Here is a 242,690-nt window from a genome sequence, read left to right as displayed (position 1 = left end):
TTTTTGCTGGTAATGATTTACCAATTATACAGCCACTTTAAAAAAATGAAATAGGTAAGTACTGGCATGGAATGATAACCAAGAGGTTCTGTGAAATTTTTAAGTTGAAGAAAATAAGAGTTTAATGTCATTTTATATGGCAATATGTTAGTCTACCCATAGAAAACAATCTGAAAGATTATGACAAACCATTATCAGTGGTTAACTTTGTACTTTGTACATGCCTATAAATGTTTGGTTATTTTTTACAGTGAGCATGTACTAACTATGTAATAAGAAAAAAAGCTCCCTGCTAAAGTCCAAATTTTTGCCTATTTTATCCCTAATTTATTTCCCTAACTTTACCTTCCACCAATCTCTATGCTCTGCATTCACCCGTATATATTTTTACACCTCTGTGCCTTTGCTCTTTATACTCCCTTTATCTGGAATGCTCTGCTTCACTTTGTGCCTTAGATATTATCCTTTCAGACCTAGCTGATGATCACCTCCTCAGTGAAACCTTGCATGATCCCTTGGGAAATGGAGCATTCCTTCTTTGGGATTTCAATAGCATTTGGCGTGTTGTGTTGTAATTATCTATTCACATTTCCTCTTCTACTGCATTCCCACCTTTTTGATTGCAGGGACTATGATTTGTCTTTATATCTGTCCCAGCTGCTGAGATAGTGCTTGTCACATCATAGGTATTCAACTCTTTGCTGAATGAATGAAGACATTAACAAGTGAAAAGTCAAATAGCATAGCAGGATTTGAAGAATGCTTTCTAGATAGTGTAAGAAACATCACAAGGCAGTACATGATTAATTGCTGAATGAATCATACACCAGTAATTGCAGTAGAAATCAGAGGAGGCATCTTATACATCTTTGTATATCCTCCCGAGCACCTAGCAGGGTGACTTGCTCATAGTGAAAGCTCAGTCAATTCTGTGAATGAATAATCACTGCTCTTGAATGAAGTGATGATGTGCAATTGAAGAACAAGCCGTGTAAGTGCTACATTAAGATGGATGTGTAGTTTCTTAAGTATCCATCACCACCCTCCACAGATTTGAGGTAGTATGCATGTGGCGGGTGTTTTGGGGAGGACTGGGTTGGCAAATGCTTGGAGGTAGGGAGGACACAAGAAAAAGTATATTCATTTAGGGAGGATAGATTAAAACCAGGAAACTACACACACAACAAAGAACAGGCATGACAGTGTACTTTTAAAAAGGAACACAAAAGGTGGCCAACTGTGCAAATGGTCGACAGGCAGTAAAAGCAATGGGCAATGAGAGAAGTGGAAAGAAACCCTATTTCAGAGGAGTATTTGGGAAAGTTTAATGGATGGAAGAGCATGTAGAGCCATTAATTCAACGATTATTTGTCAAGCATCTACTATGTACCAGGAACTCTGGTAGGTACTAGGGGAATTATGCTGATAAATGGCATTAGGTGATACAAGTCTGACAACAGTAGGTGTGGAAAGAAGGAAAGGGAGATAAAGTAACTGATTAGAGTGAAAGAAATGTGGCTTCAAAGATCCTAGGTGCCTGATGACCTCAACAGGACAAAACAGTTCTCAGGTCACCATCAAAATTAGGGTCGTTTCACTAAACTGGGGAGTGAAAAACATTAACATACCTTATTTCACCACTTATTTCATCTGGGTGAATGATCTCATTCCCTGACACCAAAAAGGATGGCAGCGGTGGGGAGGAAATGCCAGTGAAAGGAGATCCCCACCTCCCCCAGTGGCTATACAGCCTCTTTCTATGGTAGCTCTAATAAGACTCCATTTTGGTTAAAGAGCTTATGACCAGCAAGCAAGCAATCCAGAAAACCAAAATGTCAGTCTTTTATTTTCATTCTGGGTAAACATGATCATCAAAACTATTAGGTATGGGGGCTAGGCACAGTGGCTCACCCCTGTAATCCCAGTACTTTGGGAGGCCAAGGCGGGCAGACTGCTTGAGCTCAGGAGTTCAAGACCAACCTGGGCAACAGAGTGACACCTCCGTCTCTTCAAAAAATACAAATATATATATATATATATATATATATATATATTTGGGCATGGTGGCACATGCCTGTGGTCCCAGCTCCTCAGGAGGTTGAGGTAGGAAGATGGCTTGAAACCGGGAGGTGGAGGTTGCAGTGAGCTGATTGTGCCACTGCACTCCAGCCTGGGTGACAGAGCCAGACCCTGTCTCAAAAAAAAAAAAAAAAAAACAGTATTAGGGTATGGATTGACCATATATCTTCTGATTTCTATCATCAGCTACTTTTTCTTTGAAATTCTATTTCTTCCTTCTACTTTGTTATGTTTGTCTTGCCAGTTATGGACTTCAGCAGGGTGGGCGACAGTTCATCTATTGCTATTTGCCATTTTCCACCTCCACCGTTTCTGTTCTGGCTGTAATGTTCTAGACACAGATCTTCATGATTGCTCTGAGTTCTTTCTTTAGGAAGCCATTACTGAGAACATTTAGTTCTTGGACTGAAGAGCAACTAAGGCCATTAGTTTCTTTGTGTGGTTCCTCTTTCACTGTCTCTCAATTTTTTAACTGATATAACAGTGAGACAGAGCAAGGAACAGCAGGTGCCACACAATAAAAAGAGCCTTGCCAATTAAGTTGTGATGCCACTAAGGCTGTCTCCCTGCTTCTTCCGACAAAGCAATTCCACACCCTCTTTCTGAGACTTAGACTTAACAGAGTTGAAGAGACCTAGACTGTTAGCAAAGACACAACTCTTCACTTCATAGGTGATGAAACATAGAACAAGGTAGTCAAGTTATGTGAAGTCGTCAAGTAAGTAGCACGCCAAAATAAAAGACCAGGTTTCCTGGCTTCCAAAACAATCTCTTCCCTATACCATGCTAACTCTTACTGCAGAGATAGCAAAGACATTTTATCCTAAATGGACTTTGGCGACTAGCCTAAATATTAAATTTGAACTCAATTGAACATGGACACAAACAATGGTCACCAAGTCCCAGAACGGATTGTGTGAGCCCTTTGAGGCGTTCATCCAGCGTTGTTTCAGAGAAGTCTCTATTTCAATCTATTCCTATACGTTAGTTATTGAAAAACAATAGACAACCGCAAAAACAAGTTGACCTTTTTTGTGTTCCTTGAGCCTGGTCACAAAGGGCCCTCGTGACTGGACCTCATGCCAAACAACTCGTTACAAAAAGAGCTAGGGTTCCAGACTGCGCCAAAGCTTCATGAGACCTCTCCTTGTCTGCATGGACGAGTGGCCGACTCTGGAGCCCAGGCTGTTGCTTCCTAGTCTGGTGGTGAATTCTCCATACTCTGGTGAGTGTAAATACATATATATATATCTTTTCCCTTCTCCCTTCCCGTTGCAATTTGCTTATTTTATCATTTGCTTATTGTATCATTTGCTTATATCTGCATTGCCATTTGGGATAAAGCTTGTTTACCCTTAAAGGTATTGTGTGTCTTCTCCCCGCGTGCATTTCCCACACAGAACACCTAAGAACCTATTTTTTATGATTTTCATGAGAAATGAATTCCAAGTTGTGCCTCAGAATTCAGAACACATCTTTCAACCTCCTACTCATCCCCTCACCACCCTGGTGAACACAGTATCTGGCCAGCAGGAATGAATGAAGAAGACTATTTTATGTTCTTAATAACTTGCTTGGAAATGAACAGAGCACAATTTATCAAACCAAAGCAAATATTTATACAGGCAGATCCCTTAAAATTGAGGATTAATGTTTAGGAAGAATTTTTTAGAATTTTCCAAATTAACCACTTGTCTTTCTCAGAAATAAATCTGTTACTAATGCTTCCTCCACCAACCAGCTGCAAAACCACACACTATTCTTTGAAGGAGGAACACAGAACACCAACTTACTTCCTGGGGCATTTGGGAGAGGGATCTAAAACTCCTAGTGATATGGGAATGATTAGAACCTTTTTTTTTGTAACAACAAAGCTAAAAGAGGGTGTGTAACTTAGCTTCACTTGTAAACATATTCGTAGAAGTCATCTATATTTTACCACTTTGTGTAACTAAGGCAGAGCATTAGAGATTATTCACATCATTAAATATGTCCAGTTAAATTATTAGATTACAACACCAACCTCTTGTTCATAGTCTCTCAGTCTTCAGCTGGGCACGGTGGCTCACGCCTGTAATGCCAGCACTTTGGGATGCTGAGACGGGTGGATCACTTGAGGTCAGGAGTTTGAGACCAACCTGGCCAACATGCTGAAACCCCGTCTCTACTGAAAATACAAAAATTAGCTAGGCGTGATGGCAGGTGCCTATAATCCCAGCTACTCGGGAGGCTGAGGCGGGAGAATCACTGGAACCCGAGAGGTAGAAATTGCAGTAAGCCAAGATGGCACCACTGCACTCCAGCCTGGGTGACAAGAGCAAAACTCTGTCTCAATAAAAAAAAAAAAAAAAAAAGTCTCTCAGTCTTCATACTTTGTTGCTTAGTTGGATTATCTGCTCCTAAGTTTTAATATAAGATGAAATAAAAGTGGTGGCCTAGGAATTGGAGGCCAATTTACCTTAGGGGCAAAGGCAATGGTGGTGAATATACCCAATAGCTTCACTTTCTATGGAGCCAGCTTGTAAAATCTTGGGCAAGGATGGTGGCAGCAGAGCTGTCTGCCTAAGCATCATGTAGAAAACTTTTTAATGGTTTCTTTGGACCCTAGCTTGCAGTGTCATTTCTGATCCTCATTGTATTGGAAATCCATGGTTTTGTTACATAATGTATTCCTAAAAATGTGTACACATGTGTTGAGTATGTGGAAGTTGAATATATTTATCTTATAAATGAGCAGTTCTGTTTCTGGAAAATGAAAATTTTCACCTCATCACTACAGACATTCTTTGATAACACAGTCCCAGTGTTTAATACAAATTCTTTCATTTTCTTCTTTTACATATAACCAACCATTTTGGATATTAAAGGAACACCCAGTGAGGGCTTAAGATCTGCCGCTTTTGACTTGGCACTCCTGATCAGTTCCATCCGGGTCTCAAGTGTATAACATTCATGAGACACAGGCTTCTCATCAGCAATTTCAATTTTATGTTTTCTACTTATTTTTATATAAGAATACAATGCAACAAAATATTCATATATTGCACTAACAGTGATGTGCATACAAAGATGCTAACAGCATTGGCTGGTAATAGGCTTTACCATGTTACGATCTAAATGCTTGTTCATCAGAGAATGTACAAAATTCTAAATTTGGCATCCAAAAGGGGGCTTACAGTTATTGAATATTTTTCCCAGCCCTATTTTTAATCAAATTCAAGTTTGCCTATGATGAAGACTGTCTATAAGTAACAGGGCAAGCATACCAACTCAAAATTCTTCTTCTTCTTATCTCACGTGCCCCTATTTCTCCCAAATAAGTGACAAGGAGAGTAAAAGGATCACTGAGGGAACATTTGAAGAATGCTACTAAGTGCCAGGCCCTGTACAAGGTAATTAATTACTACAAACACTCTCGTGATGGACATGGCCAATAGTGTATTTTATGTCAAAAAACAAAAACAAAACCCAAGATTCCAGAAGCTGTTAAGAGTCCTTGTTTCAGTACTCTTCAGTATGAGTCCTTATTTGCAGGACTGAGGAATGAAGTTGAGAAAGAACCTTTAATCATTAGAAAAAGACCCAATAAAACTGTACTTAAAGGGATCATTAATGTGGATTTTTTTACATTCATGTGGGATAGAGAATAATCCCATGGGAAACAAACACATTTCAAATATTTTTGAAAGAAATAGTTCTGATTCTAATTTTACTGTATGTTTAGGCATCATTAAGGACCTCTGATTTGAAGGTAGATTTATGTGCCAGGGACTCCAAATTCATGACATATTTTAAGCCTCCATATTCCATACAAAAATGGACTTACTGAGCATGGTGGTAATAATAAGAATGTAAAAAATAGATAACTGCAGTCGTACTTTGGTATCCATGGGGGATTGGTTCCAGGATCCCCCAATATCAAAATCCACAAATGCTCAAGTCCCATATATAAAATGGCATAGTATTTGCATATAATCTATGCACATCCTCCTGTATGCTTTAAATCATTTCTAGATTTCTTATAATATCTAATATAATGCCTACACATCACTTCATTTACATGAATTCAACATAGTTCTTGGCATGCAGCAAATTCAAGTTTTGCTTTTTGAAACTTTGTAGATTTTTTTTCAAATATTTTTGATCCAAGGTTGGTTGAATCCACGGACACAGAACCCATGGATTTGAAAGGTTGACTGTATTTCTATTTTAGGTTTGTTTTTCCTCCTCAGAACCCTCAACGAAGAAAAAGTCAAAGGTCCTCCTCTCTCTCTTTATGACCAGAAATAAAACCTATAAAGGAAATAGAGCACTAAGTGGGGTCCCTCGAATCCCCAGCTTCTGGTTTCCAACCACTTCTAGATGTTCTCTGGAAACATAACTGCGTTGAAACCATACTGAAGTATAAATTCCCAAATTGAAAAGAAAACAAACTTGGTAGTCTCATGCCTGGGAGATATGGAAGATGGAAAATTCTGGAAGACCAATAGGCACTGATGAATTTCTACATCTGGGCATTTCTTCAGGGAGAGAGGGCCTGGCTATTTGGAGATGGAAAATGTGGTGACCTAGAATGAGCAGGCCCAGTCTAGACTAACCTCTTTATTTAACCAACTGAATAGTCTTGGTTCCAGACTTCTGTGGAATCTCAGATTTGCCTTCTGTATAAGAGGAGTTTGTACTAATCCCTCTCTAGTCTTTTTCAGTTTGTTGTGTGTGACCAGCCCTAGCACTTAAATACCCTGCTGAATATACAGAAAAGTAGAAGAATTATTTTAAAATTAGGTCACTTATCTTCTTACTTGAATACTACAAGTCTTACACTATAACCTCTTATAGAAATGAGGCTGAACTAGCAAATACATAAAGACTAATATAAGTGCATTTCAGTAAAATCACTGGCGAAGTACATTTATGATCATTCTTTTTAGGCTTCTGATATGGAAAATTAGAGGTAAGTATTTCGATTAAGTCTTTATCCTTTTGGCAAACAAGTATATGGTTCGATATACTTGGTGATGGTGAATAAAGCCCTTAGTTTTTCACTTCTTCATGCCTTAATAAAATCTTCGAGGCAAGCCCAAACCAGCAGGGCTGCAGCATTATCAGCAATGAGAATGGATCTTAAGGTCAACAGTCATGCTGTAAAATTCAACATGAAGACATCATTAACAGGCTGAAGACTGTGAGTCTTAAAGTCCTGAAGTAGGCAGGTTTTAGGAGGTGGAATCAGCGTCCTCTGGGTGGAACAGGTGGAGGAGGATGGAAGATCTCCCTGGTCGGAGGCCTAAAATGAAAGATAAGGCAACTCTATTTAAAAACTAGTTTGATTAAATAGTTCTTTGGAACGCACAATTTGTTGCAAACTTGGTATACTATGCAAAGGACACAATCCTCAATGAGACAGGACACACATATGAATGTATGAGTGACGCGCATGCTAGCTGTGGCTTGCAATCCTGGCGGCACATTAGAAACACCAGTGGAGCTTTTAAAGTACCAATTCCAAGGATCCATCCCAGACCCATTGCATTCTAAGCTCTAGAGGATAGGACTCAAGCCGCAAAGCTTTTGAATAGTTTCCCTCCCCAAACTGCTGTCCTCACCAACCCTTTCATCATCTGATGTTTTGCCATCTTGGGGCCTTGCTGACCCTGGAGAGACTGCCCCTCCCAGGATAAGCTAATTCCTAGAAACAGCAAACAAGCTACCTGCCTTCCAGTGCTAAATACACCTTTCGTATGCAAACCAACCAGTCCAGATGCATGCCCCAACCACCTCCTCTATGGGGCTTTCACACTCCACTTTATGGGGCCACCATCCACTTGCCCTTATCACCCTAGGGCCAGGTACCAGACAACTAGAGTCAGCCCTTATGCCTCAGAGCCAATGAAATTATTCAAACTAGCCAATTCTAAATCTTACCCAGGCTCACCTGTTTTGTCCCATGGAAACAACAATAAAAGCTCTTGTCCACATTTTCCCCTGCTCCTCTGCCTCCTCACTGGCCCTGATGCTTCCCCATGTAGCCCCCTATGGGTTGATGTACCCCTGTTTTGGGATCTGTGAATATAACAAACTATCTTTTCAATGGCAGTTGTCTCCTAAGCTGTTGACTTTGCCATACCTAAATAATAATAAAACCTAGGTTTTAAAACACCAGCAATTCTAATAGCCACTTGGGAGACACACTGTAGTAGGGAGATCTGTTGAGAGAGGAATTGGAATTTCCAAAGCCTGCTTCTCATGACTGCTTCCTCATGGGATAACTGTTATCCCAACTGTTATCCCAACTCTGCATCTGCCTTCCTACAAACTTCCCTCCATGTTATTCTGTATGGTTTTTGAACAGTCTTAAATGACATGAGTCTATTTACAGACAGGTTCAAGGATTACAGATGGCATTTCCACGTGTGTACTGTAAAACCAATATTTAATTCCCTTGGAAGCAAGTCAGTAAGTCAAGAAAAAGAGCTTTGTTAGGTGCTATAATTGAACGGTGCCACCCTGGAGTTGCATACTTGAGGACTGATTGAATCAATGAGTAAATATGTACTAAACGTCTCTTGAATGCAAGGTTTGTGTAGGTCAAGGAAATGACAACTGAGTTGGGAAAAGAGGGGCTGCCTCAGGAGCAAGAGAGGGAGGCAGGAGCAGAAAATAAGAATCACAGACAACCTTGGGAGGTCCCGCCCTAGTCCCAGGATTAGATGGCTTTGTATGGTTCTCACTGAGTGACTGAGCTTTATACCATGAAAACAAAAGGATGGCCTCCTTCTATCTCTTCAGCCTGCCCTGTGAGTTTGGGGTTATAGGAGAAAGCCAAAGGGCATGATACCACTTTTACCTGAGCAAATTTAGCCTGCCCACCTCTCTGCCACCTTTCTTTCACTCTTTCTTTCTTTCAACAAACACTCATTTACTTTATATCCACTCCTGGGTATGGGATTTAACAGCAAGTAAAGTGGTCATGGATTAGGCCCTCAAGATGATGCAAGTGTGTGGATGAGACGGACAATAGGCAAAAATCAGTAAACTCTACGGAGCATTTTGATAGGGGAGGTTCAGAACCTATAGGAACATATAGCATAGACATTTATGCATATATCTCTGTGTGTGCAAGTTCAACGCCTCTGCAATTGTTTTCTCATCTGCCAAACAGAGGTACTGATCCCTACGTTGGAGTACCATGTGAGGCTTGGAGATAACAGTGGGAAAGTAGGTAGCAGTTTCTGGCTTGGAGTAGACACACAACAAGTAAAGCTAATGATATGATAATGATGCTTAAAGATCTATTCTGAAATCTGTTCCACAGGTATGCCCCATGAGCCTTACATTTTATCTTCTACCACAAAGACAACCATGATTTCCTCCCAGCCCCTCTCCCTCTTTCTGCTGCCACACTCTGCAGTTGGGGTGGTCCTATGGGCCTACCCTCTCTAGGTTTCATTCTGAGGAATAACTCCAGCTAAAGATTGGAAGCTACATCTCAAGGAAACTTATTTATAATTTTAGACCTATAATTATAGTGGAGTTTTTTTGTTTTGTTTTTTGTTTTTTTTTGAGACATGGTCTCACTCTGTCATCTAGGCTGGAGTGCAATGGCACAATCACAGCTTACTACAGCCTCAACCTCCCAGGCTCAAGCAATCCACCCACCTCAGCCTCTCGAGTACCTGAGACTATAGGCACACACCATCGCACCTGGCTAATTTTTGTATTTTTTTTTTTTTTGTAGAGATGGGGTTTTGCCAAGTCTGGTCTCAAACTCCTGAGCTCAAGGAATCCCTCCCTCCCTGCCTAGGCTGGAGTGCAATGGCGCAATCACAGCTTACTACAGCCTCAACCTGCCAGGCTCAAGCAATCTGCCCACCTCAGCCTCTCGAGTACCTGAGACTACAGGTACACACCACCATACCTGGCTAATTTTTGTATTTTATTTATTTATTTATTTTTTTTGTAGAGATGGGGTTTTGCCAGGCTGGTCTCAAACTCGTGAGCTCAAGGAATCCCTCCCTCCCTGCCTTGGCCTCCCAAAGTGCTGGGATTACAGGCATGAGCCACTGTGCCTGGCCAGGAGTGTGAAGTTTCTTTCACTCATCTATAACCCCCCTGCATGTGGTGGTAGATGACTTGATGGCTACTTTTTTAAGAGCTCCAGAAGTCCAACCCAAACAGTACCAATCTATCCTTCCATCCATTCACTTAACACAGTGAATATATTTTAAGTTCCTAGTATGTGCCAGTTACTCGGCCAGGCACTAGGGATAGGAGAAAAAAATTAAAAATCAAAAATAGTGTCTCACAGGTTCGCCATTCATTGAGGAGACACATCTACACAAGGGTTGCAACACGGAGTGTATTATTAGAGTATAGAATATAATAGAAGTGCTTGGGAAACCAAAAGAAGATTCACTCTGCATGGGAACATTAGGGAGGGCTTCACAGAGGAGGTGATGTTTGAACTGAGTCCTAAAGGATGTATAGGAATTTTCTAAGCAGAGAGTAGAAGGGAGTAGGAAGACAGCATTCCAGGCAAAAGGAACAGATTGGGCAAAGAAACAGTACAGAGTGGCAGAGCTCACTGGGAATGCTGAAGTGGCAGATCATCGGTGAATACAGGAGAGGGGAAGGACTTGAGCTAGGCAGAGCCAAAGAATGCTGAAATACACAGAATTAAACGTGAAGGCTTTTATGCCAGGCAATGGCATCATCAGCTATTCCTGTTCTAGAAAGGGCACTCTGGCTGCAATGTGGAGGAGGGAGTGACTGCAGGAAGGGAGGTAAATGTGGGCCTTCAAGAATGAACTTAGGCACTAGCAGATGGAAAGGAGGGCGGATCTGACAGCTGAAAGAGCAGCAGAATGGACAGAGCCTGAAGACACACTGGATATGAGAGCTGTGAGGGGGGCAGGGATCGAGGATGACTCCCAGATTTGGGGATTGAGGAAGGGAGAGAATGGTCCCACTATCTCAGGCTGGGAACTCATGAGAAGAAGGCAGTTTGGGGTAGAGAATGGTAGGTGGGCTGATGAGTTCAGTTTTGCACAGGCTATGTTTGAGATATTGGTGGGGTCCCTGAGTGAAGATCCCCAGTCAACTGCAGGAAAGAGAAGGCTGAGATGGAGACTTGGGGTCTTTGTGTGCTGGTGGCAATTCAAGCTCTGGGATAGCACGTAGAGTGAGCAGAGGCAAGGACCAGAACCGGGATGGAGTGGGATGGCGGCTGTACCACCACTGCTGTTTGGTTTGGGCCAGGGGTTAGCAGGGAGGTTAGAACACGGGCAGAGAAGAGATGCTGATTCCCAGATCTGACAGTGGAGTCTAGGACACCAAGGTCAGCCTTCAATCCTGTCTGTAAGCAGGTCAAACATTGAAGTCATTCTGGAGAGAGTCCCATTTTATTATCTGCTCAAATATCCCCGTATTTTATTGTGAAAATTGCATACTCACACATCTTTTTTCACACCAAAAATGCACCTAAACCCCAAGTTCTATCAATTACAAACTGCTTTGTAAACATTGTTTCTTTAGCAAAAAATGTTTTCCTCCTTTTCTCTCCCCATCTCTATCACAACATGCTTCCAGACTCCCCAAACAACTCAACCACCATTTCTTTTTACACATTTACATTCTTCCTAATTTCTATCCTTTAATTTTTGGAACCTGTTTCCCTGGTTGTTTTCTCTTTCTCTTCTGTTAACAAAGTCCCACCGAAACCTTGTAGCTAAAGTTTTAAACTTGACAACTCTTTTATCTTGGTACAGTTAGACAACTGCCTCCAAAGTCCTCACCTTCAGGAATAAAAGGCCTTGGATCTTGAACCTCCTCCCCTAATACTTAGACTTTCTTGGAGAGGTATAAAACAATGCCTATGAGATGAAGTCTGGCAGGTTTGCCACACAGAGCAAGTCTCAGCCCAATCTCAAGCCCCAGTTTCTACATCTACAAAATGGGATAACACTAAATACCTACTTCTTAGGATTGTGGAGAGAATTACACAGGATAATGCATTTAGTATGTTTAACAGAATACCTGCCACATAGTAAGTCTCAATAAATAACAGCATTTGTCACCATCACTGCTCTTGGTAAGGCCTCCAATCACCAACTATGTAATAATTTTCAAGCAACAGAGCACAGTGCAAATTCAGGGGATGGGACTAGATTACTGCTAGGCTTCCTTCCAGGACTAATATTCTAATCCATGCCTTCCAGTCTACACCAGGGAAGCATGCCCGGTGGGTGTGGCGCAGCTTGGGCCCGGGCGATGTTTGAGTAGCAAGTGCCAACACACAAATGTTGCTGGGAGCACATGAGAAAGTGATAAATAGCAAAGAGAGAAGTGGAAAGATCCTTAGCACAGAGCCAGCTTCTCTTTCCAGAAAACCAGAAGAAAGGCCTCCTTGTTGCACTTTCTCAACAAATTCCACTGATGAGCTTCATCTAAAAGTTTCAAAACGCAAAAAACAAAACAAAACAAAACGCTGGTTGAAGAAAAGCTTCCTCCTTCCTTATGCCCCATCAACACATGAACATTTTATTTTAAACATCAAAGAATTAACTCCTAAGACAAGCCTTGGCTTTTATTCCCAGGGGCTCCTTTCTGCATCTGTGGACACACAGCTAGCTGTGACCACTTTTTCTGTTACTCCACAAGACCGAACCATAAAAGGCTTCCTACCAGAGGCCCAAGTATCATATAAACAAAAGCATACATCAAAATCTAGTAAATTAGTCAAATTCTTTAGTCTAATGCTCATCTCCAAATCTCTAGATATTTAAACTCCTCTCCCGTATAAAAAAAAAATCACTTATATTGCTGAGTTCTTGCTATAGGCCAAGAACTCAATGCTTATGATTCTGCAGAAAGTTCTGTTATTATCCCCATTTTATAGACAAGGAAATTGAAGCTGGGCATGGTGGCTCATGTCTGTAATCCCAGCACTTTGGGAGGCTGAGGCAAGCAGATTACCTGAGGTCAGGAGTTTGAGGCCAGCAGCCTGGTCAACATGGCGAAACCCTGTCTCTACTAAAAATACAAAAATTAGCCAGGCGTGGTGGCAGGTACCTGTAATCCCAGCTACTCGGGAGGCTGAGGCAGGAGAACCACTTGAACCCAGGAGGCGGAGGTTGCAGTGAGCCGAGATCACACCACTGCACTCCAGCCTGGGTAACAGAGCAAGAATCTATCTCAAAAAAAAGAAAAAAAAAGGAAATTGAAATACATGAAAGTTAAATAGTTCTTGCAAATTTGCAAACAGCTGCTGGAGACTTGACCCTAGGTAGGGGGGCTCTAGAGTCAGGCTTCCCACCACCATACGATGTGGCCTGTCACCTGCATTTTCATTTCCAATTCCTTCATATTTTCTGTTCCCCAAAAGGCACTGTCCCTACAGTCCAGCCAAGGGAATTAGTTATTGCAGAGTTGAATTCTAGCCAAACTGATAAAAACTATTTTAAAAGTTGACATTTTTCAATATATTTCATTTATGAAACATTGTATTTGCTATTTAAAGTATTTGCAACTAAATAATGCATCACTTAAATTAATGAAGGGTTCACATTGAAATGTGTCCAATGGAGCAGGCATTTCAGTTAGCTCTGTGCTTATTCTTTTTTTTTTTTTTGAGACAGAGTCTCACTGTGTCACCCAGGCTAGAGTGCACTGGCATGATCTTGGCTCACTGCAACCTCTGCCTCCCGGGTTCAAGCAATTCTCCTGCCTAAGCCTCCAGAGTAGCTGGGACTATAGGCGTGTGCCATCATGCCCGGCTAATTTTTTGTATTTTTAGTAGAGATGGAGTTTCACCATGTTAGCCATGATGGTCTCCATCTCCGGACCTTGTGATCCACCTGCCTTGGCCTCCCAAAATGCTGGGATTACAGTAATGAGCCACTACGCCCAGCTCTGTGCTTATTCTTTTTTTTTTTTTTTTTTTTAGATTGAGTCTCACTCTGTCGCCCAGGCTGGAGTGCAGTGGTGCAATCTCGGCTCACTGCAAGCTCCGCCTCCCGGGTTCACGCCATTCTCCTGCCTCAGCCTCCTGAGTAGCTGGGACTACAGGCGCCCGCCACTGCACCTGGCTAATTTTTTTTTTTTTGTATTTTTAGTAGAGACGGGGTTTCACTGTGGTCTCAATCTCCTGACCTCGTGATCCGCCCGCCTCGGCCTCCCAAAGTGCTGGGATTACAGGCGTGAGCCACCGCTCCCAGCCTCTGTGCTTATCCTTTAGTCATCTTAGGTGTTTCCAAGTCCTATTCTCCCCTAGGATTCACAGGTAAGGGAAAAATTTCATATCAGTTTTGATGTTACCTCTGTGAGGCAGCTCTCGGAGGCACCCTGGGGGGTCTCTCGAGGGACATGGTGGGTGTCCCATCCACTTGTGGGGGGCCTGGACTGCGGCTTCTGGTAACTTCAGGGACTTCATTATCCTACAGCAAACAAGGTGAGAAAGAAAGGCAAAAACTACATTCAGCAACCAGCATAGCTGGACAACCATAACCCAAAAGCCCCTTGGTCCTCCTTAGGCTGGGGCTGAAGGTTGTTCGCAAATTGATAATCAACCCAGCCATACCTGGCAGCTTTCCATTTCCTCCTGAAGTCACTGAGGAAGATAATCTGGCCCCGATGACCATTAATTGCCTGAATTCTAATTCCTTGCTATTCAAAGTGTACTCTGTGGCTGGTCAGCATCAGCATCAGGTGGAAGCTTATTAGAAATGCCCACCCAAGGACTCTTCTCAGAAGGCTTCAGAGTTGGCAGTGACCCATGTGGCCCCTCCTGCTTGTCCCAGCCACTGGTCCCTGGATCAAGCTAGACACATGTCCCAAATTGGGCCAACCTGGAATGGGGCCTCAACCTAAAGCAGCAACTTACTCCCTGCTCGGAGGCCTACCGGACTCAGGGGACTGTGGAGAAGCAGAAGGCAGTGGTGTGAGGGGAAAGAAAGCAGATGTGCACAGAGAAGCAGAGACCAAAGAGCTTTTGGGCCTGGGACACACAGAACAGTGACCCCGGCTCCCTCTGGCAGGTCCTGCAGCTCCTAATCCAGACCCGGAGCATGGCCCCTAACCCTGGATCCCCTGAGACTCACCCGCTCCTTCCCACAGATGCCCCTTTTGGTTTCACTAGTAAGAGTGGATTTCCACCTGTCTATTTCCTTCTTTCCTTTCTTTCCTTCTTTTCTATTTATTGAGGTGAAGTTAACATAAACTTAACCATTTTAAAGTGGACAATTCAGTGGCACTGAGTGTATTTACAATGTTGTGCAACCTCTATCTAGTCTTAAAACATTTTCATCACCGCAAAAAGAAACCCTGTGTGATGGTGAATACTGACTGTCAACTTGATTGGATTGAAGGATGCAAACTATTGATCCTGGATGTGTCTGCGAGGGTGCTGCAAAAGGAGATTAACATTTGAGTCAGTGGGCTGGGGAAGGCAGACCCACCCTTAATCTTCATGGGCACCATCTAGTCAGCTGCCAGCCAATATAAAGCAGGAAGAAAAATGTGAAAAGGAGAGACTGGCTTAGCCTCCCAGCCTACATCTTTCTCCCATGCTGCATGCTTCCTGCCCTCAAACATTGGACTCCAAGTTCTCCAGTTTTGGGGACTCGGACTGGCTTCCTTGCTCCTCAGCTTGCAGGTGGCCTCTTGTGGGACTCTGATTGTGTGAGTTAATACTACTTAATACACACACACACACACACACACACACATATATACACTCTGGCATTTCATATAAATGGAATCCTATAATATATGACCTTTTGTGCCTGGCTCCTTTCACCTGGGTTTCTATCTCTTGCGATGAAATGACTCCTAGGACAAGATAGGTGGGGTGGAGTCCCAGCTCTCACCTCGTTGTCCCCTTCCATCCCGCTGCTCACACTGAGGAGGCTCCGGGTGCTGGAGCGGTTACTCGTGCTACCTAAAGGGTAGAAAGAAAATCAGCTGGATTGAGGATTCTTTCAGGCTAAAATAAAATAGAGAACTCTAGAACTTATTTAGTTTTATTGATATAAATAATACATAAGCTGTAAGTATGGGGTTCTTCCAACTTTGGCCATCTTATACTTTTTGTTTTTTTAGAGACAAGGTCTTGCTGGAGTGCAGTGGCATGATCACAGCTCACGGTAGCCTCAAACTCCTGGACACAAATGATCCTCCTGCCTTAGCCCCCTAAGTAGCTGGTACTACAGGCATGTGCCACCACACCTAGCCAATTTTTTTTTTTTTTTTTTTTGTAGCAACAGGATCTCACTCTGTTGCGCAGGCTGGTCTTCAACTCTTGGGCTCAAGCGCTCCTCCTGCCTCAGCCTCTCAAAGTGCTAGAATTACAAGTGTGAGCCACTATGTCCAGCCTAATACCATTTCATTAGAGTTCAGTTTTTCTTTCAGCATGAAACAAAATTATTCACTTTTTGATGACTAACTTTGGCATTACTGCTACCATTGAGTGAGGGCTTTGAAAATGTGATTGCCATTTAACCCCTATGAAAATCCTGTTTGATATTAGTGCTCCAATTTGAAGGACAAGACAGCAAAGGTTTTCTGATTCTCAGCTCTTCAGTGGTATTTCTAAAATCTGCAAACTAACTTTGTTGCTGTAGTTTTTTACTTAGGAATTCAATTAGCAAACAGGTATGTATCACCCATGCAGACAGGCCTTGTAATAAGGGGCCAGACCCTTTGACACAAAACAAAATGCAAAGTACACAACTCAAAAGTATAATTTTTTTTCCCCCGAGACTGAGTTTTGCTCTGTTACCCAGGCTGGAGTGCAGTGGCACGATCTCAGCTCACTGCAACCTCCGCCTCCCAGGTTCAAGGGATTCTCCTGCCTCAGCCTCCCAAGTAGTGGAGATTACAGGCACGTGCCACCACGCCTGGCTAGTTTTTGTATTTTTAGTAGAGACAGCGTTTCATCATGTTGGCCAGGCTGGTCTCAAACTCCTGACTTCATGATCCGCCCACCTTGGCCTCCCAAAGAGCTGGGATTACAGGTGTGAGCCACCATGCCCGGCCCTCAAAAGTATAATTTATGTTCATGGTCAGAATTGTGACTGTGAGTTTAGGCACTTGAGGCTTTTCAGTTGGGAATTTATCACCTGTATCATTAGAATGGCACCATCCAATAGAACTTTCAGGACATCTTTTACTGTGTGTATCCAATATGATAGCAAGTGGGAAACATGGCTAGTTCAACCAAGGAAATGAATTTCAAATTTTATTTAGTTGTAATTAACTTAAAAATGTAAATAACCGCATGTGGCCAGTGGCTACCATACCGGACAGCACAGCATTAGAATAAGCCCCAGCACATGGTGATCTAGCAGAGAAGAAGAAAAAATAAGAGTTAATCAACAAAAACAAGGAGATCTTAACTTTAATTTTCCAATATTCTCACTAACAACATAGTCAAGATCTTAGGTTTGCTGAATTTCCACTTCAAATAGCTCCTGGTCATGTAAGTTTATAGGTAGTCAAAAAGTAGTTCTGACTGCATTCTGGTATCAACTTTGACCGAATTAATTTAGATGTTAGCTTGAATAGAAAAGGTTAAGATTATAATTTTGAATTCTTTTTTGGGGACAGATTTTTAAATAAAATAATATGTCAAAATGTTTCTATAATCTAGGGGATGCAGAAATTGTTTATTAAGGAACATGATCCGGGTGCGGTGGCTCACACCTGTAATCCCTACACTTTGGGAGGCTGAGGCGGGTGGACACGAGGTCAGCAGTTCAAGACCAGCCTGGCCAAGATGGTGAAACCCTGTATCTACTAAAAATACAAAAATTAGCTGGGCGTGGTCACGGGTGCCTGTAATTCCAGCTACTTAGGAGACTGAGGCAGAGAACTGCTTGAACCCGGGAGGCAGAGATTGCAGTGAGCCGAGATCATGCCACTGCACTTCATCCTGGGCGACAGAGTGAGACTCCATCTTAAAAACAAAAAGGAACATGTGATCCTGTCCCTTGCTACTCGTTACCCATACACAACACTGTTCAAGGACCAGGCTGTCTTTTTCTCCCTACTCTTCCCAGCCCACTCCTGTCCACAAGTCTAAAACCTCCTCAGTCTCCAAGGCTCAGGACAAATGCCATCAAAACCTCCCCACATTCCCCCAACTAAAAGTAGCCCCTTGGGCCCACGGGCTCCCATCCCTCTGTGGCTAAGCCTCCCCATGCCATTCCTCATTGTTCATCACATTCCCTTACGATGAGCCATAATCCTTTTGAAGGTTATCTACTAGCAAGAAGTCATAAAGCTGCCACAGTCACCGGCTCCGTGACTCCGGAAACTCATAACCATCAGTTCCCACTGTCCCTTCTGCTGGCATTCTTAAATTTTCAACCCCAATGTTTGGCTCTGAACCTTGGCCCTGGCCCTCCTCCTCTCCAGGCTGATGACTTGCTTGCCCAAATCCCCTCTAGGCTACACAGTTGTTAGGAGACTCTGGCCCTAGCTCCCATCATCTTCACACTTGCCAGGGGGAAGGGGGGCAGTGCCCACCCCTTGGTAGGCTTCTACCATCAGGGGAGAAGTATCGGACAAGCATATAACACCATGCTACTCTTGTACTTTCTCTCCTTGTACAAGCCGCCTGAAGACAGGCTCTGGTTCTTTTTCATCTTTGGTTCTCTAGCGTACAGTCTAGCTCAGTATACACAGAGCTGTCCTCAGTATTTGGTGGATCAATGAGTGAGAGAAAAAAATGACCATATAAAAGTATAATATGATTCTTAAGAAACTTGGTTACACTTGAAACTAGCGTCTGTTTTAAAAAAGAAAGAAAGAAAAAAGAAACTTGGGCAGACAACCTAGGAGGTCAACAGCCTTTCTGTTATGAAATTTTTGTTCTCTTAAACATAACACTAATGTCTGGTGCTTGAATTTTTAGTTATAACCAGATTTAACCTGCAACTGTTTTTCTGTGGTTCCCAAGAGATGACAGCTGCATCATCATAAAAACAGTGCTTCTTTCAGGATGTGATCCGGGGGTTAAGGGGCAGTTGGTGGATAAGCTGGGCCATCCTCACTCTCCCTCCCTGCCATGGGAACTATTTCTATTTGAAAGGCAGTACACCCCCACAGTTAAAAGCACAGGAAGATATGGATGTGAATCCCAGACCCCCTGCTTGCTTGCCAAGAGACTTGGGGCAAGTCGCCTACCCTTTCTGCTCCATTTTCTTATCTAGAAACTCACAGCACTGCTGTATAAAATGAACCCGAAAATATGGTGACATGCTTGGCACAGGGCATGCAAAGAGATAGCATTTGATTAATGGAAGCAGCTATCTATACCATTATCCATTTCAAGATGGTAGACTAACCACCGGTGACCCCCAGTCAACCCCCCGCCCAGGATCCAAACCTTTGTATGCTCCTGCCCCCTGCCGCACTCTAGCTTAGCCATGTGACCTGCTTTGGCCAATATGGCATTAGCAAGTGTGATGCAAGCCAAAGCTTCATAGGCAGTAGCACACTGGAGCTTTTCCTTTAGGCCTATTCCCTCTCCAGATCTTGTTGCCACATAAAAGGCTATGAATTAAAGGCCATGTGTAGAGAGGCCCCGGAGGATGAGAGGTTTCCTTGGATGTTCCAGCCCAAGCAGGGCTTACTGCCGAATGCTGGCTCATGAGTGACCCCAGCCGATGCCACAGAGGAAAGATGAACCACCGTCCCCACTGAGTCCTGTTTAAGTTGTAGGATAAGGCATAAATAAAGGGTTATTTTAAGCCACTACGTTTTGGCATGGTTTATTGCATGGCAAGAGATAACGGAAACTGTGTAAGAGGGGCCGGGTGCAGACTACAGCCACAAAGTAGAGTAAAATCCATTGGTCTGTCATTTAGTAACATTTTCTAACCAGATGAGCCAGCCAACCCTGGGCACTAAACCACTGCACAAGGGGAAAAGTACAGTTTATTCTTCCCATCTTCTCCTCACCCCAGGCTATCCCCCAAAAAACATATACACAAAATCTGTTCAATTACTCTGAACCTGAAATTAGTGCATTTCTCTTGTTAAATTTCCAGCTGTCACTCTCCTCCTCCGCCCTGGGATGCACTGTTCTCACCCTGAGAGGGTTCTACCACTTCTCCTCTCCTCCTCCACAGGTCTGAGAGACAGAGATAGCCACCTGTCCCTTGCTCCTTCTGCCATCTGTGATCCCTGAGGACATCTCTCCCATTTCTGAACTTGTCAGAATTCTCAAATTGCCCCTGGTGGGCTTTGCATACAAATGATCACCCCCATTATGTAAGAGGAAGTTTTCTCCTCTGTCCAGACTAGACTTCCCAGGCAGTCATGTGATAGGCTGTGGGTCTGTTTTGACAGGTAACGATGGCAGAGACATTCACCTGAAAGAGAAAGGAGCTAGGATCTACTCGCACCTTTGCCATTCACTGGATATGTAACCTTGGGCAAAATTCTCTCTCTTTCTGGGTCACAAATACCCCATCTATAAAGGATGAAGGAAAACTAGCTCAGAGGTTCTTGACCTAAGTCCATGGGTGGGCAAAATTGTGTGTGTGTGCACACAGACACATGCATACACCTGTGCATGTGTCTGGGGGACACAGCCAAAGTATGTATCAGATCCTCAAGGGGCTTTGTGATGCAGAAAAGATTAAGAACCCTAGGGTTAGATAACCTTCCTGCTCCAACATGCGTTATGGGGTTCTCTGCCCGACATTTAAGGAGATATGAGTCCTGAAATTCAGCTGCTCTCTGGCTCTTTTATTGCTTTCCTACCTGTTTTGTTAGCACTGAAATGTATGAAAGAAGGAACTCACTCAATCTATGTGGCTGTGAAGCCAATGTGTCTGGAGTCAGCTAACACTGCCCTGGATACGGGAACAAAGCCCTCAGCTCCTGCCTGGTGCATCAGGCTGTATTGTCTGTGCAATCAGATGACTATTGAAGCTTTCCAGCCAAAAGGAAGGCATTTCCTAATTAGATCCTCAACCTGCCTGTAAAGTTGGAATGTTCAAATTTGAGTTCATTATTTTCTTTTTTTCTTCTTTCTTTTTATTTTACCTGAGTCCATTGTTTTCTGATATTTCTGACTCTGTGCCCTTTCCTTTGCTTTATCATAGTTGAGGAATCAGCAAAGAATGGTGGCTAAGAGACACCATTAGCTATTTAACCTAGGCCAGAGCACTAAGCCTCTTGCTTCCTCCTCAGTAAACAAAGATGACAGTCCCTATTTCGTAGAGCTTCAGTGAGAAGTAAATTAGATAATCTATAAAGAGGCTTAGAATATAGTAAATGCTCAATAAATGTTAACTATTAGTATTAGGTTTTGATATTTAGAAAAGGGCTGGAGTAATAATTATCACGTAACTGGGCTTCATGGGATACAAAGCAAACCTCATAGTCAAACAGTAACTCGGCCCCACCTTTTACACCTCTCAAACCCAAACCAGTCCCCACTGGAGATCTCCTGGGCTCTTAAGAGGACGTTTCCTAAGGTCCAAGGGTGCCAGCTGGAGCCCAGTCGAGAAGACCCCACCCCCGCACCCCCAGCTGCTCACTTGCTGTGCTGGAGGTGCTGTCTGTTTTCCAGTCTCCTCGTCTCAGCTCCGTCCTGGGGGGAATGACACTTTTCCTGGGGCCACTCTCATAGACTCCAAACTCCACTTTCGCAGGCAGCTGCTGTGAGTGCCGAATTGGGACCGTGATCTCCAAGTCTGGAATTGGAGGAAAGAGGGATAAGCTGTCAAGATACCAGACTGTCACCTGCCAAGCTGCTCAGCGGCTTCCCTCCACCTGCCTCTCTCAGGAGCCTGCAGGGGAAGGGGAAGGGGAAGGGAAAGGGGAAGGGAAAAGACAATGGGAGAGGGAGGGGCCCTGGGTTGGTGGCCCCCTCCCCTTCAGCACTGAAACTACTGAATCCTGTGTGGCTGTCACTGAGAGACTGAAGAGAGAAATAGAATAATGTGAGAAAGGGACAGAGAAGCACTTCTGCATCAGGGAGTGGAAAGAACAAACCATGAGAGAAAGGTTTGGGCTCTCAGCCCTGCCACTTAGCAGCTGTGGAACTCCAGCAAGACAGTTCTCCTCTCTGAATCACTCCCCTTATCTGAGGAGGGGTATGTGCATCCTTGACTGTAATAACAGGCTGCCCTATGCACCAAGCAGAGTTCTGAGAGCTATGGTATTTTTCATTCATTTAACCCCCACAACACCCAAGAAATAAATATTATTATCATCAATGCCAGCAGAAACTAAGGTACAGAGAAGTGATGTAGCATGTCCTGTCAAATAGCTGGTAAGTGGCAGAGCTGGGATTTGAACCCAGGCTCCAGAGTCCGGGCTCTTAACCTCTGCTTGTACAGCCTCTTGGTCTCTGCATAAGGAATGGATAGTGGGTGGGTGGGTGTGGGCTGGGTGGCCCACAAGCACAGTAATGACCCAGAAAGCTAATGAAAGGAGGTCCTTCAGGCCTATGAAAGATTTTGTGACTTGCAAGGCCCATGAGGTAAAGACAGCTGATGCCTTTGTTGAACAAAGCACTGACCTGACCTCCTTACTGGCTTAGCCCTGCCCAAGAGTTGTCTCTATTCCTCCCTACATTTCCAATGCTGGGTTCTAGGAGCAGAAAACAGCAACTCTGATGAGTAGAAAAAAAGTCTGGGGGCAGCAGCACCAACTTCCTCCTGAAGGCAAGATGTGCTCCTGCCTCAAGACTCCCCCGGCCTGGGACCTTCTCAAGCCCAGGGGCAGGGTTTATACAGCAGTGGCTGTACAAACTTGGGTAGAAGAGGTGTTAGCTTTGGGGACGTGTGCTTTTATCTTCTGGTACCACTTCCTCCTCCACCTCTACCCTTCTAGGGGACAGGCGTGGCAGGAAGTTCAGAGAGTCCAGGGGCAGAGGTGGCTCCACCTACCAAAGCCAGAAATCTGGTGGGGTGAATGGATAAACTGGGACAGGATGAAGGAGCAGCGAGAGGACAGGGCACACCAAGTCCCCCAGAACATTCTGCACAGAGAATGATCAGAGTGGATTGTTGGCTTGCATAGGCACGAGCCTTCCTCATCTGGAGACTCCAGCTCCAGGTGTAGTGTATGGTCCAAGTGTCCAACCAGCTTCCTAGGGTTTTGTGTAATCCAGGTCCTTTTCACATGCTGGGGCTCTCTTGGCTACAGCCATGCCGTGGAAGCACCCACCCCAGCTTGGAGCTACTTGGGCAAAAGATAGCCAGGGGCACTCTCACATGGGTGGCACCCACAGTATCTTAGAGACCAAACGAGTGTCAGTCTTTTTTTTTTCCTTCCTGCTCTGACTTAGATTTTTAAAAATCATTGTTTGTTTGAAGGCCGGGCGCGGTGGCTCACGTGACGGAAGCTCGCTGTGTCGCCAGGCTGGAGTGCAGTGGTGCCATCTTGGCTCACTTCAACCTCTGCCTCCTGGGTTCAAGCAATTCTCCTGCCTCAGCCTCCCGAGTAGCTGGGACTACAGGCACACACCGCCACGCCCAACTCATTTTTGCATTTTTAGTAGAGACGGGTTTCACCATGTTGGCCAGGATGGTCTCAATCTCTTGACCTCATGATCCACCCACCTCAGCCTCCCAAACTGCTGGGATTACAGGCATGAGCCACCGCACCCAGCAAAAAATCACTTTTTTTTTTTTTTTTTTTTTTTTGAGATGGAGTCTTGCTCTGTCACCCAGGCTGGAGTGCAGTGGCGCAATCTCGGCCCACTGTAAGCTCCGCCTCCCGGGTTCACGCCATTCTCCTGCCTCAGCCTCTCCGAGTAGCTGGGACTACAGGCGCCCGCCACCACGCCCGGCTAATTTTTTGTATTTTTAGTAGAGACGGGGTTTCACCATGGTCTCGATCTCCTGACCTCGTGATCCGCCCGCCTCGGCCTCCCAAAGTGCTGGGATTAGAAGCGTGAGCCACCGCGCCCGGCCCAAAAATCACTTTTTTAAAAGGGAGATTCCGGTCTGCTTAATTAACTTCAAGGAGGCAATTTTTTAACCTCAGCTAGTTCTATAAAGAAGGAAAGTAAAATACACAGGAAAAAATAAGAGAGTCAAAAGTTCAAAAAATCAGGTAGAACCAGTCTGAATGTTTATAAAATCCTGATATTCTTGGAATAAAGGTACAATGCTAGGAATAGTTATCATGATTATATTGCATAGTGTTTTCCCAAAGTGCATTTATATGCATTATTATACCTCCTTTAAACTTCATGACTTCTCCATTAAGTAGGTAAGTCAGGTTATAGCCCCCAGTGAGGAAACTGAGGCACAGAGTGGTTAAACGAATTGGATCATAAAGTGATTCAGTGACAAAGCAGGAATCAGAACCCAAGTTTCCTGGGACCCGGTTAGCTCCTCTATGTCCTGCTCCACAGGACACACCCAGAACACAAATATTGATTATCTTCTCTGTGAGGCCATGGCTCTCACCAGCCCTTCTCTAATTTCCTACGCCATCAATGCTCTGTACCAGCCCAGTAAGAGCAAACAAACCCCTGGGGTTGGAGTAAAACAGGCAAGTTATTAAGAACAGTCTTAATTTTTAATTCTCTTTGGCATTCTAACCCAAATTAAAGATTAATATTTTTTCCCTAAGGCAAACAAAGTTCTCAAATGAAGAGTCAGTCATTGTGTTTAGAATGGGTTATATTCTTAGAAAAGATCCTTTAAGCACAAACATTATTCATCAACTCTAATTTTCCTATAGATTAATGTTATCGTGTGTCAATAATATGTCATATTTACTCAACCATAAATGATGCCCTCTCTTTGGCAAATGCTGCCCTTTAACCTCAGCATGCAGTACAGGGTCCAACTTCTAATTGCCTGAGGCTGTTTCTCATAGCAGAATAATAAGTGCCTCTCCCCAAGCAGGCCTCCACCAACGGCTGATGGGGGCTGGTGTATAAATGTCCCAGCTGTATCCTTGCTCAGGTGGGTGTTCTCCACTGACTCCTCCCTGTCTCACTTCTCCATCCCCTACCACATTCCCTGGGATCACCTCCCACACCAGCTATTTGCTTTCAAATCCTTATCAGGGGAGAAAAGTTCTAGAAATGGAAGTGGTAGTGCTGGCACAACACTGTTAATGTCTTCTTTATGCCACTGAATTCTATTCTTTTTTTTTGTTTTTTTGAGACAAAGTCTCTCATTGTTGCCCAGGCTGGAGTGCAGTGGTGCGATCTTGGCTCACTGCAATCTCCGCCTCCCAGGTTTGAGCGATTCTCCTGCCTCAGCCTCCTGAATAGCTGGGACTAGAGGCACTTGCCACTACACCCAGTTAATTTTTGTATTTTTGGTAGAGACAAGGTTTTGCCATGTTGGCCAGGCTGCTCTCGAACCCCTGGCCTCAAGTGATCCTCCCACTTCGGCCTCCCAAAGTGCCGGGATTACGCTTTGGGTAATCCTGGGTGCCACTGCACCCAGCCTGAATTATGCACTTAAAAATGGTTCAAATGGTAAATTTTATGTTATGTATATTTTATTACACTAAACACCACAAACAAGGAGGCCCTTGGGGCTGACAGGCAGAACGTTCTCCCATATAGATTGCTTGCCGTCCCCAGTCATTCTTGTTTGGTATCAAATTATATACAGTTTAATCTCTCAATAGTTATGACATTGATTAAAGCCCCTGATACAAGAAGTACAAACACTTAACACTCCTCTCCCCAAAATATCCTTGTCAGAGGGTCTACTTCTTGGGGAGTGGCGGATAGGGGCTGGAGATGGGCAAACTAAGCCATGCTCTTTTGGAAAAATGTAGACATTGACCATTCTAATTTAAACCATAGCTACTGGTGGGTATAAATCACTTGTTCAGAGCCTGAACAGCCTTGGGTGAACCTTGCATAATGTTTCAGAACTTGTGGTTCATTTTGGATGGCCCTGCCTGAGAGGACCTCAGCTGGTGTGTGGGCCTCTGTGTAATCATGAGTGTGGACACTTTTAGGAGTACTCCCATGTGCCAGGCACTGTGCTAGGCACTGGTTATACCCTAACTCATTCAATGCTCCCTAATGGGGTGGGCCCTTTCACTTTTACCATTTTGCAAAGGAGGACTCAGGCTCAGGAAGGTGACATATCTCGCCCACAGCTCCCAGCTAGTGAGGGGTAAGCAGTGAGCAGTAATTTGACCCCAACCTCGCTGGCCCCAGAGTCTATTCCTGTACCCCTCTACTCCTCTGCATGTGCATCTGTCCTGCTTCAGTACCTCCAGTGGCACCAGGTGGAGCCCAGATGAGTGGTCAGGATGTGATGAGACCCAGAAGGCTCAGGTCTTGAGCCCAGACGGCTGAGCACACGTGACTCCAACACTAGGACTCCTGGGCCTTCAAACACTGGTTGCACCGCCAAATCACAGGTTTCTTGATGCTGTCTGTATTTAAAAACCTGAAATGTCTCATTCCATCAAGGTTTCTATCTTTGGGCTCATGGACTCTAGTTTTAAAAAGCATCTCAGCTCTTTTATCACTGAGACCCCTATTATCTGACCCTAGGATGACTGTGCAGATCTCGAAACAGCTTTTCTGCCTTCTCTCCTTTCTCTTCCCCTCAACCAGGAGGACAGACAAGTGTGAACTCAGGTACCGGCAGCATAAATTTAAAATCCAGACATCCAAGCAGAAGACATAGGATGACCTGTCTGACCTTCTGCGATGGTTAAAACCTCTTAACCCCTCTTCTCCCAAAATCATTAACATTCACTAGGTTAGTACTACCTTCAAAACACTGTGTTAGGCATGGTGGAACAGACCCTAGTAGGGAAAGCCAGACCTGTGTGAATACAAAGATAACTGACTCATTAGCTACCAGATGGTGAAGCTAGTGTCTCATAGGTCTCTGTATTTGGCAGGGTGCCTGGTGCTTGTTAAGTGTGGAATGAATGAGTGGTGTCACCAAACAGTTTCCTGAAACCGACCATTCCAACAAAGCCTTCTAGAACTCCATCACTGTACTGTTCTGCACACTGGGGACTCCAGGGAGCACACAGTAGACAAGTTTTTGCTCATGTGGAGCTTCTAGTGGAAGGGAGATGGGGTGTTGGACCATAACCTTGAGAACAGAAACCAAAGATGATTCCAGTCTGCGATATGTGAAAAGAGAGGACGCCAGGGAACAGAAAGTGAGTCGTGGAGGCCTACTCTGGAGAGAATGGCAGAGAAGGCCTCTGATGAGGAGATGCCACACTGAACTCTGAAGGATGAAAAGGGCCTGAAGGTGAAGATATGGGGAAAGGCTGGGGAATGGCAAGTGCACAGGCCCTGAGGGAGAAATGCTCTTGGCTTGTTAGAGCAATAAAAAGGAGCCCAGGGACTGCGGCACAGCGTTTAGGGGAGAATGGAGGATGAGCTCAGGGGTCAGATCACATAGGGCCTTGTAGGCTGTGGGCAGGAATGTGATTTTACCCTGAGTGGGACAGGAGCCCCTGGAAGGCTTTGATCAAGGGCATGGCATTATCTGATTTTTAAATTTTTTAAACATCATTGGCTACAATGGGTTAACTATAAAGGGGCAAGAGTGAACATGGGGAGATGACTGAGTGGCTACTCCCTTAGTTTAGGCAAGAGTCGATGTGGCTTGGCTGCAGCAGTGCCATAGGAGATGGTTAGAAATGACCAGATTTAGGATGCGCTTTGGAGGCAGAACATCTGTGGACTGCTGATGGCTTGGATGAAGGAATGAGGTGATAGCAACCAGAGACAGAAAAAGAGAAGTGCCAGATGAATGGAAGGGGTGGGAGGTCCCACATATGCTTGAATGAGGAAGGAATACCATGGCCTAGAGTGGTCCAGGAAGGTGTTACTGAGAAGGGGCTGCCAGGGCTGGGTCTTGCAGCCCAGTAGATTTCATACAGGTGAGAAGGAAGAGGCATGGCATGAGCAAGGGGCCCATGGCAGGAGAGAATGTCCCGTTTGGAGACCAGGGTGTTACCAGCCCAGCTAGGTTCATGGGAAGTCAGGCAGTTGATGGCAGCTGGAGAGAGACTGTGGAAGCTGTGCACAAACAGGGCTAGATTTTAACTTGGTTCTTCATGTAATAGGGCTCCATTCAAGATCTGAGTGCCTCTGAAAGCCTTCTCCTGCATGCTCGTCTTGCTATAAGGCTGGCCTCGGTTAATCACAGAGGACCACTATGCCAGAGGCTCTCTGTGGGAAGATGCATTATGGGTAAACGCCAACTTCTTGCTCAAGGGTGGTGATGCCACATGGCTGGCACGGGGGTAGGCTTAAGGGGAGCGGGGGCCCAGTCCGTAGTGCACACCACTGGAATTTGTGGCCCTGCTGTTGCACCGTGGAAGCCCTGCTACACCTGGGGCATGGGCTTCTGAAGCACTGTATGGTGTGGATGCAGATGACGCCATTGCTCACCAGAATCAGAAACAGACACTGTGTAAATGAGATTTTCTCCTTTCTCTGCTTAAAAAACATACGTCCTCCTAATTGCCAAGGGGAGAGTCAGGTGTCTGCAGAGGAAGTATCACCATCCTATTTGAGTGAAAAGGTGGAAGGATGCAGAGTTGAATCCACTTATTCACTTCTGAGCATGTCTTATGTACGAGGTACCAGATTGTTTACAGAATAAATAAGATATAACCATTGTCCAAAAGGCCTTTACAGTCTAATGGGGGACCCAGATCTGTAAACAGTGTGATGAGTGCTGGGCAAGTGGTCTGCCCACTCAGGCCATAGCCAAAAGGAGAGTCAAGGACAACAGATGACAGCAATGTCCCACACAATGCAGCACCCTAGGAAGCCACATACCTGTCTGCTTTCCTGATTTTTGCTTCTCTCTCTGTCTTCGGGTGATGCTGTCTCTTAGCCATTTAAGATTTTCCTGGAAAAAAATTTGGTTTATTTTTTAAGTGTACAAGAGGATAATACCCTCCGGACATGAGAGTTTCTTTCAGATTGTATGCTGTTTGCAGGGTATATCACATTGCAGTCACATTTACAACATGAAAATGAGGCTCAGCGCATTCACAGTCAGCCCCCAGAGAAATCCAAATACTCACAGAATCTGTGCCTGAAAAGCAGACATCTCTTCCACAAGAAAGTGTCTTTCCTCCCCTCTGGTTCCCAGCTCTGTTCTATATGGCCCCGCTCATGTATGCCTCTTAGCCCAGCTCACAAATACCCCACAGGTATTCCTGTCTCTGAGACTGTGTTCTCACATCACTCCCCTGACCTTCAGGGATGTTGGTTCCTCTCCATGAGTCTGGATCAAGGCCCACTTTCTCCCTGAAGCCTCCCCAGATATACCAACCATCCAGCACTTGGGCTATGCTGCCCCATCGTGTGTGCACACTCTTGTGCCTTGCCTCTTCGAGATACTGTGAGCTCTTCAAGGTCGAGAGACCAGGTCTTGTACCTTTCCATAATCCTGCCATCTGGTCCATTGTAGTCATTCAATAAATGTTGAATAGATATGTAAGGGTCAAGATTGTTGCTATTTTAGTCAATTAACAATAACCCCGAAGTTAAGTGCCTGAGCATTCTAGGGAAAATGTCCAGACAATCTGGCTGGAGCAGAAGGTTCATGTGGGGGAGTCACAGGAGGCCAAACTGGAAAGGGGGGTTGGTCTGCAGCTGCAGGTTGAAGAGACTGAGCTGTGTCCAGGAGGTAGCAGGGAAACACTGAACATTGTGAGCTTGTCATGGCTTTAAGGTTCTAGTGAACTAGAGAAGAAGGAACAGAGGCCAGCAGACCTTCCTGGAGACTATGGAGTATGCCAGACACAGGCAACAGAAGCTGACATGCGGACGTGGCTAGGGGAATGGAGAGACAGGAGCAGATGCAAGAGGACAAATGCCGCAGAGCAGGAGCAAGCAGAACACACCGCTGGCTGGGTGTGCGGAAGCACGGGAGAAGGTCAAAGAGACTCTGAGGTCTGATCTCCCTCTCCAGGAGAAGACAATGTGATGAGCACAGAGAGGCTGTTGGGAAAGGAAAGCGGCCTTGAGGGATGGTTTGTTGTTAGACATGCTGCGAGCCTGGGGCACCTCAGGGGGACAAAGCCAACTGGTGGCTGGAAACATGGAACTGGAGACACAGACTGCACAGAGAAGGAGTTGAAGGAAAGCTTCAATGTCCACTTGTGAGAGAGTGACATGAAGGAGACAGAGGAGTGGACAGAGAGGCAGAGGAAAAGGAAGATGAGGCCTCCACCCAGGAACGTCTCCACACCACCAGCCCCCTGGAGGGGAGATGCTCAGGAAGTGCCTGGAGGCTTCAGGGAACCAAACAATGTGAGCCCCCATGAACTGGGATTCTGCCGTATTGAATATAAACCCATTGTCTGCTATGCCCAAGAGTTCTGGGCCAGCTCATGGGAAGGGAAGAGGTCTCTTAGATATAAACACAGAAAAACATAGCACATGTATACCTATGTAAAAAACCTGCATGTTGTGCACATGTACCCTAGAACTTGAAGTATAACAACAACAACAATAACAAAAAAACCATACTTGGAAAGGATTTACCTTTCTGCAACAATGGACTGGTACATAAGGATGATGGTAATGATAAGGCACGTAAATTATATTCCCACTGGAAACCTGCCCTGTCCACCCCTTCTCATTTCCCTTAACCTTATCCTCAAACTACTTTAGCTGAGAAGCTTTCCAGCAGACTGAGTTAGTGGTGGCTTATACCTATTTATATTTGTATTAATTGCTTACAGATTATACCTCATATTAGCAATTACCTTACACTACAAGAAAATGTAAAAAAAAAAAAGAAAAAGAAAAAGAAAGAGAGCTAACATTTATTATGTATTTACTACGTACCAGTCATGCTGCTTACAGTGGCTTATATCACCTAGTCCTCCCCTTTCACATGAGGCATAGCAAGGTCAAGGTCATCCAGCCACAAATAGCAGAATAAAGATGTAAATTCAGGCTGCCAGCTCCAGAGCCCTGGCTGTTCTTAACTACTGGGCCACGTGGCTGCACAACTTGGCAAGGAGCAAAAAAACATTGTTTAGCCAGGGCCAGCCTTTTCTCAGCAGGACTGCAGCCTCCTGGGGGCTCCTGAGTGAAGAGCGCCAGTGATTCCTGCATTCAGCTCTCCAGAGTGCCCTCCCACCCTTCAGGCCCCAAAAGGGAGGGAGGCAGCTGGCAGAGCAGGTGCCCCTGTCTGAAGGAGCACTAAAAAGGCAGAAGGTATAGTGAAGGGAGCACAGGCTCTGAGGTGAGAAAGGGGAGGTTTGAACCTTGACTGCCTCCTCACCTCTCTGAGCCTCAGTTTTCTGTAGAACAGGAGGAATAATACTTATTTCGTATGCGTGTATGAGGAGTGAAAGAGATCAGATCTATTTAACGCTGAGCACGATGCCTAACATAGCACTGTCAGAGATCAGCAAATACTGCCTGATGACACGCTTCCCCACTCTTCAGGATTAGAGTTCTAATCCCCTAATCCTGTCCCAGAAGACAGGCTCCTATCTCAGCCCTGGAGGGGTGCTGCTTACTCCCTGCCTCGATAGCTGGTATGTCAGATAGCGTAAGAAGAGAGATTAGAATACACACCACCAGGCTCTACAGCCATACCACCCTGAACGTGCCCAATCCCATCTAGATCTGAGGGTAAGCAGGGTCGGGCCTGGCAAGTACTTTGAAGGAAGCAGCCTGGGGAGGTGGAGAGAGAAAGCAATAGTTCCAGTTCTGACTCGGCCCCTCACTAGGAAAGTTGTCTTGGACATGTCCCTTGACCTCCTGAGCCCCATTTCCTCCTTTTTAATACAAAGGCCATTGGTGGACTAAGAATGAGCTTCCTAAGGTTGAGTTTGAGTTCTTTTTTTGTTTTTAATTATACATCATGTACACTTATGATACAGGTATGGAGTTACATATTCTCATAAAAGCTGCAAACTATACAGGTAGAGCAAGAGTCTCCTCTGACACCCCAGTCCTCCAATCCCAGTCTTCTTCCGAGAGGTGGCCCCTGGAATGGGCCTGAGGTGGCCGTTTCCAGATCTTTGTCCTTGCATTTATATACATGTCCATAGAAATACAGAGTTTGTGTGTGGACATGTCTGAGTTGTTTTAATTTGGGTGGTTTTGTATCTGCAATTTGTTTTGTTCATTTAATCATATTTCTTGGGAGTTTTCCAAGTTCTCTTTGAGTGCTAAAGTGTGATAGTTATGAGGGTATTTGGCAGTAGGAACAGAGAGAGAGACTGAAAAGAAAAAAGCTGGAAAGCAGAAGCAGGGAGCCAAATGCAAAGAGACACGGCAGCAGAGTTAGTGTTTGTAGTTGAGTCTTTGTTCCTGATCTCAAGCCTCATGGCACCTGGAAAAGCTATCCAGCTCTCAGCCAGGGAGCCATGTGGTTACAGACCGAGGTGACACTCACACACTTGCTGGTTCACAATGAAACTCAAACATTCGCAGGCACAGCCACAGGTGTCCAGGTACAGCAATACACAAGACAGCCATGGCCCAGCCCTCCTCTACTGTCAAGTGGGGAAATAGACATGAAACAAATTCCATATGAAGCTAGTTACCTGCTGAAAACGAAAGGACTCCGATCGTTTCTTCTGGTTGAGCTGCCACTCTTTGAAGTGGAGCACAGCCTCATCCACGTTGACAATGCCCAGCTTCACCTGCTCCTGGAGGGTGATAAGCTGCCGCTGGCCTGGCGTTTTCATCCCCGCAAAAGGGTCATATATACTCGACTGGGGCCTGTCCCTCCATGGTCTGACGGGCGGCCCTGGAAAGGATGGCAAAACTCAGCTTGACAGCTCCCCCACTGGGGACCGCTCACCAGAAGCGTAGGGTTAATGAGGCTGGTCAAAGGCTCAAGAGGACTCATCTCAAAAGAACAATTACATGTGGCCAAGAAGGGGGAGATACAACATAAAATCAGGGGAGAAGAACGCAGCTAATAATTCCAAGGCCTATCACACTAAAGTAGACAAGGCTGCAATATTTAAGGGAGGTGTGAAATCTGCTGACTCTCCCAAGTCTTAATGATTATTATTATTTTTAACAAGCTTCATTCATTTCATTTTTCTGGTATGAAAAGCCTATGTTGTAGCCACAGCTGGAACCTGAGTCTTCTGCTTAGAGACTCTGGTGTGGGTCTTGAGAGATGGTCAGCGAACTCCTGGTAGGGAAACTTGGTGAATACAGTCTCTTTCCAGAGGTCAGGGATCAAGTTGCTATCAGTCTTAGAGATGGCATCAAAGGTGGCCCAGGGTGGCAGTGTGGTCCCTGGCCAAGATGTAGCAGCCATCAGCAGCAGCTTCTTGGGCACAGAGGCCCCCTGGGGGCAGGGATGAGGCACACCAGCACAGAGCCAGTGGCCTGTCACGTTGCAAAAAGCTGGTGTGGGGCTTGCTGATCTTGTTCCCCCTGTAGCCTCTCTGTGCGTGTCCAATGGAGAGCTTGGCTGGGATGATGGCCCCTTGGATGGCAGTGGCTACCCCCTTGGAGTACTTAACACCCAGACAACATGGCCATTGTAGTCCTCAAAGGCAACAAACACCTTGAACCTGGTGAAATGGCCAGCATGGGTCATCTTCTGTGCCAGCATAATCTTCAGAACCCCATTCTTGAGAGATGACCCCAGGAAAAGGTCAATGATCTCAGACACCTTGATGGGCAGAGAGAAGAGAGCTCTCCCAGGACGTGATCTTCATGTCTCTGGACAGGTGGTCTAACTTAGTGATAGGTGTCGACTCCTTGTTCTCAGCCTTACCTCCATGAGCTCCAGAGCCTTGGCTGCAGCCACAGCCACAACCTCAGCCTGAATGTCACTGCCAAAGTCTCCAGGGAGGCCATCGCAGCCTGCCATTCCAGGACCCCCAGGCCCTCCCACTGCATCAGCATCATCCACCATTTGGTGTTTTCTTGAAGAAGCAGCCAAGCCTTAATTATTGAGACGCCTTTAGACAAGCATTTCTCAACCTTGGCACTATTGACAGTTTGGGCCAGGTAATTCCTTACTGTGTGTGTGTGTCCTGTGTATTGTAGGATGTTCAGCAGCATCCCTGGCCTCTACCCATTAAATGCTAGCAGCACCCCCTTCTTTAGTTGTGACAACCAAAAATTTCCCTTATATTGCCAAATGATCTTTAGGGAGGGGGTACAAAATCACTTCCAATTGAGAACTACTGCTTTAGATTTAAATCCACACCCAGAAGAGAACATACTGGAAGAGTTTAGCCAGGATGCTTCTCTTAGCCCCACTCTCTTCCCTCACTGTCTCTAAGTGGCATGGGGCACAGTGATTGTGGACCCATGGGCATGAAATGCCCCAGGAGACTGGAACATCGGTGGAATCCTGACACAGGCCCAACAGCATCAGGTATAAAGTAGGTGCTGGCTTCCAGCTGGCTACCCTTGGGTTGTTCCCGTGCCAACCTCTCTTCCACATTACAAATTCACAGTTCTCTGCTTTGGAGCTTCTGGAGAAATATAAAGCCAACCTTCATCTCTCTACGGGCGTGACTCCAGTTCTGTGGGGAATGAGCTACTCGCAGCGACCATAAGGCCACTGAGGCAACTTGACGTTTCATTCGATTCACATAAGACTACTTGAATCTAAATTTCTCCAGCAGGACTCCATTTGGGGATTGTGATTCAGGGACATAACATGAAGAAAAAAGAGAAATGGCTTCACCAGCGAGTACTGAAAAAGCCTCAGAGACGTTTATCTAACATTTGCCCAACCATTCACTTATCTGTCCACACACACCCACACACCCTTCTCCCAGGTCTGCCCTTGTCAAGGCTCTCTTTAATGGTGTTGGGAGACACGGTGGAGGAAAAAACAAAATGCACAAGCCAACCAGTTCCAGTATCCCACTACCAGAGCCCTTGGGGGATGCCTTCAAATGCTTAGATGGTGTCATGGCTACTTTTCAAAAGAATCCTCAGTGGAATAATACTGAGTGTTTCTGTTTAGCGTGCAAGGAAATTAATCAAGAAAAAAAGAGCACTTAGCTCCTCAAACTTCCTTTAAAACTGTTTAGAAAAATAAGACTTTCAAGTTGTTCCCCAATGGCAAGCAAAATACCTTTTAAAGAAAAGTTGAATCAAAGTATAGTTTAGCTAGTATAGATAAGGTAAGTAAATAGACCAGAAAGGCTGTATCATTAGGTAAAGACTGAGTGCTAGGCAGCCTACTTTCATCCTGTTGGTATCAACCTCCATTTTTAGATTGTACTTTTATGTGCTTTATGGACACTTTCCACTAATTAAGGTCCTTTGTATGACCAATTTGTACAGCATTGTAGGGGACCCTGATCTCTTTCCCTCCCCCTTTACCATCAGTACAAGACTCTCAGACAATGCCATGCTAAAGTATCCTTGGCTCTCTCTAATTAATTAAATAATTTATTTAATTATTATCTAATTAATCAATTTATTTAATTTTAGAGACAGGGTCTCACTATGTTGCCCAGGTTGGTCTCAAACTCCTGGCCTCGAGTGATTCACCCCCTTCAGCCTCCCAAAGTGCTGGGACTACAGGTGTGAACCATGATGCCTGGCCTAGATCCCTCTATTTTTCAATGTCAAGGAGCTATTGTTACACTGGAAAATCACTGACCTATGAACACTTCAGCCACACAAAAGTTCAGTTCATATAACACATGGCTTACCTTTCCTGATGCTCTCTGAGGAAACGTAGAAATTCCCAGGCCGCTCTTGACTTTTTTCTGCAAAAACTATAAGGTAAAGAATATTCTGATTACTGAAAAATTATCAAAATCCAGTACAAAATAATAATAATAATGAATCCATACCTAGGACCACCATATGTGGTTCTGTAAATCAAAATTGTAGAAAGAGGCAATTAATGAGAAGGACTAGGAATTGTCAAGTAATGGCAGACTAAACAGACACAATCTCAAACTAGAAAAACAAAGCTAGCCAGAAGACATGATCAGCATTTACAAGCTCATTGAAGAAAACGGTAATGGGAACAAGGACATGTGCCTGGACCCCTGAGCACCTGAAGCTAGCCATGGAATATGTGAGCCTTAAAATTTGAGAATAAAAGGAAGTACCACTTAAAATGCCAGCTAGTGCCATAAGACAGAACTCTAAGCAGTAGAATAGTAAAATGTGTGCCCAGCTCCAAAGAGATTAAGATGAAGTCACTTATGAGGGACAGATTCATGAAGGTTAGGAGAGAAAACTGGGACATGACAAAATCTCACTTAGTGGTAAGAGGACATGGTGATTATGGCTCCCTGGGCTCTGAAAGAGGCTCTCTGAATCCAAATACTAGCTCTGTGGCTTGTGAACCATATGATCTTGGACAAGTGGCTTGACCTCTTCCTGTCCCTATTTCTTATCTGTAGAATGAGGATGATAATAGTTCTTTCACTGGATTGTGATGAAGATTAAATGAGTTAATACATGGAAAGTGCTTAGAACAGTGCCTGGCCCATGTAAACACTCAGTGTTAGCTTTTATTGTCATTATTCATATCTAAACTTTGAGACTGTTGCCAATAGTCAGCAATACCTTGGCATGCTAGTTAACCCAAGTGATGCCTCTACAATGCCTTACAGTTTATTATAAAGTACTTCCTTCTGTATTATTTCATCTGACCTTCACAATAAGGCTATGGCAGAGTATTAGTATGTATTATTAGGACATGTATTAATCTGTACGTGTATTATTACAATACCCATTTTATAGATGAGGAAACTAAAGCTAAAAAGGGTGAAATGGCCCAGACATGGTGGCTCATGCCCATAATCCCAGCATTTTGAGAGGCCGAGGCAGGAGGATTGCTTGAGCACAGGAGTTCAAGACCAGCCTGGGCAACACAGCAAGACCTTGTCTCAAAAAAAAAAGAAAGGTGAAATGACTTACTCAATATCCTATGCTGAACAGCTGGAAAATGCAAGAGCTGAGAGATGAACCCAGGTGTTCTGGCCTCCAAGCCATTGCCTCTTTTGTCATCTCCCGCCTCTCTCCTTTCCTTTGCTTCTCCACAGTTTCCTAGCAAGTCCATCAGGGCTCTTGAGGAATCACCTGTGCCCCTGTCAAAACACTTCCCTACAATGAGCCATGCCATCAATACTGTTCCCTACTCCTTCTGCTATTTAGGAATTACCAGCATATATTTGCATGCTTCTTAGATTGAGTTCCCTCAGAAGCAGAACCCAAGACAACGATTCAAGTGCAAGTTGTCTATTTGAGAGGTGATGGAGGTGAGATGGGGAAGTGGATGGTGCAATAAATGGTGGGTTATCAAGCAAGTTACACTGCGGGCCACCTAGGAATCACTAGAACACGATGTAGAATGCGCAACTAAGAATTCTCCAACCGGAGGGGCAAGTAAGCTGGGGCACTCATCCATATCTCCTTTGAGTTGAGGGCAGCAACTCTGTGTGTTAATTCCCCAGTGCTTTCAACCTGTCCTATAAGAGGGCAGAGAAGGTGCCAGGTGCCAGAGGAAGCCCTCAGGCTGAAAGACACAGGTGCTGACAGTTAGGGTCCAGCCAATGAGCACAGAAATGCAAAGGGCTAGAGGGACATGGGCAAGGAACCAACAGTGTCTGCTGCTCATGCCAAGGTGATAATACCCAAGGAGACTGCAGGCCACAAGCACTGACAGCACCTGGCAGTACATAATATCTCACAATTGTATTCCTACTCAGTTCAGGGTTGCTGGATTTCACAAAACAAAAATGTGTGTACTACTTGGGACATACACTAAAAACTCATTTGCCATTTATTTGAAATTCAAAGTCAACTGGGCATCCTGTATTTTATCTGGCAACCCCAACCCAACTACCTAGGGCTCTGGGTGAATGCTACCTTCCCCAATTTATAATTCCCTTTTGCCACACCTCCAACAACATGATGATACCATTGAAAAATAGAATATAGTTCAGGAGCACAGATCTGGCAATTCTTATTTTTTCTTTTTCAGACAGGGTCTTACTCTGTCGCCAGGCTGGAGTGCAGTGGCTCAATCTCGGCTCACTGTAACCTACATCTCCCAGGCTCGGGCAATCCTTCCACCTCAGCCCCCTGAGTAGCTGGGACTCAGTGCGTGCCACCACACCTGGATAATTTTTTGTAATTTTTGTAGAGACGGAGTTTTGCCATGCTGCTCAGGCCAGTCTCAAACTCCTGGGATAAAGCAATCTGCCTGCCTCAGCCTCCCAAAGTGCTGGGATTACAGGCATGAGCCACCCCTCCTCCTACTTCTAATACTCTTATAGTACTTGTAACCACATTATTGCAACCAAGTCCAAAAAATAGTGAAACTAACAACGCTATCAGTATCTAACTAATGTCCCAGGGATGGTTAAGAAGAAGTCAAAACCTTAATTTTTAATAACATGGGTAGATGGACAGCCTAGCATAGTGGCTAAAAGCCAGGGCTGTGAAATCAGACTCCCTGAGTTCAAATTTTGACTTTGCTATGCAATGGTTGAGTGACCTCTGTGAAACCTCTATTTCCTCATCTGTAAAATGAGATAATAATTGTCCTTACCTAATAGGTTATTGTAAAGATTAAATGGCGTGTTCCAGATAGAGCATTCTTGATAGATTTCAATAAATGTTAGCGATTCAAATTTCATAATAATATCAAGAAGGGTTTCAGGAGATAAAAATGTATCCGGGTTCTTGTTTACCTGCCTTTGCAACTGTGCATAAATACTTCCAGGAAGGCCAGCACTGACTCTGGTCATTACTCCTATTCTAGCTCCAGAATCTGTCCCAAGATATGACCCTGTCTCGTAGGGCTGGTTGAAGACCATTTAGAAGGGGATAGTCTCTGAGCAATGGTTCAAAAAGCCAGGTCATCCAGGAAATCCCTGTTGAGAAGCTCCAAAGACCCAACTAGACATCATTTCCTGCCACACTTGCCTTTAAAAATGTATGGTTCGTTGTCAGGCAGCTGGTGAGCACCAGGAGCAGTGGTCTCTGGTCTGGGCACTGGGACAGGGGGCCTGGTGGCCAGGTCCACAGAAAAGGCCTCATCATCATCCACCGTGTGATAAACGTCTTCTTCCTGACCAAGATGGCACTGATCTCTCTCCAGATTGGTCATTCCCATGCTGTTGCCTAGAAACGCAGAGAAAGGTGACTGAAAGCAGTGGCCAAACAAACTGGGTGATCACCAGTCATAAAGCAGAGTGAGGGACCCTACCTTGTTTCCTCAGTGCTGCCCCCTGGCAAAGGACTTTCCCCAATATCACTCCCTGTATCGTCTGCTCAGAACACCACACAAAGCAACTGAGAAAACACTCATGTCACCTCCATTGACACCCAGCGATGCAGTGAAAGGACATGAGCACACAGCTTTATCATCTCTGTTTTACTGCTGGGATTCAGTTATTCATCCCATTAGAACTAGGGAAATTCCTAGATAGGACTAACTGTCAAAGCCCTAGTTAAGAAAGGTGGGGCGTTCACTGCCAACTGTCCAATAAAAGTGGTACTTCTTAACTAGGGCTTGAAACAGACTGCCCAAGACTCCTCTCTCAGGAAAACTTTTTGTTCTAGAGTTGGGGTCAGCACACATTTTTTTAAAGATCCAAATAGTAAATATTTCAAGTTTTGCAGGCCATAAAGTCTGTTGCAGGTACTCAACTGCTCTTGTGACATGAAAGCAGCCATATATAATACTAAATAAATGGTTGTGTTGTGTTCCAATAAAACTTTATTTACAAGACAGGCAGATGGCCAGGCTGTGGTTTGTCTACCACTGCTTTAGAGTTTTTTCCTTCCTCTTCACTGTGAAAACGACTTTTGTCCTCTTCTGAGTCCCATCCTCTTAGCACTCTGCTTTCTATATCTACTTGATCAACAGACCCCACCATACATTGTAAATGATTGGACAGGGTTAAAGAATTACCCACGCAATTTAACATCCTCCACCTTTGAAACCTTCAGTAATAATAACAACAATAATACATCTTCCTTAACTGCTTATGTGCATGGTGGTGCTCTGAGACCTAATGCATAATAACTCATTTAATTATCACAACATTTATCTCACTTTACAGTGGAGGAAACTGAGTCCCAGAGGATTTGAGTAACTTGCCTAAGGTTTTCCAGCTAACTGGATGGGAAAATTGAGAATAGATCAGAGTTCATGTTCCTAACCACTATACAACACAGCCTCAACTTAGTATCTTTGTTTATATTCGCCTCCTTCACCAGCAAGTAAAGTCTCCTGAGGACATTGATCATATCTTATTTTCCTTTGTATCTCCAGCCCCAACATCCAGAACAGTGCTTTGCACATAGTAAGTACTCAATAAATTTTGGCCAAATAAAAACAACATATGCATTTTTAAAAAGGTCTTACTAGAGGCAATGTGTTTACCCAAACAAGTGGCTCCACTGGTTGGAACTCCTGGCCCACCTCTAAAGGGCTGATGGGGGAGCTCAGGGTAGAGGGGTCGGGGGAGGCAGAGTGCCTTGATTCACATCACATGCCATGTATGCAGCAGCCCATTCCTTGAGGGGAGCAACCCTCATAGAGAACCAGACAATGTCTCGCATTTGTTTCTCTTTCACTCTTTTGGCTTCCCTGCTCATGGCTATGACTTACCTTCTAAAAACTTGCGGATCATAGAGTCCTTAGTGGCCTGAGAGAAACCATCTCCACGGATTGGGTTAGATGTACTGGCCTGAAGCATTTCAACATCTAGAAGGAAAAGGAGACCAAGAGTTATATATTGTTCTCCTCCACAGGCAAGGAGATTTTTACAGATGGAACTATGAGGTTTGGCAACTCTCTTAAGAGATTCAAGCATTCATCAATCTATCATCCCTCCATTCATCCACCTACTCAAGAAGAACACTCAGTAAGGGTGGGGCATAAAAGAGAGCAACGTGCCCAACCCTCAGGCTCTTCCTTGCACCACAGGTCTCAAAGGGTAAAGATATGCTTATTAGCATTTGAAAGAATAGGTTCAATTTTGACATACTACATCATCGCATTGTTTATTTCAGAAAAAAATTGAGGCAGGAATACATTGTGTTTTTTATATACACACACACACACACACACACACACACACACACACACATATAGCAAGGTCCCAGGCTGGAGTGCAGTGGCTATTCACAGGCACAACTACAGCACACTGTAGCCTCGAACTCCTGGCCTCAAGCCATCCTCCCACCTCAGCCTCCCAAGTAGCTAGAATTACAGACATGCACCACCATGCCTGGTTTACAAATTGTGGTCTATTCAAACAATGGAACATTATGTAACAATAAAAAAAATGTACTGAAGCTATTTCTATCAACATAGTTACTTTTCAAAAACATAATGTTGAGTGAAAAAGTTACAGATAGGTGTTATGGTATGATATTGTTTATATAAGGTTCTAAGGCCTACAGAAATATAGTACAAATTGTTTATGAATTCATAAATATGCAGTAAACACATAAATATGCTGGGAATGATAAATAATGAATTTCTGGAAGTGGTTTACCTATGGAGAGGGAGAGAGGGTAACTGGATTCCGGAGGGGGTTAATAGAGGACGATAACTGGAACCTTATTATTTAATTTTAAAAAAATCTGAGATAAAAAATGAATAAAAAGGAAATACATATTCTTGAAGATTCTGATGAATCTGAAGATTCAGAATCTTCAAAAAACACAATATTTTAGATAATTAATATGCTACCCAAAGGGGGCAAAATTAGATTCTATTTTCGTATTTGCTTATATACGTAAAAAAGAAACTCTGGGTCAGGCATGGTGGCTCACACCTTTAATCCCAACACTTTGGGAGGCCAAGGCAGAAGGATCACTTGAGCCTAGGAGTTTGAGTCCAGCCTACGCAACACAGTGAGACCCCATGTCTACAAAAAAAAAAAAAGAGAGAGAGAAAAAATTAGCAAGGTATAGTGGCACCTGCCTGTGGTCCCAGCCACTTGGGATGCAGAACTGGCAGGATTGCTTGGGCCAAGGAGGTCAAGGCGGCAATGAACTGTGATCATGCCACTGCACTCCAGCCTGGGCGACAGAGCAAGACCCTGTCTCAATAACAACAACAACCACAACAAAAAAAAGAAGAAGAAGAAAGAAAAAAAGAAAAGAAAAGAAACCCTGGAAGGAGATATAAGAAATTAATATCAGTGGTTTTCTGGGAACTGAGAAGATGGGGATAAGTAATACAGAAAGATATTCCACTGTTCATCTTTTTATATTTTAGCTTTTCAGCCTATTCGAAAAAATAAAGAAATGCAGTATTCTGACACGTTTGTGTTACATTATCCAAAAAACACACAAACAAAAAACAACCTCCTTATTTCTACTTCTTCAGTTTATGTCTCCTGGCATAGTGGATGCATTACATAAATATAATGTACCTTGATGTCCTCCAGTTCAGGGCACTACAATTCCAGATGAGGAACCAGTGAATGAATCCCTTCCACCTGCTCTTGTCACCATGGAATTCCACAACAGACTAGAAAGTTTAGGGTAATTGTACTAATCCTGAAACACACCTAGAGATGCATTCATTATTTTAAACATGTTCTGATAAGAACTCACGCCTAATTCATTCTTTAAAAATTCAAGACCAGAAAAATTCTACTTATATGAGACTTTCAGTTTAATTTGCTTAATTGTGTTTCATGGAACCTTTTCCTCATGGAGTTAGAAAACTGGAGGCCGGGCACAGGGTGTCACACCTGTAATCCCAGCACTTTGGAAGGCTGAGGCAGGAAGATCACTTGAGCCCAGGAGTTCAAGACCAGCCTGGACAGCACAGTGAGACCCTGTCTCTACAAAAAAAAGAAAAAAAAATTGGCTGGACGTGGTGATGCAGGCCTATAGTCCCATCCATTCAGGTGGCTGAGGTGGGAGAACTGCTTGAGCCCAAGAGATCTGGCTGCAGTGAGTTAGGACCCAGGAGGTGGAGGTTGCAGCGAGCCGGGATTAACACTACTACACTCAGCCTGGGTGACAGAGCAAGACTCTGTCTCAAAAAACAAAACGAAACAAAAATAAAATAAAATAAAACAGAAAAGAATGAGCACCAGTAATGAGACTTAAGAACATCATGACTCCTTCCACCAAGAAAGACATCATTTCTATGGCATTCTTGCCAAAAATTCATAACCTCAGCCCAATTATAGAAAACATCAGACAAACTCAAACTGAAGGGCATTCTACAAAACAACTGATCGGTGCTCTTCAAAGTATCGAGACAAGGAAAGACTGAGGAACTGTTGCAAACTGAAGGAGATTGAGAAGAAATAACTAAATGCATTATAAGATCCTAGAAAGGAGCCCAGAACAGAAAAAGAGTATCAGTGGCACAACTAGAGAAATTTGAACATGGTCTATAATTTAGTTAGAAGTACTGTGCCAATGTAATTTCCTGGCTTTGGTAATTGTACTATGGTTATGTAAGATGTTAATACTAAGGGAGCCTGAGTGAAAGGTATGCAAGAACTCTGATGTTTTTGCAACTTTTCTCTCTAAAAGTATTTCAAAATAATTTTTTTTTTTTTTTTTTTTTTTTTTTTTTTTACAAAAAGGAGAGGAGGAACCACCATAGCAAAACTAAATAATCATAGCTCCTGGGGATGACCCCATGATCCTCCTTTCTGTCTGCCTACACTATCAAGCTAAGTACCTTCCAATGACACTGTGGAGCACACGTGTGTGGATGCAATGATCGAGATGGTGCTAAATGAACCACTTGTGAAAAACAAATATTTTTACTTTAAAGTCACACCTTAACTGGTGGTTAAGAGCAAGATTTTGGAAGCAACAATATAGGTGGCTAAATATCAGCTCTGTGACTTGGTAGAGTTCTTTGGCCTCCTTGAGCCTCCCTGAGAGTGTCTCGCAGGATGATTAGAAGCATGGGCATTAGGATCGAAATGCATAGGTCCCAGTTGTGTTTTTCCCACTTCTGGCTGCATTAACTACACATCCACCAGTCCAACACCAACCAGTATTTGTAGGTTCAATCAAACATTCAGACTCACAAGATGACCCTGGGACATGCTTGGCATCAGTCCACTCAGAAAGATATAGGACACAAGCTAGCAGGGCAGTGAAGAGAGCTGGTCTTCCTTTGAGCCAGTCCTTGCACCTGACCAGCAGCTCAGATGCAAAGAGACAAGATCCATAGCAGTCCGCGCTGGTGAAAAACCTCATGTCCTACAAGAGCAATTTCTCTCATAGCAACTCCAGAGGCGGAGCTTCCAGGGTCCCCATGAGAGGTATGCCAGAGTCAGTGCCCTCAGGAAAGCCCAAAGAATGGTGTCCCTTTCAAGTATTTCTAGTTCCTGTACAGCTCCTCCCAGTTCCAGATGCAATTTACCAATCAGGAGCCATTTTTATTGTAGGCAATGTTGCCTGGAAACATAGTTGACATTTGGCTCTTATCAGGTTACCGGGGTAACAGAGCTAGGAAGTCAACTGAAGGTCAAAATCTTATGCAGAAAGGAAAATGATAGCTATTATATTTTCTCTTTGCCCATAATTATCTTGGGCCAAGTTTCTAAAATCCTCTCAGTTTCTCTCTCTTCTTGTCTGTAAAATGGTGATAGTAATAGTACGTATCTCACAGGTTTGTCATGAGTATTAAATTAGGAGCTTGCCAACTGCTTAGCACAGTATCTATAGCACATAGGAAGTGCTAAAGGAATGCTAGCTACTATTCTTACTATTACTATTATTTTTATTGTTAAATTCTATACCCAGGCTAATGTCCTAAACAGAGAACAATTCAAAAAAGAGGATTCAATTTACACTTCTTTAAACAGGAACTTTATTTGTTTGAACCCCAGTTTTCTGCCTTCAAAGTAATGAATGCTTATGAGTTCATTGTAGTATTTGAATTTCCACACATATTCTCAAATACTTCATTATTATATTTAGCCTAGTAAAAACTATGCCTACTCAGTATATTTATATTTGAATATACTTAAAGCACGGGAGGAATCTTCAGACAACAAACATCAATTCTTTACAATAGAGTTATTTATGGAAATCTGACTCACAGACAAGGCTAGCCAGGTGCATTTTCTTTATCATGGCTTCTGGACACTAAGTACTGGCTTGACAGAGCCAGCAGGCTTCTTCCCTTCCTTGGTGAAGGGTCTGCCACTGTGGTCCAGACCAGACTTGGAGCTCCCATGCCCATTTGCCTTACACTTCCCTGACACCTATCACACTCTTTATTAGTGGCCCAGCAGTGAACACCAAGGGGGAATTCCAACAGCTCTTTCACCTCTGTTGGCACCACTCCATGCCACCAGGACCATAGGGAGAGGCCAACCTTCAGGACACAGCCTAAAGCCAGAGGATCCGAGGCATGGCTGGAAGAACATGATGGGGGCAAAGGTGCAGGGAGGAGACAGAGGGTGGTCTGCAGACACAGGGGAAGATCCGAAGTCAGGAGTAAAGGCACTGACAAGGGCTAGAGCCAATTGAACAGACTGCATGCAGGGAACAAACTTAAGTCAGAGAAAGGCAGCAGCTGAAACCAGGCAATTAATAGAGAGCCAGGTGATGGCAACTGAGCAACCAGTGCAGGTCAGCATCGTGATCAGAAGCATGGACTTTGATATCTTGGAGACCTGGGTTCAAGCCCTGGCTCTGACTCTTACTAGCTCTGTGTCCCTGGGCAAGTTACTTGACACCACTAAGTTTCTATATCTCCATCTGTAAAGTGAGGATAAGTAACAGTACCTACCACATATGATGATCATTCTGGCCAAAGGAGACAATGCTTATAAAATGCTTACTATGCTAGGCACTACATTTTCATGGGTACCATTATTATTATATTGAGGCAACTTAGTTGGTATATTAGTTTTCTATGGCTGCTATGACAAATTACCATTTAAAACAACATAAGTTTGTTATCTTATAGTTCTGTGGCTCAGAAGTCTGAAATAGGTCTCACTGGGTCGAAGTCAAGGTTTTGTCAGGGCCGCATTCCTTTCTGGAAGCTATAGAGGAGGATCTGTCTCCTTGTCCTTTCCAGACTCTAGAGGCCACCTGCATTCCTTAGCACTAGGCCATCTTCTGCCATCTTCAAGCCCAGCAATGTTGGGCAGAAAGCTTAGCTGAACTGAGTCCTCCCCTTGATGCCCTCTCTCTGGTCTGTTTTCTGATGCCCTCTTCCACTTTTAAGGACCTTTTTGATTATGTTGGGCTCACCAAGGTGATCCAGGATATTCTCCATATCTTGAAGTCAGCTGATTAGCAACCTTGATTCCATCTGCAATCTTAATTCTCCTTTGCCATGTAACCTAGCATACATACAGATTCAGGGGCATTATTCTGCCTCCCAAGATAGACCCAAGTATCAGGCACAGTCAGCCTGCCATGAATTTCCTTCCCATACTAGGCCAGTGAAGGGAAGAGAGGACAGAAATTAGGGCACACTCAAGTGAGTCCATCATGTTTACACACAAACTGGGTAGCCTTGTTCTGATATAGACATTATTGAGTCTCTAGATGTGCACTGCCTTAAATGAAGTTACCCAAAAATGATTTTTCCATTTATATTATAAAGAAAATCATTTTTTAAAATCTTTAGTTGAACATAAATATCTTTGTAGACTAGGAACAGTAGATGCCATACATGGGCCTCCATGCCCCTATTCCATTTTCATGGCAAACATCACTAACCAATCATAGCATTCTTTCTGTCCTTTTCAACACAGCACCCAGGCACTCAATACTGGCCAACTGGGGCCAGTATTTATTACAGGTGTGCTGGCTCATGCCTGTAATCCCGGCACTTTGGGAGACCAAGACAGGAGGATCACCTGACATCAGGAGTTCAAGACTAGCCTGGCCAACATGGCAAAACCCTGTTTCTACTAAAAATACAAAAATTAGCTGGGTGTGATGGTGGGCACCTGTGGTCCCAGCCACTTGGGAGGCTGAGGCAGGAGAATTGCTTGAACCCAGGAGACAGAGGTTGCAGTGAGCTGAGATTGCACAACCGCACTCCAGCCTGGGCAACAGAGAGAGACTCCATCTCAAAAAAAGAAAAAGAAAAAGAAAACTAGACCGGGCACAGTGGCTCACGCCTATAATCCCAGCACTTTGGGAGGCCGAGGGGGGTGGATCATGAGATCAGGAGTTTGAGACCAGCCTGGCCAACATGGTAAAACCCCATCTCTACTAAAAATAAAAAAATAAAAATAAAAGAAAATTAGCCAGGCATGGTGGCGTGCACCTGTAATCTCAGCTAAAGAGAGGATAGGCAGGAAAACTGCTTGAACCCAGGAGGCGGAGGTTGCAGTGAGCCAAGATTGTGCCACTGCACTCCAGTCTGGGTGACAGAGCAAGACTCCGTCTCAGAAAAAATAAATAAATACATAAAATAATACAAAAATAAAAAAAATTATAAAAGAAAAAAATACTGACCAACTGGCCTTGGCATGTGAAATTCTTTTTAAAATGCTCTTTTCCATACCTAATTAGGCACTAAGTCCTGGTAGTAGCAGATACTACCTTTGTAATAACACTTTTTCTAAAAGGTACCTGGTTACCTGGAGTTAATGAGTGATAAAACCCTCTCAGGCTCTAAATATGACAACCCCACATGTACACATAACCCGGGCATACAGTGAACTACACAGAAAACTCTGTAAGTGAAGGGAGTCTGTTTCTAGACAAAGAGCATTTTGGGAGGGAAACTCAGAACAAATCCCTGCATTCCTGGATGCTCAGGGCTTGTACTTCAGATCCTAAGTGCTTAAACTTCATGACTTGCAAATTAAAAATAAACCAAAATGCACTGAAACCTGCCAGTCTGAGGAGAAAGTGCAAAGTTCTTTCATTTCAGCAAAGAAAAACAACAACAAGGAGACTCGGGCCACAGCCTCCTTCTGGAAAAGCCAGCTATAGAGTCACACTGCACTGTATTTAAGGAGTCAGTCAGAAAGAACCCACTCCTGGAATGCAAGAAGCTTGAACAGATGAGAGAACGCCCAGGCAGGCACTTAATTAAAGAATGAATCAAGAGCAATAGCAAATTCTCAAAGACACCCATATGATACTCCTCATGGGACACAGAACACTTAGCTGCAGTGGAAACTCCATCCAGATTATACGCTGTTAATTTAATAGAAAACCAAGTGAGTATATAATACAGCGAAATGTCAGCTACTGAAAGACTATTCTTCTAGAAAGGCTTTCAAACCCTGAAAGTAGGCCAAAAGAATTTTTTTCCCCAGCAAGAATCTTTTGTGGCCAAAAAGAGAGCCTTAGAGCAAGGAGCATCGTAGCCAAACATTTGAAGAGAACTTGAAACATAATGGATCAGTTTGCCCCCAGGTAGAATGGTTTGATTGACCATGTCAGTAAGAAAGTCCAGCTTTTCTGTACCCTAAAGAAGTAATGGGATGGAAGAAAGAGGGACAGGAAGATGTGGGAGAGATATACAATCACTCACACACACACACACATACACTCTGTGATAGTTAATTTATTTTATTTTTTGAGACAGGGTCCCACTCTGTCACCCAGGCTGGAGTGCAGTGGTGCAATCACGGCCCACTGCAGCCTCGATTTCCCAAGCGATCCTCCCACCTGAGCCTCCTAACTACAGGCACGCACCACCATGCCTGGCTAATTAAAAAAAAAATTTTTTTGGAAGTGGGTTTTCAACATATTGCCCAGGCTGATCTTGAACTACTATACTCAAGCGATTGCCCACTTTGACCTCCCTGAGATTACAGGCATGAGCCACCATGCCTGGCCTGTGATGGTCAATTTTAGGGGCCAAATTGACTGTATTAGGAAATACCTAGAGTGAGGGTGTTTCCAGAAAAGGAGCATGAGAGTAGAAAAGATCCACCCTCAAGGAAGGCAGGCATCATCTAATCAGTTGAGGGCCCTAATAGAGCAAAAACAGACAAAAGGTGAACTGGTCTCTCCCCAGGGGCTGGCATACACTCCCATGCACTGTTCTACTCCTGGTTGGACATCAAACTCCAGGTTCTCCACCCTTTGGACTACACGACATACACTAGCTGCTCTCCCCTTGGGTTCTCAGGCTTTCGAGCTCAGACTGAGAGTTACACAACCACCTCCCTGGTTCTGAGGTCTTTGGGCTACGTACTTTGGAATTCTGAGTTGATGCTAGAACGAGTTAAGACTTTTGGGGCAACTGGAATGGAATGAATGTATTTTGCATGTGAGAAGGACACGAATTTTGGAGGCTAGGAGCAGAGTGCCATGATTTGAATGTGTGCCCCAAAATTTCATGTGTTGGAAACTTAATCTCTCCATCCTCATGAATGAATTAATGTTGCTATCGTGAGAGTGGGTTTGTTATCACAGGAGTAGCTTTGTTGTAAAAACAAGACCTCTCTGGCTCTCCTGCTCTTGCCCTTTTGCCATGTGAATACTTTCCACAATGTTATGATGCACAAGATACCAGCACCATGCTCTTGGACTTCCCAGCCTCCAGAATTGTGAGCTACATAAACTTACTTTCTTTACAAATTACCCAGTCCATGGTGTTCTGTTATAGCAACAGAAAACGGACTAAGACACACACACACACACACACACACACACATACACACGAGAATAGCAGTGTAAAATTAGAGGGCTAATGAGGGATGGCTGGCATTGGCAATGAAGAAGGGGCTGAGGATAAATAGGAGAAGCTGCAAACAAGTTCAGTGGTTTTCTTATGCAGACAAATGCCTCAATACAGTACCCCTGGCAAGCACAAAGACCCTCTGCCATGCAGGAGTGAGTCTATGGGATGCATTTGTGGTGCTGTGCAGTGAGTCACATGCGATAGCCCACCTGAATACAGTCCCACCTGCATTCTCAAAGCAGTGTCTTTTTCCTCCATAGCGCTGTCACAGTTTGTGGTTATATATTCAGTTATGTGGTGTTTTTGTTTAATATCCAGCTCTCTCACTAGAATGTAAGCTTTGAAAGGCAAGTTTCATGCCAGCTTGTTTACTGACTCATCATCACCTGACACAGCGTGATTTAAACACATGAGAGGTTTGATAAATATTTGTTGAATGAATGAATGAACGAACTAATAAAGGAAAAACAAATGAACACATGAATATGAAGGCATTTGGGCTTTGTGAAGGAATCTGGGCATTTCCCAAGCTGAGAAAAAAGAAAGGCAATTTAGGCAGAAGGAAGAGTCAAATGCATGGGAACATGAAAGAAAAGGCAGCTCGTAGTGACCAATGGAGTTACTGCCACCCTGAGATGTCCCACACTCGGGGACACCTAACAGATGTCTCAGTACCACCTATCCGGTGGGTGAGGTCTTTGCACTGGAATACCGACACACTATTCCACCCACAAAGTCAAGAATTACATCTTATTTTCTGGTAGCTCAAATTCAAGAAATCGTTGAACACCTATTGTGTACAGCACTGGGATAGGCACTGTGGATGACACAAAGCTGTAAGACATGCTTCCTATCGAGGCCAGGAGAGGGTAACCAGAGAAGCATGTATATAACTAGAGCCCAAGGGGATGTGTGCGCAGTGTCCCAAGGAAAGCGTGACCTGCAAGATGTGCAGGTTCAGAGAGGAGCAAGGTTGCTGCTGGTGATGGGGATTTCATCTTTTAAATGTTAAAACATTCAATCCAGTGTGCTTTCACTAAGTCCCTATGTCCCCAACATAGTTCTTGTATTTATGGAGGAGCAAAAAGCAACAGGAAGTCAAGAGGTACATTGAGCTCGCCTCCCTGATCCCCAGTGGGTTCTGTCCTTGCAGGTAAGAACTCATGCTGTGCACCCAGGCCCACGGGCTTTGAAGCATCTCTTGGCTCTACTTGCCAGAATCTTCCCAAAAGGGATGGCAGGGGGATGACAGAGCCTCAGCCGTCACAGGGAGGGAGGCTCCTGAGAGAAAAGGATGCAGATAGGAAAGACAGTATGTTTCATAAGCAAACCAGTAATGTAGTCATTTTGCATACAAATCGTCCTTCAGTTGGTTTCAGACCTACAGGGCTGGGCTGTGAGGTGCTTTACAGTCCACAAGTGTGCCCCCAGCTCAGACGGAACCCAGCTTGCAGAGAGGGGCTGTAATCAGAGAGCTCAGGTAAAGAAAACACTGCTGGAAATGATCTGTTACAAAGATGCCAGTTACCAAGGAGGTTGCTAAGGGAAGCTGGCAAGTTAGCTAGAGCTAAGTCAGCTCTCCACTACATAAACACTTGAGCTACAGAACCATGAGGTAGGGATCAGGGGTTCAGAAGAAAAGTTCAATGCAGGGGTAACATGAAGCAGAACAGTCCTCTGGGATTGATTAGTGAGTCTGCAGTTTCTAATGGCAAGATGATAATGCCATTCTCCTTTCGCTCCTTTGGCTTTATGGAAGAAAAATGAGGCTCTCAAGTACTGAAGCAAAGCTACAATCCACAAAGCAGTTTACCCTGGAAACAGACTGGACAAGGGCCTCCTAGAACTGCCTCCCAAGGCCATTCTACCCAGAGCCTCAGAGAGGTGACCAGTCACTGGGCAAGCTTTCAACACAAAATTAATTACCTAGGTCCAGGGACCACCAGGACTACCATATCATTCTCCAAGGTAAGGGCAGGAGACAAAGAACTGAGAAAAAGATGAGGAGATAGTGAAAACACCCACAGATGTTTGCCTTGAGTTTTATTTAATGTTTGCATAAGCTTGTCCTTAATAAAGACATTTTATCTCTTACATAATAAGGTGTGAAGGTTGATGCTTTAAATATGTGGGGTCTTTTTTTTTTAATTTTTGAGACAGGGTCCCATTTTGTTACCAGGCTGGAATGCAGTGGCGCAGTCATGGCTCACTGCAGCCTTGAACGCCCAGGCTCAAGCGATTCTCTCACTAGAGCCTCCTGAGTAGCTGGGACCACAGGCATGTGCCACCACGCCCAGCTAATTTAAAAAAAATTTTTGTAGAAACGAGGTCTTGCCATGCTGCCCAGGTTGGTCTCGAACTCCTGGGTTCAAGCAATCCTCCCGCCTCAGCCTCCCTAAATGCTGGGATTACAGGCATGAGCCACCATGCCTGGCTGATCTGTGGGGTGTTGATCAAAAAATTCTTAAGAGAATTGGGAGCAAAGTTGAAGGTTTGATAACAAGACACATAGTTACCACCTGGTGGCAGCATGTCTAAACTAAAGACTTGTGAGTGTGACGTGTGTTTGTGTGTGTGCGTGTGTGTGTGTGTGCATGTATACACCCATGCAAGCAAGTTCAGCGGAAGGAGAGATTGGAGCAGAATTGTACAATCTCAGGGTCAGAACCCAACACCTCTCTCCAGCCCCATTTCAATTAACACTGGGAGCTTCCCCTATAACCTTCCAACTCAGGTGGTTGCCTTGGATTCTCCTTGGAGAAGCAACCTCATTACCACCCCTTTCCCAAACTCAAGACAGAAAGATTTGTCCCAACAACAGTTAGGTGATCTCCAAAGCAGTGATCTGAAAGTGGCCTAAAGCCTGCCACCCTAAAGCCTGTTTGTCCCGTGAGCGAATCAATGAGAGAGCAAGTGAGTGAATGAACACAGCCTAATTTCCTTAATATGGTTATTTTCAGCCTCTAGGGCTACCACAGTCAATGGTGGGGCACTGATAAACGTGGCAATCTAGACATTTAGAAATAGCTCCTGTATAAGCGTCCATCTCTGGGATGACAAATGCAGACCCTGGAAGGGCAGGCCAGGAGAGCCCTATATTCCAGTGGGACAGCAGACAGATTTGCCTCCGGGGAATTCGAAGACACAGATTCCTGATCCAGTCCTCCCTTGATGGGACTTAAGTAAGTTACTAAATCTTGGAGCCTTAGTTTTCTTTCCTGTGAAATGGAGATCATCCTGTTCACTAAACCCTGGGATGGTCAGATGAGATCACGGAGATACAGGCAGTCCATGGACTTTTAAAGGGCTGCCAGATGTTCCAAGTTATTATTCTGCTAAGCGGTGCCGCAAATACGCATTTTAGATTTAGCAGTTTGTCCTTCATCCTACTTCTTTATGAATTAAAGCTGCCTTGTCACCTACAGAGCCACTGTTAGTAAAATAAATTATTCCTCCCCAGGTCCAAGTTGCTGCTGCTTCTGAGCCAGGAGGTAAGCGATCATTCTCAAGGTTAAACTTGACAGCCACAGAGACAGAAACACAAACCAAACCATGTCTAGAGTTAGAAAATTCAGAGTTCATATAATTGGGGAAATGAGAAATGTGGGCCAGGCACAGTGCCTCACGCCTGTAATCCCAGCACTTTGGGAGGCCAAAGCAGACGGATTGCTTGAGCTCACAAGTTCAAGACCAGCCTGGGTAACATCACAAAATCCCATCTATATGAAAAATACAAAAAATTAACTGGGCATGGTGGTTCACACCTGTAGTCCCAGTAACTCGGGAGGCTTAGGTAGGAGGATGGCTTGAGCCGGGGAGGCAGCAGTTACAGGGAGCTGAGACTGTGCGACTGCACTGCAGCCTGAGCAATGGAGCCAGACCTTGTCTCAAAAAAAAACAGAAAGAAAGACGAAAGAAGGAAGGAAGGAAGGAAGGAAGGAAGGAAGGAAGGAAGGAAGGAAGGAAAGAAAGGGGAAAGGAAAGGAAAAGAAAAAAGAAAAGAGAAGAAAAAGAAAAATGTGGTGGGTTTCCTTTTCCCACGCAAAAAGCAGCCAAATTTGACAGACTGCCTCCCCGCTGGTAGCCTCCTTCCAGCTCCACGGCATCCAGAAGCCCCTTGGCCAGGGTGACTTCACAGGTTGCCAGTTGGCTACAAACCAGGCTAGTTCCAGGGCACACTGCTGCCTTGGGAAGCCCTGGTAAACCTCACCGATCCTGCTGTGAGGGGCCCAGCAGACCAGGAATAATGGGAGAGACACCTGTGGCATTCCCTGCAGGTTTCCAGTGCTGTGGTGGGAGCATGGCATGTGTTAGAACATCCAGGGGGACAGCAAGTGTAAGGCTCTGTCAACACTAAACTGCCAATAAAGTAGGGCATTCTTTAATTGTCCAGTAGTTTCATAGCAAAGACACAGGGCAGAAAGGATGATGCAGTCTCCAGATTCAAGTGGGTACTGGTGGTTCTCCAAGTGTTCTTTTGTGAGTGAGTCCCTATTCCACAATGGAAAGGACTGGGTCCTACCCACTTCCCCACCTGTATCTCCAACACCCAGAAGAGATCAGTAACTGAAATGATCTCCAGAAATGCTTATTAGGTATATGGATAGGATGATGGGCAAGGCTAGGGGGCGCCAGAGGCTGCTTTGTTATCCAATATCTGGAGCTGCAGATAGGGGAAGAAAGGCTATAGAGGCTAGATGGTTTTTCCAAAAGGAACCACGACGAAAATGCGTGGTGTTGGATAACAATTTCTGCAGAATATGGTCCTAATGACAGAGAAATCTGGATTCAAATCTGGGCTCTATCACTGATTGGCTGTGGCACTTTGGGAATGTTCAGTCCCTCTGTGCCTCTGTTTCCCCATTTGTAAAGTGCAGGTAAGAAAAGCATCCTAGTGGGGTAGCTTTTGGACTTCAGGTCCAAAATCAAGGGTGTGGATGGTAGCGATGGTGCTTTCTCTCCCCACATCCATGCCAAGGCACAGCTCATTCTGGAAGAGCTTCCACCAGCACTTCCAAGCCTCCCAGTTAGGTGCTGGAGAGGAGCTTTTACTGCTCTTTCCCCTAAAGGAGCACCCAATCTGAATGGCAAATGCCTAACAACCGCTGGACCACATCTTGCAGGTTCTGGGGTCAGTGTCAAAGTCCTGCTAGCATCAGAGACTGTCTCTGGCCCTCTGACCAACCTATGCCTTCTCTCCAAGGCATCCCGTTGGTGCCTGCTCTTCCATGAGTTCATGGATGGGAAAGTCAGGCCCGCCTCCCTGTGGGCCCAGGGCCCTACTGTCTTCTTTTCAGGCTGAAGGCTTGTAATACTCAATCTAGCCCATTCCAGAAATTCCCCCATCCATAATGCTGATACCTTGGTGGATACTTCTCTTTCTTGAATCTATTAATGAAACCCAGAGGGAAGGAGGGCTAAGTCTCCGGTGGTGCCTCTGCATGCTTAGCATTTGATAGCGAATGATGGTAACACATGAATAAGCCTCTTAGAGGGCCTGCTGTGTGGGTCTCCTGCTTCAACTCCAGTATGTGCATGGAGATCAGATCCACTGTTACCTAGATCAGCAGTTCTCAAGGGTGGTGGCACTGCCCCCTGGGGGCGTTTGGAAAATCTATGAGGGTATTTTGGGTGGTCACCAAGGAGATGGCATTTAGGAAAAGGCAGAAGGACCCTAGACATCCTGCTATGTGTGGGACAGCCCTGCCCAGTGAAGAGATGTCTCATGTCCCTCGTGACTTTCAAATATTCCCCTAGACATACATATAAGTTTTAAAAAGTACGTATGATACATATTTATACCTATGTGTATATTTCTACATATCTGTGTATATGTACATGTATGTCTGTATTTTTAAATTTAATGTCAGCAGATACAAGCAAAAATACAGACAAATATACCTATCATTTTATTACTAATTATTACCAATGCCATATTGGCTGGGAGTCACAAGTCGCATAACTTCTCTCAACTCAGTTATACATTCCTATTTTGTTTTGAGTTTAGGTGTTGGAGGGGAACTTTCACTGCTCATTCACTTTTGTCAAAATGCATTACTTTTGCATTGGAAAAAACAAGATAATAAAAAGTGGGCAAAGTTTGTTAGACAGTTTATAAGAAAAATCATGATCCTGAAGAATGATATTTTGAAAATAAGTTTACTATATATTAATGCAATAAAATCAAATTACCCCTTGCCCCCCAAAAAATCTGCTTATTATTTTCTGAGCCTAGAACCTAAACTGTTTCACATATAAGCACATCTTATTTTTGCAAACACTTAATTTTTTAGAAATTCAATTTCTATGAAAATGGAAAGGAAATCATAAAGAGTTGTTCACCATCTAGGAAAATCCAGGTGCCAATGCCAACATTGTTCCCATCATTTGAGCCACCAAGACTGCAAATGTGTCAGTCAATGTTTGAAGCCGTTGACAGTGATTCTGAGTGTGTCTGCATCTGACTATTTTGTCATGACTTCTGGTGCAGGCATGTTTGAGTACATCCTCTTCTTTAATTTCTCTTTCCTATTTCAATTAGGGCAGTATATTTGATTTCTGAGAATTTTATATGTAGGTAGGTTATATAATATATAAACCTCATGTCAGAGTAGGAAAATGTTTGTTATAAAAAGGACCCATGGAGACTGAGAGCTGAGAGCCACTGATTTGGCCTCTCGGATCACGAGGCAATGACTTCATCAATTCTGACTTCCAGATATTTGCTTAAACTCTCCCAGCAGTCATAACAGAGGAAGTTTGGAGAAGAATTCTGCTTGGCACAGCACATGATTCCAGCCCTAGCTTTGTGTAAAACAGGACCTTCATCTCTCTGGGGTGAAGTGAGGGTACGTAGGGACTGCCCCGCGCCGTCTTCAACCGGAATGAAAAAAGCTGTTTCTCAGCAGAAAGGTGGAAGCAGAACTGGGTCGTGCTACTTACAGAGGTCTTCAGTGGCAGCTGGGACAAAGGCAGCCATGGACTCATAGAGATCCTCGTCACAGCCGGGGTTGAGCGAGCATTTCATGAGCAGGTCTGTGGAAAGGTGGGCCATGGACTCGTACACAGAGTCAGCCTCCTCTCCTTGCATCAGTTCCTCTTTAATGTGACTCTTGAGCATGTCCACCGTTTCCTGAAAGAGAGGATGAGGCCCACGGCGCCCTGAGGCAGCCTGACTTTCCGGGTGGAACTGGGCCCCCGAAGGCACTTGTGGCCAGCAAAGTAAAGGCTCCCATGAGTCAGGATTACAATTGGTTGTGTGTATTTGTATTTTCCCACCTGACTGAATGCTCCTTGAGGCCAGGCTTCCCACCTTTTTCAGTTTCTTTCATGTTTTTGTTTTAATCTTCGTATCTTCCTACAACACTAAGTACAGAGTTAGGCACTCAGGAAATACCCGTTAAATGTCCACTGACCAGAGGATACAAATTAAAAATTACTTTCCCATGGCCCGGTGTGGTGGCTCACACCTGTAATCCCAGGACTTCAGGAGGCCAAGGCGAGTGGATCACCTGAGGTCAGGAGTTCGAGAGCAGCCTGGCCAAAATGGCAAAATCTCATCTCTACTAAAAATACAAAAATTAGCCGGGCATGGTGGAGCACGCTTGGAATCCCAGCTACTCGGGAGGCCGAGGCATGAGAATTGCTTGAATCCAGGAGGTGGAGGTTGCAGTGAGCCAAGATCGCACCAGTGCACTCCAGCCTGGGCAACAGAGTAAGACTCTGTCTAAAAAAAAAAAAAAAAAATACTTTCCCGTGAGCACCTTTTAAATGTCAGGTACAATGCTAGGTATTTGCCTACACCCTATCTCCTGTAATCCATTCCACTACTGCTTGAGAGAGGTATAATATTCTCTAGTTTACAGACGAGAAAAACAAAGCTCACAAAAATCTAGTATCTTACTCAAGGGCTTGCAATCCTGATTTCTGATCTTTCTTATACACCCTAGTGGTTCCTCCAAAGGGAAAAAAATGACACAAGAAGGTGTGATCTTTACTGACTAGCCATGCAGAAATTCAAATGAGCTGAACAGGAATGCAACTAAGGTGTTCTTGCCCTGCATGCAGTCAGAGGTCACTCTACAGCTTGGCACACTAGCCCCTGTTCCTTCCGCAGGCTCCTCCAAACTGTCAGGAATCCTGACAGTTTCCAGGGGTTCCGGCCTCGATCTTATGTCCTATGTGCCCAAAAGGAGAGATGATCTTGGATAAAGTGTCCTGACATCGGAAAGGTTCTCCCCTGCTTCCCACTGCCATCCTGCCTCCATGTGATTGTGAAGCCAGAGAGGTGACTTCCCTGAAACCTCTGCACAACTTTTCCTGGTAAGAAACTTTGGTGTTTCACAATCCTTATTTCAGCATCAACCCACAAAAATCCTCATTTTCACCACCACTACCGTAAGATAGCTAATCTTTTATTGACACTTCGTTAGTTTCCTCACGAGACCCAATAAACCAGATGACAACTGTGTAATGTTGGAGATTCAAGATCTCACCTTTGGTTTTGATGTGGTGAAAAAAGGAAATGGGACAGTTCTAAGAGGCCATAAGCAACACAAAGGGACAGTCTTTTGGTCACAATGCTGAAGCTGCATCGGTTGAAGGTGACCATAGGGAGAAAGCAAAGATGCTATGACCTAGATTAACTTCAGCACAAAATGAAAGTGCATCTTTAAACATCCCAGTTAAATACAACAGGATAACAAGCACTGGCTTCAGTATCAAACTATCAAACTAGGTGCAAATCCTGTCTCTGCCCTGAATAGTTTGTGGCCCTAAGCACGATGACTTTGCCTTTCTAAGCCGTTTTCCTCTTCTGCAAAGTAAGGCTTGCAATACTGTCAACTTCAAAGGATTGTGGTGGGGATTAAATGAGATAATACATTTTCAAATCAAATACATTCAATAAATACTAGTTACTACTGTGAACACAGTAGGTTATTAATAAAAACTATTGGCATGGAAATGAAATGCTACATTTGGTACATTTGTGACTTTAAGAAAAAAACTGAGTAAATACACCCAGACTGAGAGTATCGTTTAGCCTTATTTGTGTCAGTGATGCCCAAAAAAAGGACTCACACCATTTTATTCAAAACACTTATACACCTGTAAACACTGGGAAGTCCCCCCTGTGCCTCCGTGAATCACTGTCTCGTAGATTTTCCAACACAGAGCAGAGAGTTAAGTTTCTGGGGAGATATCAGGCTCCGTCCTGTCTGGAGGTAGAGAGCAAGACTGGGCTGTGTTTTTTGCTCCCTGTGAGGTCACAGCCCCATACGAGAGGCTGAGCTATTCTCAGGTATCCTCTGGGAGTCTGTGAAGAAGGAGGAAAACCACGAGGGACTGGGATCAGGAAGAGCAGCTGCTTCCTAGGCATCAGAGGCAATATCGGGGCATGGAATAAGATGTAGACATGGGGTGCAATCAGCCTCAAAGGACCCAGAAGTCTATGTTTTAGGAGGAGCTGAGGGCCCCAAAGCAGATGATCAGATAAACTGGGCATAGCTGCCTGTCTTAACATGGGACCCAGGCAGGGGGTTAGAAAGAGAGAGTGAGGCTGTCAGCAGGAGGTGCGCCTTAGAGTTGCTGCCCTGATGCCTTTCCAGGTGCACAGCTTTATTGTGGTTTCTGCTGAAGAAGAAACCAAGCCTAATACAGTTCACCAGGGCCTGAAAGTGGGTGAGGCAGCTGGGAGCATCCCACCATGGTGCCCTGGAGGCAGGTGAGGAGGTGGGGGGAGATGATCAGCATCTACCTTCAGCAGATTCACTCTATAAAGGTTTCTGTAAATTCTTTGAGGGTGAACCTCAGTGCTTAATAGAAATAATTCCCTTTCACCTTCAAAAGAACTCTATGACTCGAACTATGATTATCTTCCTTCTGCATATCAGGAAACTGAGAGAGGATACGTGACTTACCCAGCATCACAAGGCTAACAAGTGTTGGGACAGGAATTTGGACCCAGGTCCATGTGACTCCAGACCTCATTTCTTAAGCCCACACATACTGCCCACGGCCACAAGAGGCACATGAGGACATGCTAGAGATAAAATCTGTTCGTATTTTGGGTGAAAGGGCAGCCATACTACCACAGAGTGCATTTCCAATCCTGTGCCCCTCCTGCCTTGACCTTACCACATACTCGTCGATGAACTGCCGCAGGTCCCTGAAGCCGTGTTTCTCAGCGATGGTGTTGGGGTAGTGGCCATGCTTGTTGGCCACACTGTACGCCTGCAGGGCTCCTGGGCAGGTGAGCAACAAGGCAGTGAGGTTCTTCAGTCCATACTTCGCAGCAAAATGCAACAGGGTGGGCAGCTCTTCATCCCTCTGATCTGAAAATTATCAAGGAAAACTTAATAGACAGATAAAAATAAAGGCACAGGGTGCCCTTGTTCATGGACATGAAGCTGCCAAGACTAGCATGGCAACAGAAGGCACTCAGCCATTACTTATTGATTGACTGACCTAACATCTAACAGCTTCCTTCAGGACACCACTGAAGATCATGTCCTCAGATGCAGAGGAAATAATCTTTTTTTTTTTTTTGAGATGGAGTCTCACTCCGTCACCCAGGCTGGAGTGCAGTGGCGTGATCTTGGCTCACTGCAACCTCTGCCTCCCAGGTTCAAGTGATTCTCTCGCCTCAGCCTCTCAAATAGCTGGGATTACAGGCGTACATCACACCCAGCTAATTTTTGTATTTTGAGTAGAGATGGGGTTTCACCATGTTGTCCAGGCTGGTCTCATACTCCTGACCTAAAGTGATCCACCCACCTCGGCCTCCCAAAGTGCTGGGATTACAGGCATGAGCCACCACACCCAGACATAACATTTTAATTAATTAGCAAATCTAATAATGAATACCCTACCATCTTCTCTAACAGGACTGGAGAATCCTGAGAAAAAGTACCAATTAAAAATGTGCCAGGTTTGTTTAAAGGCTTAACTAGCAGCCACAAAGTACAATAGGAATCATGTTTTGAACTTCTCTGCAAAGTTCAGAGCATGTATTTCTTTTTTTTTTTTTTTTTTTTTTGAGACGGAGTCTCGCTCTGTCGCCCAGGCTGGAGTGCAGTGGCGCAATCTCGGCTCACTGCAAGCTCCGCCTCCCGGGTTCACGCCATTCTCCTAACTCAGCCTCTGCGAGTAGCTGGGACTACAGGCGCCCGCCACCACGCCCAGCTAATTTTTTTGTATTTTTAGTAGAGACGGGGTTTCACCGTGGTCTCGATCTCCTGACCTCGTGATCCACCCGCCTCGGCCTCCCAAAGTGCTGGGATTACAAGCGTGAGCCACCGCGCCCGGCCTTAGAGCATGTATTTCTTAAAGCTATTGTTTCGTGCTGATTAAAAGAAAGCAGTTCATCCTCTTAGCCCTTATTCCTAATTTCATGATAAGTACACCAAGTAATCCTGGGTGTTCCTTAGACTTTCCACAGCCTTTATTTCTCAACCAGAAAACAATTCCAGACTATCTCAAAAGGACCTGGGAGGATAAGTAAGATAGTATTCAGCAGGGTTCTTATTTAGGAGAGATTTTGAACGTTGGTCTTAATGCACACAAGCCCCGCCAGGACGTCAGTTCACTCTCTAATTGGTGGAAAGCAAAGTACTCCAGAGAGGTGCTGGGTCCCCATGGACCCCTCCACCTACTGACATCTGAATACAGCAAGTTAAACTCAACCAAGGAAATGGACATTTTGTGTTTGCGGAGCTGGGGACAAATCTCTTTTTTCATAAATGTTTATTTTTAAGCCCAACAACTTTATAGACATATATTTATATACAAATGTACATTTTTTAACATGACAAACCCAGCCTTCTATTCCAAATATGATCTTGGAATGAAGGGTCTGAAAATATTCCCAGGATCTCAAATTGTCAGGCTATGAAATACTTTCTCCTAAGCCCCAAGCTTAATAGAGAATAGTCACATCTACAAAAGTGCTGCAAGAACATTCCATAGTAGGAAAATGGGGACAGGCAATACGAAAGAGAATCCCCCAGGAGAAGGCCTTGAAAGTCATGTAAACTCATCCTTATGGTTCTCTGAGACTGTAAAAGGATGGAACGTAGGCAGAAGATAACCAGAGACTTGGGTCCCATTTGTGTAGTACAACCATGGCATGAAGGAACAGTGGTGTCCATAGAAGCACTACAATAGGCATCCTGTCCAGAACACCAAGCATCATCCCTGTGCAAGGGGTGTGACTGTCCCAGCTCTCAGCATGTCACATGTGCACAAGAGGCTGCTCCTCCCTCATTAAACAACTACTTGTTTAAAGCCTACAAAGAGCCAGCCACCCAGGAGCAGTTCCAGCCCTCACTGAGCGGACAGCCTAGCAAAGAAGACAGACACAGCTGAGGAGTGCTAGGTCAATGGCACCCAATGTGCTGCTGGTTGAGGGGTGCCAAAGCAGGTGAATGGAACCTACTGGAGGTTTGGAGAAGGTCTTCTGGGGAAGTGCTACCTAAGCTGCTACAGGGAAGTGAGAGAAGTTAGCCAGGTAAACAGCAACCAAGGCAGGAAGGAAGGACTGTCTTTCCATGAGTCTAAGTGGCAAGAGACAGGTGAAAAAAGCTCATACCTCCTGCAAATCAAAGCATGAAAAAGACAAGAGGGAGTATGGAGAGAGATGAGGGCTTGTTTATAGGTTAAGCAGTTCGGATTTTATCTAGAAGGCAAGTGGGAACCTCCCCTGACAGTACTTAGCTTACCTGTTCCTCATGCTATCCCTATGAGGAATAATCATAACAAGCTCCATTGGCTTACGCCAGACCAACTTAAAATCACTCATTTCCTACTCCTCCGTAAGCCACCACATGTGTTTTGAGAAGGGGGTAAAGTATTCAGATTTGCAATTTAGAAGAATGAGGCTACCCAGTCAAGAATGAGTCCTTATCACAGGACAGGTTATAGAGAAGGGACCCAGAAGAGTTACAGCAGAAGGTAAACGCGTATGTTGATGGGATGCTGAAACCAGCAGGCTGGAATCAGCCCACGTTGGTTTCCTGAGGTTTGACTGTTAACTTACTTGTCATCATATCTTCTTCTTCGAGCTGGTTGATTCCAAAGAGGTGCAGTCCGCTTGCAGGGATATTGTTCTTCAGGGATTCGGTTAGCAGTTTATCAAGGGTCTCTGTGTTGTAGGGCACAATTTTAAAGGCCTGAAACAAAAGTGAAGATGGTCAGATCTGAAATCCAGCTCTCTTCCATCCCGCAGATTCGAGACTGATAAGCCATGAGCAGAAATTACATGCCCAGAAAGCTCAGGTTTCCTTGTAACATCCTTACCTGACACATGAATTCCACAGGATTCGCGGCATTGGACAATAAATTCCCAATTTCTTCCATGTCAGTATAATAGCTGATAACGGTTTCACACACCACTAAGTCCCCAGAATATATCTTCAGAGAAACGTTCCCAGATGAAAGGTCTGAACAGAAGAAAAGACACTATCAAAATTCCCAGGAAAAACAAGCATCCAGGGAAAAGTGGCTGTGGATATACACACTCCATCTGAGTGGTGAGGACATTAATTGGGGGCTGGAAGAAAGATCTTGGAGGTGAGCTGGGGTGGCAGTGAGGGAAAGGGTGGAGGTAGCAGGTGAGCAAACCAGCACATGGCAGGGCTCTGGGCCACAGCAATTTATCCTCATTGGGTTTGCAACTTAATTTTCAAAAAATTTTCATCTTTTTACTCACTACTGTAGGCCCAGTGCCTCAATGAACAGGAAGAAAATTCGGGTTTAAGGTACTTTACACAAAGGCCAGTGGTCACAGGAGGGAAAAATCATAGGAGGTGAAACTGTTTCTGCCACATTGGGGCAGCTGAACTGGCTCACTGCAAGTCATGAGCTGCTGTCATGACTACGCGCTCTCCCTGGGGCGGGATGCTGCACCACAGGAAGGGGTTTTGAGGGGGCAAGAGAAAATTAAAAATAACACCAACCACAGAGATTCACAAAAGAGGAAATGCGACAATAGAGACCATGGAAAAATATTCACCCACACTAGCAATCAAAGAAATGCATATGAAAACAATGGACTACTCTTTAAAAAATATCAAAGTAGCCGGGCGCCGTGGCTCACGCCTGTAATCCAGCACTTTGGGAGGCCGAGGCGGGTGGATCATGAGGTCAGGAGATTGAGACCATCCTGGCTAACATGGTGAAACCCTGTCTCTACTAAAAATACAAAAAATTAGTCAGGTGTGGTGGCGGGCACCTGTAGTCCCAGCTACTTGGGAGGCTGAGGCAGGAGAATGGCATGAACCTGGGAGGTGGGGCTTGCAGTAAGCTGAGATCATGCCACTGCACTCCAGCCTGGGTAACAGAGCAAGACTCTGTCTCAAAAAAAAAAATAATAATCAAAGTAGGAAACATATTTAAGATGATAATACCTGGCATTGGTGGCATTGGTGACAGCATAGCAAATAAGCAATGAAGCCCTATGTCATCACATTCACAGGGGACTACTTACTGGGAGCCTTCACGGAAACGGTGTACTCATTCTCCAGCTTGGCTTCCATCCTTACAGAGGGAGAATCCTCAGGAGAAAACTCTGCTTCCGTCGCCACCCTGTCATCCAACTTACATCTCACAATAACATAGACAGTGGTTTCTGCCTGAAACGGGAGGCCAGTCATTGTCCCCTCTCCCTCTCAGATTCCCATAGGGTGTTGGGCCTGAGGATCTCCCCAGCTCTCTTGCCCTAGCTCTACCTAGTGAGAGTCCTTGGGGCAGGGTGGACTCAGTGGTCCAGTGCTGGGCAGTGAACTGTTTGCTACCAGTCCCAACGAGACAAGTCACAAAAACCAAGAGTAAATATTTATAGCAATTGGATGGAGTCATTTTATGTCTGTTGAAGCTGATAATAATAATAACAATAATAATAATAACGGTAATAAAACTTAGCCGGGTGCGGTGGCTCATGCCTGTAATCTCAACACTTTGGGAGGCCGAGGCGGGCAGATCACAAGGTAAGTAGTTTGAGACCAGCCTGGCCAACATGGTGAAACCCCGCCTCTACTAAAAATACAAAAATTAGCCAGGAGTGGTGGTGGGTGCCTGTAGTTCCAGTTACTCAAGAGGCTGAGGCAGGAGAGTCACTTGAACCCAGGAGGCAGAGGTTGCAGTGAGCCAAGATCGCGCCACTGCACTCCAGCCTGGGCAACAGAGGCAAGGCTGTCTCAAAAAAAAAAAAAAAAAAAAAAAAAAAAAAAAAAAAAAAAAAATACACACACACAAAACAAAACAAACAAACAAAAAAACCTTTAGGCTGATACTTTATACACTTTTTTTTTTTTTTTTTTTTTTGAGACACAGCTTCACTCTGTCACCCAGGCTGCAGTGCAGTGGTACGACCTCAGCTCACTGCAACCTCCACCTTCCCAGGTTCAAGCAATTCTCATGCCTCAGCCTCCCTAGTAGCTGAGACTACAGACACCTGCCACCACACCCGGCAAATTTTTCTATGTTTAGTAGAAACACGGTTTCACCATATTGGCCAGGCTGGTCTCGAACTCTTGACCTCAGGTGATCTGTCTGCCTTGGCCTCCCAAAGTTCTGGGATTACAGGCGTGAACCACCGTGCCTGGCCATTTATATGTCTTTTTATTTCATTTTGCATAGCATTTCTGTTGCATTGTTTTTAATGAAATCATTGGTCCATTTCAGAATTGGACATCTTTTTAGAAGTCCTTCGCCACCGATAGCTTGAGAAGCCCTGCTCTAGACCAGTCTTGCTACTCAAGGTGGAGCCAAGGGAGCAGCAGCGTCAGCATCCCCCGGAAGCTTGTTAGAAATGCAGAATCTCAGGCCCCTCCTGGCCCCACTGAGCCAGAGTCTGCATCATAACAAGATGCCCAGGTGACACCCGTGCACCTTGCAGCCTAAGAGAAGCCCTCCTGGGCTCTGCTCTTCATGCAGTCCTGGATTTTACCACTGGGCAAAAAGAACTTTTCGGGGGATTAATTTTCCCAAACCATCGAGCACCTCGAATAGCTCTTTTAGCTTGCTTTAAGATCTCACACTAAGCCTGCCAAATGGAGTGACTCTGCTGTGCTGGTTACGTGGGGGAATGAGCCTCTCAGTCTGAACTGGTGAGGTCAGGCTCTCCAAAAAACACGGGGAAAGGAGAGATTCCTGACCATAGCGAATCCCTAGATATTCCTCCTAAGACTCTGCTATAAAGTCCTCAGATTAGCCCTTCATGACAAGGGCCATGAGAGGGTATGGCAAGCTTGGACTTTATGACAGGTGATGTAGGGGGTGATCCTGGCTCCCGGGGCTGCTGAGGCTGCACACACATGTGCTGTGGTGGTCATCCCTCCTGCTGCAGGCCCAGCCTTGTCCCACCTATGCCTTCTGCCAGGGAGCATGAGGAGCCAATGAGAATGTGTGTCTCCCCTACTGACAGTCAGGACCCAACCCCGGCCTGCCCCTTCCCCTCCCCCCAGGATCCAGAAGCCTGAAATCGGCAACAAGAATCCTGGGATAACAGGCAGTCAAGACAGGAGAAGGCAAGAGAGCCTGGAAAAATCACAAAGGAGAGTGAAGGAGATCATGCTTTGGTTCCAACCCCCTTTACCCATGGGCACCCAACAGCCTGACCAGAGGGGCATGGGGAAAGCAGGAAGTGGCATGGGAAGATTTAAAATGGAAATGTCCACAAAGGCATGGCCAGTAAGGCAAAGGAGTGAGATAGGCTGAGTATAAAGAACAGGGACTGTGGGGACCCGCCAACTGGGGGATGCATGGCCCATGTACAGGGTTGCTCAGCCCCCGCCAGTCATCTCAGGCCTAATATGACCAGATTCTGATTCAAATGAAGCTGGAAACACAGATTTTTATGCCTAACTTTTTAAAATAAAATATAAAAATAAAGATGGGAGTCTCACCATGTTGCCCAGGCTGGTCTCGAACTCCTGAGTTCAAGGGATCCACCCGCCTCGGCCTCCCAAAGTCTTGGGATTACAAATATGAGCCATTGTGCCCAGCCAATGCCTAACTTTTAAAATACTATGCAGTCTAGACCAGGCGTGGTGACACATGTCTGTAATCCCAGCATTTTGCAGGGCTCAGGTGAACGGATCACTTGAGGCCAGGAGTTTGAGGCCAACCTGGCCAACATGGTGAAACCTCGTCTCTACTAAAAATACAAAAAAATTTAGCTGGGCATGGTGGTGTGTGCCTGTAATCCCAGCTACTTGGGAGGCTGAGGCACAAGAATTGCTTGAATCTGGGAGGCAGAGGTTGCAGTGAGCTGAGATCTCACCACTACACTCCAGCCTGGATGACAGAGAGAGACTCTGTCTCAAAAAATAAATAAATAAACACTATGCAGTCTAAACCAAACATGTCTGATATAGTTTAGCTGTGTCCCCACCCAAATCTCATCTTGAATTGTAACTCCCACAATTTCCAGTGAGAGGAATCTGGTGGGAGGTGATTGAATTATGGGGGGCGGGTCTTTCCTGTGCTGTTCTCATGATAGTGAATGAGTTTCATGAGCTCTGATGGTTTTAAAAAGAGGAGTTCCCCTGCACAAGTTATCTCTCTCTTTGCCTGCTGCCATCCATGTAAGACAAGCCTTTGCTCCTCCTTGCCTTCTGCTATGATTGTGAGGCCTCCTTAGCCATGTAGAACAGTAAGTCCAATTAAATCTTTTTCTTTTGTAAATTTCCCAGTCTCAGGTATGTCTTTATCAGCAGCGTGAAAACAGACTAATACAATGTCTATCAGTTAAATCTGGCCCAAAGAAACAGTTGGCAACCCCACGTAGGAAGTGCTTGCCCAATGCCTCACGGCCTCAGCCTACACAAAACCACCCACAAGGGTGAGGAAGCCAGTGCTGCCCACTGCCAAGGCTCCCACGCCCTCTTGCCTCAAGGAGCCCACAAAGCCATCTTAGCAAAGAGCTTGTATCCATAAAGGAAGCATTCTGCTGCTCTGAACTATCATAAATGCCACATGTTTTTAATTAGGAAAGGAAAAATAATGAAAAACCATCAGTACTAAGGTAGGATTCAAATGGCAGTGGCTCATCAGTTGGGCCCTCACACTCAAGTCATCTGTAATGTATGCCCCACCCCTGAAAATGCTAGTCATATGATGTATGGCATTGATCTGATCCCTTTAAAAAGCAATATTGGCCAGTTGGTTAGAGCCATCAAGCTTCAAGGCACTTCCTTGGGCCACGGCAGTGGCCAGCGATGGAGAAGCAAGCTGTCAGATGCCCAAGATGCATTTCCTTCCTCCCAGCACTAGGCTACCAGGAAGAGACACAGGCCTCTAACTCTAGGGTTAGCGTTAGTGTCTGGTGGTCTCCTAGGTGCTCTATGTTATTACTGATCCATAGAACAGAAGTCTTAGACTGATGACACACATCTCCCTGGGCTAGTCTCTCTCTTACTCAGGGGAGCTGGGTGTCTCCAGGCCGGGGTAACAGGGTACTCAAAAGAAATCCCAAAGGAAGGCTGCAATTATACTGAGGTGCAATACGAGAACCCACTCTCTTTACTGCAACAATTGCATGCATTTGAAAAGCTCAAGTGCTGACATCCAGCTACCAGGCCCCCAGCAGTGCCTACCCCACAGCGAATGCGGTCCGGCTGCACCACCATCAGGTTCCCAGGCGAAGTCACCGTCGTCAGGCTCTGCTGCTTCGAGTAGGAAACAACCTTCTCGTCCTCAGGCTCAGTGTCAGTGACTGAGTCACAGCCAGAATCTACGGAATAGAGGACACCACTGAATGGGAACGGCAGGAAGGAGAACTGGTGGACATGTTCCACTCCATGAGAGCCCCAAATATTGCAAAATAGGAAACGGCTCTGAATGTCAAACCAATAGAAGCAGAAGGGACTGACTCAGGAAATCATGAAAGGGGACCTAATGAAGAAAAGCCAACCAGCATGTAGTCCACAGGGCAGGATGACAGCAAGAAAGATGACAATGGTGGAGGGGAAGGCCAGAAAGTCTGAGGCTGCAGGTTTAGTCTTAACCAATGGGTTTCCGGAAGCTTTACCTGCAGACTTCCTGCAGGGATGAAGACGAGTGAGGAAAGGAAGGAGGCCCTTTCCCCTTAGGTGGATTAAGTAGGGACTGTCCACTTAAAGGTCATTCTTGGAACATCAAGTAAAACCTGCACTGTCCAGAAAGCCACTAGGTCTCAGGGTTATGGCTAGCCAATGTATCCCCCCTGGAAGCAAAAGTGAAAAGCAATCATTTTCAACAAACTTTAGATAAATCTAACCAGGCTCCACAGATAACACCTGTACCATGGAAAGATTGGAGCATGCACAGAGTCAGGGCTGGTGAGCAAGGGTGTGCAAATGTGTGTGGTATTGGCACAGAATGAGACGCTGCTGAGAACCTACCAGAGCTCTAAGGCAGGGGCTCTTAACCAGAATCTGTTAATTGATAGACCTACCTCTGAGATTGTGTGCAAGATTGTGTGTGTGTGTGTGTGTGTGTGTGTGTGCATTTGCCTGCACTTTTCTGGAGATAGTTCAAAGCATTCATCAGATCCCCAAAGAAGGACAGAATCCCAAAATGGTTAAGAATGGTTGAGAGGGCTGGGCGTGGTGGTTTATGCCTATAATCCCAGCACTTTGGGAGGCCAAGGAAGGCGGATCACCTGAGGTCAGGAGTTCGAGACTAGCCTGACCAACATGGGGAAACCCCGTCTCTACTAAAAATACAAAATTAGCCAGGTGTGGTGCACATGCCTGTAATCCCAGCTACTTGGGAGGCTGAGGCAGGAGAATCACTTGAACCTGGGAGGCAGAGGTTGCAGTGAGCCAAGATTGTACCACTGCGCTCCAGCCTGGGTAACAAGAGCGAAACTCCGGCTCAAAAAAAAGAATGGTTGAGAGGAGAGAAAAGTTTCATCAGTCTATTTTTTGGGTTTGCTCTTATTCATTCCTTAACTACTTATACAACCAGCCAAATGTTAGGTACTTGGGGAACCTGAGGATGAATCAGACACTAACGCCGCAGCCTTCAGAGAGTCCATCATCTAAAAGGACAGGAGAGGTGAGAAGCAAGGGTTAGTTTGGTTGATTCCTGCAGCCTGGTTTCCTGGAAGAAAATTGGCCTCTGCAGAGTTTGTGGCAACTGTCCTGGTAGAATGCTAGGGTAATGAAACAGCTGCTGATAGGCACCCTAGAAAGCTGTAACCACAGGCTTTCACCCTAGACCCCAGGACATGCTAGGAAGAGGCTGTGCTTCCACAACCATAAAGGCTGAGGTGGGGGCAGGGCTACAGGGCCTCAGTACCACCGTATCCTATTGCTGTAACTATAAGACACTGACCCCTGGCCTGCTCAGGCCAGCAGAGGGGCCGGGGCTTCTTCCCCAGCCATGCAGCTTAAAATCTCAGTAGCCTAGAGTGGAGGTCCTGTCCCAGAGCCTGGCATCTGACTGCTGAATGTCTATGGGCTGCCCTAGAGAGCAACGGGCAATGAGGCATGTACTCTTGCCACTATTCCCCCTCCATGATTTTTCCCAAGACATGCTACTCCAGAATGCCTATTTGAATGCTACCAGGTCTTTGTCCTCGTCTGTACGTCAGGCAGAATCTAGTGTTAAGAGGTAGAGCAAAGGACCCGGAGTGTTCTAAGCAAGGCGATATGGTTTTTAGCTGGGCATCAGAACCATCAGTCTCCTCCAACTCTCCTTTCTAATCCTCCTGGCTCTCCCCTCACTCCCTGCAAAAGCTAACACAGTAGGCTGCCATTTTCTCTGCTGGATATGCCCTTCCCCACACCTTTCTCTCCTTGACTGATCACTTCTAAAACAGCCAGGGCCCATCACCCTGGACAGAGCTATACATGCCACCCAAGCAACCCTCACTCAGCACAGGAGCTTGTAATGGAAAAAGCCAAAAGATCAGGGACAATTCATAGTCTTCTTCTTAAGGATTTTATGAAGTTTCAGTTAATTATTATTAGATTCCTGGACATACCATTTTAAAAAATATTTCTGAGGTTCTTCTGGGATGAGAAAGTAATCCCATGGACTTGAAACATTCAGTCAGTTACTTAAAATAGAAAGAAGCTCCTTGGAACTATTTCTTGCTCCAGAATTTTTTAGATACTATCCTGAGTGGCCACAGTGGCTGGAGTAGCTCAAACTCTTGCCAATTACCTATTCTAATATACCACACAGGTATAACCTCTTTGGGATGGACCCACAGTGCAGTCTACCATTGTTTCAACAAAGACAAATCCTTTATTTCTCCCAAATTACTGGCCCACTAGTCTTCTGGCCAGAGTCAAAGCCCTAGTAAATGTAACTTAAAAAAGAATGGAGAAAATATAAATTAGTCAAATGAGAAAGGAATGGTAACTACACATATTTTAAGAAACACATTGAAGTGAAAAGTCTATGGTAAGAATTCATATTAAAGTGAGAACTCTGTGCTAAGAAAATCTCAACGCAGCCAGGTGTGCTAGCTCACGCCTGTAATCCCAGCATTTTGGGAGGCTGAGGTGGGAGGATCACTTAAGGCCAGGAGTTCGAGACCAGCCTGGGCAACATAGTAAAACTCTGTCTCTACAAAAAAAAAAAACATAATGCAATTTTAATAGAAAAATATAAAGTATTGAAATTGTCTTTAAAGAAGTAAAAAACCTGACTAAATCAATAACCATCAAAAAAAGTAATAACCATGAAAAAACACTCCTCAGTTTTAAAATAATATTTAGAGTAAAAGCCACACAACATTCTTTGAATTGAATTTAACATTTTATTTGGGACAATGTTCTTCTTTATAATACTAATTATTTCCTACCCTGGAAAACTCCATTTATATAGGTATTACGTCTTCTAGTAAAGTTTTAAAAAATAATAAAGGATAGTCCTATTTTATATTAAAGTTATTAAAAAACAGAATGGACACAGCAATTGAATACAAGAGATAGTCCAGAATTAAGGCTTCATTCCCATAAAAATTTAATATGGGATTTTAAAAAGCATTAAAAACCAGTACAGATCTGTTCTGCGAAAGACATTGTCAAGAGAATGCAGAGATAGGCCGTCGTCTGGGAGAAAATATTGCAAAAGACATATCTAATAAAATACTTGTACCCAAAATATACAAAGAACTCTTAAAACTCAACAAGCAGAAAATATAAAGCCTGATTTTAAAAAAGACCTGAACAGACACTTCACCAAATAAGACACATCTGTGTATCTTGAAAAGATGGTGCACATCATATGTCATCAGGGAAATGCAAATTAAAACAGCAATGAAATAGCACTACAAATCTATGAGAATGGCCAGAGTCGAGAACACTGACAACATCAAATGCTGGTAAGGAAGTGGAGCAACAAGAACTTGCATCCTTTGCCGAGGTTCTTCTCCTTTGCTGGTACGAATGCATCCTTTGCTGGTAGGAATGCAAAATGGCACAGCCACTTTGGAAGACAGACTTACAAAACTAAACACAAGCTTACTAAACAATCCAGCAATCACGCTCCTCAGTATTTACCAAAAAGAATTGAAAACTTACAGTCACACAAAAACCTGCACACAAATGTTTATAGCAGCTTTGTTCAAAACAGCCAAAACTTGGAAGTGACCAAGATATCCTTCAGTAGGTGAATGGATAAAGTGTGGTACACCCAGACAATACAATACTATTCAGCACCAAAAAGAAATGAGCTGGCAAGCCGTGAAATGCCATGGAGAAAACCTGAATGCATATTACTAAGTGAAAGAAGTCAATCCGAGCCAGGCATGGTGGCTCACCCCCGTAATCCCAGCACTTTGGGAGGCCAAGGTAGTTGGATCACCTGAGGTCAGGAGTTCGAGACCAGCCAGGCCAACATGGTGAAACCCTGTTTCTACTGAAAATACAAAAATTAGCCAGCCGTGAGGCTGAGAGGCTAATACAAAAATTAGCCTCTCATGAGGCTGAGGCAGGAGAATCACTTGAACCTGGGAGGTGAAGGTTGCATTGAGCCGAGATTGCGCCACTGCACTTCAGCCTGGGAAACAAGAGCAAAACTCCATCTTAAAAAAAAAAAAAAAAAAAAGAAGCAGCAGCAGCCAATCTGAAAACACACTGTATGATTCCAACTATATGACATTCTGGAAAAGGCAAAACTATGGATCAGTGGTTGCCAGTAGTTAGGAGGAAAGAAAGAATGAATAGGCAGAGCACAGAGGCTTTCTAGGGCAATGAAACTACTCTGTATGATACTATACTGGTGGGTGCATGTTATTAGACATGTGTCCAAACCAATAGAGTATACAACAGTAGGTGAATCCTAATATAAACTCTGGCCCTTGGGTGAGTGATAATGATGCATCAATGTAGATTCATCAGTGGTAACAAATGTGCCACTCTGGTGCTGGATGTTGATGGGGGTGGGAGGAGGTTGTGTGTATGTAGGGGCAGAGCAGACATGGAACTTTGCATGCGTTCCACTTAATTTTGCTATGAACCTAAAACTGCTCTAAAATATAAAGTCTATTCAAAAATATTAGCCAGGCATGGTGGCATGTGACTGCAGTCCCAACAACTCGGGAGGCTGAGGTGGGAGGGTCGCTTGAGTCCAGGAGGTGGACTCAATTACGCCACTGCACTCCAGCCCGGGTGACAGAGCGAGACACTGAGAAAAAGATAGGAAGGACGGAAGGAAGGAAGGGAGGGAGGGAGGGAGGGAGGGAGGGAGGAAGGAAGGAAGGAAGGAAGGAAGGAAGGAAGGAAGGAAGGAAGGAAGGAAATAAAGAGAAAGAAAGGAGGGAGGGAGGGAGGGAGGAAGGAAGGAAGGAAGGAAGGAAGGAAAAGGAAGGAAGGAAGGAAGGAAAGGCTGGGCGCGGTGGCTCATGCTTGTAATCCCAGCACTTTGGGAGGCTGAGGCGGGTGGATCACGAGGTCAGGAGATCGAGACCACGGTGAAACCCCGTCTCTACTAAAAATACAAAAAAATTAGCCGGGCATGGTCGCGGGCGCCTGTAGTCCCAGCTACTCGGAGAGGCTGAGGCAGGAGAATGGCGTGAACCCGGGAGGCGGAGCTTGCAGTGAGCCGAGATTGCGCCACTGCACTCCAGCTTGGGCGAGAGCACGAGACTCCGTCTCAAAAAAAAAAAAAAAAAAAAAAGGAAGGAAGGAAAGAAGGAAAGAAAGAAAGGAAGAAAGGAAGGAAGAAAAAGAAAGAAGGAAAGAAAGAAAAGAAAAGGAAAAGAAAAGAAAAGAAAGGAAGGAAGGGGAAATCATTACAGACTAAATGAAATGGCTCGTGAGACAGATGATTCAGCAGATGGTGCCGAAAATATTATCTATGAGGGAGAGGGGAAAGTGAGGGGTACTATTTAGATTCTTCCTAATTCTTTTTTTTTTTTTTTTTTTTTTTGAGACGGAGTCTCACTCTGTCGCCCAGGCTGGAGTGCAGTGGCGCGATCTTGGCTCACTGCAAGCTCCGCCTCCCAGGTTCACGCCATTCTCCTGCCTCAGCCTCTCCGAGTAGCTGGGACTACAGGCGCCCGCCACCACGCCCGGCTAATTTTTTTTTTTTGTATTTTTAGTAGAGACGGGGTTTCACCGTGGTCTCGATCTCCTGACCTCGTGATCCGCCCGCCTCGGCCTCCCAAAGTGCTGGGATTACAAGCGTGAGCCACCGCGCCCGGCCTAGATTCTTCCTAATTCTTATAACTACAAAATGAAATTTAGATGGATTAGAGGTTAAAATGCAAAATAAAAATAAATAAATTTTAAAAATTAAAAAGAAAATACATGTGAACATTTTACCAGTGGTTTGGGAAAATATTTGTTAAACAAACAAAAAAAATCACAATCTAAATAAGCAAGACTTGATAACATAAATTTAAAACTTTAGTAAACAAACAAAAAACTAAAATCAAAATGCTGTAGCAGCATCATTCCTAACAGTCAAATGGTGGAAACAGCCCAAATGTCCATCAACTGATGAATGGATAAACAAAATGAGGTATGTCCATATAATGGAACATTACTCAGCAATAAAAAGAAATAAATTTCAAAACAATATGTTGTTTTATGTAGACAGAGACACATTTTCTTATTATAATAGATAAATAAGGCCGGGCACAGTGACTCACACCTGTAATCCTTGCACTTGGGAGGCTGAGGCGGGTGGATCACCTGAGGTCAGGAGCTCGAGATCAGCCTGGCCAACATGGTGAAACCCTATCTCTACTAAAAATACAAAAAATTAGCCGGGCATGGTGGTGGGCGCCTGCATTCTCAGCTACTCAAGAGGCTGAGGCAGGAGAATTGCTTGAACTCAGGAGGCAGAGATTGCAGTGAGCCAAGATCGCACCACTGCACTCCAGCCTGGGCAACAAAAGGGAAACTCCATCTCAATAAATAAATTAAATAAATAAATAAATAAATAAATAAAAATGAATGATATACTGGTACACGCTACAGCATGCATGAATCTTGAAAACATTATGCTAAGTGAAAGAAGACAGTCATAAAAGACCACAAATTATATGATTCCAAAAAATGATATGTCCAGGACAGGCAAATCTATAGAGACAGAAAGTAGATTAGTGGTTGCTTTGGGCTGGGGAGATTGGCAGGATTGTGGGACAATAGCTAAGAGGTATGAAATTTCTTTCTGAGGTGATGAAAATATTCTAAAATTGATTGAAAATATTCTAAAATTGGCCGGGCGCAGTGGCTCATGCCTGTAATACCAGCACTTTGGGAGGCCGAGGCGGGTGGATCACGAGTTCACGAGATCGAGACCAGCCTGACCAACATGGTGAAACCCCGTCTCTACTAAAAGTAGAAAAATTAGCTGGGCGTGGTGGCACGCGCCTGTAATCCCAGCTACTCAGTAGGCTGAGGCAGGAGAATTGCTTGAACCTGGGAAGTGGAGGTTGCAGTGAGCCGAGATCACGCCACTGCACTCCAGCCTGGTGACGGAGAGAGACTCCATCTCAAAAAAGAAAAAAAAGAAAATATTCTAAATTGATTATGGTGAATATTGCACAAATCTGTGAATATACGAAAAAAACATTGAATTGTACACTTTAAATAGATAAATTGATGGTATGTGAATTATACCCTAACAAAGAAACCAATGGCAGGCTGGGTGCGGTGGCTCATACCTGTAATCCCAACACTTTGGTAGGTTGAGGCAGGTGGATCACCTGAGGTCAGGAGTTCAAGACCAGCCTGGCCAACATGGTGAAACCCCGTCTCTACTAAAAATGCAAAAATTAGCTGGGCATGGTGGTATGCGCCTGTAATCCCAGCTTCTCAGGAGGCTGAGGCAGGAGAATCACTTGAACCCAGGAGGCAGAAGTTGCAGTGAGCCGAGATCGCACCACTGCACTCCAGCCTGGGCAACAGAGCGAGACTCCGTCAAAAAAAAAAAAAAAAAAAAAAAAAAAAAAACCCAATGGCAAATCACAAACAGTTTAAAAATTTGAAGTAAAAATGACATGGGCTAATCTTCTTAATATATGAAGATGTCACGAAATCTCTTTTAAAATACCTCAAGACCAATAAGAAGACAATTCATAAAAGAAGGAATACAAATTACCTCCCCATTCAAACAAATATAATTCATTCTCACTAGTCATCATGAGAACACAAATGAAAATACAATGCTGTCTTGCTATTTTACCTTTTCAAATTAGAAAATGCTGTGAAGTACACTCAATAAACTTTAAACTTTAAACAGTGCGCAGTTTAAAGGTGACTGGAGGACAGATACTCCCCAGCTGCTGAGGGAAGTACAAACTGCACAATCTTTCTGGAAAGCCATGTGTCCACACCCAGAGAAAGAGAAGGCCTTGAAAATGTTCACAGCTTTTGCCACATAATTCTATTTCCAGAAGTCTCTTTTAAGGAGGAAAATAAAAGTCCAAAATAAAGATTCTGAACCAAGAGAATTTGCATCAGTGAAAAAACTGAAAACAACCTGAAAGACTATTAAAAACGTTATTTTCAAAGAGTTCTGAGTGACGGTAAAAGCTTACGGCATGCGAAGCAAAAAACCAGGATATAAAATTGTATCTCAGATGCTGCAGGATTTCAATTACATAAAAAATGCATTTTAAAAGGTCAGAAGAAAATGTGCGGCTGGATTCTGCATGCTTCTTTCCACTCTCCCTCCCTCCTTCCTTCTACCATTTTATATATTTTAGTATTTTCCATAGTGAGAAAGCATTTATTTGATAATGGGGGTAGGGTAACAGAAAAAGTAGCAACTGAATCTATTAGCTAATCATTTTTTTTTAAATAGGCACAAAACCAATTCAATCTATTAGCTAAAAATTCTGCCCAAGAGCCCAGCTTGACACAAATGAGATTGATGCTAATAGTGCGGCACTTGGCAGATATTTCCCAGCATTCAGACAGGCCATACAAAATAAACAATTCCTTCCAGTAGGTCTATTCATTTAGTCACCTTAGATAGCCACCGGCAGCTCACTCATTTCAGGAAGTTAGGCAGGATGTCATTCATTCTGCAGGGTTATTCTTGTGGCGCTGATTGACAAGCCACAGTGGCCTCTTCCACAATGCACTACAGAGAAGGCAGAGTCCCAACAGGGCCAGGATCCAAGCACTTCAGCAGATTAAAAGTTTCCTTCAAAGGAAATGCCCACTCAGACATAAGCACTGCTCTTACCCACCTGACAGAGTGGGGTGGTCTCAGACCTTCCCACCTGAACATGTAGATCCCTCTTAGACCACTTCCCCTTTTGAAGATAATACCACCTTTGCTGTCCTGAGACTCAAATAATAATGCTTGAACGAAGGTACTCTGAAAACCCCAAGGATCCTCCCCAGTGTAAAGTATTATTAAGATGCCAGTAGCATCCTCACTGCTTTAAAATTTCACAATATCCTCTCAGCTTTTATGAAGTCTAGAGAAACTCTGGAGAAATGATTGAAAAAGACTTTCTGTGTGCATCTGGTTCTTCAAAGTGTCATCTATAAAGGATCCATGTAATAAATACTCCTTGAATTCTATGGCAGGAAAAGTCTGTCTCTTCAGAGAACTTGAGTGCTTTCTCTTATCAGACAAAAGGAACGAGCAAACATTGGTTTATTTCACCTTTGGCCCTTGCTGCCGGGTAGCTCGGTGACAAATTTGGTTCTTAGCCTCTTTCACACTCCTGTCCAGGTCCTTGGTCTTGCCTATTTCTCTTTTTTATATTGTGTTTAATTTTTAAGACTGCTTCAAATACTTTGGAGATCCAGTCAGTATATGAGTCACTGTCTCCCAAACCAGTGTCTGGTCTGCGGAAAGTCCTTAGACACGTTCTTTATGAGAATCGGTGTCTGGGCTCTTCATTTAGATCATAATGCCTTTTAAATGGGATGCAAGAACTTTTCAGATTATATGAATGACCACGTTATAAAGGGGGTCCTGCCACAGGAGTTTGAGCCTGTGTTTGTGTCTGCAATCTCTTTGCAGGTAGGTCATGCTATGCTAAATGTCAAGAGGTTACTGAGGAAAGAAGGGGGCAGGATGATATGGAAATGAGGCATTTGTGCCAACTGAACACAAGGAGATTTTCCTGTATACTACTTTAAATAGAGAAATGTGGTGGGAGATCCAAGCCCCAGAATAACACAGGGGAGACGCAGCAAGACTCCCCATAGATTGGCGAGTACCACAGCCTCCACACAGTGCACAGGACGCTGCCACAATAAACCATCATCCTCTATGACAAAATGAACGTGGTTGATTTGCCTTTTATTTATTTTACACCTGTATTTGTGTCTTGTTCATTTGTTTTGCTTTTGGAGTTGGGAAAGAACAATAAACATAAAGAATTAAATATGTATGACTATAGAACATACAAATAAAAAAAGAGTTAAATAGGCTGGGCGAGGTGGCTCATGCCTGTAATCCCAGCACTTTGGGAGGCCGAGGCGGGCAGATCACAAGGTCAGGAGATCGAGACCATCCTGGCTAACACGGTGAAACCCCGTCTCTACTAAAAATACAAAAAATTAGCCAGGCGTGGTGGCAGGCGCCTGTAGTCCCAGCTACTCGGGAGGCTGAGGCAGGAGAATGGCATGAACCCGGGAGGCGGAGCTTGCAGTGAGTGGAGATCACTCCACTGCACTCCAGCCTGGGCAACAGGGCAAGACTCCATCTCAAAAAAAAAAAAAAAAGAGTTAAATATGTCTATGCATATTTAAAGAACATCAAAATCATTAATTAGTCGACACTAAAGCTTCGTAATATTTATTTCCTTTAAGAGGAATCTATACACTATTTGGGTCTGAAAAAAACTGTATGAATTTTAAATGTAATAAGTATATGTGTGCATTTGGACCCACAACTAAGCTACATGGAGTAGCTAATGCTGGGTAAGAGCTGGTGACAGTTATTATTATTACTCATAATGATAATGATCAAAGTTCCCATTTGTTAAATATTATGGTGACTGCTCAATAGTTCTAATCTCATTTAATCCTCAAAACAACCCTGTAAAATAGGAATCAATGCTTATTCCCAATTTATAGATGAAAATCCAGTGCCCAGAAGGAATGAAATTACCCAGCCAAGGTCAAGCAGCAGCACGGAGCAGAGGTAGGAATCCACTCCCCACCCCCAGGTGCCACTGCCCTGCCTCCCTTCTAGATGTGGCCCAGGGCAGTGGAAGGTGGTATCACTTCCTATTCCTGGTCTGGGGTTGTGACTCTGCAGCTCATGAGACACAACCTGGAGCTTTTGCTGTCACTGACACCTAAAGGTGCTGCCTTGTTCCGAGCAATGCTGCCCTGGTTAGGTATGCTGTGACCTGCCACCATGGCAAATGGGCACATTCCAAGGATGGGGTTTAAGTCAAGAAATATTTCATGCCAATGGAACCATCCATGGTCTTTCATGCCCTAGTGGCCTCCAACCCAAGGCTGCACTCTCCCATTTTCCAACTGAGCTTTCACACCACAGTGCTCACTGCCTCTTTTCACTATACAGTGTCTGGTACTCAGTTGGCGCTCTGAAAGGGGTGTGGAAAAGAATGACATTTGCTGGGCTGGGCACGGTGGCTCACGCCTGTAATCCCAGCACTTTGGGAGGCTGAGGCAGGTGGATCACGAGGTCAGGAGATCGAGACCATCCTGGCTAACACTGTGAAATCCCGTCTCTACTAAAAACATAAAAAATTAGCCAGGCATGGTGGTGGGTGCCTGTAGTCCTAGCTACTCGGGAGGCTGAGGCAGGAGAATGGCGTGAACCCAGGAGGCGGAGCTTGCAGTGAGCTGAGCAAGATCGCACTACTGCACTCCAGCCTGGGCAACAGAGCAAGACTCCGTCTCAAAAAAAAAAAAAAAAAAAAAAGAATGACGTTTGCTGATCTTGGAGAATATTTTTCAGAGGACACAAACTACTCTTGTAAGGCAGTATTAAACCTTGAGAAATGCATAAACAAGCATGGTTCTTAAAAACAACCAGAACTACCGGCCGGGCGCGGTGGCTCACGCCTGTAATCCCAGCACTTTGGGAGGCCGAGGCGGGCGGATCACGAGGTCAGGAGATCGAGACCATCCTGGCTAACACGGTGAAACCCCGTCTCTACTAAAAATACAAAAAATTAGCCGGGCGAGGTGGCAGGCGCCTGTAGTCCCAGCTACAAGGGAGGTTGAGGCAGGAGAATGGCGTGAACCCCGGGGGGCGGAGCCTGCAATGAGCCGAGATCGCGCCACTGCACTCCAGCCTGGGTGAAAGAGCGAGACTCTGTCTCAAAAAACAAACAAACAAACAAAAAAAACAACCAGAACTGCCATTTTTTGAGCAGTTACAGTATGCTAGGAACTATGCAAAACACAACATAAATGATTTCATTTTATCACAGCAACTAGATTGGTATCATTCTGCATGTTTTACAGCCAAAATCTAAGTACACTGTCCAAGTCACCCAGTGTGTGCTGTAAGGCAACCTAACAACAATTTAACTAAACCCATGCTGTCATCCATCTGCCAGGGTTCCCCATACCATGAGCCATGCACCCTGGTGAGACCAGGCTGATTCTAGAGTGTACAGCATCAAGTTGGATGATAAAGAATTTTTTTAAGAAAAAAAAAAGTGTACAGCAAACATTCCAAAACACTGAACCACACATTAAGAAAGCAGTCCCCTTTCAAATCTTTCAGTTCCACTTAAATCAAAAAGACTTCAACCAGTAAAAGAATGCCTTCAACACCCCTTTACCATGCAATTCTCCTTTTGCGCCATAGAGGGAACAGGGCCTTAAGCCCACAGGCTTCTGTAGGAATCTGTATACCACAGAATTTAATACCAATGTGTACTTTTTATTATCTACATTTTTATATCTACCTTCTGTCTATATCAAGAGATACTGTTTTTTTCATGTGGAGTGGCAAAGTTTCCTTTTAAAATATAGTTACTTAGAAAACATGAATTGACTTAAAGAAAATATTAAGATAACAGCACAATGAAAAAATTTTGGAAAGAGTGGTGATGGCTGTGCAACATTGTGAATGTAATTAATGCCAATGAATTGTATACTTTAAATTGGTTAAAATGACAAATACTCTGTTACCTACATTTTACCACAATTTTTAAAAATTAACCTTATATACCAAAAACTGCTGAGTTGTACACTTAAAATGCGTGAATTGTATGGTACATGAATTTAAGAAAATAGTAGCACTATGGTACAAACATAAGCCAAAAACAAGGTTGGTGGTTCTCAAATGACTGAAGTTTGGGAAACGCTGCATTATGCTATTTTGCTTCCATTTTGTTAAACTAATTATTTTTTAGTTTAAATAAGGTAAAGTCAAGGTGGGAAGGCAGGATGAAGGCCTGTAGCATAAACATGCTGAATTCTTTCTCTAAGTTTTAGACACAAGGAAAAAGAAAGTGAGCAGAGAAGGAAACTAACGAGATAAGTTTCAACTGAGAATTAAGAGCTTGCCACTAATCTACTCAAAAATGGAATTAAACAGAAACGGTCACTGGGGCCAGTCAGGGGAACCTGTGTGTCTCTGTGCTGGGATGAAGTAGGGGGGTATTGTGGTTCATGTCCAAGACTTCCAGTGTGGCTGATAAAAAAAAGACTGGAAGAAGATTCAAAGATTTCTTAGAAGGATGCAGACAAGCAACCTAAGTATTGGGGTTCACAGAAGAAAGGGCTGTGTTTCCTCTGCATTTGTATTTTAAGTTGAGGACTCAGATTTAACCACCACACGGGGCCAGGCACAGTGGCTCATACCTGTAATCCCAGCACTTTGGGAGGCCAAGACAGGCAGATCACTTGAGGTCAGGAGTTTGAGACTAGCCTGGCCAACATGGTGAAACCCCATCTCTACTAAAAATATACAAAAATTAGCCAGGCGTGGTGGCACACGCCTATAATCCCAGCTACTCAGGAGGCTGAGACAGGAGAATTGCTTGAATCCAGGAAGCGGAGGCTGCAGTGAGCTGAGATCGCACCACTGCACTCCAGCCTGGGCAACAGAATGAGACTCCATCTCAAAAATAAAAAATAAAATTTAACCACCACACAAATGGGGCAAGAATATAGAGTTACCTAAGGTCTGGAGAAACTTCCAGAGGCTTGTCCACTCAGGATGAAATTTCTCAGCTGTTATGATGTTCATTCATCCTACCTAAGCCACAATGATGAAACCACAAAACAGCTATTTTTCAAAGCCCCGAATAAAATGTTCCAAAACCTGAGCTTACTACGAAGTTTCCTAGTCACATAGCAAGTGTCTACGGAACACATCTGCCACGTTCTAGCACTGGCCTGGACCCCACAGGAGAATTCCAGAAGTGTGTCCTGCACAGCTGTGTCCCTTAAGGAGCTTCCAATGAATTGGGAAGATGAGGTCCCACATGAAAAAACAGGGAGGCCGGGCGCAGTGGCTCATACCTGTAATCCAAGCGCTTTGGGAGGCCGAGTTGGGAGGATTGCTTGAGCTCAGGAGTTTGGGACCAGCCTGGGCAGCATTATGAGACTCTGTCTCTACCAAAAATACAAAAAATTAGCTGGGCGTGGTGGTGTGTGCCTGTGGTCCCAGCTAATCAGGAGGCGGAGGTTGCAGTGAGCTGAGATCGCACCATTGCACTCCAGCCTGGGTGACAGAGCGAGACCCTGTCTCAAAAAAAAAAAAAAAAAAAAAAACCAGAGAGAATTATATGATACCTTATCACCAGGCACCAACCTGTACGATGAGACTATAAATATAACTAAATTAAATTAATGTTTCTAAGTGTTTAGAAAAGTGAGGCCAGGTGCGGTGGCTCACGCCTGTAATCCCAGCACTTTGGGAGGCCAAGGCGGGCGGATCATGAGGTCAGGAGTTCGAGACCAGCCTGGCTAATATGGTAAAACCCTGTCTCTATTAAAAATACAAAAATTAGCCGGGCATGGTAGCACGCGCCTGTAGTCCCAGCTACTCGGGAGGCTGAGGCAGGAGAATGGCATGAACCTGGGAGGTGGAGGTTGCGCCAGTGACTCCAGCCTGGGTGACAAAGCACGACTCCATCAAAAAAAAAGAAAGAACGAGAGAGAGAGAGAAAGAGAGAAAGAAAGAAAGAGAGAGAGAGAAAAGTGCTTGCACATGAAAAATTCAGAAGTTGAGAAAAACTTCCTAAGAGATGAAGAAGGCAAGCTCCCCTGGAGCACTGGGATGTTGAACTTACTCTTCTGTGAAAAAGGCATGATATTTTCTATTTAAAGTAATAAAATAATTCATTGCTCATTTCCTTATCCCTTCAACAAATAAATACTCATTATTTATCAACGAATAATAAATATTCAAAGCCTATCCCAGGCTCCCCAAGAAATGGAAGAGTGAGAAAATTTCTGTCCTCACTGGTACTGGACAGACCACACAGGAGAGCTGGGAGGACTTTCCTGGCAGAGGAAAAGCATGATTAAAGGCACAAAGACATGAGAGCAAATGATGTGTCTGGGCCACAGGAAACACCTTCCATATGGGGGAAGGGCTGTGAGAGAGGGGAAGGGAGTTTGGATGTCTGAGAGGACCCTGATTCCCATGCAGGGTGTATATTGGAGACATGTCAGCAAAAAGTATTCAGGAGAAAAGGAAATTCTGTAAAATACAGATTGAAAATGCAGTTTATTTTTCTTAAGTTGAAAACTGTCTTTGCTTGTTTTTGAAATAATTCCAGACATTCAGGCAGAATATATCAGCTCTTTTGTAAAGTCTGGTCAAAACTGAGAACACGAGTGGCTGACCACCCATCCCACCCCAAGCAAGCGCTGCCTCCAGATGCATAAAATAACACAAACGAGTGGCTAACAAAGTGTTACCAAGTCAACATCCTGCTCTATCTGCTTTCAGGAACAAATAAGATGCTATAATTAACCAATGTCTGAAAAGGTACCACAAGCATGGTTTACAGTATGCTTAGAAAATGATTCTGAAGTAGGCTATAAACATGTCTCCTGTTTACACTGCATTTATCTTGTTTACACTGGCTATTAGCTCAGAAATTCGGCGTCACAGCTATTGTCATGTCCTTAGAAAGCACAAAAGGAAACCTCAGACTTGGCCTTGTGTCCAGATTCCCAGTGTGTGGACCCCAGTGAAGGAGCCTTTGCTGTACTGCAAATATATGTGGGTTCACAGGGTTGGAGGTGAGAGGCTTGCAATGGTGGGACTCAAATCTTAAGTTTCAATAACCCCCACCTTCCCCCACCTTCCTGGCAAACATCAAGACTGCTTTTTCATTTTAGTCATCACCATGGGTCTTTCTTCTTTGCTCACCCACCTTGGTTATTGGGTATTGAATTTCCCGTCCAACTAACCCCTTTCACTTACAAAGCTCCCAACAGAGAGTGACAGGTATACCCAACCCACAAGTCACCAGCTACCCCCAAAGTCACATACAGTCATCAGACTGATGGTAAGGGGGTCAGTGGAATGCCAAGTTCTTACCCACCAGATGTCTTACTGACACTAAAGTCAGGGGAGGGAGGAGGTGACAACTATTTAGAGGTGTTAGTGTGAGTTAAAGTGACATCAATCATTGTTCTCATCACTGTCATCATCATCATCATCATAATACCAAAAAGATAACAAAAAGATAAGGCAGAGTCCTACAGACACTTTCCTAACTCAGACTTTAAATACAGTCATGGCCAGGCACGATGGCTCACACCTGTAATCTCAGCACTTTGGGAGGCCAAGGCAAGCAGATCACTCGAGGCCAGGAGTTCGAGACCAGCCTGGGCAACATGGCGAAACTCTGTCTCTACAAAAAATACAAAATTTAGTCGGGCATGGTGCACGTCTGTAGTCCCAGCTACTTGGGAGGTTGAAGTGGGAGGATCACCTGAGCCCAGGGAGGTCGAAGCTGCAGTGGCCCATGATTGTGCCACTGCACTCCAGCCTGAGAAACAAAGTGACACCCTGTCTCAAAAAACAAAGAAAAAAAAATACAGTCATGGGGGTCACACTGTCTCCCTGGAAACAAAGAGAAAGTTGTAGAAACGAAGAAGGAGGAATGAATCCACTCCTTCCATACTCCCATGCTGGCTTCCAGAGGCGGTTGGAGCTGGTAACTTTTGGAATGCAGGTGGGCTCACCCATCATATGCAATTGTTTTGCCATCCCAGTGTTCTGTGCCAGATGCAGACTCCTAAGGCTGCCTGATTTCACTGCACGTCAGTGAATTTGCAGCGCTGGGTGGAGGGTTCTGGGTCAAGGATCTACTGACATCAGCCCAAATCTTTTCCAGCTGGCACAGACAAGGAACAGTATTTCCTTCATTCATCAGGTAATTCACCTGGCCCTCCTCAAGGTACTTAAGGTTCAAGATCAAGGGAGCAGGACAGGAGGAGAGATGACCTCAGGCCTCTAAGACTTTTATCCAGCACTCCCCACCCCCTTAAATAAATGAACTATTAGCTCTAAATGAGCTATTCAAAGTGTTCATTTCTTGTTGCTGTTTTTTTAAAGCAAAGGACTATAGCTTTTCCCTTCCCCTCCCCAACCCACCCTACCTGCTCTTCAGCTTGAACAAAAATAGCAAAACAGCTGAGGCTGCCATGACAACCAATGAAAGCACCGTGGTGCCCACCCTTGTCCACCGATGATAAAACCTGCCTGTGGCTCTCCCAGTCCTCTCCCAGCTGGGGCTGGGGCCCTCTAACTTTCTTCCAAGTTCAACCTTCAGGAAGCTTTCCCAAATAGAGCTGCTCTATCCTCAACCAAGAAGCCGAGGGTCAGTTGGAGTTGTCTCAGTGCCCAGTGCCTCTGAACTTTTTGATTTGTTCTCCTTTGTTCCTTTCAGTGTCTCCAGGCACATGTGACAGAGATGATTATCTCCATTTTGCAGATGGAAAAATAGAGGCATGGGCCATGAAATGACCGGCCCTAGTTCATAAGCTTCTGGTTTAATGGTAGAACCACATGTAGAATTCAAAGCTCCCAACTCCAGATCTGGTTAGCAGAAGAACAGAAAGAACAGCCACTGTCAGAAAACATGACCCAAAAGGGGAAAAGATTCTGCTAGGCGAGCTGCTTCCCAGCCACAGACTGACATTCCCTCAACCAGTCTCTGGGATATAAACCTGGGAAGGGTTGGAGGAAAATCTACTTCCCCTCCATGGTAAATGGGCTGCACAAAAACCCACCTCTATCCTGGATTCAGCGTCTCGGGCTGCATCTACCATGCACAGGTAACCAGAAGAGCACAGGTAAGCTTCCTTGGTGGGGTTTATCAGGATCCTTAGGGAGCACTATCCAACCTGCATCCCATCTCCACACCTGTGACAAAGTGCTCCCGTCCAGGCACCCAGGTCTGGAGGCCTGCAGGCCCCTGTTTCCTCGTTCAGGAAACCCCAGTGTTGCTAACGAAGCAGGAGCTACCACAGCCCCCCTGAAAGACTTCCTCTTTCTTCATCTCTTTCCGACACTTACAAATGTGCTTCCTCTCCCTATGTAAATTTCGTTCAAATGGCACAACGCAGGCTTGTCATGAGGCCATTAATAACTTGCCTTTTCACAGGCTCTTCTTGGTTTCCTGGTTCAGGAATCAATTCTTATCTAGACAGACACCGATGTCTGGATTTACTGGTGTGAGGACGGACATATGGGCTTTGTTTGGGGCAGGCCACATAAATGTGATTTATTTTCACTAAGTCAAGAACTGAGAGGCTGAAGGCAACTCTTGACAATAACTAAGCTGAAGAAATTGAGAGTAAAATTTCTTCCCTTTTGTCTCTCTCCCACTCAATGGTCAAAGTCCCAGGAAAGGCTGAAATGGTGTTTACTTTCCCCCACTCAGGCTGACCCTTCACATTCTGACCAGCTGAAAGGATGGAACTGGCTGGTCAGTTTCACTTTCCACTTTCAGGAAGGGTAACTTTCTGTTCTCATCCCTCACTGTGAAAGGCTGCGTCTGGCTTTGTGGCTTGGTCAAGGCTGGGTGGAGGTGGGGGTGTGATGCTTCTTGGTGAAGGGCTTAAAGAAATACGAATCAAGATGGCATTCCAAATTCTGCAAAAATATAGGCCAAAATTAAAACTCCTTTAACCCAGGAGTTGCTGGCCTTAGTGGTCCAATATTAAAATCAGGGCTATTAAGGCCAAGACTCTAAAGATAGTCTACAGTATTTCCTAGCAGCACAAAAGCAATTACTAACAGATTCTGGAAAAGCACATTCAGCTAAGCCACGGAAGACTTGGATTCAAGTCCCATCTCTGCCACTTCCTGGGTAATCTTGACATTTCTAAGCTTCAATTTCCTCTCCTTTAAGATGGGTTTATTTATGCCTGCCTGGTCTGTTGCACAGGCTTATTGGAATTAAGTGATCAACATGCAGAAGCCCTTTGAAAACTGAAAAGTGCAAGACAAAGTTAAATCAATTAGTGTTGTTTATCTGTTGACCAAATTGTTCTTCTACTAGACTGTGATTTCTTTGAGAACAGATTCCCTGACATTCATTCATCTTTGTATCCCCAGGGCTTAGAATATAGTGAGAAATCAATAAATGCTTCTTGCATGAATGGATGAATCGATGAATGAGATAAGACCAACCACCTAAGTTACTAGCAGGGAAAGCAACACCTCAGGGAGGACCACTGTAAGGCTTTGCACCTGGAGGCTTTTAGTGTGGAATCTGGAGAGAAATAGGAAACTGTCTAACCCTCTAATTTATGATACCAGCCTGAACCAAGCTGCCCTGAAAATTCTGCATTGTACACTGTGTTAGTCCCAGTCTTCTGAGAAACAAAAGCTAAAATGAGATTAAACATACAAGGTGTTTTGTTTTGTTTTGTTTTTGAGATGGAGTCTCACTCTGTCGCCCTGGCTGGAATGCAGTTGTGCGATCGCGGTTCACTTCAACCTCCACCTCCTGGGTTCAAGCGATTCTCCTGCCACAGCCTCCTGAGTAGATGGGATTACAGGCATGTGTCACCACGCCTGGCTAATTGTTGTATTTTTAGTAGAGACGGGTTTTCACCATGTTGACCAGGCTGGCCTCAAACCCCTGACGTCAGGTCATCTGCCTGCCTCAGCCACCCAAAGTGCTAGGATTACAGGTGTGAGCCACTGTGCCCGGCCATACAAGGATTTTGTCAGGGAAAGTGCCTGGGAAGGAAAATGGGGAGGGAGGGTGGGAAAACCTTGTAGCTGTCTGAGCCCGAATGAATAAGAGGGAGAAGGAAGGTTGGGTGGAAGCATACTAGACCACTGAGTGAGCTAAGGAAAGTTGTGCAAATCTGTCAGGGAGTCTTCAAACAGAAGTTGGCCATTGGCAAGTCTTGCGGCTTCCAGAAATGGGCCTAGTATCCCTGCCATCCTCAGTTATTGACTGGGAGCAGCCTGCAGGAAGCAAGGCCTTGGTCAAAAGCTATGATGGATTCAGAGGGTGGCACAGAAGCCCTTGGTCATTTCTACTCCCAGCAACTGGAGATCTGCCAGGCATATTCTCATGGCCACCACATACATGGCAGTGCTTCAAAGCATGGAGTTTAGGGTACATGTAAATGGATTGAGTCCCTGCTATTACTGGATGGCTATCTTGGGCAAGTTACTTGATCTCCTAAAGCCTCATTTTCCTTATTTATAAAATAGAGATTATAATTCCTACCTCTCAGGACTGTCATTGTTGAACACTGTGTCTGCCACATAGTAAGTGCTCAATAAAAGGAAGCTGTCATTTATCTGACTGTTAATATTAATAACAATAATAATAATTTATTATTCACAAAGTACTTCTATTAGCAGTTAGGACCTAAGAACAGCCCCCACTGTTGCATACTCGTATTAGAATTGTATAAGGCCATCACAGGGACATGGGACATGGCCTAAAACCATAGTTTGGCAGTATCACAATTCAAACAACCAAACCAGTTTGCCTACAAATGAAAGGTCAGAGGGACTTTCCCAGTTTGGCTCTTTGCATGAGGGGCTGCCAGGGTGGGTTGCATCGTGCCAGAATCTACCTACAACCACAACTCCTCTCCTCTCTTCTGCTTGCCGTGGTTCACTGGCAGTGTCCTCAGCCTGTCCCGTGCCAGCTGTGAAACAACCGTCTGTCTCTGAAAGCAAGCATTGTCGGGAACCTTCACCCCAAGAACAGGATCATCCTCAGGCTCTGACAAGACTCTGCTATGCTGTATCCATTGTAAGCACCTATCTCAGGACTCTTTGTTTGTCTTTATCTGTGTGACTTTGCTTTTTTTTTTTTTTTTTTTTTTTTTGACTTTGGCCAACTGATAGTGGTCATTGCTGGCTACTGCTGGCCGGTGGCCCCTACATCTTACCAGAGTCACAGAGAGTCCCCTTGTTGGGCTGGCTATGACCAGAGGTCATTACAGATTTCATGGCCCCAGCTGAGCCAGCTCAGGCCTCTCCCAGCCTTGCTGATCCTCAGGTCTTAGTGACAGAAATGACCAAGAATCTATAAGGAACTCCAGACACATGGAAGCCAGGCTCTTACCTCTTTCACTGCTGCCTTAGAGGCCTTTTTTCCAACTCCCTTTTCCAAGAAGGTCACCAAAAACACACACAGGGATTTTCTGGGGACTTTTTTTTTTTTTTGGTGGTTTTTTTTGAAAGAATGACCTTGAGTTATTCCAACTGAAAGAGTCCAAATTAAACTTAAAAACATTGATTTTGTTTAATAATTAACAGCTTATAAAGCTGGTCAAGCTGTATCTTCCAGAATAATAATCTCCATTCCACAGGGACTTCTTTTCTAGGGAGTTTTAAGTTTCCGTATTGGAGCTGGAATCTAACCCTTGAGCTACTGGTGTCAACCTGAGATTGGACAGCATAGGGCACAGAGTCAAGGATGGACTGAACCCTCCCAACCAAGCCAAACTAGGCCTTCCCGTCTGAGGAAAGAGGGGGTCATGCTGGGGTGGAGGGAAAGCCTCAGGGCAGGAGAACAGGCTGCCCAGTCGTCACACAGCCTCCAGCAGGAACACCGAGCCCATCTCTGAAAACGGTTTGTTTTCCTCCACTGGTCCTCCAAGCCAGAGTGAGGAAGGGCTGAGCCCACCTGATGCCAGACATGCCCAGTGTTTGAGAGGGGGAACTGCCATCATCAGGGAGAAACACCGATTCAGCCATCTTCTGCCCCCGTGACACATAAAAGTATTTGCAAACTCAGTAACTAGCCTCATCACACCACCTTCTTTTGCCTCTTGTTTGCATTTATTCTTCCCACCAACTGAAAAACCAATCATGTTTGGTTTCTTTGCAAATCCAAATTCTTTAAGAAATGACACCCTGAAGTAAAACTTGGGCATTCTCACACTCATACCCCGAGGTCAACTGTTCAAAAACCCACCATTCACCACTTGGCCTTGGGTGAGCCGCTTCCCCTGGCAGAGTCCAGTTGTCTTCCTCTGTATTAAGACAGAGTGGAAAATAACTGTGATTTCTGAGTGTCTGTCCTGCCCCGATGCTCTTTGAGTCCACTGGCCTTGCTAACTACCTCCTCACTAAGCGCACACACACACACACACACACACACACACACACACACAAAAGGCCTTTGACCTTCTGCAAACATTTATCTCCAACAAACACGGTTCAGTCACGTGCAATACAAGACATGAAATGAGACAACACACTTTCCGGTTTAGAATCACAAGCGTGAGGACAAAACATGGTTTTCACTGTTCATTTATGTACAGTTATAGAAACCACTAGAAACCTAGTCAACATTGGGATCAGGATCAAGAAGAATCTGTCCCAGGGGTTCTCATCACCTCAGAGGGAGGTGAGAGTTTTTGCAAAGGTCTGGCCAGAATGATGAATTAGAATGGAGAAATTGTGTAGCTTTTAGAAGCATAGCCAATATTACATTACAATTTTATTTATTTATTTATTTTTAGAGACAAAGTCTTGCTTGCTCTGTTGCCAAAACTGGAGTGTAGTGGTGTGATCATGGCTCACTGCAGCCTCGACCTCCTGGGTTCAAATGATCCTCCTACCTCAGCCTCCCAAGTAGTTAGGACTACAGGCATATGCCACCACACCCAGCTAATTTAAATAAAAAAAAATTGTAGGCTGGGCACAGTGGTTCATGCCTGTAATCCCAGCACTTTGGGAGGCCGAAGTGGGCAGATCACCTGAGGTCAGGAGGTCGAGACCAGCCTGGCCAACATGATGAAACCCCGTCTCTACTAAAAATACAAAAAATTAGCTGGGCACGGTGGCATGCACCTGTAGTCCTAGCTACTAGGGAGGCTGAGGCAGGAGAATCGCTTGAACCCAAGAGGCGGAGGGTGCAGTGGGTTGAGATCACACCACTGCACTCCAGCCTGGGTGACAGAGTGAGACTCTGTCTCAAAAAAAAAATTTTTTGTAAAGGCAGGGTTTCTCCATGTTTCCCAGGTTGGTCTCGAACTCCTGCGCTCCATGGATCCTCCCGCCTTGATCTCCCAATGTGCTGGGATTATAGGCTTGAACCACTGCACCTGGCCTATACTATAATTAAAATTTTAAACTATTATTTTAATAAATGCACTATAGAAGGAGAGTGTGAGTCAAAAGGCAGCATGGGTTAAAACAGGTAGAAAATTCCTTCCTTGGGATCTTGCAACCTATGACCCACCTCTCCGCCACTCCTCTGAGCCTCTGTGCCCACTGCCTCAACACCTTCCTCTTTTTCACTTTTCCTTTTCATGATATTGTAGTCCTTTGTATATCATGTTTTGCCAACCCTGCAGTCACAATACAGTTTATTTCCTCTTTGTTCAGGTTCAACGACCTTCCAAAAGTAGAGACACAGACCCCTGTAGGGGAAGAGGAGAGTGACCCACTAATACCAAGTAGGCAAGGAGCACCTGGAAGGTTCTCATACACAAAAACCTCCCCCACCTCCACATTCAACTAATAAAAGCTTCATCTGAGTTATCACACTGAGGATGATGCAAATGCTCTGGGGAAGGTTCAGCTTCACAGACAGTCACATTTCAGTAAGAGTTATTTTTGAATCTTAGATCAAATCTTAGATCAGAATTTGAAAGAACCTGAAGAATCATTTAGTGCAAATTACACTCAAGGATTTTTTTTATCATGGTCAACCTCTACTTGAATATTACAGAGACAAGAGACCCCTTCTTTTATTTATTTATTTATTTTTTTTGAGACGGAGTCTTGCTCTGTCGCCCAGGCTGGAGTGCAGTGGCACGATCTCGGCTCACTGCAAGCTCCACCTCCCGGGTTCACGCCATTCTCCTGCCTCAGCCTCTCCAAGTAGTTGGGACTACAGGCGCCCGCCACCACGCCCGGCTAATTTTTTGTATTTTTTGTAGAGACGGGGGTTTCACTGTGGTCTCGAACTCCTGACCTCATGATCCGCCCGCCTCGGCCTCCCAAAGTGCTGGGATTACAAGCGTGAGCCACCGCGCCTGGCCTAAGAGCCCCCTTCTTGAGCCTACTCCACTGATGTGCATTTTGAATTATTAATATCTGGGCTGGGCGCAGTGGCTCCTGTCTACAATCCCAGCACTTTGGGAAGCCAAGGTGGGTGGATCATTTGAGGTCAGGAGTTTGAGACCAGCCTGGCCAACATGGTGAAACTCCGCCCCTACTAAAAATACAAAAATTAGCCAGGTGTGGTGGTGGGTGCTTATAGTCCCAGCTACTCAGGAGGCTGAGTCAGGAGAATCTCTTGAACCTGGGAGGCGGAAGTTGCAGTGAGCCAAGATCTCACCGCTGCACTCCAGCCTGGGCAACAGAGCGAGACTCCGTCTCAAAAAAAAAAAAAAAAATTATTAATATCTGTGAAAGCTCATCCTTATCTTTAGTCCAACCTTGCAGAATCTGTTAAGATAGTTCTGCTGCAAAAAAGAGAAATCCCAACTAAAAATGCCTTAAACATTAAGGACATTTATCTCCTGGAATCCAAAGTCCAGCATTCAGGCAGTTTTGGGGTTGGTAAGTGTTCAGCCACAGCACCAAAGTCCCAGGTTCTTCCCATTTCTCTATTCTATCATCTTCAGCACAAACTTCATTCTCAAGCTGGTGGCAAGACGGCTGTGGCAGCAACAGGTTCACTTCACAACAAGGTCCAGAGGAAAAGAGAAAAATATTCCCACGAGCATGGAACAGAAACTCTTGCCTTCATTCTAACTGCTCCAACTTAGTTCACATGACCAGTCACCGTCCCCAGGGGAATGCCATGCAATCCCCAACCTTGTAATCACCCAGGGTGGAAAGAGTGATGGGACTCCCACTATAATGTCCACACTTCCTGCCTCCCAGCAACCTCCACCTCAAATAGAGATCTCCCTTACCCTGCAACTCAGAACACAGCCTCAGCCCTTTCCAAAAAATTGTGCATAAATGGTTCCAAGCTTCTTGGTTGTTCTTCTCTGGACATATTCTAGTCAGCTAGTTTCCTCCTAAAAAGGTAGCACCCAGAATGGAACACCATTCTTGGTAGAACATATTGAAATTATTCTAGGACAAAGGAGCCATTCTCTTATTAAGGTAGCTTAATACTATGGTAGCCTTTAGTGGCCACATCATACTATTGATTTTTTTTTTTAACTTTTAAGTTCAGGGGTACATGTGCAGGTTTGTTATATAAGTAAACTGATGTCATGAGGGTTTGTTGTACAGATTATTTTGTCATCCAGGTTCTAAGCCTAGTACCCAATAGTTATTTTTTCTGATCCTCTCCCTCCTCCCACCCTCCACCCTCAGGAATGCCCTGGTGTCTGTTGCTCCCCTCTATGTATCCATGTGTTCTCATCATTTAGTTCCCAGTTACAAGTGAAAACATGCAGTATTTGGTTTTCTGTTCCTGTGTTAGTTTGCTAAGGATAATGGCCACCAGCTCCATCCATGTTCCTGCAAAGGACATGATCTCATTCTTTTTTATGGCTGCATAATATTCCACAGTGTATATGTACCACATTTTCTTTATCCAGTCTACCATTGGTGGGCATTTAGGTTGATTCTACATCTTTGGTATTCATACTACTGATTTCTTTTTAACAGGTAGTCAACTATAAATCCTGCAATTCACTTTCACATGGTGATGCCATGTTGGATTTCTGCTGTGCTGTACTAGTTCAATTGCATTTATGGACCTAAAAGCAGAACTCAGGATTATCATATTGAACTAGATCAAGATAATGTTGAATAATGCTTCAGTCACTCAGTGTAAAGTCTACCCAGTCACCTACGAGTGTTATCCATCAATAAATTTGCATTCATTTGCTAGGGCTGCCATAACAAAACACCACAGACTGTGTGGCTTAAACAATAGAAATTTACTTTCCCACAATTCTAGAGGCCACAAGTCCAAGATCAAGGTGTCAGCAGGGTTGTTTTTTTTCTCGGGCCTCCCTGCTTGGTTGCAGATGGCTGGCTTCTCACTCTGTCCTCCATAATCTCTCTTCCATGTGTGCACACATCTGTGTCCTAATCCCCTCTCCTTCTAAAGACACCAGTCATATTGGATAAGGGCCCATCTATATGACCTCATTTTACCTTAATTACCTTTTTAAAAACCCTATCTCCAAATCCAGTCGGGTTCTGAGGTATGAAGGGCTAGGACTTCCAAATATGAATATAAAGTAGACACAATTCATCCCATAACAAATGTGATGTCTGACTTCTGTGTATGCCTCAAAGTCAGAGAATAACTGGCCACGAAACCTAAGACAAGGGCTGCTGGCTCTCCTCTAGACACTCCCTCAAGGATGACCATTAATCCAATTATTTTCTCATGTTATGCTGAGATCAGTCTCTTTGGAGAGCAGATTTCAGCTAGGTTTGGGAGTGTTGAAGAGAAAGATCATTCTGAAAACTTGGGCCCAAAAGGGGGCTCTAGTAGGGTGTTTCCACAGTCAGAGTAGGTGACTCTGGATACGAAGGCACTGAACCAGAGGCTGCTGCGCAGAAGGTGAGTCATAATGAAGAAGGGTAAGGGAAGAAGAGCTGGAAGGTTATCAGAAGGCAAATTTGGTGACTTCCCAATTTTACTTAGGACATGGGTAGCAGCAACTGCATCTGGAACACTTTTAAAATTATCCTGAGTGCCTGTATCACAGAGTGACCATGCCTGTATGCAATTACCCAGGAGGGCAGTGATGACCACCTTTTGCTCAGGGACTTAAAGATCCAGGTTTCTATAGATGTGTTAATGAACAGTAATTGGTATACTTTCTCACTCTTATAGACTTTGAAAAATATGCATACATAAATATATGTGTGTATATATAGATATATATATATATATATATAGAGAGAGAGAGAGAGAGAAACAAGGGGGGGGATGCACTATTAGAGCAACTACACACAAATACTAGAGAATGAAATAGCTAGCACTACAGAGTGAGATTTCGATAAACAAACACCTGTTCATAGATCAGTTACTCCTGATCCTTAAGTGTCCCTTCTTAGATTAAATGGCTTAACTTAAGGGGCAAAGCCTGCTCTCCAGGTCGATTTACAATTCTAACGACTGAAGCTTTAGGGTAACTCGATGTTATTACTCCTCTGCTGATTTTTTTTTTTTCTTTCCTTCTTGCAGGTAAGAGCAGGTACTCAAAGGATGGGAATTGTGACTGAAGAGTCATCAAGATGGCTGAGTCCAGCTCCTGCATCTGTTGCTTGAAGCTCCTTTCCCACATGCCAAATGCCTACTTCAAACCAATGACACTGGCACATGGGAGTTCACCTTTGCAAGAGCTGCCTTCTCTCCAAGGATGCTTTCCCTTCTTCCGTTTCCTCAAGGAAGAAATCAAGGGAAAAGAGAAGCACCTTTCTTCCTTCCCTGCTCTAATTTGTACTGTCTCCCCATGATGAGATAAGCCTGTGCCGACTGATACCTGGGTGTGGAGCGAGCTGCATGTGACCCCGTCATTCTTTTTTCTTTTCGCCCCATTAATAAATGCTTTTTAGCCACTTCACCAACTGACCCGAAGCCTCACCTCTGGTCTCTAATCAAAACCTTAACAGGGTTTTCCATAAACTGAAATTTACATTCAATCATCACCATAGCAACCATCACACAGAATTAGATACAACTTTTCCATCTCTGATGTAATCTACTTTTTTTTTAAAAGAGCTGCTTTCCTCTTCAATTGTAAATCCAAGCTATTCAGAAGATAACCATTAAAAATCTATTTTGAAAAAACTACATTTAAACAGACTGTAGCAAGTTTCTCAAAACAGGTATTTGAAGTGGTTTCTAGACACTTAGTAACGTACACTTATTCCCCCAAATGGTGGCCATCATTGCACAAGTCTCCAGGATTTGGTCCAGTGTTAAGAATCGAACAATGCTTCTGTGAAAACTGTCACAACCAAAACTTAAAAGGTGCCCTGAGATAACAACTGCAAGCCAGGGCATACAATTCTGTTAATTTCTGAAGGATGTCTGTATCATGTCTAAAAATAAATAAATAAAACAAGGTTGGACTGTTCAGTGTGTAATTGGCAAATCCCCCAAAATTTCTGGAGTTCACCTAGTCATCCAAGAGGAATTATTCAGTTGCTAAAGTGGCTTCAGACTGTGAGAATAGGCAACTGTAAGGAGAGTACACCATAGATAAAGAGATAAATCCTCATTCAAGAAGTCTAAATGTTTCTCACTCTATGAGTACAATGCTGTAAGAGAGGCCTTGAATATTCAGAGATGTTGGAAATGTATTTCAGATTTAAAAAAAGGTAAGAAAAGGCACCTTTCAGAAAATGTACTGACAAAAAAAAATCTACTTATGACACTAATCCCACTAACAAATTAATGAACCCCCATGCATCTCATCACTTCTATACATCTCATTCCATTGCTACTTACAATCCCGGAAACTTGGCAATTCAGTTGTATTGAAAATTGACATAATAAAATCAAGTAATTTTCCATAAGCCAAATCATTTTATTCTATGTATTTACAGCCGAACTATGATGTAGTGATAGTCCATTCATTTAATTCATTCATCAAGCATTTATTGAGCACTAGATGCTACCATGTGCTGAGAGCTGCATTTAATAAAGATAAGTGACACATCATCCAAGACCTCATTACTTTTCTAATTCATAGGATGGCAGATGTTTTATGTCCAAATGTCAGGGAAATTGTAATCCATTTCCTCCGAATAAACATTCAAGATTGTGTCTATATATAGGAAGTAATGCTGGTCACATGGCTGTGCTACTCATTTTAATAACTCCAGTCTGGACACTTGAATTAGACTGATGGTTAATAGTCTACCACTTTTATTATTAAGACCTGGTAGGCCTCACCACAGGGCATTTATTTTGAGATTTCTGAAAACGCCCTGACTTAGTTCCAGTACCATTCTGCCACTTAGGAGATAGGGCTGAATTCCACCCCAAATGACAAAGAAAGCTCCCCTAAATGCTCCTAACAGTTAGGCATTGTGTAGAGCAAAAAGAAGCCATTCTTAAAGCTTCTCAGCCATTCTTTTCTATTAAAGACCATTGGCATAGCTAGTTAGGTAATGTGAGCAAGGAGTGGGTTGTTTCCAAATAGTTGCCAAAGTATCTTACATACCCAGAAGTGAGAAGTCATGCATATTAAGTGTGATAATATATACAAGAAATATGCTAGCCCAGGAATGGGATGCTGGTTTCCTCCCAGGTGCCAACTCTAGTGGAACGGCAGTGGATGGCCATCCCCCTGAGCAAGGTTTGTGCTGAGGCTAAGGCCCAGCTCAGTGAGACAAGATGTCTTGATTCACCAACAAAGTCTGATCTGGGAGCAGACAGGCTGTGCTGTACAATGTGTTCCACTGTCCAAGGCAGCCTGGACCATGCTGCAGGGGGAGAGGCAGACCTATGCCACTGAGTTACTGGAGAGAGTTTGCAGAAATAATCAGAAAGAACATCCCAGTGCATTCAAAGACCAATGAACCTGTGCTGGCTATCTTAAGAAAAACCCTGACGTGCAATTGGCAGAACTTAAGACAGAATGGGTACCTTCCAAATTGTTGGAAAATATAAGAGCCAACCAAATATATTCCATATTGAAATTAAAAAAAAACTTCACCAAGAACCATCAGCAATGGAAAACCTAAGTAAGATCACAGAAATTAAAGATCAGAGCAGTTGAGGCAGCACTCTCTGATAGATGTTGCTAATTAACAAGACAAGCTGAGGATAAGGATAAAATCCTTTTGTAGGAGTTGAACCAATACATGCATTGCAACCAACACCAGATTCTTGGTTTTTTGTTTGTGTGTTTTTTTTTTAAAAGATCGGTAGGAAGGTCACAATCTCCCCAACACAGCCTCCTAGAAATGATGCAGATGTGTGGCTTTTGTGGTGGAAGGAAGCAAAGAATGTTTTGGGTATCTTCTGTAAACTTACTACTGCTTTTGAAAAACATAAATAAATATATCTACAAAAGCCACAAAATTCAGCTTATGAGTTATTTATGTTGTGATTTTGTTTTTTAGAGTTCCTTAGATAACCAGTGTCAAATCTAAAATGATCCTTGCATGGTTTGGGAGTGGTCATTCCAGTGGTCATCAAATTCAAGACGCACAAACCCATCGCTGGTGTGAACTAGGCAAAGAGAGAGCACCTCCAAATCTCCCCCATCCTGGGACTTCATTGTTCAGGTCCACAAAGCTGGGAGGAGCAGAGGCAGCCAGGCTGTGGTTGGGCAAGGAAGGACACAAACCATCTTCATCTGCCCACAGCCCCTGGAGCCATAGTTGGGCTGGTAGCCAATGCTGATGAAATAGCAGACATGAGCCGTGGGTGAGGAAGGTGGTGGCAAGGAAAGAGCGGAGATGTGTCTCCATTCACCATCTCAGTTACATCTCCCACAGCCCTGCGAGGTGGGCATTTTCACTGCATTTTACCCATAACTGAAATGAAGCCTATGAAAGTCTTGCCCCATAACCCAGAGCTGGTGACTAGAGCCAGGATTAGAGTTCTGGCCTGCCCTGGTCTGAATCTTAGGCTTGCAGCTTTGGCCAACTGAGTTCCTTCATATCCAGGGTCCATGACTGCATGTCCTGATCCAATGCAGCACTAGGGAACTAAAGAGTTAATTCTGACAACACAGGGCAGAGCATGGAGGCATCTGCAGGGATGACATGTGTGTCCATCCCTGCTGAGTAGTTAAGTCCCAGATGCTGAAACTAGCCACCAACATACTAATGCCCACACACTGGCTGAGCTCCTGAGACCCTGGACAGCAGGGCCTGTCTTTGCTACAGAATCTGTAATCCCTCTGCCACGTCCCATATAGCACCAAGTCCTCACTAAATTCAAGGAGTGAGTGTTTAATAAATACATATTAGTGGGAGGGCAGCAGAAGCACCTGAAGCAAATATGAAACTGCATTTGACGCTTTATTTAGATCATGAGTGTTCTGAACATTTTTTTCCTTCACAATTCAGGATGTAGGCAGTCAATGCATATTTGTGTCAGATAATGACTGTCACCCTAACTAGCCAGTAATTTAATCACTCTGTTCCAAAGCTGCTTCAACGGAGAACTAACTAAAATATCTGTGCTCCAAGACTTCAACCCAACAGCCAACCAACTAAACAGCATTTACTAAGATCTCTGAGAGCCCACACTGTGCTAGGCGCAAGGAAAATCCCACAGAATAATAATATGTGGGCCCTGCTCCTACCAGACTTACACACTCTAGCTCGGGAACCAAACTGGAATTCAGGAGACGATTCGATAAATGAGTGTTACCCGTAGGTGTACCGCAAATGAGCTCCACAGGAGTCCAGAGCAAAGAGAAACCACAGGTAACAGAATTTGAGTTGGATGGACTTGGGCGGTGGGATAAACGAGAGAGACAAAAAAAGATACAGATTTTCTCCCAGCCTCTTAAGAACATAACAGCATTTCACAGTATTCACAAGAGCACCCGTAGCTTTCATGATATTCACCCAGTCAGCCCTCAGCATTGTGCGGCTGCTTGACTAGGACTACTTTATGCCCCGACCATCCTCTATTAAATACCAGAGACAGCACAGTCAGGTTCCTGCAGACTGCATGTGCAGCTGTGCGTCATATCTCTTCCACTCAACATTGAGAATGCAAACCCAAACCAACTTGGTTCATTAACATTTGCAGCAAAAATACATAAAATTTCAACATGGATCCCACATGGGCCTGCTCTGCCCTGTGAAGGGCAGGATGGATGGAGGTGGGTGTGCCCAGTCTGCGCCTTTGAAAGCCACTGCCTTGAACACTCCTTTTTCCCTCTGCGTTTTAGAAACTGATCTCTTGATCTCTGTTTGATGACTCTGATTAAGATCTCCTCTTTTCAAGGATGAATTGGAGCCTTCTTTGATTTTGCATCCCTAGCACAGAGCCTGGTCCATGGTGGGTGTTTGATAAACAGTGAATTAAGGAGCACATCCATTTGTCCAGGCCCACCCCGTGAGTGCCAATCTCACACTTCCAAAAGTCTACTCTGCAGTGATTTTGGGTTGTGTCATCATTACCAGATCAGCACTCCTGAGAGTGAATGCCCAACCCTCCTCCAAAATTAGCTGCCCCTTGTAGACTATCATTTCTTTCAGTGACTTCATTCTTCCAGTCGCCCATGCTCAAAATCTTATCTTCTTGTCCCGCTTTCTCTATTTTTCCCATTGAATTTCCCTCCTAAATCTCGTACGCGTATCTCTTGCTTTCTAATCCCAAGGCCACCATCCATTGAGGCCCTAACCACCCTCATGCCTGCATTAAAGACCTTGTGCACTAACTTCCTCCACAACTCAGGGAAGCATGTAAACACTAGACCCACCCTTCCTTCTCTTCCTGCTCTGTGGAACTCACCACTGCTCTTCCTTCCTCCACGTGAACTGCACATGGAGCCTGCCCATCCCTCTCTGCCATCAGCCCTGTCCCTGCTTTATCCTAAGGCCTGAGCCTGGAGTGGCATCTGGGTAGGCAACGGTTGGGAAGCTAGTTAGGGTGACTTATTCACAGAGCTGGTTTGATGGGGAGGCATGAAGGGGTTGGGGACAGGAAATTTCCCTTGAAGAAGCCTTGGCAGAGTAAGCACACTCTTTCTCTTCAAAGTTATGTTTATGTGCCGGGGGTCTATTGCAGATTTAAGGACAAACAACTCACCCACCTGCCCGCAAGCACCTCATGGCATTTTCACTGTTGATTCGACAGGCACTTCAGGGCCTTTTGCTCCTCCCAGCCAATGTCATTCCCCACCCAGGATGAAGACGAGGCCTTGCAAAAACACACCACCTGAGCCCTCTATAGTTCATAAATAGTGATAGTAAAGGGGGTTGGTGATAAGAATCAAAGGGTGAGGATAAGATGTCACAGGAACGTAGCACTTGATACTATCTCAATAAAATATGAGCCCATGGAAATGTGCTATGATATATTCCTCAGAAAATGTTTATAACATGGCTTTCATTTCTTTCTAAAATTAATTTTCTAATTAAAACATAAAAATTACATATATTTATCATGTACACCATGATGTTTAAAAATATGCACACATTAGGCCGGGCGTGGTGGCTCACGCCTATAATCCCAGCAGTTTGGTAGCCCGAGGCAGGTGGATCACTTGAGGTCAGGAGTTCGAGACCAGCCTGGCCGACATGGTGAAATCCCATCTCTACTAAAAATACAAATATTAGCTGGCATTGTGGCACATGCCTGTAGTCCCAGCTACTCAGGAGGCTGAGGCAGGAGAGTCACTTCAACCCAGGAGGCAGAAGGTGCAGTGAGCTGAGATCGTGCCACTGCACTCCAGCCTGGGTGATAGAGCAAGACTCTGTCTCAAAAAAAAAAAAAAAGAAAGAAAGTATGCATGCATCATAAAGTGGCTAGATCTGGCTAATTAACATACGCATTACCCCCACCCCCCATCTTTCACGTAGGTAGGATCTACATGTTCTCATCTCTACATCCAACCGACTAAAGAATGAAAGACAGCCCTTTAGCTGGACCATTTCCATAGTTTCTCCAAATGCCATTTTGGTCACATTGCTGTCCCAGGCAACAGAAGGCCCTCTGAGATAAAATGGGTAAGGCTCTTACCACATCCTGATGTTGAAGGTTCTTCTTTCACTGACTCAATATAACCTTCATAATCATTTTTCCCCACTATCCCACACTCAGGCCACTTCTCAGCTCAAATGCAAACGCATCCTCTGCTTTCCTCTCCCTGTGCCTTGCCCATGGAGTTCTCTGGTCCTGGGATGTCTTTCCCTTTCATCCTTACCAATGCCTCTTAAAATCCAACCCTCTTGGCCAGGTGTGGTGGCTCACACCTGTAATCCCAGTACTTTGGCAGGCCGAGGTGGGCGGATCATGAGGCCAGGAGATCGAGACCACCCTGGCTAACACGGTGAAACCCTGTCTCTAATAAAAATACAAAAAAAATTAGCCGGGCATGGTGGCGGGTGCCTGTAGTCCCAGCTACTCAGGAGGCCGAGGCAGGAGAATGGCTTGAACCCGGGAGGCGGAGCTTGCAGTGAGCCAAGATCGCACCACTGCACTCCAGCCTGGGCAACAGAGCGAGACTGTCTCAAAAAAAAAAAACAAAAAAAAAAACTCCAACCCTCTTAAAATCCAATCCTTTCTTTCAGTGTCATCCTCTCCATGAAGTTTTCAACTGTCCACCCCATTGAAAGCCCTTTCTTATTTTGCAGATTCTATGTACATGCCAGTCCCACAGCAGGCAACTTCCATGCTTAGGAACTGAACTCACCCACTGAGTTCTCCGTCCTCCCTCTACCCCACAATCATGCACCATGTCCTGCTGGTCCTGTCTGCTTTTTACCCCTCCAAAGTGTTCCTCCTTCTCCTTATTCACTGCCCCTGCTCACCGCAGGCCCACAGCACCTCTCCCCTGAAAGAATGCAGCAGCCACCTGCCCAGGCTCCAGCCTCCAGCCTTGCCTGACACGGCCATTCCAGGTGTCAGTGTTCTCCCTTAAATCTAGTAGAATTCTGTTCTCTGTTACTACTGTCCAGGAATCCTAATCTGCCCTTCAGAGCATCTTCAGACAACACCGTTCTTATTTCCGCATAAAAGTCCTTCACATGTTTGAAGGTAATTACCACGTATCTCCTTGGTATTTTCTTCTTTAGGAAGACAGCAAAGTATAGAGGATGAAACTCTGAGTTCAGTGTTGGAGGCCTGGGGCTTTTTATTCTAACCAGTTGAGTATCCTTGGGCAGGTCATTTGTCAATGCTGAGCCTCTGTGCCTCAGTTCCACCCCACCCCAAGTCTCGCTCTGTCACCCAGGCTGGAGAGAAGTGCAGTGGTGCAATCACAGCTCACTGCAGCCTTGATCTCCTGGGCTAAAGTGATCCTCCCACCTCAGCCTCCTGAGTAGCTGGGACTATAGGTGTGCACCACCATGCCCAGCTAATTTTTTATTTTCTTTGTAGAGATGGGATCTGACTATGTTTCCCTGGCTAGTCTTAGATTCCTGGGCTCATGTAATTCACCTTGGCTCCCAAAGTGCTGGAATTATAGGTGTGAACCATTGCGCCCAGCCCAAAAGTCCATAATTAAACACTCCCAGTTCTTTCCTCTATTCCTCAGGCCCAGGCATGTTTCCAGATCGCTCATCTTTGTATTGCTTGATAAGAACAGCAATCTCCTTTTGGGAAAATCTTGACCCCTCCACATTCACTAAGTGGTGTGAATGGCAGCTGCCAAGTTTTTAGAAAGCCCACACTCCAGGCTACCAGAGTGGACCAATCATAGTCCTCTAATCTCCTGGCCACAGTTAATCAGCCTAGAGTAAGGCACCTGACCAATTAGATCCTACCCTGAGATTTTTTAATCTGGGGCCAGAGAGGATAAATATTGCTTCCTCTTTAGGGTTGGAGTTGGAAGACGTGGGGTATGGAAGCTCCTAGGGGCTGTAATTCTTCTTCTTGGAGATGACTCATCAGAGAGAATGACGCCAATATTCGGAGACACGGAAATGAGAAGTGGAGAGGTAACCCCATGGAGTTCAAGTCCTTGGCTCCAGGTATCTCTGAGGACCAACTGCACCCCTTCCCTGCCCATAGCTTGCTTAATTCCTCTTTTTCCCAGGTTGGAGTTCCCTCCTTCCAAGCAAACAAGCACAAAGCAATACATTGGCCTTCCAAAGCAGGCCTCACATGGAGACAGCTGTGGCTTGTCTGTACCTCCCCCAAACCCTCAAACTAACTCCCCACTCTCCCCACCTCCTGCAAACAGCAACTCCAGATGGGTAAATGGAGTTGCGTATAATACAAGAAAGAATGTTATATCTTACTATATGGCCAAGGGAAACTCAAGATGCATCTTAGAGCAATTGTGCCCCTTGCTGATTCATACTGAGCATGTGGTCATCTCAGAACTTGAGCTCTTTTTCATGTACACTGTGGAAGCCAAGCCTTTCCCTTTGCCATGCTATGATTGTACAGTTGGGCTTTATTTTTATTTTTTTCTTGGAGTGGGGAGGTGGTGGGCAAGGCTTGGGACCTAATTGCAATAATGCAACACTTAACTTAGTTAAATGTTATACGTTGGACTGGGGCCAGTGTTCCAGCCCATCAAGATTGTTTTAACTCAGGATTCCATCACTGATGGCAGAATTTCCCAACTGGTCTACCAAATAGAATGAATTACAGATGTGCCAGGATATTCATTCCTTTCATTCTTTGCTTGGTGAAGTGAAGCTTGGGACACTTAACCCATGTTAGTGGCTCCTAACTCTTATCATTTTCTGAGTATTCCTATTTCAAGTTGCCATAGTTATGGTTAACATTGGGAAGGTAAATGTTTTATAACATAAAATTATTTACTAACAAAAAAATGCTCATTTATGAAATCAGTCCCTACTTAAACATCTCTGCTTGCTTAATCTTGGTGCATGTTTTCATCCATCAAGTCATATTTTTGTTGCTTAGTCTCTCCCAGATTTATGATTTCTCCACAATAAACTATGAATGCAGTGTGATTTGGTTTTACAGGGTAATTCTAGATTTTGCAAAAGATAAATTTTTTGAAGTTGATGAAAGTGATGTTGGAAAACTGTATCACAAGTAAAGCTGCTGACAGTTATAGAGAGGTTACCTACTGGACAGAAGAAAACCCATACAGATGCTTTCCAATAATCAAAATCAAGTAAGATTACATGGTGGTTAAGAGGAGGCCTTAAGAAAATTGTAAAAGTCAAATGTGTTGTGAATCATATTTCAATATAGCTGTTTTAAAAAACCAAATGTGAACTAAGAAATGTTATATTGTGGCTGGGCGCAGTGGCTCATGCCTTGTAATCCCAGCGCTTTGGGAGGCCAAGGCGGGCGGATCACAAGACCATCTTGGCCAACATGGTGAAACCCCATCTCTACTAAAAATATAAAAATTAGCTGGGCATGGTGGTGCATGCCTGTAATCCCAGCTACTTGGGAGGCTGAGGCAGCAGAATCGCTTGAACCAGGGAGCTGGAGGTTGTAGTGAGCCGAGATCGCCACTGCACTCCAGCTTACTCTGACAGAGCAAGATTCCGTTTCAAAAAAAGAAAAAAAAGACAGAAATGTTACATTGTTTTAGCATAAAATTATGTCATAAAAATGTACTCAACCCCTCCTGTACAAAACCTAACAACAATTGATTTAGTCCTTGTGGGGTTTTAGAATTAGCCTATAAAAGGGGTATAGCTCAGTGGCAGAGCATTTGACTGCAAAATTAGCCTATAGCTGAAATTATAATCAAAACTGTGTTAATATAATAAATAAACTTATTTTCTTTATGTTTAGTTTTGTTTTTCAAAATAAAATTCCCAATCAAAAATTTATTTTTGTATTTACTGTGAAATTTTGACCCAGGCTTAATTGTATCCACCTTAAGTGAGCTTTTCCCAGGATCAGTTGTCTTCAGATTATGAGGGCTTCCTAAACCTGCCTTGTTGCCATTCCTGCCATTGTTGCAGTTTTCATCCATTGCTCCTTGCCCTGTCCACTGTAGAAACATAGAAAAGGCCCTGCCCCTCTGCTCTTCCATGTGACAGGCCTTCAAAACTCTAATGATAGTTCTCGTGGCTCCAATAAAACTTCTTTTCTTTACAACAAGTTCACTTCCTTCAACTATTTCTCATCTGACAGAATTTGAAATTCTCACATTCATTCTATTCAATCATTCAACAATTTATCGAGGGCCTGCCATGTCAAGTACTGTTACAGGCCCCAGGAAGACAGCAGTGAGCAATCCCCAACTTCCCACCCCACCCTGCTCTTCTGAGGGAGGCTTCCATTCTGTTAAAGGGACAATAAACAAAATGGGCGAATAAATGAATGGATGGCTGGACAGATGGACAGACGGATGGATAATTGGATGGATAGATGGAAAGATGAATAGCTGGATAGATAGATGAGTGGATGGATGGATTGATGGATGGATGGATGGATGGATGTATGGATGGATGGATGGATGATTTGTGTGTGCACTCCTCGGTCAGCCTGCCACTGAAATGTTGAATACTTCTCCAGATAAGCTGACAAATGCAAGGTAGAGGAAGAGCTTCTTCTCTGATGCCAATACTTCTGTTCATAAACCTTCACGTAACACTTTCTTGGAAGTGACATTGCTCTGTTGACTCATGTCTTCAACTAAAGCCACCAGATCTTACATATGCTACTCTTAAAATACATATCCCTTTATCCTGTTCTTGTGCATCTGTTGGACTCTGTGCAGAATTTTATATTGATCCTTATTACTTTGCAATAGACACACATTTAGAATGTAAAATCTGCAAACTGCGGGAACATATTAATATATGCACATCAGCATCACTGCTGTCTACAAACTTAAGAAGCAAAACGCTAATTTTAAAATTCAGTGCTTGAATAAAGCTACTCTAAAAGTTTAGATAGCCCTAATTACTACTCTGAAAAAATGACTGCCCTGCCTGAAAGCCATAGTTAACCTGGGCTCTAGGATACCATTAAATAGCCAAGCAGGTAACATTTGCCATAATTACAATCTGGGCCTTTTCTTCTCTTTTTCAAGATGGTTGCTCAGGACAGTCATTTTTTTTCTTTAAAGGATGCTGTAAGGACCTATCAAAGAGGCCCCCATGATATCACAGGTCTGCTTTATGATTCAAAGGGAGCATCCTTCATACCTCTGGATACTCCTGGCATTAAGTAATTAATAGTGTAACTGGCTGTTTAGTGTCCCTCTCCTGCTAGGACGCATAAACTTCACAACAGCAGGGGGTGCATCTGACTTTTTCATCAAGTCTCCCCTGGATCTTGCACAGTGCTGCACCCATGGCAGACACTCCATAAACTCAATAAATATTTGATGAATATAAACATAAATTTACAGTCTCATCTGTGCCACTTACTAATATTGGGCAAGTCATCTAACCCCTCTGGGTCCTACTTTGTTCATTTTAAACTAAAGGGATTAGTCCAGATGATCCCAAAGTTTCCTTTTCCCTCCCCTCCCCTCCCCTCCCCTCCCCTCCCCTCCCCTCCCCATCCCTTCCCTTCTCTCCCTCCCTCCTTTCTTTCTTTCTTTATTTTTTTCAGGGTCTCCCTCTGTCGCCTAGGCTGGAGTGCAGTGGCGCTGTCCTAGCTCACTGAAGTCTTGGATTCCTGAGCTCAAGCGATCCTCCCACCTCAGTCTCTCAAGTAGCTGGGACCACAGGTGCATGCCACCACACCTAGATAATTATTTTACTTTATTTTTGTAGAGATAGAGGTCTTGCTATATTGCCCAGGCTGGTCTCAAACTCCTGGGCTCAAGCAATCCTCCAGCCTCAGCCTCCCAAAGTGCTGCACTGGCCCTTTTCTAATGTTCATATTCCATATTTCCATCTTGTTGACTCAATGGCTTCTTGTCTCTGTTTCCCCATCAAAGACTCTAAAGCTAGATTGTTTTGCAGAGTATGGGCAAGTTTTAATCACATGCATACCCTGGACCATGGGAAAGACTAGGGCAAAACACTATTTAAAGGATTTCTATAACCTACAGGGACTCCTAATTCAAAGTGACTACAAAATAAAAATAAATATTTGGGCTGCCAAATAACTATACAGTTATTTCAGCATTACATTTTTCCAGAAAAAAATCTATAACACAAAAATACAATCACAGTCAGAGACCGTTTCTGGCAACAAACCCAGGCTTTGAGCAAGGATATTCAGAAAATATTAGAAAATAAAAGGAAAACCCTGGTTCAGAACAAGTTAACGGGTTGGTTCCGTTTGGAATCCTAAACGCCAGATCCTGCAGCAGAAATGTTTTCCCACATTTCACATGCTCTAAAAGCCGAGTCAACAGCTAGTGCTAATATTATTCTATCTGCTAGTTATGATGAACGTCCTTCTTATCTTATTGCAAGCTTTAACTACAACTACAGCCTCAAACATTAGCTTTACGTTAAAAAGAAACTTATTTTAGTCTAATTTAAAAGTAGAGCATTTTCATTTCATCGTCAGCCTCCCCCGCTATTTCCTGTGTTATCAGATGTTGGAGAGTAAAACAGCAGTCTGTGAAACAGGCAAGTTGGTAGACAAAATAGGCACATTCAACCAGCATTTTCTTACATAAGAATCTAAGATGGGCTGACTTCTTAATGGTGATGGAGAAGATGCACATATTCAGAAGTTATAAACCCAGAAGAAAAAGTATCAAGGAATTCCCAAAATGACTAAGCCAATTCTAGAGGTTTCCTCCAAAACTCTATAGATTGCCTCACTTTTATGCTCTCCTTTTAAAAAAAAAAGACACAGCCAATTTAATCTCTGCAGAGACAGACCTATATATATCCCAAGGAACTAACAATTCCCATTGTTAACTAGCTCCTAGATTGGCATACTCAATTCTTCTGTGGGACAGGTTGTTGTATCTGGCACATTTTTAACTACGGACACAGAAAAATACATGTGCTGTGTAGGCTCTTGTTTGAACTTGAAGAGTAATTTTCTGTTTAGAAACACCCTATGTTACCGAAGACAAATTTGCTCCATGGAAATGGTTGACAATCCAAAGGGCATTAAGCCCCTACATAGGCTGCTCATGGGAGGGACATCTTTTCTGCAACTGAGACATTCAAAATGGTCCCAAGAGTTAGGAAAATGGATAATAATTCATGAATATACTCACTCCTCCAGTCATCCATCCAACCACCATTTACTAGGCAATTACCACACATAAAACATTGTCAGTAAGAGACCAGTATTGTTTTTCTAAACATAAACAGTGAAAATTTTAAAAGTCCCCAAATTTTTCCCCACAGAACAGGCAATTTTGATCAATTACTGATTTTGTTCATTTTTCTGTGTCTTAGAAAACCAACTGTCCTATTTCAGTCTAAATTTTACCAAACTGTCTGAAATTGAAATTTTTCTGCCCAGAATGAAGACCATATGACAAGCCTATTGTGGTTTCAATAATTTCTCCAATGGGCAGATCAAGAATCATTTAAGGCATTAAATCATCCTCTTTCCTGGGCCATCTCAGACCTGCTCTGGGTCATGTGAATGGCTGGTGGAAACCAAATTGAAAAGCTGTGAAAACATCCTGTAATAACAGGGAAATTAACAAACCCATTCTGTAATGCATATTTACCCCCATTTCCTCTGCCCCCATTATCTTTCTATGAATCCACATGCATAAATCTTCATGCAGACCATAGTAAACGGTACATGTAAAATGTTAAATACATACATTCCTTCATACCCACACAGATAATGGTATAATGTGATATACTCCTAAGACTCAACTTGAGCTAATGTCCATAAACAAAAAGTTATTATTAACACATTTAAAGTTCCGTTTAAAATTCTATTGTGGAGGATAGTTTGTTAGCTGAAATGAATATACTACCATACCTTGGTAGGATTTGGAAAAATATTAGATCAAGACCCAGTAATGAAATGCAAGGTATGTAAAATCACACATAGTTGGAATCAAGAAATTTCATGGTTGTAAATGTCTGAGATGTCAACATATTTTCCCTGTAAGCATTTTAAAGAGAACAAAAATAGATCCAGAGTGCCCAAGTGAATTGCCTCGGGTGGCTCAACCAGTTTCTATAATCTGGAAATACACACCCTTATTCTCTTACTGATTGTCATAAAGATTGTAGTAACCTAAGAAGACATCAGCCTAAATTTGACAAGAGTCAAAATATGACTCAGTGATAAGTAGCTGTTCTCTCTTTACAGGCATTAGCCCACCCCGAGTGAGTGACAGTGCCGTCATTACAGCAATAACACAAACCGATACCACATTGCTTCCACTTATCACGTCACCCTAACAAAGCTAAGGAAAAAGGCCACCAAGTCTGTACATGCGAACTTAACTTGAAGTGCACCCTACTTCGATTATCTGAGTGCACGCCCAACATCTTCCTCTAGATTGTATCATTTTTCTCTTCAAAATTCCTAACTAAAAGTAAAACAGCCTGGGTGTGGTGGCTCATGCCTGTCATCACAACACTTTGGGAGGACAAGGGGAGGACTGCTTCAGTCCAGGAGTTCGAGACTAGCCTCGGCAACATAGTGAGATCCTATCTCTACCAAAATAATTTTTTTTTTAATTAACCGGGCATGGTGGTGCACGCCTGTGGTCCCAGCTATTCAAGAGGCTGAGATGAGAGGTTTGCTTGAGCCTGGAAGGTTGAGGCTTCCGTGAGCTGTGATGGTGCCACTGCACTCTAGCCTGGGCAACAGAGCAAGACCCTGTCTCAAACAAACAACAAAAAGTAACACATGAACATAGAAAAATTAAAACACTGGAGAAATGTCTAAAACAAAAAGTTCAAAATGTCCTCCATTCACCCAAAGGTAACCACTATCAACAGTTTTTTGTGTATCCTTTCAGGAAAAAAAGTAATGCATATACCAACATAAATATATTTCTTTTTAAAATATACCTAAATCACATTATACTATACACACTCTTCTGTATCTTAGTTTTTTTCTTTTTCTAAATCCTGGCAGACTTTCCGTATCAACACAAAGAGAACTGCCTGGTTCTCTCTGAGGTCTGGAAGGTATTCCATTGCATAGACGCAACAATAACCTATTTAACTCGGCCCAAGGCCAAACGTTATTTTTTGAAGGGCAGACAAGCACCCTGGTTTGATTCTGTCTTCACAAAGGCTGCCAGGAGCTCCATTTCATTAGTTCTGATGGTAAGCTGTCATTTCGAGGACAGAAACTCTATTGTTAATCAAAGCCAATTTTGTCTCAACTAACACTGTATTTCTGGAGCTTGGGAACACAGCTAAACAGGTGACAAAATACAGAAGGGAACAAAGAAGTGGGGAGTGGGAAGGAAAAACAAGAAAGAAGAGGTCAGTAGTGAGGGAAAGAAAGAAAAAAAAAGGCCGGACGCTGTGGCTCACGCCTGTAATTCCAGCACTTTGGGAGGCCAAGGCAGATGGATTAGCTGAGGTCAGGAGTTTGAGACCAGCCTGGCTAACATGGTGAAACCCCATCTCTACTAAAAATAAAATAAAATAAAATAAAATAAAATAAAATAAAGTAAAATAAAATAAAATAAAATAAGCTGGGCGCAGTGGTGCACGCCTGTGATTCCAGCTACTCGGGAGGCTGAGGCAAGAGAATTTCTTGAACCTGGGAGGCAGAGGTTGCGGTGAGCAGAGATTACGCCACTGCACTCCAGCCTGGGTGACAGAGAAAGACTCCGTCTCAAAATAAATAAATAAATAAGTAAAATAAATAAAGCAGTGTTATCCAACGTTCCAGCACGTTCATTCAATATCTTGGCAGATGCTCATTCAATACCTTTGAAATGACTGAGTAAATGAATGAATGAAAAAACTAGAAGAGGTGTACTTTTAACACTTAAAATATTAAAATATTAGGCCAGGCGTGGTGGCTCATGCCTGTAATCCCAGCACTTTGGGAGGCCGAGGTGGGTGGATCACCTGAGGTCGGGAGTTCGAGACCAGCCTGGCCAACATGGAGAAATCCCATCTCTACTAAAAAAAAAAAACCACATATTAACTGATACATGGCTCCTATTCTCTGAAAAGTAAACATTCTTTTTGAGCTTCACTGTCCAATATGGTAGTCACTGGCTACATATGGCTACTGAACATTCAAGTTCTGTGTTGTCTACAAAACACATACTAAATTTCAAATATAAAAGAAAGATGTAAAATATCTCAATAATTGTTATATTGCTTATATATCAATAAGAGAATATTTTAGATATATTATTACATAAACTGTATCATTAAAATTAATTTTGCTTGTTTCTTTACTTTTTTTAAATTACTGCAGCTGCTAAAAAATTTTAAATTTCACATATGGCCCACATTATACATTTTTTGGATAGCGCTGGTTTTGAATGTAGATGCCATCACAGCAGTGACTGTGTCTTTCCTGCTCTAAATCAGCACCCAACACAGGGTCTTGAGAATATAATAGATGCTCAATAAATAACCATCAGATGAACAGTTGGCTCTGATATCTACATAAGGCAATAACCAGGCCTTGGACTACAAGACAGGAGGCCCTCAACCCTGATCCTAGCCCTAATGGAAAAGCAGATGTGTATCTTTGGGCAAGTCACTGAACCTGCCTGGGCCTTGTTTTTGTCATCTTTAAAACAGAAATAACATTAACATCTGCCTTATAGGGAAGCTGCACAAGCCAAATGAAATAATGTTGATATAAGGGTTTTGAAAGAGGGTAACACAGATGTCAGGTCCCTCCTGAATTCTACTATTCTCTTCTCGTAATAGTTCCAGGAGAAGTGAGATGCAAAAAATACTGAAACAACAGGGTAAGAAATTGACCGATAAAATTCCTACATCTGATGTTTCCATTCTGGCATACATTAGAAAATTCAGACAGAGACAGGTGCAAACTTGAAATTCTCACATGAGCGGAAATTTCAGCATTCATGACTCCCTTTTCCCCATGGCTCACCAAACACAGTTGACATAGGGACTTGCAGACACTTCTTTGAGGGACCATGAAAGTGTAACGCGAACAGGAGAAGGCCCTCTCTGGGTGGCCACCGAAGCAGCAGGAGAGGCCGAGTTTACCACCCCACCAAGAGCTCTCGGCTTTGCAGGAAAACTGTAATCCTGGGCAACTCTGAAGGCTCAGGGGAAAATTTCCATGGGCACAAAATCTATTGTAGGCATTAGTCCTCGTTAACTATACCAGGAGCAGCAGGCAGTGACCCACAGTCAGGAGTGTGAACAGCCCCTGATTCTGCAAGGCAGTTAGGGTATCAGGCAGGGGAAACCCCAGGTGACTCTTGGACAGGCTGTAGCTTTTTAGTGACATTGGAAGGATTTCACCATCCCAGCTGGGTATCTTCTTCCCCAAATCAAAAAGATCATTTCAAAAAGGAAGAGAAAAAGAAAGCGTCCTTCAGCAGGGGGTATTTAAGGAGGATCCCGGAGGAGGCAATTGCAGAGTGGCTTAACCCACAGCAGAGAAAGAGCAAACCCAACAGCCCACAGCCACCAGGCAGCAGGACAGCAGCACCACAATCATTGCTTTCAAGAGATCCAAGCCTAGATTTTCCCCTTAGTCCTGCAAGGTGCCCCATAAGCCCCAGAAGTCGTCCATGACTTACCATCTGCGAGGCCACCACACCAAGCACAGCGCAGCAACTTCCCCTTTGTTCAGAGGGTCTGACTCCCTTCTCTTCTCTCAGGGTTGCTGCCTGTGACGTGCCAAGGCCAAGCTCTGAGCCCCTTGGGACTACTGAGTCATGACCTGCCCGTAACAGCCCATAATAGCCTGTAACAGACCACAGGGCCTGAGCTATCACGGGCTCCTGTGACCCAAAAACCAAAAGACAAGACACCAGGCATGGAGCAAAGCTCAAAGCTGGGCTGCACAGCAGAACCAACTTGAAGGTTTTTTGAAATTCATATTCCCAGGACAAACCTCTAGAGATTCCTATTCAGTAGGTCTGGGGTGCGGCCCAGGTATCCACATTTTAAACATAATGCAGGGAAATTGCCAATGCTCAGCCTGACTTGGAAATTTATGGCCTGGAGCACTCAGGGAAGCGTCATTTTCTCTGATCCTTTCTCTTCCTTGAGCATTCTTCATTCTTTGTCTCAGTGTGGAAGAGGAGGGTGGAGAGGGAAGACTTAGGGGAGAAACAAGGCCAAGTGTAAGCTTTCTAGGCCCAAAGGCCCTGTGTTCCAAAGTGAGTTCCAGTGCTTACCCCAATCATTTAACCTCTCTGAACCTTAGTTTTCTCATCTGCAAAATGGCGCTGAAACCATCTGTGCACTCGGGGTTGTGGGAGGAATAAATACATGTAAAACACCTGATGCATTACACAGGGTAACTGTCATAAAAAGCATTCATCTTCTTATGAACTCTTTCCCTGAGGGGAGGAGGGTACACGTTCTCCATACCACTATCTTTGCAAGAGAAACTGCAAATGTAAACAACAGACTGAACCAAGCATAAAGGGAATAAAATAAAATAAATAGCAGTAAGGAAGGCGGTAGATTCAGGTTGCATGGGGGAGGGTGAGGAGATGCTGAGAGCAGGCTTGCAACCCTGTCTCTGGGGGCTCTATAGCAGTATGATCCAGAGGAAATTAACAGAGATTCACAAAGATTTAGGTATGAAGCTATATGAACATTTATTGCAATATTATTTATAAAAGGGGAAAAATTAGAACTTACAGGGGTTTTTTTCTTCTTTAACATTATGATGAACACAAATTATTTCAGAAAAAAGTTTCTTTTTAAATTAAAAAAAGTTACACAATGGAATATTTTTCAGCTATAAGAAAGAAGAAAATCTTGCCATTTGTGACAATGTGGATGAACCTGGAGGACATTATGCAAAGTGAAATAACCCAGATACAGGAAGGCAAACACAGTATGATCTCACTTATATGTGGAATCCAAAAAAGTTGAACTCATAGAAGCAGAGAATACAACGGTGTTTGCCAGGGACAGGGGTAAAGAGGGGGACTTGGGGAGATGCTGGTCAAAGAGTTGAACTTTCAGTTTTAAGATGAATAAACTCAGACGCGGTGGCTCATGCCTGTAATCCCAGCAGTTTGGGAGGCCGAGGCGGGAGGCTCATGAGGTCAAGGCATCGAGACCATCCTGGCCAACATGGTGAAACCCCATCTCTACTAAAAATACAAAAATTAGCTGGGCGTGTTGGCACGTGCCTGTAGTCCCAGCTACTCAGGAGGCTGAGGCAGGAGAATCGCTTGAACCCTGGAGGCGGAGGTTGCAGTGAGCCGAGATCACGCCACTGCACTCCAGCTTGATGACAGAGCGAGACTCCGTCTCAAAAAAAAAAAAAAAAAAAGAATAAACTCTGAGAATCTAATGTACAGCATGGTGATTATAGTTAATAATACCACATTTTTTACTTGAAATTTGCTAAGACTAGACTTTAAGTGTTCTCACCACACACACACACACACACACACACACACACACACAATGGTAACTATGTGTGCTGATGTATGTGTTAATTAATTTGATTGTGATAATCATTTCACAAAGTATAGGTATAAAAAAATCACTTTGTACACCTTGAATATATACAATTTTTTGAATATATACAATTTTTATTTGTCAAGTATACCTCAATAAAACTAGAAAACATTAATTAGTTAGTTAATTAACTTAGGAAAACATTTTGGAATCCATTTGATTAGCTGAAAGCATTTTTAAATATTCCTTTATTTTTCTTTTTCTTTGAGACAGGGTCTCGCTCTGTCTCCCAGGCTGGAGTGCAGTGCTGCAATCACAACTCACTACAGCCTCAACTTCCAGGGCTCAAGCAATCTTCCCACCTCAGCCTCTCCAGTAGCTGGGATCACAAGCACATGCCACCATGTCCAGCTAATTTTTGTATTTTTTGTAGAGACAGGGTTTCCGCCACATTGCCCAGGCTGGTCTTGAACTCCTGGCCTCAAGCAATCTGTTCCCCGCAGTCTCCCAAACTGTTAGAATTACAGTTGTGAGCCACTGCACCCAGCCCTTATTTTTTCTTTTAAACTGTAGTTTAATATTCAGACTAGAACATTAATATCAACAAAGGCAGGCCAAATGTAGATATATAGACATATCCCTCTAAATTTTTCCCATGGAAATCAAAGGCAAAATATATGATACTTGTGGGTACCATGAGAGCTTCTGAAACACAATGGGAATGGAGAGGGAGGGGCGAGGCAAAGAGAAAATAATGCATATAAAGAAGCAGACAAGATCTCCACTGTAATACTATTAATAAATAATATCGGGAGAATTCGGTTTAATGCTTCCCTCCACCCTCAACACACACACACACACACACACACACACACATCACACGAATGAGAACTTTTGCAAAAACACTCAATATCACCCACAGAGTCCTTTCCCACACAGTCTAACAGAATCTATTTTTATATTCCATTGAGATTTGAAGTAAAGAATAGAGCCCCAGTAAAAAGAGGAAATAATTTCTGTGCTGTATCTGGGGTTTTCTCACTTCCTTATTTTAAAATAATCTTCCAACAAGTCCAAAAAGTCAGATCAATAGTCCAGTCTTCTATGCACAGGTATATATCACTGCAGACATTTTGGAACTAAACTGAATCAGTTAAAAAGGTTCTCGGTAATTTGCCATCTTCTTAGAAAACTTATAATGATACATTACAGTGCTGGAGGCTGAAAGAAACCTTCCAAATTATCTGGTCCAACCCCATCATTTTGCAGATGAAGAACTTGGGAAATAAACTGGCTGATCCAACACACTGAAGACTAATTAAAACATCTGCCTAATTTTAAGGTGGCTGACAAATTTGGAGAGTGGGGTGGGAAATAAAACCTCCAAAACATATTTTAGTAGTAATTTTGATCAAGGGGCTTATTAAATGAAGAAAGAGTAAAGATTGTGATCTCAGTAGCACCCCATCCCAACATCTAGAAACTTGGAGATTGAAAACTGCCAGAGTGAACGCACCGAATCTATGAGCAGGGGCAAAGGAAGAGAATGCAGGAGCTCTACCCTGAAGTCTGATGGCCTAAGCACCAAATACTGGCCTAATTTTATACCTAACTGATGGGTGTCCAGGAGCTGCCCTGATGTGATGGTGCCTCCATTTCCAGAGAAGTGGGGATTAGAGAAAATACTTCCCATGCGACGGAAGTACGTGACCATTGACCTGACAAAAGAAAAGTGGCTTCGACCCCTTGGTTGTACTCAGTGGTACCTGGACCAGCAGCATCAACATCACCTGTGAGCTTGTTAGAAATGCAGAATCTGGCCGGGTGCGGTGGCTCACTCCTGTAATCCCAACACTTTGTGAGGCTGAGGCAGGCAGATCACTTGAGGTCAGGAGTTCAAGACCAGCCTGGCCAACATGGTGAAACCCCCATCACTGCTAAAAATACAAAAATCAGCCAGGCATGGTGGTGCATGCCTGTAATTCCATCTACTTGGGAGGCTGAGGCAGAAGAACTGCTTGAACCCAGGGAGGCAGAGGTTGCAGTGAGCCGAGATTGCGCCACTGTATTCCAGCCTGGGTGACAGAGCGAGACTCTATCTCAAAAAAAAAAAAAAAAAGAAAGAAAGAAAACAGAAAAAAAAAGAAATGCAGAATCTTGGCCCCACCCAAGGAGTCAGCATATGCATATTTACAAGATCCCCAGGTCCTTCTGTGCACATTAAAATTTGAGAAGCATTGTTTAGCTAGCACAGCAGCAAAAGAAAGTATAATTGACTACCTGTAATCTAAGTTTCAGGAATAAAATAACCTCCTCTACTCTATTACCCACTCCACTCTCTTTGATCTTTAAGCTTTACTTTAAACTTTAAATGGTCTAAAATTTAGCCTAAATTTTAAATGGGCTTAGTGAATATCTCATTAAATAGTCCTTTTTATCAAAAGGTATCTCAAAGTTAAGAAAAATATACATATAGACATGAAAAAATTTTCTGGGACTTTTACCATTTTAAAGGGTTACATAAATTACAAAGTGAGGTATTTTTCATGCTATTTACTGCTGGGGTCTGAGTAGGAACATGACCAGTATTTCTTCAGTTGGGAGTCAAAAACCTCAGGTATACCAGGTGAAGGAGGAAAACTGAATTCAGAAGAGAAATGTGTTCCTGGTGAAAAGAGGAACTTCTTGTAAGGGAATGTTATGATCAAAAGGCTGTAAAGGTCACATGGCCCAACCCTGGTCCCAAAGCTAAATCCCTTTACAGCACATCTGCAGTATCTGCTCTTACTCCTGGAGATGTGGTGCTTACCACCTTCAAAGGCAACCCATTCCACCTTCACACAGCTCTAATAATTAGAAAGTTCTTCCTAAAATGTGTCTCCCTGTAGTTTCAATAGCCCTACAATCAATAACTCCACAATTATTGTCTCTACTATTAATTCATCCCCATTATCAATTTTCCATTGCATTTCTTTTCTTTTTTTTTTTTTTTTTGAGACAAGGTGTCACTCTGTTGATCCCCAGGCTGGAGTGCAGTGGCTCAGTCACAGCTCACTGCAGCCTCAACCTCCCAGGCTCAGGTGATGCTCCCACCTCAGCCTCCCAAGTAGCTAGGACAACAGGTGCACGCCACAATGCCCAGCTAATTTTTGTATTTTTTGTAGAGACGAGGTTTTGCCATGTTATCCAGACTGGTCTCAAATTTCGAAGCAGAAATCCTTCTGCTCCAGCCTCCCAAAGTGCTGGGATTACAGGCATAAGCCACTATGCCCAGCCAATTTTTTTTTTTTTTTTTTTTTTTTTGGAGATAGAGTCTCGATCTGTCACTCAGGCTGGAGTGCAGTGGTGCAATCTCAGCTCACTGCAAGCTCTGCCTCCCGGATTCACGCCATTCTCCTGCCTCAGCCTCTCGAGTAGCTGGCACTACAGGCGCCCACCACCCTGCCCGGCTAATTTTTTGTATTTTTAGGAGAGACGGGGTTTCACCGTGTTAGCCAGGATGGTCTCAATCTCCTGACCTCGTGATCCACCCGCCTCGGACTCCCGAAGTGCTGGGATTACAGGCGTGAGCCGCCGCTCCCGGCCATGCCCAGCCAATTTCTTATTGGGATTTTTTTTTTTAACAGCGAAAGTCAAAGAAACAAGTTTCATGTATTTATTTCTCATGGGACTGGGCAGCTGGTGGTAGTAACGTATATGAAAATATTAGCTTTTGCTTTTATTTTGAGGTACCTTAGGAAAACCTCATGTATGCAAGAGAAGTATTTTTAAAAAAGATGGGTTATCACAAGTTATAGGGAATGCACCTAAGGACACAATTATCCCAGAAATGTAGTGTAGGGAGAGTACTGTCTTTAGACACTGTTCTAGCCCTAAGCTTCCTGGGAGTCAAAGCAGGTATGAAATGGGGCAAGAAGGTCATACTTCAAAAATATTTAAGATTTTTCTGGCCTAGGTGAATCACAGATTTTTAGCCTTGGGAAGTGTCTTACATCAAGTCTCAATCTGCCACTTACAGAAAAGGAAACTGGAACTCAAAGAGGCAAAATGACTTGCTCAGTACTAGGCATCTGGTTAGCAGCAGAGCCAGGTAACGCAGTGTCCCTAACCCTGGTCAATGCTCTTTTTTCTACACTGCCAGACTCTGAGTATCAGGTTTGTTAAGAAAGCTTATCCAGCAAAAAAAATCAGGAATATGGCATCAGAGTCAAGGCCAACCAAGGGCCATGGCTACGGAATACCCAAAAAGCAAACCCAAGCCATCCTAGCACCAACAGACATCTTGAATCCCCAAATTCACAAACCTAATACCAGATAAGAAAGTTATATTGAAGCAGCTGGGCACGATGGCTCACGCCTGTAATCCCAGCACTTTGGGAGGCCAAGACGGGCGGATCACGAGGTCAGGAGATCGAGACCATCCTAGCTAACACAGTGAAACCCCATTTCTACTAAAAATACAAAAAAAAAAAATAGCCGGGCATGGTGGCGGGTGCCTGTAGTCCCAGCTATTCAGGAGGCTGAGGCAGGAGAATGGCGTGAACCTGGGAGGCGGAGCTTGCAGTGAGCTGAGATTGCGCCACTGCACTCCAGCCTGGGCGACAGAGCGAGACTCCGTCTCAAAAAAAAAAAAAAAAAACAAAGTTATATTGAGGCTATAAGCCTTCCTTCCTCCTCTTTCTTATAATTCCATTTGTCCCTATATCCATTGATTCTGAACTGCAAAGATATCCCACTAAGCAGCTTATTTTAATCTCCCGTTAAAGTAATCTCTTTCTGATGAGAAGTTCCTGCTCTTAGAGCACGAGCACCCTGTAAATGAGTTCATTCTTTCCGAGACACTTGAAGCTAAAGGCTCACAGCATACTGAACTACAGTCTTTGGTAAAAAGTGAAATATTAGAAGAGATCAATTTATCCAGGCATTGAATCACTGGACACATCCAAACAATATTAAAAAAAATCCTTTTTACTATCTACTTCAAAAAATAACACTACTGTTTTTTTTGTTTGTTTGTTTGTTTTTTGAGATGGAGTCTCGCTCTGTCGCCCAGGCTGGAGTGCAGTGGCACAATTTCAGCTCACTGCAACCTCCGCTTCCCAGGCTCAAGTGATTCTTCTGCCTCAGCCTCCCGAGTAGCTGGGATTACAGGCACGCACCACCACGACCAGCTAATTTTTGTATTTTTTTAGTAGAGATGGAGTTTCACCATATTGGCCAGGCTGGTCTCTAACTCCTGACCTCATGATCCACCCGCCTCAGCCTCCCAAAGTGCTGGGATTACAGGTGTGCACCACCGCGCCCAGCCACACTACTGTAATATTTTAAAGAACAATCTGTTACAGCATACAGTATGAGATGCCCAGTCAGTGGCAATACATCCATGGTGGGTTCCAGGGGCTGGCCTGAGAGATCCTAATGGACCGATGCAATGACATAAGATCATCCACAGAAACAACCAGTTGTGTCTCAGTTTTTTGTAAGTTTGGGCAGATCACAATTCCTTCAAAGTAATGAAAGGCAATCATGCAAAAATGAATTATATGCTTTTTCTATCATTGTCTTTCTAACGTAACGAAAAGCAAACCCTAGAAAAAGTACTAATCCAGGTCCTGACATTTCAGGTGAGACATGTTTTACATTCACACTAGTGATTTATGTTACAAAATGAGAAGGAATCTTACTTTGTTAAAAGACGTGGTCATTGCCGGGCGCGGTGGCTCACGCCTGTAATCCCAGCACTTTGGGAGGCCGAGGCGGGTGGATCACGAGGTCAGGAGATCGAGACCACGGTGAAACCCCGTCTCTACTAAAAATACAAAAAATTAGCCAGGCGCGGTGGCGGACGCCTGTAGTCCCAGCTACTCCGGAGGCTGAGGCAGGAGAATGGCGTGAACCCGGGAGGTGGAGCTTGCAGTGAGCCAAGATCGCGGCACTGCACTCCAGCCTGGGCGACAGAGCAAGACTCCGTCTCAAAAAATAAAAATAAATAAATAAATAAATAAAAGACGTGGTCATATTTATTGGTTTAGAGTATCCAATTCCTGGGATAAAAGCACCTAGGAAGTTACGTTACCTTTTTAAGGTCACCGAAAATTAGTAAATTCTTGATTTCGTTTATCAGATGGCATAGGGGTGGGTGAGACAAATTAACACCCAAGTCACACCAGGGATAACTGAGGCACAGTTAAATCAGGACCATAATTTTCCAGGCTTCTTTGCTGGCGTCAGGTATATAAGATCTCATGTGGCAAGAGAACAGAATATAAACGCATAGCCCATTCTTAGCCCACAGTGAGGCAAAAATAGAAAACAAAAAGAGGCCGGGCATGGTGGCTCATGGCTGTTATCCCAGCACTTTGGGAGGCCAAGGCAGGTGGATCACCTGAGGTCAGGAGTTTGAGATCAGCCTCACCAACATGGTAAAATCCCGTCTCTACTAAAAATACAAAAATTAGCCGGGTGTGGTGGTGGGCACCTATAATCCCAGCTACTCGGGAGGCTGAGGCAGGAGAATCACTTGAATCAGGGAGGTGGAGGTTGCAGCGAGCCGGGATCATGCCACTGCACTCCAGCCTGGATGTCAGAGCAAGGCTCTGTCTCAAAAAAAAGCAAAAAGAAAGCAAAAAGAGGAAGAAAAGCTGTGATATGTGTCCATCCCAGAGCATGTCTTCTGTTACTGTTAATCAGAGTGTGTGTCACACTTCCTGGGGCCACTGAAGTCACTAACCCCGGCAGAAAGGATCGGAATTTTCCTACTCTAAAAGGAGAAATGGCAAAATATAGAAGCTAGGCTGGTGGGAAATAGAGAAGAGGGCTATTTCTCTATAAACATGTTATCGAAAAAAACAATGCCTTGGCCGGGCACCGTGGCTCATGCCTGTAGGCCCAGCACTTTGGGAGGCTGAGGTGGGTGGATCATTTGATATCAGGAGTTCAAGATCAGCCTGACCAACATGATAAAACCCTGTCTCTATTATAAATACAAAAAAATTAGCCAGGCATGGTGGCACACACCTGTAATCCCAGCTACTCGGCAGGCTAAGGCAGGAGAATCGTTTGAACCTGGAGGCAGAGGTTGCAGTCCACTGAGATCGCACCATTGCACTCCAGCCTGGGTGACAGAGGGAGACTCCGTCTCAAAAAAAAAAAAAAAAAGTCTTTTTTTTTTTTTTAACAAAAATGTGAAGGTCGCATGATGATAAAATGGAAGTAACATGCAAGCAGGAGAGCGGGCAGTCTCGTTCCTCACACCAACAGCAAACGAAGTCTCTGCCTCCCACCCCCACTACTTTCTAGGCTGGAACTCTGTCCTGTGTCTTCCAAGGCATAGAAAATTCTAGAAAGAAGGCCTTTGCCCTAGTACAGAAGACAAGGGACAGTGTCCTCTTCCTCTCCTGATAGTCCAGGAGATGATAGTCCAGGAGAGCTGTCCTGCCCCTATCCCATCCCAGGAATAGGCTGCTCTAAACCCATAAATATGACCAGCTCTCTTAACATAGTGAGATCCCTGCTCATTTTGGAATATAAACTTACACCTAGGACCTGGATTAGTAACTTTTCTAAGGCTTGCTTATCTTTAGAAGAAATCCTTACCTTCGGAAATGGCTTTTTTCACAGCTGCCACGTAGGTCTCTGGCTCATCGTCACAGGTGAGCTCCTGCCAGTGGGCCCAATCTGGAAAGAAGTCTAGGAACTCCTCGCTGTCCCGCACGCCGCAGAGCAGCCTGACCACGCGGTGCGGAGGATGGAAGGCTCTCTGCAGCAGAGGCAGCAAGGCGGGCTTGTGGAAGTGCTGCACCAGCTCCGCGGACAGCAGCACCACGACACAGCGGGTGCTGAGGAAAAGGCTTAGGTCCTCTGCCGAGAAGGAAGCCTCGGGGCCCAGCCTGTGAGTCAGTATCTTCTGGCTGCGGACCTGCCGACTGGACAGGAACAGGGTCTGCAGGTACTGGCACCATTCCTCGGCATCCGGGCTGTAGACGATGAGGATGTCGCATCCTCTGGGCACCCCTGGGCAAGAATGAGGCACAGAAGCACGTTAGCACACTTGCCCTTCTAGGTGGCTCCCCACAACCTGCAAAGGTAGAGCATCCAGATGCTGGGTCTGGCACTCACAATCTTTCATGGTGTGCCTCCAGCACACCAGCACACCTCACTCACTCATTTCTTTCCCCATTTACAGTCTGTGTTCCAATCATACCAGACTCCTTGTCTTTGCCCAAACATACCACGCTGTTTTATTTATTATTTATTATTTATTTATTTAGAGACTGAGTCTCACTCTATCACCCAGGCTGGAGTGCAGTGGCCCAATCTCAGCTCACTGCAACCTCTGCCTCCCGGGTTCAAGCGATTCTCCTGCCTCAGCCTCCCAAGTAACTGGGATTACAGGTGCCTGCCATCATGCCAAGCTAATTTTTGTATTTTTAGTAGAGATGGGGTTTCACTATGTTGGCCAGGCTAGTCTTTAACTTCTGACCTCAAGTGATCCACCCGTCCCCGCCTCCCAATGTGCTGGGATTATAGGCATGAGCCACCAGGCCCAACCCCATACTGTTTTAGATCCTTGCAGGAGCTATTGCTTCTGCCTGGCATGCAGTTTCCCCCCACACCTGATGCAGTATGAGATCATAACAATAACAACAATAATAATAAATAATAATAATCGCAACAGCAAACACATATAGAGGTTACTATGTTCCAGGCACTCTTCCAAGCACATTGCCTACTAAACTCATTACATCTTCACAGCAACTTTAGAAGGTAGGTACTATTAGCCCATTCTTTAAAAAATGAGAAACCTGAGGTGTGACAGGTTAAGTAATTTGTCCAAGATTCACAGTGGCCAAGTAAGGATTTGAGTTAAATTAGGTATTTCACGTAAACTGCTAAGCATAGTGCTTGTCATATAGAAAACCCTCAGGAATTGGTAGCTGGTGTCATTATCCTCACATGAATATAAATAATGTACAATATTAAAGTGCATGGTAGTTGTGGTTGAATTAATGCTGTGACCTCCACAATACAATCTGCAAAGTGTCCCTCACACCTGGACCATAACATAGGCTTTCTTCCTCTAACAAAGCACAAATGCCAAAAAGAGTCAAAAAGGGCTTTCAGGGATCACATGGCCCAAACTCCTCATTTACAGATGAAAGAAACACTTCATCTAGGAAGGTTAAGGGACTTGCTCAACTTCACACTCTAGATTATTGGCAGAGCCAGAACGGATGCTCAGGTTCCCTGGTTCCCAGTCCAGCCTCCTTCCCAACTCACCTGCACAACCCATCAGGGACTATGTCAAGAATCTTACGAGTAATAAGTCATAGCTTCCAACTACCAAAGTTCAAAGAAGCTTGGCTCTTAATGTAACTGTTACCACTGTTTTGGGTCATCATCTGTCCATGAATTCAACAAACTGTTCTGTGCATGGTTTGGAAGAGGTGAGTATAAAGTGTCCATATGACACAACAGGGAACTCAGAGAAGGAAGCTGGTCACATTTGATGAAGGTTCAGAACCATCTAAGTTGTAGACTAAAACAATTAAACACTAGGCCTGGGCCACATTTCATTGATGTTTCCTGTTGAAAAGGACAGAGGCAGGACTTAGGCAAGACCTTGAGGCTCTGAAAAGATCACAGGATGAATCCTCTTTCCTGCCCCCATCCAATCCACCACTATATTCAAACCAAAAAGCAACATGTACAATGCAAGCGCAACATAGTTCTGATTTCCCCCAGGATGATACTACCAAATTTTTAAAAATAGCAAATAAAACGAATGTTTGCAGTTTCTTTCTTTTTTTTTTGAGACGGAGTCTCGCTCTGTCGCCCAGGCTGGAGTGCAGTGGTGCGATCTTGGCTCACTGCAAGCTCCGCCTCCCGGGTTCACGCCATTCTCCTGCCTCAGCCTCCCGAGTAGCTGGGACTACAGGCGCCCACCACCTCGTCTGGCTAATTTTTTGTATTTTTAGTAGAGACGGGGTTTCACCGTGGTCTCAATCTCCTAACCTCGTGATCTGCCCGCCTTGCCCTCCCAAAGTGCTGGGATTACAGGCGTGAGCCACCGCACCTGGCTAAATGTTTGCAGTTTCATTCTTTTTTGAGCCCCCCTGGTTTTCTGGAGCCCTAATGCAGAGCTAATATAAAGCCTAGTAGACTTCTCAGCAGGAGCAAGTTCATCAGCCTGAGAGTGTTTTTGAAGGGAAGGTGTACAAATCTTTTAAAAAGGCAATCTCAGACAAACAGTATGGAACTGGAGAAAACCAGTCAGCAATTCTGACGATGCCCTGGACATTTGTGGTTCTACAGAGAACTCAATTCTGATCACGGTCTGTTCCCTCAATTGTGAACATAATGGTCCTTTTCAGGAATGCCTACCCTGATTCCAAAGCTTACACAGATTAAGGACAAAAATTTAATGCACCAGTGCTGCAGCCTTCCATGAAAATAAATAAATAAATAAAAATCTTTGCTGCTTGGATCTTTTTTTTTCTGTGTAGAATATTTCTTTATACCTCAATGGAAAAATAATTTCAAGACTATAGAAGGCATAACATTGGCAAAGCTACATAACTATACAACTGACACTGAGAAGCAGAGTTAAAGTATCAGAATATATTTACCTTCTTTCTGTCCTTCCTTCCTATGTGGCTGGTTTATCTTAAGAGGCAAATGTTCTTCTAAGTGTGAAGTATTATTGCAGATGTGTGTGCATGGGCACAAGCCAACAGGTAGGAAAGGTGCAACACTTTACATTTCATTGTAACATTAAGGATGCAATTTCAGTGATGCTGCAAGGATCCTGGAGCATTTTGTAAAAATGCAAAAGTGAAAAAGGGTAGTAGCCACCACCTTCCTCCGCATACATATGCATATCATGTCAACAATTTGTGCAATAGGCAGAAGGAGAATAAAATCTCAGGAAGGGATGGTTGTGGTCCCATATACTAGTGATGAAGAAACCATAAGTAGTGTTTTCAATAGGGTTTTCAAGTGATGGCAAAAAAGTGAAGAAGAGGGAAGAAGAAAATTTCCTAAGCACAAGCAGAACCCTTAAGAAGGCAGCTTGGGGCCAGGCCCAGTGGCTCATGACTAATCCCATCGCTTTGGGAGGCCAGGGCAGGCGGATTGCTTGAGCTCAGGAGTTTGAGACCAGCTTGGGCAACATGGTAAAACCCCATCTCTACAAAAAATGCAAAAATTAGGCCAGGCACGGTGGCTCACGCCTGTAATCCCAGCACTTTGGGAGGCCAAGGCGGGCAGATCACAAGGTCAGGAGATCAAAACCATCCTGGCTAACACGGTGAAACCCCGTCTCTACTAAAAATACAAAAAAAAAAAAAAAAAAATTAGCCAGGCGTGGTGGCAGGCAGCTGTAGTCCCAGCTACTCGGAAGGCTGAGGCAGGAGAATGGTGTGGACCCGGGAGGCAGAGCTTGCAGTGAGCCGAGATCGCGCTACTGCACTCCAGACTGGGAGACAGACCGAGACTCCGTCTCAAAAAAAAAAAAAAAAAAAAAAAAAAAAAGCAAAAATTAGCCAGGCATGGTGGTGTGCTCCAATAGTCCCAGCTACTCAGGAGACTGAGGTAGGAGGATTGCTTGAGCCTGAGAGGAAGCTTGGGTTTTGGGGCACTGATTGACTTAGTAGAAAAGCAACAGCTTTACACTGTTCTAAAGACCACATGGCCATGAGCGATTACTCCAATTTTATGAGAAGAATTTAGTGACCCAAAAGTAAGTGAACATTTTTAAAATGATAAACTCTAGGGCCACTGAGGGAATGGGTACTCATCTCCCCCTGGATCCTGCCTCTCCAGTTAACAACAGATCCTGTTCCTCTGTTAACAGCACATCATAATACTTGCTGTTCATTAAAGACTCCAAGTCAAGGGCCGGCCGCGGTGGCTCACGCCTGTAATCCCAGCACTTTGGGAAGCCGAGGCAGGTGGATCACCTAAGGTCAGGAGTTCGAGACCAGCCTGACCAATATGACGAAACCCTGTCTCTACTAAAAATACAAAAATTAGCCAGGCATGGTGGCATGCGTCTGTAATTCCAGCTATTCGGGAGGCTGAGACAGAAAAATCTCTTGAAACCGGGAGGCAGAGGTTGCAGTGAGCCGAGATCATGCCATTGCACTCCAGCCTGGGTAATAACAGCGAAACGCCATCTCAAAAAAAAAAAAAAAAAAAGGCTCCAAGTCATCAAGGAAAGTTTAAATTGTGATTCAGCTCTGTTTCCTGAGCACTGATCATGTGTTAGTCACTCTGCTAAGCATCTCATGTACATTCTCTCATTTAATCCTCAGAACAATCCACAAAGTATATATTATCAAAAAGCCCCATTTTACAGACATAGACATTAAAACTCGTTGAAGATTTGCTGCTGCTGCTGTCCAAGTGCACACTGTCAGTCAGTGCCAGAGCAGGGATCTGACTCCAAAGTCCATGCTCTTAATCTCTAAGTTGCACCCAATTTAAAAAGTCAAGGAAATACAGAATATAGTTTAGAAAATACAGTTAATAAAATACATCTAGTGCCATGGGTTTCTCATACCATTCTCCAATAAAAGGATCCAGGATTCCTTAGAGAAATGATGGATTCTAGGAATGAGTCTAGGACTAAATATTTCCTGGGGCAGGAAATATTCAATATGAGCCTGGAGCATCTTGTAGTGCCAGAAAGTAACTGCTCAAACAAAAATTCAATGACAGGCATATGTCAAAGGAACACGAGTCAACTCAAAGCGCCTAGTGGCAAAAGCTGGAACCATTTGAGCAACAAAATAAATAAAATAATATTGAATTATAACCCAAAGCATAAAAGAAATATACAGGAGTCCATACTGATACGAAATAAATAACTGAATAAATACATTGGGGAAAAAAGGCAAATCTCCCATGCATAACAATTCTGAATAATTTATGTAGATAGATAACTCCACCCTCAAGGAAGTAGGGTGTAACTCCTTATACGGAGAACTCAGTGTTTGGCTGTGTCAAGTGAGTTCTTTCCAAAGAGCACAGTGTGGAAAGGGAGAAAAAAAAAAGAGTAAATTTACAATAGAGAAACCCAGTGATCAAGGTCAGCATCGACAGTCACAAATCATGTTGAGAGTGTGTGCCCTGAATACCATGGGCTGAGACTGGCACTTTACCTCTGTGGTCTTCCTCCCTGAAACCCAGCACCCTGGTTTAATTATGGAAAAAAATATCAGACAAATCCCGACTGAGGGCCATTCTACAAAATAACTGACCAGTACTCCTCAAGACTGTCAAAGTCATCAAAAACAAGGAAAATCAGAGAAAATCACAGCCTCGAAGGGCCTAAGGAGACATGCCTACTAAATATAACGTAGTACCTAAGATGGGCTCCTGGAACAGAAGAAGGACATTACATAAAAACTAAGGAGATCTGAGGAAAGCCTGAACTTTTAGTTATTAATAATTTATCAATATCAGTTAATTAATTGTCACAAATACCACACTAATGTAAGATGTCAATAATAGGTGAAACTGGATGTGGTCTATATGAAAACTCTCTGTACTATCTTTGTAGTATTTCTGGAAATCTAAAACTGTTCTAAAATAAATTTTTATTTGAAAGTATCATTGAGGCCGGGCGCAGTGGCTCACGCCTGTAATCCTAGCACTCTGGGAGGCCGAGGCGGGTGGATCATGAGGTCAGGAGATCGAGACCATCCTGGCTAACACGCTGAAACCCTGTCTCTACTAAAAATACAAAAAATTAGCCGGGAATTGTGGCGGGCAACTGTAGTCCCAGCTACTCAGGAGGCTGAGGCAGGAGAATGGCGTGAACCCGGGAGGCAGAGCTTGCAGTGAGCTGAGATCAAGCCACTGCACTCCAGCCTGGGCGACAGAGCGAGACTCCATTTCAAAAAAAAAAAAAAGTACAACTGAAATAAAAAAGCACTTAAATCTCCTATATTTAAAAAACAAACAAACAAACAAACAGAACAGCTATTCAAAATGTCTCACTCCTGGCCAGGAACAGTGGCTCACGTCTGTAATCCCAGCACTTTGGGAGGCCAATGCAGGCGGATCACTTGACACCAGGAGTTCGAGGCCAGCCTGGCCAACATAGTGAAACCCCAACTCTACAAAAAAAAATACAAAAATTAGCCAGGCATGGTAGCATGTGCCTGTAGTCCCAGCTACTCAGGAGGCTGAGGCATGAGAATCGTTTGAACCTGGGAGGCAGAGGTTGCAGTGAGCCCAGATCGTACCACTGCACTCCAGCCTGGATGACAGAGTGAGACCCTGTCTCATTAAATAAATAAATAAATAAATAAATGCGCAATGTCTCATTCCTGGGGTTCTAGTGTTAAATTCAATTCCCTTTGAGCAAAAGTATTTGAGGAGAAATTAATTACTGCCTCAGACTAGTTAACATTACAACTTATTTGGTCACTAACTTGTGGTGTGACTTAGACCAATTACTAAGTCTGGGCAAATTTGCCTTGATGTAAATGAGGACAATGAAATCTATCACCTTCCTGAATATTGCTGTGCTGGGAAACTGAAAGAAGTTTTTAAAAAGTCCAAAGTGAAAGTTCCAGTCCCTTTCTGCTGTGCTGGGTAACAATATAGGACTAAATGCTTTGTCAGCAACTCTGCCTTATATGGGGGAAACTCCTTTCTTCAGCAATAATCCTTTTCCTTTAACCATAAGTAGGTTTTCCACTTGTCCCCAATCACGTCTCTCTTTTTTTTGCTTGTTCATTTATTAAGAGAAATGAAACACATGAGCCAACAAGGAGTCCACAAGCCCTAGACAGAAATGAGGAAGGGTCTTTCTTTGTCCTCGTAAAACGTAAAGTACAGGTTTGGCTACAGAAGGAGAAAGAAATGGATCACAGCAGAGGAAGGGGAAGCTGTAGCAGCAGGGAGTCCATGTGGTAAAAAGCCAGGGCTGAAAGAGAGGTGCCTTTGCAGGATTCAGAGCACAATAGAGGGCCAAGCGTGGTGGCTCACACCTGTAATCCCAGCACTTTGGGAGGCTGAGGAGGGCAGATCACTTGAGGTCAGGAGTTCAAGACCAGCCTAGCCAACATGGTGAAACCCTGTCTCTACTAAAAATACAAAAATTAGCTGGGCATGGTGATGGGCGCCTGTAATCCCAGCTACTCGGGAGGCTGAGGCACGAGAATCGCTTCAACCTGGGAGGCAGAGTTTGCAGTGAACCAAGATCGTGTCACTGCACTCCAGCCTGGGTGACAGAGTGAGACTCCATCTCAAAAAAAAAAAAAAAAAAAAAGAACTCACTGGAGAGAAGTGCAGACAGGAAGTGCCAGAGAGCTTCTCAAACCACTCAGCCCAGACCATTTCTTCAGCCTATAGGTGACTCTGGCACCCCATTCATCCATCCTGGAGCCCTGTGTTTGAATCTGAACACTGTATTTGAAGAGGGTGTTCCCTATAGGGAAGGTGACCAGGATAAGGAGAGATGTGGTCAATCATATCAGGAGCTTCCCACCCCAGAAGGTGTTCAAATTTAGGTACTGGCAACAGTATTGAGAGGCCTCAAGGATCACATGGAAGTTAAGATCACAAAAAGGTTATAAGTCCCTTCAAGCTCCATGGTCCTGTAAGTCTAGGAATAGTAGAAGGATATAGAGAGAAGAAGAGCCTTGGAGAGAGGGGGCAAGAGACGGTATGAGAGCTGATACACAGAGGAGAGAGTACTCGTCTTTCTTCACCCAGCCACAGACTTGGCCACTTGGGAAAGTCACTCATGGATCCTCTCTCTCATGTGTAAATACACAAGATGCCATCAGGTGCCTAGAGAATCTTGTGGAACAGGCTGAGTCCATTTAATTTTATCTTCCTACCCAAGGTCCTTTCAAAGACAGGGAGCCTAACTTCTCCTGGATTTCAACAAGCAAACACGTCTTTCAGAAAATAATATAGACTAATGCTTCCCCTTCAGTGGAAGGGAATTTCGGAATTAGGCCATAAAAAGGAATGAAGTACTGACATAAGCTACAGTGGGATGAACTTTGAAAATATTATGCTGTGCAAAGGAAGCCAGTCACCAAAGACCACATACTATGTGATTCCATTCATATATAAGCCCAGAGTAGAGAAATCTACAGAGGCAAAGTAGATCTTAGGGCTGGGAGAGGAGAGGAGAATAAAAGGTTGATACCTAAAGCATACAAGGTTTCTTTTTGAGGTGATGAAAATGTCCTAATATTGACTGTGGTGATGGCTACACATATCTGTAAAGATACTAAAAACCACTGAACTGTATGCTTTAAATGGATGAATTGTATGGCATGTGAATTATGTCACAATAAAGTTGCTTTTAAAAGAAAAGAAGAACATACAGAAGGGTGGCTGGATGACTCCGAAGCCCACAGCATCTTGGCGAGAGGCATTGCTCTCACCACTATGACCTTCCCCCATGGGTCCTTGTACTTCCAAACCTCAGGGAACCCGAAGGACTCCAGAGACCCAACTCTCAATTACAGCACCTGGAGTGGTGTCTCGCCACAGAAGACACAGACAGCAAGACAGTTTGACAGCTCTAACCATTACGGACACCTGCAGAAGCTGCTACAGAGCCCATAAATAGCCCCAGGTTTGCCCACCGGACTACAGTCCCCCTCTGAACTGGAGCTCGCCTTCCTAGCTCCTTCGGCTGTGCCCACTGGAGAGAGGTACACAGGACGCTGGACAAGAGGAAAAGAGAGGCCATTTTCTCACACTCTTCCACCCAAAGGCCCTCCCAGTTTGCGGTTTCCTGGACTCAGCAGCCCAGGGCCTGTCACTGACCATGGAAGGAGGAGGCAGCTTCACTGGTTTATTATCTGGCCTCATCTCCCTCTCCCCCACAGCCCACCTACTTCAGCCACTCTGGCCTACTCCCTTTCCTTTAACACACCACATACACTTATTGCTTGGAGCACTCTTCCCCAAAGAGCCTCCTCCCTCTCCTCCTGGAAATCTTGGCTCAAATGTCCCTTTCTCCACCCTGGCCACCTCATTTGAAAATTCTAACCCCAATCTCCCTCACCCTTCTTTATTGTTTTCCCATAACACATGTTATACCAGAGACTTTCCTTATTAAGTGTAAATTACCTGCTATTATTAGGCCTCCTTATTCACAATACAGCTGCTTTTAGCCTCCAGAGCCCAGCTGGAGAGCCAGGAGGCTGTGATTAACTACCTTCCCATCCCCTTTAATGAGCCTGTAGTACCAAATCTAATAGAACAATCACCCCTGGCCTTTTCTACCTCTGCTTCCAAAGCACCGTTACCAGATCCTCAGAGGATCTGGGGAGAGCTGGCCCTTCATTCCAGTGCTTGCTCACCTCCTATAAGAACAGTGCCTTCTCTTGGCCACCGAGATTTTCTTTTTCAAGGGGCACCTGCAACCTGTTTTCACATGTTATCCCTACTAAAACACCATAAAGTGGGCTGGGAAAATACAAGTAAACCCATTTGTAAACACTGTAACTCTACCTCCTCTCATCTAGTAATTCCTTGTTTACTTATTGCTTTCCTCTACAGGACCATAAACTCCCGGAGAGCAGAGACTAGGTGTGTCCTGCCCACCATAGAGAACATATTAGGTGCACAGTATCCATTGGAGTGCAATAGTAATGACTCATTAATTGTCTCTGTTATCATCATTATGTGGTTTGTCCTGGATCTCCGTCAGTGAGCGATTTGCCAAGTGTGTACACCCGTGAACCAGAAGGCAACCCAAGACCAGCCAGAAAAGACTCCTGGCACCCTTTGATGAGTACATTTACCCAGTGACCGCCAACTCTCCCCATTCCCCAAAGTTCTGCAAAGGACGCAGGAAAAGTAAAGTTCAAGGAATAGTGTTCCTAGATCCCTAGCAAAGTTCTAGACCCAAAGCACAAAGCCTGGGAGGGGTGGAGGAACGCGGCTTGGGAAGCTGTCCCAAGGGCACCCCGGCTGATCCCTCCGCACCACCTAGGACTGCGCGAGCGCCCCCTGTGGGTCCACGGAGCCCAGGAGACACGTTTGGCGCGTAGACCGTCCACATCGCCCGCCCTCCGCTTCTCTCAACTCGCCTCTCGCTTCAGAGTCGGAGGGACAGGGGAAGAGACGCTCAGGCACTCCTAGGGCCAGAGGTGGAGGGAGCGAAGGAGACTCTGAAGAAGTGGGAGGGTGTCGGGCCAGGCAGGGGCTGAAGAGAATCGCGCAACAGGCTGGGACGGGAAACGTGGGAAAGTTGGAGTGGGAAGTTTGCGACAGGGAACAGAGAAAAGAGCAGAAAGAAGGCAAGACCCCCGCACTGAGGACGCAAACAGAACCGAGCGGGGGAGCGCGCCTCAAGGGGTGCGGGGGACGAGAGAGGGGCCGGGAGCCCGGGGACCCGCGGCGCCTGCCCACCCACCTGAGGCTGCCATGCCGCGGGGCGCCGCTCACATCCCTGGCTCGCTGCGTGCCCGGGGCCGGGGCCGGCGGCGTCCTGGCTCGGGCTGGAGGGGCGCCGGGCTCCGCGCAGGACCGGCCGCCGCTCTGGTGCTTCCTCCCTCCGGGCAGCCCGGCCTCGCCACGAGGGCGTGTCCACAGAGTCCGCCCCGCCTGCGGGACTCGGCCCGCGGCACCTGCACCCGTGGCAGTTGGGGAGGGGAAGTGAGAACCCCATGCCGGCCGCCGGCCAGCTCCCCCGACAGCTCCCTGCTCAGGGGCAGCGAGAAGGCGGGGCTTCGCGCCACGTGCGCCCCACTTCTCGGGAAACCAGCCCTGATCTGCCACCAAAGGGCAGCCTGAGGTGGGGGGGTGTGGGGAGGGGGCGGAGGGGGAGAGTGTGGGGCTGCCAGGCCTCTGGGAGACACGGCGGGTGTGTGTGTGTGTGTGAGCAACAGCTGTCTAAGCCACCTCCTCATCCCCTGGGGCTTTGTCCCTAAGCCCCTGCTGCCCCAGCAGGAAAGGGGAGGGGACAGGAAGGGGAAGAGGAGGAGGGCTGGGCACCTGGCCCTGAGTGCTCGGCGTTGCCCTTGAGTGCCCTCCTGTGATCTTTCTGCAGTTCCTTGGATCTGGTCTCCTGATGGCACATGAACATTAATTATAATCTCACATGAGAAATGTCTAATAGAGTTTCTCTGCCATTCATTTCCTGTGTTGCTGTCTGCTGGGCGCTGCGTTTTCCACAGAGAATAAAAGCTCCCAGAGATTCAGTACCAAGCCAGTCTGCTTCCAGAGCTAGAGTTCTTGCTTAACCCTTGCCTTCACCTGCCCTCTTCTTGGACTCCTCCCTTTGCCTGCTGCTGAAATTCACCTGAATAGCACATCCCCTTGGAGTTCTCAACAATCCAGGGGCCAGAGGATGGACCCAGAGAGCAGAGATGAGGGAAGGTTAGGGCTGAAGTCCAGGTGGAAATAAATGAAATGGATTTAAGAACAGGAATATCAGGATGAGGCTGTGCATTCATTTTCTACTGTTGCCATAATAAATTACTACAAATTTAGTGGCTTAAAACAACATCAACTTATCATTTCACAGTCCTGTAGCTCAGAAGTGTTACATGAGTCTCCATGGGCTAAAATCAAGGTGGTGGCTGGGCTGGGTTTCTTTCTGCCAAATAGAAGGGAATCCATTTCCTTGGCTCTTTCAGATTCTAGAAGCCATCCACATTCCTTGGCTCATGGCCTCCTTGTTCTATCTTCAAAGCCAGATGGCCCTGCTTCTGTCATCGTATCCCTTTCTCTGACTCTCTTCTGTCTCCCTCTTCCAGTTTTAAGGATCCTAGTGATTGCGTTGGGCTCTCCTAGATAGGCCAGGAAAATCTCCCTATTTGGAGAACCTTGCCTGAACACTGGTCTTCCTGACTCCACCCTATTCCTTCTCTCCCCAAAGCCTCTCTCGCTCTTCACAAGTCTCTGGGCCTGGCCAGTTTGTGTTCTTTGTCACAGACATTTCTACTGAGGGTGCATCTGTCTATTCAAGGTCAACTCCCCTAACGTTCCCACTGTTCAAACGCATGTTCCTCCCTTCCAGCTCCGGATGTTAGGGAGAGAGGGCCCTTTCCTTCCTCCTAACCAAGTGCATCTGGACAACTTTTAACCTAAAGGATATTTCTAACTTGTTAAACCATTAGAAGGCACCTGCCAGTTGCAGGTAAGGTTTTGGGTGCTAGGTCAGCTATCCAAACTCTGCTCCCACTCCTGGCTAGCAGTGACCACTGGAATTGGAGCGAGAAAAAGACTCAAAAGCCAACAGTCCCTTGGTGAGAGGACATGACTAGTCCCTGACTCTGGCAATTTCACTCAACAAATTTCTTTGTATAACAGGTGGAGTCAGATTGGGGAAAGTAGTGTCTGTTTGGTTTTGCACCTCCGTGTGGTGGGTTTTGCAGAATGGGAGTGGCGGCGATAGGGAGGACAGCAGCTGCCCCTCTGGAAGACCCTGCTCCACCCCGTGCACTGGCTCTCTCCAGGTTCTGCAGTCAGTCCCTGCAACACTGGGTAGTAGGTGAATTGGCTTGAGGAAGAATGGAGAACCTGAACTTGGCTGCTGCCCTACAGTTCTGTTTGGTCTGGCAACAGGGAGAGGCTGGAGAGGTAAACATGTGTCATCCTAAGGAATGGGGGCCTGAGGGCAGAGCAGCAGAAATCCCTGCTTTTTACATCTTCAAGGTGTTATTTCATAGCCTCTCAGACCTGGGGATCAGAGCCTTTTCCCTGGTTAGCAAAACCTCCCTTACTAGGACAAAATGTGAAGATGGAGCAGTGTGTCACCATGGATGCTCATGATCCATCCAAAGTGGATTACCTTCATGGAGGTACTTTCATGGAGTACCTTCCTATGAGGAAGGTACTAACAGTATACACATTTTACAGATAAGAAGTTAAATAGGCTGGGTGCGGTGGCTCACGCTTGTAATCCCAGCACTTTGGGAAGCCGAGGCAAGTGGATCACAAGGACAGGAGTTCGATACCAGCCTGGCCAATATGGTGAAACCCCCGTCTCTACTAAAAATACAAAAATTAGCTGGGCATGGTGGTGCGCACCTGTAGTCTCAGCTGCTCAGGAGGCTGAGGCAGAGAACAGCTTGAATCCAGGAGGCAGAGGTTGCAGTGAGCCGAGATTGCGCCACTGCACTGCACTGCAGCCTAGGCGACAGAGCAAGACTTTGTCTTGGAAAAAAAAAAAAAAAAAAGAATTAAATAGCTTTTGCCCAAGGGCACACAGCTAGTAATTTGCAGTGCTGAGTTTTGAACCCCAGACAGTCTGGCTTCAGAGCCCATGCTTCTGCCCACTAGATTAGGTGGTAAATGCTTGAAGCAGGCCCTGCTATGACCTAAGGGCCCCACAAGTCACCACTAGCCTTTATTGGCATCACCTCACATTGCAGGTAGACAGTAGCTCTTTGTCACCTGTGAGTTCCCCTGCTCTGCCAGAATTGCCTTACTCTCACAAAGGACAAACATCCGTAAAGAGCCCCACCTTGGAGCGCCCCCAGCAACCCCTAATTCCCTGCCCACCTCCCTGTCAGTGTCCGATGAGACCATCAGTGTCTCATACTGATGGGACCTAACTGCTATGTCTCTTTCACCACTGCATCTCTGATGCCCAGCACACAGTGGGTGGTTAACTGCTTTGTTTTTAAATTATCAAGTCCAACCTGCTCATTTTACAGAAGAAGATGCTGACATACAGGTTGAATGACCTGTCTAAGCTCCCACAGCTTTCATTCAAAGGACTTGCTCTTTGTTTTGTTCAGCAGAGCAAGAGGACTCAGGCGTGTTCGTATGGATAGGGTGGAGTGTGTGAAGATTGGACTATACAGGACTGGCAGGTGGCAGGTAGGACATCACAGGTGGGGACAGGGATAAGGAGTTCGAGAGCACCAGTGCCTGTTTTTGCCTTGTGAACTCCCTGGCTTTATAAAGACTCCTGCCCTTCCTATCTGCCTGAGACAATTTCAACCCAGTTCCAACCCAGCAGGACATAATATCAAAACTCGATGCAGGCAATTTGGGAACATTTTTGGCTCTCAGGAACAAGTATCTTTGCAGATGAAACCTAGAAGCCTACCCCTCCTTCCCCACTCACCAAAATGGCCACTCCCCATGAAGCCCATGCCATCACCTTTGGGCCCCTGCTTGGGCCATTTTGAGTTGTCACAGTGCTCATTTCCAGGCCCTGGACCTCACATTCAGAGAAACAAAATGTTGGGTATCTGCTATGTGGCTCTGATAAGATAATTCACCTGACTCATGGTCACTGGGTTAGTAAGTATCAAAGCCAGATTTTGAATTCAAATCCACTTATTATGCCAGAATTGCCTCCCTTGTCATGTGTTGTGATTTAGAAGCCATGATAGCTGTCTCATGGCCATCGTTCTTAAGGGCAGCTGAGGACGACATCTTAGAGCAGTTGTGCCACCTTGCTGATTCATATTGAGCACGTGGTCACCTCAGAATGCCAGCTCTTTTTCATGTAACTTGTAGAAGCCACGCCTTTCCCTTTGCCACATCACAGTTGTACAGTTGTGTTTGCTTTGTTGGTGGGTGCTTGGGACCCAACAGCAATAATTCAATGCTTAATTAAACATATGGGCCGGGAGCAGTGGCTCACGCCTGTAATCCCAGCACTTTGAGAGGCCGAGGTGGATGGATCACCTGAGGTCAGGAGGTCAACACCAGCCTGGCCAACATGGTGAAACCCTGTCTCTACTAAAAATACAAAAAGGAGCCGGGCGCAGTGTCGGTCACCTGTAATCCCAGCTACTTGGGAGTCTGAAGCATAAGAATCGCTTGAACCCGGGAGGCAGAGGTTGCAGTGAGCCAAGATCGCGCCACTGTACTCCAGCCTGAGTGACACAGCAGGACTCCATCTCAAAAAAAAAAAAAAAAAAGGAAAAACAACAACAAACATTATATTTTGGATTCGGTCCAGTGTTCCAGCCTGTTAAGATTGTTTCAACTCAGGATTCCATCACTGATGGCAGAATTTAACAACTGGTCTACCAAAAATAACCTTAGCAACAAGAAAAAGGGGTGTCGGCCGGGCGCGGTGGCTCACACCTGTAATCCCAGCACTTTGGGAGGCTGAGGCGGGTGGATCACGAGGTCAGATCGAGACCATCCTGGCTAACATGGTGAAACCCCGTCTCTACTAAAAATACAAAAAATTAGCCAGGCGAGGTGGCGGTCGCCTGTAGTCCCAGCTACGCAGGAGGCTGAGGCAGGAGAATGGCATGAACCCCGGGGGGCAGAGCCTGCAGTGAGCCGAGATCGCGACACTGCACTCCAGCCTGGGCAACAGAGCGAAACTCCGTCTCAAAAAAAAAAAAAAAAAAGAAAGAAAGAAAGAAAAAAAAAGAAAAAGGGATGTGACTGAGACTGCTCATCGCCGACCTAATATTCATTCTCCCCTGGTTTCTTAGGAACAGAATTCCAATTTTATTTGGGGACAACAATGTGCTCCACTAAGACTCCATTCTTCAGCCTCTCTTGCAACTTAAGAGGAGGCTGATAAGGTGTAAATGGAAGGGGTGTCCCTGAAAATTCTTTATAAGAGGAGGCTGATAAGGTGTAAATGTAAGGGGTGGCCCTGAAAATTCTTTATAAGAGGAGACTGATAAAGTGTAAATGGCTGGGGTGTCCCCGAAAATTCTGTATAAGAGACTTAACTCTGCTGACAGACACCCTTTTTGCTTGTCTCTTTTTCTTTTACTTCCTGCCTGTAATGTGAATGGGATGGCTGGAGATCCAACAGCCCTCTTAGATCATGAGGTGACCATGTAGATGGAACCCATACACTAAAGATGGTAGAGCAGAAAGCTGGGCAGAGCCTGATTCCCTGATGACCATGGAGCTCCCAAACAAGCTCCAGGTTTCACATCTCTGACAACATTTACAGGAGAGGAAAAATAAATACATCTCTGTCTTGATCAAGCCGTGATTATTTGGGTATTCTGCTATGTGTAGCCAAACCTCATTTTTCGCTGATAAGGGAATGGAAGCTAGCATTTATTGAGCACTGACTATGACCCATGAACTCTCTTATGCTATCTCAGTTAATTCTCACAATAATAACTTCACAGATGAAGAAACTGAGAGTAAGTGAGATTAGATAATGTTTCCTGGGTCATTCAGCTGGCAGCAGACCTGGAGTTCAAACCCAGATCAGAGCCAGGAGTGGTGGTTTACGCCTGTAATCCCAGCCTTTGGGAGGCTGAGGTGGGCAGATCACCTGAGGTCAGGAGTTCAAGACCAGCCTGGCCAACATGGAGAAACCCCGTATCTACTAAAAATACAAAAATTAGCTGGGCGCGGTGGCGCATGCCTATAATCCCAGCCACTTGGGAGGCTAAGGCAGGAGAATTGCTTGAACCTGTGAGGAGGAGGTAGCAGTGAGCCAAAATCGCTAGGCCACTACACTCCAACCTGGGTGACAGCGCAAGACTCTGTCTCAAAAACACCACCACCACTAAACCCAGATCAGTCTGAGCCCAGAGTCCATGATCTTCCCACAGTACAAAGACAGTACAATGACATATTGAATGGCTTCTGGAGAGTTGATTTGAAAGTACTCCCTGAGGGCCGGGCAGGGTGGCTCACACCTGTAATTCCAGCACTTTGGGAGGCCGAGGCGGGCGGATCACGAGGTCAGATGGAGACCACCCTGGCTAACATGGTGAAACCCCGTCTCTACTAAAAATACAAAAAATTAGCTGGGCATGGTGGTAGGTGCCTGCAGTCCCAGCTATTAGGGAGGCTGAGGCAGGAGAATGGTGTGAACCTGGGAGGTGGAGCTTGCAGTGAGCCAAGATCGCGCCACTGCACTCCAGCCTGGGTGACAGAGCGAGACTCCGTCTCAAAAAAAAAGAAAAAGAAAGTACTCCCTGAGGACATGTGGTGCTCTCAAGTCGGGGCCACCCTGAATCCTAGGCACTTCAAGTCCCGTGCAGATGGTGACTTCATTCGTGCATGAATGCATATCTTGCACATTTCCTACTTCTGCCTTTTGAGGTGCTGAAGCAGAAAGTCTAGGCCTGTGACAAAAAATTTTAGGACTTGGCTTCGTAGACTCTAGAGTGTTAGAGTTGGAAATCACTCTAATAGGTCATTATTGGACACATGTGGAGACTAAGGCCAAGAGAGGCAAAGTGACCTTTCTAACACCATACTTTGAGTTGGAGGTTGAACCAGGACTAGAACCATGGTCCAGGAATACCTAATCTGGTGCCTTTTTGCTATATCCAACCACCTACTTTCTCCCTACCAGTACATTCAAAAAGTAACTGTAGAAATTCTTTTCTTGGTCTGACGTTTTAACTTTGTAGTTCTTCTCTATAAATCTACCACTAGCTCCTAGAGGGCTAATCAAACCTTGAACCTCTTACATAAGCCTCGCTTGGTCATAATATATCATTTTTTTGATATATTGCCAATTTACTAATATTTTGTTAAAAATTTTTGCAACTATGTTCATGGAAGATATCGGTCTGTAATTTTCTTCTTTGTAATGCCTTTTGTCAGTTTTTGGTATCAGGGTTAATCTAGCCTCATAAAAGGAGTGTGGAAGTGTTCCTTCTCTATTTTCTGGTAGACAAAGATCAGTGTTTCCTTAATGTTTGATATAATTAGCCAATAAAACTCTCAGGTTTACATTTTTCTTTGTGAGATTTTGCAAGAAATTTCCATTTCCTCAATAGATATGAGGCTATTCAGATTTTACATTTCATCTTGTGCCAGTATTAGTAAGTTGTCTTTTTCAAGAAATTTGTCCATTTTATCTGTTTTTTTAGATTTATTGACATAAAGTTATTTATAATGTTTTCTTATTATCTTCTTAATGTCTGCAGGATTTGTAATGATAGCTCCTCTTTCATTTCTTTTTTTAAATTTTTAATTCTTATGAGTACATAGTAGACAAATATATTTATGGGGTACATGAAATATTTCCTCTTTCATTTCTGATACTGGGAATTAGTGTTTTCTCTCTCGTGTTTGTGTGTGTGTGTGTGTGTGTATCTCTGTCTGTCTATCTCTATCAACTTGGATAGATGTTTATCAATTTTCTCAATCTTTCCAAAGAACTAGATTTTGGTTTTGTTAATTTTTCTATTGTTTGTTTTCTACTTCATTGATTTCTGTTCTCGTCTTTGTTATTTCCTTCCTTTTACTTACTTTAGTAAGTTTAAGGTTCACTTTGCTCTTATATAGCAAAGGTTGAACCTTTGGCCACCGAGTTTATTCCTTCCGTCTTTTCTAATGTAAGAATTTAAAGTTATAAATTTCCCCAATTCAGTAGTTTTGCTGTATCTCCCAAATTTTGATATATTGTATTTTCATTGTAGCTTAGTTCAACATATTTTCATGTCCCCTGTGATTTCTTCTTGGAGCCATAGGTTATTTAAAAGTGAGTTAAGCTGAGCACAGTGGCCTGTAATCCCAGGACTTTGGGAAGCCAAAGAGGGAGGATCACTTGAGCTTAGGAGTTTGAGACCAGCCTGGGCAAAAAAGTGAGACCTTGTCTCAAAAAAAAAAAAAAAAAAAAAAAAAATTAGCCGAGTGTGGTGGTGTGTGCCTGTAGTCCCAGCTACCTGAGAGGCTGAGGTGGGAGGATTGCTTGAGCCTAGGAAGTCGAGGCTGCAGTGAGCCAAGATTGTGCCACCATACTCCAGCATGGGTGACAGAGTGAAACCTTGTCTCAAAAAATAAAATAAAATAAAAAGTGAGTTAATATTCATATATTTAGGCTTTTAAAAATATATATTATTGTTATTGAGTTCCAATTTAATTATGGTCAGAAAGCAGACTGTATGAACCTTTTAAATTTATTGATTTTTTTTGTTCAAATCTTTGTTAAAAATGTAAAAGTAAAAATAAGATTTAAAAACATTTATCGATACTTGTTTGATGGCCCAGCTTATGATCAATCTTGGTGAATGAGCGTTTGAAAAGAACATGTGTTCTGCAGTTACTGGGTACAGTGTCAATTAAATCAAGATGGCCTGGTAATACTGGATTGTACTCGACATTGTACGTGACACTTGCAGAGATTCTGGATTCCATCATGCCTCTGAAAAGTTTTATTTTTAAGCAGGCAGTTATTTTGGCTCGATTCAGACTGCAAACTCTGTCTTCTTTTCTGTGGTGGGCAGCAGCAGAACTCGCTGCCCAGTTTTTTCAGCCTGTCATGGGCTGCTCAGAGCCTACCCTACAGAAGTCGGCCAGAGGTTTGGGCAGAGTTCATGCACAGGGCCTGGAGCTCTCCTCTATTGCTCACTCCTTTCTGAGATAACACCCTCCTTTTGCAGCTGCTGTGTCCTTTGGTTCTCCAATGCAGTTACACAGTATAGGATCTATCTGAATATCAGCCGCGGCCCAGGAGAAAGCTGTTCCTTTCTTCTAAGCATTGGCTCTTCTCCAGTGTTTGTCTACTTTTTTCTTGTTCTCCATTGCCTTTAGGTTCTTGTTTGTGTTTCTTTTGTCCAGTTAATAGTGCTGCCTCTGGGATGACTGGTCCCAAAAACAACTCGTGTATTGTTGGGAGCATCTTGAGCCCAAAAAAGAGGTGGACTCACTGAGCAATGCCTGAGGTGCCACTCTGTAAGGAATGCTAAAACATCATAGGAATAAATCAGATATATGGTGCCAATTAACTCAAGTTTTTTTTTTTTTTTTTTGAGACAAGGTCTTGCTCTGTCACCCAGGCTGGAGTGCAATGGTGCAATCTCGGCTCAATTCAACCTCTGCCTCCCGAGTTCAAGGGAGTCTCATGCCTCAGCCACTCGAGTAGCTGGGATTACAGTCAAGCACCACCACGCCTGGCTAATTTTTGTATTTTTAGTAGAGATGGGGTTTCATCATGTTGTTCAGGCTGGTCTCGAATTCCTGACCTCAAGTGATCTGCCCATCTCAGCCTCCCAAAGTGCTGGGATTACAGGGGTGAGCCACTACCCTGGCCTAACTCAAGCTTCTATGTGTGACTCCATGTCTAATAGATGAGATGCAAATTGTTTCCTGATTAAGTAAACACAGTCCTCAAGTGGATACTTAAGAACAAAAGTCCCCATTAACCTGGACACACTTCTAGGTCAATACACATATATCTAACTCATTCTTTTTTTTTTTTTTTTTTTTTTTTTTTGAGACAGAGTCTCGCTCTGTAGCCCAGGCTGGAGTGCAATGGCATGATCTCGGCTCATTGCAAGCTCCACCTCCCGGGTTCATGCCATTCTCCTGCCTCAGCTTCCCGAGTAGCTGGGACTACAGGCGCCCGCCACCATGCCCGGCTAATTTTTTTGTATTTTTTAGTAGAGATGGGGTTTCACCGTGGTAGCCAGGATGGTCTCAATCTCCTGACCTCATGATCCACCCACCTCGGCCTCCCAAAGTGCAGGGATTACAGGCGTGAGCCACCGTGCCCGGCCTAACTCATTCTTTTTAAAAGTTGTGTAATACTCCATAGTATAGGTATACCATAATATATCAATTCTCTACTCAGGGAAGTTCAGTTATTTTCCTTCAGGTTAAGTACATCTTGTTGCCCCTACAAAAGCCATGCTACAGTAAATCTCCTGAACATATTTCTGTCAGGCCTCTGAGCCCAAGCCAAGCCATCGCATCCCCTGTGACTTGCACATATACATCCAGATGGCCTGAAGTAACTGAAGATCCACAAAAGAAGTAAAAATAGCCTTAACTGATGACATTCCACCATTGTGATTTGTTTCTGCCCCACCCTAACTGATCAATGTACTTTGTAATCTCCCCCACCCTTAAGAAGGTTCTTCGTAATTCTCCCCACCCTTGAGAATGTACTTTGTGAGATCCACCCCCTGCCCGCAAAACATTGCTCAACTTCACTGCCTATCCCAAAACCTATAAGAACTAATAATAATCCACCACCCTTTGCTGACTCTCTTTTCGGACTCAGCCCGCCTGCACCCAGGTGAAATAAACAGCCATGTTGCTCACACAAAGCCTGTTTGGTGGTCTCTTCACACGGACACACATGAAAATTTCTTCATGTGCTGGTGCTATTCTTTTTGTAAGATGGATTACAAAAGTATTGCCAGAGGTGTATGAACCAGAGCAACCCCATCTTGAATAGGGGCTGGGTAAAATAAGGCTGAGACCTACTGGGCTGCATTTCCAGAGGGGTAAAGCATTCTTTTTTTTTTTTTTTTTGAGATAGAGTTTCACTCTGTTACCCAGGCTGGAGTGCAGTGGCACGACCTCGGCTCACTGCAACCTCCACCCTCCGGGTTCAAATGATTCTCCTTCCTCAGCCTCCTAAGTAGCTGGGACTACAGACACCTGCCACCGCGCCCAGCTAATTTTTTGTATTTTTAGTAGAGATGGGGTTTCACCATCTTGGCCAGGCTGGTCTTGAACTCCTGACCTCGTGATCCGCCCACCTCAGCCTCCCAAAGTGCTGGGATTACAGGCGTGAGCCACCACACCCAGCCAAGGCATTTTTACTTACAGGATTAGAAAGGAGGTCAGCACAAGATACAGGTCATAAAGACCTTGCTGATAAAACAGGTTGCAGTAAAGAAACCAGCCAAAACCAAGATGGCAACGAGAGTGACCTCCGGTCGTCCTCACTGTTATACTCCCACCAGCACCATGACAACTTACAAATGCCGTGGCAACCTCAGGAAGTTACCCTAGATGGGCTAAAAAGGGGAGGCATGAATAATCCACCCTTGTTTAGCATATCATCAAGAAATAACCATAAAAATGGGCAACCAGCAGCCCTCGGGGTTGCTCTATCTATGGAGTAGCTATTTTTATTCCTATACTTTCCTAATAAACTTGCTTTCAGTTTACTCTATGGACTTGCCCTGAATTCTTTCTTCGCGAGATCCAAGAACCCTCTCTGGGGATCTGGATCGGGACTCCTTTCCTGTAACAGTATTGCTGGATCAAGGAATATGTGCACTTCAAAATATATATTATTATAATACTTCCCAGAGAGCCTGAAGAAGCTACTTGGGAGGCTGAGGCAGGAGAATGGCATGAACCCAGGAGGCAGAGCTTGCAGCGAGCCGAGATCGCGCCACTGCACTCCAGCCTGGGCGACAGAGCGACACTCCGTCTCACACACAAAAAAAAGAAAGAAATTCTCATTCCACACCCATATCAATAGTCTCACTAATCTTTTCTTATTTTTTGCCAATCTGATGGATTAAAAAAAGTTATGCTCATTATTATGCTAATTAGCACTTCCTTTAATACCAGTGGGATTAAGAATCTTTTCTTTTCTTTTGAGACGGAGTCTTGCTCTGTCGCCCAGGTTGGAGTGCGGTGGCCCAATCTCGGCTCACTGCAAGCTCCACCTCCCGGGTTCACACCATTCTCCTGCCTCAGCCTCCCGAGTAGCTGGGACTACAGGCGCCCGCCACCAAGACCGGCTAATTTTTTTGTCTTTTTATAGTACAGACGGGGTTTCACCGTGTTAGCCAGGATGGTCTTGATCTCCTGACCTCGTGATCCGCCCGCCTCGGCCTCCCAAAGTGCTGGGATTACAGGCGTGAACCACCTCGCCCAGCCAAGAATCATTTCATATTGCCTATGATTGGCATTTTTTTTCTGAAAGCGCCTGGGGACATGCTTGCCAAATTCTAATTGGATTGATTGTCTTTTTTTTTTTATTGGTTTGTAAGAGCTAAGGTATGTTAGTAACTTTTCTTCTTTGTCATATATATTCTAAGTATTTACTCTAGCCTATCATTTGTCTCCTGACTTTATGATTTCTTTCACTATATAAATATGTTAATTTTTCAAAGGTGATGCGTGACTATTATTGTTAAATGCGACTCTTAGTGCTTCTGAGTTTCATCTTCTACTTCAGAAGGTCTTTTTTACTTTGCAATTTTATAAACAACTTCTTACATTTGTATCTAATATTTTTATTTTTTACATTTAGGCTTTTAATCCATCTGGAGTTTATTTTTGCATATGAAGTGGGGTAGAAGTGTAACTGTGTTTTCTTCCAGATGGATAGTCAGTTCTGCTAGCACCATATATTAAGTAAACCATCCTTCCCCTTCTGAATGAAATGTCATCCTTATTTATATCAAGCTCCCATTCGAATTTGTTTCTGGATTCCTTATTAGATTCTACTTGTATTGTTTATTTCTGTGCTATATATATGGTTTTTATTATAATAGCATTGTAATAAGTTTTATGATGTAGTATATAAGGTTGAATTGTGTTTAACTGCTAGCAACATATAAATAACAGAGGTTTACACAAGAAGTAATTTTATTTCTTTCATGTAAAAGAAGTCTGATATAGGGCCGGGTGTGGTGGCTCACACTTGTAATCCCAGCACTTTGGGAGGCCCAGGCCAGTGGATCCCCTGAGATCAGGAGTCCCAGATCAGCTAGGTCAACATGGTGAAACTCTGTCTCTATTAAAAATACAAAAAAATTAGCCGGGTGTGGTGGTGCATGCCTATGGTCAGTCCCAGCTACTCAGGAGGCTGAGGCAGGAGAATCACTTGAACCCAGGAGGTGGAGGTTTCAGGGAGCTGAGATTTCGCCACTGCATTCCCACCTGGGCACAGCGTGAGACTCCATCTCAAAACAAACAAACAAAATAAGTCTGATATGGGATGCCCAGGATTGGCATGGAAGAACCACGCTTATCAGGAGCCCAGACTTCTTCCATTATATTCTTAACTGTGGTTTTCACTCTTATGATCTCCTCATGCTCCAAGATGGCTGCTGAATCTCCAGCCATAAATCCCTTATTCCAGGTAGGAAACAAATAGATTAGGGAAGGGCCAAAAGGGCAAAGGCCAGCTGTCCGCCTCCTTTTTAAAAGCTTTTTTGAAACTCTCACCTAACAGATTTATTTATACTCCCATCTGAAAGGGAAGCAAGGAAATAAAGTCCTTTAGATGTTAAAAAGGCGCCTAGTTAGTGTCAGCCACATCTAGTTAGGTAAACCCTCACCATCCCCATTCTTTTTTTGTTAATTGGTTATTCTCAGACATGTATGTTTTTTAATTAATAGATGTTTTAGAATTATGGAAAAATAGAACAGATAGTACAGAGTTTCCGTGTATCCTGCCTGCTTCTCATATAATCCCTCCCACCACACACAGTTTTCCCTATTTTTAACATCTTGCATTAGTGTAGTACATTTATTACAATTAACGAACCAATACTGGTACATTACCATTAACTAAAGTCCATAGCTTACATTAAGATTTACCCTGTATTGTATACTTCCATGGGTTTTGATATATGCATAATGTCATGTGCCCACCATTACAGTATCAAACAGAATCATTTTGCCACACTAAAAGTTCACTGTGAGGCTGGGCGTGGTGGCTCACGCCTGTAATCCCAGCACTTTGGAAGGCCGAGACGGGTGGATCACGAGGTCAGGAGATCGAGACCATCCTGGCTAACACAGTGAAACCCCGTCTCTACTAAAAATACAAAAAATTAGCCGGGTGTGGTGGTGGGCGCCTGTAGTCCCAGCTACTCGGAGAGGCTGAGGCAGGAGAATGGCGTGAACCTGGGAGGCGGAGCTTGCAGTGAGCCGAGATTGCGCCACTGCACTCCAGCCTGGGCGACAGAGCGAGACTCCATCTCAAAAACAAAACAAAACAAAACAAAAAAAACACTTTGTTTTATTGTTATATCTGTTATGGTGATCTATGATCAGTAATATTAGATGTTACTATTGCAATTGTTTTAGGGCACCCAGAACTGTGCCCATATAAGATAGTAAAATAGTTTGTAACTTTCATGCCATTGGTTAATTTCATCTAAGTTTTCAAATTTGCAGGCATAGAGTTTGTTCATAATATTTCTTTTTTTTTTTTTTTGAGACGAAGTCTTGCTTCGTTGCTCAGGCTGGAGTGCGGTGGAGTGATCTCGGGTAACTGCAACCTCTGCCTCCTGGGTTCAAACAATTTTCGTGCCTCAGCCTCCCAAGTAGCTGGGATTACAGGCATGCATCACCGTGCCTAGCTACATTTTTGTATTTGTAGTAGAGAGGGGGTTTCACTATGTTGACCAGACTGGTCTCGAACTACTGGCCTCAAGTGATCCACCTGCCTCAGCCTCCCAAAGTGCTGGGATTACAGGTGTGAGCAACCAGGCCCAGCTACTTTATTATCCTTTTAATGTCCATGAAATCAGTAGTGACGACTCTTCTTCTATTTTCCTCCTTCCTCCCTCCCCCTTCCTTCCTTCCTTCCTTCTTTCTTTCTGTCTCTCTCTCTCTTTTCAGGGTATCATTTTGTCACCCAGGCTGGAGTACAGTAGTGCCATCTCAACTCTCCAGTCTCAACCTCCCTGGTTCAAGCAATCTTCCTGCCTCAGCCTCCCAAGTCGCAGGAACTACAGACAGGCAACACCACGCCTGGCGATTTTTGTATTTTTGATAGAGACGGGGTTCACCTTGTTGTCCGGGCTAGTCTTGAACTCCTGAGCTCAAGTGATCCACCTGCCTCAGCCTCCCAAAGTGCTAGGATTACAGGCATGAGCCCCCATGCCCAGCCTTCTATTTCTGATATTAGTAATGTATGTTTTCTTTTTTTTTTTCTTAGCTGGCAAGAGGTTTATCAATTGTATTAATTTTGTCAAAGAACCGACTTTTGTTTTCATTGATTTTCTCTATTGTTCTCTTGTTTTCAATTTTATTGTTTTCTGCTCAAATTTTTATTTTTATTTTATTTTTTTTTAGAGATGGGATCTCACTCCATTGCCTGGGCACAGGCAGTGGTGTGATCATATCTTACTGCAGCCTCGAAGTCATGGTCTCAGGCTATCCTCTCATTTTAGCCTCCGGAGTCGCTGGACTTACCAGGAATGAGTCACAGCACCTGGCTCTGTTTTCTGCTCTAATTTTTATCATTTCTTTTCTTCTACTTGTTTTAGGCTTATATTGCTCTTCTTTCTCTAGTTTCCTAACGTGGAAGTGTAGATTTGATTTTAGATCTTTTTTCTTTGCTAATATATATGTATAGTGCTAAAAGTTTCTAAGCATTGTTTGCATACATGATACAATTTTGTTTTTGTTTTTGCACTGGCAAGTATGTACAGGAACCACAAATTTTAATAAGTTGTATTTTCATTTTATCTAGTTCAAACAATGTTTAAAGTTCTCTTGAGGCTGGATGCAGTGGCTCATACCTGTAATCCCAGCACTTTGGGAGGCCAAGGTGGGTGGATCACTTGAGGCCCAGAGTTTGAGACCAGCCTGGCCAACATGGTGAAACTCCGTTTCTACTAAAAATACAAAAAATTAGCTGGACATGAGCCTGTAATCCCAGCTACTTGGGAGGCTGAGGCAGGAGAATTGCTTGAACCCAGGAGGCGGAGGTTTCAGCGACCCGAGATGGCACCACTGCACTCCAGCCTAAACAATAGAGTAAGACTCTATCTCAAAAAAACAAAAAATAAAAATAAAGTAATAAAAATACAAAAATTAGCCTTGTGTGATGGCATGTGCCTGTAGTCCCAGCTACTCAGGAGGCTGAGGCAGGAGAATCGCTTGAAACAAGGAGGTGGAGGTCTCGCTGAGCCAACATTGGGCCACTGCACGCCAGCCTGGGCAACAGAGCAAGACTCTGTCTCAGAAAAAAGAAAAAAAGTTATCCTGAGACTTCTTTGACTTTTGTGTTACTTATAAGTATACTGTTTAATCTCCAAGTATTTTGGAATTTTCCAACTGTCTTTCTGTTAATTATTTCTAGTTTAATTCCACTGTGGTCTGAGTCTGAGAGAACACTTTGGGTTTTTGTTTTTTGTTTTTTGTTTTTTGAGGTGGAGTCTCACTCTGTCACCCAGGCTGGAGTGCAGTGGCACAATCTCGGTTCACTGCGACCTCGCCTCCCGAGTTCAGCAATTCTTCTGCCTCAGCCTCCCAAGTGGCTGGGATTACAGGCACACACCACCATGCCCAGCTAATTTTTGTATTTTTAGTAGAAATTGGGTTTCACCATGTTGCCCAGGCTGGTCTCAAACTCCTGACTCAGGTAATCCACCCACTTCGGCCTCCCAAACTGCTGGGATTACAGGCGTGAGCCACTGCACCCCGCCTGAGAGAATAATTTGTATGACTTTTTAAAAATTCATTATGATATGCCAGGCATTCATTTTTTAAATTAATATTCCAAGCCCTTTGTTCAATTAATTTTCAATTTCCTTTTTAGATTATACAAGATTGGCAAAATGTTGATATTTATTAAATCTGGATGATGAAAACATGAGGCTTCATTATACTATTTTCTCTATTTTGTGTGTATGTGAACATTTTCATAACAAAAAGCTTTTAGAACTATCTAAGTGTTCTGTAAGTTACCAGGAGTGAAGGGGAAAAAAAAAACTACCTAAGGCCAGGTGCAGTGGTTTACACCTGTAAACCCAATACTTTGGGAGGCTGACATGGGAGGATCACTTGAGCCCAGGAATTCAGCCTGGGAAACACAGGGAGACCCCCCCCATCTCTACAAATAAAAAAAATTAGTCAGGCAAAGTGGCACATGCCTGTGGTCCCAGCTACACAGGAGGCCGAGGTGGGAGGATCACTTGAACCTGGAAGGTCAAGTCTGCAGTGAGCCATTAATTATGCCATTACACTCCAGCCTGGGTGACAGGATGTGACCCTATCTCAAAAAACAAACAAACAAATAAACCTACCTAAAACCAGAACACGGTACCTGACATATAGTAAGGGATCATCAGGCCATCATTATCACCATTGTCATCATCATCAAACAAGACAGTTTTGGGGCTTTGTGTCTCCTCCATCCTCAACTTCTTCCTCTCCAGACATTTCATCCTATTATTATTGAAACATATTTAAGTCACCCTCTGTCCTTCTCTTTCACTTCTCAACTCAGTCATTTTTGACTCTCTTGATGTGTTGCCTCTGGTGTGTGTCCCTCTCTTCGGCTTCTGGGGGAACATCTCTCCTGGCTTTCCTCCAACCTCTCTGGCTTTTTTTTTTTTTTTTTTTTTTTTGAGATGGAGTCTTGCTCTGTCATCCAGGCTGGAGTGCAATGGTTTGATCTCAGCTCTCTGCAACCTCCGCCTTCCAGGTTGAAGCAATTCTCTTGCCTCAGTCTCCCCAGTAGCTGGGATTACAGATACCCACCACCACGCCCAGTTAATTTTTGTATTTTTAATAGAGACAGGGTTTCCTATGTTGGCTGGTCTCGAACTCTGACCTTGTGATCCGCTCACCTTAGCCTCCCTAAGTGCTGGGATTACAGGCATGAGCCACCATGCCTGGCCTTCATTCTGTCTTTCTTGTGGACAGTTTTCACTGCCTGTTCCATATAGTTTGGTGCTTCCCAGTGTGTCCGGAATTGGCAGGCAGTAGCAAGATTTATTGCAAAGAGAGAAACAACAAAGCTTCCGCAGCGTGGAGGGGACCCGAGGGGGTTGCCACTGTTGGCTGGGGTAGCCTGCTTTTATTCTCTTATCTGGCCCCACCCACATCCTACTGATTGGTAGAGCCGAGTGGTCTGTTTTGACAGGGTGCTGATTGGTGCCTTTACAATCCCTGAGCTAGACACAGAGGTTTCTCCAAGGCCCCACCAGAGTAGCTAGATACAGTGTCTATTGGTGCATTCACAAACCCTGAGCTAGACACAGGATGCTGATTGGTGTATTTACAAACCTTGAGCTAGATACAGAGTGCCGAATGGTGTATTTACAATCCCTGAGCTAGGCATAAAGGTTCTCCAAGGCCTCACCAGAGTAGCTAGATACAGAGTGTCCATTGGTGCATTTACAATCCCTGAGCTAGACATAAAGGTTCTCCACGTCCCCACCAGACTCAGGAGCCCAGCTGGCTTCACCCAGTGGATCCCGCAGCGGGGCTGCAGGTGGAGCTGCCTGCCAGTCCTGCGCCCGCACTCCTCAGCCCTTGGGTGGTCGATGGGACTGGGTGCCGTGGAGCAGGGGGTGGCGCTCATCCGGAAGGCCCCGGCCGCACAGGAGCCCACGGAGGGGGTGGGAGGCTCAGGCATGGTGGGCTGCAGGTCCCGAGCCCTGCCCCGCGGGAAGGCAGCTAAGGTCCGGCGAGAAATCGAGCGCAGCACCGGTGGGCTGGCACTGCTGGGGGACAGTACACCCTCCGCAGCCGCTGGCCCGGGTGCTAAGCCCCTCATTGCCCGGGGCCGGCGGCTGCTCCGAGTGTGGGGCCCGCCAAGCCTACGCCCACCCGGAACTCCAGCTGGCCCGCAAGCAGTGCACACAGCTCCGGTTCCTGCTTGCGCCTCTCCCTCCACACCTCCCTGCAAGCTGAGGAAGCCGGCTCCCGCCTTGGCCAGCCCAGAAAGGGGCTCCCACAGTGCAGCGGTGGGCTGAAGGGCTCCTCAAGTGCCGCCAAAGTGGGAGCTCAGGCAGAGGAGGCACAGAGAGCGAGCGAGGGCCGTGAGGACTGCCCGCACGCTGTCACCTCTCACCAGGGTTCTATCTCAGGTCTGTTTCTCTCTCGGTCTATGCACTGTCACTAGATGATCTCTTCCAGACAGTCCATGTTCTGTTACCATCCAAATGCTGCTGTCTCCAAAATTCATAATCCCAATCTGGCTTTGTCTCATAAATTTCAGCAACATATCTCCAGCCACTAGCTAGACCCTTAAAACTCAACAACATTCACAAAACTAAAATTCATAAACCAGTTCTGATAGTCCTCATTTTGGTGTAAAGTACCACCACCTACCTACCTTCCACCCAATGTCCAAGCCAAAAGCCTGGGTCATCCTCTCTTCCTCCCTCTACTTCATCACCCAGATCCAGTCTCTATGTCCATTGTGGCTTGAATGTTTATGTATCCTCCAAAATTCACGTATTGAAACTTAATTGCCAACGTGCTAATTATTAAGAGGTGGGGCTTTTAGAAAGTAAGTCATGAGGGCAGAGCCCTAGTGAATGGGATTAAGGCCTTTATAAAAGAGGTTTCACACAGTGTTCAGCCCTTTTTTCCCTTCTGCCTTCAGCTACATAAAGACAGAGTATTCAAGGTGCCATCTTTGAAGCAGAGAGCAACTCTTGCAGACACTGAATCTGCTGGTGCCTTGATTTTGGACTCTCCAGCCTCCAGAACTGTGAGAAAATAAATTTCTGTGCCTTATAAATTGCCCAGTCTGTGGTATTTTGTTAAAGCAGCACCAACAGACTAAGACAATGTCCAAAGGAAACAACTTTATTGCTACTTTGCATTCCCTTCTTTCCCTTCCGCTGCCCCACGTCCTAATTGAGGCCGCCATCTTCTCTCTTCTGGATCCCTGCATTGGTTTGCTACTTAGACTTCCTGCTTCAAGGCTTTGCCCCTCCAATCTTTTCTCCACTGGAATGATCTTTCCAAAATCCAAATCTGCATGCCCTTTGCTTGTTTAAACTCCCTCAACGGATCCCCATTGTGGTTTTCATCCCTAGCTACTTCATGCTATTTTCCTTCCCTTCTTCATCATCCTCTCTCTGCTCCCCTCCATCACCAACAACCACCCTCTGCTTGAAACATATTTTTTATGGTGCCCTTGAATGTGTGTCTGCACATGTTGCTCCCTATGCTAGGATCGCCCTCTTCCTCTCCTCAGGGCTCAGGTCAGAAGTCCTCTCTCTGGGGCAGCATTGCCAGCTTATCTCCTGCCGGCTTTCCCTCCTCCTGCACCCTTGCTCGCTCCAGCTTGCCCATGGTGGATTCTATTGCCCGTCTCTCCTATGAGACAGAGAGCCCCTGAGGGCCCATGCTGTGTGCCTTAGGCACCATTGGATTCCCACTACCTGGCACAGGCCTGGCAAATAGGTGCTCAGAAAATGTGGGCCAGATAAACGAATGGATGCCTGAAGGAAAGAGGAACAGAAAAGGCAGAATTCGAGAACATGTCAAGAATTTTGCTTGCTTTTAGTTGTGGAGTAGAGCTCCTGGGCAGCACGGTTTCATTTTCGAACATTCTGAAATATTGACATATTAAATAAGTACCTGGTTTATATAAGTTATATCAAATAAACATACAAGTTTACACTAAATTAGATATTTTCTTTTTTTTAGATGGAGTCGCCCAGGCTGGAGTGCAGTGGCACTACATCAGCTCACTACAACCTTCACCTCCCGGGTTCAAACAATTATCCTGCCTCAGCCTCCCGAGTAGCTGGGACTACAGGCGCCTGCCACCACGCCCGGCTAATTTTTTGTATTTTTTTTAGTAGAGACGGGGTTTCACCGTGTTAGCCAGGATGGTCTCGATCTCCTGACCTCAGGTGATCTGCCTGCCTTGGCCTCCCAAAGTGCTAGGATTACAGGCGTGAGTCACCGAACCCGGCCTAGATATTTTCTTATACTTGATTCTAGGATAAACAAGTGGTGGTAGGGGTCAAAGAATCATAAAAAGTTATGAGAAAAAAACTTAACATTTGGTAAATATTTTTATGATATGAAAAATACAATATAATATTTAATGAGAAGTCTTAACACAAAACCATATATAGTATAGCATGTATTTTGGCCAAAAACATAGGCTCCACAGTCAGATCTGCATTTGAATCTGAGCTCCCCACTTATTACCTGTGTGACCTCAGACAAATTTACTTACCTCTCTGTTCCTTGGGTTTTCATTGTTAAATAGGAAAAATAAGTTTTTTGATTTTGTAAAAAAGTGTTTATTAATTTTATATAGAGATGGGGTCTCACTATGTTGCCCAGGTTGGTCTTGAACACCTGGGCTCAAGTGATCCTCCTGCCTCTGCCTCCCAAAGTAGTGAGATTACAGGCATAAGCCAAAACACCTAGCCCGGAAAATAATGTTTTCACCTCATAGGGTTATTTTGAAAATTGCACTGGTCAGTATCTGTAAAGCGTTTAGAATAGTGCCTTTGCCAGTTACAACAGGGGGAAAAAAATAAAAATTTAGAACAGTGCCTGACCCCAGTAAGCATTCAAAAAATGTTAAATGAACAATAATAATAGCTATTATTCATAAATATTTCTAATATATATTTATAAATATATTATTAATCCATATAGTCATAAAAAAGAGACTGGAAGGAAACATCTAGCTATGTGGAGGTAAAATTATGGATGAAAAAATATTACTTTTACTCTCAGAAATAAATATTATTTTTGGCCGGGCACGGTGGCTCATGCCTGTAATCCCAGCACTTTGGGAGGCAGAGGTAAGTGGATCACCTGAGGTCAGGAGTTCAAGACTAGCCTGGCCAACATGGCGAAACTCCATCTCTACTAATAAAGTACAAAAATTAGCCGGGCGTGGTGGCACACACCTGTAATCCCAGCTACTTGGGAGGCTAAGGCAGGAGAATCGCTTGAACTTGGCAGATGGAGGCTGCAGTGAGCCGAGATTGCACCGCTGCACTCCGGCCTGGGCAACAGAGAGAGACTCCATCTCAAAAGAAAGAAAGAGAGAAACAGAGGAAGAGAGAGAGAGGGATGGAGGGAGGGAAAGAAAGAAAGAGCAGGGGGAGGGGAGGGAAGGGAAGGGACGGAGGGAGGGAGGAAGAAAGGAAGAAAGAGAGAAAGAAAGAAAGAAAAATTATTTTTTTGAGATAGAGTCTCACTCTTGTTGCCTAGGCTGGAGTGCAATGGCGTGATCTTGGCTCACTGCAGCCTCCGCCTTCTGGGTTCAAGCAATTCTGCCTCAGCCTCCCCAGTAGCTGGTATTACAGGTGTGTGCCACCACACCCGGCTGATTTTTGTACTTTTAGTAGAGATGGGGTTTCGCCATGTTGGCCAGGCTGGTCTCGAACTCCTGACCTCAGGTGATCTGCCTGCCTTGGCCTCCCAAAGTGTTGGGATTACAGGCGTGAGCCACTGCACCCAGCCAAAATAATATTTTTTAAATTGAGATAATTCTGTCTACAAATGCAGAAAAGACTCCTGTTTTAGCTGTAGACTGCCTTGGTCCAGGATACTGCAAAGCCTAGTTTAAGAGTCACTGCCAGGTCACACGTCACAGGTCCATCACACACAGCATCCCTTCCACCGAGGCGGCCCTGACCTTCTGTTGAGTCTTGCCCCTCGGGCTGTCCTAGGCCTCCAAGAGCTGGCCATATGGGTAGGCCCAGATTCTCATGGGGGTCCTCCTATGCATGGTAAGTGGGAAAGAAATCAGCTTTCTCTCCTGGGCAGCCTGTGAACTTTGCTGGGGGATGAGGGCTCCTCTGTGAACTGTGAGGGAGCTGTTGCCTCCTGAACCCTTCCCTGGAGGGTCTCCTTCCTCTGGGACTCTCTCGCCTCTGTGTCCCTTCACTAGCAATTGGTCTTGGGTCCTGACAACAGGGATCAGGGCTTGGGGCTATAAGTTTTGTGTGTACATGATGTCTTCCTCATTTGGCATTTTCTACCTTCCGATGCCCTTAAAGTCCACATATGACTTGCCTAATCCAAAGCTCCTTTTCTATTTAGAATTTCTGCAAGCCTTTCCCACCCCTTCTTCTGTGACCTCCATTGGCTTAGGCACACTTCCCTTTCCCAGGTTGGCCAGCCCTCTGGCAGAAGTCCCTCAACCATCAGCCAATCTGAGTCTGGCAAGGCTCATGATTTAAAATAAATATATAGATAGACATAGATGATGTAGATATAGGCACAGGTCCTTTTATTAGTGCTTGTTTTCTATCATTCTAAGGAATCCTTAACCACATAGACAGTTGACTAGAAGACCTCACACACATGCATTGAAATTTCCTCCTGGATATGTCACCTCCCTCAAATTGTTCAAGCTCCCAAGAAGTTGTACAGGAAAGGGTCCCGAGTTTCAGGGTAGGAGAACTAAGCAGGGCGTCCTACGGATGTTTCAACACTTCCCTTTCCCCTTCTGGGCCCTGTGCCTGCCCTGAGCTGCAAAGTCGCCCAGAACAGCCACCTCTCCCTGCCTCACTGACTGCAGCTCTGCCCAGCAACATCCCTTCCTGGCTCATGAGGCAGCTCACTCCCTAAAAACCTCCCCTATACCCCCTCTGCGCCCCTGCAGGGTCCTTCTTCCCCCATTTCCCCTGTCCACACATACTTATCTCACTTGTCCCCACTTTCTATTTATTTTTCAGTTTTTGTGGTTACTGATTTACTTTTTTAAAAAGTTTTATTTTATTTATTTATTTATTTATTTTTGAGAGAGTCTCGCTCTGTCACCCAGGCTGGAGTGCAGTGGTGCGATCTCGGCTCACTGCAACCTCTGCCTCCTGGGTTCAAACAACTCTCCTGCCTCAGCCTCCCGAGTAGCTGAGACTACAGGCGCCCACCACCATGCCAAGCTAATTTTTGTATTTTTATAGAGACAGAATTTCATCATGTTGGCCAGGTTGGTCTCAAACTCCTGACCTCAGGTGATCCACCCGCCTCAGCCTCCCAAAGTGGTGGGATTACAGGCGTGAGCCACCATGCCTGACCCCCTTATTTTTTTTCTTTAGAGAAACAGGGTCTCACTCTGTCACCCAGGCTGGAGTGCAGTGGTGCAATCACAGCTCACTGCCACCTCAAAATCTTGGGCTCAAGCCATCTTCCTGTCTTAGCCTCCTGAGTAGCTGGGACTACAGACACACATCACCATGCCAAGCTAACTCGGTTCATTTTTGGTAGAGACCGGGTCTGGCTATGTTGCTCAGGCTGGTCTTGAACTCCTGGCCTCAAGCAATCCTCCCGCCTCGGCCTCCCAAAATGCTGGGATTACAAGCAGAATGCACCATGTCTCGCCTTGTTTTACTTTTTAATGTAAAATTAATGTATATATATCATGAAAGAGGAGGGGCCGGGCACAGTGGCTCATGCCTGTAATCCCAGCACTTTGGGAGGCTGAGGCGGGCGGATCACAAGGTCAGGAGTTCAAGGCCAGCCTGGCCAACATGGTGAAACCTTGTCACTACTAAAAATACAAAAAAGTATCTGGGCATGGTGGCGCTCACCTGTAGTCCCAGCTACGCCAGAGGCTGAGGTGGGCGAATCACTTGAACCCGGAAGGCAGAGGTTGCAGTGAGCCAAGATCACGCCACTGCACGCCAGCCTGGGTGACAGAGCAAGACTCGTCTCAAAAAAGAAGAGGGAGGGGGGGGAGGGGAGGGGAGGTAAAGCAAGCCCTAGTTGAGGAATTAACTAGTTCTAGTTCTGGATATAGACTGTTGGTGGGACTAGCTTAAAGACAGAAGAAAAAGAATAGAAAAACTCGCTCCATCGCCTTTAGTGTTCACTGCCTCCCCAGAAAAATATACTTTCTTGAAGGCGCAAATGAAAATTGTGAACCCAATGCTGGCTATGATCTTTTTGAAGTCCACTGAGCAACGCAATATTTTCCTTGGGTTAAATTTGTGTTACATTTATCTGAATTGATTGAAATTCAAGAAACTATAGGCAAAAAAGTATTTAATACTCAGTGCAGAAAAATTAAAACAGCAAAGTCAAAAGGCAAAAATAAAAATAAGCCACAGTCTCCTCAGTGAGCGGCAGCACCGTAACAACACAATGCATTCAGGCTTTCCTGATGCTTCTATATAAACAGATTACAGTCTCTCATCTGTAATTCCCCCAAGCAAAAATCCCTGGAACCACGAGGTTGTTTTGTTTTTGTGTTTGTTTTCCAAGTTTGTAGTGAATTTATTTGACTGCACCACCTGATCCAAACTGATGTGGTGCTATTTATATTCTTTAGTTATCTCACTTAATGTGAATACTCATATGTTTCACTGCAGAAATATTAATGAATTTGACTGTTGTGAGTTGCTACCTCAAGCACACTAAGGATGTTCCATAATTATGCCTTTGTAAAATCTGAAAAAGTTTGAATCACAAAATATGTTGACCCCCAAGGGTCAGAATAGTAGACCTGAATACTTAAAAGAAGCGATGATAGTGCTCACTGCAGCAGCCCATATACTAAAATTGGGACAATACAGAGGAGATTGCCATGGCCCCCATGCAAGGATGACATGCAAATTCATGAAGCATTCCATATCCAAAAAAAAAAAATTTGTTTTAGGCTGGGCATGGTGGCTCATGCCTGTAATCCCAGCACTTTGGGAGGCTGAGGCGGGCTGATCACTTGAGGTCAGGAGTTTGAGACCTGCCTGATCAACATGGTGAAACCCTGTCTCTACCAAAAATACAAAAATTAGCTGGGCGTGGTGGCGGGCGCCTGTAATCCCAGCTACTCGAGAGGCTGAGGCAGGAGAATCGCTTGAACCCAGCAGGCGGAGGTTGCAGTGAGCCAAGATCATACCATCGCACTCCAGCCTGGGCAACAAGAGTGAAACTTCACCTCAAAAATAAAATACAAAAATTAGCTGGGCGTGGGGTCATGCACCTATAGTCCCAGCTACTTGGGAGGCTGAGGCATGAGAATCACTTGAACCTGGGAGGTGGAGCTTGCAGTGAGTCGAGGTTGTACCACTGCACTCCAGCCTGGGTGACGTGGCAAGACTCTGTCTAAAAATAAATAAAATAAAAATTTTAAGAATTACAAAAATAAGTGATGATAAAACAGTGATGCTGTACAGCATCTACATGTTCTAGGTACTGCCAAGCACTTTGCATATATTAATCAAATGCTTGTAACAACTCTATAGGGTAAGTACTATTACCTTCATCTGCATTTTACATATGAGAAACAGGATTACACTGTACCTACTGTTTCACACTTGCTTTCTGCACTTAATATGTCTTGAACATATTTCAACTGAATGAATATTCATCCACAGCATTGTGGCTGCATCATGCCCTGTTGTGTGGCTGTGCTATCATTTCACCTGCCCTCTGGTACTGGACACTTAGGTTGCTTCCATACCCTTTCTTTTTGGTGCATTTCTCTGTGAGACCCTTCAGTAGAGGCTTGTGAGTCATCCCTCTCAAACCTTTGATCATGAGAGGACAGCACACCCCAGTGGCTATTGGCTCCTTGAGAGGAAGCTATATCTTCCTACCTCTTGACCATTTCCCTTTTAATATATTTTTTATTTTTTCCTATTCTAACAGTAATGTGCTCGTTCTTTGTATATCTCTGTCCAATCTCCCAGCATTTGAGGGATCCATTTTGCCACTGTTGGGGCAGGATCTGAGATGGCCAGCATCCCTCACTTCAGGCAACACGGCCTCTTTGGTTTCCTGCCCTGAAATCCTGTCGGTTCTACTGACCTACTTCCCTCTCTGTGTGACTTGGTTTCAGAAGGTTAGTATGTTGTCTGTGTGAGGTCTGCATCCCTATTGTCTGATGCTACATATTTAGTTGAATGGGTCCTCTTCTGATGTCTTTTAATCTTGATTCTCTTCCCAGAGTTGCCACTAAAATTGTCCCATGCCACTTGTATTAGTTCCCTGTGGCTGCTCTGACACATTACCACAAATTTCATGGCTTAAAACTACATAATTTTTTTTTTAATTTTGAGACAAGGCTTCACTCTTGTCACCCAAGCTGGAATGCACTGGCGCAGTCTTGGCTCACTGTAACCTCTGCCTCCAGACTCAAAGTGATCCTCCCACCTGAGCCTCCCGAGTAGCTGGGACTACAGGCGCATGCCACCATGCCCGGCTAATTTTGGGGGGATTTTTTTTGTAGAAATAGGGTTTCGCCATGTTGCCCAGGCTGGTCTGAAACTCCTGGGCTCAAGCAATCCGCCCATCTCAGCCTCCCAAAGTACTGGGATTATAGACATGAGCCACCAGGCCTGAACCAGATGTTTATTCTTTCACAATTCAGGAGGCCAAAAGTCTGGAATCAAGGTGTCGGCAGGACAGCACTCCCTCTGAAGGCACGGAGGACAATCCATTGCTCCTTCGAGCTTCTGGTGGCTCCAGGAGTTCCTTGGCTTGTGGCTGCATAACTCAGATCTCTGCCTCCCTCCTCATATCACCTCTTTTCCCCAGGTCTCTCTTCTATGTCTCATAAGAACACGTCATTGGATTTAGGGTCCATCCAGATAATCCAGGATGGCCTGGGCGTGGTGGCTCATGCCTGTAATCCCAGCACTTTGGGAGGCCAAGGCAGGCAGATCACCTGAGGTCAGGAGTTCAAGACCAGCCTGGCCAACATGGTGAAACCCTGTCTCTACTAAAATAAAATTAAAAAAATACAAAAATTAGCCAAGTGTGGTGGCACACGTCTGTAATCCCAGCTACTCCGGAGGCTGAGGCAAGAGAATCACTTGAACCTGGAGGCGGGGAGGTTGCAGTGAGCTGAGGTCATGCCACTGCACTCCAGCCTGGGTGACAGAGCAAGACTCCATCTCAAAACAAAACAAAAAAAAACCCAACAGATAATCCAGGATGATCTCACCTTGGGATTACATCTGCAAAGACCCTTTTTCCAAATAATGTCACATTCACGGGTTCCAGGGGTTAAGATGTGGGCCACCTTTTTGGGAGCCGCCATTCAACCCACAATAATATCACTCTTCCCAAATCTAGGGATTGCTTTTTCCCCTTCACACTCTCCAGGTGGGACCTCTCGCTCTCTCACTTCCCATCCAGGACAGCCTATCCACCTAGGAGATCTGTCAGTGGATCTGTGTGGAGTTAGACTATGGGTATGAGAAAAATGGTTTCTTTCTTCTGCTGAACCATAAAAGAATCCCAAACCAGTCCTTTCACATACATTAAACATATTTTCTTCATCAAATTGGGTGTTGTTACTTATACTAAAACTATGGGTAGTTTTTCTTTATCCCCAAAATCAAAGTTTACATTTCAAGGAGGAGAAAGTTCTTTTTTTGAGTGCTTAGAATACAATAAGTGCTGTTACACTATCTTATTTAACCCTCATAACAACCCTGAGTCTTACAATCCATTTTCTCTTCTTCAGAGTGGAAAACTGAGGCTCAGAGAGGTTAAGTAAATTACTAAAAATCACACAGTAAATAGCGGGATACAGCTATGTCAACCCCAGAGCTTTTTGGTTCTGTCTCTACACCAAACTGCCTTTGGGAATTTTCCAGATGAGGTGAGTGCAGCACAGAGACAATAAATGGTACAGAGAAGCCAGGTGTGGCGGCTCAGGCCTGTAATCCCAGGACTTCAGGAGGCCAAGGCAGGAGGATCTCTCGAGCTCAGGAGTTTGAGATTAACCTGGGCAACATAGTGGGACCCTGTCTCTAATAAATAAATGAATAAATGGCACAGAGGTCACTTAGCTAATGATGGCAACAGGAACAGAAGCTTGCTCAACTCCCAGTAATTTGCTCTTTCCCCCATACCATATTCTTGGCTTAGCAAATAAGGTATCATTTGGTCTGACAGAAAGACACGCATCCTGATTAAGCTCAGAAAGAACCTGAACTTTGGTGTCAGAGCCCGAGTCTATTCCAGTTCCTCTGCCTGGTAACCAATGCTCCTGGACCGGTCACTTGGCATCTCTGATACTCAGTGTTCTTATCTGCAAAATGGTGTAATCGTGCATCCACCTCTTTGCATCACTGTGAGGACTAGGGAATGCATGCTGAAATACATGGTATGTAGAACGTGTTCCACAAACAGCAGCTATGACAACTATTCATATTTCGATTGCATGCCTCTTCAGAAGTAAAATGCTTTTTCAATGATAAAAGAAATGATAAAAGAAAAAGTAATTCATGTCTATAGTAAAGAGTATAAAGCCACACCTTCCCCGTCCCAAAAGATCCCAGACCTCATCCCTGATGGTGGCTATTGTTAACAGCATCTTTTGCGTGGTTCCACAAATTTTCTACGCATTTGGAAGTATATATATATTCGTCACACAAATAGGATCATAGAAGTTCACTGCTTACTTTTTTTCCCGTAATTGTCCCAGGAAGCAAACTCTGAGAAGGAATTAAGTGTGCACGGCTGGGCATGGTGGCTCACACCTGTAATCACTTAAGCAGGCAGCTCAATTAAGCCCAGAAGTTTGAGACCAGCCTGGGCAACATGGCAAAACCCCGTCTCCACAAAAAATACAAAAATTGGCCTGGTGCGGTGGCTCACACCTGTAATCCCTGCACTTTGGGAGGCCGAGACAGGTGGATCACCTGAGGTCAGAAGTTCGAGACCTGCCTGGCCAACATGATGAAACCCCATCTCTCCTTAAAAAAAAAATTACAAAAATTAGCCGGATGTGGTGGCGGATGCCTGTAATCCCAGCTACTCGGGAGGCTGAGGCAAGAGAATTGATTGAACCTGGGAGGCAGAGGTTGCAGTGAGCAGAGATCGCACCACTGCACTCCAGCCTGGGCAACAAGAGCGAAATTCCATCTTTAAAAAAAAAAAAAAACAGAAAAATTAGCCAGGTATGGTGGTACACACCTGTAGTCCTAGCTATTCGGGAGGCTGAGGTGGAAGGATTGCTTGAGCTCAGGAGGTCGAGGCTGCAGTGAGCCGTGATCACACCACGCAACCAAGTGAGACCTTCTCTCAAACAAACAAACCAAAAAGGAATTATGTGTGTGTGATGCATGCTTACCAGGGAGTGCTCCTGGAAGCGCTGCCTGTGGAAGGAAGGACAGAGGGAAAAGTCCGGATGCTTGGACAGCCTGGGAGGTAAATGGACCCTCAGAAAGCCCTGGGCCTTTCCATCCCCACTGTTGTCAGTGGACCAGCCTGGGCTGGGCATGTCCTTGGGCATCTTTGAAGGGGATGACAGTAAAGGGCTGTCTACTCTCCCTGCTCCCACTGCCCTGGTGTGCTCCTAGCCGACTTGTCTAACTGCTGAAGACCCAGGCTCTGTCGGTGAGCCTGGCTTCACTAGGCTGTGTTACTTTTAAACCAGTTTTATGTGAGTTTTTACTGTCTGGGGAGAGTCACCATTACCTTTTCTTCTTTCCCTTTTGACAGCAGAACTTCTGGTTCCTCTTTGGCTGCAACCTGAGGTAAAAGGTTATGGGAAGGGAAAGGATGAAGCCCTAGACACATTTCTCTGACAAATATCGAAAACAGAAAGCAGATAAGGATTCCCATCTGGTAAAAGACAAGCACAGACAGTCATTCACACATGTGACAATGGGCCCATTCTAGCCACTTCCCCTTTCAATAATCTTTTAGTATTTTCCTTTGTTCAGTACTTGATGAATCAACCACCAAGGTGAGAATTTGGAGCTGTTGCCCCACGGTCTGAAAGGGTCAGATGCCACTGCCCTGCCCAGGAAATGCCCACAAAGGGGGCTGCCGTAAAACTCAGCATACTCTATGGACAACCCCACCCCTCACCCCACTTCCTTCTCTCAAACTTAGGCACCCACTCATTCATAGAAAAGCAAAGATTCCAGCCTGGACAACCTAGCAAGACTCTGTCTCTACAGAAAATAAAAATAAATTAGCTGGAGCCAGGTGCAGTGGCTCCCGCCTGTAATCCCCTCACTTTGGGAGGCCATTGTGGGCAGATCATTTGAGGTCAGGAGTTCAAGACCAGACTGACCAATATGATGAAAACCCGTCTCTACTAAAAATACAAAAATTAGCTGGGCGTGGTGGTGCACACTTGTAATCTCAGCTACTTAGAAGGCTGAGGCATGACAATCACTTGAACCTGGGAGGCAGAAGTTGCAGTGAGCTGAGATCATACCACTGCACTCCAGCCTAGGTGACAGAGAGAGACTCTGTCTCAAATAAATAAATAAATATAAGCTGGGCATGGTGGCATTCACCTGTGGTCCCAGCTACTTGAGAGGTGGAGGCAGGAAGATGACTTGCACCTGGGAGGTTCAGGCTGCGGTGAACTCTGATCATACCACTGCGCTGCAGCCTGGGTGACAGAGCAAGATGCTATCTCAAAAAAAAAAAAAAAGAAAGAAAGAAAAAAAGAAAAAGAAAAGAAAAGATTGGGAGAGGTGGACTGGGCTCTATAATAGGGATGATGACCTTTGTGAAAGCAGAAGCTAGGCCTTAATCCACACTGCAGGTAGAGATGCAAAATGGTACAACCATTTTGAAAATTGGTTTGGTAAATTTCTTATAAAGTTAAATAAACAACACATGAGCCAGCCATTCCACTCCTAGATAAATGAAAACCTGTATTCACACAATGACTTATACATGAATGTTCACAGCAGCCTTATTCATAATAGCTCAGGCTGGAAACAACCCAAATGTTCATCAGATTAAAAAACTGTGATATATTCTTACAACAGGCTGGGTGCAGTGGCTCACGCCTGTAATCCCAACACTTTGGGAGGCCAAGGCGGGCGGATCACTTGAGATCAGGAGTTCAAGACCAGCCTGGCCAACATGGCAAAACCCCGTCTCTACTAAAAATTAGCAGGCTTGGTGGTGTGCACCTGTAATCCCAGCTACTCGGGAGGCTGAAGCATGAGAATTGCTTGAACCTGGGAGGCGGAAGCTGCAGTAAGCCGAGATCGTGTCACTGCACTCCACCTGTGTAATAGAGTGAGCCGCTGTCTCAATAAATAAATAAATAAAATAAAAATAAAAAATAAAAACATTCTTACAATGGAATACTAACTAATCAGTAATAAAAAAGATGCACTATTGATGTACACAAAACATGGATGAGGCCAGGCGCGATGGCTCATGCCTGTAATCCCAGCACTTTGGGAGGCCAAGGTGGGTGAATAGCTTGAGGTCAGGAATTTGAGACCAGCCTGGCCAACATGGTGAAACCCCGTCTCTACCAAAAATATTAAAAATTAGCTGGGTGTGGTGGTGTGCTCCTGTAATCCCAGCTACTCAGAAGGCTGAGGCAGGAGAATCACTCGAATCTGGGAAGCGGAGTTTGCAGTGAGCTGAGACCGTGCCACTGCACTCCAGCCTGGACAACAGAGCAAGACTCCATCTCAAACAAACAAACAAACAAACAACAAAAAAAAAGTGGATGTATCTCAAAAACATGTTGAACGAAAGCAGACACAAGAGTACATAGTATATGATTCCATTTATATGAAACTATAAGAAAATCAGTTCAATCAGTGACAGAAAGCAGATCTACAGTTGCCTGGGGCTATAAAGTTGACTCACACCTGTAATCCCAGCACTTTCGGAGGCCGAGGCAGGCAGATCACTTGAGGTCAGGAGTTCTAGACCAGCCTGGCCAACATGGCGAAACCTGGTCTCTACTAAAAATACAAAAATTAGCTGGACGTGGTTGTGGGCACCTATAATCCCAGCTACTTGGGAGGCCGAGGCAGAGGTTACAGCGAGCCAAGATTGCACCATTGCACTACAGCCTGGGTAACAGAATGACACTCCACCTCAAAAAAAAAAAAAAAAAAAAAAAAAAGAAAGAAAAAAGAGCATGAGGTAGACCTGGCACGGTGGCTCACACCTGTAATCCCAGCACTTTGAGGGGCTGAGGCGGGAGGATTATTTGAGCTCAGGGTTCAAGACCAGCCCGGGCAACATGGTGAAACCCTCTCTCTATTAAAAAAAAAAAAGAGAGAAGAAGAAGAAGAAGAAAAAGAGCCTGAGGGAACTAGAGACTAATGGAAACATTCTATGTCTTGGCTATAGTGGTTATTACATGTAATACAAATTGGTGAAAATTAGTCAAAGTGTATACTTTAAGTGAATGAATTTCATTTTATGCAAATTATTCCCCAAAAACGATTAAAAATAGAATACATAAGCAAGAATATTAAGAAAAATGTGGAAAGTAAACAAAATCAGGTGGTTTTGATTTCCTAGCTATTTTAACTTACTATAATTTACATTAAAACTGTGCAATAGGCCAGGGGCGGTGGCTCACGCCTAGTAATCCCAGCACTTTGGGAGTCCAAGGCAGGTGGATCATGAGGTCAGGAGATCGAGACCATCCTGGCCAACATGGTGAAACCCCGTCTCTACTAAAAATACAAAAAATTAGCCAGGCGTGGTGGTAGAAGCCTGTAGTCCCAGCTATTTGGGAGACTGAGACAGGAGAATGGCGTGAACCTGGGAGGCAGAGCTTGCAGTGAGCTGAGATCGTACCACTGCACTCCAGCCTGGGCAACACAGCGAGACTCCATCTCAAATTAAAAAAAAAAAACAAAAAAAACTGTGCAATAAATATTAGAAACACTATTAATATAAATCATTCTGTTAATAAAGGAGTATGAACCTAAGATCACCTCAATAGGTGCTAAGAAGGTATTTAATAAAAATTAAAACTCATGTTCTAGAAACAAAAACAATGAAGAGAAACTAACAATAGCTTCTGGCCAGGCACAGTGGCTCATGCCTGTAATCCCAGCACTTTGGGAGGCCGAGGTGGGTGGATAACCTGAGGTCAGGAGTTCAAGACCAGCTTGGCCAACGTGGCAAAACCCTATCTCTACTGAAAATACAAAAAAATTAGCCGAGCATGGTGGCGCACACCTGTAGTCCCAGCTACTCGGGAGGCTGAGGCATGAGAATTGCTTGAACCCAGGCAACAGAAGGTTGTAGTGAGCTGAGATCGCACCACTGCACTCCAGCCTGGGTGATTGAGTGAGACTCTGTCAAAAAAAAAAAAAAGAAAAAAGAAAGAAAGGAAGAGAGAGAGAGAAGGAAAGAAGGAAGGAAGGAGAAAGAGAAAGAAAGAAAGAGAAAGAGAGAGAGAGAGAAAGAGAAAACTTCTTTAACGCGATAAAGATTATCCATCCGAAACCTAGAGTGTTGGTATCCAAGATAATGTTAAAATAAAATTTTTTTTAATTAAAAAAAAAAAAAACAAGACCAAACATCACAGGGAATGGTGAAACAGGCATTTTAATGACAAGTGCCTGCTAACATCTATGACTCAGCACTGTACTGCAATATCATTCTGGAATCACCATTGGGTCTCTACAGGGGAGGTACATACACCCTTAGAGATCTATACATACATACCTTCTAGGAAATGTATTGGAAGAATGTGGGAGCATATTTGGTTATCATAATGATCAGGGGGTTGATATTTTACATATAAATTCAAGGATTAAGTCCTTTGCAAGGATTTAATAATACACTGAAAAAATTCCAAGAATGAAACTAGCACATAGTGTGAGGGAATATTGTACTTTGCTTTTTCCAAATTGTATCAAAAGTTGTTGAGCATTTGGAAAAATCTTATTACCTATAGCACCACGGTAGATATTTGAGTAGCCTAGTATCAGTCTAAATTTGTGTCGTCACATTCCCAGTGGTAATGGACATAAATAGAAGTATCTCTGACAGCTTCATTATGGCTGTTAGTATATTTCCGTCCCTAACATTTACATATTGCAATAATACTATCTTATTATGGAATTCTTTTCCTTAGGTTCTCCTTAAGTCCTTATTACCTTATAGCATAATACTGATGGTTTAGAAATTATGAGATTAAGTGGCTTATATTGCCTACAAATTTCATTTTAGATTATTAAAAGTATTGTTACATATTCTTTGTTATAAATGTGATGGAATTAAGAACCACTGTTCCAGGCGGGGTGCGGTAGCTCACACCTGCAATCCCAGCACTTTGGGAGGCTGAGGCAGGTAAATCACTTGAGGTCAGGAGTTTGAGACCAGCCTGGTCAACATGGTGAAACCCCGTCTCTACTAAAAATACAAAAAATTAGCCAGGCGTGGTGGCATGTGCCTGTAATCTCAGCTACTTGGGAGACTGAGGCAGGGGAATTGCTGGAACCTGGGAAGCTTAGGTTGCAGTGAGCTGAGATCGCCCCACTGTACTCCAGCCTGGGCGACCAGAGTGAGACTCTGTGACAGGAGAGGGGAGGGGAGGAGAGGGGAGGGGAGGGGAGGGGAGGGAAGGGGAAGAGAGGGGGAAAGAAACACCATTCTAGTGCTATAAGCAAAGTAACTGAGGTAAAATACAGGAAGGAAAAAATAGAAGCTGTTTGTCGAGATATAATTGTATTAGAAAAGTCAAGAGAAGCAACTAAAAACCATTAGAATTGGTAAGAGAGGTCACTATGGTAGTAATATTGGATAAATGTAAAAGGTATGATTGACAATGATACAAACAGGCACTTGTTTTATTTTTCTTTATAAATATCAACTTTCCTTTGCAAACTTAACTCCTAATTCTAACCCTATGCTAGCAAGGGTGGGTGGAGGGTGGTGAGGAAGACTAAGCATTGCCCAGGAATGTCTCTTCTGCTACACGTAATGATTTTGTTCGGCATGGTGGTGATTACCTATAGAGGTGCAAAGGGGATGGTGAAGGGGAGAGCAAGGGCCACAGTCTCCCTGTTACACTCTCTCCTCTGCTCCGTGGGTCAAAGCTCTCAGCAGGAGACTAGACCAAAATAATGTATGGTCTGCAGGGTAGGCTGTGCCCCTGGGCTATGATCTCTCCTCCATTGGGTTCCTTTCCATTTTCATTAAAGAAGAGAGAAAGAGAGAGAAGGGAAGGAGGAAAAGAGAAAGTAATTTTTTAAGAAAGTAAAGAAAGAATAGTGAAAACAAGCAGAAAAAGAGGGGTACATATGTGCATGCTGGGAACAAAGAAGGATATGCTCCCAAATATTAAAGTACTTGACTGACTTGGGGAAGGAGATGTTGAGGGGAAGTATAGATGACTCTTTATGCAATCCTGTGTTTAAAAATTTTTACAACATGGTCTAGCAATTCCACTCTTAGGGGTATAGCCAAGGGAAATGGAAACCTATGTTCACACAAAAACTTGTACATTAATATTCACAGAAGCATTATTCTTAATAGCCAAAAAGTGAAAATAACCCAAATAGCCATCAACTGATGAATCAATAAATAAAATGTAGTATATCCATATGACAGAATATTATTTGGCAATAAAAAGAAATGAAGCCCAGACACTGTGGCTCACACCTGTAATCCCAGCACTTTGGGAGGCCAAAGTGGGAGGATCGCTTGAAGCCGGGAGTTCAAGACCAGCCTGGGCAACATAGCAAGACTTCATTTCTATCTTTTCTTTAAAAAATAAAATACTAATACATGCTGAACTGAACATGGATGAACCCTGCAAACATTATGCTAGGCGAAAGAAGCTAGTCACAAAGGACAACAATTTATGAATCCATTTTTATGAAATGTCCAAAATAGGCAAATCTATGGACAGAAAGTAGAAAGTAGATTCGTGGTTGCCCAAGACCAAGGAAATGAGGGCATTGGGAGATGATGGCTAAAGGGTGCAAAGGTTCTTTCTGGGGTAATGAGAATATTCTGGAATTTATTGTGGTGACGGTTACACATATCTGTGAATATACTAAAAGCTATTGAATTATACACTTTAAATGGGTCAGTTGTATGCTATGCGAATCATATCTCAATAATAAAATCGTTAATAAAAACTTTGTGAAGAGCATGTATAACTTTTATACTAATAAACAAGTAGTACTTTTATCTGTTAAATGTACATATTATCATATGGATTTGTTATATATTAATGGTTGGCCAAAAAAAAAAACAAAAAAACACCAAAACTATCACAATAGGATTCTGCCCTGAGTGCCCTGGATAATTTCTCTTCTAAATATGCAGTTATCTAACAAAAGTGGGAGAGAATACAATGTAGCAATGGCAAAAAAAAAAAAAAAAAAAAAAATTAAAGGAAAAGAAAAGCAACACACAGCGGTGGACAAAATGGAGAATCCAGAAATAGACACCACTAAATACAAATTCATTATATGATACTGTAAGCTTTTAAAAACCCTGAGGTGAGGGCATTTTCTTTGAATGGTGTTGGAATAATTGGATAGTAATTTGGGGAAGAAATTAAATCAGATTTCTATCTTAACAACATACTGCAAAAAGAAACTCCAGATGGTTTGAAGTATTCAATATGAAAGTCACATTAAATAAAATCGAAAAGAAATGAGAATGGATTATTTATCAAATCTGTGAAGGATTGGTAAATTTCTCAACTCAGAAAGTATCACTAAAGCCAGACATTCAAATATGCAAAATTTTTCATTTCTACACCTTAACAATTAAGCAAAATTAAGATAAGAAGACATTAGATTAAAAAAATAGGCCAGGCACAGGGGCTAATGTCTGTAATCCCAGCACTTTGGGAGGCTGAGGAGGGCTGATCTTTTGAGCTCAGGAGTTCAAGACCAGCCTGGGCAACATGGCAAAATCCAGACTCTACAAAAAAATTTAAAAATTAGCCAGGCACGGTGTCACAGACCGGTGGTCCCAACCACTTGGGGGCTTGAGGTGGGAGAGTCACTTGAACCCAGGAGGTCGAGGCTCCAGAGACCCATGATTGCGCCACTGCACTCCAGCCTGGGTGACAAAGTGAGACCCTGTCTCAAAAAAAATGTACATTCATCACAAATATGACAAAGGATTAGTAGGGAAAAAAAGAATTCATAGAAAGGTCTTATTCTAGCTATTAAAAAGAAGAAGAAGAAAAGAACCCAGTGGATAAACGCACGAAAGAACAGACAATTTGCATTAGGAGAATTAATAGTAAACAGAAATATATTAAAAGGCCCATAATTGATAGTAATCAAGAAATGCAAATTACAGCAGCTGCATTCTGAATCCTGGCACTACTGTATTAACCTATGTGATGCTTTAGATTATGGGCCCTTACTTGCTTCAGCAAATAGACCTGGTTTCCCTTTCTCTTTTACAGAGCTCAGTTAGTGCCCAAATATAATAACCTCATTATCTATAGGAGGTCAAAATTATCTCCCATTTATTCTTCCTTTCCCCCCACCTTTATGACCCATATTTTTTCTAGAAAAAAAAAATAGTTATTGAATGGCTGGGCGCAGTTGCTCATGCCTGTAATCCTAGCACTCTGGGAGGCTGAGGCAGACGGATCACTTGAGCCCAGGAGTTCAAGACCAGGCTGGGCAACATGGTGAAACCCTGTCTTCACATACACACACAAAAAATACAAAAATTAGTCAGGCGTGGTGGCACGTGCCTGTACTCCTAGCTACTCAGGAGGCTGGGGTGGGAGAATCACTTGGGCCCAGGAGGTGGAGGCTGCAGTGAGCCGTGATTGCACCACTGCACTCCAGCCTGGGCGACAGAGCCAAACACTGTCAAAAAAAAAAAAATTGTTTAAAATATGTAAAAATATACTGCTTCCAATTATTTTTTTTTTCCGCAAGCAAGTTCTAAGTCCATAATGCATGCATATGTGAACTTTTTAACCCATGAGCTACCAGATGTCTCATGATTCCTTGAGATACCTTTTAGCAGACCTATTAAGTGGCTCTGATGAGAGGATGAGAGTGACATCTTCCAGTACCTTTTCAGCTTTCCCTGACTCCCAGCCCATGCCTTGCCCTCTTCCCAAGTCCCTTACCATGACCCCTGCTCACAACACTCCATAAGCCCTTCCTCCTTCCTCTCTGCATCCCCATAACTTGCCTATTACAGCACGGGCAGTGTCTCTCTGATACTGACCCTTCAAGCCTCTGTTTTGACTCTTGCCGCATATTCTCAACCCTCCACTTTTTTTTTTTTTTTTGAGATGGAGGTTTGCTCTTGTTGCCCAGGCTGGAGTGCAATGGCGTGATCTCGACTCACTGCAATCTCTACCTCCCAGGTTCAAGCGATTCTCTTGCCTCAGTCTCCCAAGTAGCTGGGATTACAGGCATGTGCCACCACGCCCAGCTAGTTTTGTATTTTTAGTAGAAACAGGGTTTCTTCATGTTGGTCAGGCTGGTCTCGAACTCCCGACCTCAGGTGATCCGCCCGCCTCAGCCTCCCAAAGTGCTGGGATTACAGGCATGAGCCACCACCATTTTTTTTTTTAAATAAAGAAAGATATGACTTGTTTTTGTTTGGAAAGCGGTGGTGTTAAATTAGCCAAAAAGCAAGAATAATTTAATTATAATATTTGATGATACTGTGCTGATACAGTCTCATGCTGCTGATGGAAGTAAAAATGACATAAAGGCCATAAAATTGTGCATTCTTTTTTAGCATTTAAAAGCTGTAAAAATGGCTGAGCATGGTGGCTCACGCCTGTAATCCCAGCAGGAGGCTGAGGCACGCAGATCACTTGAGGTCAGGAGTTCGAGACCAGCCTGATCAACATGGTGAAACTCCATCTCTACTAAAAAAATACAAAATAAAAAATTTAGACGAGCGTGGTGGCACGTGCCTCTGTAATCCCAGCTACTATGGAGGCCGAGGCATGAGAATTGCTTGAACCCAGGAGGCAGAGGTTGCAGTGAGCCAAGATCACACCACTGCATTCCATCCAGCCTGGGCGACCAAAAAAAAAAAAAAAATGTAAAAATGAAAATAAAAATAAAATTATTGCCGGGCGCGGTGGCTCACGCTTGTAATCCCAGCACTTTGGGAGGCCGAGGCGGGCGGATCACGAGGTCAGGAGATCAAGACCACGGTGAAACCCCGTCTCTACTAAAAATACAAAAAAATTAGCCAGGCGTGGTGGCGGGTGCCTGTAGTCCCAGCTACTCAGAGAGGCTGAGGCAGGAGAATGGCGTGAGTCCGGGAGGTGGAGCTTGCAGTGAGCCGAGACTGCGCCACTGTACTCTAGCCTGGGCAACACAGCAAGACTCCATCTCAAATATAACATAACATAACATAACATAACATAACATAATTGTATACATTATATATTTACGGGGTACAATGTGATGTTTTGATCTGCACTCTTTTTGATTCTATGAACGTGTGTGTGTGTGTTGTGTGTACAATGGCAAAAAAAAAATGACATTCTCCAAATGTATAGCCACAAGGAAAGAGTTAAATAAATTGTGACCGGGTCTGCCTGCAAAGACTGATTGGAATAGGGATGGACACCTGACCCAATAAATCCATCAGCCAACAAGTGACTTATAATTTCTGTACTCTGGTGAAAATAAGGTAAATTGAGCCTATTAAAGACTCTGTCTCTCTCTCTCTCTCTCTTAAATTAAGAAATACTTGTTGCCAATTAAATATAGGCATTACAGCTGGAATATCATTTACATCAGTTCTCTAACTTTAATGCTCATGAGAATCACCAGAGGAGCTGGTTAAAACATAGATTGCTGGGACCCACAGAGTTTCTGATTCAGTGGATTTAGGGTAGGGCCCAAGAATTTGCTTTTCTAGTGTGCTCTCAGATGATTCTGATGCTGCTGGCCAGAGTGCCACACTTAGAAAACCACTGATCTAGACATTATCAAGAAGCAACTATTTCTGGTCATGGGCAAGTAGCAGCTGTGCCACAAGCAGGAAGCCACCATGAGAAGCAGAGATGAGCCACAGTTCCTGACTACTTTCCTGTTCCCCTGAACCCAGCTGTTCTTGGGCTCCTGATTGTAGAGTTTCTGTGACCTCTTTGAATCTGTACACTAAACTCCATTAATGAGTCCCTTCCTTGCAACATAAAACACCAGCCTAGAACACAGTTGAGAGAATATCATACCCTCCCATGGAGATAAAGTTCATTATCCCCAACTCCATTCCAACCCAATGGCTGGGCAACCGAAGTTAACAAATTGGCATGTGTTTTTCCACACTTTTTCTAAGTTCCATATACACATATATCCAAGGGCTTTACTATTTCTTTTTTTTTTTTTTTTTTTTTTTTTTTTGAGATAGAGTCTCACTCTGTCGCCCAGGCTGGAGTGCAGTGGCGCGATCCTGGCTCACTGCAAGCTCTGCCTCCCAGGTTCACACCATTCTCCTGCCTCAGCCTCCCGAGTAGCTGGGACTACAAGCACTTGCCACCATGCCCAGCTAATTTTTTTGTATTTTTAGTAGAGATGGGGTTTCACTGTGTTAGCCAGGATGGTCTCGATCTCATGACCTCGTGATCTGCCCGTCCCGGCCTCCCAAAGTGCTGGAATTACAGGCGTGAGCCACTGCGCCTGGCCTTACTATTTCTTTTATATGCCAAAAATAGATTGCTTTGTGTTAGGATTCAGATTCTGCTCCTGAAATAGATCAACATATTTGTGACTTAAACAAGATGGAAGCTGATCTCTCTCACACATAACATCCTGAGAAAGGTGACCCAAAACTAGTGAGATGGTTCTAAGCTCTCTGAGGTCATCTTGGATCCAAGATTCTTCCATACTACAGCCTCATCATTCTTCGGGGGTTGCCTTAGCCACATTCTCCAGGGTGGTTTACACCATGTCTGTATTCCAGTCAACAGGAAGGGAAAAGGAAGGGGACAGGGGAAACATTACTTTTCTTTAAAAATGGAATCTCAGCCAACAAACATATGAAGAAAAGCCCATCATCACTGGTCATTAGAGAAATGCAAATCAAAACCACAATGAGATACCGTCTCATGCCAGTTAGAATGGTGATTATAAAAAAGTCAGGAAACAACAGATGCTGACGAGGCTGTGGAGAAATATGAGCGCTTTTACACTGTTGGTGTAAGTGTAAATTAGTTCAACCATTGTGGAAAACAGTGTGGCTATTCCTCAAGGATATAGAACCAGAAATACCATTTGACCCAGCAATCCCATTACTGGTTATATACCCAAAGGATTATAAATCATTCTACTATAAAGACACATGCACACGTATGTTTATCGCAGCACTATTCACAATAGCAAAGACTTGGAATCAACCCAAATGCCCATCAATGATAGACTGGCTAAAGAAAATATGGCACATATACACCATGGAATACTATGCAGCCATAAAAAAGAATTAGTTCACGTCCTTTGCAGAGACATGGAGGAAGCTGGAAGCCATCATTCTCAGCAAATTAACACAGGAACAGAAAACCAAACACCACATGTTCTCAGTCATAAGTGGGAGTTGAACAATGAGAACACATGGACACAGGGAGGGAAACATCACACACCGGGGCCTGTCAGAGGGTTGGAGGCAAGTGGAGGGAGAGCATTAGAACAAATACCTAATGCATGCGGGGCTTAAAACCTAGATGACAGGTTGATAGGTCCAGCAAACCACCATCGCACATGTATACCTATGTAACAAACCTGCACGTTCTGCAAATGTATTCCAGAACTTAAAAAAAAAACAAACTCCTCCACCACCACCACCACACAACAATAAAAATGAAATCTCAATGGTACACAGATAATTTTTAATCATTACCCTTGGCCATAATTTAGTACCATATACACAACTAATTGCCAGGGAGGCTTGGAAACAGAGTCTTTAGCTGATTAGTCATGTGCCTGGTTAAAATTTGGAGGTTCTATTACCAAAGGAAAACAGGGAGAATGACTCTTGGGGGGATATTTAGCAATCTCTGCCACATGGACTATACACAATATTCTTCACTTTGTTTATTTCATGTGTCCCTCTAAGTAAATAGAGAATAAATCTGGTTTAATAGCTGCCTAATATTTCATTGTATAGTTATATCATAATGTAGTCAGGCCAAGCATGGTGGCTCACACCTGTAATCCCAGCACTATGGGAGGCCAAAGTGGGTAGATCACTTGAGGCCAGCAGTTTAAGACCAGCCTGGCCAACATGGCAAAACCCCGTCTCTACTAAAAATACAAAAATTAACTGGGCATGGTGCCGCATGCCTGTAATTCCAGCTACTCGAGAGGCTGAGGCAGGAGAATTGTTTGAACCCAGGAGGCAGAGGTTGCAGTGAGCCGAGATGGCACCACTGCAGTCCAGCCTGAGTGACAGAGTGAGACTCCATCTCAACAAAAAAAAAAGAAAAAGGAGTATGGTATTTTCCCAGGAATAAATTAAAAAATAAATGCACATTAAATTTTCAACTTTCAGTTATATTCCACTACTCTAATACAGTAGCTATTTTTAGTTTTTGAAATCTTATCTTCCAGTCTTTATCTGTATAACCCAAAGGTCGGCCTCCTGGTGATCCCAAATTCTCCAGCTCTCTGGGGATATTTGTTTTGTTTGATTTTGTTTTCCCCCCTCTCTCTCCCAAGGCTCTCTCTTGCACTTCTGACTCATGGTGTTCTTAGAACATTCTCTTGGGCCATCTCTTCTCTTGAAGTCTCTAGCCTCCTGTCTTTTGGCCCACCTTTCTTTCTCTGATCTCACCCTTCATCTCCACCAGCTTCTCCCCATTTCTGCCCACCTCTGCTTGCTCCAGGAAATTAAAAATGTGTCTTTCTTTATTTTGAAGAGCAATGCTGTGTTACTTATCTCACTCTAACCCATGCCAGATTACTATAATACTCTAGATTGCTACAAACATGAGGGTCTTTGAAGTATTCAGCACAATTAAGAGAGCTCACTTTCTGAGGATTTCTGCCTGTAGCTTTTCAAAGGAACAACACATTTTTCTCCCTGCTCCATATGCATAAATCTCACATAATTGTAATCACAGTTTATGTACATACATATTTGTGCTCTACTCTTTTTCATTTGGTGTTGTTTCATAAGTAGTTTTCTCGTTGTGAGTCTTATCTTGTAAAATTGTATAATTCTGGCTGGGCATGGTGCCACATACCTGTAATCCCAGCTACTTGGGAGGCTGGGGCAGGAGAATCGCTTGAACCTGGTGAGAGGTGACAGCATGTCGGCAGTCCTCACAGCCCTCGCTCACTCTTGGCCCCTCCTCTGCCTGGGCTCCCACTTTGGTGGCACTTGAGGAGCCCTTCAGCCCACCACTGCACTGTGGGAGCCCCTTTCTGGGCTGGCTGAAATGGGCCGGGCGGAGACCAAACTACACCGGTCGCGGTCAAGAGATCTTTATTGGAGGTACCGAGCAGCACCACGCAAGGAGAAGGAACAGAAGAGAGAGACGGCTGTTGGTGTGCTGGGTTTTATATCCCTTGGGCCTACGTGGATTGGGCTAGGGGCGGGCCCAAGGGAAGGCGGGAGATGCTTCTTTCTGATTGGCCCTTCTTTGGCGGGTTCAGACAGTGCCCAGTCAAGGAGGGGAGAAGAACCCGGAACCGGCCCCATCTTAAGGTACGGCGCCATTTTAAGGTACCCCATGTTACCTAACACTGGCCAAGGCTGCAGCCGGCTCCCTCAGCTTGCAGGGAGTGTGGAGGGAGAGGCGCGAGCGGGAACCAGGGCTGTGCGCAGCGCTTGCGGGCCAGCTGGAGTTCCGGGTGGGCGTGGGCTTGGCAGGCTCCTCACTGGGAGCAGCCGGCCGGCCCTGCCGGCCCTGGGCAATGAGGGGAGGGGCTTAGCACCCAGGCCAGCGGCTGCGGAGGGTGTACTGGGTCCCCCAGCAGTGCTGACCCACCGGCACTGCGCTCGATTTCTCACCGGACCTTAGCTGCCTTCCCGCGGGGCAGGGCTCGGGACCTGCAGCCCGCCATGCCTGAGCCTCCCACCCGCTCCATGGGCTCCTGTGCGGCCCGAGCCTCTGCGACGAGGGCTGCCCCCTGCTCCATGGCGCCCAGTCCCCTCGACCACCCAAGGGCTGAGGGGTGCAAGTGAACGGTGTGGGACTGGCAGGCAGCTCCACCTGTGGCCCTGGTGCGGGGTCCACTGGGTGAAGCCAGCTGGGCTCCTGAGTCTGGTGAAGATGTGGAGAACCTTTATGTCTAGCTCAGGGATTGTAAACACACCAATCAGCACCCTGTGTCTAGCTCAAGGTTTGTGGATGCACCAATCGACACTCTGCGTCTGGCTGCTCTGGTGGAGCCTTGGAGAATGTTTGTGTCCATACTCTGTATCTAACTGATCTGATGGAAACGTGGAGAACTTTTATGTCTAGCTCAGGGATGGTAAACGCACCAATCAGCGCCCTGTCAAAACAGACCACTCGGCTCTACCAATCAGCAGGATGTGAGTGGGGCCAGATAAGAGAATAAAAGCAGGCTGCCCGAGCCAGCAGTAGCAACCCGCTCGGGTCCTCTTTCACAGTGTGGAAGCTTTGTTCTTTCGCTCTTTGCAATAAATCTTGCTACTGCTCACTCTTTGGGTCCACACTGTTTTTATGAGCTGTGACACTCACTGCGAAGGTCTGCAGCTTCACTCCTGAGCCAGCGAGACCACGAACCCACCAGAAGGAAGAAACTCCGAACACATCTGAACATCAGAAGGAACAAACTCCGGACACGCCGCCTTTAGAACTGTAACACTCACCGCGAGGGTCCGTGGCTTCATTGTTGAAGTCAGTGAGACCAAGAACCCACCAATTCCGGACACGGAGGTTGTAGTGAGCCAAGATCATGCCACTGCACTTCAGCCTGGGCAACAAAGTGAGACTCTGTCTCAAAAAAAAAAATTGTGTAATTCAGTCCTGTAAAGGTGACTTAATTCACTTAATCATTTCTCTGGTGTTGAACATTGAAGATATTTCTACTTTTGTTGGGGAAAATTTGTTGTAAAATATTTCTAAACAACTAAAATTTCTATCAATTATGTTCTGCTGGGTGCAGTGGCTTACGCCTATAACCCCAGCACTTTGGGAGGCCGAGGCAGGCGGATCACTTGAGGTCAGGAATTGAAGACCAGCCTGGCCAACATGGTAAAACCCCGTCTCTACTAAAAACACAAAAATTAGCCAGGTGTGGTGGTGGGCACCTGTAATCCCAGCTACTCGGGAGGCTGAGGCAGGAGAATCCCTTGAACCTGGGAGACAGAGGTTGCAGCGAACTGAGATCATGTCACTGCACTCCAGCCTGGGCGACAGAGCAAGACTCTGTCTCAGAAAATTTAAAAATATATATATTTTCTGAAAATAAACCCCCAAGAATATGCAGAACGGAGGGAGAGGGGCTACATTTTTATTGCGTTTAATATGTATTGTTAAATTTTACACAGTACAATTCTACCAATTTACAATGCCATTAGCAACTAATATTTCTCCATAGCCTCGCTTGTGTTGATTTTGTTTTCAAGAAAGTGTTTCAAATTTATAGATGCAAAATTACATCTTGTTAGTATTTCCATTTTCATGTATTTGATTACCAGTACTATTGAAAAGCTTACCACTTACTTAAATTTGTATCTTCTTTTCTGTATATTGTCTGTGTCCTTGTCTGTTTGTAATTGGCTTCTTGATACTTTTTTTTTTTTTTTTTGAGTTGGCGTTTTGCTCTGTCGCCCAGGCTGGAGTGCAGTAGCGCGATCTCTGCTCACTGCAAGCTCCACCTTCCGGGTTCACGCCATTCTCCTGCCTCAGCGTGCTGAGTAGCTTGGGACTACAGGCATCCGCCCACCATGCCCTGCTAATTTTGTTTTTTGTATTTTTAGTAGAGACGGGGTTTCACCGTGTTAGCCAGGATGGTCTCAATCTCCTGACCTCGTGATCTGCCTGCCTCGGCCTCCCAAAGTGCTGGGATTACAGGCGTGAGCCACCGCGCCCGGCCAGCTTCTTGATACTCTTAATCATAAATTTAATAAGAGCATTTGCTGATCCTTTATCATATCTGCTGCAACTATTTAATCTCTTCCTTTCTGTATTTATAGATTTTGTATATACTCATTTTTTTCCATGTCCTAGCAGCTCAACTTTTCCTGTATTATTTATTGGTTTATGCTAGAAGGTAGTAGAAAACAGTTAGAAATGTATGAATTCAAATTCTAACACTCTTATTCCTGCTCTGCCACTCTGGGTGACTGAGCAAATTACGTAGCCTCTCTAAGCCTTCTTCCCGTCTGTAAGAACCTGGTATCACTAATAATGGCACTGAGCACACAATGTCTTATAAGGGTTAAATGAGATAATGCAGGCTGGGCACGGTGGCTCACGCCTGTAATCCCAGCACTTTGGGAGGCCGAGGCGGGTGGATCACGAAGTCAGGAGATCGAGACCATCCTGGCTAGCATGGTGAAATCCCGTCTCTACTAAAAATACAAAAAATTAGCTGGGCGTGGTGGTGGGCACCTGTAGTACCAGCTACTCAATAGGCTGAGGCAGGAGAATGGCATGAACCCGGGAGGTGGAGATTGCAGTAAGCCGAGACTGCGCCACTGCACTCCAGCCTGGGCGACAGAGCGAGACTTTGTCTCAAAAAAAAAAAGAGATAATGCATAAAGTGCACCTGGCACATAGCAACTGATAAAAGTAGTTACATCATTGTATTATTACTGTCATTCTTTTATTCATTCAATAATTAGAAAAATGATTGTTTACCATAGCTGTGATAAATGACTGACTTGCTTTTTTACTAGCAGCTTTGTTTTTAATCTCCTTCATCTCTATGCAGCTCTTTTTTTTTTTAGGAGTCTGGCTCTGTCTCCCAGGCTGGAGTGCAGTGGTGTGATCTCGGCTCACTGCAACCTCCGCCTCCCAGGTTCAAGTGATTCTCATGCGCCACCACACCCAGCTAATCTTTGTATTTTCTGTAGAGATGGGGTTTTGCCATGATGGCCAAGCTGGTCTCAAACTCCTGACCTCAGGTGATCCACCCGCCTCAGCCTCCCAAAGTGCTGGGATTACAGGTGTGAGCCACTGGGATTACAGGAGGCAGCTGGCCTCCTATGCAGCTCATTTTGATGTAAAATGGGTACATCTGAAGCAAGAGAGGGAGATGGAGTCCAAGCACCAGAGCTCACTCATCAGGGATTCTCATGGGGGCAGTTATGAGGGAAATGGGGAACATTCTCATGGGAGGAGAAAGGCTTATAAATTAAGCCAGAGAAGTTCATTAATAAATAGGCTGTCCACATTAACACCTGTCAATAAACAGGATTCAAAATGGCAGGTGAGGAACTACAGAAGGTACTGCATCTGGAAACCTGGTGGGCAGTGGCTCAGAGTCTGAGGGCCGAAATGAGGAAGTGCAGTATCAGCAAGGAGCAAGCCAAGCCCACGGGGGCAGTGAAATGGGCCAATACTTAATCAGTATGCACCACAGTCTCACCATACAGTGAGACCCAGAAACACATTTGTTCTGCTAGAATGCACATTTCTGTTATGGGAATCAGCTCACTGCAGAAGTAAAATTATAGCCATCATCAGGGAAGGAAGAAGCGCTCAGCTCAGCTGCTACACTAATTGCGTGAGCCCTTTCAGCTATATTTTAGGAAAACTGCAATGAGCACCCACACCCAGGGCCCTTTTCCCCAGCTCTCAGCCAGGTTGCACTGCTTCCTGGATCCACCTGACTAGCACTCAGAGCCCACCACCATCTGCACTCTTTCAACACTTGCCAGACCAGCTCTAATTAAAGTGTTGCCAGCATGTTCCCACTCTATCATATTGAACATTTTAAATATCTACTGTGACAGTCTCCAGCCACACTGAGGCAGTCTGGGCAGTCCAAGTTATCTCCTTATGCGCAAACCACTATTTTTATTAGCATTCTGGTTACAGACTTGCACAGATTATGAGTGCTCTGCCTCTAACCCTATTTTCCCCATAAGCCCTATTACTCTTACTGCTTGATTTTGCCAAACACAAGGTTCTTCAGGAATGCCTAAGTGTTGGGTGCTCCATGCACTGCCTCGAATCCTCTTGGCCACACCTCGATTCCTGCTATTATTTGGGGACACAATTCTATGCAGGCTTCAACTCACCTCCTGTGGCCCTACCTCACCCCAAGCATGTGCTGCACATCTTCCCCTGACCCTGCAAGGTTCTCCGATGCAGTGGTGTGACGTGCCTGCGGGAGCACCCCAGCACTCGCTGATGTGAAACCTACAAGTTCAAGGGTGTTACAACCTTCAAGATGACCCTCTGTCAATGCTAGATGGGAGTTCATGGGGGAACACTTACAACTTCTGCCTTTCATCCATTGGGTGGTCAGTTTGAGGCACTATCTGTACAACTCCTCAGAAGTTCCTGTTGGGATGGAAGCCCCCATGCCCACAGCAGTCACCAACGTGACTGGCCTGGCTTTTCCTTCTTCCCTGGTCAGTTTCCTTAGTCTCCACCCCTGCTCCCTGGGATTACCACTGTCCACAGTAAACTACACACACAGTTCCTTGTTCCAGGCTTGTCTTCCCAGGGGAATAAGACAGCATGTGCTGCATTAAAATGGAAACACCTTTACTTACCTTTACGTACTGTTAATCAATAGTCACTGCCCAATTCTTCCAAGTGGCCTTTATCATCCCTTCCCTGTAACTTCCTGGGTCCCCGCTTGAGACTCCCCCAAAGGAGTAATGTCACGCACGGCAGGAGGCTGCCAGCAGGGGGCTCCAACCCTACAGCAGCATCTGTTCTGAAGGTGCATCAGCGGGACTAGTGTTAAATGCTTTAGATTTCACCCTGGCAGTGAGATACAGGTAAAGATAAGTGCCTATTCAAGCCCTATGTTCCTTTTACTGGCGATTCATGTAAACCACACTCCTAATGAATTGAGGACTAAATTTTTTTTTTTGAAACAGGATCTCTCTGTTGCCCAGGCTGGAGTGCAGTGGCACAGTCATAGCTCACTGCAGCCTCAACCTTCCAGGCCCAGGTGATCCTCCTGCCTCAGCCTCCCAAAGGGCTAAGATTACAGGAAGGCATCACCACGCCCAGCTAATTTTTTTTTATTTTTCAAAGAAACGGTCTCACTATGTTGCCCAGGCTGGTCTCAAACTCCTGTACTCAAGCAATCCTCCTGCGTTGGCCTCCCAAAGTGCTGAGATTACAGGCCTGAGCCACTGAGCCCAGCCAGGAACTGTTTAAAAAAGGCAAGGTCAGTGGACTAGGTATTTGAACTATACATTCATGGCTGGACGCAGTGGCTCACTCCTGTAATCCTAGCAATTTGGGAGTCCGAGGCAGGCAGATCCCCTGAAGTCAGGAGTTTGAGACCAGCCTGGCCAACATGGTGAAACCCCGTCTCTACTAAAAAAAAAAAAAAAAAAAAAAATACAAAAATTAACCAGGTGTGGTGGCACACACCTATAGTCCCAGCTACTTGGGAGGCTGAGGCAGGAATTTCTTGAACCCAGGAGGTAGAGGTTGCAACAAGCCAAGATCACACCACTGCACTCCAACCTGGGCAACAGAGTGAGACTCCCTCTCAAAAAAAAAAAAAATACTGTTTCCCAAGTTTTGCAGCAATAAAAAAGGAAATTAAGAAGAATGCTTAATATAAATATTGTATATACAAACAGATTTACATAAGTTTGTTTGGACTTGCTTCATAACAATTGGATACAAGAAATATCACATTTCTTTATTTTTCTAAATCAAATTAAACAATTCACTACCTACAAGGATTGATAGAAATTCACCCTCCATCATTTTGGGAGGCTTCTAGACTCCCCAAGAACTCAAGAACCCAATTTATAGGCACCACTACAGATATTTTCTAATGTACCCTAGCTCCTGAAACTGCCTTTGCAAAAATTATGACAGTAAGAGAAATCTGCCATAGTTGACTCCATCTCACTTCTGACCTCCAAGCTGCCCTTGGTCATTCCTGCACATAGGTCAAGCTAACTTTGGGAGGAATTTAGTTTATAGTTTTACCTTGAAACAAAGATGATAATAGCCCTTCCCAAAACTAAACCTCCTTTATAAAACTAACAAAAGACCACAAGGTTGGGATTATGAGAGGAACCTGAATTCTAATAAGATAGGCATAGTTTCTGTAATCCCTTACCACTCAGGGGTCATGTGGCCAGAGGTCACAAGATTTGCAACTTCCCCAATTGCTCCTATAGATACCATCACTATTGTAGAACCTAAGATTGGATTTTTGAGATATCTTTCAGACAACCCCACCCAGACTTGTAACTAATGACTCAACTGATCCTGTGACTCAACGGATGTGGAGCATTTTCCACATCCTTGTGATTTCACCCCCCAACCAATCAGCAGCACCCATTCTCTAGTCCCCTGCCCACCAAATTTGCCATAAAAACCCTAACCTCTGAGCCTTCAGGGATACTGGTTTGAGTGATAACTCCAACTCTCCCATGTGGGCAGGCCTCACTTCAATCAAACTCATTCTCTACTGCAATGCTATGGTCTTGGTGAATTGATCTGGTCTGTTGCAACAGGCAGAAGAATCCACTGGGTGATTACATTCCTAGTCCAACTACCATGGTCTATTCAAGAATAGGTCACCTCCCTTGCTGATGTCCATTCCCTCCCAGCTAAGCTCCAAAGCTGGAGTGCCCCAGGCAACCACGTGGTCACAATATCAGTTATCTATTGTTGCATAACAACTCACCCCAGCCGGAAGTTTGGTGCTACCATCTGGCTTACTCTGTTGGGTAAATGAACAAATGATGCCCCAGGTAACAGCAAACAGGTGAAAAGGGCACTATTGAACTTGAAAATTGGTGCTTAGCTTTAATTCACATGTAGATTGTCTTATTTGTCTTAACACAATGGCCACTTCTACTACAAGCTCATTGTGCCAATTTGCAAAACATAAACCACAGTCTCCCAGTGAAAAATTCCTTCCTCAGTATAAGGAAGGTGACTCTGGAGGCTTTTTTTAAAATTCTTCAAGTTCCTAAGAATTGGATATTATTAGGTAAATTACCAATTTGATTGTCTAAATGGCACTCCACTATACTAAAAGTCAAAGTAACTCCCCAAATGCGTTCATAACCTAATGGCAAAATTCAATGCCAAGTGTGCCCAAGAACTCATAACCCACTCAATAGATAGAATTCAGGCCGGGCGCGGTGGCTCATGCCTGTAATCCCAGCACTTTGGGAGGCCAAGGCGGGCGGATCACGAGGTCAGGAGATTGAGACCATGGTGAAACCCCATCTCTACTAAAAATACAAAAAATTAGCTGGGCGCAGTGGCGGGCGCCTGTAGTCCCAGCTACTCGGGAGGCTGAGGCGGGAGAATGGCGTGAACCCGGGAGGCGGAGCTTGCAGTGAGCGGAGATTGAGCCACTGCATTCCAGCCTGGGTGACAGAGCGAGACTCCGTCTCAAAAAAAAAAAAAAATAGAATTCAAATGTGGCTGGGTGTGGTGGGCTCACGCCTGTAATTCCAGAACTTTGGGAGGCCAAGGCGGGCGGATCACTTGAGGTCAGGAGTTTGAGACCAGCCTGACCAACATGGTGAAACTCCATCTCTACTAAAAAAAAAAATACAAAATTAGCCAGGCATGGTGGTGCATGCCTGTAATCCCAGTTACTTTCGAGGCTGAGGCAGAAGAATTGCTTGAACCCGGGAGGCAGAGGTTGCAGTGAGCCGAGATCGTGCCATTGCACTACACCCCAGGCAACAAGAGCAAAACTCTGTCTCAAAAAAAATAAAATAGGACAGGTGCGGTGGCTCACGCCTGTAATCCCAGCACTTTGGGAGGCCAAGGTGGGCAGATCACGAGGTCAGGAGATCGAGACCATCCTGGCTAACACAGTGAAACCCCGTCTCTACTAAAAATACAAAATATTAGCCAGACGTGGTGGCAGGCGCCTGTAGTGCCAGCTACTCGGGAGGCTGAGGCAGGAGAATGGCATGAACCTGGGAGGCGGAGCTTGCAGTGAGCCGAGATTTCGCCACTGCACTCCAGCCTGGACAACAGAGCGAGACTCCATCTCAAAAAAATAAATAATAAAAAATAAAGAGAATTCAAATGCAATTTGATCTTCTTACAAACTAGAAAATGTTTCTGGAAATGTTTCTAGAAAGGGCCATTCATTAAATGTTAAAAGCTATTTAATTTGCTACTAGCTAGTTCATTGGCAGTAAAAATATGAGTTAACAGTATATATTACAGCAGTGGTTCTCAAATTTTAGCCTGCATCAGAAGAACCTGGAGGGATCATCAAAACACAGCCTCCCCGCTCCCCACCTGCCAGGGGTTTTACCTTAGGTCTGGGTTGGGGTCTGAGAATTTGTGGGTTTTGTTTATTTGTTCATTTGTTTGTTTGTTTTGCTTTAATCATTTAAAAATTTTACTTTTTAAAAATTTTTACAAGTCCACAACATCATGAGAATTTGCATTGTTAACAAGTGCCAGGTGATGCTTAAACTGCTAGGGAATCACACATTGAGAAACACTGTACTACAGGGAAGGGAAAAGCTCTTAGGCTAACTATGAAACGGACATAAATTCTGTTTTATCCAGGGACAAAAGAGGCTCAAAATTTAGCTTTGGCCTGGAACACAGACTAGTAGGGCTAGTGGTTGTCAAGGGTGCTGGGGACGTGTGTGGAGGGAGTGGAGGCTACATTCTAAAAGAAGAGGATGCTGATGCCATATTTAAATATGAGAAACTGGGTTGCTGGAACCACCAGTTTATCAATGTGGTACATGCCACAGGCATTGAAATCTAACTCCAATCTAGTGCCTTTTCTCTACCACTACCATCCTTAAAAAATGAAAGAGAAATTACGTTCACTCTAGCCTAACCTCTCAAAGCCCCAGGTGTGAATTAGTTTATCTGATGATGAAGCTTATAAAATTTTACATGTGATTTGCCATTATCAGGATGTAAAGGACTTTCACATTTATTACCTTCTTTGATCAAAACAATCCTATGTGGGGCTGGGCGCGGTGGCTCACACTTGTAATCCCAGCACTTTGGGAGGCCGAGGTGGGCGGATCACAAGGTCAGGAGATTGAGACCACGGTGAAACCCCGTCTCTACTAAAAATACAAAAAAAAAAAAAAAATTAGCCGGGCGTGGTGGCGGGCGCCTGTGGTCCCAGCTACTCAGAGAGGCTAAGGCAGAAGAACGGCGTGAACCCGGGAGGCGGAGCTTGCAGTGAGCCGAGATTGCGCCACTGCACTCCAGCTTGGGCAACAGAGCGAGACTCCGTCTCAAAAAAAAAAAAAAAAAAATCCTATGTGGTAGACCCTGTTATTCTTATTATACAGATAAGGAAATTTAATCAACAAAGAATAAATGACTGGCTCAACATTAGAGCTAATAATTATCAGTCCAGGCTTTTGAAAATCAAGTACTAAAAGGTAAAGCTGTCCAAAGATGTAGATTTCCATAAATCTAGAAGCCAAAAAGAGTTTGTTACCCTTGTTATTGCTGTTTCTCGAACATGTTAGGATTAATACCATTTAAATACATGTAACACTTGTTTTCATGAGGAGATAGCATAAAAAATAGATACCATCACAACAAAGATGAGACAAAAAATAAAAAGCAGCCGGGTGCAGTGGCTCATGCCTATAATCCCAGCACTTTGGGAGGCCAAGGAGGGTGGATCACCTGAGTTCAGAAGTTCAAGACCAGCCTGGCCAACATTGCAAAAGCCCTAAAAATACAAAAATACAAAAATTAGCTGGGCATGGTGGCACGCACCTGTAGTCCCAGCTACTTGAGAGGCTGAGGCAGGAAAATCGCTTGAATCCGGGGGGCAGAGGTTGCAGTGAGCTGAGGTTGTGCCCCTGCGCTCCAGCCTGGGTGACAGAGCGAGACTCCATCTCAGAAAACATAATAATAAGAAGAAATAGAAAGCACATTCTCCCATTTTCAAAATAGTGTTATTTAAAGGATACCTTGTGGCTGGGTGCAGTGACTCATGTCTGTAATCCCAGCACCTTGGGAGGCCAAGGCAGGTGGATCACTTGAGGCCAGGAGTTTGAGACCAGCCTGGCCAACATGGCAAAACCCTGTCTCTATTAAGAATACACAAATTAGCCAGTTGTGGTGGTGTGTGCCTGTAGTCCCAGCTACTTGTGAGGCTGAGGCAGGAGAATGCTTGGACCCAGGAGGCGGAGGTTGCAGTGAGCCAAGATTGTGCCACTGCACTCCAGCCTGGGCGACAGAGTGAGACCCCATCTCAAAAAATAAAAAATAAATAATAAAGAGTACAGCTTGATAAATGTTATACAGACACGCCAGTGATCATCACCACAGTCAAGATGATGAACGTATTTATCAGCCCTCAAGGTTGCTTTGTGTTCCTCTGGACCCCCACACAAACCTATCCCGTCTCCAGACAACCACTGAGCTGTTTTCTGTCACTATGCATTAGTTTGCATTTCATTTTTTTTTAAGACAGGGTCTCACTTTGTTGCCCAGGCTGAAGTGCAGTGGCATGATCACAGCTCACTGCAATTTCAACCTCTCGGGTTCAAGCAATCCTCCCACCTCAGCCTCCTGAGAAGCTGGAACCACAGACATGTATTGCCGTGCCTGGCTAGTTTTTTAATTTTTAGTAGAGATGGAGTCTCTCTATGTTGCCCAGGCTGATCTCAAACTCTTTGGCTCAGAGGTCCTCCTGCCTCAGCCTCCCAAAGTGCTGGGATTATGGGCCTGAGCCACCATGTCCAGCTCCTACAGTTTTATCTAAGTGAAATCACACAGTATGTACACTTGCTTGTCTGGCTTATTTCTCTTAGCATAATTATTTTGAAATTCATCCATGTTATAGTATGAATTTTTTAATTTTTATTTTATTTTATTTTTATTTTTATTTATTTATTTTTTTTCTGAGACGGAGTCTTTCTCTGTCCCCCAGGCTGGAGTGCAGTGGCGCGATCTCGGCTCACTGCAAGCTCCACCTCCTGGGTTCACACCATTCTCCTGCCTCAGCCTCCCGAGTAGCTGGGACTACAGGCGCCTGCCAACACGCCCGGCTAATTTTTTGTATTTTTAGTAGAGATGAGGTTTCACCGTGTTAGGCAGGATGGTCTCGATCTCCTGACCTCGTGATCCGCCCGCCTTGGCCTCCCAAAGTGCTGGGATTACAGGCTTGAGCCACTGCGCCCAGCCTAATTTTTATTTTTATTTATTTACTTATTTTAGATGGAGTCTCACCCTGTCACCCAGGCTAGAGTGCAGTGGTGCGATCTCAGCTCACTGCAACCTCCGCCCCCCAGGTTCAAGTGATTCTCCTGTCTCAGCCTCCTGAGTAGCTGGGACTTCAGGTGCACGCCATCATGCCTGGCTAATTTTTGTATTTTTAGTAGAGACAGGGTTTCACCATATTGGTCAGGCTGGTCTCGAACTCCTGACCTCAGGTGATCCACCCACTTCAGCCTCCCAAAGTTCAGGGATTACAGGCATGAGCCACTGTGCCTGGCCTATACCATGGATTCCTAGTTCATTCATTTTTGTTGCTGAGTAGTATTCTGTTGCATGGATATGCCACAGTTTCTTCTTCTTCTTTTTTTTTTTTCTTCAACCCCAGAGAGTTAGCTACAGTTTCTTTATCTGTTCACCTACTGATATGCATTTGACTTGTTTCTAAATCTTGGCTATTTTAAATAAAGCTGTATCAATAATCGTGTACAAGTCTTCGTATAGACATATTCCGTATGCTTTCATTCTCTTGGGGGAAATTCTTAGGAGTGAATTATATGGATCATATGAGAGGTTTATTTTAACTTTTAAAGAAACTACAAATCTGATTTTCAAAGTACTTGTGCATTTTTACATTCCTACCAACAATAGAACAGAGTTCTAGCCGTTCCACATCCTGATCAACACTTGGTCTCATCGAGCTTTTGAATTTTGGCCATTCTAATGGGATTGTAGTGGTATGGCATTGGATTTAAATTTGTGTTTCCTGATAGAATACTACGTAGCCATAAAAAGGAATGAATTAATGGCATTCACAGCAACCTGGATGGGACTAGAGACTATTATTCTAAGTGAAGTAACTCAGGAATGGAAAACCAAACATTGTATGTTCTCATTCATAAGTGGGGGCTAAGCTATGAGGATGCAAAGGCATAGGAATAACACAATGGACTTAGGGGACTCAGGAGAGAAGGGTGGGAAGTGGGTGAGGGATAAAAGACTACAAATTGAGTGCAGTGTATACTGCTCAGGTGATGCATGCACCAAAATCTCACAAATCACTGCTAAAGAACTAACTCATGTAACCAAACACCACCTATCCCCCCAAAACCTATGGAAATAAACAATTTTTTCAGCCGGGCATGGTGGCTCACGCCTGTAATCCCAGCCCTTTGGGAGGCCAAGGCAGGCGGATCACCTGAGGTCAGGAGCTCAAGAGCAGCCTGGCCAACATGGCAAACCCTGGCTCTACTAAAAATACAAAAAAAAAAAAATTAGTCAGGTGTGGTAGCGTGTGCCTGTAATCCCAGCTACTTGGGAGGCTGAGACACAAGAATCGCTCGAACATGGGAGGCGGAGGTTGCAGTGAGCCGAGATCGAGCCATGGCACTCCAGCCTGGGTGACAGAGAAAGACTCTGTCTCAAAAAACAAAAAAACAAACAAGTGGCTGGGCATGGTGGCCCATGCCTATAATCCCAGCACTTTGAGAGGCCGAGGCAGCCAGATCACCTGAGGTCGGGAGCTCGAGACCAGCCTGACCAACACGGAGAAACCCTGTCTCTACTAAAAAAAACACAAAATTAGCCGGGCATGGTGGTGCATGCCTGTAATCCCAGCTACTTGGGAGGCTGAGGCAGGAGAATCGCTTGAACCCGGGAGGCGGAGCTCAAAACAAAAAAACAAAACAAAACAAAAAAAAAACAAAAAAACAAGCAAAAATAATGTCAAACAAGCAAACAAACAAAAAAGGAAAACAAATGACCCAAATTTTTTGAAAGATAAAAGGCACTTGAGGCCGGGCGCAGTGGCTCACGCCTGTAATCCCAGCACTTTGGGAGGCCGAGGCGGGCCGATCACGAGGTCAGGAGATCGAGACCATCCTGCCTAACACGGTGAAACCCCATCTCTACTAAAAATACAAAAAATTAGCCGGGCGTGTTGGCGGGCGCCTGTAGTCCCAGCTACTCGGGAGGCTGAGGCAGGAGAATGGTGTGAACCCGGGAGGTGGAGCTTGCAGTGAGCCGAGATTGCACCACTGCGCTCCAGCCTGGGTGACAGAGCAAGACTCCGTCTCAATTAAAAAAAAAAAAAGGCACTTCAACAGAGAAGATATACAGATGGCAAAATAAACACACAAAAGGATAGGCAACATCATTAGTCATTAGGGAAATAAAAATTTATTTATTTATATACTATATTAATAAAATGTATTAAAACAACAAGATACATAGCAATTACTGACATTTATACATCTAATAACAAACCTTCAAAATATCCTCTGTGCTCTATGCATGCCTCTCCACCCTAATGGTGGCTCAAAATAAGAAAACTATCAATGTAATTCATCAGATTAATATAATAAAAGGGAAACACCACATAATCAACTCAATTGATGTAGAAAAGTCTTTGACAAAATCCAATACTCTTTCATTAAAAAAAAAAAACCTCCCAGAAAACTAGGAATGTAGGGAAAATTCCTCAACATGATAAAATACCTAAACATGATAAAAACACATCCAATATTATACTCAAGTGTGAAAGACTGAAAGCTTTCCCTCCAAAATCAGGAACAAGACAAGGGTGCTACTTTCACCAGTTTTAAATTATTATTATTTTTCGAGATGGAGTCTCAGCTCTGTCGTCCAGGCTGGAGTGCAGTGGCATGATCTCAGCTCACTGCAGCCTCCACCTCCTGGGTTCAACTGATTCTCCTGCTTCAGCCTCCTGAGTAGCTGGGACTACAGGTGCCCGTCACCACGCCTGGCTATTTTTTGTATTTTTAGTTGAGTCTGGGTTTCACCATATTGGCCAGGCTGGTCTCGAACTCCTGACCTCTGGTGATCCACTCGCCTCATCCTCCCAAAGTGCTGTGATTATAGGCGTGAGCAACCACACCTGGCACCCTAGGGGTTTATTTTCAGAAAAATAATTTGAAGGAAAAGGAACTTTATTTAAAAATATTTTATAACAATTTTTCCCCATACCAAAAAAAAAAGTTAAAGGAATGTCTCAAATGTTTAACAGTACAGAAATGATTAAGCCAATTATGCCATCTCTACATGATGGAATTATACAGTTTTTAAAGATAAGACTCATGATGGAAAACTCATGCAACAACATCAAATAAAAAAGAGAGTATAACAAATTTATATGTATATATATTTGGTAAAATAACATCAAATCAAAGTAGAACACAAATTTGTGTGTACGTAAACTGTGATTACAGGCCAGGCGTGGTGGCTCACACCTGTAATCCCAGCACTTTGGGAGGCCGAGGCGGGCCGATCACGAAGTCAGGAGTTTGAGACCAGTCTGGCCAACATACTGAAACTCTGTCTCTACTAAAAATATAAAAAATTGGCCAGGCGTGGTGGTGGGTGCCTGTAATTCCAGCTGCTCGGGAGGCAGAGGCAGGAGAATTGCTTGAATCTGGGAGGCAGAGGTTGCAGTGAGGCAAGATCGCGCCATTGCACTCCAGCCTGGGTAACAAGAGTGAAACTCCGTCTCAAAAAAAAAAAAAAAAAAGACTATGTGAGAGTTACGCATATGGAATAGGGAGAAAGGGTGTTCCTTTGAAAAGCTGGAGGCAGAAATCATCAGAAAGTGCACTCTCTTTGCTGGGCCAAATACTTCATAGACTCTCATGGTTGTAGCAATCTAGAGCTTAGAGCGGGTCTGGGTTAGAGTCTAAGTAATACAGTATTTCTCTTCAAAATAAAGAAAAATGGCCGAGCGTGGTGGCTCATGCCTGTAATCCCAGCACTTTGGGAGGCTGAGGTGAGCGGATCACAAGGTCAGGAGATTGAGACCATCCTGGGCAACATGGTGAAACCCCATCTCTACTAAAAATACAAAAATTAGCTGGGTGTGGTGGTGCGTGCCTGTAATCTCAGCTACTTGGGAGGCTGAGGTGGAGAATCACTTGAACCTGGGAGGTGGAGGTTGCAGTGAGCTGAGATTGTGTCACTGCACTCCAGCCTGGCAACAGAGTGAGCTCCATCTCAAAAAAAAAAAAAAAAAAGAAAGAAGGAAAGAAAAGAAAGAAAGATGAATTTTAGTAACTGAGCACAGTGACTCACGCCTGTAATCCCCATGCTTTAGAAGTCCGAGGCAGGAGGATTGCTTAAGCCCAGGAGTTCAGGACCAACCTGGGCAACACAGTGAGACCTGGTCTCTACCAAAAAGAAAGACAAATTTTTAATTTCCCGGAGCAAGCTAAAGTGGGCAGGAGTGGGAAGAAGCTGGTGGAGATGAACAGTCAGATCAGAGAAGGCAAGTGAGAAAGAGTGGGCACTGGAGACTTCGTATTGTAAAGGTGGCAGTGCTCCTCAAATTGATCTGCAGATCCAATGCAGTCCTTATCCATGTCCCAGGTGACTTCTTTGCAGTATAAGCTGATGCTAAAATTATATGAGATATCACAGAACCTCTTTTTTTTTCAGTCTTGAAATAAAAATAACAAGTTGGGAGGACTCATACTGGAGAGGCTGAGGTGGGGGAATCGCCTGAGTCGAGGCTACAGTGAGCCATGATCATACCACTGCACTCCAGCCTGGGCAACAGAGTGAGACCCTGTCTCAAAAAAAAATTCTCCCTTGTGACACACCGTTTACCTATATAACAAACTTGCACATGTACCCCCTGAAACTAAAATAAAAGTTAAAAAAAAAACTTTGAAGAAAATATGTGTACAATTTTATGACTTTGGATTAGATGATTATTTCTTAGATATGATACCAAAAGCACAAACAATCAAAGAAAAAATAGGTAAATTGGGCATCATCAAAATTAAAAACATTTGTGCTTCAAAGGAAACCACCACGAAAGCAAAAAAAACCCCACAAAAAATATTTATAAATTATATAGCTGATAGGAGTCTAGTGTCCTGCATATATAAAGAACTTTTACAACCCAATAAGACAAATAATCAAATTTTTAAATGGGCAAAGGATCTGAATATACATTTCTCCAAAGAAAATATACAAATGGCCAATAAAAAAACGACAATCTCAACTCCTTTGGCCATCAGAAAAATGCAAATCAAGCCCATATTGAGATACCAGTTCACATTTCCTAGGATGGCCATAATAAAAATAGATAATAAGTGTTGGTGAGATTGCGGAGAAATTGGAAACTTTATGCACAGGTGGTAGGTAAGTAAAATGGTGCAGCCACTTTAGAAAATAGTCTGGCCAGTCGTGGTGGTTCACGCCTGTAACCCCAGCACTTTGCAAGGCTGAGGCAGGTGGATCGCTTGAGGCCAGGAGTTCAACACCAGCTTGGGCAATATGGTGAAACGCTATCCCTACCAAAAAAAAAAAAAAAAAAAAAATATATATATATATATATATATAGGCAAGGCATGGTGGCATGCATCTGTAGTTCCAGGTACTCGGGAGGCTGAGGTGGGAGGATTGCTTGAGCAAGAGAGGTGGAGATTGCTGTGACTCGAAATCACACCACTCCTGCCTAGGTGACAGATCAAGACCCTGTCTCAGAAAAAAAGAAAGTAAAAGAAAATAGTCTGGCCATTCCTCAAAAGGTTAAACATAGAGGTGCCACATGATTCAGGAGTTCCGTTCCTTATGCATATATCCAAGAGAATTGAGAACATGTTATATGTTCACACAAAAACTTGAACATGAGTGTTAATAGCTTCATTATTTATAATGGCCATAAAGTGGAAACTACCCAAATGTCCATCCAATGCTATACTTTCTGCCTTACAATTGGGATATTTATACCACACAGGTGGGCAAACTCAAAGGGCCATAGAGTAAATATTTTAGGCTTTGTGGGACAAGAGGCAAAATTGAAACAATTATATAGTCAGTTATAGAAAAAATTTCCCATTAAAAAATGTAAAAACCGCTTTTAGTTCATGAGCACTGCAAAAACAGACAACAGACGGCGGGGTTGGTGGCTCATGACTGTAATCCCAGTAATTTGGGAGGCCAAAGCAGGAGAATCACTTGAACCCAGGAGTTTGAGATCAGACTCTACAAAAAAAATACAAAAAAAAATTGTACTTGGGAAGCTGAGGTGGGAGGATCACTTGAGCCTGAGAGATCGAGGCTACAGTGAGCCATATTCATGCTACTGCATTCCAGCCTGGGCAACAGAGTGAGACTCTGTCTCAGAAAACAAACAAACAAGCAAACAAACCAGGAAACAGACATGATTTGGTTTCAAGCTACAGTTCACTGACCCCCAGTTGAAACTATTTATATTGAAGGTGATTAGTGATACGGTTAAGTTTAAATCTGTTATCTTAGTTTAAATCTGTTATCTTGCTATTTGCATTTCTTTTTTCCTCATCTGTTTCTTATTGTCACTTTTTTCCCCTGCCTTTTTTTGCATTAAGTAAATATTTGTTATGATTCCAAGGCATTTTATTTGCTTATTTGCTATTTTTATTTTAAAAGTTGCTTTAGGTTTTATAGTATATATCTTTTACCTATCACAGTTTTTCTTAAAATGAGATACGTTTTCATGTATAGTATAAGAGCCTTATAAAGTATACTTCCGGCCTGGCGCAGTGGCTCACACCTGTAATATCAGCATTTTAGGAGGGTGAGGTGGGAGGATCCCTTGAGGTCAGGAGTTTGAGACCAGCCTGGCCCACATGGTAAAACCTCGTCTCTACCAAAAATTACAAAAATTAGCTGTGCATGGTGGCACACATTTGTAATCCCAGCTACTCAGGAGACTGAGGTGAAAGAATCACTTGAGCCTGGGAGGCGGAGCTTGCAGTGAGCTGAGATTGTGCCACTGCACTCTAGCCTGGGCAATAGAGTAAGACCCTATCTCAAAAAAATATATATATACATATTTATTATTATTATTATTATTATTATTATTATTTTTGAGGCAGAGATCTCAGCTCACTGCAACCTCTGCCTCCCAGGTTCAAGCAATTCTCCTGCTTCAGCCTCCCAAGTAGCTGGGATTATAAGCATGTGCCACCACACCCAGCTAATTTTGTATTTTTAGTAGAGATGGGGTTTCTCCTCATTGGTCAGGCTGGTCTTGAACTCCCGACCTCAGGTGATCCACCTGCCTTGGCCTCCCAAACTGCTGGGATTACAAGCGTGAGCCACCGCACCTGGCTTACATTTATTATTTTTAATAATACAGCACCTCGTACGTAGTAGAGTTCTAATAAATAGAAGCTATTATTCCTATCAAATTTTTTTTCACAGATACCCTCACAAAAGTATAAAGCTATATGATAAATCCTTAGAATTAAAATGTTGGACGAAATGGTATATGCATTTAAAAGTTACAACAATATCAAATTACTCTCCAAAATATTGTGCTAATTTACACTTCTACTTACAAGGTATGAGATTGCCTATTTCTCTATATCTTTGTGGCAATACTTTGCATTATCAAACTTTTTAATACTTGTCAATCTTATTGATGGAAAAGTGGAATTCACTATGAATGAAACGAACCATCTTTTCAGGTATGTAAAGGTCAATATTACTCAATATGATTTACCTGTTCATGGGCTTTGCCTATTTTGTTGTTAGGGTATTTATCTTTAAATTATTTAATTTTTAATTTTAATTTTTTTGAGACAGGGTCTCACTCTGTCACTCCAGCTGGAGTGCAGTGATGCAATTATGGCTTACTGCAGCCTTGATCTCTCAGGCTCGAGTGATCCTCTCACCTCAGTCCCCCTGAGTAGCTGGGACTGCCGGCATGCTCCACCATGCCCAGCTAATTTTTGTATTGTGTGTAGAGATGGGGTTTCACCATGTTGCCCAGGCTGTTATCGAACTCCTGGGCTCAAGCAATCAGCCCACCTTGGCTTCCCAAAGTGCTAGGAGTACAGGCATAAGCCACCACACCCATCCTAAATTATTGATTTTTAAGAACTCTTTCCATATTAAGGAAAGTAGCTTTTACAAATATTCAGGCAGGATGCAGTGGTTCACACCTATAATATCAGCACTTTGAGAAGTTGAGGCGGGAGGAATGCTTGAGGCCAGGAGTTTGAGACCAGCCTGGGCAACATAGTGAGACCCCATCTCTTTAAGTATATATATATATATATATTTTATTTTGCTGTACATCTTTTGACTTCAATAGTATTCTTTTCAATAGAAACATTTTTTGTGAGTCAAATTTTCCAGTTATTTAAATTGTGGCCTCTGGATTTAATATATTCCTTCAAAATGGCTTCCAACTCCTGGATAATAAAAACAGTGCAGCCATTATTTTTGGACTCAATTTTTAATAGTTCAATCTTTTTAACAAGTAAAACTTTGATTCATAAAAAAACATATTGGTAAAGAATGAGGAAGAAAACTAATTTTATATTCTCCATAATTCAATTTGTCTTATCATTATTTAGTGAATTATCAATCTTTTCCTTGCCTCTTCAAAATGTCGCATCTATCATATAATAATTCCCTTTATGTATTTGATGACTTTGTATATTGTATATGTCCTTTCTGATTCTTCAGGCCCTTCATTTACACTGCTATGTTTTTTTTTTCTTTAGACGGAGTCTCACTCTGTAGGCCAGGCTGGAGTACAGCGGCACAATCTCAGCTCACTGCAACCTCTGCCTCTCAGGGCATGCATCACCATGCCCAGTTAATTTTTTTTTTTCTTGAGATGGAGTCTTGCTCTGTTGCCCATGCTGGAATGCAGTAGCATGATCTCGGCTCACTGCAATCTCTACCTCCTGGGTTCAAGCTATTCTCCTGCCTCAGCCTCCTGAGTAGCTGGGACTCCAGGCACAAGCCACCAGGCCCAGCTAATTTTTGTATTTTTAGCAGAGATGGGGTTTCACCATGTTGGCCAGGCTGGTCTCGAACTCCTGACCTCAGGTGATCCACCCACCTCGGCTTCCCAAAGTGCTGAGATTATAGGCATGAGCCACTCTGCCCAGCCATTACGCTGCTATTTTTTAATGAAGTTTTTCCAGGTATTAAAATCATAGAATTCTAGCATTGGGAGGTTGTTCAAAATCATCTAGTGCAGTCTCCAGTCAAATTTAGACATTTGTTTCACTGCATACATGACAGATGGTCACCTAGCCCCAGCTTGAATATTTCTAGCAATGGAAAACTCAAATTCCATATGACAGATGCTTCAGTTTTTGATCACTTCTAGTGATTAGAAACTTACATCATATTGTGTTAAAATTAGCCCTCCTGAAATTCCTGTCCACTGCTTCTACTTCTACCCTGACAGCATACAAGACTACCAAATCTACCAACCTGTTGATGTATGAGGTCATTATCCTCCCTTTGGCCTTCTTGATGGAAAAACATGTTTTTGTTTGTTTGTTTGTTTTTTAGACAGGATCTTGCTCTGTCACCCAGGCTGGAGTGCAGTGGCGTGATCTTGGCTCACTGCAACCTCTGTCTCCCGAGTTCAAGTGATTCTCTTGCCTTAGCCTCCCGAGTAGCTGAGATTACAGGCGCCTGCCACCCCTCCTGAATAATTTTTTTTATTATTATTTTTCAGTAGAGACCAGGTTTCACCATGTCAGCCAGGCTGGTCTCAAACTCCTGGCCTCAAGTGATCCACCTCCCTTGGCCTTCCAAAGTGGAAAAACATGGGTATTGATCCTTCTACCTCCCCTCCCATAGGCTAAACAATTTGTCTACTTTTTGGATAATTAACCAGTTAGTAATGTGATTTCTTTCTTGACACTGTATTTCAAAAAATACACGTCTGTAAAATAAAAATTCATAATCTTCACTTCCTTTCAACCTCCTTCCAATTCCCTCTCATTGAGGAAACTAATGATAACCTTATGAGGTATAACTTTTAATTTTTTTTTCTATCCATATACAGAAATATGAGGGTTTTTTTTGTTTGTTTGTTTGTTTTTGACGGAATCTTGATCTGTCGCCCAGGCTAGAGTGCAGTGGCACAATCTCGGCTCACTGCAACCTCCACCTCCCGGGTTCAAGCAATTCTCCTGCCTCAGCCTCCTGAGTAGCTGGGATTATAGGCTCTCACCACCTCGCCCGGCTAATTTTTGTATTTGTAGTAGAGATGGGGGTTTCACCATGTTGGCCAGGCTGGTCTTGAACTACTGACCTCAGGGTGATCCACCCACCTCAGCCTCCCAAAGTGTTGGGAGAAAAGCTGAGTGTTGGGAAAGAAGCTGAGGCAGGGTTTGCATGTCTGCTAGACTTGCTGGCTCCTTGCTTCTAGCACTCCCATTATCTCAAGCAGTCGTATGTTTCTCATTCACTTGATGCACTGTTTCCTTTCAACCCCCACATCCTCACCACCTGTTTCTTTGAGCACCAATAAATAGCATGGCCTCCCAGAACAGCAGGCTTTGCAGCCTCCACACTCGCAATGGCCCCCTGGTCCCGCTTTCTCTCTCAAACTGCCTTTTTCTCATTCCTTTGACTTCGTTGGACTTTGTCACCCCCATGACCTGGTGTTGGGTCTGATCACCCCCACATAAAGTGCTGGGATTACAGGCATGAGCCACCAGACCCAGCCAGTGCTGAATATTTTTCTAAGTCAATGTATATAGAAATCTATAGCATTCTTTTAAATAACTTCATAATATTTTTTACTATGGATTTGCCATAACTTATTAAAACATTCCCTATATACATTAATGGTGATTCCAGATTTTTTGGCTATTATAAAAGAAATTATGTAATGCACATCCTTACATATAAATTGTTATATACCAGTGCTTTTATTTCTATAAAGTACATTTCTAGAAGTAGGATTACTGGATCAAAGGGTATGTTCATGTTAAATAAGTCATTTGGCCTCAAAGTGCTGGGATTATATGTGTGAGCCACGGCACCTGGCACAGTCTTTGTTAAAAGAGGTTAAGCAAAACAAACGTTCTCTTTTATTTTCTGCTATTTTAATGGTTTTATTTTTTTGTATTGGTATTTTCAATCTCTGTGGGGTTTACTATTTATAGTGTGAGCCATATGAGGCAAAGTTGTAACTCTGTTTTCTTCTAGATAGAGAGCCACCTGAGTAATGCCTCAGCCTCCCGAGTAGCTGGTATTACAGGCATGCACCACCATGCCCTGCTAATTTTTTTGTATTTATTTTTAGTAGAGATGGGTTTCACTGTGTTGGCCAGGCTGGTCTTGAACTACTGTCCTCAAGCGATTCGCCTGCCTCAGCCTCCCAAAGTGTTGGGATTACAGGCATGAGCCACAGCGCTCAGCGAAAATACACTTTTTTTTAAAACAAAGCCAAAAGATAAATTATAGACTGGAAGATAATATTTGCAAGATGTAACAAAGTGTAAATATTATTAAAATATAAATAACTGGGCCAGGCACAGTGGCTCACGCCTGTAATTCCAGCACTTTGGGAGGCTGAGGCGGGCAGATCATATATATATGATCTATCTATCTATATATATATATGATCTATCTATATGATCTATCTATATATGATCTATCTATATGATCTATATATATGATCTATATATGCTTCAAATTAATAAGAAAGAAATATATAAACAAGCTCATAAAATGGGCAAAGGGTAGGGATAAAAATAAATAGAAAGAGGCCGGGCGCAGTGGCTCACGCCTGTAATCCCAGTACTTTGGGAGGCCAAGGCGGGTGGATCACTAGGTCAGGAGATCGAGACCATCCTGGCTAACACAGTGAAACCCCATCTCTACTAAAAATACAAAAAATTAGCCGGGCGAGGTGGCAGGTGCCTGTAGTCCCAGCTACTCAGGAGGCTGAGGCAGGAGAATGGCGTGAACCCAGGGGGGTGGAGCCTGCAGTGAGCCGAGATCGCGCCATTGCACTCCAGCCTGGGCGACAGCGAGACCCTCTCTCAAAAAAAAAAAAAAGAAAAAGAAAAAAAATATATATATATATGAAGAAATATAAGCAGGCCAGTTGTGGTGGCTCATGCCTGTAATCCCAGCACTTTGGGAGTCCAAGGCAGGTAGATCACTTGAGCCCAGGAGTTTGAGGTCAGCCTGGGCAACATGGCAAAACCCCGTCTCTACTAAAAACACAAAAATTGCCAGGCTCGGTGGTGGCTCACACCTGTAATCCCAGCAGTTTGAAAGGCCGAGGCAGGTGGATCGCCTGAGATCAGGAGTTCAAGACCAGCCTGGCCAACGTGGTGAAACCCCGTCTCTACTAAAAATACAAAAATTAGCCAGGTGTGGTAACGTGTGCCTGTAATCCCAGCTACTTGGGAGGCTGAGGCAGGAGAATCGCTTGACCCTGGGAGGTGGAGGTTGCAGTGAGCAGGGTTCGCACCATTGCATTCCAGCCTGGGCGACACAGCGACAGAACAAGACTCCATCTCAAAAAAAAAAAAAAAAAAGCAAGTGGAAGCATGTTCACAATGTCAGTGATAGAAGCGATGTTCCTCCTTCTGTTTTCCAAATATTCTGTAATGTGGTTTTCACAATTTAGAAAAGAAAAATGTAACATTCTCACATTGGTTTTGTTGTTGTTGTTTTGAGACAGAGTCTCGCTCTGTCGCCCAGGCTGGAGTGCAGTGGAATGATCTCCACTCACTGCAACCTCCACCTCCCTGGTTCAAGCGATTCTCCTGCCTCAGCCTCCCGAGTAGCTGGGATTACAGGCGCCTGCCTCCAAGCCTAATTTTTGTATTTTCAGGAGAGACAGGGTTTCATCATGTTGGCCAGGCTGGTCTCAAACTCCTGACCTCAGGCCATCTGCCCACCTCAGCCTCCGAAAGTGCTGGGATTACAGGTGAGATCCACCGCGCCCAGCCTCTTATATTGTTTTCTAAGCATGTTGCATGTTCTAGAACTTCATTTTGCAGTCCGAATGCAATTTATACTTCTGCCAAATAAATCTTACACCTAAGCATTCTTCTACAACCTGAACTAAGAACAAAATTCTCATTTCATAATAAAGACTTTCATTTTATTATCTTCTTTACTTGCAACTAGAAAAAGAGGAAGTATGAGGGGAAGCTTTAGAGGGGGATTTTGATCCATACAAAGAAGCAGTCCAGAAAGGGAACCTCGAGTTCACCTGGCTGCCCTTATTGTACAGAAGAGGAAACTGTAAGCTAAGAGAGGCAAGACCTCAGAAACCAGAGAGAATGTAAATGTGTAGCATCTGCTGCTAAACTTTGTCATAGCTCACCCAAGGGAGTGTTTTATCCTGTTGTAGTCCAGCCCCTTCTCTGCAGTCACACACTTTCCAGAAGGAAGGGCCCGCTGGTGCAGGTTCACCACTAGGTGGCACTGTGCACTACTGGGCTAGTTCTGGTAAAATACCCATGACCCAGCTAAAGTCTCTCCCTCCCTCCCTCGCTGCCTCCCTCCCTCCCTCCCTCGATGCCTCCTTCCCTCCCTCCTTCCTTCCCTCCTCTCCCTCCCTCCCTCCCTCCTCTTCTTCCTTCCTTCCTCCCTTCCTTTCTCTTTCTCTCTCTCCCTTTCTTCTTTCTTTTTTTTTTTTTTTTGAGACGGAGTTTCCCTCTTGTCGCCCAGGCTGGAGTGCAATAGCACGATCTTGGCTCACTGTAACTTTCACCTCTCGGGTTCAAGCAATTCTCCTGCCTCAGCCTCCTGAGTAGCTGGAATTACAGGTGCCCACCACCATGTCCAGCTAATTTTTGTATTTTTAGTAGAGACGGGGTTTCACTATGTTGGCCAGGCTGGTCTCGAACTCCTGACCTCAGGTGATCTGCCCGCTTCTGCTTCCCAAAGTGCTGGGATTACAGGCGTGAGCCACCATGCCTGGCCTCTCTTTTCCTTTCCTTTCCTTTCTCTTTCTCTCTCTCTCTTCTTTCTTTCTTTCTTTCCTTCTTCCTTCCTTCCTTCCTTTCTTTCTCTTCTTTCTCTTTTTTTCCTTTCTTTTCTCTTTTCCTCTTTATTTTCTTTTTAATTTTAATTTTAATTTAATTTAATTTAATTTAATTTAATTTAATTTGCAGAGGTGGAGACTCCCTATGTTGCCCAGGCTGGTTTCAAGCTCCTGGGCTCAAGTGATCCTCCCACCTCAGCCTCCCAAAGTGCTAGGGTAACAGCCATGAGCCACTGTGCCTAGCCCGAGCTTCAGTTTCTGTGGACAGGTGTTTTCAGACTTGCTAAATCATAATTCTCCAAAATTCCTAAGATCAGCCAATTTTAAGAGCAGCAATTTTTTTTTTTAATAGTCTTGCTCTGTCACCCAGCTTGGAGTGCAGTGGTGTGATCTCAGCTCACTGCAACCTCCGCCTCCCGGGTTCAAACAATTCTTGTGCCTCAGCCTCCCAAGTAGCTGGGATTACAGCCACGCACCACCACGCCCAGCTAATTTTTGTATTTTTAGTAGAGATGGGTCTCACCGTATTGGCCAGGCTGGTCTCAAATTCAAGCTATCTGCCCATCTTGGCCTCCAAAAGTGCTGGGATTACAGGCATGAGCCACCATGCCCGGCCTGAGAGTAAATATGTTTGAGGAGAAAAAATGTTCTTTTTTTTTTTTTGAGACAGAGTCTCGCTGTTGCCCAGGCTGGGGTGCAATGGTGCGATCTCGGCTCACTGCAGGCTCCACCCCCGGGGGTTCACACCATTCTCCTGCCTCAGCCTCCCGAGTAGCTGGGACTACAGGTGCCTGCCACCTCACCCGGCTAATTTTTTTTTGTATTTTTAGTAGAGACGGGGTTTCACTGTGTTAGCCAGGATGGTCTCAATCTCCTGACCTCATGATCCGCCCGCCTTGGCCTCCCAAAGTGCTGGGATTACAGGCGTGAGCCACCGCGCCTGGCTTTTGAAAAAATGTTCTTAATGTTCTTAAAGAAATCACAATCTAGGTCTAACATGAAAATATAGGTGAGGAGTTTTTAAATGAATTGTAACATATAGTAGAGCTGATATTTGGTAAAGATAGATTTTGGTTTGCATGGAGCAAGGGGTAAAGAGCTGGGTATAAATAATTTGACAGTGTTTTGTCAGTAGTTCTCAGAGGAAAGAAGACACAGTACTGATTTGAGATGGCCAGTGCCAAATTCAATAGAAATATATTTTAGAGTAGAAGAGAACAATTCCTCTGGTTACCATACTAGAGTTTAAAAGAATAACTTCTAAAAGAACATCCAACTCCTTTTGTGCTCATTCCACCCTGACCCCTGTGATTTTGTCTCCCTGTAATCATATCCACTAGAATGATTAAGTCCTGAGCACATACATGTTCCTATCATAGACACTAACAAATGGACCCCAGATCCGTTGGTCAAAAGAGTCCACCACCCTTATTAGACGCTCATCCTGCACTTATGGTGTCTTACAAAAAGGTTCAGTCAACCACACATAAACCAGTCTTGGAAGAGAAACCACAACAGTGAACTTCTGGGAACCCAGGGCACCTGAGGTGTAGGTGGTTCTGTATGGGAGAATTGCTTTCTCACCTATTAGGCTCAAGATTCACATCAGCTAGCCAGCCTTTCCTGGAAGGAGGCACTTCCTAGCAGACCCTGAGGATGTCTTGGGAAAGTTGGCAAGGAAAGGGAAACAAAGTAAAGATAAGGATTCAGGAAATCATAGAAAAATATATATTTCTATGTAACCATCTAAGTAATGATGGTTATATTTAGCTTTGTCTAAACTTTAACCTATCATCAGACTCATGGCACTGTAAAATAGTTTTTGTGTGTATTTAGGATGTATTTGTATTACTTGCATAGTGAAGTTTTCCTTTTTTTTTTCAAAACATCCTGACTTTACTTCAGCAAGATTAGAAGATAAAGAGTTTCTCTGACCCTTTATCTTTTTCTTTCTTCTTTCTTTTCTTTCTTTCTTTCTCTCTTTATCTTTCCCTTTCTTTCTCTCATTCTTTCTCTCCTTCCTTCCTTCCTTCCTTCCTTCCTCCCTTCCTGCCTCCCTCCCTCCCTCTCTCTCTCTTTTCTTTCTTTTCTTTTTCTTTCTTGACAGGGTTTCACTCTGTCACCCAGGCTGGAGTGCAGTGGCATGATCAGCTCACTGTAGCCTCAATCTTCCCAACCCAAGCGATCATCCTACCTCAGCCTCCTGAGTAGACAGGACCACAGGTGTGTACTACCATGCTGGCTAGGATTTTATTGTTTAAAATTTTGTATTTTGTAGAGACAAGTTCTCTCTCTGTCTCTCTCAAATTCTCTCTCTGTCTCTCTACTCTAAAAGCCCAGGCTGGTGTTAAATTTGTGGGCTCAAGCATTCCTCCCACCTCAGCTTCCTGAAGTGCTGAAATTACAGGTGTGAGCCACCATGCCTGGCCTAGAATGTTAAAAATAATACTTTTCAGCCCTTTACAATTTGGAAGGTTGGTCTCTGACCCTTTCTTATTTCAGGCTGTTTTATGCTATTGTCTACCCCATCTAAGAGATAAGGAGTCCAGTCCAAGATTAATAACTGATGGTGTAGCCACTAATGTCCAACCATGCAAATTGCAAGCTGAAGATCTTTACACTTCAGAACAAGGATGAGTTGATGGCACTGTGAGCAGCAAAAACCTGAGAAGCAACTGATTTTCTTTTTTTTTTTTTTTTTTTTTTTGAGACAGAGTCTCGCTGTCACCCAGGCTGGAGTGCAGTGGCGTGATCTCGGCTCACTGCAGGCTCCACCCCCCCGGGGTTCACGCCATTCTCCTGCCTCAGCCTCCCGAGTAGCTGGGACTACAGACGCCCGCCACCTTGCCCGGCTAATTTTTTGTATTTTTAGTAGAGACGGGGTTTCACTGTGTTAGCCAGGATGGTCTCGATCTCCTGACCTCGTGATCTGCCCGCCTCTGCCTCCCAAAGTGCTGGGATTACAGGCGTGAGCCACCGTGCCCTGATTTTCTATGGCTAAGGTTATCTTCCTTAATCTGCAGAATTTGGGGCTAAGCCTGTTGATTTTGCTAAACTTGTAAGATGCTTTTCAATACCTTATTTTGCAAGTTGGATGTGACACTTTGGACTGTCTCAACTCTTGCAATTCCTTTCCATTCAAAAATCTTTTTCCTATAATGCAAAACTGTAGTCAATTTCACTTACATTCTTGGGCTAGTTGCCTAACTGCACAAAGATTGAATTTTATATGTAAAAAGGAAATCCTAACAATATATGCCTTCATAGTTTGTCAAGAGCATTAAATGGCCAGGCGCGGTGGCTCACACCTGTAATCGCAGCACTTTGGGAGGCCGAGGCAAGTGGATCACAAGGTCAGGAGTTCAAGACCAACCTGGCCAAGATGGCGAAACCCCATCTCTATTAAAAATACAAAAAAATTAGCCGGGTGTGGTGGCGGGTGCCTGTAACCTCAGCTACTCGGGAGGCTGAGGCAGAGAATTGCTTGAACCTGGGAGGTGGAGGTTGCCATGACCCAAGATCATGCCACTGCACTGCAGCCTGGGTGACAGACAAGACTTCATCTCAAAAAAAAAAAAAAAAAAAAAAAGAGCATCAAATGAAAATCTATATGGGGCCAGGTGCAGTGGTTTACACCTGTAATCCCAGCACTTTGGGAGGCAGAGGCAGGCAGATCACTTGAATCCAGGAGCTCAAGACCAGCCTGAGCAACATGGCGAGATCCCGTCTCTACAAAAAATACAAAAATTAGCTGGTTATGCATCTGTAGTCCCAGCTACATGGGATGCTGTGGTGGGAGGATGGCTTGAGCCTGGGAGGTGGAGGTTGCAGTGAGCTGAGATAGCACCATTGCACACCAGCCAGGGAAACACAGCCAGACCCTGTCCCTGCCACGCCCCCACCAAAAAAAGAGAATCTGTATATGAAAACCCTCTGTGAAATATAAAAAACTACATTAAGACTAGTTGGGTGTCCATACACATGCTTTTGTATATGCACACTTGGCGAGAGTGGTGAGATTTCAGATGATCCTTGGTAGAATGGGTAGGAATTAAATTAGCAGAGAGGAGAAGAAATGAATCACTCTATGGGAAAAATGACATGACATAATAAAGAATAGTTCATCTAAACCAAATCAGATTCAAGGAGAAACATGAGATGAATTCCCTTCAAAAGAATGATGCCCACTATTTCTTAATTATAATTATGTACTGTTTTGAAAATTATTTCTACTGCAATAAGATATGAAATAGAAATAAAAGGAACAAACAGTAAAAATGAAGAAACAAAGATATTTTAGATTATACAGTTTCAGTACTAAAAACTAAAAAGAATTGGTTAAAAGTATTGAAATTAATGTAGGTTTAGTAAAATAGCTAGAAACAAATTAATTTGCAAAGAAGCAATAGCATTTCTGCAACTCATTGGAAAAGATAGTGAAATTTTGCCTACCTGTGATTCTGAGTGCAGTTACTTTTCACTTCTTGGTCAAGTGCCTTGTCTAAACTAATTCCGCTCTTTCCCACCACCATCCCCTTGAGCCTACATTGACACTACCCTGAGGAGAATCTCATGTATTGTATGCATATACATATATATATATATTTTTTGAGTCCAAGTCTTACTCTGTCTCGCCCATGCTGGAATGCAGTGCCACAATCTTGACTCACTGCAGCCTCTGCCTCCTGGGTTCAAGTGATTCTCCTGCCTCAGCCTCCCGAGTAGCTGGGACTACAGGTGTGTGCCATCATACCTAGCTAATTTTGTATTTTTAGTAGAGATGGGGTTTCACCATGTTGGTCAGGCTGATCTTGAACTCCTGACCTCAAGCGATCCACCCGCCTTGGCCTCCCAAAGTGCTGGGATTACAGGCATGAGTCACCACGGCCAGCCTATGTGTTTATTTTTAGAGAATAAAATTTATCTTCAGCCTTCTGTGTTAACACTTTGGGTGGACAAGGATTGTCTGAGAAGAGAGCTAAAGGCCCTCCATAAAATTTTTTGGTTTTGTTTCTGTTTTTCTCCCTTTCAGTGTCTCCTAGGTCTTGCTTTCCTTCCAACCCTCCAATAACTGTTACGAAATATAATAACTAGCAGACTTTTGTGATAAGCCTGCAATAAATGCCAGTGTCTGTCTGCACATGGAAGTAAGTGGCTAATTCTCTCTCTCTTCTCCACCCATTTGCTACTTAGGCACAGACTCTGGCAGGGTTAGCAGAGTTCTAGAACCACAGTCTCTCTCAGCCAGTATATCTGCCTTACCCACCAAAACCTGGGGAGGATTTTATGGCCATAGCCTGACTGCCCGCAGCTTCTGTTGTCAGAGAGGTTGGCACCCTCAGGTCCTTGGTCTAGAGAGTGTTCCTGTCTCTGACCCCAAGGGGACTTTGGCCCTAAACTTAATTTGAAGTTGAAGAATGTTGGAGTGGCCGGGCTGTGACTGGGAGGGCTGGTGATGGGAACAGAATGTAATTGAGGAGGATGCAAAATGCCCCTCCCTTTTACTGTTACTAGGAGTCTCGCTACAGGGCCAAACTCGGAACCAGCAAAGGCACAAGGAGGGCACGGAGGGGTCTCAGCAGGGGTTTGGTGAGTGGGTGAATTAGATTCCTCTACTCTCTTGTTCTGCTTCAGCTTAACCCTGTTTTTTCCTGTTGAGCAGAGTGCCTGGGCCCAACTGAGCCTTGATCACCTGGTATGAATTGATGTCTTGCTCCATATTAGGTGCTATGCTAGACGCTTTATTGTCAGGTCATCATTTAGTCTTCCCATCAAGCTATTGAAATAGAACTATTATAATTCACATTTTTCTGATGAAGAAACAAAAAATTAAAGGGGTTAAATCTCTTGCCCAAACTACCTAGCAAGTGGCAGAATCAGAGAATCAAACTTTGGTATAATTTTTTTTTTTTTTTTTTTTTTTTTTTGTGAGACAGAGTCTCGCTCTGTCAGCCAGGCTGGAGTACAGTGGCACGATCTCCACTTACTGCAACTTCCACCTCCTGGGTTCAAGCAATTCTTGTGCCTCTGCCTCCCGAGTAGCTGGGATTACAGGCATGTGTCATGACGCCCAGCCAATTTTTGTATTTTTAGTGGAGATGGGGTTTCACCATATTGGCCAGGCTAGCCTCGAACTCCTGACCTCAGCGATCCACCTGTCTCAGCCTCCCAAAGTACTGGGATTACAGGCATGAGCCACTGCACCCAGACAAACTTTGGTCTAATGTGCTTTTAAAAAAATAAGCATTTTAGCCATCCATGTTGGCTCATGCCTGTAATTCCAGCACTTTGGGAGGCTGAGGCGGCTGGATCACTAGAGGTCAGGAGTTCGAAACCCGCCTGGCCAACATGGTGAAACCCTCATCTCTACTAAAAATACAAAAATTAGCTGGGTGTGGTGGTGTGTGCCTGTAGTCCCAGCTACTCAGGAGTCTGCGGCAGGAGAATTGCTTGAACCAGGAGGCAGAGGTTGCAGTGAGCTGAGATCACACCACTGCACTCCAACCTGGGTAACAGACTGAGACTCTGTCTCAAAAAATAAATAAATAATTAAAAATAAACATTTTAACTGTACAATAGCTTTAGATTTACCCAAAAAAGTTGCAAATATGGCACAGGGAGTTCTGTATACCCCATAGCTAGTTCCCCCCCCTTTTTTTGAGACGTAGTCTTGCTCTGTCACCCAGTGCAGTGATGTGATCTCCGCTCACTGCAACCTCCGCCTCTGGGGTTCAAGTGATTCTTCCGCCTCAGCCTCCAGAGTAGCTGGGATTACAGTTACGTGCCACCACACTCGGCTAATTTTTGTATTTTTAGTAGAGATGGGGTTTCACCATGTTGGCCAGGCAGGCCTGGAACTTCTCCTGAACTCAAGTGATCCACCCTCCTCGGCCTCCCAAAGTGTTGGGATTACAGGCGTGAGCCACCACGCCCAGCCCCCTATTGTTAACATCTGACATTATCACAGTACATTGTCAAAACTAGGAAACCAACCTTGGCACACTGGTATTAGCCAAACTCCAGACTATATGCCACTAGTTTTAACTAGTATTAACTAAACTCCAAATTTCACTAGTTTTTTTTTCCCCCAATATCCCTTTTCTGTTTCAGCTTCCAATCCGGGATATTACATTGCATTTAGGGGCAAATGTGCTTTTAACCGTGATCTAAACCTGCTTAGATGGCTGTTTCCAGCACCATCCCTGTGTTCCCTTCTAAGAATTTCTATCCAACATAGGGAAGGAGAAGGAACCAAGATCCTAAGAATATCAGCTCTAAAAGCCACCTCTTCACTTCTCATAAGCATTTCTTGGAAGTACAATCTCCAGAACTAGAATCTAACAAGATGCTCTGTTACTTTAAAGAAAAAGAGTGTTTTTTTGTTGTTGTTGTTGTTTGTTTTGTTTTGTTTTGTTTTGTTTGAGATAGTCTTGCTCTGTCACCCAGGCTGGAGTGCAGTGGCCTGATCTCAGCTCACTGCAACCTCCACCTCCTGGATTCAAGTGATTCTCCTGCCTCAGCCTCCTGAGTAGCTGGGGCCACAGATGTGTGCCACCATGCCTGGCTAAACATTTTTGTATTTTTGGTAGAGACGGGGTTTCACCATGTTGGCCAGGTGGGTCTCAAACTCCTGACCTCAGGAGATCTGTCCGCCTTGGCCTCCCAAAGTTCTAGGATTACAGGCATGAGCCACCACACTCGGCCAAAAGAGTGGTTCTACGGTCAAATAAATTCAAGAAATGCTAGATGCCAAATCCCTCCTTGAAGAAACAAAGTGCGCATCAACAAGACAAAATTCCTCAGGAGTCCTGCAACAAATAAGCCACGTTATTTGGTTTAATAGACAATTATCTCAAGTCTCAGTCATTTGTGTACTGCCTTCACGCCTTTTGCCATATCAGCAACCTGAACTGTTACTGACTTGATCTTCTTTCTTTAAATCTACTCACCTTTTAAAAGGTACATCCTAAAAGAGCATTTTATATCACTACTATAAGTGGAAAAATGAGGATCATTTGCCAAAGTTAGTTAGAATGAGTAAAAATATTAATTTGATCCCAGAACCTGCTCAAGTCATCCCACCTAACACCAGTGAGTGTTCCATACAACCGTTTGGGAAACACTGGTTAACAGAACTCCCTTTTCCATAACACCTGTTAACATCCTGGGGATACTTTGGGAATGCTGGTCCAGTTGGTTTTCCTCTGAGGCCCAGACGGTCAGGAAACATGCCTAGGGCCGCATGGGTAAGATCCAAACTAAAGCTGAAGTCCCCTTCCCACCTCTCTAGTGCTCTTCCCACAACCCTACTCAGGTTCTAGGGTTCAGACATCTCCTGGGCAAGGCCAAAAGGGGTTCCATGAGGGCCAAGGTCTGTAATACAGAAGGTTCAGATTTTGTGTGATCAGGTTTTGATCTCATGTTTGAGTTTTTGAGGTTTTTTTTTTTTTTTTTTTTTGAGACAGAGTCTTGCTCTCTCACCCAGGCTAGAGTGCAGTGGCGTGATCTCGGCTCACTGCAAGCTCCGCCTCCCAGGTTCACACCATTCTCCTGCCTCAGCCTCCTGAGAAGCTGGGACTACAGGCGCCCATCACCACACTCGGCTAATTTTTTTGTATTTTTAGTAGAGACGGTGTTTCACCATGTTAGCCAGGATGGTCTCGATCTCCTGACCTTGTGATCCGCCCGCCTCGGCCTCCCAAAGTGCCAGGATTAGAAGCATGAGCCACCGCACCTGGCCTCATGTTTGAGATTTTAAAGAGATCACCACACCCAGCTTAGAAGGTTCCCCATCCTTCTCTACTCCAGGGGAGAACTTGGGTCTGATTCTTGGTCAAAGTAAACAGGCAGAAAGGATTTCTGATCTCAGCTATCATTGCTGCCTACACCCTGGCAACTCCCATCCACAGACCACTGCACTTTGGACAGTTCTTCCTAAAGTCATGTTATTTTAAAATTTAATTGTGTTTGAGCACAGGGGTGTTGGCAATAGGGGCGCCCATAGTTAATTAGTAACAGAGAGCAGTAGATAAAACAGATGCTTCCAGCTTGGCGGGACACTAGTCAGCCTTCTGTTCTCCCTAAAGAGGGCCCCGAAACATGAGTACTCAATGCACTTGTGTCTTGGCTGACTTTTCATCCCAAGAAGCTAGACCTCAGTGTCACTCTTCCCTTCTCCATTCAGCCAATGGCTTGATGCCTTGAGTGGATCTGACAATGTAATGCTCACTACTCCCACCCCAGCTGGTATCAAACATTCAGGCCAGATGTGAGCTCCACTGGGCTTGATAATAGCTCCTAGACTCATTCACTCCTTTCTTCATTCAAAATGTTGAATGAGCTGGGTGCAGTGGTTCACACCTGTAATCCCAGCGCTTTGGGAGGTCAAGGCAGGCAGATTGCTTGAGCCCAGGAGTCTGAGACTAGCCTGGGCAACATGGGGAAACCCTGTCTCTGTTTTAAAAAAGGCCAGGCACAGTGGTTTGTGCCTGTAATCCCAGCACTTTGGAAGGCTGAGGCAGGAGGATCACTTGAGCTCAGAAGTTCAAGACCAGTCTGGGCAATGTGGCAAGACCCTGTCTCTTAAAAAGAATTGGCTGGGCGCGGTGGCTCATGCCTGTAATCCCAGCACTTTGGGAGGCCTAGGCGGGCAGACTACGAGGTCAGGAGATTGAGACCATCCTGGCTAACACGGTGAAACCCCTTCTTTACTAAAAATATAAAAAATTAGCTGGGCGTGGTGGTGGGCACCTGTAGTCCTACCTACTCAGGAGGCTGAGTCAGGAGAATGGCATGAACCCGGGAGGTGGAGGTTGCAGTGAGCCAAGATCGCACTACTGCACTCCAGCCTGGGCGACAGAGTGAGACTCCGTCTCAAAAAAAAAAAAAAAAAATAAGAATTATAAAAATAAAATATCAGGGCCAGGTGTGGTAGCTCACGCCTGTAATCCCAACACTTTGGGAGGCTGAGGTGGGCGGATCACCTGAAGTTGGGAGTTCGAGACCAGCCTGACCAACATCTCTACTATACTGACAACCCCATCTCTACTATACATACAAAATTAGCAAAGTGTGGTGGCGCATGCCTGTAATCTCAGGTACTCAGGAGGCTGAGGCAGGAGAATCGCTTGAACCCGGGAGGCGGAGGTTGTGGTGAGCCAAGATCGCGCCATTGCACTCCGGCCTGGGCAACAAGTGAAACTTGGTCTCAAAAATAATTAAAAATGAAAAAATAAAATAAAATAAAATACCGGGCCAGCATGGTGGCTCATGCCTATAATTTCAGCACTTTGGGAAGCCAAGGTGGGTGGACCACCTGAGGTGAGGAGTTTGAGATCAGCGTGGCCAACAAGGTGAAACCCCATCTCTACTAAAAATACAAAAATTAGCTGGGCGTGGTGGTGTGTACCCAGCTCCTAGATTACCTGGGAGCTGGTAATCCCAGCTACTCAGGAGGCTGAGGCAGGAGAATTGCTTGAACCCAGAAGGCAGAGGTTGCAGTGAGCTGAGATTGTGCCACTGCACTCCAACCTGGGAGACAAAGTGAGATTCTGTCAAAAAAAAAAAAAAAAAAAAAGCCTGTAATAAGCTAGCCTTCACTATGTAAACCAAAAATAAAATTCCAAGGTCCCCCAACCATTTGAATGGACTCCTTCTCTTGGCCAAGGAGATTCCGAAGTTAACCTGAAAAACTGGTTCAGGTCATGATGGGAAGGGAGGGTCGGACATGCTTCATTATACCCTCCTCCCTTTTGGAATTCAGGAAAAGCCAACCAGCATTAACATTAACACAGACCTTAAGTCTGATAAGAAACATTTACAATCTATTCTCTCTGAAGCTTGCTACCCTGAGGCTTCATCTGCATGATTAAACCTTGGTGTCCACAACCCTTTAATGTAACCCAGACATTCATGTCTATTGATAATAACTCTTTCAACCAATAGCCAATCAGAAAATTTTAAAATCTACCTATGACCAGCCGGACGCAGTGGCTCACACCTGTAATCCCAGCACTTTGGGAGGCCGAGGCGGGTGGATCACGAGGTCAGGAGATGGAGACCATCCTGGCTAACACGGTGAAACCTCATCTCTACTAAAAATACAAAAAATTAGCCGGGCGTGGTGGCGGGTGTCTGTAGTCCCAGCTACTCGGGAGGCTGAGGCAGGAGAATGGCGTGAACCTGGGAGGCTGAGCTTGCAGTGAGCCGAGGTCTCAGCCTCCCAGGTAGCTGGGATTACAGGCATGTGCCATCACACCAGCTAATTTTTGTATGTGTGTGTGTGTGTATATATATATATATATTTTTTTTTTTTTTTTTTTTGGTAGAGACAGGGTTTCACCATGTTTGCCAGGCTGGTCTCAAACTCCTGACCTCAAGTGATCCACCCTCCTAAAGTGCTGGGATTACAGATGTGAGCTACCGCTCCCAGCCTTCTTTTATTTTTTTTTTTTTATTTTTTTTTTTTTTTAATCAGGCAGGCTCTGAAGCCAGTGTAGGCTCAGAGAGACTCTCTCTCTACTTTTTTCTATTCAGAACTATAATTTGGTATTCCTACACTCTCCCAGCGACTCCAAGTTATCTCTCTTCTTGCAACCCCCCAGTAGCTGTTTTCTGCCAGAATTTGTGGATGTTTTCTTGTGCATGTACCACTTAGTATTCAGCCAAAGACTAAGGGAATCCCTTTGTATTTCTTGAGATCCTTTTCTGTGTACATCTCTGCTTTCTTCTATTCTGCTCAAAAATTACAGCCACTACTACCATTTGGAACTCTGATCTCTGCTTCTTCAGCTCAGCAACATATTTGTATTCTAATTAGGCTTCACCTCTCTGCACCCTGGTTTGGAAAGCGCGCCCGGGCAGAAAGCTGTGTTGAATACGGAGCGCATTTAATGTATTTCCATTTTCTAAAAGATCACAGGAAGCACTATCTGTTGTTCAATGCCTAGAAACAGTCGATTCATATATTTGCCAATTTTGTTGTTTCTGATGGAAGAGTAAGCCTAATACCTGTTACTTCATCATGGCCACATCTAGAAAGCCTTGGCATTTTTTTTTCTTCTTTGCTTCTTTTTTTTTTAAATTAAAATTAATTATTCTTTCTTCTTTCTTTTTCCAAATCCTTCGCAATGGGCATTCATTTGATAACGATCTGATAATCTCTGAATTTTAACTGCTAACTTTGGGAGGAATTTAGTTTAGAGTTTAACTTGAAAACAAGGATCATAATAGTCCCTCCCTAAAACTAACCCCTTCCTTGCTCAGGGGCCAAAAACCACCTTTGTCAGACTAATGAAAGGCCACAAGAATAGGATTATGGTAAGGGTCTGAACTCTTCTAAGATGTAGACATAGTTTCTTTCTTTCTTTCTTTCTTTCTTTCTTTCTTTCTTTCTTTCTTTCTTTTTCTTTCTTTCTTTCTTTCTTCTTTCTTTCTTTCTTTTCTTTCTTTTCTTTCTCCTTCCTTCCTTCCTTCCTTCCTTTCTTTTTTTTAGATGTAGACACAGTTTCTATAATCCCTTACTGCTCAGGGGTCATGTGGCCAGAGGTCACAAGAGTTGTCACTTTCCCAATTACTTCTATAGATAACATCACTCTAGATGTTATCTATAGTGTAGAACCCAAGATTGGTCTTTTTTGAGATGTTTTTCATATTGACCCCACCCAGACTCCTGAGCCATGACTCAGCTGGTCCTGTGGTCCCACCCAGAGGCAGACTCAGCTTATCTCATGAGGATTGTTTCCACACCCCTATGTTTTCATCCCCAACCAAGCTGCAGCACCCATTCCCTAGCCCCCTGCCCACCAAATTGTTCACAAAATCCCTAAGCTCTGAGCCTTCAGGGAGATTGATCAGGGTGATAACTCCAGTTCTCCTTCATGGGCTGGCCTTGGGTCAACTGAATTCCTTCTCCACTGCAATGCCATGGTCTCAGTGGCAGGCCTCAGTGATTTTGTCTGTGCAGCAGGCAGGAGGAACCTGTCGGGTGATTACATCACTTTCTTTCCTCACTATCACTTTCTGGATCTTGGGTTTTCATTCTGAGACCGTTTTTCTTCTTCCTGAAGTCATTTTTTAGACATTCTTTTGGTGAAGGTCGGCTGTGGCAGATTCTCTCAGATGTTATTAGCCTCAAAATAGCTTTATTTTTCCCTCATTCCTGAAAGATAATTCTTCTAGGTACATAATTCAAAGTGGACAATGATTTCTGTAATTCCAGGTTGACAGTTAATGATTTTTTTTAGCACATTGAAGATATTATTGATAAATGTATTTTCTACCTTTGTTGTTATGAAATCTGTAGTCTAGTTGTCATTCATCTATAGAAAATTTTTTTTAAAGATGCTTTTAAAAGCCGGGCGCGGTGGCTCACGCCTGTAATCCCAGCACTTTGGGAGGCCGAGGCGGGCGGACCACGAGGTCAGGAGATCGAGACCATGCTGAAACCCCGTCTCTACTAAAAATACAAAAAAAATTAGCCAGGTGTGGTGGCGGACGCCTGTAGTCCCAGCTACTCGGGAGGCTGAGGCAGGAGAATGGCGTGAACCCAGGAGGTGGAGCTTGCAGTGAGCCGAGATTGCGCGACTGCACTCCAGCCTAGGCGACAGAGCAAGACTCCATCTTGAAAAAAAAAAAAAAAGATGCTTTTAAAATATGTTTACCTCTGTGTTCTGGAGTTTTACTGTAAGGTATCTAGGTCTAGAGTCCTTTTTAAATTTTTTTCTTTTTTCTTTTTTTTTTTTTTCTGAGACAGGGTCTCATTTTGTCACCCAGGCTGGATGGAGTGCAGTGGCAAAAATCTCGGCTCACTGCAGCCTCAACCTGCCAAGACAACTCAGCCTCCCAAGTAGCTGGGAGTACAGATGTGTGCCACCACATATGGCTAATTTTTGTATTTTTTGTATAGATGGAGTTTTGCTGTGTTGCCTAGGCTGGTCTCAAACTCCTGGACTCAAGTGCTATGACTGCCTTGGCCTCCCAAAGTGCTAGGATTATAGACGTGAGCCACCATGCCCAGACTAGAGTCCTTTTTATTTATCAAGCTTGCTATAAATCATGTTTTGGGCATTCATAAATTTATATCTTCCATCAGAATTGAAAAATAATCGTTAATCCTTTAATTATTCCTTTTTCTATATTCTCACTAGCAAATCTCCTAGAAATTCATTAATTAGATTTATTCTATTGTGCACATCTGTTAATCCCACTTTTATAATTTCCATCTTCTTGTTTTCTCTATTACATTCCAGGTAATTTATTCAGATTCAGCTTCCATGATATAATTCTCCTTTCATCCATGTGTAATCTGCTGTTTCAGCCATAGCTTTATGAGATTTTAAAATGTCAACAATTATATGTTTCATTTTCACATAAATTGTTTATTTCTATTTTAAAAATTCCAATTATTTATGATCGTCTTTGTTGCTTGTTTTGTAATTCCATTTAAAAATTCGTAGTATTTCATATAAAGCTATTTTATAATTTGAATATTATAATTCCCATATTTGAAGACCATGGAGGTCTAAATCTGTTGTTTGTTGTTCTATTCTAACTTAATCACACTGACATTTTTTCTTTTTTTTTTTTGAGACGGAGTCTCCCTGTCTCCCAGGCTGGAGTCCAATGGCGCCATCTCGGCTCACTGCAGGCTCCGCCCCCCAGGGTTCACGCCATTCTCCTGCCTCAGCCTCCCGAGTAGCTGGGACTACAGGCGCCCGCCACCTCGCCCGGCTAATTTTTTTTGTATTTTTAGTGGAGACGGGGTTTCACCGTGTTAGCCAGGATGGTCTCGATCTCCTGACCTCGTGATCTGCCCGCCTCGGCCTCCCAAAGTGCTGGAATTACAGGCGTGAACCACCGCGCCCGGCCGACATTTTTTCTTATGTTTGCTGAACTCTGTTTCTTATTGTAAGAACGGAGGTATTTATCTTACTCTTTGGGGATCCTGAAGGCTTATATTGGGGATTTTTTGATGCTTTTACTAGAAGCCAACAGGAACTACCCTTCTGGAACTACTTTAGTTTTTTCCAATATTTTTCCTTATTTAGGAATCTCAGGTTCAAGAGACCTATCTGGAACTAGCCCAAAGTTTGTCTCCAAACAATTGTAAACACGCAAAAGTCTACATTTACCCTTAGGGCAATACCAAACTCCAAGCCTCCAAGCCTCTTAATATTCATGCTCCCATGCTGGTTTGAGCCTTTTTTTTCTTTTTTTTTGGACCATTTGAAGTACTTATTTACTGAAATAAAATGTATTTAAATAAATAAAATAAATAAAATGTATTTAAAAACCTTTTCCAGAATCTCCTTGTTTTAGAGTAGCAGGGTGCTTTCTAGTATGTAGCCTGTCATACTGACAGAAGTCAAAGTCCTAGGAAGGCCTCTTTTTAACTTTTTTTGGAAAATGATTTATGCATACTTCAGAATTGTAAAGAAGGTAAAATATACATTTGAAAAGTGATTCAGATATATATATTTCAAGAACAGTGAAATCACAGTAAACAAGATGAAGAAAGGTAAACTAAATGTATATCTTAGTAAAAAAATCAGATATAAATTTGAAAAAGAAATGATGTCACAGTGTTACCAATAGAAAGAGGACTAAAATGGAAACAGATAAGAGTTAGCCTCAGAAGGAGTATTGATACAGAGGATCTAGATACTTGTATAACCAGAGGCTGAGAATCCAGGGTTGGCCCCAGAGCAGAAGCTCCCAGTACAGAAAATGGTGAAATCAGCTGAGATTTCGATATACATGTGGAACAGTAAGGAGACAAATTGAATATTTCAGATGTCAAATGGTGGTGCCTAGACTTCTCTGGAAGCCGCATGCCAAATTTTGAAGATGCTTGGGGTGGGAGACTGAATACCCAATCTGAAAACCTCTTAAGAGCAGAACTTAACTTTCCGAAAACCTTCAAGAAAGGTAACAAACTCCTATTTCTCAATTTTAAAAGCCCTAGAGGGCCATTCAGAGATAGGCTGAGTCTAATCCACTTCTACCATACCCAGGTCCCCATCCTAATCCCACCCATGCTCAGTCCCAGATTGAAATGAGATGATCAGCCTCCTCCTCTATCAGCCCGACAGATTAAAGGGTGAATTCTCTATGATGGGCTATAACACCATCTGGAGCATATATGATATTTTATAAACGATACTGGCATACAGTCAACATTGTCTGCACGTGCGAAGACCAAGGCTTTAAAGAAAACCCACAAATCCACAATTATAATCAGAGTTTTCACTACACCTCTCCCAAGAATTAAGTAGACAGAAAATAAGCAAGGACAGAGCTGACTTGAACAATACTCTCAACTTATTTGACTCCAGCCAACAACAGCAGAATACACATTCTTTTCTTTTTTTTTAAAGACAGAGTCTCGCCCTGTCACCCAGGCTGGAGTTGCAGTGGCGCGATCTTGGCTCACTGCAATCTCCGCCTCCCAGGTTCAAGTGATCTCCTGCCTCAGCTTCCAGAATAGCTGGGATTACACGCACATGCCACCAAGCCCAGCTAATTTTTGTATTTTTAGTAGAGACAGGGTTTCACCATGTTGGCCAGGCTGGTCTCATACTGCTAACCTCAAGTGATCCACCCACCTTGGCCTCGCAAAGTGCTGGGATTACAAGCATGAGCCAGTGCACCCAGCCAGAATACACATTCTTTTCAAGAACAATGTGAAATATTTATCGTGACTGACCATATTCTGGACCATAAAACAATCTTAATAAATTTAAAAGGATTACAATCATACGGTATGTTCTCTGACTATAATGGCATTAAATTAGAAATCAGTAACAGAAAGATCTATAGAAAAACTATAATATTTTGGAAGCAAGGTAATATACTTCTAAATAGCCCATGGGTCAAAGAACAAAATCAAAAGAGAAATTAGATGGTATTTTGAACTTTTTTTATTTATTTTTTATTTTTTTATTTTTTTTTTGAGACGGAGTCTCGCTCTGTCACCCAGGCTGGAGTGCAGTGGCACGATCTCAGCTCACTGCAAGCTCCGCCTCCCGGGTTCCCGCCATTCTCCTGCCTCAGCCTCTCCGAGTAGCTGGGACTACAGGCGCCCGCCACCACGCCCGGCTAATTTTTTTTGTATTTTTAGTAGAGACGGGGTTTCACCGTGGTCTCGATCTCCTGACCTCGTGATCCGCCCGCCTCGGCCTCCCAAAGTGCTGGGATTACAAGCGTGAGCCACCGCGCCCGGCCCTGAACTTTTTTTAAAGTGATGCATAAGTAGCTGTATTTTAACCAAAGTGAAAACATATCAAAATGTAAAAGTAATTTTAACTTTACTTTTAAATTTTAATCATTTTCTTTTTAGAAATTTTAGTTCATGGCCAGGCACGGTGTCTTACACCTGTAATCCCAGCACTTTGGGAGGCCGAGGCAGGCAGATCACAAGGTCAGGGGTTCCAGACCAGCCTGGCCAACATAGTGAAATCCCATCTCTACTAAAAATACAAAAATTAGCAGGGCATGGTGGCGCACACCTGTAGTCCCAGCTACTCAGGAGGCTGAGGCAGGAGAATCACTTGAACCTGGGAGGCGGAGGTTATGGTGAGCCGAGATCATGCCACTGCACTCTAGCCTGGGTAAAAAAGCCAGACTCTGTCTCAAAAAAAAAAAAAAAAAGAAAAGAAAAGAAATTCTGGTTCATGTTCTCTTATGAAAAAGAATTATTCTGAGTGAAAAAAAACAAAGATGAGTATATACTATATTATTTCATTTACATACAACTGTAAGAAATGCAGTAGTGACATAATAGATTATAGATATAATGCATAACAGATAATAGATAACAGATAATAGATACAGTGACAGATATAGATCAATAGTTTTATGGGGAGGATGTCAAGAAAAGACTAAAAAGGAGAACTTAAAAAGGGGAACTCCACTTGGGTGTGGACTGGACTTAGTGACTGCATCCAGAGAAGATAGTATAGAAACAAAATAAGTTTATATTGGAGAAACCTGGCAGATATCATCTTAATGAAGTGATCAAGGTTTGCATCAACCCGTGATCTCTCATATTGACATCATGGTCCAGCTGACATGATCTACAGAGAAGGACACCTCACCTCTTGTGATATTCTTCCTCAAGTCCCACAACCCTGCTGTAATCATTAGAACATGACAGCAAAACCCAAACTGATGGGCATTCTGCAAAATACCTGACCAGAACTCTTCAAAGTTTCGAGGTCATGAAGAGCAAGGAAAGCCTGCCACAGGCTAGAGGAGACCAAGAAGACATGGTGACTAAATGAAGTGTTGCTTTTTTTTTTTTCTTTTTTTGAGACAGGGTCTTGCTCTGTCACCCAGGCTGGAGCACACTGCAACCTTGAATACCTGAGCTCAAATGAACTTTCCCCCTCAGCCTTCTGAGTAGCTGAGACTACAGGTGTGCACCACCATGCCCAACTAATTTTTTTGATTTTTGGTAGAAACTAATTTTTTTATTTTGCCCAGACTGGTTTCGAACTCTTGAGCTCAATCGATCCTCCCGCTTCAACCTCCCAAAGTCATGGGATTACAGGCATATTAGACCCTGGAACAGAAAAAGGACAATAGTGGAAAAACTGCTAAAATCTAATTAAAGTGCATAGTTTAGTAAATAGTATTGTTTCAATGTTAATTTCTTAGTTTTGACAAATGTAGAATGGTTATGTTAACATTAAGGGAAGTTGGGTGGAGGGTATTATCTGCAATTTTTCTGTTGCATCTAAAATCATTTCAAAACAAAAACTTTATTTTAAACAATTTTATTTATGGATGGGCCAGCATTAAACAAGTATAAAATGAGTTTCCAAAAAACCCACTTAGAATATCATCACAAATCAAATACTTAGGAATAAATCTAATGAAAGATGTGTGAAACCTGTACATTGGAAACTACAGACTATAACAGGGTCAAATTTTAAGACCTAAATATCAGAACAAGGGCCGGGCACAGTGGCTCACGCCTGTAATCCCAGTGCTTTAGGAGGCCAAGACAGGTGAATCATCTGAGGTCAGGAGTTTGAGACCAGCCCGCTCAACATGGTGAAACCCCATCTCAACTAAAAAAACAAAAATTCGGCTGGGCGCAGTGGCTCACGCCTGTATTCCCAGCACTTTGGGAGGCCGAGGCGGGTGGATCACCCGAGGCAAGGAGTTCGAGACCAGCCTGGCCAACATGGCAAAACACCATCTCTACTAAAAATACAAAATCAGCCAGGCGTGGTGGCACATGCCTGTAATCCCACGTACTTGGGAGGCTGAGGCAGGAGAATTGCTTGAATCCAGAAGGCGGAAGTTGCAGGGAGCAGTGTTCACGCCATTGCACTCCAGCCTGGGCAACAGAGAAAGACTCCGTCTCAAAAAAAGAAAAAGAGAATATCTCCTCTACCTTGGAGCAGGCAAAACATTTAAAAACAAGACAAAAGCACTAATTATAAATGAAAAAAATTGGAGTATCTTAAAATTAAGAATTTATGCTCCAAAAGAGAATATATCACAAGAATGAAAAGCCAATGCACAGATGAGAGAAGATATTCAAAATATAATACGCATATTCTACAGAAGATTCATATCCAAAATATATAAACTATATGTAAACAACAACTTTATAAATAAGGAATATACTGTAGTGCCCCCTCGTTCACAGGGGATACATTCCAAGACTTCCAGGGGATGCCTGAAACAACAGATAGTACTGAATCTTTTTTTTTTTTTTTTTTGAGACGGAGTCTTGCTCTGTCGCCCAGGCTGGAGCGCAGTGGCACGATCTCCACTCACTGCAAGCTCCGCCTCCCGGGTTCACGCCATTCTCCTGCCTCAGCCTCCCGCGTAGCTGGGACTACAGGCGCCCGCCATAACGCCCGGCTAATTTTTTGTATTTTTAGTAGAGGCGGGGTTTCACCATGTTAGCCAGGATGGTCTCGATCTCCTGACCCTGTGATCCGCCTGCCTCGGCCTCCCAAAGTGCTGGGATTACAGGCTTGAGCCACCGCGCCCGGCCTAGTACTGAATCTTATGTATACTGCACTGTGCTTTTTCTGATACATACCTTTGATAAAGTTTAATTTATAGATTAGGCACAGTAAGAGATTAATAAAAATGTCTACTAATAAAGTAGAACAATTATAACAATATACTATAATAAAAGTTATGTGAACATGGTCTGTCTCTCAAAATACAGGAGTCCCCGTTATTATGCTTTCACTTTCCTCAGTTCCAGTTATCTTTAGTATAGTCCAAGAAGATATATTGAGAGAGAGGCCACATTCACATAACTTTTATTACAGTATATTGTTATAATTGTTCTATTTACTTATTCTTTACTGTTGTTAATCTCCCGCTGTGCCAAATTTATAAATTAAACTTTCATAGGTATGTGTATATATATATATATATATATATGTGTGTGTGTGTGTGTGTGTGTAGGAAATAGTATGTACAAGTTGAGCATCCCTAATTTAAAAATCCAAAATCCAAAATGTTCCAAGATCCGAAACTTTTTGAGTGCTGACATGACACTCAAAGGCAACGCTCATTGGAGCATTTTGGGTTTCAGATTTTGAACTTTCAGATTAAGGATACTCAACTAGTATGTATTCTGCAATTATTCCAAAATTTGAAAAAAATCCAAAATCTGAAACACTTCTGGTCCCAAACATTTCAGATAAGGGATACTTCACCTGTATGGGACTTGGTACTATTGGTGGTTTCAGACATCCACTCGGGGTCTTGGAATATATTCCCCACAGATAAGGAGGGAACTACTGTCTAATGAAATAGAAAAACAACCCAATAGGAAAATGGACAAAAGATGAACAGGTGGCTTTCCAAAAAATCCCCAAATGGCCAATAAATATGTGAAAAGGTGTTTAACTTCATCAGTTACCTCCAGAATGGCTAAAGTGAAAAAACAAAAAAAGTCAAATGTTGGAACTTCCAGAACACTCCTACACTGATAGTGAGTGCATAAATTGGTACACCTATTTTTGGAAAACTGTTTCACACTATCTACCAAAGATGAACATATGCATACTCTATGAGCCAGCAATTTCACTCCTAGGTATATACGCAACAGAAATGCACACATATGTTCACTAAAAGGTATATACCAGAATATTTATTGGAGCATTACTTGTATGTCAAATACTAGAAACTATTACCTAAAAGCCCATTAACAGTCAAATACGAAAATGTAGTGCGTTTATATAATGAATAGCACTCATCAATGAGAATGAACAGACCACAAACCCATGTAGCAATTTCACAAGCCCAATATTGAACAAAGGAAGCCAGAAAAGAGTACATACTGGGCTAGGCACAGCAGCTTATTCCTATAATCCCAGTTCTTTGGGAGGCCGAGGCAGGAGGATCGCTTGAGCCCAGGAGTTTAAGAGCAGCCTAGGCAACATAGTGAGACCTCATTAACACAAAAAAATTTAAAAATTAGCTGGGTGTGGTGGCGCATATCAGGTACTTGGGAGGCTGAAGTGGGAGGACTGCTCGAGCCCAGGAGTTCAAGGTTGCAGTGGGCTGTGATTGCACCACTGCACTCCAGCATGTGCAACCAAGCAAGACCTCAACTCAAAAAAAGAAGAGTACATTTTGTATGACAACAGTTTTTAAAGAATAAGAACAAGTAAAACTAATATATTCAGTTAGAAGTCAGGATAGTAGTTTCCCTTGTGGCAAGGAGTGTATAGTGACTTGACCTAGAATGTTGGTTCCATTTGCAAAAATTCATTTATGCTGAGGTAACAGATGATCTATATTCACAACAACACTTGCTCACCTTATGTATTCGTTGAAGGTTAGCAGAATGGCTCAGGTCATCAGACTCACTCAGGGACCCAAACTGACAGAGTAGTGTCACCTTGAATGTTTCTGGCTGCCATCCACAGAGAAAAGAGTGCCCAGGAAAGTGCTGTGTCAACACTCAAATGACCCAGCCTGGGAGTCATGCATATCACTTCTTGTTTTTGTTTTTTGAGACAGAGTCTTGCTTTGCAGCCCAGGCTGGAGTGCAAATGTGTGTCTATCACTTCTGCTCACAATTAATTCATTGACTACAACATGCATGTGGTTCCACCCAAACAGTGGGGCCAGGAAGTGAAATGCTACCATATCTAGAAGTGGAGAGAACCAGAAACGTGGTAAACAACATACTTTGCTATGTTAACTATTAATATTCTTCTTGAACATATATATATATATATATATATATATATATATATATTTTTTTTTTTTTTTTTTTTTTTTTGAGACACAGTTTCACTCTGTTGCCCAGGCTGGAGTGCAGTGGTGAGATCTCAGCTCACTGCATCCTCTGCCTCCCAGGTTCAAGGCATTCTCGTGCCTCAGCCACCGGAGTAGCTGGGATTACAGGCGCCCGCCACCATGCCTGGCTAATTTTTTTTGTGTTTTTAGTGGAGACTGGGTTTTGCCATATTGGCCAGGCTGCTTTTGAATTCCTGACCTCAAGTGATCTGCCCACCTCAGCCTCCCAAAGTGCTGGGATTACAGGCGTGAGCCACCGCGCTCAGCCCTTGAACATACTTTCTACTGGCTATAAGGTAATCGGTCAAAGGGTGTTTCATCTACATAACCAATTCCCTTTGGTGAATATTAATTTGGTTCTATTTTTTCCACTTTTTTTTTTTTTTTTTTTTTTGAGACAGAGTCTCGCTCTGTCTCCCAGGCTGGAGTGCAGTGGCGCAATCTCGGCTCACTGCAAGCTCTGCCTCCCGGATTCACGCCATTCTCCTGCCTCAGCCTCTCCGAGTAGCTGGGACTACAGGCGCCCGCCACCATGCCCTGCTAATTTTTTGTATTTTTAGTGGAGACGGGGTTTCACCGTGGTCTCGATCTCCTGACCTCGTGATCCGCCCGCCTCGGCCTCCCGAAGTGCTGAGATTACAAGCATGAGCCACCGCGCCTGGCTTTTCCACTATTATTAATAATCAAAAGTTAAAATTTTGTTCTTTTGTCCACTGCTTTATATATGAATCTTTACATGGGTTCAAATTTCTGCCATTATGAATACCATGGGAAGATCCTGCTTTGGATGATTTTCTCTGCTTTGGTGATACAACATTTGCTAACTGGACCCATGAGATTTCTTTCATAATTCCTTTGTTCCAAAACTTTGCTGGGTGTGCTGGTTCACGCCTGTAATCCTAGCACTTCAGAAGGCTGAGGTAGGTAGATTGCTTGAGCCCAGGAGTTCCAGACCAGCCTGGGCAACATGGCAAAATCTTGTCTCTACAAAAAATAAAAAATTAGTTGGGCATGGTGGCATGCGCCTGTAGTCCCAGCTACTCAGGAGGTGGAAGGACCATCTGAACCCAGGGAGGTCAAGGCTGCAGTGAGCCATAATCATGCCACTGCACTCCAGCCTGGGGGACAGAGTGAGACCCCCTCATCTAAAAAAAAAAAAAAAAAAAAAAAAAAGAAACTTATTTTGCTAGGTCTTGTTGCTGTTTATTGTTGTTTTGGGGTTTCCTATTAATGCTCCTTTTGGAGCTATTGGTTTAGATGGCTTTAGCCAGTAGGCAGGCATATATTTCCTATATACATTATCGTCTTCTCAGAAAACTCCTAATGCTTTACATTTTGAATGTATTATACCACCAAATGGAAAACAAATATCAGTTTTATCACACTGAAATGTGTAGGTTCATACAGAGTTGAGTCTACCTATTTCACTTAAGATACCATGGCTAGTATTTTGTACATTGTGGTATTTTATTAAGATCTACCAATATCGGCTGGGCACAGTGGCTCACACTTGTAATCCCAGTACTTTGGGAAGCCAAGGTGGGTGGATTGCTTGAGGTCAGGAGGTCGAGACCAGCCTGGTCAACACGGCAAAACCCCATTTCTACTAAAAGTACCAAAATTAGCCGGGCGTGGTGGCATGCGCCTGTAATCCCAGTTACTCAGGAGGCTGAGGCAGGAGAATCACTTGAACCTGGGAGGTAGAGGTTGCAGTGAGCAGAGATAGTGCCACTGCACGCCAGCCTGGGCGACAGAGCAAGACTCTGTCTTAAAAAAAAAAAATCTACAAATATAAAATTGTTTAAGGCTTTTGGGCATGTGACATTGATGAATCCTAATAACTTAGATAACTCAGGCTCTAAGGAAACTTGGGAATACCTTGTCCAAACTTCTCCTTTTATAGAATTAGAAAATAGAACTTGAGAATTAGTCCAACCTTCTTTTATAGAAGAAGAAAATGAGTGCCAAAGAAATTCAGTGATTTGTTAAAGGTCGTAAAGCAAATTGATTACCAAAGAAGATGTTCAACACATTTCAAAGGTATAACGATGACTATATTATGGTCCTCAACTTTCTGAAATCAGAGAACTGACCAATAGAGTTTGCCAGAATTAATAGCATCAGACAACATGAAAGAGCATTTGTGTAGCAACATCATTATCTGTTTGGAATACCTAGATCTTACTGACATCATTAACACTGAATCCAGGAAAGCATCTGTCGAGAAGAAGCTGACTAAGAGAATAAAGGTTTTCAGAAAGATGTACAAAGTAATTTTTAAGAAAAATTGCAAGGGGGAATTTTTAATGCTAAGGTGCCATCAACTGTAAAGCAACTTGTAGAGTTTATTTTCTTTTTTTAAAACTAAATATGTGAAAAAGAGATGTCATTTGTCAGTTTACTGTATTTACTTTATTATTTCTGAATATGAAATGTAACCCCGTTCTGTGAATAGGAGCTGTTCTTTGTTTTACATTGTATCAGTTTATCAATAGTTTCAAGTTTTCTGCAGTGTGGACTTTCAAATTTTTTACCTCTACATTTCAATTGATGTTGGAAGAACTGTTATTGGATCAAGAAGACAATGCTTGAAAAGAAAATTATGGCCGGGCGCGGTGGCTCACGCTTGTAATCCCAGCACTTTGGGAGGCCGAGGCAGGCGGATCACGAGGTCAGGAGATCGAGACCACAGTGAAACCCCGTCTCTACTAAAAATACAAAAAAATTAGCCGGGCGTGGTGGCGGGCGCCTGTAGTCCCAGCTACTCGGAGAGGCTGAGGCAGGAGAATGGCGGGAACCCGGGAGGCGGAGCTTGCAGTGAGCCGAGATCGGGCCACTGCACTCCAGCCTGGGTGACAGCAAGACTCCGTCTCAAAAAAAAAAAAAAAAAAGAAAAGAAAAGAAAATTATGTATCTGTGTTACAGGCAAAAGAATAGTCATAAAGCATATGTAATCATATAAGAGATTCAACATAGAAGTTTTAGTGACAAGTGAGAGTGTTTGAACTTTTGAAAAGGCATTTAAATGAGAAATCACAAATAAAATAACTATTACAAAAAAAGTCCAAAATATTTCAAAAAAATTTTTTGAAAAGCATGTGGATTAACCAAATTATTAAATATATTCTAATGTTTTATCATCTTTCAAGAGTAGCTGTGTTACTCGACCCATGAGCTTTTATACTCTGAAGAAACAAAAATTCCAGGCCTGGCGCGGTGGCTCACGCCTGTAATCCCAGCATTTTGGGAGGCTGAGGCGGGCGCATCACGAGGTCAGGAGATCGAGACCATCCTGGCTAACACGGTGAAACCCCGTCTCTACTAAAAGCACGAAAAATTAGCCGAGCGTGGTGGCGGGTGCCTGTAGTCCCAGCTACTTGGGAGGCTGGGGCAGGAGAATGGCGTGAATCCGGGAGGCAGAGTGTGCAGTGAGCCCAGATTGCGCCACTGCACTCCAGCCTGGGCGACAGAGTGAGACTCCGTCTCAAAAAAAAAAAAATTCCAATTTAATGATGTAGAACTTCAAAGACTTAGTGGACAAGCATTTGGTTTTCTGTTTTGTTCTGTTTTGAGACAGTCTTGCTTTGTCATCCAGGCTGGAATGCAGTGGCATGATCAGGGCTCACTGCAACCTCCACCTTCTGGGCTCAAGTGAATCTCCCACCTCAGCCTCTAGAGTAGCTGTGACCACAGGCATGCACAACCACGCCCAGCTAATTTTTAAAAATTATTTGTAGAGATGAGATCCTGCTACATTGCTCAGGCTGGTCTTGAACTCCTGGCCCCAAGTGATCCTCCCGCCTTGGCCTCCCAAAATGTTGGGATTACAGGCATGAGCCACCATGCCATGCCCAAGGATTTGTTAAATGCCAGTAATTTGTATAGACTAAGTAAAAGGGAAGTTTGACATCTATCTTTTAATTACTTACAGAGCCAAGTTAGCATTGACCTTGATTTGTGAGGCACTACAGTGAAATAAATGAAAACCAAATTATTGGATTCTCTTGAGTTTAAATTCTTCCGCGTACCTGTGGAGTGACTTTGAATAAGGTATTTTATATCTGTATGCTTTATTTTCCCTGTCGCTAGCTCAGGACTTTGCATAGAGTCCTTGCTCAATAAATAGTAGTTCCTATCATTGTTCAAAAAATTCATGTAAGTTACTCTGATTTTTTTCCTAAACTGGTACTTAAGATGTCTGTATTGTCTTTTTGCAGTAATAACTGCTGAATTATCTGCAACACGTATATATATACACTTATATACTTTTTTTTTCTTTTTGGGGAAAGAGTTTTGCTCTTCTCGCCCAGGCTGGAGTGCAATGGCGTAATCTTGGCTCACTGCAACCTCCACCTCCTGGGCTCAAACGATTCTCCTGCCTCTGCCTCCCAAGTAGGTGGGACTGCAGGCACCCACCACCATGCCTGGCTAAATTTTTTTGTATTTTTAGTAGAGACGGGGTTTCTCCATGTTGGCCAGGCTGGTCTCGAACTCCTGACCTCGGGTAATCTGCCCACCCAGGCATGAGCCACCATGTTCAGCCTGCATTTTATATATATATATATATATATATATATACACATATAATTATATATTATACATAAATATATTGTTATATATAATATATAATATAAATTTTGTATATAAATTATATATAATTTATATATTAAATTTTGTACGTAAATTAAATTTATATTTATATAAAATTTATATATAAATATATATAATTATATATGTATATAAAATTTATATATACATATATAATTATATATTTATATAAAATTTATATATAAATTATATATAATTTATAACTTGTATATAAATTTATATAAAAATTGTATATAAATTATATATAAATTATATAAAAATTATATATAAATTATATATATAAATTTGTATATTATATAAATATATAATATATAAATATATAATATATAAATTTATAGATAAATATATATTATACATAAATTTATATATAAATTATTACATTTATATATAGTTATGTATAATATATTTATAAAATATATTCATATATCATATATGTTTATATAATATATATTATATCTCATGTATCATATATGTTTATATAATATATATTATATATCATGTATAATATAATATAGATTTATATACCATATATTTATATATAAATATATTTATATACTATATATCTATATATAATACATATTCATATACTATATATCTATATATAATACATATTCATATACTCTATATCTATATATAATACATATTCATATACTCTATATCTATATATAATACATATTCATATACTCTATATCTATATATAATACATATTCATATACTCTATATCTATATATAATATATATTTATATACTATATATTTATATATAATATATATTATATACGATATTTATTATATGTCATATATATTTATATACTATATATTTCTATACTATATATTTATACATAATATATATTTATATACTATATATTTTTGCAATATATATTTATATACTATATATTTGTATAATATATATTTGTATACTATATACTTATACATAATATATTATATACTACATTCATATGTAATATATATTTATATACTATATATTTATATACTATATATTTATATGTACTATATATTTATATACTATATATTTATATGTACTATATATTTATATGCTATATATTTATATATACTATATATTTATATGCTATATATTTACATACTATATATTTATATATACTATATATTTACATACTATATATTTATATATACTATTTATTTACATACTATATATTTATATATACTATATATTTATATACTATATATTTATATATACTATTTATATACTATATATTTATATATACTATTTATATACTATATATTTATATATACTATATATACTATATATTATATATACTATATATACTATATATTTATATATACTATATATACTATATATTTATATATACTATATATACTATATATTTATATATACTATATATATATACTATATATTATATATATTTATATACTATATATTTATATATACTATATATTTATATACTATATATTTATATATACTATATATTTATATACTATATATTTATATATAGTATATACTATATATTGACATATAATATATATGTATATACTATATATTTATATATAATATATATTATATACGGTTTATTTATATAGAATATATATTTATATATGATATATTTATATATAATATATATTTATATACTACATATTTCTATATACTATATATTTCTATACTATATATATGATCTATATATACTATATATAGATTATATATAATATGTATTTATATTCTATATATATTTATATATACTATATATTTATATACTATATAGATTTATATATATTTGTATACTATATATTTATATATAAATATATTTGTATACTATATATTTATATATAAATATATTTGTATACTATATATTTATATATAAATATATTTGTATACTATATATTTATATATAAATATATTTGTATACTATATATTTATATATAAATATATTTGTATACTATATATTTATATATAATACATATTTGTATACTATATATTTATATATAATATATGTGTACACTATATATTCTATCTAATATATGTATATACTATATATTTATATATAATATATGTATATATTATATATTTATATATTACATTATATATTATATATGTATATACTATATATATAATATATATATTTTTTGAGACAGGGTCTTGCTCTGTCACCCAGATTCAGGTGCAGCGGCACAATCATGGCTCACTGCAGACTCAACTTCAGGGGCTAAAGCAATCTTCCCACCTCAGCCTCTCAAATAGTTGGGACTACAGGCATGTGCCACCATGCCCAGCTAATTTTTATATTTTTTAATGAGGCAGGGTCTCCCTATGTTGCCCAGGCTGGTCTCGAGCTCCTGACCTCAAGCGAGGATCAATTGAGGTCAGGAGTTCAAGACCAGCCTGATCAATGTGGCGAAACCCCCTTCTTTACTAAAAATACAAAAAAAAAAAGAAAAAAAGATTAGCCGAGTGCGGTGGTGCATGCCTGTAATCGCAGCTACTCTGGAGGTTAAGTCAGGAGAATTGCTTGAACCCAGGAGGCAGAGGCTGCAGTGAACCAAGATAGCGCCACTGCACTTCAGCCTAGGCAACAGAGTGAGACTCCATCTTCCAAGAAAAAAAAAACCTAAACTTTGAGTACTTCATTTGGTTTTAGACACTTTCATTTTCTCTAACTCAGATGCATGTTATGCCTTTTCAGCCATAAAAATTGTAACAGAAATTTTCCATATGTTAGAGGCTTGTGAACCAGAGCAACTCCATCTTGAATAGGAGCTGGATAAAATGAGGCTGAGACCTACTGGGCTGCATTCCCAGACGGTTAGCATTCTAACTTATAGGATGAGATAGGAGGTCAGCACAAGATGCAGGTCATAAAGACCTTGCTAACAAAACAGTTTGCAGTAAAGCTGGCCAAAACCAACCAAAACCAAGATGATAATGAGAGTGACTTCCAGTCGTCCTCATTGCTATACTCCCACCAGCGCCATGACAGTTTACAAATGCCATGGCAATGTCAGGAAGTTATCCTATGTGGTCTAAAAAGGGGAGGCACCAATAATCTGCCCCTTGTTTAGCGTATCATCAATATATAACCATAAAAATGGGCAACCTTGCTGGGCATGGTGGCTCATGCCTGTAATCCCAGCACTTTGGGAGGCCAAGGCAGGCAGATCACGAGGTCAGGAGTTTGAGACCAGCCTGGCCAACGTGGTGAAACCCTGTCTCTACTAAAAATACAAAAATTAGCCGGACGTGGTGGTGTGCACCTGTAGTCCCAGCTGCTCGGGAGGCTGAGGCAGGAGAATCGCTTGAATGCAGGAGGCGGAGGTTGCAGTGAGCTGAGATGGCACCACCGCACTCCAGCCTGGGTGACAGAGCAAGACTCCATCTCAAAAAAAAAAATAAATTAAAAATGGGCAAGCAGCAGCCCTCAAGGCTGCTCTGTCGATGGAGTAGCAATTCTTCTCTTCCTTTACTTTCTTAATAAACTTGCTTTCACTTTACTCTGCAGACTCGCACTGAATTCTTCTTGCTGGAGATCCAAGAACCGTCTCTTTCTTGTAACACATAGAAACAGCTTTCCATTGCCACCTAGCTATAAATAACTCCTTTCTGGTTATTCTATTAAAAATTATTTCTTACAGATTTTTTCTATTTGTTTCCTGAAAACTAGAAGAAAACATCACGTGTTAAGGCAAAAATAGATCAGCATTAAAATATGATTTTGAGGGTTTATGAAAAAGTCACTCCTTTAAAAATCAAAAATGATGCTAAAGATATTTAATTCCTGCATCCTCTCAAACCGACTTTCTTTTTTTTCTTTTTGAGACAGGGTCTCTGTTGCCCAGGCTGGAGTGCAGTGGTGTGATCGTGGTTCATGGCAGCCTGGACCACCCGAGTTCAAGCGATATACCCACCTCAGCCCCTTGAGCAGCTGGGACCACAGGCTTGCACCACCACAGCTGGCTATTATATTTTATTTTATTTTATTTATTTATTTATTTTTTGAGACAGAGTTTTACTCTTGTCGCCCAAGCTGGAGTGCAATGGTGCAATCTTGGCTCACTGCAAACTCCGCCTCCTGGGTTCAAGCGATTCTCCTGACTCAGCCTCTTGAGTAGCTGGGATTACAGGTGCCTGCACCACGCCCGGCTAATTTTTGTGTTTTTTACTAAAGACAGGTTTTCACCACGTTGGCCAGGCTGGTCTGGAATTCCTGACCTCAGGTGATCCGTCCGCCTTAGCCTCCCAAAAGGCTGGGATTACAGGCGTGAGCCACCATGTCCGGCCAACTATTTTATTTTTTGTAGATACAGGGTCTCCCCATGTTGCCCAGGCTGGTGTCTCAAACTCCTAGGCTAAATGATCCTTCCACCTTGGCCTTCCAAAATGGTGGGATTACAGGCGTGGACCACCACACCCAGCCTTGCCTATTTATGTGTTAACTAATCAATTAATTCTATTGTCATTTGGGAAAAGATCTCATAAATTTAAAATCCTACTTACATCATTCTGAGTGCAGCTTTATTCTTAAAATGTCTATCCAGTAGGCTGGGCGCGGTGGCTCACACCTGTATTCCCAGCACTTTGGGAGGCCAAGGCTGGCAGATCAACTGAGCTCAGGAGTAGGAGATCAGCCTGGCCAGCTTGGCGAAACCCCTTCTCTACTAAAAATACAAAATTAGCTAGGCAAGGTGATGCATGCCTGTAATCTCAGCTACTCAGGAGGCAGAGGCAGGAGAATCACTTGAACGCGAGTGGTGGAAGTGGCTGTGAGCCAAGATCGCACCACTGCACTCAAGCCTGGGCAACAGAGAGACTCCCTCTCAAAAAAAAAAAAAAAAAAGGGCGGGGCACGGTAGCTCATGCTTGTAATTCCAGCACTTTGGGAGGCCAAGGTGGGCGGATCACGAGGTCAGGAGTTTGAGACCAGCCTGGCCAACATAGTGAAGCTCTGTCTCTACTAACGAAATACAAAAATTAGCAGGTGTGGTGGCACTCACCTGTAGTCCCAGCTATTCGGGAGGCTGAGGCAGGAGAATCACCTGAATCCAGGAGGTGGAGGTTGCAGTGAGCCGAGATGGTGCCATTGCACTCTAGCCTGGGTGACAGAGCAAGACTCTGTCTCAAAAAAAAAAAAAAAAAGTAAAAAATTGTATTGTTCCTGGGTGTGTCGGTGAGGGTGTTGCCAAAGGAGATTAATATTTCAGTCACTGGACTGGGAAAGGCAGACCTATCCTTAATCTGGGTGGGGACCATTTAATCAGCTGCCAGCACGGCCACAATAAAAGCTCGGGAGGCTGAGGCAGGAGAATTGCTTGAACCCAGGAGGCGGAGGTTGCAGTGAGCCAAGATCACACCAGTGCACTCCAGCCTGGGCGACAGAACAAGACTCCATCTTGAAAAAAATAATTCAAGATTTTACCATAAGACCCAGTCACGTCAAAAGGTGATATGATCTGCAGAGACAGCATCTGTGGAGCAGGCTTTAGGGAGGGTTTTAGTATCTTTGTGGGGGAGGGAGGGTCTATCTGATATAAATAATTCATAAATTGGTTTTTAAATAAATCAATGAAATAATATTATCAATATTCACTGGCTTTATGTGCCAGCCAGGTAAATGATTTACATGGATTATATCAGTTAATCCTCACAACAACTCTTTGATGTAGGTAGTATTATTAGCCCCTTTTTACTGATGAGCAAACTGAGGTTTAGAGAGGTTAGGATTCAAACCCAAGGAATGAAAGAAAAGCTAAAGTTGTTCATCTGTGGTCTAAGACAGGAGTATAATGGAAGAATGAGCAGATGGAAGAGAAAGAGAAAACATAACATCTAGATATTAGAATAGGCCAGAGTCCTCAAACTTCTGTTATCCATAGAGAGACCGTTTTCTAGTGATGACTTTAGCTGCTGAGAAAAATCATGCCAGACTGAACACATTTGTCTTTAAATAGCTTACATTCTATGCTGGGAGAACAAAGTATTAAAATTTTTTTTTTTTTTTTTTTTTTTGAGACGGAGTCTTGCCCTGTCACCCAGGCTGGAGTGCAGTGGTGCAATCTCGGCTCACTGCAAGCTCCGCCTCCTGGGTTCACGCCATTCTCCTGCCTCAGCCTCTCCGAGTAGCTGGGACTACAGGCGCCCGCCACCACGCCCGGCTAATTTTTTTGTATTTTTAGTAGAGACGGGGTTTCACCGTGGTCTCGATCTCCTGACCTCGTGATCCGCCCGCCTCGGCCTCCCAAAGTGCTGGGATTACAAGCGTGAGCCACCGCGCCCGGCCCAAAGTATTAAAATTTGATGAGCAGGACACAATTTGCCCAAAAGCTCAGGACCACCACAGATGATGTCTCACATGTCAGTAGGTGATTTTATTTATTTATTTATTTATTTATTTATTTAGACAGGGTCTCACTCTGTTGCCCAGGCTGGAGTGCAGTGTCGCTATCTCGGCTCACTGCAATCTCTGCCTCCTGGGTTCAAGTGATTGTCCCACTTCAACCTCCCGAGTAGCTGGCAGTACAGGCGCCTGCCACGACACCAGGCTAATTTTGTATTTTTAGTAGAGACAGAGTTTCACCATGTTGGCTAGGCTGGTCTCAAACTCCTGGCCTCAAGTGATCCACCCGCCTCTGCCTCCCAAATTGCTGGGATTACAGGCGTGAGCCACTGTGCCCAGCCTTATTTTATTTTTGAGACAGGGGTCACCCAGGCTGGAGCGTAGTGGCAGGATCATAGCTCACTGCAGCCTTCATCTGTCAGGCTCAAGCAATCCTTCCCCCTCAGCTTCCTGAGTAGCTAGGACAACAGGTGCACGCGGCCACTACGCCCTGCTAATTGTTTTTTATTTTTTGTACAGACGGGATCTCACTTTGTTCCCCAGGCTGGTCTCGAACTCCTGGACTCAAGAGATCCTCCCCGGCCGGGCGCGGTGGCTCACGCCTGTAATCCCAGCACTTTGGAAGGCCGAGGCGGGCGGATCACGAGGTCAGGAGATCGAGACCATCCTGGCTAACATGGTGAAACCCCGTCTCTACTAAAAATACAAAAAATTAGCCGGGTGAGGTGGCAGGCGCCTGTAGTCCCAGCTACGCGGGAGGCTGAGGCAGGAGAATGGCGTGAACCCCGGGGGGCGGAGCCTGCAGTGAGCCGAGATCGTGCCACTGCACTCCAGCCTGGGTGAAAGAGCGAGACTCCATCTCAAAAAAAAAAAGAGATCCTCCCTCTTCAGCTTTCCAAAGTGTTGGGATTACAGGCATGAGCCACCACACCCAGCAGTAATTTTCAAATAAATTGTGCATATAGTAAATTTTATCTGAGCAGTGAAGTAAAGGTTAGTTGGGTCCATCTCCAGATCAACTTGACCCCTTCAAGGCTACTTCTCATTCCTACAAAGGACAGCAGGATTCATGTAAAAGAGTATCCCTACATTTGCTATGCAATTGATGATTTAGATTTGGAGTGCTTTGCTTTGCCTGACTGTCTTCTCTTTCTTTGTAGGTTTCTGTAGGTTTCCTACCAAAATGTATGACCGAGTCAATCATGAGAAAACAGTGGACAGTGGCCGGGCGTGGTGGCTCACTCCTGTAATCCCAGCACTTTGGGAGGCTGAGGGGGGCGGATCACCTGAGGTCAGGAGTTCGAGACCAGCCTGACCAACATGGAGAAACCCCGTCTCTACTAAAAATACAAAAAAACATTAGCCAGGCCTGATGGCGCATGCCTGTAATCCCAGCTACTCGGGAGGCTGAGGCGGGAGAATTGCTTGAACCTGGGAGGCGGAGGTTGTGGTGAGCTGAGATCGCACCATTGCATGCCAGCCTGGGCAACAAGAGCAAAACTCCGTCTCAAAAAAAAGAAGACAGTGGACAGTGGACATACACACCTGATATTTAGGGATGACGGTGTAGCCAGTGTGTGTGTAGCTTTCCATCAGATTACTCATATAAAGACTCAGGAGGCTGGGCGTGGTGGCTCACGGCAGTAATCCCAGCACTTTGGGAGGCCTAGGTGGGCAGATCACTTGAGGTCAGGAGTTTGAGACCAGCCTGGCCAACATGGTGAAACCCTGTCTCTACTAAAAATACAAAAAAAAAAAAAAAAAAAAAGCCATTATCCAGGCCTGGTGGTGCACGCCTGTAGTCCCACCTACTCGGGAGGCTGAGGCACGAGAATCGCTTGAACCTGGGAGGCGGAGGTTGCAGTGAGCCGAGATTGCACCAGTGCACTCCAGCCTGGGCAGAAAAAAAAAAAAGACTCAGAATAACAACAATAAAACCATATGGTAGGTACATGCAGAGAGAGTGAAATAAAATATGGTAAAACATTAAAACTTGGGGAATCTGAGTGAGGGGCACATGAGAATTCTTGTAACTTTTCGGTCATTTGAAATTATTTCAAAATTAATATGGAACACATTCATATTCATAATAAACATAAAACATACATCTACACAAAAACTTGTACACAAATGTTCATAGCTGCATATTCATAATAGCCCAAAAGTGAAAACAATGAAAATATACATCAACTGAAATACATAAACAAAATTTTGTATCTAAATGATGAAATATTTAACAATAAAAAATAAAAAAATAGATATATGCCAGGCTCAGTGGTTCATGCCTGTAATCCCAGCACTTTGGGAGGCCAAGGCTGATGGATCACTTGAGGTCAGGAGTGCAAGACCAGTCTGACCAACATGATGAAACCCTGTCTCTACTAAAAATACAAAAATTAGCTGGGTTTGGCCGGGCGCGGTGGCTCACGCTTGTAATCCCAGCACTTTGGGAGGCCGAGGCGGGCGGATCACAAGGTCAGGAGATTGAGACCACGGTGAAACCCCGTCTCTACTAAAAATACAAAAAAATTAGCCGGGCGTGGTGGCGGGTGCCTGTAGTCCCAGCTACTCGGAGAGGCTGAGGCAGGAGAATGGCGTGAACCCGGGAGGCGGAGCTTGCAGTGAGCCGAGATTGCACCACTGCACTCCAGCCTGGGTGACAGGGCAAGACTCCGTCTCAAAAAAAAAAAAAAAAAAAAAAATTAGCTGGGTATGGTGGTGCACACCTGTAATCACAGCTATTTGGGAGGCTGAGACAGGAGAATCACTTGAACTGGGAGGCAGAGGTTGCAGTGAGCCAACATAGTGCCACTGCACTCCAGCCTGGGCGACAGAGTGAGACTCCATCTCAAATAAAAATAAAAAGTAAATACACATACATACTACAACATAGATCAACCTTTGCTTAACAGGTTGCTATGAAAAAACTATACAGATGAACCTTAAAAACATGCTAAGTGAAAGCAGCCAGTCACAAAATATCGCATATTGGCTAGGCACAGTGGCTAATGCCTGTAATCCCAGCACTTTGGGAGGAGGCTGAGGGGGGCAGAACACTTGAGCCCAGGAGTTCGAGACCAGCCTGGGGAACATGGTGAAACCTGTCTTTGCAAAAAAAAAAAAAAAAAAAAAATCCCTCCAAAATTAGCCAGGCTTGGTGGCACATGCCTGTAGTCCCAGCTATTCCGGAGGCTGAGGTGGGAGGATTACTTAAGCTCGGGAGGCAGAGGCTATGTTGGGCCTAGATTGCACCACTGCACTCCAGCCTGGGCACCAGAGCGAGACTGTCAGAAAAAAAAAATCACATATTGTGTGATTTTATTTATGTGAAATGTCCAGAATAAGAAAACTCATAGAGAAAAAACTACATTTGTTGTTGCCAGCGGGTGAGCAGATGGGGAATAGATGAATAACTGCTGATGTTTCAGGGTTTCTTTCTGGGGTGATGAAATGTTCTAAAAGTGATAGCGGTGATGGTTGCACAACTTTGTGACTATACTAAAACCCCCTGAAGTGTACATTTTATTCTTTTATTATTTTGTAATGGTACTAAGTTCTACTAAAGATAGTAGAAAAGCTAGTATCATCAAGTTCCTTAAATGATAGTAAGAAAATCTTCCGGGCTGGGCGTGGTGGTTGGTGCCTGTAATCCCAGCTACTTGGGAGGCTGAGGCAAGAGAATTGCTTGAACCTGGGAGGCGGAGGTTGCAGAAAGCTGAGATCATGCCACTGCACTCCAGCCTGTGTGATAGAGCAAGACTCTGTCGAAAGAAAGAAAGAAAGAAAGAAGGAAAAAGAAGGAAGGAAGGAAGGAAGGAAGGAAGGAAGGAAAGAAAAACTTCCGATGCCAGAAGCCCCCTCCATCAACAATCTGTCGAGCAACGTTCTTCACTCAGAGGCTCCCATCTGACACTAGGTAGGGAAGGCATTGGTGCCCTTTGCCCATAACTAGCCCGTGACAGAATGCTGCCTTGGACAGAGCCCTCACTCACTCCAAAGAGGCCAGGAATGCTAGGTGAGGAGGAATTTACATGCCTGGGCCAGCTCTGGACCAGCCCCAGTCTTATGGTACAGAGAAGGACAGTGGCAGCTAAAGAGCTTGGAAGAGTCCAAAGCCAGCCTTGTTTAACACCAGTAACAATTTCACCTCTACACTGAGGGCTAACATGCATCCAATTCCAGTTCCTCTTTCTCCACCTAAGTAACTCCAGAGGTGGCACTAAGCCTGGCCCACTCAAACAATCTAGGACAGAGCAATAGTCAGACATCTCAATGAGCTCAGCTTCCCAGTAATAGGAGTTACTGAGAACAGCACTGGGGAAGCCTCTGTCCACATCAAAAAGGAGCACCTAAGAGGGGTTACTGCCATAACTCCATCCTTCTTGCTGTGCTTTGAGAAACAGAAGCCAAATCCTACCTCCCTTCAAAGAGCTCTAGTTGCTATGAGCACCAATCCCACCCCCAACTTGAGTCCCGAGACTTAGGAGGGTATGGGGCCAGGAGGAGGCTCCAGGGTGTCTCAAGAGCAGCCACACTTCTCTGTCAAGGATGTGTTCACATAGTGAACGCTCATCTTATGTTCGTCATCCTGGACTGTTAGGGAGAAGAGAATGACCTTGGTGGGACTACAGGTCTGAAAGAGCCAGGAACAGGTCAATAGGCACTCCCCTCTTACAGTGCAAACTTTGAGTGCAAAGTTGGATTGATGAAGCTCACTGTTGAGGGTCAGGCAGGTCCCCTGACAGTAAGGGAAGCTGGAAGTCTTGATGTAACAATACACTCACCGCAGGCAGCTCTGTGAAGGTTCACCTTGCAATCCTGCAGATGACAGAGCTGCTCTGTTGGAAATATATCCAGGCCATGGTCTCTCTCCCCATGATTCTGGCATGGGATCCCCAGAGTCAGCGGCTCCACACTCGGGATAAAGCACTTCTGGACGTAAGGCAGGTGAAACAGAGGTGGCTGTGTTGGGGACAAGGTCATGAACAGCAACACTATGTCTCACTTGCCTTTGATACTAAAACACTGGTTCAGGCTGATGTCAGACACATTAGTAGCTGTAATCTTTTCCTCTGCCAAGAGGGTGGGCACCACCTCCATCCAATATATTAGTAAACAGTAGATCTCCAGTAATGATCCTCTTTTCTGACTGGTAGGATGAAAAGATAATGGGGAAAGAGCCCAAGAGGAATCTTTTGCAGTTGTTGGTGGTTGGGGGGTGGGGGTTGATGGTTCTCGAACTCTAGAACAAGCTTAGTGGCATGGGGATAGTGGACACCCAAACCCATAGCTGTATCAGGGAAACCTCCAAGAAGGGAACTGCCTCAAAATAGACAAGCCAGTAGCTGTGTAGGAACTAGGAGCTTGGATGTGAGGGTAAAACCATGTTGCCAGGCAGAAAAGATCTCATTTATGTGGAAAGGCAGCATCCGGCTGGGACAGTCAAACGTTTCTACCATGCTAAAACATGCGCCAAAGACCCAGAGCCAAGAGCCCAGGAAAAAGCCAAGAGATGCCGCTCCTCCCACTGCCACCCTCCGTTGCGCCTGCTTTCAGATGAAGTGGACACTTTAAATGGGCGAATTTTATGGTATGTGAAATATATCTCAATAAAACTACAGAAGAAAAATAAATGTCACACATACAACATAAAGTAAAATCATAAATGTTTTCCAGGCTAGTGGCATAGAGGTATACAGGCTGAAAAGAAAGAAACTCTGAAAGTTATTTATTTATTGAAACAGGGTCTTGCTTTGTTGCCCAGGCTGGAGTGCAGTGGCATGATATCAGCTCACTGCAACCTCCGCCTCCCGGCTTCAAGTGATTCTCCTGCTTCAGCCTCCAAAGAAGCTGGGATTACAGGTGCACCCCATACCCAGCAAATTTTTTTTGTATTTTTGGTAGAGACAGTGTTTCACCATGTTGTCCAGGCTGGTCTTGAACTCCTGACCTCAAGTGATACTCCTGG

General features: G+C 43.9%; 1 protein-coding gene and 1 non-coding gene across 2 annotated transcripts; one reads left to right on the top strand and one right to left on the bottom strand.

Moving 5' to 3' along the window:
• Positions 1-5,044: 5,044 nt before the first annotated feature.
• PIK3AP1 (phosphoinositide-3-kinase adaptor protein 1) lies at positions 5,045-133,999 on the bottom strand. Its single transcript, XM_003255272.4, has 17 exons — positions 133,873-133,999; positions 123,069-123,485; positions 68,225-68,361; positions 64,114-64,258; positions 62,925-63,067; positions 62,665-62,797; positions 59,766-59,962; positions 56,571-56,760; positions 40,626-40,721; positions 38,933-39,130; positions 35,695-35,760; positions 32,593-32,798; positions 28,850-28,922; positions 21,630-21,785; positions 15,945-16,015; positions 14,395-14,513; positions 5,045-7,366 (listed from the first exon to the last, which is right to left on the bottom strand). Exons 1-17 carry the CDS (start codon positions 133,883-133,885, stop codon positions 7,309-7,311), a joined length of 2,418 nt encoding a protein of 805 aa, XP_003255320.2. The 5' UTR covers positions 133,886-133,999; the 3' UTR covers positions 5,045-7,308.
• Positions 134,000-159,284: 25,285 nt separating this feature from the next.
• Positions 159,285-159,391, top strand: LOC115834531. The gene has a single exon (XR_004029477.1). It is a non-coding gene; the product is annotated as a U6 spliceosomal RNA (small nuclear RNA).
• The last annotated feature ends 83,299 nt before the right edge of the window (positions 159,392-242,690 follow it).

Source organism: Nomascus leucogenys, chromosome 3, assembly GCF_006542625.1.
Source record: "Nomascus leucogenys isolate Asia chromosome 3, Asia_NLE_v1, whole genome shotgun sequence".
NCBI lineage: Eukaryota > Metazoa > Chordata > Mammalia > Primates > Hylobatidae > Nomascus > Nomascus leucogenys.
This window is presented reverse-complemented; position numbering and strand designations above follow the sequence as displayed.

Excerpts from the sequence above, each read along its gene's own strand:
- PIK3AP1 (XM_003255272.4), bottom strand. Across the intron at positions 39,131-40,625 it reads GATCCGCAAGTTTTTAGAAG|GCAACAGCATGGGAATGACC; the intron begins GTAAGTCATAGC and ends CTGCGTTTCTAG. Across the intron at positions 32,799-35,694 it reads CTCAGAGAGCATCAGGAAAG|GGCCGCCCGTCAGACCATGG; the intron begins GTAAGCCATGTG and ends CATCCTTTCCAG.